General features: G+C 35.9%; 2 protein-coding genes across 3 annotated transcripts; one reads left to right on the top strand and one right to left on the bottom strand.

Moving 5' to 3' along the window:
• Positions 1 to 1,059: 1,059 nt before the first annotated feature.
• Positions 1,060 to 40,664, bottom strand: Sirt2 (Sirtuin 2). Its single transcript, XM_069842962.1, has 8 exons — positions 40,440 to 40,664; positions 40,167 to 40,342; positions 20,337 to 20,433; positions 18,840 to 19,072; positions 13,419 to 13,542; positions 7,825 to 8,017; positions 3,943 to 4,129; positions 1,060 to 1,639 (listed from the first exon to the last, which is right to left on the bottom strand). Exons 1-8 carry the CDS (start codon positions 40,459 to 40,461, stop codon positions 1,514 to 1,516), a joined length of 1,158 nt encoding a protein of 385 aa, XP_069699063.1. The 5' UTR covers positions 40,462 to 40,664; the 3' UTR covers positions 1,060 to 1,513.
• Positions 40,665 to 40,889: 225 nt separating this feature from the next.
• Positions 40,890 to 120,541, top strand: LOC138711768 (kinesin-like protein KIF23). 2 transcript variants are annotated; one of them, XM_069842960.1, is made up of 15 exons: positions 40,890 to 41,044; positions 54,627 to 55,175; positions 59,108 to 59,272; positions 63,213 to 63,411; positions 67,900 to 68,038; positions 72,412 to 72,611; positions 76,096 to 76,200; positions 77,349 to 77,434; positions 94,659 to 94,789; positions 99,416 to 99,519; positions 99,723 to 99,827; positions 106,228 to 106,374; positions 108,255 to 108,443; positions 117,143 to 117,385; positions 120,075 to 120,541. In XM_069842960.1, the coding sequence occupies exons 1-15, from the start codon at positions 41,031 to 41,033 to the stop codon at positions 120,255 to 120,257; spliced, it is 2,559 nt and encodes an 852-aa protein (XP_069699061.1). In that variant the 5' UTR covers positions 40,890 to 41,030; the 3' UTR covers positions 120,258 to 120,541. The 2 variants fall into 2 exon arrangements, with proteins under 2 accessions (XP_069699061.1, XP_069699062.1); XM_069842961.1 differs by lacking the exon at positions 40,890 to 41,044 and adding an exon at positions 51,412 to 51,550.
• The last annotated feature ends 167,817 nt before the right edge of the window (positions 120,542 to 288,358 follow it).

Raw genomic sequence — 288,358 nt, forward strand, 5'->3', positions numbered from 1 at the left:
GGCATGAAATTATGTGAAATGTATGCCAGCACAGCTTCAGATCAATGTACAAATCTTATAATTGTTTTTTCTCTGCCTCTGTGCAATGTCACATTTGCGGTGAGGACAAAAGGAGACGGCAGGAAGGTTGTAATGCTTTTAATAAGCTGATATCCACGATTAAGATTAAGCCACTTGAAATTTAATAGTCATTGACCGGCAGAGATAAGATGTAAGATCTGTAGAACATGTATATATCTAGTGCTGAAGAGTTAACAGTGAAGTTATTCTCTTTCTTGCTTCCCAATATTTGAAGGTGATATCTTGAAAATTCTGGAGTGCTGCGCAATGCTTCAGATATTCCATACCTATTTATTCATGTAGGACATTGAGTCAATGCTAAGTAGGCGTATTGGGACTGAGGAGTGTGTTTTTGTTTTGCTGAACTTCGAGACAATATTAACTCATTTGAAGTTTGTGTGACGCTAGCCTGCATATATATTTTCGTTTGATTTTTCAATTATTTTATTTCTATTTCTGGTGGTGTAGAAGAGAAGGTCTGATTGCCTTAACTACTGTAGATGGCTTAACTTCCCACGATGGGAAGATAGTGCAATCCAGTAAGCAGGACACTGGAAATTACAAATTACAAGAAACAAACGGAGGATGGAGATACCTGGTGGGTGCTTCTGAAGAAAGCTAAGGCCCACCATGGGCTATCAAGGCGATGATGAAGATGATGTTCATCTATGATTTGTGCGCGCATGTATGCATTGCATAGGGATATTGGTTACTCCTTATCTTAAAAGCCAAATAACAGTGTTATGTACGTTCACCTGCTGCAGTATTAAATTGTGTTAAATAATTTCCCTCTCCACTGACAACCAGAGTTATAGCATCTCTCTCACAGCACTTAGCACTAGTTCTGTCACCCAATTCCTGATGGGTACACACTAATAACCAAACGAGAAAACAATGTGGAAATTCCTGAGTGTCATGGTAGTATTATAAGTGTTAGAAGTAACTTGCAGTCTCACAGATCTTCGTGAATATCTTGTAATAACCAGATACATGTACAAAAAAGTTTAAGTAATAATTTATTTCACTAGTTTATTTATATTTTTTTTCAATAAATTAGTTACACAGAAAATTTATCCCATCTACATACATAAACAGCATTTTTAAGCACTCATATTACCCAAAGCCCATAGTTGATATATATTTATATACAACTATGATTTTTGTAACGTGTAGTTTATTTACTTATTTATATTTATCACAACTTCTGTACAAACGTAGAATATGACAATTGATGATTCTCAATAGCGCATTCTTTTATACAATTTTATTAGCAAATTTTTAGTTCATATTATTACAAAAAATAATTACGACTTGCAAAAGAAAATACAAAATGTCCTAAATTGAAAACAAGACTGAAAAATTAGTTATTACATCATAAGAGTGGATTTTAAAAACTTGTTACAGTCCACTTATACTGTATACAACTTTATTACACTGCTTATATATTTTGTGTTCACTTTTTGACGGAATCTGATTTTTCTTCAGAAGAAACTTTCTTCTTTTCTCTTCTTGCAGCTTCCTCCTTCTGTTCTCTATCGATTCGGTCATGTTCTTGTTTAACAAGTTGTCTTAGCTCATCCTGTAACAGACGAGATATTGATCACTGCATATTGCTTTACATAGATTCTGAGTTTTCTGATGCCTAAGCTTTACTACTTCAATAATAATAATAATAATAATAATAATAATAATAATAATAATAGTAATAGTAATAATAATAATAAATAATAATAACAATAATAATAATTTATTTTATTTATTTATTTATATTTAATGTGCTGTACAATAGCCGTGGTGAATTACAGTTCAGCACAAATATAACAAAAACATAATACAAAAATAATTATTACACATAAATACAATTACAATTAATTACAATAATGACGATGAATGGATAAATAATGGATGACTTTAAAATACGTAACTAAGAATACTATGAGACAATGATAATTGAGTATAATGCCTGAAAGAATACATAAATGATAAATCGTTGCCAAGAGCAAACTAAGTCTGTACATTGAAGGGATCGAATTCGCAGACATGCATGTTGGCATTTTTAATGCATCTGGAGACTGGTGAAAGAAATTTCGAATTTCTAATATAGAAAAGTTTGTGGGCTCTCATATCTTTTGTTGGAATACGTAAGGTAATATTGTTTAAGAAAGAGTCACAGGATATAGCACCTTTGAGGACTTTACAAAAGAACAGATAATCTAGTTCATGGCGTCTAGCATATAGATTTTGACAATTAAAATATTCACATTTTCTCTCATAACTGTTCCCGAATTAATGGGCAGAAATCTGAATGAACATAAAGATATAAATTTTCTTTGTATATTTTCTAATTTAGCCGAGTCCGTAGTTGAGTTCCAAGCTACAGATGCATATTCGAGTTTCGATCGCACCAATGTATAGTAAAGCATTAAAAGAGAATCGGGCGTGGAAAAAGAATAAGTTATTGACCGTATTATTCCTAACATTCTGATTGCGCGATTGTAAATGTTAGTAATAATAATAATAATAATAATAATAATAATAATAATAATAATAATAATAATTTATTTATTTAATCTGGCAGAACTAAGGCCAGTAGACCTTCTCTTCCACTCAGCCAGACTCTAATTTTAATTAATCAGCCACTAGATACTTTCCAAAATGAAAATTACAAGCAGCAGTAGTGATGGTAGAAGCAAGGATAGCAGTGATCAGAGAAAGACTGAAATAATTACTGTACACCTATACTGCAGACAGTAAAATTGTCTTTTCTTGATATTAATAGTGTTGAATATATGGAAAAAAGTGTGAAGTAAGTTTGTTGATACTGAATTGTCACCATAGTGTGCAATGCTTAATTTCGCACAATTAGATTGTTGCTGATACACCAATATCTGCAAACAGCAAGTCCTAACGGGCAAAAAAGCATTACAGAGCATTCCCTGGCATTCTGTTCAGGTGTCTAGGTGGCAACCAATACTGTAATAGCCTGTTGATGTGTCGTGATAAACTCGCTAGTTGAGGTGATTTAAAGTGCATGCGCCTGGTCTTCCAACGTTGATCTTGCAGCTAACTTCAATTAAGACCGTCTTCAATACTCAGACCTTAATGAAGGTATCGATAGTAGCCAAAATGGCACCGAACAGGGGGTCAAATTACGAATCTGGCTGGACAAAAGTTGTTGTTGTTTTCTAATGCCAGGCGTTTGACAATAAAGTCATTTGACCTCTTGCACTCCAATATTTTTCAAAGATATTATCATGGTCAGGCACTGAAGCACAGATTTTTAGGTGTTCCGAATCCCTTTCTTGGTTTGAGTTGCACAATGGGCAGTTAGGGGACTGATATATTCCAATTCTATGCAGGTGTTTGACCAAACAATCATGGCCTGTTGCCAATCTAAATGCAGCTACAGACGATTTTCGTGGTAAATCGGGAATTAACTGTGGATTATATTGCAGAGAGTTCCATTTTTTCCCTTGAGATTGTGTTAACAAATTTTGTTTGTTGAAGTCGAAGTATGTAGATTTAATAAATCTTTTCACAGAGTAATACGTAGATTTAGTAACAGGTCTGTAAGTAGCATTGCTGCCCTTCTTTGCTAATGCATCCACATTCTCGTTTCCCAGGATTCCACAATGGGATGGTATTCATAGGAATACAATTCTTTTATTGAGTGATATTAATTAGAGCATTTTCGTTATTTCTGCTGTTTGAGATGAAGGTGTGTGTTTAGAGACTATTGATAGAGTAGCTGTTTTGGAGTCTGACAATATAACTGCATTCTTAAATTTATTGATGTGGCATAGAAGATTCCTGTAGACAGAAATTACATTCTACTTAAGAGAATAGTTACCAGTATTTTGTTTTTTGTGTGTAGTAACTTACCCCCCATCCAAGTTTATCTGCCAGCACCTGACATCCTTCATCACAGTCTCCTTGCCATAAAACATCACGGAAGTTTTTATCAGAATCAAAATCCATGCCAGAACTCATTCCCAACATGGCCATCAAGCGATCTCTCTGTCCAGCTTTCTCTCGATTAATCAGCAAACGTGGACAATTTGTTGGTACTCTGTAATGAAACAAAGAAATCACCATATTTGTAACTTTGGTAGCATGTTAGCAACAAAAATGTGCGTAATTCTTGTTAAAAGCATGATAAACTTACAGCAGATGACTTTTTATAAAAGTCGAAAATATTCGTGAAATATAACTTAATGTGATATGTGAAATATATAATTGTAATGTGATGTGACAGAATTCATTCTGTACTTATACTTCGATAAGTTGCTGACTGAAACCATACAACCTTTTTATTGTAATTCCAACTTATCTGAAACTAAATATGACCTTCAAACTTACAGGAGAGAGATTACAGGTATATGAAATAATCTGATATTATTCAATAATAATATATACGAGGTTCGTCCAGAAATTAAGTTTCCCTGAGGCTGTTTAGAGAAAGAAAACACGATTTCAGGGAAAAAACATTTTAGAACAGATACAGCAATTGTTGAGCTATTTTTCAACATATTTCCCATCTGAATTAAGACATTTGTCATACCATGGGATTAACTTTCGCATCCCTGTGTGATACAAGTCTGTACCTCTCTGTTATTGTGAAAATGCTGACCAGACAGGAATTTCTTGAGGTAGTAAGAAAAGATGGTAATCGCTGGGAGTGAGATCTGGGCTATAGGATGGCTGTTGAAACACCTCCCAGCGGAACTCCTGCAGAAGATTTGTTGTCCACCGATTACATCTTTTCTTACAACTCAAGAAATTCCTGTCTATTCAGCATTTTCACAGTGACAGAGAAGTGCAGGCGGCTGGCACACACTGTTTCTGATCCCAGGAGGCATACTTCTCAACACAGGGATACAAATGGTGATCCTTACGGTATGACAAATGTCTCAATTCCAATTGCGAATATGTTGAAAATTAGCTTAACAATTACTGTATCTGCTCCAATAAACCTTTCCATTAAATTGCATTTTCTTTCTCTAAACAGGCCAGGGAAACATACTTTCTGGAGACGCCTCGTACTATCAATTACAGCTGCCAGAGGATAATATGAATGTCTCATGCCATTATCGACTATTTTTCCATAAATCTTTACAACAATCACATTGCTCCTGATCTTCCAGTCATGTTAAACAACACAATAATCCCTTTTGCTTCCTGTGTTAAAAACCTTGGAGTTTACTTTGATACGCATTTAAACTGGAATAACCAAGTAACCCATATTACCAAAAAAGTGCTTTCCATACTACATTCCTTAAACAGCATTCCAAAATTCCGTAACACGAGTCTTAGGCAGGATGCCTTAGACCACTAACTACTAGGTTATTTAGTGTTGATGGAATTAGTGATAGGGAGATTGTATTTGGCGAGGTGAGATCGAGGATTTGGCATGTGTTTATCTGACATTCGACATACAGTTGGAGAAAGCCTCGAAAATAAACCCAATCAGGTAACTAGACGAAGTGGGAAGTTATTAAATGCTGTTTCAATTACATGTTTTTCTTACCTATGCGTTTTTTCTTTAGACCCCCATAAAACGTACAAATGGAGTTTTACTGTAACAATTATGATACAAAATTCTGCATACACGCACACACATAGGACATGGAATAAATCACTTTTTCAACATCATAAAATCAATTTCTGTATATATCTCCTTCCCTCTGCCTCTCTCTCTCTCTCTCTCTCTCTCTTTTACATCCCCATACTCTCCGCACACCAACACAACACCACCAGTGAGAGGGAGGGACGAAAAGATGAGAGAAAGAGCGAATCATCTATTAAGACTAGTTCTATATTTACAAACTTGCCCAATGTGCAACGCAAACCAAGGCAATGGATCCGGAACACCTCAAAATCTGTGCTTCATTGGCTGACCATGATAATATCTTTGAAAAATATTGGAGTGCAAGCAGGGCTGGGCAGTATTTGAAATACATTTGTATTTTGTAATTTGCAAGGATTTTAGAAAGCATTTTGTATTTAAATACATAAAATTGATGTATTTTGTATTTCAAATACTCAAAATACTTTCTGCTTCTTCTTGTCCTTCAAGTTTTGGATTTGTATTTGAAGAATGAACTTCTGTCTTATTTACCTACCCATTTCAGATGTGCTAGCCCATACACTTAGTTTTCTTGCCACAACTGATTTCCTTAATGCCATAAAGAAATCTCCAACAGCATCAAGGAGCCATCACCCAACACTTGCTAAGTGTTCAGCATTATGGAATGGGTCTAGGAGAACTAAATCCTCAGAAATTATATCAGATGTCTTGAAATATTCATTAAAGGTTCCTTGCCCAACTCGATGGAATTCTGTTTATGGCTAAAAAAAATTGCATTTCAAACATGACAAACAGTATATGCGAAAAACTGGGATTGCCAACCTTCAAAGATATTGAGTTTCAGTACCTTGAAGAATATTGTGCAGTTCTGAAACCCATTGCTGTAGCCCTTGATTTAATGCAAAATGAGAAGACATGCTATTACGGCCAACTTTTGTCCACATTAATTTCCCTCAGAAACAGATTACATATTCTGTTCTCTAGTAATCTACACCATTTATTCCAAGTAACTCCAATCCTAATAAGTTCGCTTTCATCAAGATTTAAAACTATGTTTGATCTGACCCCAGAAGCAAATTGAGTTATTTTGGCAGCTTACTTGCACTCATTATTTAATATGAGATGGCCACTTGACACTTCCTCACCAAATGATAAGAACAGAATACAGAATATGTGTGTGAAATCAGCTGAGCAGTTCCCGCTACACCTTTGGTCAGTTCAGACGATGAAAACAATTTTTATGTTTTCAACTCAAGTACAACAGACTTTGAAAAGCAAAAAGAAAAGAACTTGTCTACTGCGGAGTATGAGCTCATACAATTCTTCAATGGCAAAGGGACAACCCTGTGCACTCTAGAGGATTAGCCAACAGAGAAACAAGCTTTTATAAAGTATAATACAAGTTTGTGTTTCTCTGGGCCTGTAGAAAGACTGTTTTGTTTTGCAGGATTTATTCATTCACCAACAAGGGGATCCTTACCTGATGAACTTTTTGAGAAACTGGTTTTTTTTAAAGGGAGCAGTAATTATTCATATGTAGCACAATTTCATTGTTGACTGGGAAAAGGAAGAATGTTCAGTTACAGTGTTTACATAAAACTTCGAGATAAAAATAATTTTAATGTTAATATAATATTTTAGATTTTCGATAATATTCTTATTTCTTTATATATTGTGTCGGGTATTTGAAATACAAATGTATTTTGAGTATTTTGTATTTGAAATACTTGGATGTCAGTATTTTGCCCAGCCCTGAGTGCAAGAGGTCAAATGACTTTATTGTCAAATGCCTCGCATTAGAAAACAACATACTGTATTTACAAACCATCCTAAATATTGTATGTACGTGAATACACCGTGCATATTTTTTCTGGAATGTAGTGAAGAAAAACTGGGGTCTATGCATTATTTGAAACACAAATTATAGCCAATTTTCTTTTTAAATTTTATTTCCTAAAATTAGGGTGCATGGATTATTCGATGGCGCAGAGTATTCACATATATACAGTAATTTACTTCTGCATTCTTACTTTTGTTCATTTAATAATAGCATCAATAGTTGTCTCATATTAAGGATACAGGTCTACTGCAAATTTGGGAATACTGAAATATCTCCACAACATAGTTGATTATATCACATCTCTGCATACAGAAAGTCAAGAATCAAGAAGACATACTTGTCTATTAAAGAAGCAAATGGTTGCACAGTCAATGATGAGCCCATGATGATTAGTAAATCACATTTTGCAAAATCTTTTTGAGCATACAAAAAGAATCGTGGGGGTAAATTTTCACCGAAGAAGACAATATCTGGTTTCACAATGCCGTTACAATCTTCACAAGATGGAACAACATCTTCAAAGATTCTTTCTGAAAAAGAAAAAAAAGAGCACGTTTTATACCATTACAAATTTTATTGAAGTAATCACACTGACTTGAGATCATCTACACGACAAAAAATAAAAAAGCAGTCAAGAAATATTTCATATACTTTTCTACTTTGTATGGACAATTTCAAGTGAGAAACTCTTCATGAAAATTTTAATATCCAAACAATGATACATCCAATGACAATTATCTAGATCCCAGCATTACTTACATCTTACAGAATGCTGTACTTTCGATTTTTTCATAAAAAATCAATTTCCCTTGGTAAGGTTTAAATCCATGACAGACTACTTCGGCACAGAGGTAAGCAAAGGAACTATTAGACCACCAGTAACAACAACTACAACTATTATAACGTCAATTTCAATGTAATTGCATCTGTCCAACTTAAGTTTTGGTCTAATAAAATTCCTTAAAATGCCATAAAACATCCTAAAAAAAACCGTACATAACTTATATCTCAACATTACTACAAAAATATGCTCTCACAGTAAATTTTTTTTTAGTTGGTTATTTAATGACGCTGTATCAACAACTAGGTTATTTAGCGTCGATGAGATTGGTGATAGTGAGATGGTATTTGGTGAGATGAGGCCGAGGATTCGCCATAGATTACCTGGCATTCACCTTACGGTTGGGGAAAACCTCGGAAATAACCAAACTAGGCCAAGCGGGGATCCAACCCGTACCCGAGTGCAACTTCAGACCGACAGGCAAGAACCTTAACCGACTGAGCCACGCTGGTGGCCTACACAGTAAATTACGAGCACAGTCTAGTACATACAGTCACGAAGCTTGAGGTGATTTTTTGCATTTCTTGAGATTACAGCATTCCAAGCGGCTAGTTACTAGGAGTATTAGAGACAATAGACTATGCCGGTACTATTTGGCATTTTTGCTTGTAAAGGCAAGTTGTGTAAACTGTGAAATGTTCGTTACTGGTTGTGATAAATTTTAATAACTAAAATACTGGGTGTTCATTTCAAAGTATGACATGACGTCACTGTTGTGAGTCAGCGATTTGAAGTGAGTTTCAGCTTTTATGTCAGAGAAGCTGCCTATTATTCAAGGCGTTCAATCTGAACTTGAGAACGTGTACGGTATAACTTGAACGTCGTAGCAATAGATGGCGGTCTGTATGGTCTATGTGCTACCATAACCTCTTTCGAACTGTATTTTGCGTGGGCAAATCATACGCAGGTATTTGTTATCATCGGTAACGGCAACATTCCACAACACAAATCAAATGCTCCATGTCCATGTTGACTGTCGAAGTTAATGTCAACAAATACGTAAGTAATCGTCTTAACCCTCTCCACATAAAGAAAAAACTCATCTCAGTACATGTTTCCAAACATTTCACATTCCTGCCACTATCGGCGTTACCGTACGTATCGGTAAGTACCTTTCAGAATGAACGCCATACTTGCCAGGAAACTTCTCTGGCACATAGGTAATACACCTCTGCGAAAGTGTAGGAAGATTGAATTCTCTAGGCTCATCGGCTAGCCACATGATGGCATACAGCGAGCCGTGACACACTTTGAACTGAATACGCAGTAGAATAATTCGAACAATAATATCGTACAAGGAGTACACATTTGTAAGGCTGTTTCAGATAAAGAAAAGTAGAAGAGTACAGGTTCAAAATAGGCCTATTTAACACCAGAGACTTTCAATGTATTGCTTAACTACATTAGATTGCCCTTAAGAGAGAAATGTGTTTTTAGATTTAATAGTAAAGTATGTTCACTTCTTATGGATTACGAAAATCAAATATTTAGTATTTTTGATGGCAATGCTCATAAACTTAAATGTGGATCATTAATTGCTAAAACTCTTCTGGATATACCTGGATTCCCACAAGACTAATGTGAAGAAACTAAACTGTTGCTTTTGAAGATATTTGTCAGATATTTTATTGAACTATATAATTAAGTTTCACAATGAAATGCTTCAGTCTAATCGAAAAGAACACTAGGTATTTAAAGATTTGTCATCTAGGCTGCTAAAATTTCTAGAAAAATCATCATTGGGTCTACCTACACCTTTCAGTGGATATGTTTTTGTGTGTACACATATTATTATTTTTATGTATTATTTTATTAGAAACATAGAAAAATTAAGTCTATTGTAATAAAATTGATTGATCACATTTTATTTTCAATTCTGGTGTGATTATTATTGCTTAACCTCATCCTACTTTGAGAACTAGGCCTACACTACAAATACCGGTACACATAAGTTACACTCATTAATTCATATTTCCATTATTATTATTATTATTATTAATATTATTGTTATTTTGTTGTAATGGTAGCTACAAATTAATATTTTATTAGTTTCGTAGTTCATTATTGCCCCACTCATTAAAGGTTGTATTAAATTTAACTTCTTTTGCGTAAACACACAAAAACAATATTATTACTATTTCTTGTATCTTCGAGTTTATGGTGGAATTTAATATATTTCATGAAAATAATAAATAAACCTTACGGAATATGTATTATATGACTTTCTTGTGTTAAATTCTATCGTACCTGGTTTACATGTTTCGACCTTTTATGGGTCATCCTCAGAACTGTTCTGTTCTTCCGAAGTGATACAGTGTTAAAAGTTCTGTAATCAAGATGTTGTTGTTGTTTTCTAATGCCAGGCGTTTGACAATAAAGTCATTTGACCTCTTGCACTCCAATATTTTTCAACGATATTATCATGGCCAGCCACTGAAGCACAGATTTTGAGGTGTTCCGAATCCATTTCTTGGTTTGAGTTGCACAATGGGCAAGTAAAACGGCAAGTTGTAGCCGATTTAAGTGAACACCATATTTTAACGTTTTGGTGGCTACTTCATTCACACACAACCCTCAGAATGTCTGGAGGACCACACCTGCTGTTGGTCGACAGGTCCATTGGACCTAGCTGGGAGATCTTGTTGATCACCAGCTTTCCCTCCTTAAGCCACTGGAGGACGATTTTAGTGCCATAGCAGGTCAGCACTAGGAACAGAAAAGTAGAAAGAGGAGGAAGGAAAGTGAAATGAACCCCTAGGCCTCGAATGCTCTAATGCCGTCGGGGTCGAAGAAAGTAAGAGTTCAGTCAGAGGACTGGATAGGAAAGGGTAAAGAGGGAATTAGGTATTGAATAGAGGAAAATTATAACAAATTCAGTCATTAACTCATCAAGCTGACCAGTGCTAATTGATGAGTAGCCCCTCCCTTTAGTTCAGCTTGTAAAATTATGCTTACTAACAGCTGCACCACAGGAAGGTAGGGATGGGACATTGGGTATTTGTCCAGGTTGGTTCCTTAAAGCCTTTAATGGGAAGGATTAATGGCTCTCCCCCCTGTATCCGACAGATACCCTTTTGCAGCCGTAATCAATATGTAAAATAAACCTTATGTATTTAATAATATATCAATAATGGCTGCAAAAGGGTACCTGTCGGATACAGGGGGAAGAGCCATTAATCCTTCCCATTGAAGGCTTTAAGGAACCAATCTGGACAAATACCCAATGTCCCATCCCTGCCTTCCCGTGTGCAGCTGTTAGTAAGCATAATTTTACAAGCTGAACTAAAGGGAGGGGCTACTCATCAATTAGCACTGGTCAACTTGATGAGTTAATGACTGAATTTGGTATAATTTTCCTCTATTCAATACCTAATTCCCTCTTTACCCTTTCCTATCCAGTCCTCTGACTGAGCTCTTACTTTCTTCGACCCCGACGGCATTAGAGCATTCGAGGTCTAGGGGTTCATTTCCCTTTCCTTCCTCCTCTTTCTACTTTTCTGTTCCTAGTGCTGACTTCCTATGACACTAAAATCGTCCTCCAGTGGCTTAAGGAGGGAAAGCTGGTGATCAACAAAATCTCCCAGCTAGGTCCAATGGACCCGTCGACCAACAGCAGGTATGGTCCTCCAGACATTCTGGGGGTTGTGTGTGAATGAAGTAGCCACCAAAACGTTAAAATATGGTGTTCACTTAAATCGGCTACAATTTGCCATTTTCAAATCTGTGCTTCAGTGGCTGACCATGATAATATCTTATTGGAGTGCAAGAAGTCAAATGACTTTATTGTTAAACGCCTGGCATTAGAAAACAACAACAACATATATCAATAATGGAAGAAGTTAATTTTTCCAAAAGAACTTAATAACGAAAGTAAAATACAGGGTGTCCACCATGAACCTGACACATTTGAAATTGCTGTATAATTCATACTGCTTGGGGTAAAAAGAAAAGAATGCATGCAATATCAAGAGTAACTCACCAAGTTTTATTTAAAAAATCAGTACACCTCAACATGAGATCCTCTCGTTGCACGAAGAACATCTAGCCTGAATTCTATTTCCTCCCAGGTCTTCTGAAGCATCTCGGGCATAACGGAATTGACGGCATCTCTTGTGCGGCCGCGTAACTGTTGAAGATCACGAATTTTGTGGTCTGTATACACTTTGTTCTTGACATATACACACAAGAAAAAGTCTAGAGGGGTAATATCCGGTGATCGAGGTGGCCATCTTGTCGGTCCATCACGCCCAATCCAGCGACCGGAAAATTGTGTGTCGAGAAATTCTCGAACGATCAGGCTCCAATGTGGTGGGACGCCGTCCTGTTGAAAGATGACGTTTGGCTGCAAATGCATTAACTGAGGCACAACAAATTGATCCAACATGTCGAGGTAGGTACTGCGCGTAACTGTTTGTTCTGCAAAGAAAAAGGGGCTGATGATCAAATTGTGCATCTGTAGTTCTCGTCCCGCTTGTCGAACTGACTTGCGTGGACTTCGTTCATACGCCTGTCTCACTGCTGCTACACGCTCCTCTGAAACGCGCACATTACCGCCACCATGCAATTTCACCACACTTCCCGTTGCCAAAAAGTGCTGTTTCCATGTCTTAATGGTGTTCCGTGATGGTGGGTCCTTCTGGAACACGCGCCGAAAGTTGCGTTGCACTTGAATCACCGAATTTGTTTCAGCATGCCACCAGATCACTTGTGCTCGCTCTTGCGCTGTCGCCATTTTGACTTAAGCTACCGCAGCGCCATGTACAACCTCTCGCGCGGGTTTTTAAAGATAGCCAACGAAATTTCCACAGTTTCTCTACATATTGCAATGCATGTTACCAACTTATTTCCATTCATTGATTTTTGGCAGCCAAATGAAATGTGTCGGGTTCACAGTGGACACACTGTATATTCTGTCGTCTGCTAGGGAAGGGGTCTGTGTTGAACTTGTTAGTCAGCCACTAGGATCATTACTATCGCCTCAACTGTCAATGGATATATATTCCCTATATATTGAGCTTCGTGACTGTATATACTATCCTGTGTTAGCAGTATGGAGTTAATATTGTTTGGTTATATACTAGAAAGCCTACCTTTCATCCACTGAAGTCCATATTCTCGCTTGCATTGAAGACAGTGAGACGTATGGAAAGTTCCATGGGCTTCAACAATCTTTGCTTCAGGGACACCTGCTACTCGTTCTAGTGTATCAATATTCTGTTTCACATGAACACTGACAATTAGACATAAGTGACTGAACAGCTAAAAGCCATACAGCTTGAATATATACATAGGTTGATTTTTTAGTTCTGGCAACTATTTTTTTCATTGCATGGTAAAACAAATTCAAATGCTAAATAAAAAAGTGGTCTTCTAATGGAACCCAGCCCACTGTGGACTGAACGGTAACGAGAAAGCAGATATGTTAGCAAAGAAAGGAACTAAAATCAACTTCAAAACAAATTTCAAGTTCCCATACGAATCAATAAAACGAGTCATAAAAAGAATAAGTAACAGCAAACAGGCAAAACATCAAAATTCAAAATGGAAAGAATCATTCAAAGATCCAAAACTAATTCCTGATCTACCTCGAAAATCTGCCGTGGCCATGTTTAGATTGATTACTGGTCATGATTGCCTCAGTAAACACCTCCATCGTATTGGAGTACTGAATTCACCTAAATGCTTACTGTGCACCAGAGAAGAGGACATGGAGATGGAGCACCTGGCTAATTGTAAAACTCTTAGGACATTTGTGGACCTTCCATCAAAATATTGGGAAGCAAGAAGGATGATGAATTTATTGTTAAATCCAGTGGATTAGATACACACACACTATTTTTTTTTTCTCGATACATAGCATACTTATATGGTTCTAAGTTTTTACAAGCCTTCGATGTAGTCACCAGCGTTGCATACGTGTTCCCAGTGGTGCAGAAGACATTGGATCCTGTTGGCACTGCCTAATCTGTTGATAGTGCGAATAGAGTGGTCGGTTGCCTGTAAAACATCTTCAACTGTTTGGAAGTGAATCCCGTGAAGTGGGTCCTTCATCTTACGGATTACATCAAAGTTGCAGGAACTTAAATCCGGAGAATATGGTGGGCGATAGAGCACTTCCCGGCCCCAGCGATTGAATAATTCAGATACAACTCCTGCTGTACGAGCCCTAAGCATTGTCATGCAGAATGATGGGTGGGTTATCCATAAAGTGTTGCCGTTTTCTTCTCACAGCTGCTCGCAGATTGTTTCGCAAAGACGAACAGTAGTACTCTGCATTAATGTTCTGCCTTGGGGGAACGGTATGCTTTAAGACATACATGGGCACAATTTTCGGTTAAGTGAGGCACTCGATTTGAAATAGTTTGTTTACTAGGAGAGGAGACTGCAGAGTAGGATGGGAAATATAAACTGCTGTGACCTGCGTCACCTTATCGTAATCGCTAAGGCGGTCAGTGGCGAATTATTAGGAAAGCGCTTGGTTAACGTGAGAGACTCGAAAACTTTTATTCAATTTGGTAAATTAATTCAGCAGCTTTAATCATAAACCTCTTTACTATTTCTCCATCATTGAATTGATTTAAATCACAAGCGAGAAATGCATAACTAGCCAATAATATTCCATCACGTTGTCTACGTTTATTTTCTTGAATATTCTGGCGTTTATCAAGATTAGTTAATAGATTTGCACGTTCTCGACCTAAAATAATTTCAGAAAATCATATTTCGTTTTCTACGCACATTTGACATTTTTTTTATAAATTTCTTTTGGAAATAATACGTACAAACAACATTTAATTCCTCGTACCTTTTAATGCAGCGTGTTTAAGGTATAATGTCGTATTTAGTATACTATGCAAATGTTAAGATCATAAATTTTCTTCGGAATAGTACGAAAAATAACATTTAATTTGTCTTACCTTCTAATTCAGCATGTTCTTTATGACATAAGGAGTAATGTCGTTGTATATTAAATTTATTAATGCCTAATAGGATTTTCGAGCATAACATACATCGTATGTTCTCCCCTTCTAAACAGCAAAAAAACTCTTCCTCCCTTTTCTCATGAAATAATCGTTTTCTAAAGCGTACACACTGCTTTGATAATGCCATTATGCCACCACTGATATTGCTTATGAAACTGATATAGAACCTGCCCACGCCTAGGAGCTGTGTGAGGGAGAAACAGGGCTGTGAAGATGATGTCACTCAGAGCGATAAGCTCTGTGAAGGTCAGTGAGGCATTATTTCTCAAGTGAGGCACGATGCCCATCTCTGCTTTAAGATCATACCATCCCAATCATAGGCAAGAATCAGCATAGCCTTCACATTGGTGGGGGGTCTGCCGAACTGTTGTTTTTTGTGGCGACGCATGAGGATGCCACTCGTCCGATTGACGTTTCAGCTGAGGTTCATAAGATCTGGCCCAGGTCTCATCAATTCTAATGATACAGCGTAAGAAGTCCTCTCCTTCGCGTTCATAGTGCTGCAAGAGAGTACGAGAAGCGTCATATCGCTGCCGTTTCTGCATGTCCGTTAAATCATGCAAAACCTATTTTGAGGCAATTTTCCGCATTTTTCAGGCAGTCCTTCAGGATGTGAAGCATAATCGAAGGCGCCAATACTGTATCTTGCGCTAACTCACGAATTGTTAAGTTCCGATCCATCTCCACTAATGCGGACACGTCTCTACATTTCGTCACTTACTGTCCAGCACATTTTCGCGTCCTTGTCTGAAAACTCTAATCCACTTTGCTACCATTCGGTAAGGTAACGCAGCCATACCGCAAGCCTCTTGCAATCCTTGAGGACACTGTCATGCCATGTGACCTCTAGCACATTGAATTTTTAACCAGCTTCTCTGTTCCTCCTTCGGAAACACTGCAACTATATTCTGCGATTGTGGTCACTGTGAACGGACATGGAGAGGGGGAGGGCGAGTTCATTAGCTCTGTGGGAGGGAAGACATGTAAGCAACCTGTAGTATAAACGATACTGTCTGGCTTCTTTGCACAGCATCGCTGCAGCATAGTTGCCACTACTAAAAAATCAACCCATGTATTACAGTGCGTTCGTAGCTAGCCCAAACCACTAAAACGTTCAAATTTGAAAATAGTACTTTCAATAATTGTACTACTACTACTACTACTATACTACTTACTGGCTTTTAAGGAACTCGGAGGCCCGCCATTGGTCCCTATCCTGAGCAAGATTAATCCAGTCTCTATCATCATATCCCACCTCCCTCAAATCCATTTTAATATTATCTTCCCACCTACGTCTCGGCCTCCCCAAAGGTCTCTTTCCCTCCGGCCTCCCAACTAACACTCTATATGAATTTCTGGATTCCCCCATACGTGCTACATGTCCTGCTCATCTCAAACGTCTGGATTTTATGTTCCTAATTATGTCAGGTGAAGTATACAATGCATGCAGCTCTGCATTGTGTAACTTTCTCCATTCTCCTGTAACTTCATCCCTCTTAGCCCCAAATATTTTCATAAGAACTTTATTCTCAAACACCCTTAATCTCTGTTCCTCTCTCAAAGTGAGAGTCCAAGTTTCACAACCATACAGAACAACCGGTAATATAACTGTTTTATAAATTCTAACTTTCAGATTTTTTGACAGAAGACTAGATGACAAAAGCTTCTCAACCGAATAATAACACGCATTTCCCATATTTATTCTGCGTTTAATTTCCTCCCGACTGTCATTTATATTTGTTACTGTTGCTCCAAGATATTTGAATTTTTCCACCTCTTCGAAGGATAAATCTCCAATTTTTATAGTTTCATTTCGTAGAATATTCTGGTCACGAGACATAATCATATACTTTGTCTTTTCGGGATTTACTTCCAACCCTATCACTTTACTTGCTTCAACTAGAATTCCCGCGTTTTCCCAAATCGTTTGTGGATTTTCTGCTAACATATTCACGTCATCCACATAGACAAGAAGCTGATGTAACCCGTTCAATTCCAAACCCTCTGTGTTATCCTGAACTTTCCTAATGGCATAGAGCGAAGTTAAAAAGTAAAGGTTATAGTGCATCTCCCTGCTTTAGCCTGCAGTGAATTGGAAAAGCATCAGATAGAAACTGGCCTATACGGACTCTGCTGTAAGTTTCAGTAAGACACATTTCAATTAATCGAACTAGTTTCTTGGGAATACCAAATTCAATAAGAATATTATATAAAACTTCTCTCTTAACCAAGTCACACGCCTTTTTGAAATCTATGAATAACTGATGTAGTGTACCCATATACTCCCATTTTTTCTCCATTATCTGTCGAATACAAAATATCTGATCAATAGTCGATCTATTATGCCTAAAACCAATAATTGTTCCTTTTAAAATTATTCATGTTTATTTTTTATTTCATCATCCTTAATTAAAAGTTTTCTTGTTTATTTCATCATCCCTAATTAAAACTTTTCTAACATTTCTTTATATTATTTAGGTTATGTTATAATGGTCCAGCCGAGCTACGAACACGCTGTATATGCGACATATGAAATGTGTACCTATACACTTTACATAATTTTCATTACCAAATTATGGTACTGCTTGAATTCTAAACTTATATGCATATAGAATGGATAGGGATTAATTTTCATTGCATAAATGAAGGCTGGGCACCGGGAGCGAATCCAAACTCTAAACGGGGATGCTTAATATTCATCCATCACAGCATCAACACTGTGTGGTGTTTGGCAGGGAAGAAAGGGGTTGAAGAGAAGTCATATGGCTCCCTGTGAGAGAGTAGAATTCGCTCTTGGTGCCCAACCCTGGCATAAATACTCACTGACTTGCATTGGATTCAGGATCTTAATTTCATAAAACTGTATTATATCAATGACCTAAAATTATATGATTATTTTTGCTATAATTCCCCCCCTCCCCCTACAGCACAGACTTTATGCCACACAATATGCAATAAAAGACTGCAGACAAAGAGTAATAGTAAAATGTATTATACTTTTAGACCACTACGATTGACTAAACTAAAAAAGTAAAATTTACAGGAGAGGCAAAACACTGTAGTAAGCAAAATTTTGCTGTAGCTCTCACATAGCAGAAAGCAAGTTTTGGAAAAACGATCACACTTTGACACACTACAATGAAGAGAAATAATCAAATTTTACTAAGACGCCTTTAACATCATGTAGAGGCCTGCATTATGTTAACGAATCCATCAAAATCTCAATTTTGCAAATTTTGCAGTTAGCAAGTTTTTCAAAAACGGTCGTCAATTATGCTAAAAACTAAATTATTACCATATTTCTCTGTCTCATAATAAAAAACACAACAGAAAGGTGCCAGAACGTTGTTCTGGTGCATTCTGCCAGAAGAAAAGCACTGTGTGTGTGTGTGTGTTAGGCTAGGGAACATGCTTTCTTTACCAAAACAATGAACGAAGGAAGACATGATGATGATGATGATGATGATGATGAGAATAAGTTATGAGACAGGTATTATAGAACTGAAAGAGAAGTGTTATTGTACTAACCTGGGTAAAATGGCGAAGAAGTAGTCCTTTTTCTTCTAAGAGTTTTATGAAATAATGGCATATAGTTGGTTTAAAAGAGCCTGGATACAACTCCTTCGCAAGAGTGAAGAATGGTTGTGGATTGTGCTTGAAGAAACTTATCTCAAAAATTGCTAGTGGATCAGGTAAGTTGTATTTTTCTAGATTGTTGTACAGACCAGATACTGGGGAACGAAAATCAGGAATACCAGCAGCTGCAGAGAAAAGAAAACATGGGCGACAGCCATAACAAAATAAACTACATTATCACTATCACAATAATAGTATTAATTGTAATACTGATAATAATACTGTACATATATCACAGTGCGATTATTTAGACCTGATTCTGGTTAAGCAGGAGTGAGGAGAGGACGAGTTAGTGGAAGAAGAGTAGCATGTGACTAATCCCCTCACCCAACATACTGTGCAGCGGGATGTCCTACACCATCTGACTGCACTGAAACATATTCTGACAATGGATCATACATCAAGCTGAGCAGGATCAGGTCTAATACAAGCACTGTAATTCAACACTACTGGACTACAAGATGTATGGCTTCCTTGCCAAACAGTTAAACCTTAGACATCTACCAATCAGTTGCCTGGACAGCGTAGTTGGTACAGAACTGGCCTTCTGTGCTCGAGGTTGCAGGTTCGATCCCGGCCCAAGTCGATGGCATTAAGTGTGCTTAAATGCGACAGGCTCATGTCAGTAGGTTTACTACCATGTAAAAGAACTCCTGTGGGACAAAATTACGGCACACCGGCGACACTGATATAATCTCGGCAGTTGCGAGCGTTGTTAAATAAACCATGATTTAATTTTTTTATGCTCGACCATGCCGAAATGTAGTAATTATACACCTGGTAGCAGTACTTTAATGCATGTCATTAAAGTACACCTATTCATTAAAGTTCAGGTTTTCAATTATTCTCGGATATGCAATCGAAAGATAACGAGGGAAACGTCACGGAGGCTGGAAATCCAATACTGTCGCAGAAGGTTATGTTCTGTTACTATAATAATTAGCGTTAATTGTAAATAATATTCAAATAAATTCAATTTGTCATCTCGTTTTTCAATTATAAATCAATTTCCAGGTTATACCAAAATTAGTTCATGTTATTCTCTACATCAAGGTCAATGACATTATTGTTCCTTGAAAAAAATCAATACTTTCGCGTCTGCGCACATCTCACACGAGCTATACACTAGGTCACTTCCTATCTTGAGTCAGATACAAATAAAATGATACTTCTGAATAATTTCAAGTTAGAAATATGGTCGAGCATAAAAAGTCGTATGAAACTTGCCTATAATGGTAATTAAGATGCTCGTATGAAAATTATGAAACTCGCTTGCGCTCGTTTCATAAACAAACATACTTGCGTCTTAATTACTATCATTATAGGCTCGTTGCATAATGTACTATTCAACCAATTATTCGAAAGAAACTATTTTGTGATTTGACTTACAAGTTGATATTCCAGCTCCTGCCAATGTAATAATATTCTTGGCTTTTCCTTCCTTAATGAGCTCGACTACAGCATCCAATGTAGGTTCTGGGAGTACCTGGAAGATTTTTACTATTAAATATCACAATATATTGAATATTTTTTAATATCTAATGCAGCTTAGAACTTGATCAATGACCATTCTCTTACAATGTGAACACGAACAAAAGTTTGAAATAACAAGGCCCGGTTTCTTCAACCTTTGTTAAATTATAACACTGTGTTATTTCATTTTAACTGTAAACTTAACAGTTGAAGCATTTCTTCAACTACTGTTAGACTAACAGGCTGTTAAAACCTATGTTAATTTAACTGCCCAATTTCATGCAGTTAAATCATTTAACTCTCTGTTAGCATAGAAGTACCCAATATGGCTGGTGCGTTAGGTGCTGAACTTATATATCTGGATTATTTAGAAAATGATATCCATGAAAACATAAACAGAGGGGTTGATGTCTGTGATTTGACAGACCAGAAGTTCATGCAAAGGTATAGGCTATTTACTGCCAAGCCTCACTTTTCGCTTTCAACTTAAATCCGTTTGTTTGTTTATTCTCATTAATTGGTTTATACTGCGAAATAATTTCCAGCAGAAAGTTTCTTTCGAACGAAGAGAAATTTGTCCCATGATTTCTTTTTGATCCAGTGTTTTCCATTTCATAACAGCAATAGCAATATGCCGCTCCAAGCTATTGTGATACAGACGAGGAAAGAAGCAGAATTCAAATCTGAGAGAATAGAAATAATTCTATCCTCTCTGAATCAAACAATGGAAACAAGCGAGAATCGCAATTGTCAGAGTTCAGAAAAAGGAAGTGAGCCTATACTTGGTTATAGGTTATGGTTAAACTCCAGAAACTCTGGTCCTAACAGAGAGTTAACAAACAGATTGTTAAAATGTGAAATGTAAAGTTGAAGAAACGCAATATTTTTATGTGAAATGTAAAGTTGAAGAAACGCAATATTTTTAACAGCAATTTGTACTTTTAACTTACAGTTAATTAACGCTATGTTAGGTGCATTTTAACAAAGGTTGAAGAAACTGGGCCTAACAGTAATAAGTAGGCTTGTAATGTTGGGGACCGATAGGGAGCATTACGGTGGTTTCAAGTTCACTATCCATTCACCAGTCAATACTCTTACTTACTTACTTACTTACTTACAAATGGCTTTTAAGGAACCAGAAGGTTCATTGCTGCCCTCACATAAGCCCGCCATCGGTCCCTATCCTGTGCAAGATTAATCCAGTCTCTATCATCATACCCCACCTCCCTCAAATCCATTTTAATATTATCCTCCCATCTACGTCTCGGCCTCCCCAAAGGTCTTTTTCCCTCCGGTCTCCCAACTAACACACTATATGCATTTCTGGATTCGCCCATACGTGCTACATGCCCTGCCCATCTCAAACGTCTGGATTTAATGTTCCTAATTATGTCAGGTGAAGAATACAATGCGTGCAGTTCTGTGTTGTGTAACTTTCTCCATTCTCCTGTAACTTCATCCCGCTTAGCCCCAAATATTTTCCTAAGCACCTTATTCTCAAACACCCTTAACCTATGTTCCTCTCTCAGAGTGAGAGTCCAAGTTTCACAACCATACAGAACAACCAGTAATATAACTGTTCTATAAATTCTAACTTTCAGATTTTTGGACAGCATACTGGATGATAAGAGCTTCTCAACCGAATAATAACACGCATTTCCCATAGTCAGTACTCTAGCATGCATAAAAAGTGTACCTGCTGAATACTCCGTTCTCCAGTCACTAATGTAGCATGCATAAAGAGTGTACCTTCTGAATAATAATGCTGAAAGTTAAAGGTTCTCAGGCGCATATTTTTGCAGCGGAATTTGGTGAGTATTTTGAAGTGAATGACGGGAACATTATATATAAATTATGTAATACAAACATGCGAGGTGACAAGTGATATCATATACAGAGACTTTGTACCACAAGAAAACATACAGAACAGCTCAAATTGGTATCCAATAACAAAATACTAGACGAATTCCTTTCGAATAAGCAATCAAAATTTTTCCTGGATTTGTGCGAGATGATGGTGGCTGCTGACATCCGTTGTCTAAAGTAAACAATCTCCACTTCAAACATTTTACAGAAAAATATACAAATAAAAAAACTCCCATGTCATGTAACATTGCATCAAACGTAGGCCCCTACTCCTAACCAACTATGAATTACATTGTTCACATTTATGTGTTATTGTTGTAGATCTGAAGATGCAGAGCCTTCTTAAGTTACAAGCCGGAGCCATACGTCGGCAACACTGTAATTAACTGTCAGCCGGAGGCCTACTTCCCAGAACACGTGTTTGTGCTAATGCCGATTTTCAATGTAAATTAATGTTACAATATAAGTGTGTGTCGATGGAATTATGTTCGCAGTCGTACCAAACGTTAATTGTTGATGTATTATAAACTAAGTGCGTGTTGGCGATAAAAACAAGACAATAAATGAAAATATGGCTACAGTCGTTAGCAATTTTTGCGGTTATTATTAATGACAAAGTGATTGACAATTCTTCTAAATATTAAATATTGTATAAACTACATTTTTATAGTGGTTGTGGTTTGTGGTGCATCAGAATTCTAGCCAAATTGTTGGGTCTCGCTTGCTATATCAATAAAGTTACGCTGTTGATTTTCAAGTTCATTGTAAACAGCTGTTTTGTGAGCCCATAAATGTTACACTTTTGTTGAAGATTCGGAATGGAACAACTGGATAATACGCACGGCAGACCAATATCGATAGTCGACTCTACTCGCTGGCCACTAGTCACCGGGCCGTACCGAGCCGTATCAAACAAAATATAATCGAAATGGTGGTAGTCAAATTCGCGACTATATTCTTAAATAATTCACTCCATTAGTCAAGTTCAAGGTTTTATGTAGTACAACGGCGGTTTTTTGAATGCATTAAATGAAAATGAAGATGTAATAAGATAATAAACTAGGTTATCACAAGGAAATTAACAGCAAAAAAGATGTGTTTCATGGAATACAATTAAAATGACGGAAAGTAAATTTCCGGTTAATGTTCGCCAAAGCGTAAAGTACGTAATTATGACGGCGTTGCTGTTTTATTTCTGGCCTATAGAAAAATACCTAGCCTTTTACGAAAAAAAAATTTAAGGACCATGAAATTATTCACCGCTTTCATTATAGGCCTATTATTTTTTAACAATATTACGAATCAAAAACTGTCATATTATATAATTTTAACTACTACATGGACGAACCAAATCAAGCTAACCTAACCAAAGCTAACCTAACCTAACCAAAGCTAACCTAACCTAACCAAAGCTAACCTAACCTAACCAAAGCTAACCTAACCTAACCTAACCAAAGCTAAGCTAACCTAACCAAAACTAATCTAACCTAACCAAAGCTAATTTAACCTAACCTAAGCTAACCTAACCAAAGCTAACCTAACCTAACCAAAGCTAAGCTAACCTAACCAAAACTAATCTAACCTAACCAAAGCTAATTTAACCTAACCTAAGCTAAGCTAAGCTAACCTAACATAACATAACCTTCGTAAATGCAAGGCCTGTAACCGGAGCAAGAAGGGATCTCAATCATTTAATCTGCAAGTACACGCAAAAATAAATTCAAGTAAGGATCACGCTCCCACTGCATGAGAGGTCCGCGCATGCGCTACAGCAAAACTGTTTCTGTCCCGAGCCTCTCATCTAAGGCACTCGTCATAATTTACTCGCAATATTTACGCAAATACACATTGTCGCTAACAGTGGTGCTATCTCTCAATAATGTTCAGAACGAAGGAGGTAGACAGAGAGAGAAAAAATTTCTCCCGCCAACTACGCCACACACCAACGTCACGTTCTTATGTTGGTGACATTGTGTATTTACTTAAATTTGGTGCTAAACGTAACGGCACGGTTCAAAGTGACCGTGCTAATTCTCCAGTATAGCGATTTATTAATATTATTTTTTTTCGCAAAAATTAGTTATAAACATGTTTCTTTTCACTTCGTATTTACAGGATTTAAAGTTCACTGAGTTTACGCTAATTGGCACATACTTAATAAATAATGATGTGTTTTGTTACGTATTATCCTAGATCATATAAATTAACGATCTAGGGTATTATGTTGAAGGTATGTTTCTTCATTTTTTCATAGATCTTTATATTTGGCCTAACTGTATTTATTTACATCCTCATATTTTATTATAATGTGTCAATAGTTTCCTCTGTTTACATTTTCATTTTATTTGAACAGTTTACATTCTTAGCTTGTTTTCTGTAGTTATGTTTATTTAAAATTATTCCGTATTTTAAAAAGTTTATAACAAATAATTTAGGATAACGGTATTGTTATGGTAATTGGCCAGGTTCAAACTAAAACTGGCTTCCTGGGCATCTGAAATATTTTTAGAAAAACACGACAGATAATCACATGAAATTAAAATGTATATGATATCCTAGACCTTTCACGTCAGAGGTGAAACAACATAAAGCGGCAAAACACTGTCAATTTTCTAGCCACATAATGATTAATTGATTTGAATAGGGTATTGCGAAAGTACGTTGTTATTTTATTATTTTTGGTACTTAACATTTCTTTAAGTATTGATTTTTTTTGTCTTGTACCATCAATAAAAAACACGTATGCTTTTAATTTTTTTTTAAAGTTATAAGCGGTATTCTGAAACTCAAATAAAATACCATTTCGGATTCCGTAATAAATTACGTACATCAATACACTGAATCTTGATCATATGCACTTAGTTTTGTATCAATTAATGTCAAAAATGTACATGTGACAACGAAATCAAAGCACTAAAACGTCAAACGTCATGCCTTTATTTCGCCTCCGTCCGCTTCCACTCACAGTTGCCAAATCTACCCATGCTCTGGCTTGTAACTGAAGAAGGCTCTGGAAGATGGCAAATATTGCCAGAAACATTGATCTTTTAAATGCACTATAGTATTTAATAACTATACTGTACTTGATAAGCATATAAACGGCTATTGCACAAAATACAGTATTAATAAATTACCATTTGTGACTTAGGCCTAGACATTCTTCAAAAACTGCAACAGAAAACTCCAAACTAAATTATAAACAACATTAATATGTGGGGTGTACAAGAATTTTTACTTTATGTGAATTCTGTGAGATCAATACATGAAATTTAATGCCATTTTATGGCAGTAAGGCAGCTATTTAGTACATGTTGACGGATTTTTTTTGTGAGATTTTCTGAGTATCTCGAGAATTTTCTATTGATTATGAGTGTAGTAGTTATCTAGGACACACAACAATCGTTTCACAAATGAATTAACAAGAATGATCACGTCATTGATATGATTGCGTCATCTACTTGTTAAAATAGGGAGGGGAGTAACCAAGGAATAATGTGACCAATACAAGGAAGGTATTAACTACTTCTGATGATACTGAGGATTTTAGTAATTTTGAATGAACAATAGTACTAGTATCTGTGATGAAGACTATGTTAAAAAGTGAGACCAAGTGCATCTGTATTGCTTTTGAAAAAAAAAAAAAAGAACTAACTAAACGCAAATAGGCAAGATTGCTTTTGTGCCTTTTAACTTCATTATTTTTTTTTACTTTCACTTTTACATCTAGAAGAGCTTAAAAAAAAAACAGCAATCACGTGGATATTTGTGGTTCAGTTTGAAATTTTTAAGGATGACATAATGCAGAGACACGCAGACTATTTTTTACACTATGTTTCATTGCTGTCAGATGATTACAGATGTATACACAACACTGCTGGGTAGAAGATTGAATGAACTCACAGTAAGTTTAGTTTATTCTTCAGCATGTTATGTTTACATTTAAGTTTGCATTGTGACGAGGCCTTGTGCAAACGCAATTGTAATGAAGTAAGAAGGAGATGAGTTAAATTTCTAACTTCTGTAGTTTTTTGAGCTAGTTCATTTTTGGCACACATATTCCACATTTTATATATCTATTCACACACACAGATATATACCAACGTGGTTTCAATTTTACTGGGTAAATAATAAATAATTAATTGCTGAACTAGTGGACTTAACTTAGTGTTTCAAAAATACGGGGCAGCCGGACAAATATTTCATATTTAACACGAGTAAGTCCACTAGTTCATCAATTAATTATAATCAAGTGTTAAAAGTGGTCTACGCAAGATTAAAAATGGATAATAAATAATGGTCAGATTCAGTGGCGGCTCGTGAACTTGTGGATTGGGGGCGCTGCAGTAGATTTTGGTATATACAAATTTCACTTCAATCTTCTCCACAAGGGAAAGTTGAGAAAAATTAATATTCTGTAATTCACACACACTCATGCTTGCACATTTGCACTGGTTAAGTTACGGTACTAAGATATCACACCAAAGCAACACTCGGATATACTGATGGTCAACAATTTTCTAAAACTGGAAAGAGGTCTCTTTCGTATTTTACGTGCTATATCAAAAGGATTCTACTCGCGCAAACATTTGAGTTAAGGAGGCTGGATATATACGTAAATAAGGCAAAAGAGGATATTAATTTTGTTATATTAACTCGATAAGATTCTACAACAATAAGTATGTGAAGAGAAAATAAAAATTTTGTCATTAAGTTTCAAGGGAATAGTGAATCCATTTGACGCAGCATTACAATAACTGTGTGGGAGGGGAGGAAAGATCTCCCTTGTAGCCTGGCTCTGCAAGCCACTGCAGTGAAATATGGGTTTTAAACAGCGGCAGTTTCCCTCTGCTTCCTTTCACCTCTCTACCCCCTGACCAAGCAAGACACATTCTCTATGAGCTGTCCCACCCTGCAGATCCCAGGACGACTTTGAATGCAGTGTCAATTCCAGTACAGTCGATGCGCAAAAATATTATGCATCAGATAATAGTACATATTCCCGGCCAGATGAAATATAAAGCAATTTACTTAAGAAAAGCCATAAAAAATTATTCTACAAATTAAAATTAAAATTATTTTTATTTTCTTGACAAAGCAGGGAGTGCTGCAGCTCCGCAGCTCTTATGGGCAAGTTGCTCCTGGTCAGATTCAATTTCTGGGAAGAACAAAATGGCTTCCAGAGGGACAGATCATGCTGCGATGAATATTTTACAATGCAAATTTTGATTGAGAAGCATCGAGAATTTAATATAGAAACACATTTGGCATTTATTGATTTTATAAAAGCATGAAATTCTATCATAAAAATAGAATGAAATTTGTAGCTCAGCCACATGATCATAATACAAGACGAAATGAAATTCTTAAATTAGTTGAACCTAAATGTTTCACATATGCTGCTTTACTACACAGTACAAATTATGGTCCACGTCTATATAATTAGATAATAAAATTTCATCCAGAATTGACTACTTTAAGCAATGAAATTTTCAGATCCAGAATTAAAAAATTTATATGACAGACTTCCCTGTATTTATATTATGTACCATGTATTGTAAAACAAGGTTATATCTATTCTAAGTATATTTTTTCTATCTTGTCTTGGTTACTATATCAACATGACCTGTACTAATTATACTACAGTACTAATAATAATTTAATATTAATCCACCAATCTCAACATCGTCTCTTTTTTCACTCAGTTATTACTAGTATTATTATTTACTAAATTTATTATTGTCTTTATGTGACCTTTTTTCTTAAGTATTTTGTATATAAATTATGTATATCTATGTAACGGAACTGTCCCCGAACACGAGCTTTGCTCTTTCGGGGTATTTTAATGTAACATTTTTATGTATTTGTTATTATTAAATAAATAAATAAATAAATAAAAAATAAATAAATATTTGATAAAGTAAACAGAAGTTATTTTATTCAAAAATTTTCACAAAGGATCAGATCCCAAAGCAGATCATAGGCCTATATATAATATTTATAACCTTTATAAATCAAACCTTATTGCAGTAAAAATAAAAGAAAAAATTACTCATTGGGCGGAAATAAACTCAGGAGTCAGACAAGGTTGTGGCCTCTCTCCTTTGCTTTTTAACGTTTATATGAATGCCATTGTCAAAGATTTTAGAGAAACAAAACACGGATATATCACTATTAACAGAAATTTAAAATTAGATGTAATAACGTTTGCAGATGATCTTGTTTTACTAGCAACATCTGAAGATGATTTGCAATGGTCAGTACATGATTTAAATTTAATAGCTCAAAAATATTCAATGGAAATATCCATTAACAAAATAAAAATAGTGGCCTTTTGTGGTAAATGCCCAATACCAAGCAAAATTTGTTTAAATAACACAATTTTGGAAAGAGTTAATGAGTTTAATTATTTAGGATATAAACTTTCTTTTGTTGAAAATTTGGATTTATCAGAGAAAATTGTAAAATTCAACAAATCAACGGGCATTATTAATAGAGTTTTAAAACTTTCATTAGTACAAAAATCAACTCGTACTCGTCTTTAACAAATAATAGCTCGACCAGTCTTATGTTATGGGAGTGAAGCGTGGACTATAAGGACAAAAGATGAAAGCAGACTAACAGCTTGCGAGATGAGATTCATGCGCCGAACAGCTGGCTACACTAAATGGGATCGAAAGAAAAATGAAGATATCCTTCAAGAACTTAATGTGTCATCAATACTGGACTATATCTCCAGCTATCAGTTAAACTGGAAGGAACACGACTCAAGAATGGTTTCATCCAGGATCCCTAAGGCAATAATGAAGTATCGTCCAAATGGAAACGGTCACTTGGTCGACCTATGAAAAGATGGCAAGAAAATCACTTTTTCAGGCCGTAACAGTTCTTTTGGGACTAGAACTTGATAGGATGATGATGATGATGATGATGATATATATATATATGCTATAAATTTTCATGCATGTCACCCACATATTTTCTGAATTATGCCCTTCTTCTAAACAAATGAGGCATATTTTCGAAATCTATCTCCTCTTACAAATTTTAAGAATATGATCTAGAAAAAAATTTACAGTATCTTTGATGTATCTAGAAAAGTACTGTGTATCCACATTTTAGAAATATATCCTTAGAATAGACAAAAAATATTATTTTGTCAAAAGTATTTTTTTTTTTAATTTTCTAGTACCTATTATTATACTACCAAGCTTCCCCTCCCGTAGGAGGTCCTAGCCCTTCATGGGACACAGTGGCTTCATTCATTCATTCATTATTATACAAATTGTTTTATAATTAAAATTAATTAACATAACAAAAATCTGATATTCTAATTTTTTAACCATACTTTATAGAACATGCAGTAAAAATTTCATATTCCTAGCATCAAAATTGTAAGAGCCTTTACACTTCGAACGTGACAAAATGTGCTAAAAAAAAAAGTGTGAGAAAACAGCTTGTAAAATTTGCATGGAATTGAAGTTCATGGGTGCAGCCATTTATATATTGCGTAATGTTTATGCTTTCGAGCGCATCAAAGCATTGAAACTTGCTCAACATATTGCCAATTCATTTTTTACAAGAAAACAAAAATGAAGGGTACATGGTAAAAACGATCAAGGTCCATAAAAAATCGAATTTGAGTTAATAATGCTATCTTATAGTGGAAAAGAAGTACTGTCATGGGGTCTAGCTAGTAATAAGAAATCATCGTTCTTGACATTCCACTACGTCAATTTCTATTAAATACACACATAACAAAGTATTAAGTGCTTAAACTTTAAAATTCGTTTTTCTCGAAACTTTCTAAAAAGGACCTTGATCGTTATTCCATTGTACCCTTCAAATGTGATTGTCTGAAAATGACCAAAATTTCACTCGTCGCCCCCTTGATAGTTTTTCTCTAAGTTTATGTCAAAGTGAATCATCATAAGATAGGACCAAGGATAAATTCATCATCGCATTTTCTAACATGTTCTCTGTTATTGCAGGTACATGTAAGCGATCACCATGCAGGATCTGCGTGGAATATCAGAATTAGTGCCCAAACTTATTGATACAGTAAAACCCCTTTTAACCAAACTTCAGTTAACCGATAATTAAATTATTAATTACATTATACCTGATTAATTGATTAACTAGCGGACTTACTCGTGTTAATTATGTAAGATTTGTCCGGCTTACAGCTGTTTCAGTGCTTCACGCACCATCCTCAGAGTCTACTAGATCTCGGCGTCATCTCGAACTTCTCTGCCTGTTATGTGCGTGTGTTTGATTGTTGAAAGGTGTTGAAGAGTGGAGTCAAATAGTGTGTGTGTACTGAAATTGATCTGTGTGTTGAGAATTTGATGGGGGTGTGTTTTAGTGTGTTTGTATATTTCGTATTGTTCTAGTGTGTTGAGTTTTTGGTTCTTGGGTTGTATGTGTAGGATTTCCATGTCCGCATTTATGTTATTGTATGTATGGTTAGAATTGGTTATGTGATCGGCATATGTAGATGTATTGTGTCCTCTGGTTATTGCTTTAATGTGTTCTTTGTAGCGTGTTTGGAATGATCTGCCTGTCTGTCCTATGTAGAACTTATCACAACTATTACATGTGAGTTTGTATACACCTGTGTGGTCGTATTTATTTGTTTGTGTTTTTTGTGTGTTGAGGTGTCTTTGTAGTGTGTTATCAATACATTATACTGAGCATACATTCTTACGGTTAAGTGAGATGTGGTCCACTTTGCAATAGATCCTCTCTATGAAAATGTCCAATGTTTAGAAATGTCCACATAGAAAATTCGTCCATGCCATAAAAATGTCCTTACCTGAAAACGTCCACTGTCAGCAAGTCCTCTTCTTAAAAATGTCCTATGTTTTAAAATGTCCACAAATAAATTCGTCCATTTCGCCAAAATGTCCGACAAGGAAAAGTGCAAGGAATGTGCCGAAAATTTTATTGTCATTTCAATTATGTTACGTAATACAAAAGATACATCTATTGTTCATTTTGAGGGTCACTATATAATTTCAAATGGTATGATATTGCTCTAAGATATCGAAAAATTTCATTCCTATCTTTGTAATCTTGGTAATTACCGACAATGTTGAAAATTCTCGTTTGATTACTGATAAGCTACCGTTTATTTACTGGCCGCTTAATATTTGTGTATGCCCACTAAGGATCTGGGTTACTAAATGTTCTGCTTCTGATTCTGTCTGCTAATGAATCGCGAAATGTTCACGTGATGTGCCACAACAAGTCGTTGGAATTGAGAGTGGAATCCTTCAACCACATTATTCGTGTGCTGTCCGCCATTAATTACTAATTCACAGACGTTCCATGTCTCAAGAGAAAATCTATGGGGAACTGCTCTCCTTTGCCCTCTTGCCGGATGATCAGTAATATATGCAATTTCAATGTAATATGCTAAGTCCACAAATCTTTCATTTATAATCTTCATCTTACGATGTTTGGATGACGTATATACGTCCGTTGATGTGACATATTAATGAATTAAATACTATTATAGTCACAATCATGCCATGGTATGAAAGAAAAATTTCACAACCTCGAGCGGGAATCGAACCTGCGACTTCCTGTTTTCCGATCAGGCGCTCTACCACTGAGCTATCGAGTTCGTCTCACGCCAAAGGCTCGGAATTATCCTTTCATACTGGCGACTCTGTTATAGAGTACTGTCCATAGTGTCTGATCTTAGTCAGCACTGCTTATGGGTGGAAAGAAACTTTACAAATGTAATCTTCATCTTACGATGTTTGGATGACGTATATACGTCCGTTGATGTGACATATTAATGAATTAAATACTATTATAGTCACAATCATGCCATGGTATGAAAGAAAAATTTCACAACCTCGAGCGGGAATCGAACCTGCGACTTCCTGTTTTCCGATCAGGCGCTCTACCACTGAGCTATCGAGTTCGTCTCACGCCAAAGGCTCGGAATTATCCTTTCATACTGGCGACTCTGTTATAGAGTACTGTCCATAGCGTCTGATCTTAGTCAGCACTGCTTATGGGTGGAAAGAAACTTTACAAATGTAATCTTCATCTTACGATGTTTGGATGACGTATATACGTCCGTTGATGTGACATATTAATGAATTAAATACTATTATAGTCACAATCATGCCATGGTATGAAAGAAAAATTTCACAACCTCGAGCGGGAATCGAACCTGCGATTTCATGTTTCATTTAATAAATCCCAAACAAATTGCAAGTCATTTAGCGGAATAAACGGCAATCCCATAATTTCCTGTATTTGGTTTCTTACTTCAGGGTTCTCAATACCCAAATATTGTGCCCTCAGACCCCAGTTGACTACATTTCTCCATATTGCTTGACTGAAGTGGAAAAGACACCCACTCGCTACTGCCTAATGGAATGCCAGTCGACAAGCATTCATATTGGCAATTTCAAAATCACACATTGTATAGGTAGGATTGCAAGTGAGATTTAAATGTGCTGAATAATTTTTTATCTCATTACATATAGTGCGGTAAATATTTTCAGTCTTATTTGCAGGAAATACAAAACCTCAAATGACTCCATGCACTGTCAAAAGCTGAAATTGATTTCTTATGAAGGACCTTCTCGTATGATGGGCTTTATAATATGGTGGACCACATAGATGTTTGGCTTTTTTACTCCATGGACAAATTGTATGTAGGACTTTAAATGTTGGACTATTTAGTTTATGGACCTTTTGTACTTGTGGACATTTTGTTATGGACATTATAACCTGGAAGCATTCTTGCGGATTCCACATACTGTAGATCATCTAGAATGACTGGGCACTACAGTTAAGTGTGTGTTAATAAACTGTGTCTACTAACTATTTGAATTGCTACATTAGATTTGCAAGTTTCACAACAAAGTAAATAAACTGACTTGTCTTCTAATTTAGAAAGTATGTCCGAACTGACCTCCTTCAGCTGCTTAAGAATTTTTCTAATCTTCTGCACAAAGAATGGTACACTGTACCTGACGCAATGATATATGAGATACAGCAAAAATTCAATTACAAAAAAATAATTGATGGTAAGCAACTATTATTGTTAGTGATATTATATCCTTATATACAAATAATAGTAACAGTATAACTACAGATCTCATTTTAATAATTGAAAAAAAAAAGAAAGAGATCTGTAGTTATACTGTTACTATTAAAGGGAAGAGATAATTTTATTATACACTGGCAGTCAAATTTTCAGTTTTTTTTTTTTTTTTTTTTTTTTTTTGCTCCGTGATTTTAAATGTTTATTTTAAGAGTTGAGTTGATGAATAGAGTTGTGATGAAAATAAATTGTGAGTTGGTTAAAATGTATGGAGAAATTAGGCTTTTACTTTTTTTTTTATTGTACATTATCTTTAGTTTTTTTATTTAAGTCCAATTTTTGTTTTGTAATTTATTCAATGGGTTTTATTCTTGCTTATTTATTTGCTTTTAATAGTACATTATGCAACGAGCCTATAATGGTAGTAATTAAGACGCGAGTATGTTTATGAAACGAGCTCAAGCAAGTTTCATAATTTTCATACGAGCATCTTAATTACCATTATAGTCAAGTTTCATACGACTTTTTATGCTCGACCATATTTCTAACTTGAAATTATTCATAAGTATTCATGTTATTCTTATCTGACTGAGGAGCGGAACTGACCTTGTGCAATACCTCGTAAATTGTGAGATGTGCGCAGACGCGAAAGTATTGATTTTTTCCGAGAAACAAATGTCGACACTGACCTTGATATAATCTAGAGAGTAAAATAAACATTAATCTTGATATAACCTTGAAATTGAATTAGACATTGAAAAACGAGATGACAAATTGAATTTATTTGAATATTATTTACAATTAACGCTAATTATTATAGTAACAGAACTAGTTGTCTTTCGATTGCATATCCGAGAATAATCGATACTTGCGCTTTCATATTGCTACAATGGTATTTTCTGATTGGTGGAACACCTGAACTTTAATGAACAGGTGTACTTTAATAAGGTCCATTAAAGGGCTGCTACCAGGTGTATAATTACTACATTTCGGCATGGTCGAGCATAAAATATTTTATATGTAAGTTTTTGCGTGGTTTAGTTATTTTTGTTTAAATGATTATTTAATTTGTTATTCATTCGCAGTAATAAGTTTTGTAAATTTAAGAGAGTTTGATTTGGTAATTTTGATTTATTATTGGTAAAATTTGTGCCAGCATCCGCGGTTCTACAATGAATATAAGTGAATCTTTTTGGTTAAAGTAGTTAAAAGTTTTGTTGAGGTTATTTTATTGTTTTTGGGTGAAATCTTAATATTCATTATGACTTTATTGTGTTTGAGCCTATAAAATCTTTCGTTTTAAACTAGGATTAGACACCCTATTATTTTAGATATAAATTATTTTTAACCTGAGTAGTATTAATTAAGGTCTTGAAAGTGGCAATTACTCCCCCTAATTTATTAGGAACTGATCGTAGAATGGCATATGCAAATAGGAAATATTATTCTGGTTGAATATGGACGGGGTTACTAAGTGATTTGCTGGGGTGAAATTGTCTGGACCTCGCAACTGTTTTATGTTTGTATGAAATCTACTTTCATAGAATAAGGCCTTCACTTAACACCTCAGGAAGAAGCCAAGCAGAGTGAGATGTTGTTGTTGTTTTCTAATGCCAGGCGTTTGACAATAAAGTCATTTGACCTCTTGCACTCCAATATTTTTCAAAGATATTATCATGACCAGCCACTGAAGCACAGATTTTGAGATATTCCGAATCCATTTCTTGGTTTGTCGCTCTCATTAACACAGACACTGTCCCACACTAAAGAGGCGCGTTAAATTCAGGAGCATGATGTCACCGTCTACTTGAACTAGACTACATGTCCCTCTACGGGACCCTCTTTCTGCTGAACTGGTACGAAGTCCTTCAAGAACTACAACAACTTCAACATCCAGATAAGCCAGGGGATGAATTTTTATCTCAACGAAATAAATTCTGTTCTCAATATTTCGTGCCAATTTGTCTTGAGATTTGTAATTGTTATTTACAGGAAAAATAAATAAATTATGGTATATACTTAGATTGAAAAACCTTCATAAGCACCTCAAGCACTTTTTTCTTCATTATGTAGGCGGGCAATAATTTTACTTTGGAATGCAACAATCTTTATAATCATTTTCATATCAACTGCAGAATGAAACGTAACATGGACTTGACTCTGTGAGGTTCAATATCAGTATGGTGATGCAACACGCCAAGAATAGCACATGAAGCCACAAGATGGTCTAGATTTATCTCTTGCATTTACATGAAGGTTCATTTTAAATATTGTACAATCCTTCTGGGTGGGACGCATGGTAGCACTGCAGTTAAAGTGTAATGCTGCGAGCCGGAAGGTCCAGGTTCGATTCCCGATGGGATCATCGATTTTTTCATTCATCTAATTCTTCCAGCCGCACTATGGCCCTGGAGTCTACCAAACTGTTCTTTTTAAGAAACAGTTTCGACTGTAACTGTTTCATGAACGAAGCTGTTCCAAAATAACAGTTAAAAAAAACAGTTTCATAAGAATATGTTTACAACGTGAGTGCCAAGTTTTCCAACTGTTTCAACTTCTCATCTGCTTTGGGAACATGTTTCAAAGGCCTTGAATCGTCTTTAAATCAGCTGTTCAGTGTAGTATGACAACGAAAGTCATTTTTCGTAGGTTACTGTTAAGGGTACAGTAAATAACTACAATTCAAAATATATCGATTTTAGTACAAATAACACATATAGCCCTAGGAGAGTTTAATAACGATGACATCAGCCGATGATATTTTTCGCGGTATATTAATAATTAATATTATGTTAGGGCACCATGAACATATTCTCCATCAATGGACACATTTATTAGGGAATTTGATTCGTACAATTAAATTGCGCGATCCTACATAGGCTACTGTTGCACGAAGGCCAGTGTGGAACATAATCACAGTCTTATACATACAGTCGCGCAACTTCAACTTTTTTTTGCCAACATTCGCGACACTAGCGCCCAAGCGGCAGGCAAGGCACTGGTCATAGGGTTGATACAGCCAGCACGTGCTTTAAAGGGATGCGAGATGTTATAATAACGTTTTAATCATGCGTCGGAATAAAGGCAATGTGTGCAATGACGAAAATTGCAGTAACAACAAGTTTAAATCTCCGAATTTGTCGTTCTTCAGATTCCCTAAAGACTAAGAGAAAATCATAACTCAGTCATTTATTTGTCTATGGTCATAACCAATAATCCACGTTGTAGATACCCTACGTATTGTGTTCTATAAAACATTTATCAGTTATCGGTTACCTATTTGTATGTCAGGAAGAACAGTTTAAATAAAAACAAAGTAAATACCTGTTACAGTATATTATTTTTTTTGCAGAGATCATATGTGTAAATGTGTAACCATTCCGATTTTGGATAATATATCTACAGTTTTTAATGCAAGTAATTCCATAATTTTTGTATTCGTGTTTTTTTCTTTATATTTTTAAAAAGTTGAATGTTATATAGCATTCAAGTAGGTATCATGGTATTAATTTTGCAAGAATTCATGGAGTATAGTAATCCTTTTGCAAATTACTCACTTCTTGAATAAATCCAACTGTGTCGATAAATTTCTGATGTGTTAGTGTAGATTCATGTGGCAGACGTATTAAGTTCTCAAGAAATAAAAGAGCCTTTTTAAATTTAATATAAAAAGCAATCTTTTCTGTAATAATTTGCATGACTGTTATTGGTGTTGATTTTACATTCCCAGTGATTATTTGAGCCGTTCAGTGCAGAAGTGGTGTAAGTCAAAAGCAGGTAATGAGGTTTAAAGTAAGAATTCTGTAAAATACAGCGCAAAGTAGCAATTAATATATCCTTCGTTCTATTCACCGACTATTAATAGTTTAAATACATTCAATATTAACTGCCACTTTGCGCTGTATTTTACAGAATGTTTACTTTAACCCCTAATTACCCATTTTTGACTTACATCACTTCTGCTCTGAAAATAAAATTAGGCCTACATTTTCTGAGTTAATTGAAGTTACAATTTTTTTAACAAAATTGTGTGTTCATTTATTTGTTCTCACCTACGTCATATTAACAGTAAGTGCATGTAAATTACGTATTATATAGGTAGGATAAGTTAAACTTAGGCATTATGTGTGAAAACTGGAAATGTAATGTAAAATGCGGCAAACTTGCCATAAAAATTTAAACCATAACATCAGCGCTATTTGTGACTCAAAATAATAAAGGAAATACAGTTTCTTAAGAAATGGAAAAAATGAACTTCATATTAATGTTTAAATCCTCCCCTTTTCTTTATTTTCAAGTTTACCCCAATTTGCGGTATGCAAAATCGTTAATTTCTCAGGAAATAGGGAGAGGAGTTCACCACGCGATGTACCCTACGAGATATGCCCTACAATTCTGAAGCTACTAATTTTTACTCTTCTCACAGGAAATACAAAGTTCCAATGATTCATAAATATATTTAGGAATGACTGAATTAACCGACCACGCACGAACAATTATATTATTTCAAACCATGATACGTGATCAGAGCCATGATTCAGTTGTAAGGAGCAGAAAGAATTACTTTTATTCCCAGCTTCTGAAACTTGTAGATTAGCTGCGTGTGAAATTCTTCCAGGATTCTAAAGTAGAATTAATAAGAACCATATACACTTATTGTATAGCATAAAAATATAAAATAAACTACGCAAAACCTGTTTTCTGATGTGTTATCATAAGTCGTGTGCACACTTTTAACTTGCCTGCCGCTAGAGGGCTACTGTCGCGCCAGCTGTCAAATGTTGGCATATTTTATACGTATGAGTTGCGTGACTGTATCTATTAGACTGTGACATAATATTATAGGTATCGACTTTTGATTGGAGGTTAATGATAGCGATACACATGGCCTTTGCAGACAACAAAGAAGAGGAAAACTGTTTAGAAATTGAACTGTTTCTCTCTTGGAACCATGTGGAACGTTGAAGTGATCACTGGACTAGTGTAACATTCTGGAACAGTTGGAACAGGTTATATCACGAAACTGTTTCGTATCGAAACAGTTTCAATTGTGAAACAGTTTCAAATAAACTGTTCCAGCTTTTTTTTACCCATCTCTAATTCCTATAGAAATGAGTACCAGAGGCATTTCCTTGGGGGTAAAGGCGGTGGGTATATAAGACTGAAATCCCTGCTGCCATTAAATGCCGACTGTCTGTAAAGGCCTTAACCTCTCTCCACCCTCTGTCAAGGGGTTGATTTTGCTTCAAGTTATACGTTCTTTCTGGGATAGTCTGTGTATTTCCATCATCTTAAATATATTTCAGACAGTCACAATACGTTTTGTTCCCTTATAAGAGAGGGTTATTTTACGACGCTGTATCAACATCTCGGTTATTTAGCGTCTGAATGAAATGAAGGTGATAATGCCAGTGACATGAGTCCGGGGTCCAGCACCAAAAGTTACCCAGCATTTGCTCGTATTGGGTTTAGGGAAAACCCTGGAAAAAACCTCAACCAGGTAACTTGCCCGACCGGGATTCGAACCCGGGCCACCTGGTTTCGCGGCCAGACGCGCTGACCGTTACTCCATAGGTGTGGACAATGCAGAAGATGTGTCTATCAAGAATGATCATTTTTCCGGAGACAGCAAATTTTTTAATGTTTGTGGATTTAAGACTTTTCTCCTTATGATGATTCAAATGAATTATCATTGAACACAACCCACCCTGGACCTATATTATACAATAATTCCACATATCACCCATACTTATACCAAATCTGATTAAAATCTAAAACAACAAGGTTGAAAATGGCACTTTAGGTTGTTGATTTCATATGGAATGCCCCTAATCTGAAAAAAATGCTGATGGATAATGGTGGTATGAAATTACAATCCAGTTCATAATTTGTAAATTCTTTTAAATTGTAATAAGAAAATATGAAAGACAATAGAAGACGCGGAGATATTGTCACATAAAGATTTTCAGTCCTACTTTTGATGAAGTATAGTCTTAGTAATTAATATTCTTCATTTTTTACATTATGAATGTCGATAGCTTACCCTATTTTGATATAAAGGTTCAGCAATGGTTATCAGTTAGCTGAGAATTTCCGTGATTTTTGTGTGCATAGCATTTTCCTAATTTAGGTTAGGTTGGAATAACTTAGGCGTAGTAACTTTCGTTATTGCTCAGCAGTCCCCCAGTAACACCATAATAGAGTGTTTCCATGATTTAAATTATATTGTAATTATTTACTTTAGCGATATCGTTCATATTCACTATTTCTCTACTTCTTCCTAAGTGATTTCCATCCAGCTATGCTTTAACTACTTCTCACTCTCCGAAAGTTGAGTTAGGTCAGGTTAATTTAGCTTATGTTGGCCCAGAAACCTTCCAATCACACTTTCTCGACTTACTTTTTCGCTGTGTATAATATTCGCCACAATTAAAAACGTAACTGTTTCTGTTTATTTTCACTTACTGATCACAACATCCACATACTCCGTTATTTATTATGTCGTTCATCACTTATTCAATTTACTTCCATGAACAAGACACAGTACGGTATCGCTAAAGTAAATAATTACCAATTATATATTCACATCCTGTATTTAAATAAGGGGAGGACCTCCAGAAACTCACGATAACGTACCGAAATGTAGTGAAGTACGAAAATGCGGAAATACATTTATAAAATGAATAATGAGGAGGTTGCGATCCCAGGGAGTCCATTTATACAGATATAAACCTAAACCTAACATCTGTATTGTATAATTTGGGGACTAATTTAATTGCTGTAATGGAAATTTTTCGGAACATGGGTATTACCTTAATCTTTTCTTCGGATTCTTCTTTAGCATCATCATCATAAAATCCTAGTTTCTCTGCTAAGTATCTTCTGATCATGTTAATTGCCCCATCATCTTCACCGGAATGCTGCCCTGACTTTGAAGACCCATCAACGCTTCCGCCACTCGCAGATTCTTCTTCTCTCGTTTTGTCACCTGTAGTGAAAAAAATATAAAAAAATTTAGTCGCATCACCTTCCCAATACAATACGTAGGCTATATTAAAGAATCTGTCACTGTATTAGTTTCTTACCATCTTTTCCTGAAGACGCCATTTAATTTTTTTTATAAATATTTAATTTCTACGATTTCAACTAATATCAGGCTAATAGATTCTTAAAACTCAATACCGACTCGCACCAATTATCAGTAAATACACTTCATGTTATTATTAATTTCTGTATTTACTGTGGACAAGCAGCCGACACTATACGCAATAACATGGTGCCATTATCCCCACCACATACAGATCAGAATTGTGCACCACCCAAAGATAGTAAAAAATACCGTACGGAAAGATCAAAATCAGAGAATTTCACAAAATCTCGCCCCGATAAGAGGAAACATTCTTAATTTTTAACTTAAATTTTAAAAAGTAAATAAATTTATTTTTCTCAAATAACCTTGTATTGACAGTTTACTATTTTATTTGTACAAAAATTACTGTCGCAGCATTTTGAAATTTATAGTTGGTAATGTGTAATGTCAAAGATGAGACAGTACTCGGGGTATGTTCGGGCGTATTCGTTGTGCGTCGTACTCGTACATTCTCTGTGGTGTTACCGTCCGATTTGAATAATTCGAATGTGCGAATTGATGTGCTAACGGTTTAATTACGAACATCATGATGAGACCTATGTAAGTAATTATTATATTTATTTTATTTTGTTATACAATTAAGTATTTCTAAGATTTTACGTAAGTTATGTAATAATTTGCTGAAATACGTTACTTATTTTACACATCTACTAGCCAACGTTCATGAAGGATGTTTTTATTGTGTGCTTTTGTAATATGTTTTGTAGGCCTATGTGACATGAGCCAGTAGAAATTAACCTACTTAATATTTCTGTCAGGTTCTCTGCACAATGTAGAACTAAACGAGAGAGAGACAGACTAAGAACTTATTAAAAATTAAACATCGGTTAGTTTTCATTTAGGCCTAGATACCGTTATGGCCCTTTGAAAATAGTTATGTTAGGGTGTACCGCCAAAGAAAGTTTTCTCGGTTTGCAATTGAGAGTCTTTAATGACAACTAATTAATTTTGTTTATGTGCTAATTTGATAGGTAGGCCTAAGTGTATTATTTAGACCCTTGTTCTTCTGCCTTCCAATACCCTGCCCCGGTCATTTTTCACTGGCCTTCTATGCATATTTTTCTAGTTGGGAACATCTTTTGGTATTAGGCCTACAATTCATGCAACTTATTTTTCATACGCCTTACATGATGAACCCACTCCTTTTTTCTGTTCTGAATACAATGTGAGGGATGTGATGTTTGGTGTATTTTCAAGAATATTGTCTGATACTATCTTCTGACGATCTCTTGTTTCTTTTCATATGTCTAGTCTGGTTTGTGTTATAAATGAAATAATTTACTCTTTTGCCATAGACTTAAGTTTTATATCGACTCTTAAGTGTTTGTTTCCCTTAAACAACTTGCAATGCTATTGACCTTATTTGTTTAGTTAGTTTTAAAATATTTCATAGCTAGGCCTAGTACCTAATATGTATGCCCAAATATTTTAATTTTGGCACTTAATTAAGCTTAATAATGTTGGCCACAATTAACTTAGCTACATCTTATGGGGAAGCTGCAGGTCATTTTCAGCAAACAAAACAAATGTAGGTACCAATAAATATTTAGGGCCTGCTGTAACTGATGGAAAATTGAAGTTTTAAATTTTGTGAAAAAAAAAAGAAGCAAATTTTAGCATTTTAAATACCTTAGTCTAATTCATTCATTGGAATTGAATGGGTTACATCAGCTGCTTGTCTATGCGGATGAAGTGATTATGTTAGGAGAAAATCCACAAACGATTAGGGAAAAAACGGGAATTTTACTTGAAGCAAGTAAAGAGATAGGTTTGGAAGTAAATCCCGAAAAGACAAAGTATGTGATTGTCTCTCATGACGAGAATATTGTACGAAATGGAAATATAAAAATTGGAAATTTATCCTTTGAAGAGGTGGAAAAATTCAAATACCTGGGAGCAACAGTAACAAATATAAATGATACTCGGGAGGAAATTAAACACAGAATAAATATGGGAAATGCCTGTTATTATTCGGTTCAGAAGCTTTTATCATCCAGTCTGCTGTCAAAAAATCTGAAAGTTAGAATTTATAAAACAGTTATATTACCGGTTGTTCTTTATGGTTATGAAACTTGGACTCTCACTTCGAGAGAGGAACATAGGTTAAGGGTGTTTGAGAATAAGGTGCTTAGGAAAATATTTGTAGCTAAAAGGGATGAAGTTACAGGAGAATGGAGAAAATTACACAACACAGAATTGCACGCATTGTATTCTTCACCTGACGTAATTAGGAACACTAAATCCAGATGTTTGAGATGGGCAGGACATTAGCACGTATGGGTGAATCCTGAAATGCATATAGAGTGTTAGTTGGGTGGCCAGAAGGAAAAAGACCTTTGGGGAGGCCGACACGTAGATGGGAAGATAATATTAAAATGGATTTGAGGGAGGTGGGATATGATGATAGAGACTGGATTGATCTTGCTCAGTATAGAGACCAATGGCGGGCTTATGTGAGGGCGGCAATGAACTTCCGGATTCCTTAAAAGCCAGTAAGTCTAATTCATTCATTCTCATCGTTGATGTATAGATCCACACAAATAATAGCGTATGCAGATGATGTCAATATCATGGCAAGATCGGAACAAAAACTTAAGGATGTTTACCAGGATTTAACAGTAAATGCTAGGGAAATAGGATTGTGTATTAATAGAGAAAAAACAAAAGGCATGAGAGTAACTACACAGAAACGGAATGACGATATGGAAGAAATAAATTTAGAAGACCATATATTGAAATGGTTAAAAGTTTTACATATCTGGGCTCAATAAGTAATTAAAAAAATGATGAGAATGATGAAATAAATAGAAGGATTCTTCAGGCAAACAGGGGATAAAGTCCAGAATGACTCACAGAAACAACAAGGTAAGATTATAGAAAACAATTATTCGACCTATTATTTCGTATGGATGTGAGACATGGACACTCACAAAAAGATTAGAAGAAAAATTGGATGCTTTCGAGAGGGAAATATTAAGGAGAATAAGCCTATGTGGGCCAAAACAAGACAAGGGAGAATGGAAAATAAGATTTAATAAAGAAATTTATGCTCGACCATGCCGAAATGTAATAATTATACACCTGGTAGCAGTCCTTTAATGCATGTCATTAAAGTACACCTACTCATTAAAGTACAGGTGTTCAGCCAATGATAACTCAGCTTACAGGTGTTCAGCCAATGACAAGTCAGCTTTGTACCATCATAAAACCGCAAGTATCGATTATTCTCGGATATGCAATCGAAAGAGAATTAGCGAAAAGTCACGGAGGCTGGAAATCCAATACTGTCGCAGAAGGTTATGTTCTGTTACTATAATAATTAGCGTTAATTGTAAATAATATTCAAATAAATTCAATTTGTCATATCGTTTTTCAATGTCGAATTCAATAATCAAGGTTATATCAAGTTTAACAGGATTACATCAAGGTCAATGACATTATTATTCCTCGGAAAAAATCAATACTTTCGCGTCTGCGCACATCTCACAATTCACGACCTAGAACAAGGTCACTTCCGATCTTGTCAGATACAAATAAAATGTATACATCTGAATAATTTCAAGTTAGAAATATGGTCGAGCATAAAAAGTCGTATGAAACTTGCTTATAATAGTAATTAAGACGCTTGTATGAAAATTATGAAACTCGCTTGCGCTCGTTTCATAAATATCCATACTTGCGTCTTAATTACTATCATTATAGGCTCGTTGCATAATGTACTATTATGAGTTATACAAAGAAGTTAAACTATCTGTCTTCATTAGATTAAAGAGACTCCAGTGAGCTGGTCACGTGTTTAGGATGGAGGAAGAAAGGGCTCCAAGAAAAGTACTGGAACACACTATATGGAGGAAGATGGGTAGAGGAAGACCGAGGAATAGATGGGAGGATGTAGTGCGAGAGGATTTAAGGAGCTTGTTAGGTATAGGAAGTTGGAAAACAAGGGCAAGGAACTATTTGGTTGGTATAATTTGAGATAGTCAGGCGAGGGAAGCTGCTTTATATTAAGTAATACCTGATCCAGGGGGCAGTGGTGAATGAAGAGGGGAGAATAGCAAGAAGAAACTATGATTTAAGGAGTTGGGGGTGATGAAGTAGTGAGAGAAAAAAGAAAGAAAAAGTAGATAGGGGGGATAAAAGATGGCAAGTGAGGTGAAGTGAGGGGGTTGAAATAAGTGTGTGTGCCAATAGTGGATCATCACGAGTATGAGAAGTGGGGAAGTAATTGTTGGGCAGTGGGGGAAGTAAGAGGTGACAAAGATAAAATGAGTGGAAGAATGAATGAATAAATGATATAGCTTGCATAAATTGCTGTGTAATAAGGTGGGATGGCACTGTATGCAAAATATTGTGAAGTATAATCTCTACGAAAGAATTGCTTAATGACAAATAGGCCTATATTACATAACACTAGAAGAACCAACCGGTCATTCTGACCCATTTTGATATCTGTATATAATTTGAACTGGTAATGGAAATTACGGAAAAACGGCTGAACGGATTTTAATGAATGACCCGTCATTTTGAAGCATGGGATCCAAGGATTTTCAGAAAAAATAGTAACTTTCAATGAAGCGTTAGTTTTCCTACATAATTTTCATATTTTCCAAAATCCATCTTTCGTCATTTTTGAGAACTAATTGCATTTCAATATGAAACAAAACACACACTACAATAAACAATAGGCTATTACACGAAGGCCATGACTTGCAGGATTGCTGATAAATTTAGAGCTCAAATTCAATTGGTTATTAAAAACTTCAAGACTTACTAATAAAAATTTACAGGTCTGATTCTGCAGTGTGTAATTTTCTGAGTACAGCTATGTATTGGATATTAACAACTATAAAACTTGAGGTTTGATGACATTATTACCATTAGAAATGAAATATTATTATGGTTAATGCCGTGATGTAACTATTTTTCATTAATTATACATATTAATGCCATATTGATAATATGAAAGTGAAACGTTTTGGGGATTAGATCTTCATTTCTATAATTTACTGAGTGGCAGCTATATATACTGTATATAACTACAAAACTTACGTAAGATAATAATGTTAATAAAAAATCAAATATTTTTATAGTTATTAATCAAGTGGGGTTGAGTCCTTTTCATTTACTTAATGGCGGTGTGGTGTAGATATTTATATGCATCATTCTCTTCAGTATTGGCTCGAGAGAGCGCAGAAATTACAGTTCCTAAGAGAAGACGAAAAGGTATTACTTACTGATAAAATAAGAAGCCTACAAAATTATGTAGTCTTCTGATCATTGCAGCAAGATCTCTTAGCAGGATAAAATGATTTTACCCTCTACATTTCAAGTTCTACATGCAGCAGCTATACCAAGATGCTATGTCTATTGTTCGAAAACATAGCAAACCTGACATTTTTTAACTTTCACCTACAATCCACAATGACCTGAAATAGCTATTGCTTTACTTCCACACGAAAAACCCACTGATCGTCCTGACATTGTTACTTGCGTTTTCACGTTGAAACTCAAAAACTGTAGGTGGATAGATTCAAGAAAAAGTATTTGGTTAAAAACCATTGAGAGGGAATATGTTTCATTACTACGGAAGTAAATAACTTTCAAAATATCTGATATTTTTCATTGAAAATAAAACTGAAAAATTTTTATTTGAACGTCTAATGAACTTAGTTTGCAGCATTTGCTGCACAAGCCACTAGTTTAATTTATTTGTATCTCCTCTCTTATCAAGTTCATTCTTCGGGATTTTTATTCAATTTACTCTCTTTAGGTCCCCTGAAAATTTCAAATCCCAAACATTATTATTAAGTTGGTGCATAAGTTCATAGCATTTTTTCATAAGTTTATTAAACACATCAGATACACATAAGAGAGAAGTTAATGATCAACAATATATTCTCCTTCACTATTAACAACAGTCTGCCAATGCTGGAGTAGTTTTTCGATTCCATGCCTGTAGAAATCGCGTGGTTTTGAGTTAAAGAAATCGTCAAGCCATGTTCAGAGCGTATTTTCATCTGGAAAGGTAGTTCCTTGAAGGTTGTTCGATAGACAGCAGAAAAGGTGAAAATCTGAGGGCGCAAGATCAGGTGAATAAGGTGGATGCGGAATGACTTCTCAACCCAACTTCTGGATAGTGTTTTGTGTCGGGTTAGTAGCGTGGGGGAGGGAATTATTGTGGAGTAGCATCACTTCATGCAGTCTTGCTGGTCGTTTTTCTTGGATTGTGTGTGCAAGATGTCTCAGTTGGTGGCATAAATGTCGCACGATGGTGGCATGGTCACAATTCATCACATTTACCAGTTCTTCGGTACACTGTTGTGGATCATTGTGGATTAATGTGTTTAAATGGTCTTCATCAAACCCTAAAGGTCTTCTTGAATAAGGAGTGTCACTAATGTCTAAACAATTCTTCTTAAAACGAGAAAACCATTTTCTGGCTGTCCCCATATACAGTGCAAATGTTTCTGGCTGCTTTCGTCCTTCTATTGAACTCAAAAAGAAGAATGTCGGAAGTGTTTCACTTGACACTCCATTTTCTAGCATCCACAGCTCCACTTACTATCTGCAAAAATGAAAATTTCAATATGTAAACTCTAAGGCCCGGTTTCTTCAACATTTGTTAAATTATAACAGTGTGTTATTCCATTTTAACTGTAAACTTAGCAGTTGAAGCACTTCTTCACTACTGTTAGTACTAACAGGCTGTTAAAACCTATGTTAATTTAACTGCCCAATTTCATGCAGTTAAATCATTTAACTCTGTTAGCATAGAAGTATCCAATATGGCTGGTGTGTTAGATGCTGAACTTTTATATCTTGATTATTTAGAAAATGATATCCATGAATACATAAAGAGAGGGGATGATTTCTGTGATTTTTACAGAACACAAGTTCATACAAAGGTATAGGCTATTTTCTGCCAAGCCTCACTTTTCGCTTTCATCCGTTTGTTTGTTTATTCTCATTAATTGGTTTATACTGCGAAATAATTTACAGCAGAAGGCTTCTCTTGAGCGAAGAGAAATTATTAGTCCCACGATTTCTTTTTGTTCCAGTGTTTTCCATTTCACAACAGCAATACCAATACGCCGCTCCACGCTATTGCGATACAGACGAGGAAAGAAGCAGAAATCAAACCTGAGAGAATAGAAAGACTTCTATCCTCTCTGAATCAAACAACGGAAACAAGCGAGAATCGCAATTTTCAGAGTTCAGAAAACAGAACTGAACCTATACTTGGTTATGGGTTATGGTTAAACTCTATAACCTCTGGTCCTAACAGAGGGTTAACAAACAGAATGTTAAAATGTGAAATGTAAAGTTGAAGAAACACAATATTTTTAACAGGAATTCATACTTTTAACTTACAGTTAATTAACGCTATGTTAGGTGCATTTTAACAAAGGTTGAAGAAACCGGGCCTAAGAGATAATATTAATATATGCCAACATTATATGCGTGCATGCTGTATCTACTTGGTAGCTGAATGGGTAGTATGTAGCCTGCAAAGAAAATGCTCATGTTCGATTCTCAGCATTGACTTTTTTTTTGAGTAGACTTATTACATCTTTACAATTTGAAACTGTGTTATTCAGAATTGTATGTTTTTAAAAAATATATTTTTGGAAAATTATGTAGTCCTAAAAGGGCTGTTTTGGGTGTCCATTCAATATGCATACCAATGACCTCTGTTGTCACAGACTTCTTGTAGTCTAATGAAAAACGATATGCTTATTTTAATACTTGCAGAATCATATTATAGGACTGAAACAGTTATGTAGACCAGAACAGTAATTTATAATTGGCAATTATGGGTGCTATGCATAGATATTTCGCTAGCCTGCACTACGAGCGTGCTAAACTAGCCTGGGCTATTGAGTGATTACTTGTACAGGATTCATATCATAACATATCGCTAACACTGGTTTATGAATACGAAAAACATTACTTTGCTGATCATCTACTGGAAGCCCGCGCTAAGAATGTCTATGAATATGGCCCTTTATGACTAGCGTTATCACTATGTATTCTAGTCTATAATGAATAAAAGACCATGGATACAGACAAAATATTTCAAACGTTCGAGTTAAATAAAATTGTCATAAATTTAATAACTTACAAAGTGTAGCTAAAATTCGTTTTTATGTAAATAAAACTCTTTTTCAGAATTTTCACATCTGGAATTATTACATGACAGTAATATTATAAAAACTTCAATGATGGAGTATCAAATGAAATATATTAAAATAAAATATATATAAAAAGCTAGGCTATGTAAATTTTTGTTTCTTTAGTCAACTGTCCAAAGACAGGTTTGAACCTCATAAGTGACACCAATAAAGGAATCACTCATGAGGCAACTAAGCCAGGAGAAAGTGGGTAAGGATGGCCAGTTCCTTTCTCTGTCCATTTATTAAATTAATGTAAAATGCCAATTTGGCATTGTTTGTAAATGGAAGCATGGTTGTTCTTCCTCTGACACATCAAATGAAATGTATCCACTGTCTGGTAATAGATGTAGGCCTACATATCAAACAGAACCTCAATCGGAGATATACGTAAATTTAATAACAAAAATTTTAAAACAATGTTTATAACTTTATGAACGAAAGACAAAATATATATGTAATCTTTAATATGTTTGATCCTCTAGGGTTTGAACATCGAAAATGCACGAAGGGAGAATCTTTAAAACTCGTATCTTAGCCAATACACCAAAAGGTGCAAACAGAATTATTCAATAAGGAAAGCCCTGTCAAAACTATTAGTTAAAATAAAATGGCATTGCCACTTCAAAGTAATTTATCTTCTGCATTTGATTATATTATCATTCTAGCATATATGATTGTTCTTAGGGATTGAATTTCTGGAATTTCAGTTTCTGTCAGATGTGTTTCCAGTTCACTGTGGGCTAAAGCAAGGAGATGCACTATCACCTTTACTTTTTAACTTTGCTCTAGAGTATGCCATTAGGAAAGTTCAGGATAACAGACAGGGTTTAGAATTGAACGGGTTACATCAGCTGCTTGTCTATGCAGATGACGTGAATATGTTAGGAGAAAATCCACAAACGATTAGGGAAAATACGGAAATTTTACTGGCAGCAAGTAAAGAGATAGGTTTGGAAGTATATCCCGAAAAGACAAAGTATATGATTATGTCTCGTGACCAGAATATTGTACGAAATGGAAATATAAAAATTGGAAATTTATCTTTTGAAGAGGTGGAGAAGTTCAAGTATCTTGGAGTAACAGTAACAAATATAAATGATACTCGGGAGGAAATCAAACACAGAATAAATATGGGAAATGCCTGTTATTATTCGGTTGAGAAGCTTTTATCATCCAGTCTGCTGTCAAAAAATCTGAAAGTTAGAATTTATAAAACAGTTATATTATTGGCTGTTCTTTATGGTTGTGAAACTTGGACTTTCACTTTGAGAGAGGAACATAGGTTAAGGGTGTTTGAGAATAAGGTGCTTAGGAAAATATTTGGGGCTAAGAGGGATGAAGTTACAGGAAAATGGAGAAAGTTACACAACACAGAACTGCACGCATTGTATTCTTCACCTGACATAATTAGGAACATTAAATCCAGACGTTTGAGATGGGCAGGGCATGTAGCACGTATGGGCAAATCCAGAAATGCTAGTTGGGAGGCCGGAGGGAAAAAGACCTTTAGGGAGGCCGAGACGTAGATGCGAAGATAATATTAAAATGGATTTGAGGGAGGTGGGATATGATAGAGAATGGATTAATCTTGCTCAGGATAGGGTCCAATGGCAGGCTTATGTGAGGGCGGCAATGAACCTTCGGGTTCCTTAAAAGCCAGTAAGTAAGACAAAATATACGTAACTCTTTAATATGTTTGATCCTCTAGGGTTTGAACATCGAAAATGCACGAAGGGGGAATCTTTAAAACTCGTATATTAGCCAATACACCAGAAGGTGCAAACAGAATTATTCAATAAAGAAAGCCCTGTCAAAACCATTAGTTAAAATAAAATGGCATTGCCACTTCAAAGTAATTTATCTTCTGCATTTGATTATCATTCTAGCATATATTATTGTTCTTAGGGATGGAATTTAATAGCACAAGTCCTTTTATCAAAGTTAAAATCTCGTCGAGTCGAGGATAAAAGAAACTACTGATTACTAACAGCAAAAACTAATGCAATATAAACAGTGGATTGCTCAGTGGTACACGGACGCAGTGTCAGACAAATGCCCGATTTTTTTTATAATACATGCCTGTTTTTGTTTCAGGTAGGTTAGTAAATTGCCATATAAATAAGAGAATACGGACAAAATATTATAACTGCAATAGTGGAATAAAATTAATACAAAATACGTAGATTAAGACGCATAAATTGAGCTAACATCAATGTTGTGGTTATGTATTCATTTGACTATGCAATTCTTTTGTGATGTTTATCGTCTGTGTCTTCGATGTGCGTGGCAAGTGTAGATCCTTCAAACGGACGTTCATCCGCTGAAACGCGGGCAGCATTTGCCGAGAACCACCTGCCTCTAACCGATTGCTATGACCTTCACCGTTCGTTCAGTCGGAGCGTTGTCTGTGTGACATACGGGCGTGTTATGATGATACCGCGTGAAACCAAGTGTTTTAACTTTGTGTGTTAGTGCTGTTATAATGCCAAAGAGTCAGTACACTTTAGAACATAGAATTTTCATGTATGATTCTTATGTGAAAACAAAGTCTTGCAGAAAAGTGAGACTGCGATTTATAGACAAATTCGTCGGTGTTCCTGCACCTCACAGATGTACTGTTCGCAATCTTGTGAATAGGGTTAGGGAAACTGGATCTGTCCTCGATAGAAAACCGAGAGCAAACCGCCGTGTCCTTACCGAGGACAAACTCGACGAGATTGGCGAAAGATTAGAACGAAGTCCAAAGAAATCTCTGCGAGAGCTCGCAGAAGAAACAGGAATTTCACAAACCTCGGCTTGGAATGCCACCAGACTTTTAAAATCAAAACCGAATAAGATAACTGTAGATCAGAAATTGCAACCATGTGATAATGTGAGTAGAGTAAATTTCTGCATTGCCATTTGTCTCTATTGATGCACTTTTTTTTAACGGATGAAACGGGTTTATTTACATGTATAACTGCTTGTATTATCTAGTTACGAGTTGAGGGAGCATGTGACGCTAAGTATTACAGCTGAATGTTACGTAGATTGTACTGAATACTTCGTACGTCGGATATTAGTGACTTTCAGTACGAATCTAACAACGTCTGAACTACTGTTTGGCAACTTTTTGTACGCTTTAGTTGGCTACACTGTGGCTGTGCTCGGCAGTTCTTAGGCGCCTGCCCTATATTTTCAAATTCAAATTTATTCATAACTAGCCGTACCCGTGCGCTCCGCTGCACCCGTTAGAAATAAATATAAAGTAATTACATAATTAAAATAGGACATTTGGTCCAGGGAACATTCGTGTTTGTTAGAAGGATAAATCGTTTAATATGTTAATTAATTTAAATTGTATTTAAATAATTAAAATGCGATCATTTTGGTCCAGAGACACTCATTTGGTGCAATGACAATTCCTTTAACATGTTTCTTAATTTTTATTACATGCATCCATACTTTAATGAAGACTGACATCATTTAGATTTAATGTGTATACTTTATTTTACTTGCTATATGTTTCCATTGAATTATGGTAATAACTTAATTTTAACCCTTGTTTTCTACGTATTCAGTAAATGGCGCTTGGGCCACTATGGTTCTGAACCCTTCAAATAACTTAAATTATATTATATTATATTATATTACTAGCCGTACCCGTGCGCTCCACTGCACCCGTTAGAAATAAATATAAAGTAATTATATAATTAAAATAGGACATTTGATCCACGGAGCATTCGTGTTTGATAGAAGGCTAAATCGTTTATTATGTTACTTAATTTAAATTGAATTAAAAAATTTAAATGCGATCATTTTGATTCAGAGACCACTCATTTGGTCATAAAAATTAGTTTAGGAAATACAGGAAACGAATATACAGAATAGCCTATCAAGTTTTCTGTGCATAAGAATCTATTTTAATTTTACCTGTCCTCGATTCGCTCAGAAGTTACTGTGATAATATTATAGCATTATGTCCATCTAGAGAAACTACACTTTCCAATGGTGAATTAATAATTAGTTATACAAATCGGTTAATTTAGCTTCCGATATTACTTCATAGAAACGCAGAAACATTATCTGTAGGCTATCTTTCATAGCTTTCGATTGTTGCTGTCCAAGGCCCCTTATAGACGAAGTCATTTGTTTTTTAATTCATTACACGGCCTTAGATGGCAGTTATTTTAATTTTAAAACTCATTTATCTCATTAAATATCAGTCCTATCAAAATTTTTCAAGGAATAAAACTTATCGGAAATTATTTTTAAAGAAACTTTTGTTATGTAACATTTTTCACAAAAATCAATAATAAGCGAGATATTTCGATTTATTTAATTCAGGCCACCTTATAACCCCCCTTTTAAATAATGTATTTTGAATGCCATATAGCCTAAAATCTAAGTTACAACGAACTTAATTTATATTCCAATTTTCATCGAAATCCGTTCAGCCATTATCGCATGAAAAGGTAACAAACATACAGACAGACATACAAACAAAAATTTCAAAAAAGCAATTTTCGGTTTGAGGGTGGTTAATTATATATGTTAGGACCAATTATTTTTGGAAAATCGAAAATTACCAGAAAAATTTCGGCTACAGATTTATTATTAGTATAGAATTACATTTGAATTGGTACCCGAAATGATCATGTGCTTGTGTACAATCCAGTAGAGTCTACATATATTTTACCAGACTTTAATAATGCTGATGATAGAAATAATAGTAACAATAATAATATTAATAATAATAAAATAAAAATATTAACAATAATAAAATGCCGGGTAGCTCAGTTGGTAGAGCAGCTGGCTACGGACTGGAAGGTCCGGGGTTCGATCCCAGGTGGTGACAGGATTTTTTCTCCATGTTGAGTCGTACACTACTTTTAACACTTGAATATAAATAATTGATTAAATGGCGATCTTACTCGTGTTAATTGTGTAAGCATGTGCGGCTTACAGCTGTTTCGGTGCTTCTTCACACCTTCCTCAGAGCCTACTAGATCTCGGCGTCATCTCGAACTTCGCTGCCTGTTGTGTGGGTGCGTTCGATTGTTGAAAAGTGTTGAAATGTGGTGTCAAATAGTGTGTGTGTTCTGAAATTGATCTGTGTATTGAGAATTTGATCAAGGTGTGTTTTAGTGTGTGTGTATATTTCATATTGTATTAGTGTGTTGGGGCGGCCGGGTAGCTCAGTTGGTAGAGCAGCTGGCTACGGACTGGAAGGTCCGGGGTTCGATCCCAGGTGGTGACAGGATTTTTTCTCGTTGCCAAACTTTCAGAACGGCCCCAAGGTTCACTCAGCCTTCTATAAAATTGAGTACCGGGTCTTTCCCGGGGGTAAAAGGCGGTCAGAGCGTGGTGCCGACCACACCACCTCATTCTAGTGCCGAGGTCATGGAAAGCATGGGGCTCTACCTCCATGCCCCCCAAGTGCCTTCATGGCATGTTACGGGGATACCTTTACCTTTTTTTTATTAGTGTGTTGAGTTTTTGGGTTGTATGTGTAGGATTTCCATGTCTGTATTTATGTTATTGTATGTGTGGTTAGCATTGGTTATGTGTTCGGCACATGCAATAATTGCGATAGTTTCTACATTGGACAGACAGGCAGATCATTCCAAACTCGATACAAAGAACACATTAAAGCAATAACCAGAGGACACAATACATCTACATATGCCGAACACATAACCAATGCTAACCACACATACAATAACATAAATACAGACAAGGAAATCCTACACATACAACCCATATATGAAATGTACAGGGACCAGACAAAAAAAGTGTAATAAGCGGTTGCATCTTATCGAGGTTTTACTGTATCTGTATATACAGTATGATCAAAATAATTTTATGCAACCTTTAAAACGTATTGCAAAATAAAATGTTTAGTTTTTAAAACTTTGTGTGCCAATAGTTGTTAATGGGCTGTGTTAATCTTTTGTCTTTCTTTTCAGGCGAAATAAACCTCCTCCACCAAAAAAGACACCTGCTAAGACACGTCTACCAACAAAGGATCCAGTGAAAGTGTTTTGTCGGATAAGACCACTTCAAAATGGGGATATCTCTTGTATGAAAGTGGTATCACCAACAACAGTCTCTATTATGCAACCTGAAATGGGAGTAAATTATCGCGTGGGGAACTGTAAAGAAATTCAGTATACTTTCAAACATGTGTTTGATGATCAAGCTGCTCAAAAAGAGATTTTTGACAATGTGGCATTGCCATTGGTAGAAGACCTTATTCATGGGAGAAATGGCCTCCTTTTCACATACGGAGTTACAGGAAGTGGTAAAACATACACAATGACTGGAGATCCTCAAAATGGTGGAATAATGCCCCGATGTTTGGATGTTATTTTTAATAGCATAATGAATTTTCAAGCTAAAAAGTTTGTCTTTAAACCTGATAGAATGAATGGTTTTGAAATCCAAACTGAAGCTGATGCTCTGATGGATCGACAGAATGAAATATATTCTGTTAGATCTTTAAGAACACTGAAAAAGTAAGTATTGCAACTTTAATTTGTATTCTCTGTTGCAGCCTGTTAGTTAGATTAGGGAGATAAATATTGCAATGATCTCGAAACAAAAAATGAACACATTATTTTATTTTACCTAGTAGGTACTAATTTCCACAAATGATTAGGGAAAACGTAGGAATCTTACTTGAAGCAAGTAAAGAGTTAGGTTTGGAAGTAAATCCCGAAAAGACAAAGTATATGATTATGTCTCGTGACGAGAATATTGTACGAAATGGAAATATAAAAATTGGAAATTTATCTTTTGAAGAGGTGGAAAAATTCAAATATAGTCCCACCAATGGATCTGTGCCCCCATAAGATATGCGAACTGAACCTTAATTCCTTTTCAGCCTCGGCAATTCATTTCTCTCCCTGTATTCCTATTTCTCTCTTTTATATCCCTCTCTCTTTCCCTCCCCCACTACTCACAATTTTGAGCCTTCTTGCGGGACAGTTTATTTGCACTTGCAGTCCAGTGTTGTCAACTCAACATGAATACTGTAGCACGGAGTGGTGAAAGAAATATTATTAAGCAAGTACGTAATAGCATTTTGCGATGAAGAGAAACAAACAGGTCAATATCTGTTTCCTATAAATCAGGCAACGAAAAGAACAGCTGCGATCACAGGTTAGGCTTATTTTATTTCAATTGATTACGTATTAAAATTACTTAATTAATACTAATATAATACAACTTTTTTATGTAATTTATATAGGCAGATCAGAGTGCCTAATAAAGAAAATCAGGAGAGAGGGAGTCTGTGCAGGAGATGAAAAGCTAGAGTCACCAGGGAAGAACAGACCAAGGGAACCTTTAATTCTTGTAGATGATATGGACAGATGTATTTTAAGAAGAAAGATACACGAATTTTATACGATGCAGAAAGAAGTTCCGACATTGGAGAAATTATTGAAGGTTGCGAGAGAAGCAATAAATTTCCAAGGAGGGAGAGAAACGCTACGGAAAGTGATTAGAGACATGAGATGTAGATTTAAAAAATGTAGAAATACAAGATGTATTTTGATTGAAAGAAATGATATTGTAGCATGGAGGGCCAGTTATTTGAGAAAAATTGCGAAATTTCGCAGAGAAGGAAAGTAGATTAGATGAAACATGGATACATCCGCATTATACCGCATGGCAAAGCGATAATGTTTCTGATGTAATTTCAATTTAACCAATAAATATCCACTGTAATAATATAATTATCTGCAAACAATCGTAAGTCAGTCAGCGTCATTAGACCTACTTAAATTAAATTATGAATAAGAAATAATAATTAACCTTACATTATTATAAGCAATATTCAAGAGACATGACACTGTTTGGCAGAAGTTTGGCAACATCCCTATTCGGCAAGGTTCGTGGCCTGCTGTTTGACGTAGTGGGAGAGAAACGGGTGGAATGGGGTGACTAGAGGCGGTAACTTTTCCAAGAACGACGACAGCGCTGAAGGGGCACAGATCCAATGGTGTGACAATACCTGGGAACAACAGTAACAAATATAAATGATACTCCGGAGGAAATTAAACACAGAATAAATATGGGAAATGCCTGTTATTATTCGGTTGAGAAGCTTTTATCATCCAGTCTGCTGTCAAAAAATCTGAAAGTTAGAATTTATAAAACAGTTATATTACCGGTTGTTGTTTATGGTTGTGAAACTTGGACTCTCACTTTGAGGAACAGAGATTAAGTGTGTTTGAGAATAAGGTTCTTAGGAACATATTTGGGGCTAAAAGAGATGAAGTTACAGGAGAATGGAGAAAGTTACACAACACAGAACTGCACGCATTGTATTCTTCACCTGACATAATTAGGAACATTAAATCCAGACGTTTGAGATGGGCAGGGCATGTAGCACGTATGGGTGAATCCAGAAATGCATATAGAGTGTTAGTTGGAAGGCCGGAAGGAAAAAGACCTTTGGGGAGGTCGAGACGTAGATGGGAGGATAATATTAAAATGGATTTGAGGGAGGTGGGATATGATGATAGGGACTGGATTAATCTTGCTGAGGATAGGGACCAATGGCAGGCTTATGTGAGGGCGGCAATGAACCTTTGGGTTCCTTAAAAGCCAGTAAGTAAGTTATATTATTCTCTCAATATTTGGCACCATTTTATTAGCTATACGAAGTCTGACTGTGGAGAGGAGATTTTCGTCTGAAAGTCGGACTCTCAGTCCAGATTTACTTTGCTTCATCAAGGTGGGGGGGGGGGGGAATTTCACAAGTATAAATTGGAGTGTCTCCAAGTCATCAAATTCATCTTTCAGATTGTTCAAAATGTTTATATATTTCTGAGCGTCAACTCTAGCATTCAGTGACTGAAGATAGGAAAAATGAATAAGAATGCAATTCTTTATTTGTGTTTTCCGTAATGAAATCATCAGTTTATCTTTTTCTTATAGCTTCAAGCATAACTTGTCCAAGTGTTTTGTGCGATCTGTACAACACTCCCCTCTAAACCAATCCATTCCCAGCAGGTAGGGGAAGAGGAAATGCAGAGTGTTCAGAGACCTCTGCACAACATGTTCGATCACACAATGTGTAGGATTTCGGCACTGCTGCTCTAGTTATGACAGTTTTTTAAGTCACCTTTTTTTGAAAATAGATATAGGGATTGCAATAGATTTTGTCCAGCTGGTTGGAGTATCTTCTCCATCCCATAGTAAGTGTAAAAATCTAAGAAATCTGTTTAGATTAATTTTTCATAAATTTCTGTCATGTGACTGTTACTTATATTATAGTAAACTATTCACTTTTAATGTTACTTTGCATTTTACGAAAAATCTGTATTTAAAACTAATAGAAATATGAAAAGGTATTAATTTATAATAAAATTCTGTTAATTTCAAATAACGTCAAACAGTCTCTTTTGAATGTAAAGCAGATCTGTTCAGCTGATTGTGAAAAAGCATTACAAAGATCGTCGCTCGTAATCAATCAGTCTTATCTGATTTGTAAATTATGTACACAAAAATGAATTCTAACTGTATATTTTGAAACTTAAAGTAAATCTTCAATCTTCTTAATGTATCCAGCTGTTTGCTGACAACATAAAGTCCACTGTAATCTATTCAGTTGTTGTTTTGAAACTTAAAGTAAATGGTATGTACTGTACTCCAACCACGAGAAAGTCTTTGGGGACTGAGACGAAGCGGGGTAATGCTGTGAATGAATGTTGATGTTGTAAGGTCACACACGTGAGTACTCGTATCTGTATTGACTAGCACTCACAGCACAAACAATAACATTGATACACACATATTGATACTACCCTAGTTACAAAATTAGATCACTATTAATCCCCTGGTCTTTTAATCTCTCCATACAGGAAATAACATATGCAGGGAAGCGCATGGTTTTTAAACTGGTGTTATAACAGTAATATTATCTACTTCGCTCCAATAGATGACGCAATAGTAAGCACATTCCTTTCACGGCTGATCTCCTGGTTGGAGAACAGTATTACTTTTTCTTTATCTCTTAAATTTCAAGTTCCTGTTTTTGTTATTTGAGTTCCTTTCTGTTTGCTCTGTTTTTCCAAAATGGATAAGATTACGTTAGTTTTGAAAATTAATTTGAGTTGATTTTTTAAGCCATAAAATTTTTATCTGAAGTTTTCAATTGGCAGTAAAATCTACTACTCTCAGTTACATCTAGTTTAATTGTCCGGATATATCTTTGGAGCATAATACATAAAATTTATTTTACTGTGTTACTTGTTCGGTTGATGGAAGGATTCTGTAATCTAGAGCTCGTAACAGGTCTTAATAAGCCTAGCACTTGGCAGGATGTTGATATGTTGGCTTACTTTGTATCGAGATAATGCTGCTCATTCTGAAAGCACTTCTTCTCTACTGAGATTCTTATTTTTGTATTGAACTTATTGGAATAATCATGTTCCAGAAAAGATTCGGACTCAGATCTGATTCAGAGAACAGCAGACAGCACCAAGATAGAAAATGTTGAAGAGGATAACACTTATGCAGTATTTGTTACCTACGTTGAGATTTACAATAATGCTGTGTATGATCTTCTGGAAGAAATACCGGAAGATACTTTGAGGTCAAAGTAAGTATTTTCGTTAATGTTTCTTTATTTCTGGTCATACAATTGACTTGATTCCATGACAAAGTTACTATTTATTTAATTTCTTCCTCTAACCACTACAGGTTGCCATCGACAAAGAGTACCATGATACAATAGAGTAAATGCCTTGAGGCTTAGTGATACATTGTTGTTAGAGAGAAAAATAACAATTTGAATTATATTGAAACACATGATATTAAACGAAGTAACGTCAAGAAGATGCGAATTAGTCATGGTTCATATGTATGATGCCTGAAAATAGCTATTGAGCCTTTGAGTGTTGCTTGTTAGATCTCTTAAAATATTTTTATGCAGGCCAAAAGATTTACAGAATTCGACTAGGAATCGGGGTATGGTCCCACGTGCTCCTATCATTAGTACCGTAATGATGGATTCCAGATGGTATTTGCCCTTATAAAAACTGATGGAAGGTTCATATATATTCCTTTTTTCCTCGTGTACTTCTTCTGGCTGGTGTTCGTGCGATTCGGACCTCACAGTAGGGTCTATGATGTAACCTTCAAGAGAGGGAGGTTTAAATGCAATTATGTTGATTCTTTGATTACTGCCCTCACTGGATATGCCGTGTACTTCATATACTGAATAACCTTTGTTCCTTAAGGCAGTTGCTATTATAGATCTTACTGTATGATGCCGCTTATTTTGTAGATGTTCACCGTGTGGACAGGCCCTCAGGACATGGGCAAGGGTTTCAACCTCCCTGTCGCAACGTTGACAGAGGTTACTGCCCGAAGACCTGCCAGGTACACTACGCACAGCTGATACTTTAGCATTCATCTTGATCGCTTCCCTCCACTCACTACAGGAAAGACCCTTGTGATTCCGGATCCACTTATTGGCCGGGGTATATTGTTGGTATAAGAGCACGCCTTTGCCTTTTTTTTTTTTTCTGGCTCCAGTTCTCAAACGCTTTTTCTCTTAATACTTGCCGTACCTTTCGCGAATCTACATTGCCGTATTTATTTAAAATATTTGCTGATTCGGTGATATTGAGTGCTGTGAGACTGGATGTAATTTCTTGGGATAATGGCCTTGTAGCATGTACGAAGGAATTATTGGATTTAAGCAATATCTTAAATGCATTTATATGTTGTAAGTGTAATTCCCATGCTGAACAAAATAAACCTAATCCCTTGAATTTTGTGTCTGTTTACAACATATATACATTTAAATACATTTGAATGTCTGAACAATTTGTATGAAAAAAAAAAAGTTATAGTAGTGATATAATGGAGAAGGAGTATAGTGAATTATTTGCTTCTTATCTATACTGATAATAAATCTGTAACTAAAATTTTTCTGGTAATTTTCGCTTTTCCAAAAATAATTTTTTTTGTCTGTCTGTCTGTATGTTTGTTTGTTTGTTACCTTCTCACGCAATAATGGCTGAACCGATTTATATGAAAATTTGAATATAAATCTCGCTTATTATTGATTTTTATGAAAAATATTACATAACAAAATTTTCTTTAAAAACAATTTCCGATAAGTTTTATTCTATGCAAAATTTTGTTAGGACTGATATTACTATGCTGTACCGAAGTAGCCTACATAATTATATTTCCATGGATTAATTCTGCATTACCATATGGCGAGATGTATCTGTTTTAAAATAGCAATGCTTTTTATATCATTGTCGACTCAGATTAATATATGAGTAATAAGGATAAAGCTAATAACTCTGCATTTATTTAAAGTGGCTTTCGACAACAATCAGATTAATATTTATTTAACATCCCTTTTTATACGGATGATATTTATATGTGTTTATAATATACTAAATATTATCATAAAGAGGGAGTGTTTGTGTGTTTGTATGAGGCAATTTTAGGAAACTATTTAATAGATTTGAATAATTCTTTCATCATTGGAAAGTGTAGTTCCTTTAGATGGACATAGGCTTTGTTATTACAGAAGCTCATGAGTGAATAGAGGACTGGACACACATGCATATAAGGTAGGACTAAACAGAACCTTACGCACAGAAAACTGTCGAAATTAATATAATTAGCTATATATACTGAGTTAAATTTAATGCTATTTCGGGGTACCATACTGAAATTTGATGTCTCTGAAAGTCAGAGATGGAATAATTTTACATATACATATATATACGGCACATATTAACTATTAATTATTCAGTAACATAACAGTACATATTTTTATTACTTAATTACGTATTTGGGTGAGCTACGGTAATGTATACTTAATAGGTAATGTTACTTTTATTGCTTTCTCCAAAACATTTTGCACCAGTTGCTTCATGATGTTCCCCTTGCGTTTTGGTTAATCATGTAGCTTCAGCAGGATGCCTGTCCAGCCCACTTTTCACGTAGGGCTCGGCGAGTTATTAACCGGTTATTCCCCCACGGTGGATTGGACGAGGAGGACCAGTAACTTGGCTGGCCCGATCTCCTGACTACTTCTTGTAGGGGAGAATTAAAGGCATGTTGTACCAGGTGCGCCCAAAAGCTAGAGAAGACATGAAACAAAGAATTAGAGAAGCCTGTGGGTCCCTCAGGTGTGCTGAAGTGCTCCGTACAATCACGGATGTTAGAAGGAGATCAGGACGTTATTTAGCACAGGGTGGCAAACATTTTTAACAATTACTATGAAGAGTGTACGTACATTAACAACTTGCAGCATTTCTCAGAAGATATAATTTTTGTTGCTTTTGTGAGTAAGCAATAAAAATTATAAAAAAGTTTCAGTATAAGTTGGTTCTTTTTAAAAGTAGTTTCCAATGGTACTTTCAATGACCTATGTTCTCATTTGAAATTTCGAAATTGAGCACAGGTATCCCTACTTCCGGTTTGTTACGGGAAATGGTACTACCACCAATCAATTCTTTACATGGCTAGGTTTCGGTTATCAATTTTTTTTTTTTTTTTTTTGAACAACCAGTACCATATAGTTTTCGAGAAAAAAGCCTGATACGATGGCATGGATGAATATATAATAGGATGCGAAACTTACTGAGTTTCCCGTGACACATACTAGAGGTGCTGTTGTAGAAATTGATCTTGCTGCCACCTGTTGGGGAGGGGCGTTATTACATCTAGCAGTGCACCAAGTGGCAAAAAGAGTAATTACTCCATGCATTTAGCAGCGTACCTGGTGACGAAAATGTTAAACTGTGCAGAAAGTATTCCTTCCCACCCTCATCGATATTCAAAACTAACCCAATTTAAAATAAAACCTTTACATTTTTATTCCTCACAGCATCTTCTACCGGAGCCAACAAGAAGATAAAAGAGATGATCTATTTTACATTACCCAATTAAAATATAACCAGACAGAGACAAAAAATAAAGCAAAAGGTTAGATAATTGGGATTCTATTCTTTGGGTATTTATTGTACAGTGCAATGGAAAAGTCTGCAAGAACTACTTAGATAGTTCAATTTATTATATTACTATTAATTTACAATACATTCAACAACACTATTTTTATAACGTCCATAAACATCACTGTTTAACATACACTGCTTATACACACACGTATCAGTTTATGTTCACTTATTAGCAAGTTTCTGTCTGCTATCTCGTCTCGAGCAATATCTCGAACGAATAAATAGAGAACTCTGGGTAATGTACCCAACACGTAGTTCTAGTGTTCACCACCTACAACGTTTGGCGCTGATGATCTTATTTAAGCCCCCCGCTGCCAGATGGTGCTGACCGCAGTTTTGCATACTATTATATATTTATCCATGACAATGGTTTAAAACACCCGGCATATAGCAAAAACTAGTTCATTTTTTAATTTCAAATTGAAGTTCAGTTAAATATGGTATATATTATGAAATTAGTACAGTATCTGAATTTCTTATTTCTAAGAACAGGTACATTTAGAGTACTGGCTTTCTAAGGATGCATTTTTATATTAATGTTTACTGTAGGCCATTACAGGTGAAGATTATCAGAGAGGATGCCAATCGTAACATGTATGTGCATGCAGTAACTGAAAAAGAGGTGAAGTCAACTGAGGAGGCATTTGAAGCATTTTATAAAGGACAAAAAAGGAAGAGAATGGCAATCACTACTCTGAACTCTGAATCAAGTCGGAGCCATTCGGTCTTCACAATCAGATTAGTTCAGGTTTGTATGATATGAAGTGTTTAAATATCCCGTAAACATATACATTACCTATTTGTGCGTTCAATAACTAATACTTCCAAATATCCACAACAAATGTACTGAATATTATTTGCAATTACGAGTAATATAATTACTATTACAAAAGAATAATAAATACCAGTGGCGGCCGGTGAGACATTCTGGTGGTGGTGCCAAAAATGTAAGAAGGTTGCACGCAAATCACCAAGTGAAAGGTGATAATCACAGCTCATGTTTACATTATGTTAAATAAAACAAATTAATTAAGCGAGCTATTTTACCAGGTGTGCAGTTAATAATGCAACTAGTAGGCCTATATGAAACCAAAAACAGCAATAAGCGCTTTTCTAACTTAAAAATATGCTTATATAAAATTTATCATTTGAATGTTAAGAGAGGAATTTAACTAATCACTAACATCTTTAAATTTCAAGCAATGTACTCACCAAAGTGCCAATCCAACGCCGAGAGAGAGACATCTGCATCTGGATTAAAAAGAACGGTACTGGAAATCCATTCGTCGTTCCTTTTTGTTGGCAAACAAGTCTATCACTTTTGCATTGAAACCTTCAATCTTGCATACGAAAGATTTTTCGCACGATAACATTCCTAAAGCACTCAATCTTTCTTCCTTCATAGTGTTTCTAAGAAATAATGTGGTTATTCTTTTCAGCATAGAAAAGCATCGCTCAGCTTCAGAAGTGGAGATGGGCATTGTAATTAACAATTTCAAAATTTTGATTGTCTCCTCGAAAGTATCACATATTTCATCTTCTAGAATTAAGGAAAGAAATGGAAAATATAAATAACTTTTAGAACTCGTAAAGTTGCTGGCAAAAACACACGAAATGAACGGTGATACAGACAATAAATGAAAACGTTTACACTTCACTTAAACAGACCTATGAATCCAAGGCAGCAGCTTGAATAACACATGTTCATGTCCTGCATAAATCTCATATATCGTTAACAAAATCATCAATACTAGCAACAGTGTAACGATATTTAGTTGCCGCGAAATAAAACAAATATCACACTAAATTAACTAATAGTGTTACATAATATGAGGAAATACGTAGTTGTCTTTCTAAAAATAACCATGACTGACTTTCTCTGCATTCGATACAGTTAAATGAATAGTAATTTGTACTTTCAAATCCAAGTTGTGTGCATTAGTTTTGAATTGGTAACATTGCATTAAGATTTGGCGCCGAACTTTTCGTGTAAGTCTGCTCTTGAGACAACGGTTTCCTGCCAAACTTTTCCAACAAACCCTGCCATCTAGCGGAATTTCTGGATTACTGCGCTCTAGCGGGCGGAATTTTAACTACTGAGTCAAATTGAACTCGGCTCAGTCTCCGCCATAAGAACCGCATATGAACTAAACCAGTAGCCTTTTGTACAGTGTTATATGGGCTTACCCGGTGCCACAGAGAACTGGCTCCAACGTTCGAAAAAACACTGCAAGAGTGCGTCCCGATCTGTGCGCGCGCTCGTTCAAATGAAATTGGAATAAAATACGTAGAAATAAATTATTACAACTATTTTTTAGGGTATTATTTTTTGTTTCTTTCATTGGTGGTGCCATGGCACACTGGCACTGCCCCAAAAGCCGCCCCTGATAAATACCCTTCATCTTTCACCTTCTGAAAAGTTTGGAATGCAACCATTGCTCTGGGTGGCTTCCCTCCACATAACACACTGTGTCTTTGTTAACTGTTGTAACTTGCTCTTCAATTCAGTTGTGGCTGTTTGTCTATCGTGTGCAGACGTGAAGAGGAAGAAATAAAATGTTTTATATGAGTAGCTCTGAAACATACTTGTCAAGTTCTTAAATAATAAATTTTCAAAATACACCATAAACTTCTACTGATTTAATTTTACGATATTTTTCTTGGGTGGAGGGGAAAGAGAGAGAGAGAGAGAATGAAGACTATTTCGGAATATCAAAGTGACAAATGCATAAAATCAGTTGTTTCTAGAATAGGATTTATTGAATAATAACAATAATAATGATACAAATGAAAGAAAAACAGAAGGACTTTTATAATAATAAAATCCGTCCGTCATAACAGGTGACCATATAGGTCCAAAAAACAATTTAAAAAATGCGTATGTGGAATAGAGAGAAAAATCAATACAGTATGTAGCAATCATAGTACAATATGCAATTTAGAAAGTTTAAAAGATTAAACGTTATATAAATGATTATGTAAAATGCCTATGGATTTCTTTAAGATATTTAAACAAATATTTTTAATATCTTCTGATGTCATATCATATTGTTTTAAAATGTCAGTAGTAGATTTATATGCCGATTGGCTGGCATCAAAAAGCAAACCCCTCACCTCCCATGTATAATCAATTGCATTATATCGCTCACTCAAGTGAGGAACACATGGGCGGTAAATGACTTGTTTTTCTTAATCAACTGCTAATGCTTGAGATACATCCATATGGGTTGGCAGAACTGATTTTTAAAACATATGCTAACAAAATACAAGTAATTTTCTTCAGAAAATATAAGTTAATTAACTGAAAATCAACTCTTAAATTTTACAGTCATTGTTATACAAGTATGCATTAATATAATCAGTTAAGGTTCAAAATTTATTACTAAGGGCCCGGATTTTAATGACCTAAAAATACTTTTAAAAAATTACCTAAAAATACAAAAAAGATTACCCAAAAAAAGATGACTTTATGATCTTAAAATCTATGAAAAATGACATAAAAAGAAAAAAAAACTTAAAAATTACCTTTATTTTGATCTTCATACACAATTATTTCTTACTCTGTTGCATTTTTCTTTGTCCCTGTGCTTCAAGATCATGCCTATATATGTTTTTCTCTATTTACATGTTCGTTGATGGTGAATCTCTTTTTTGCGTTCACTTTCACATCACAAATTTTACAGTACAGAATACTGCCTTCACTTGAAAATACAGTGTCACCATACTTCGAAACAAACTGTTTAAATTTTGCGAAAGTAGCTACTTGTTTTTACTTTGGGCATGATTTAACACTTGACTGAGACACGATCTGTGAAAAACTGTATCGCATGCAGAATGGAGACAGACTGGGTTGTAAGACCCTCAAACAATACATAGCAGGTAGCAACACCCTCACACTCTGTAAAGAGAAAATTTTGTCTCACGTGTTCACAACAGGACTGAATCCTTGCAGTTGGACTAGTCCAAGTTCGAACAAAATATCTAGGGGTGAAGATTCTGGATTTTCTCTAATATTTTGATGATAATGCATTAAAACTAGTTAAAAATGACAAATACCTTAATTTTTACTTAAAAAATAACTTTAAAATTTCATAAAAACTGCAAAAAAATGCCCTATTCTAGAAAAATATAAAAAAATCCAAAAAGAATATAAAATGCTTAATTCCACTCAACATGTTATGAGTCATGTTTATTTTTAACACAGCACCACTCTTGTATCATATAAAAAAGATTCAAATAGGGAGAGTAATTTTCAGTAAAATATTGTGACACTTAATTCAACACAATAATGTTACTTTTATTACAACAACAATGACTTTCTATAACTGAATTTAAACACTCCCGTCAACAATGGGTATTTCACTCCACACAGCAACACAATAGTCGTTATTGCACTCCACAGACGACAATGACAATTCACTTGGATTATTGAGAACAACAATGTACTCCTAATCTCAACCAATGTTCACAAAGCACTATTTACTAAACAAAACTGTCAGGTCACAGTTCGTTTGCCTTGGCTAGTTCTTCTAGCTCATTCACTCAAGTTCACAGTATATCGAACCCAAGACTTCCAGAGACAGTCCACTGGACTCGAACTCAAGACTTCCGGAGACAGTCCACTGCACTCGAACTCGAGACTTCCGGCCGTATTGCTTCCGCCTGGATGCTCACTGCTGCTACACAAACTCACTCAAGTCGAACCCCGGTCTCGAAGACTGCTTCACAAAAACTGACTGGCTTGCTGTCCAAACTAAACTGGCTTTGGCCCTCTTCGCGTCTTATATTTATTACCAAATCACACTTCGTGAACCTTCGACCCAGGAAATTTCTACAGATGCCGAGAGGATGGCGCTTCTCAAGACTTCTCCGGATTTCTCTGCTCAGTCGCAGTTGCTTTCTTCTCCCTTTGCCACGCGCCGCACCACAGTGCTGGTCTTCCTCTCTCCCTGCACAAAGCTGCCAGTATCTACGTAGCTTTTCCCCTCTCTGCGCCACAGCGTGCCTTCCTTCTGCCGGATGCACGCGAGGTCTTTCAACATGGCGTCACAATATTTTGAAATTTTTCATTCACAATTCGATATAATTTCATGCAAAGCTGTGATGTAAATTGTTAGTGCATACAATGTAATGTATAATGAAGTGTGAAGAATTTCCCTGATACCTTTGCTTTTTGTTGGAAGTTGTAGAAACAAAATATTAATAAATAATTAATTTGTTCCTTCCATTTTTTTAGGCACCACTTGATAGTCAAGGGGAAAATGTATTGCAAGACAGGAAAGCTATATGTGTAAGTCAGCTATCTCTGGTGGATCTGGCTGGAAGTGAAAGAACAGATCGTACAAAGAATAGTGGTCAGAGACTTCGTGAAGCAGGTACTGTATATACGTAGTTTCAGAATTAAAAATAGTTATTTTAGAAATGGTATACATAAAGGTAATTTGGAGTTTGTTCTTACGCTACAAATTCTTGCTATTGACATCATTAAAGAATTTATTTTGATTTTAAGGGTATGTTTTATAAAATGAAAAGGAAAGAGAAATTTTATATGAACACTAGAACTGTGTGTATCTTTTACCTGCATTGTGAAGATCATTTATATTACGAATATAATTCATGTTTCATCACTACCACCAACTAACTGCCCCTTGTCCAAAGTGAATATACAGTGAAATCTCAATCCATCGTTTTTTGGGAAACAGGCAATAATAGTGATAAATAGGGGAAAACGATAATACTGGGAAACCATAAAAATTACCGTATTTGGGCATATAATAGATGCTACAGAGTTATGAACATATCCCACTGTTATCTAGATCAGCATTTCTCAAACTTTTCTTAAGTGGGGACCATTTTTTCAAATCAGAACAGCTCCATGGACCAACTTACTCTTGTTCCCTTCGAAAGCAAGTTTATCATTTATGTAGCATATTTTAATACCAGTATAGTTACATTTTAATGTAGAAATAATTAATTAAAATTAATTTAATTCAATTAATCTTATATTAATATTAACTAATTAAGTTAATGTTAATAGAAGAAAATTTCTTATATCGTCATCTGGAAAAACAGAAATAAAAAAAAAATCAATGCAGAAACATGCCCCATTTTCAACATGTAAAGATGCAATTTGTTCTTTTATTGGTGTACGACGTACAGTACGTGACCATTTCAATGTGCAGACTGGGTGTCAGCAAAATTATTAAGAAAATCATAGATACATGAAAAGGTTCGATACTTTGATCCCGTTATGAATTCGGATGGTCCCTAGCTGGGTTACAGGCACGGCGCCAGATGTGCAGGGAAAAGATGGCGAGAAACACCACATTCATAGTGCTTTAAATCCTTCTTTTTTTGCTGAGAGTAGAGTGGGAAGTCGATAGACAGGTAGGGGTTAAATAAATTTCATAAAATGTCAGTACAGGGAGAAAAAGTGAAAGGCGATTGCCATGTGTCATTTACAAACTCTGAAATTTTAGGCTATAGTGTGATATGCAATTCATTTGAATTTTATTTTTTCTCCTGTCTTTTTTGAAGAGTCACAAGGGCAGACCTCGAGGACCACAGGTGGTCTGCGGACCATAGTTTGAGAAACGCTGACCTAGATGATTTAAGGGGGAATGCACACATAATCGATACTTTTAATTTTTAACAATAATCATAAATAATATAAAATCATAATGGACATTTATCGTAATATTTTATTCTTGTTTGTAAACTTGCGATAAAAAATCTGTTGTTTGCTTAAATAGGGTATAAAGTGAACAACCGAATGGTTAGTGATTACACTAAATGCACCTTTATTATTGTAGAAAAATCTGCAATTAGCTTTCATTTCGTCCACATTTTCCGCCTGACTTCTATAGTGAATTTCTGATAAGAATAATACTGAAGTAAACAGAAAGCTAGAGTTTTACCACCTCTCCACACCATGGCATGAAATCATGCGTGTGATGAGGATGACTACGTATTAGAAATTACAGTAGTGTGCAAATTAATCCGAACAACGTAATTACTTATGCAAAAACACTCAAACGGGATAAAAAAAGGATCTAAGACATACCTCAGTAATCTATGTGGCCTCCCTTGTTCCTAATAACAGCTCTGAGACGATTTGGCATGGATTCCACTAATTTCTCACAAATATTCTTCATTTCTTCATCGCGAAACCATACACCAATGAGGGCAGAAATCATCTTCTCCTTTGTAGAACAATCCATTTTTTGCATTCTTCTTTTACAAATTGACCACAAGTTCTCAATGGGGTTGATGTCGGGTGAGTTGCCTGGCCAAGGGAGTACCTGAATATTCTTCTTGTTGAAGAATTCTGTAGTTTTTCGAGATGTATGGCATGGTGCCAGGTCTTGTTGGAACACACCTCTGCTATCCGGAAATGATTTTTGCAGCTGGGGTACGATTCTGGTTTCCAATAAGTGAATATATTTGTCAGAATTCATCATTCCCTTGATAGGTATTAATGCTCCAGGCCCTTCATGTGTAAAACAACCCCAAAACATTACTTTAGGGGGGGGGGTATTTGGGTGCTTATTGGAGATGAGCTGCTGTTACTTTTTCGGATCCTTTCCGTACGTAAGAAACACGGTGGCAGTGGACCTCGAAATGAGACTCATCGGAAAAAAGTACATTCTTCCAGTCATTCACTGTCCAGTGTTGATGTAATTTTGCCCACATTAAGCGTTTTTTGCACATAACAGGGGTTAGCAGTTGCTTCTTAATAGGCTTACGAGCCCTTCGTCCAGCTTCCAAAAGCCTATGCCGCACTGTTGTGACGTGAATATTCGCCCCAGTGGTAGCCATTAACTCGCGGGTTAAGTCGACAGCAGTTAGTCTAGGATTTAATTTACTTTTCCTGACAACTAAACGATCATCTGCAGGTGAAGTCTTCCTTTTCCGGCCACAGTTTCCTTTTTTCTGGGGTGTGATGGATCCAGTCTCCCTGTATCGTTTTATGATCGAATTAACAGTAGCCAAACCGATGTGACATTCTGCAGCAATTTGCCTCTGTCTCATAGAAGAATGCTCTGCTAATGTTATAATTTTAGACCGTTTTCGTGGAGTTGTATCCATTTGTGAAGACGACAGAATGTACACAGGATTGCAGTATTAAGTCTTCAACACAACTGAAATGCTTATAAGTACAAAACGACAGGCAAAATGTCACATGTTATAAAAAAATAATGACAGACCTTCAACAATGGAATTACACGTACTACAGATGTCAATTAAAGCGGTATGAGCAGCTGTGAGGCCAACAATGACAGAAAATGTAAAAATATGTCGTGTTCGGATTAATTTGCACGCTACTGTAGTTCGCTATTCTTTAAGAGATGTTGGTCGTTACTGATAATTTAGACAAGTGAAGTATGTGAAAATCATAAACCTAGATTCGTGACATGTTCGGAATGCAGATATGTGTTACCACAAATCCATTCCCATAAAATTAATACTACTGTTTAAAGCAGGTGGACTTCCATTAGCCCATACTGTTGCATTACATCCAACTAGAACCTGCGTCACAAATTAGATCTATATCATATCGCATGAAAATAATGCTGAAACTTGGCTAGCTCTTTAGTAACCATATAATGATATTTGTCTTGTATGTGCATAAGCATATAAACATATACTGAACATAATGTCCAGAAACACTTGTCACTATGGAGATTGGCATCTGTGTTGTAGCACAGCCGACTGTAAACAAGTAAACGACAAATCACATTAGATAAGATGAATGCGTAATATATTCCATAATAATACTGAATCAAGTATTTATACACCTTCACATCGTTCTTGTGTGGAAAAATATGATTAATCAATAAGTTACTATAAAATTGCATTTCTTTTCAGAATCTAATACCTGAATTCATAGCACATTTCGATAGTAGCTAATTTCCATATTAACAGACTATACCAAACACATATGGAGAGTTCGCATGCTGCACTAAGATGACAGTGTAATACATTTTACATTTCTGCGCGAAGTTTGACACAGTCTGCGGATCACAATCTTCTGCATCCTCTTGCTTCAAAGATAATAATGGAGAGCAAAAAGTTCGCCCTTTCAAAGTAAAAGAAAACTATCCACGCGGGAAGATATGGCGTCGGGACTGTGATTTCTCAATGATCGATGCAATAAAACAATAGTTCGAGGAACAGTGGGACTGAGAAAAAATAACGTTATGTATATGAGACTATTTCTGTGACCAAAACAAAGCAGGTGAAAAGGTAGGAAAACGACGATAATGGGAACAATGCATTGAGGTTCCACTGTAGTATGTAATTTTGCAGAATTTAAGACTTGAAGTAAATAAGGGTCTGAATGACATTTCGTAAAAATTGTGTTCTTGCTGAAATAATAATTTATGTATTAACGTAATATATTTTTATGAATTAATTGACAATATGGGACTAATGGAGCTTGTGAGCACTGATTGAACACCATACTTCAATTTTTTAAACACGTAGAGGCATTTCTTGCAAATATATTTCGTTGTTCAATACTACCTCACTTTCACAACATGACTAACATGCACTGATTTTAGTCATCCTATTTTCTAAACTGTACTAATATCTGCAAAGTATTTGTTAATGCCACAGCTGGTAAGAGTGAAATGCTAACAGAGTGAGAGGCCTTGTCTAGGAAGACATTCGTAAGCTCCATTGCATTGTATAGTATTATCCTGTATTTATACTTATTTAAACTACTTTTTAAAATATTTACTTTCAGGAAACATCAATAACTCCTTAATGACGCTAAGGATGTGCCTTGAAATATTACGAGAAAATCAGATGTATGGAACAAACAAAATGGTTCCTTATCGAGACTCGAAAATGACCCATTTGTTCAAAAATTATTTCGATGGAGAAGGTCAAGTAGAGATGATAATATGTGTGAATCCTAGATGTGAAGATTATGATGAGACTCTGGTGAGTATTAACTTCTTTTCTGGCAACTGTTCTGGCACAGTGTTTTTAAAAGGTGCGAATGTAAAATTGCAGTCATTTGCATGCGCATGTTCAGAAATTAATGTAATGTGGACACACAAAAGATCCATCAAGTAGTAATTTTATAATAAGAACCCATGACCTGTGAACGGTGACTATTCAGATATTGAGAAAATTCGGATATCAAGTGGAAAACATTGAAACTGAAGATAAAACCACACTGAAAAATGTTTATTCAAGTGCTGAACACAGATCAAGAAGTGACAATCATAAGACTCGTTCCCGGTTTCTGGTACACCTCAGTTAACTTTTAGTTACATAACTGCTCTTATGGATTTAACTGCACTGATAACTTGTGAGTTTCCTGAAAATTAAATGCAGATTTATCAATGCTTGTAACTAACAGTTGAGGTAACTTCATGTTTATTATCTTTTATTGTTCATAGGTGTCTCCACTAGTATTTTGTTAGTGATTTTTTAGTTATTTATAGTTACTTTTGTTTGCAGAAGTTTTCAGTGGTAATATGGATGTTGATACATAGTGAGCTCTGTACAGTACGATTATTTAGTCCTGACAGTCGCCAGCGATGTGTGCCTGGGTCAGGCAAGTCAATTTATAGTCCCGTCACTCTAATTTCCGGCAGCCAATCACGTTGCAGGTCGGCTACATTTAAACGTGTGCGTCTTGTGATTCGCTGATGAAGATGTAAAGCATTTCCTAAGGCTGGATAAATACTTAATATATAATCGCCCGCCATTTTTGCTCTTTCGTTGGCGTTCGCAGAAAGCACACGAGGACGTTATTTGCTGCTCAATTATGTGCTGAATTACAGTGCGTTTGATTTATTATCATAGGAGCTACGACATGATAATGTTTAACGGTGTGGCAAATAGATTCCTTGTCTGGTAGCTCGGCAACGAAAGAACAAAAATGGCGAACGATACTACGTACCTAGAATTTATAGAGCCTTGACTTCCTAAGACATAAGCAAAGAGGAGGAGTCACGCCGGGAATAACAGTGTCGCGACTATAGTTACGCCAAGGGGTGTTTGGGTTAGTCACTCGCTTGCCTTCGGAGCAGTTGGATGTCATACGTGTGGTAGAGCGATACATTTCTAGTACAATTAAGCTTACTGCATTCCTTTACTGACTGCTCGCTCTTATCTCTACTCTGGAGCTCTCCCCACTACTACTATTACTTCCCCTTTTTCGTGTCGCCGAGCTGTGAGGACTAAATTGGACTGTGCTAGTAAGTGCAAGGCTTTTTAATTAAAGAACCGTGTGATAAACGGTAGTATACATGTACACTTCCATCTCAATGGTAATATGATTAAAAGAGCAATAATTGTTGTTATCTGGTGTGATCATCGAGAAAATAATGCTACTGGAGAGAGGTCTAGATGAACTTCTGCTACAAAACTACAGCTGTAGTCAGCTGTGTGACTGGCAGCCATATTGATAGGCATGTAAAAATACATATTTTACATTCCTCCATATTAATGCTTTCATTTAAGTGTTCAATGGACTTATAGGAGCTCGAAATACCATTAGCATTAGTAGAGTACCCAAGAATAAAATATTCCTTGACTGACGACATAGAATCAGAAGTTGATGACGATGAAAATTAAGCTAGAAGTATTCGAAATTGTCTTTACAAACACACATTATTTTAGTAATATTATGGACGACTGGAACGCAATTGTAGGAGAAGATCAAGAGGGAAGAACAGTTGCAAAATATGGATTGGAAGAAGAAATGACAGACGAGAATCTTTGGTAAATTTCTGTAAAATGCAGTGATTGTTGGAAATGCATTATTCCAACAACTTAAACGAAGAAGATACACATGGATATGCCCAAGGGACGAAAGCAGATACCAGATAGATTACATACTGGTAATTAAGAGATTCCGAAATTGCTTAAAAAATGCGAAGACTCTATCAAGAGCGGATATTAACTCAGATCTAGTCCTGATGGGCGAAGTAGATATTCATCTGAAGAAGATAAGAGCAGGACAAGTGACGAAGGAATTGAACATGGAAATACTGAAGAATGAAGAGGAAAGAAGATTTGAAGCAAATTTTCAAGTGAAAGCCGCTACATTAGAATCCACACCTGAGAAACAATTATTGCCGGCAAATGCCTGTTGCGTAATACAATACCGACAGCAAATCTGTCATCTCGTTCATTTGTACACTGTGGTCAGTCTTCTTGTGTACTGCCCAGTTTCATTGTATCGCCTAATGGGATAATTTATTGTGTTTCATGCCACACCCAACACATTAGAGATGTATCGATACTGCGGCCATCCTCACTAAAGGTATGGTCACACGTCGCTACTTTTGCAGCGCTGCTGTACAAAAAACTGCGCAACTCTCGTACTGCGACATGTGAACAACGGTGCAACCCGAAAAGTAGCGGCTGCCGAACCTGCTGCTCGCTACTTTTTCATGCTGTGTGCAGCTTAGAAGTAGCGACGTGTGAACAGGGTTGCAGCCGCAGCATTTTTGATATCGGTTTTGTTGAAACTTTTGCTGCGGTTGTGACTAGTGTTGCCACCCAAATGTGCCAATGATACTTTTATTGTTTGGATATATTTTAATGTTAGATTTGATGAAAATAAATTGTTTGTAACAGTTATTAAATGCAAAACATAGTCTAAGCATATTTGCTGACGATATAATTAACTTTTTTTAAATTTTCTGTAGCCATAGTTTCAAACAGGAGGGTTGCCAACATTGATTACGTGAATATGCTGTTGGTTATCATTTAAGTATATAGGCGTTTTTAAAAGCTTCATAGTAAAAATAATGCCAATTTCTGAATACTAGTTAGGACAGAAAAGCAAATAATATATAAATAAGCTTTTGCATGAGTTTATTAATAATCCGAACATAACCATAAAATGTATATTGAGAAGTCAACAAGGAGATGGAAACCTGCAGCATGACTGAGGCTGCAAAAGTAGCGCCTTGTGTGTGAACAGACTCGTAACCTCCAGTTGCAACTTTTGCTGCACTCGGGTTGCGCAGCACGAAAAGTAGCGTGCAGCGCGCTACTTTTGGCTTACATGTGAACACGACACGCAACTTTTGCAGCTGCAGTACAAATGTTGCGCAGCAAAAGTAGCGATGTGTGACCGTACCTTTACATAGTGTTTTAGAAAAGTGCTGGATTAGTGTCTTAGTGTTTTCTGATGAACACTGCTGTAATGCTATAAGTCACCAGTATTAGAAAAAGTACAATCGAAACTTCCTGTAAATGTAATTTGAAAATTTGCTTCATGATCTTGTTATTTTAAAGATTTTTTTATTTTTATTTTTGTATAGTTAGAATGTTTGCATAATGGTATTGTCATCTTGTTCGAAAAAGAAAAAAAAAAAAGTAAGCCTAGTCTTTCACTATTGATAAGACATATGTGTGCATTTCCTGTACACTTACACTCACATGTGATATTTTTTTTCAGCTTGTAATGAGATTTGCAGAAATGACTCAAGAAGTTCAAGTTTCACAACCTACGCCCTTAAAGTTGGACTTCGGTTTGACTCCAGGCAGGAGGAAAGCTAATGAAGTGAGTTTACTGAAAAAAAGAGAAAGTGTGTTTGTAACTGACTTTTTTTTTTTTAAATAATCACATTATTATTAATGCTATTTCAGATGTAATTAAATACCATTTCAGTTATATGTTTTGTCACCCTTTTTTTCTTCAGACCCCCATAAAGATGTATAAATGAAGTTTTACTGTACTTGTCTTTTTCCATTACTGTCTTGCAAGGCTGGACACAGAAATTATGAACTAAGATTTGTAGCAGAATTACTGTATGTGATGTCAGTTTTAGGTAATATATTGGTATAATCTTTATTTTAGAGATGTTTGCTTAAGATTCTAGCTTTTCTATTCTGTATAGTCTATACTTCCTTTTTATAGAAGAATAATTAGGATGTGCATGTATGTGTCATACTAATAGTATTTTATTTAATGTAAACATTAACTGGAATTTACGTTACTGGTACCGAAATATGTTTTTGAACAGTATTAGACTCAGGACTCGGGTGACATGCCATCATTCTTTTGCTGTTTTACAGACAATGGTAAATATAAATTATATCGTAGTATTCTGACGCCAGATAGCCTGTGTTGTATCTCGTAGGCTATATTGTTTTCTTTTTTGGAGAGAGTGCTTTTTTTTTTTTTAATTCCAGGTATCTTCAGTTATTTTAAGATCATATTATAGGTACTTTTCATGAATTATGTTATGAGAGACTGAATCCTGATTATGATTATAATAAATTATTAATACTTTTCCTATACAATTGAATCAGTCGGAGCTAAAAGGAACAAAGTCACTTTTCACAACTTTTCAGGAGAAGCAAAGAGCATTTCACTAATAACACAAATGTATATATTTTTATATTAATATTTTTATGTTATAGAAGACCAAAGAACATTTAAAAGTCTGACTTAGTTCCTTCTTCCACTGTTTGATGCGCATGACATCCATTGTTAAAATGGTTGCTAACCCCAAAACTGCATATTTTGACTTAGTTCCTTTAGCTCCACCAGATTCAATTGTAAAAGAATACTACAAATTCTGAGGTGAGTGTAATCAATTGATACCTTATGTATACTGAATATAAATGAAATATTAAAAATATATCTTATTTTAATGTATGGTTTGAACCCGAAAAATGCCGACTAACAGTATATTTCATTTTCAGATTTTCAAACATGCCTTAAGAAAGATGGAAGAAAATGGTAATGCAGAGGTTCAAAATATTGACGTAGATATTGGACTTGTATACTGGTATGTCTTTTCTTATTTATTATTTTTATATTCTCTTCTGTTTTCATTTAACATTTTACTGGATATTGTTTCCTTTTATTCTTCTATGCTCTGCTTCTTTGTGTGTGCACATGCGTAAACTTGTGCATGTGTACTGCCTGCGTGCTTGAGTATTTATGAACTGTATGTATGAGAGAAAATGCATATGCCTTAGTCCAGAACTTCATGTATGAGGGGCATTCCGTATTGATTTACACTTTCAAATTTCCCATCATCCATAATCCGCCATTTGGCTTGTCATTACAAGCAAGCATGTAGTACATTAGTGTGCCCGCAGGTGGCAGCACGATACAGAGGAGTGTAATTCCTGCAAACTACAGCGCATTTCCCCAACTGCTGTCATTATGTCAGTGGACAGTATGGATAGTGATGGAGGAAATAAATTAAATATCGATTTATTGATATTGCAATATATTGCAAACCAAATTTCGATAAACGATATATATCGCAGAAAACATATCGATATATCGAACGATTATCGATATATCGCTATTCCATAAGTAAATTGTGTTTTCAGGCGTACATTTACTTATTACAATAATATTACTTCAATTTTAATATTCCTTTTTACCACTGAAATTAACATCATAACAGTCAAAAGCATAAATGTAAAATTGTAACAAACAATACATTTGCAATACCATATGATGTAGGTCCTAACCTAAATCAAAATTAGTGTGGAGCCAAGGGAGCTTAAATGATAAAGTGGGAAAGAGTTAAGTGAACTCTACATGGTTGAGTATTTGATATTCTAATGTTATATAGGATTCAATCCAGAACACAGATATCATGCTCTTTTCTACCTAACAACGTAATCATTTTTAAATATAAGTAAACAGAACTTGTAATTATTTTTAAATGTAAGTAAACCGTACTTAGAATGTTACAAGTTTTAACAAACTTCACAGTTGATTTGATACAATCCTTCTATAGTAAGTTCCCAGTGCAAGTTATTGTTACACTCCAACATTCCAAACAACAATGGTGATGATTACAGGGATAGAATTTTTATGCACTAAAAGATATAATAAGAAAACAGAATGTCAGCACTAGGTTGTGCATAGAAATCATAGACGTAAACAAATGTCACATCGGTATTAAATCCTCGTTTCTCTTTCCATTTCAGAATATAGAAATAAAAGTTTTGATACTCGTTTTGAGGTCAGACAGTTCCCTTTCTGGGTGGGAGTTGCTCCTGACTTGGAGAACATTAATAACAATATTAAAACAGCAGTAGACAAACCTCCTGTCTGTCTTACGTTCGCACACGCTGCATTTTGAATTTGGTGCTGCATATTAAACAGTTTGAATTCGAATTCCAGTCCATCCAATTAGAACAAGGTATTGAGTGAGGTTGCATAATTATGTAACTGTCCACCTTCAGTAGCACCATCTCTCGGGAATTATCGGAGTTGTCTAGTGTGGATTTTGTTGTTGTTGATAATGATAATAATTCCACCAAAAAATCGACAAATTTATGAGAAAACCGATATATTATATGATATATTGAATCAAAATTTCGATATCGATATATCGCTATATCGAAACGAAAATATTGGTATTTCGTAAAAACCGATATATCGTTCCCATCTCTAAGTATGGAGACTGATCATCAAGGACAGCACGGACGACGTTGTTTCTGTGGAAAGAGGGTGTAAACACTGCAGATATTCACAGGCAATTGGTGGCAGTGTGTGGTGAGCATGCACCATCACGAAAAACCGTGTACGACTGGGTGGATGGCTGGAAACATGGCCGCACATCAACGGAGAATGGAACCAGTTCTGGAAGGAAAGTGATTGTGACAATGCCAGTCAACATCTCTAGAGTGGAGCAGCATATTCTGGAGGCGGCCACAGGACGTGCCAGAATCACTCTGCACTGCACAGTGCATGAACTTCTTAAGATGGGGAAGGTGTCTGCCAGGAGGGTCCCCAAGTTCCTGACTGCAGGACATAGACAACAGCGCAAGGACGTGAGCAGTGATTTCTTTCACTGCCACCAATCGCCTGTGAATATCTGCAGTGTTTACACCCTCTTTCCACAGAAACCATGTCATCCAGCACTGTCTTTGGTAACTCTCTATGCTGTTCACTCGCGTAATGACAGCAGTTGGGGAAATGCGCTGTAGTTTGCAAGTATTCACTCCTCTGTATCGTGCTTGCAACTGTAATGACGAGCCAAATGGAATGTCTCTCATATACATACTTTTTTTACAATTTTTTTCTTTACTCGTGAACGCAAAAAGCAGGGCACTGTGTGGGAGATAGAATGTGTGAATTACCATGATGAAATACAAACACTCAAACATCATGTGCTAGGCTGCTGACTTGCATGTCTCGATAAAGAAAATTCTTGTTAAAAGGCCAGCAGAGAGTTCAATTATTCAGATGAATACCACCAAATATTCTACTTTCACTTGCACCAGTGTTAATGCGATGAGGAATATGGCTTGATGCTGTCTTATACAAGGTGGGGCATGGGAACCAAGTGTTTTTGAAATGGCTTGTACTCCGTCATTGTGAAAGGAAGAGACGTGCGGCATGTGACATTCCATTCCGTGGCTCATAGCATTTCACCTGCAGTCGGCATCACGGAGCAGTGGACGCATGTTTGCGTATGATTGTTTTCTTAGAAATGGCGAGTTGGTGACTGCGGTACGGCATGAGTTTTGGTACAGATTCAATATTAATGGCAATGATTCTGTTCCCGTGCGTGACACAATGTTATGTTGAGTTAACAATCTTTGAACAAAAGGTGCAATACTGAAGAATAAACCGCCCGGCCCCCAACACAGAGGGCGTACTCCAGAAAATGTTGACAACCGACACTGCGCAGCCCAGGACCCTCTGTTCGTAGACATTCAGCTCCACTTGGACTCAGCAATTGTACAGTAAGACGGATTTTGCATGACTATTTACATTTACATCCATACAAAATAGGTGGTTGTGCAGAAATTCTATGTAAGGGATTACCCCCAACAGTGAATTTCGTGCAGGATATGCTTGCACTCCACAAGCAGTATGAAAACATGATGATTGCAATGAGTGATGAAGCCCATTTCCACCTTAATGGAGCCTTAACAGAATATTAGATGAATTGAAGGACGCAATATGTCAACACATCACCCAAATCAACTGAGATCTCCTGGAAAGAGTAGAGGTCAATTTTCGTCAGCGCCTTCATCAATGCATCAACACAGATGGACTTCACATGCCAGATGTAATTTTCTGCTCATAATTGAAATGGTATGTTCTCACAAATGTTGGTCTACCAATAAATTGTGTTGAAAACAAAAACTAACTATTTTATTATTAATAAGTATTTAATGAATTTCAATCTTAAGGCATATAAACTTGCAAATGTTTATTTGCTATTTAATAACAATATATGAACGTTTTCGCCGTCTAGGGCATCTTCAGATATAACAAAACATATTATCTGGACCTATAATAACATATTATGCAAATAATGCGCCGTTACATGCCTCAATACACACGATTATCTAGGTTTCAGTTCTCTTAAAACCTCCAACACATCAACACCAGTACATACAAATGTAAGTATTCGAATGCAGTCAAAATTCATTAAAACAATTATATCCCCATATCAAAATTGAAAGTAAATTAATAGTTAATATTTTTTCAGTTATAGAACTTCTTCATTTATATACTTCAATAAACCTGAGAACACGTAATAGGATGTCATCACATCAGAGTAGCCATTTCAAAGTCAATGACCTCTAAGTAAGTAATCTTATAATAATTATTACTGCTGCCGTAAAATCTTTTACATATATTTGGTATTATAGCTCATCTAATTATTACGAATTATAATATTGATCTTTCTATTAATTTTCAATGAATGATTAAAAATCATACCCAACTCATGACTTATCTATTACAAAATTTATCGTACATTCCACTACATTCACAATCAACGAGCATTTATTCAATATCTCAACTAATTACACCCAACAGTAATTCTTTAACATAAACAACATTTTTAACGAGTAATCTTATAATAATAATAATTATCTGCGTCTCTATATAATAACTTGTCTATATTTTGCATTTATTATTATCTCTTAATCTCTATTTTCAGGTGAAACAATTACAAAACACACAACATCAACTACGAAAACTATCTTGAACTTACGACAATTCCCAGCCATGATTACTCTAAATATTTTATTATCTTCATTATAAAATTTAAATTTTAACATTGACTAATTTAATCACTGTAAATGCCAACGGCCTCTCTAAATAATTACAAAACACAAGAACATTAACTACGCATACTATTTTGTAACTTACGACAACTTTCAGCCATGATTACTTTAAATATTTTATTATCATCATTTTAAATTTTAAAATTAACATCATTGACAAATTTTAAACATTGTATATTAATTGTAACATGAGCTATATGTATAAAATAAAATATTCGTCCAGTCTAAGTTCAAATTCAAAGATTATCTCAATATTCATCCTGTTTCATGTTATATCTACATAAAGCTCATGAATTTCATGTACCACATATATTGTTCTCTATTTTCCTTGTTATTTGCACAATATGTTATTATAGGTCCAGATAATATGTTTTGTTATATCTGAAGATGCCCTAAACGGCGAAAACGTTCATATATTGTTATTAAATAGCAAATAAACATTTGCAAGTTTATATGCCTTAAGATTGAAATTCATTAAATACTTATTAATAATTTACCAGGCATATTGATATATTAAAATGAATTGTAAAAAAAAAAAATAACTATTTTATGATTATTTCCTATGCCCCACTCTGTATTATGCTCAATATCTACAAGCAGTTAGAGGTGGTTAATTCATTGGACTTGAGTAATGCGGCGTTTATATGTAAGAAGTGCTTATTTTGCCTTCTTCAATAGTATAATAACCTATGATATTTCTGTATGGGGAAATAGTTCTAGTGTATCTAATGTTCTCCTTCTACAAAAAAAAAAAGCCTTACGTATTTTAACTGGTTCTGCTTATGATGCGCACTGTAAGCCATTATTCATAAATGAGGCTATTCTGACTGTTATTAATCTGTACATCTTCATCTCTTTGCTGAAGGTAAAGAAAAATTTAGCAAATTATTATCACAGATCTGATCATCATAATTATAATACAAGATACAATTTTCACTTGAGTGAATCTAATGTTAGACTGGAAACAATTAAAAAACAATTTATGTCCATGGCAGTATCTATGTTTAATAGATTACATACATCTGCACACACTGTTAACTATAACACATTTAAGAATGTTTTAAAACACTGGATGATTATAGTATTTATCAATCAATCTTCTTAATGCATCCACCTGTTTGCTGACAACATAAAGTCCACTGTAGTCTTTCCAGTCTTGTTTTTCATGAGAAATGAGGGCTATTTTGATCAGTGTTCATTATAGATGCCTGTTACTAGTAGCCAGAGTTGGGGTGTAGTCAATATATACTGCAGAGCTGTGTCTTCTGCAACTGGTACTGATGATTTTAATTTACCTCTTTTGTGGTTTATGGATGGACAGTATAGAAGAATGTGTTCCAGATCTTCATCATGATTATTGCACCACAGACAAGTAGGAGTATCAGAAATGTGAAATCGGTGTAGGTACAATTGTGTGATAATGTGACCTGTTCTGGCTCTTGTTAAAAATGTTTGAACATGTCTGGGCAAGTTTTTTTTTGTACATTTCCAAGTCATTTGGTTTCTTTTGTACAGATTGTCAAATTTTTACTTTATCAGAAGAGAGCCAATTGTTGATCCATAGCTTTGTAAAATGAGACCTTACTGAAGCAAAAGCACTGGATAGAGATATCACTTGAAGAGGTCTTGAACTTCAGAAATTACTGATATTGTAACTGCAGCAAAACAGTCTATTCCTACTATCAAACAACAGTTTTGTAGGCCTGTGAACATTTGGTGGAATAATGATTTAACTTACATTATAGTATTAGTGAATACGAATACTTTGAGTCCTCTGTTAATAACTTATGTTTCTAATATAATTTTATTCACTCTGTTTTGTTTTCATTATGACTGTGTCCATAGTATTTGTATAATATTGTGAATTTTATTAGTAACAACAATGTACTGTTAATCTTAACTAATATTTACAAAGCACTATTTACAAATCAGAACTACCAGTTCTCAGTTCACAGTTCTTCTATCTCAGTCACTCGAGTTCACAGTATCTCGAACCACAGACCTTCAGAGACAGTTCACTGTACTCGAACTCGGGTCCCTCCAACTGCGGTCCACTGCACTCGAACTCAGGCCTTCGGATGCTGACGCAGATGCGGACGCACACTCGAGTCGAACTCCGGCACACAAGTCTGGCTTGCTTGCTCTGGCTTACTCACTGACTTAATAACTGAAAACTGCAAACTGGAAAACTGCTGTCGTTCCTTCGCGTCCGTAATTTATAGCAACAGCGACGTAGCCTCGAAGGCTCCACGCGTCTCTAGAGATGGCACTCCAGAAAAATCCCGAGCCCTCTCCTCTCTACCAGCACCAGATGCGCGCGCACTCCCGCTCCACTCTCTCGCCGCGTTGGCCCTTTTCCCCTCTCCGCCGCGCGCCATCCCAAGTGCTCCGCGCGATCTTCTCTCTTGCGGGACGCTGGTCGTGAGTTCGAATCTCACGTCGCTGTCACATTGCTCCCTCCTTAGGACTGCTCGTCCCGGGCAGTCCCTTGGTAGGCTGCTAATCGGTCCAGATGCACCACCATCATCTTCCCTCGAGGTTGTCGCTGGATGCGGTACACCACGTCGTTGATCCGGGTCACCACGCGGTATGGTCCATCCCAGGCACGCTGCAGCTTTGGTGATTTCCCTTTGGTCCTGGTAGGTCGATACAGCCACACCAGGTCGCCCTCCTGGAATCCTGCAGAGTTGGCTAATCTGTCGTAGCGCACCTTCATCCTGTCGCTGGCCATCTTGAGGTGCTCTCTGGCCAGTTGGTGAATTCCATTCAACTTCTCAGTGAGTTCTGCCACATAGTCAGTCGCTGGCTGGTCGGCGCTGGGTGGCGTGCCAAACAGCGATCACAGGGCAGGCGCAGCTCTCTCCCGAAGACCATGTTTGCCGGTGTCATCCCTGTTGTATCGTGGACCGAAGCTCTGTAGGCCAAGAGGAACAGTGGGACTCTGGCATCCCAGTCTCGTTGATGGTTGGACACCACCTTCCGCAGATGCTCTTCCAAGGTTTTGATGTAGCGTTCCACCATACCATCGGACTGTGGGTGGAGGGGAGTGGTCCTGGTTTTATGCACCCCCAGACGCTCGAGCAATTCTCCCATCAGGTTGGATTCGAAGTTGCGCCCCTGATCGCTATGCAATTCCCGGGGCACCCCGAATCGGCAGATGAAGTTGTCAAGCAGCGCGTCGGCCACCGTCGAAGCCTCTTGGTTGGCAATCGCGTACACCTCTGGCCATTTTGTGAAGTAATCCATGGCGACTAACAGGTAGCGGTTCCCGCGATCCGTGACCGGGAACGGTCCAGCAACGTCGATGGCGATCCTCTCAAAAGGAGCTCCCACGTTGTACTGCTGCATGGTTCCCCTGCTGCGGGTCCTTGGTCCGCGACTGGCTGCACAGGTGTCGCATCTTCGGCACCATTGTTCCGTGTCGGTTCTCTGATGCAACCAATAGAACCTCTGCCTTAACTTGTCCAGCGTCCTGTTGGCTCCCAGGTGGCCTCCAGTCACTCCAGCATGAGTCTCCTCCAGCACTTCCTTCACCTTGCTCCTGGGCAGGACAAGTTGTTCTATATGGGTCCTTCCATCGGCCGACTCCCAAATCCTCTTCAGGATACCGTCCTTGACAGTGAAGGATTCCCACTGGGCCCAGTAGCTCTTGTAAGTGGTGCTACGGTTGGCGATATCGGCCCATACTGGTCTCTGGCCGGACTCCACATCACGCAGTAGCTGTCCAATGTTTGGGTCCTCCAGCTGCTCCCTCCTTATGGTGGCGTTATCCCATCCTGGGCTCGGCTGGGCGGCAATTGCTCGGACTGCGTGAGCGCCATCCCGCTCTTCTACTTTCAGGCAGTGTTTGCAGCCATCCGGGCGCGGACGTCGTGACAGGGCATCAGCGTTGGAATGTTTCTTCCCTTGTCGGTGTTCAGAGGTGAAGTTGTACTCCTGCAGACGTTGAACCCAACGGGCGGTCTGCCCCTCCAGATTCTTGAAGCCCAATAGCCAGGTGAGTGCAGAATGGTCTGTCCTCAGATGGAATTCCTGGCCATACAAATATTTGTGGAAGTGCTTCAGGGCTTCCACAATGGCAAGAAGTTCTCTACGCGTCACACAGTAGTTTCTCTCAGCCTTGGATAGTGTTCGGCTGAAGTAGGCAATCACCCTCTCTTGCCCGTCCTGTTCCTGAGAGAGTACTCCGCCGATGCCTACGTTGCTAGCGTCCGTGTCGAGCGTGAACTTCCTTCCAGGGATGGGATATCCCAGTACAGGAGCAGTGCAGAGCGCCTCTTTCAGCGACTGGAAGGATGACTCCGCCTCGTCTGTCCACTGGAATTGTCGTTTCTCCTCGGTCAGCTGGGTTAGAGGCTTAGCGATGTTGGCGTACCCAGCTACGAACCTTCTGTAATAAGTGCAGAGGCCGAGAAAGCGGCGCAGCTCCTGCTTGTCCCTCGGTCTCGGCCATCCTCTGACGGCTTGTAGCTTCTCCGGGTCCATGGCCACTCCGTTGGTCCCTACTACGTGTCCCAAGTAGTTGACCTTCTTCTGGAATAGATGACATTTCTTCGGGTTCAACTTCAGTCTGGCTTGTCGCAGTCTCTCGAACACTTTCCTCAGGTTCATCAGCTGTTCGCCGAAAGTCTTGCCCACCACGATGACGTCATCAAGGTACAGCAAACAGGTGTCGTATGTCAGGCCTCTCATTACGGACTCCATTAGTCTCTGGAATGTAGCCGGGGCGTTGCAGAGGCCGAACGGCATAACGGTGAACTGCCATAGTCCCTGGCCTGTAGAGAATGCCGTTTTCTCCTTGTCCTCAGGATGTAGCGCCACCTGCCAGTATCCTGACTTGAGATCCAACGTCGAGAACCACTCTGCTCCGGCCAGGGTGTCCAAGGTGTCGTCAATTCGTGGGAGGGGAAAGCAGTCTTTCCTGGTGACGTCATTCAGTCTTCTGTAGTCCACGCAGAAACGCAGGTCCCCATTCTTCTTCTTCACCAGCACCACAGGTGATGACCAAGGGCTGTCGGATTCCTCGATGACCCCTCTTGCTTTCATGTCCTCCAGTTGGTTGTCAATCTCCCTCTGTTTAGCTAGAGGGACGCGTCGAGGAGGTTGTCTGATTGGGCGAGCATTTCCGGTGTCGATGCGGTGCTGAACTTTCTCCGTTCTCCCGTAGTCATTTTCAGACAGACTGAACACGTCCTGAAATTCTGTCAGTAGATCGTGGACTTGTCTTCTTTCTCTTTTGCTTAAATTCGCCGGCAATTCTCGAGCCAGCTCTTTCAGTGATGGGTCTAGATGTGGACGTGGTCGGTGACACTCCTCGTTTTCTGCCAGAGACGTCACAGACACCACCGGCTCGACGTTACCTAGTACAGTTCCACTAGGCACCTCCTTGTCCCGATTGGTGACATTCAGGACCCTCACCGGTACCACCTTCTGATTCGGGAGTAAGGATCTGGCCACATAAACCCCATCTATCGGAGTTGTTTGCGAATCGAGGAGCAGGTTTCTCTTAGGTTTTCCGTCCAGTCTTGCCGTCACCACCATCTCGCAGCCTGCTGGGATTGTCACTTGATTCTCCAAGGTGAGTCTGCTGGCCATGGGTTGGTCTTCGACGTCTCTCAGGAACACTTCATCCTGACCAAAACGCAGGATACGGCGCCGGACGTCCACCGTTGCATCGAAAATCCGCATGGCGTCGAGTCCCAGGATGACGTCTTCAGTGATGTTGGCGACGAACACCCACATCTCCAGTCTCCTCTTTCCCAATGTCAGATCCAGGAAAACCTCCTTTTGGATGGTCAGGTTCTCGCCTGAGGCAGTACGTAGCTCATACCGGCGCAGCGGCGTCCTCCCAGGTAGTCCACGCACGACTTCTGGTCTGGCGATAGTGAGCGACGCCCCGGTGTCTACCAGTACTCTGCATGGGCGGCCTCTTATCCATCCGTCAGCAATCAGCCCATCGTCGCATCTTCTGTTAACCGTCTTCAAGATCAGCCGAGGGGATGGTGATGACGGCGCCGACGTGCCCCTCATCGCATCGGCCCCTTTTAGTTTTCCTGTTTGTGACCAGATCGGTCACAGTCCCTCCTCAGGTGTCCAGGCTCGCCGCAGGACCAGCAGGTGGGCACTCCTCGTCTTCGTCGCTCGGGTGATTTCGGTTGACGCTCCTCGACGTCGGCCGCCGCGACGCTCCTAATCCGGTGCGATGCCGAGACGTTCGCAGTCAACTTGGCTGCCTCCATCCTGAGGGCCGCCGCCAGAGCTGCGTTGATGGTGCGATGCTCTGCTAAGAGTAGCTGTTGTCTTATTTCCGGGTCTCGAACTCCGCTGCCGAAGGTGTAGGCCGCCTCTCCAGCGATGAAATCATTAGGTAGGCCCCTGAGGGCCTTATGGGCCAGTTGTTCCACCGCCATCGCGAATTCTTGTAGGGACTCGCCTGACTGTTGGACCCTCGTTTTTAGTTGGGTCCTAAATGCTGCAGCAAGTTGATGGTCACCATAACGTCCCTCCAGGGCCGCCATTATCTCAGCGGCTGTCCCATCTTCTGGAACGCTGTGAAGAATCTCCGACGCCTGTCCTTGAAGCGCGGTCAGCAGCTGAGTAGTCTTCTCCGCTGGTGTCCACCCATTATGTGCTGCGGTGGCCTCGAACTGGCGACGGAATATCGCCCAAGACGTCGTACCGTCGAACTTTGGCGTCTTGACGTTGTGATGTCTGGCTGAAGGCCATGATTCCGCAGGGCCACTATATGGAATCCTCAACTCTGTGGCCGTTTCTTGCATGGCACGTCGAACCTCCTCGGCAACTATCTGTTTCTGTTCTCTAGCCTGGCGATCCACCAACGCGAGTATGTGCTTGTTTTCTTCAGCATGTCGGTCCATCAACGTGAGTATGTGCTTGTTTTCCTCGGCGTGTTTTTCCATCACCTCACTCGTCTTGTCCAGCAACTCGCTCGTCTGCTCTTGACGACGCTCGAGATCGCGGATTTTGCCGTCGAAATGGTCTACCTCCTGTCTCAATTCGGTTACTGTCTCGTTTATAGTTGTAAAATTCTTGTTTAGGTTGTCAAGGTCGGCTTTGAGTTCGTCTTTCACGATGGCGACAATTCCATCTACGTGGGCTGAAACGCTTTCAATTTGCGTAGTGACGTCATCTTTCACTCCGCTTATGTCGCCTTTCACTCCGCTTATGTCACTTTTCATCTCCGTTTTCACTTCACTTATGTCGCCTTTCACTTCACTTATGTCGCCTTTCACTTCACTTATGTCACTTTTCATCTCCGTTTTCACTTCACTTATATCGTTCTTGACCTCACTGATGTGCTTGTTCATTTCTGCTTTCATTTCTGCGATGGCTTGCAGGATCTGCTGTAGGTTCTCCATTGTCGATAATGTCCCGGTTCTGACACCAATGTGATTTTTATTAGTAACAACAATGTACTGTTAATCTTAACTAATATTTACAAAGCACTATTTACAAATCAGAACTACCAGTTCTCAGTTCACAGTTCTTCTATCTCAGTCACTCGAGTTCACAGTATCTCGAACCACAGACCTTCAGAGACAGTTCACTGTACTCGAACTCGGGTCCCTCCAACTGCGGTCCACTGCACTCGAACTCAGGTCCCTCCAACTGCGGTCCACTGCACTCGAACTCAGGCCTTCGGATGCTGACGCAGATGCGGACGCACACTCGAGTCGAACTCCGGCACACAAGTCTGGCTTGCTTGCTCTGGCTTACTCACTGACTTAATAACTGAAAACTGCAAACTGGAAAACTGCTGTCGTTCCTTCGCGTCCGTAATTTATAGCAACAGCGACGTAGCCTCGAAGGCTCCACGCGTCTCTAGAGATGGCACTCCAGAAAAATTCCGAGCCCTCTCCTCTCTACCAGCACCAGATGCGCGCGCACTCCCGCTCCACTCTCTCGCCGCGTTGGCCCTTTTCCCCTCTCCGCCGCGCGCCATCCCAAGTGCTCCGCGCGATCTTCTCTCTTGCGGGACGCTGGTCGTGAGTTCGAATCTCACGTCGCTGTCACAATATTAATGACTTTAATATAATATAATCTAGAGAGTTGAAAGGGAATCTTGTATTTAAATCTGCCGATTTTTCTGGTTTACCAAAAGCAGTCACGTCACTGGAAACTGTTAACAGTCTCTTACATGTGTCACTAGCCATTTTGTAAGAAACAAAATCTAATCTGCGTTCTGTTGCTGGCAGTTTAGGGCAAAAAGTAAAGGAAAAGGTGACTAACATTATTTTAAAAAATCCTAGACACTAACAGTTGTGTGATATTTGTGATATTATCGAAGAAAAGTCTTCCATTGCACCAAAAGATTTATTTCTGTCAGTGAAACAATTAACATCATTTACGTCCCATTAACCTTGTATGACGTGGAAAGAAGTTTTCACAATACAAAAGCATCTTCAGGGACAACAGACGCAGTTTCTTAATTGAAAACTTCTGCCACGTGTTGATCGTGAACTGCAACTCTTCACTGATTTTATACGACAGAACCACCTCTGCTTCAACCTCTAAAGAATAATGTAAGTTCGTAGTCATTATCATTCGTACTAACAGTTAACTTAATTTCTCTTTATTTGTTATTGGTATTTATTGGCATATTTTGTATTTTTAAGGACATATTTGCATTCATATTCAGTATTATTTTTAGGGTATGAACTTTCAGACCTTACCTATACGTGACTGAATGTTCATGACATTCGTTATATATGAGAGAGTGTGTATGGGTCAAGTGCACGATTTGTGTGTGCTCCTTTTTAATAACTGTGAGTACTAGATCACATTTGTGATAGTGCGTCATTAAATAAACAGTGACGTTACGTACTAATGATTACAGAACACTGAAGGCATTTTTTTTATATACGAGGCCTGTCTAAAAAGTATCCGACCTTTAGCCAGAAAAAAATATTTCAAATACCTGACGGGGTTGGGACCCTAATCCCCTTCAAAGTAGGCCCCTTGTGCTTGCACACACTTAGCCTACCAATCCTTCCACTGCCGGAAACACCTCTGGAAGTCTTCTTTTGGAATGGTGTTCAGCTCCGTCGTCGCGTTCCGCATTATCTCTTCTCTACTCTCAAAACGGGATCCTTTCAGTGGTGTCTTCAATTTTGGAAACAACCAGAAGTCGCAAGGAGCCAGGTCTGGAGAGTAGGGAGGTTGGCGAACGGTTGTAATTCCATGTTTGGCCAAGAAAGTTTGGATCAATTGGAATGAATGTGCGTGGGCGTTGTCGTGATGCAAGTGTCAGTTGTTCGCCGTCCACATGTCTGGTCTTTTGCGCCGAACTGCATAATGGAGTCGCCGGAGAACATCGTGATAGTACTCCTTTGTCACCGTTTGTCCTTCCGGTGCGTATTCGTGATGCACAATTCCACGGACATCAAAGAAAACGGTCAGCATCACCTCGATTTTGCTTCGCACCTGCCGCGCTTTCTTCGGCCTTGGAGACTCGGGATGCTTCCATTGCGACGACTCGGGATGCTTCCATTGCGACGACTCGGGATGCTTCCATTGTTTCTGGGTCGTACCCGTACACCCATGACTCATCTCCAGTTATCACGGTGTTCAGAAACCCAGGATCAGTGTTGGCGGTGTCCAGAACGTCCTGTGCAACGTCACGACGGAGGTCTTTTTGTTCCAGGGACAACAACTTGGGCACGAATTTCGCAGCCACTCGGTTCATGTTCAAATCATCACGCAAAATTGCATGTGCAGAATCTTTACTCACTCCAACCTCTTCGGCAATCTCCCACACGGTCAAACGACGATCTGCCATCACCAAATTTCGCACCCTCTCAACAACAGCTGCACTCCGAGCAGTTTGGGGCCTGCCACAACGCTGCTCACTCTCCGCTGATGTGCGGCCATCTTTGAATCGGTTGAACCACTCCTTAATTTGTGTTACACCCATTGCATCTTCCCCAAACACCTGCTGAATCTTACGAATTGTTTGACTTTGAGAATCACCAAGCTTTTGACAAAATTTGATGCAGTATCTTTGCTCAATTCGTTCAGTCATCTTGCGAGAAAACTAAATCCGACAAACACTTAGAACAGCAACCTTACTTGGCGACCACCAGCCAGTGACTGGCACAAGCGAATGTGGTGAAAAAATTCAAGCATGCGCATTACGGTTCCTCCTTCCACCGTACACAGTGCCGCCGCCTTAGAATCACTACTTTGCGCGGGAAAATTTAAGGTCGGATACTTTTTAGACAGGCCTCGTATATATTCCTAGCTTTGGAACTCTACTGAAATTAAAAACATAAAATAGAATGCTAAACTGTTTGACAAGGAGTTAGAAATCCAGAAAACTTATTGCTTTTAGTAGTCATTATTATATAATAATTTATTCACATAATCTCGATATACATCACATATTCATTTAAATGAGGTCTCGCCCACCTAATTGAATACTACACGGTTACTATGAAGTAGCCAGTATGTATTATTACGAGAGGTGTTCGGCTGGCGCCGTGGATCGTGTCATGGCATAGTTCAGTTGGAAAGAGCGCTTAGCGCGCAGAGCTGAGAGGTCCTGGGTTTGATTCCCGGTGCCGGTACGAATTTTTCTCGTACTAAATAGTAATAATCTCCATATATTTAAAAAGCAGAAGCTCATTTGTGATTTCCCACTAGTTTCTTATTTTAGTTTTGCTTGATAAATTAGAAGTATTTAATTATAATTTTTTTTATTGATTTTTCATGAAATTCACGCTTTTCAGTTAAATTTATTTTAAATGCTTTTTTTATAAAACGGAATACAGCTACAGCCCTTGAAGGGCCTAGACCGACCAGCCAGCTGCTGGTCTCACGCCCACATGCCGAAGCAGAGGTGGACGATCATCCAACCAGAATGGAGGTATCGTGTGGTTAGCACGATGATCTCCCCAGCCGTTATAGCTGGTATTCGCAACCGGATTTCGCTACCTATCGTAGCTCCCCAAGTGCATCACGATGCTGGGTGGGCACCGGTCCCATACACTGGCCGAAATTTCATGAGAAAATTTCTTCCCCCATGAGGACTCGAACCAGCGCGCATTCCGTAACGTGAGTCCTAGGCGGGATGCCTTAGACCGCGACAAAACGGAATATATTAAATTTGGTTAATTTGAATCAATATACGAAAGTTTCCAACTGAAATGTATTTTGATGCCTATAAGGAATGCTGCAAAACTTCGTCTTTGAGAAGAATGTCAGCATTCATTTTAGTTTATAATTATTGATGTTATGAGTTCCGTATAGTGGACTAGAAATGTCAAATTATACTTTAGTTCGTGCAAACCATATGCAGTTTAATCATACATTTAATTTACGTAAAATATATGGTGCTTAAATACACTCAGGGACAAAAAAAACCGGACACTTTAATATTTGCTGGTATTTTGCAAAACATTATCTTCTCATACAAAATTATGGTAGCCATATGTTGTTATGGAGACGTGTATACATTGTTGATTGTTTTTTGTTTTATAAACAAGACATTACAACCAAATATTCCAATTTTGCTTTCGGAGTCTCAGCTATAACAATTTTGTCTCAACCATTTTGTGCTTCATTATCGTTATCATTCGTTATTTCTTTATTTTTACATGTTCTGAGTTTAAGTGGGGTTGTAACATTTATCTTAAAACAAGATGCGACCTGAAGATGTGGCTCGAGCTGTAGCCTTTTACGATGATGGACGCAGTGTACGTTACATTGCAAATGTTATGAATATGGCTAGAAGCACAACCCATGATGCCACAAAACGGTATAGAGAGACCCTAGAATATACCAGAAGACCAGGTTCGGGTCGTCCAAGAGCTACAAATCCAAATGAAGACAGGTATATGGTGTTGAGAGTTCTTAGGGAGCGCAACCTGCCAGCTACTAGTGTAGCCCAGCAATTTGTTAACATGCATGGACGCCCAATTTCGGCCAAAACAGTTAGAAGGAGGTTGAAAGCAAGTGGACTGATATCAAGTAGACCTGCAACTGGTCCCAGACTTCTCAGGATGCATCGAGTTGAACGACTGCGTTTTGCAAATGATCACAGGGATTGGAGAAATGGACAGTGGAGCTGTGTTCTGTTCACTGATGAGTCCCGTTTCAATCTGTGCTCACCTGATAGACGTGAAAGAGTTTGGAGAAGGCGGGGACAACGATTTTCACAGTGTTGCGTTTCCGAAAATGTGCCGTATGGAGGTGGTGGAGTGATGGTTTGGGCAGGAGTGTGTACGGATGCTCGTACAGAGTTGGTTTTTGTTGAAAATGGAAGACTAACAGCTGATAGGTATATAAATGAATGTTTGGCTGATCATGTTGTGCCATTTGGCCAATTTGTAGGCGATAATTTTGTTTTAATGCATGATAATGCACGGCCGCATATTGCCCATGCGGTCGGAGATTATCTCCAAGAAGTGGGAATCCATGTTCTTCCATGGCCAGCAAGGAGTCCAGACATGAACCCAATTGAACACGTGTGGGACATGCTGGGACGGCGTGTTAAGAATAGACGACCGAGGCCAGAATCGTTACAAGAGTTGAGGCGAGCACTTGGCGAAGAATGGGAACTTATTCCTCAAGAAGACATTGCTAACCAAATTGAGAGCATGCCAAGACGTATGGATGCAGTTATTCAAATCAGAGGGGGTAATACCCGTTACTAATAAGAGTTTTTAATGTTTAAGGCACCATTAAATGAAAAAAACAGTTAGACCAAACGATGCCATAGTTATACGCCCTTTGTAATTTTTTGTAAGTTTTCTCATCAGAGACTTTTTTTTTTCAAATGTTGTCGTATAAGGTGCTAAATGGAACATTATTTTGTTTAAATGGGTTTTGTTTCATTTTGAAATAATTAGCAACAAAATACAAGCAAATATAGAAGTGTCCGGTTTTTTTTGTCCCTGAGTGTATTATAATGTATTCACTTTGTTTTGCTTTCAGTTTGGGTCCTCCATTTCCTTCTTTTGAATTAACCAATCCAGAGCATGATAAGCTTATTACAGACTTAATTGCATTTCTTGAATTACGCATTAACAAAAGAAATATTCTACTGAAAGATTGGGAACAAAAGAGTAAGTACAACATATGTCTATTACAATAAAAAAAATTCAGTTATCTTTGTATCTATTATAACGTGGCTTCCAATTGACTAAAAACGAAGGTATGGATTTTTGAAGTTGTGATAATAGTAGTTACTTACTTACTGGTTTTTAAGGAACCCGGAGGTTCATTGCCGCCCTCACATAAGCCTGTCATTGGTCCCTATCCTGTGCAAGATTAATTCAGTCTCTGTCATATCCCACCTCCCTCAAATCCATTTTAATATTATCTTCCCATCTACGTCTCGGCCTCCCTAAAGGTCTTTTTCCCTCTGGACTCCCAATGAACACTCTATATGCATTTCTGGATTCGCCCATACGGACTACATGCCCTGCCCATCTCAAACGTCTGGATTTAATGTTCCTAATTATGTCAGGTGAAGAATACAATGCGTGCAGTTCTGCGTTGTGTAACTTTCTCCATTCTCCTGTAATTTCATCCCTCTTAGCCCCAAATATTTTCCTAAGAATCTTATTCTCAAACACCCGTAGTCTCTGTTCCTCTCTCAAAGTGAGAGTCCAAGTTTCACAACCATGCAGAACAACCAGTAATATAACTGTTTTATAAATTCTAACTTTCAGGTTTTTCGACAGCAGACTGGATGATAAAAGTTTCTCAACCGAATAATAACAGGCATTTCCCATATTTATTCTGTGTTTAATATCCTCCCGAGTATCATTTATATTTGTTACTGTTGCTCCCAGATATTTGAACTTCTCCACCTCTTCAAAAGATAAATTTCCAATTTTTATATTTCCATTTCGTACAATATTCTGGTCACGAGACATAATCATATACTTAGTCTTTTCGGGATTTACTTCCAACGCCTTCTCTTTACTTGCTTCCACTAAAATTCCCGTGTTTTCCCTAATCGTTTGTGGATTTTCTCCTAACATATTCACGTCATCCGCATAGACAAGCAGCTGATGTAACCCGTTCAATTCCAAACCCTCTCTGTTATCCTGGACTTTCCTAATGGCATATTCTAGAGCAAAGTTAAAAAGTAAAGGTGATAGTGCATCTCCTTGCTTTAGCCCACAGTGAATTGGAAACGCATATGACAGAAACTGACCTATACGAACTCTGCTATACGTTTCACTGAGACACATTTTAATTAATCGAACTAGTTTCTTGGGAATACCAAATTCAATAAGAATATCATATAAAACTTCTCTCTTAACCGAGTCATATGCCTTTTTGAAATATATGAATAACTGATGCACTGTACCCTTATATTCCCATTTTTTCTCCATTATCTGTCGAATACAAAATATCTGGTCAATAGTTGATCTATTACGCCTAAAACCACATTGATGATCCCCAATAATTTCGTCTACATATGGAGTTAATCTTCTCAAAAAATATTGGACAAAATTTTGTACGACGTCAACAAAAGTGATATTCCTCGAAAGTCACTGCAGTTAGTCTTGTCCCTCTCCTTAAAGATAGGTACGATAATGGACTCCTTCCATTGTTCTGGTACAATTTCCTTTTCCCAAATAGCAAGTACAAGCTTATAAATTTCGTTAGATAATGTGCTTCCACCCTCTTGTATTAATTCTGCTGGAATTTGATCGATACCTGGAGACTTATAATTTTTTAGATTTTCTATCGCAATTTCAACTTCAGAAAGTGTGGGTTCGGGTATAAATGGCTCATAGTAGTTACATATGTAAAACTTTCTTTTAATGAAATCCTGGGTGACCCTTAATAAGTAAGAATGGACCATAAAATTAAAATAATTTAGTTCGAAACTATACACATTTAACTTTACTAAAATATATTAGAAGTGAAGAAAAATGTCAGCAGCTGCTCAATATGAATGTGTTGAGAGAAATCCTGGCAGATTCGATCATGAACAACTTTCACATACTGTTCAATATGCATCACTTTTGGTCTCAAATCTGGATCTACATCAAATCAATTTCTGTTTGTTCTTCATATAACAAATGTCGAAAATGTTTACATTTATGGAACAAAAGAGTAATGATGTTTCAAAGTGAAAACCTTCACTCAGAATTCATTGAGTGATGTTTTCAATGAACCATCACAAACACGTCAGTACGTTCATCTTGCTCTTTTCCAAATACCGTTGTAAATTACACATTCAATACCTTATTCATGAATTTTCATGATTTGGTGCAGGAAAGCAATCTTCGAGGCTAGTTGCTAAATCAAGCAGGTGCACAGTGATATGTTAAACTTCTGCTAGCAATTTTTCAGCAGTGGACTTCAGAAATGTCTCCAGTGTTGGGATATTAGTGAGGCTACTAGCTTCAACTCGGCTTGCCCATAACTGTAATTGTTTAATAAAATTGTTGCATTGATCTTATATTCAACATAAAACTGTTCGTATTGTTATTTTGAATTCTAGTGTTGAGAGTAATTATGCGAAAACATCTCGTAAGTAGTAGGGAAAGGAAGTTCATGCATTTGCATATTTGTCATGAGGCTGTAAGCACTCAAAGCTTAAAAAGTGGAGAAAGTTTAGAAAGAAAGCAGTAGCAAGTTTTAGGCTCGAAACTGGCTACACTTAATGTGAATAGGCATCTACCAGTCCAAATGCATCATCTACCATAAAGTAAACTCAATTATGGACGGAAATCACCTTCTCTGCTGCATAGACGTGTATGAACATCATCAAAATGAAAAAAATTTAACAACGCTGTATTGGGACCCAGAGAGAGAAGTTGTTTAAGGGATTAGGTACAACTTACAGCAGTAAAATTTTGCAAATATTCAACATTTTTTCTTCCATTACTGTATCTTATACAATAATGAAAATGAAGACCAGCCTCATGGTCTAGTGGTTAGAGCTTCTGGCTATAGTTCATGAGGTCCCGGGTTCGATTCCTGGTTAGAGCACAGGAATTTTTCCTTAAAGGGGATTATTCCTGTGTTCGTCCATAGTCTGGAATTTAGGATTTAAGACCTCTCCTGGCACCACATTATCATAATCATCCTATCACATCATCGGGGTAATGTAACTCCGCCTTCCAGGCGCCCCAACCTCAGAAGTGGGTTACAATTAAGCCACGGCCTGGAGAGAAGACCAGAAATGTCGAAAAGACAACCTGGTGGCATTGGATAAAAAATAAAAATAATAATAATAATAATGAAAATGAGTATGTGTAAAACACTGTCCTTCTGCTATATGAAAAAAATATTTTTACGATTTAAAAAAAAAGTTTTATATATATATGAGTATGAATATCAAAGACGGACACCTGTGGTTTTTTTATACAATTTTTCATGCTCTTTCCAGTTATAGTGCAAACTCTAAAACTACATTTATAAAATAAACTGTGTTAAATATTACAAAGAACACTGTGAATTAAAAAATTGCCTCTAGATCAAAACTATGGAGACGACAGATGTCCGTCTTTGATATTAAGCTACACATATATATATATATATATATATATATTTTTTTTTTTTTCAAAATTCAAAATGGTGGCAGTTCACTGTGCAGTGATGAAGCGTTTCCCTCATAACTAAAAACTATCCAACATTCTGTGATGAAATTTTTGTGTGTATTTATGCATGTTATATCTACAATATGATGCAAAATCACTTCTCTACCTTTGATAGATTGATAAATAATAAATTCATTTTAAAAAATAGTGAAAATATTTTCTTCTAACACAAAATAAAAAAAATATATATATTTATTAAGGAATGTAGTTGAAAGAGCATGATATTGTAAACATGAGTTTCAGCAATAAAATAAAAGAGAGAGAACATGAAAAAGTTAAGTCATGAGTTATGAGGAAAACGCTTCCTCAGTGCACAGTGAACTGCCATCATTTTGAATTTTGAAAAAAAAAATATATATATATAAATAATTTTTTAAAATCGTAAAAATATTTTTTCCATATAGCAGAAGAACAGTGTTTTATACATACCAATTTTCATTATTCTACAAGGCGCAATAATGGAAGAAAAAATGTTTAATATTTCCAAAAATTTTACTGCTGTAAGCCATAGCTAACCCTTTTTAATTGATCAAATTGCCATAAGAAGAGCAACGGCATATTGGATAACTTTCTCCATTAGCCAAGAACAATCATCTCTACTGTATGTAAAATAATGCTTTCTACTGAAATAGTGGGAGGGTCAGAGTAATTTTACTCCATCTGGTACAGGCTTGCATTTTTCGTTTTTATGTAGTATACCATCTCTCATTGCTCTCTGTGGATGGTATTAGAGTCCGTAAAATACATAAATGGTCCTGATACATCAAATTCAATAGCTTTTCAACTATTTATTAAATGATAACTATTGTTATTGCGCGTTTTTTAATGACTTTTTGTAAAATCCATTGTGTTTTTTATTTACCTGTAATAACTGTTGTAGTTCATTAATAAATATTTCTATAATTTTTTTAAAGAAAAGATATGTTTAATAATTGAACTTGCGCTAACATAAATATCGAAATATGATTTTTGTTTTTTAGAAGATTAAAATTTCGAGCACAGACTATAAAATACATGTCCAGGAAATTAATAGCAATTAATTATGGAATTACTCATTTAGAAATGAGAGAGAGTATGGTAAAAGCATTGCTGTTCATTGTGTGATCTCTGTTTAATTTATAGGTAAAGAATTTCGCAAAAAGTTGATTGATATAGAAAAGGAAAATATGTTGGCTGCACAGGATCGTCATAGTTTGCGTGCCTGTTTTGAACAAGAAAGAAAAAAGGTAAGAAAATAATGCTTTAAATACCGGTAATGAATTTGAACATTTTATAATCTGGAATTTAGTTGGATTTGTTCAAGAGAATGATTCAGTTAGTTACGTATTTCATTTGAATTAGTTGACTGGTTTAATGCTTCAATTATATTAATATGCTATTTGAGTAATTAAAGCTTTACATTTTCACTTGTGATATTTTTGAAATGCAGACAAGTGTTTTGGAGTCCAGGCTAGTGGCTTCTGAATCAAATGTGATGAGTCTTCAGCATAAAATACAGCAGAAGGAAGCAGAACTAGCGTCACTGAAGCAAGAAGTAAGTCCAGTAACCAAGTACATACCTACTTGCAGAAGAATATTTTTAATTGGAATAGATATTTTCCAGCCATATCTTGAAACATAAAATTACTGAAACTGTTAGAATATTATTTTCGAGCTGAAAATGGTATGTTGATTTTGCAGATATTAACAGCTTATTTCTTGGATAGAGTACAACAAAATATTCTAATACCATATTAGTCCCAAATGAATACTTTTCTCAAAAAAAAAATAGTTTTCCCCTAATGTTACTTTTACTCAGTAAATACTACAGTAAAACCCTGATAAGACACTGTTCAAGGGACCAGGTGTAAACTGCGTATTAACTGGGACCGCATATTAGGAGGGGATACTAATTTTGACTTATATACAATATCTATTAGAATTTTTCTTTATTGAAGTACATGATTCATGAAAGGTAATATAATATTACTCCATTATGTAATTACTGTACTGTACGTCAAACACATTTACATTATGTACTGTACTTAATTCTTTCGGGAAAAAAGTCATTTATAGTTGTTTGTCGTGTGCGTGTTCTCCAAGTCCTCATGTTTACCACACTTCAGTTTCCTACGATTATATCCTCCCGATGACGTCGCAACTGTAGCGATTGAGTCGCGATTTTTTATTATTGTTCTTAATGTCGATGATGGGATTCCTAATGAATCAGAGAGTTGTTTCTGAGTAAGAGTACTATTCTCATCGTACTTTCGTAAGATTTCCAATTTTTCTGACGCAGAAAGTGCTTTTTGTTTAACACTCATTGTAATGACATTCACAGACACTTCCATACACTAAAGGACAACAAACTGGCCAGCAAAAATTTCCAGAATTTTATGACGGCCGAGTGAGGAATGTTGTTTGAGAGAGAGGGTTAGCAAGAGGGTGAGGTATTGTAACTGTATGTAGGCTTTAAGTGCGCAGGTAAAGAGTTGAATAAGAGAGCGTAACAAGAGGGTGAGGTATACTAAGGTATGAAGTATGAAGGTTTAAATGTGCAGGTAAAGGGTCGAATAAGAGAGCGTAACAAGAGGGTGGGGTATACTAAGGTATGAAGTATGAAGGTTTAAATGTGCAGGTAAAGAGTCGAATAAGAGAGTGTAACAAGAGGGTGGGGTATACTAAGGTATGAAGTATGAAGGTTTAAATGTGCAGATAAAGAGTCGAATAAGAGAGCGTAAGAAGAGGGTGGGGTATACTAAGGTATGAAGTATGAAGGTTTAAATGTGCAGGTAAAGAGTCGAATAAGAGAGCGTTAACAAGAGGGTGGGGTATACTAAGGTATGAAGTATGAAGGTTTAAATGTGCAGGTAAAGAGTCGATTAAGAGAGCATAACAAGAGGGTGGGGTATACTAAGGTATGAAGTATGAAGGTTTAAATGTGCAGGTAAAGGGTCGAATACCAATACTTTTCAGGTTAATGGCACTAGTGAGTTCAGTCACCAAGATGTTTCATTGCTGTTACAGTACATTGCTGAAAATTACATCGAAAATATTCCACAAAAACAGCGTATTATGCGGGACTTGAGCACGGGATATTTTATAAAGGCGTTATATATGAAATGTGCAGGGACTGGACAAAAAAAGCGTAATAAGTCTTATCGAGGTTTTACTGTGTATGGATCAGGGATGCAGAACTGGAAGAGAGAGGGGTGGAAGCATGGGGAAAGTATTGGTTTCCCTTCCACATTTACCAGTGTTGAATGACACCTCCATGATCCGTCTGCAACCTTGTGGCAGATTGCGAGAGACAAGTGCTCATGAACAGAATGGCGAAAAGTAGGCTATTTCCGACCGCAATAATTACAGCACTTTAACTTGACCAACAAATTCGAATTAAATGCATTACATGTCTAATGGTATATAAACAAATACAACACATCTGTATGTAAAAAAAAGAGACATTTCTAAATACTTAAATGTACAATTTCTCTTTTAAATTCGATTGGTTAAAGTGAACTGATGATAATACTAAATGTTGAAACAGAAAATATTCTTGTTGTGGTCTTTTGCATTAAAATTATTTTCGTAGTTCCATGTCACAACAAAGGCTATCGTCACTGGCAAATACGAGGCGTGTTCTTAAAGTAAGTTCCAAAAGGGTGTAGTAAGTAAACGGGAAGATATTTACAAACCATTTTTGTTGCATTGTATTCCCCACACTTCAATTACTTCTCAACATAATCTCCACCATTATTGAGACATTTATTGAGTCGTGGCATAAGTCTTTCTATCCCCTCATTGTAGAATTGCGATGCGAACCACTCCTACACTGCTGTTTTCACTTCGTCGCCTCAAAACGTTGACCACCAAGGAACTTCTTGAGGTCCAGGAAGAGATGAAAGTCACTCAGAGCCAAATGCAGGCTGTAGGGGGGGATGGTCAATTTGTTCCCAGCCAAATTTCGAGATGAGGTTTTGGGTGTCACGTGCTGTGTGTGGCCGAGCGTTGTCATGAAGCAACACAACTCCGTCGGTCAGTATCCCATTTCTCTTGTTCTGAATTGCGCGACGGAGCTTCTTCAAGGTCTGACAATAGGTTTCTCTATTAATGGTTTCACCCCGAGGCAAGAATTCGATGAGTAGGACTCCTTTTCTGTCCCAAAAAACAGTGCACATGATCTTGCGTGTTGGCATGGTTTGTTTGAATTTCTTTACCTTGGCGATGCAGTATGCCTCCATTCCATGGACTGCTGCTTCGATGCAGGTGTCATGTGAGACACCCAAGTCTCGTCACCTGTCATGATATGGTCAAGAAACTCATCGCCTTGCTCACTGTAACGTGTGAGGAAGCTCAATGCACTGGAAGCTCATTTGGTTTTGTGTTCCTTGGTGAGCATCTTGGTACCATCGTGAGCACAATTTTCAATATCGTAATCGATCTGTCACAATTTTGTAGAGAACACTCCACGACATTTGTGGAAAATTCAAGAAAAGCGAAGAAATTGTGAACCTCCTGTCCTCATGAATTTTTTCATCGACAGCTCGCACCAAATCGTCATGATCAAAGATGGCCGACCGGTACTCTGCTCGTCATGCACAGAGACGCGGCCCTCGTTGAACTTCCTAACCCATCTCCTGACCATTCCATCACTAATGGCATCATCACCATACACCTCACAAAGTTGACGATGAATGTCAGCTGGTTTGATGTTTCTCGCATTCAAGAAACGGATAACAGACAGCATCTCATAGTCGGCGGGGTGCTCGATCACTTTAAACATTTCAACTGATCACAACTAACCACACACACGGACTGAAGCTATGAAACTGCATGCACAGCTTGCCTGAGGACTGAAGAAGAAAACACGCATGCGCAAAATAACGATTGCAGCGATGTGACGGCTATAATTGAAAACGGAACTTACTTTAAGAACACGCCTCGTATTTCTATGCAGAAGGAAATTGTAGGGCACACAAAATTATGAAAAGTCATCCTTTCCACAACAATGTTACTAATAAATTCTCTGCTGTGAAGGACAGAAAGGATTCAACTTCAACTTGTCTTCAATTAATTCATAATTATTATTGTTATTATCATCATCAATATCACAGATTTTAAATATTCCGGTATTTAATTTACATATATGGGGTGAACTGTAAGTAATTGCAGGGGATTATTCCTTGAGATAATTCATACAAAAAATTTAATACAGTTTTGCCCGTTTTTGTTTCCTTTTCGAAAAAAAAAAATGTTTTATATGAAACATTTCATAGCGTACTTTGTGAAAGTCATTGATTTAATTCCCAATGCTCTCAGTTAATTTAAGAGAGCAATGTATTATGATAATAATAATACATACTTACTTACAAATGGCTTTTAAGGAACCCGAAGGTTCATTGCCGCCCTCACATAAGCCCGCCATCGGTCCCTATCCTGTGCAAGATTAATCCAATCTCTATCATCATATCCCACCTCCCTCAAATCCATTTTAATATTATCCTCCCATCTACGTCTCGGCCTCCCTAAAGGTCTTTTTCCTTCCTGTCTCCCATCTAACACTCTATATGCATTTCTGGATTCACCCATACATGCTACATGTCCTGCCCATCTCAAACATCTGGATTTAATGTTCCTAATTATGTCAGGTGAAGAATACAATGCGTGCAGTTCTGCGTTGTGTAACTTTCTCCATTCTCCTGTAATTTCATCCCGCTTAGCCCCAAATATTTTCCTAAGCACCTTATTCTCAAACACCCTTAACCTATGTTCCTCTCTCAGAGTGAGAGTCCAAGTTTCACAACCATACAGAACAACCGGTAATATAACTGTTTTATAAATTCTAACTTTCAGATTTTTGGACAGCAGACTGGATGATAAGAGCTTCTCAACCGAATAATAACAGGCATTTCCCATATTTATTCTGCGTTTAATTTCCTCCTGAGTGTCATTTATATTTGTTACTGTTGCTCCAAGATATTTGAATTTTTCCACCTCTTCGAAGGATAAATCTCCAATTTTTATATTTCCATTTCGTACAATATTCTGGTCACGAGACATAATCATATACTTTGTCTTTTCGCGATTTACTTCCAAACTGATCGCTTTACTTGCTTCCACTAAAATTCCCGTGTTTTCCCTAATCGTTTGTGGATTTTCTCCTAACATATTCATGTCATCCGCATAGACAAGCAGCTGATGTAACCCGTTCAATTCCAAACCCTCTCTGTTATCCTGGACTTTCCTAATGGCATATTCTAGAGCAAAGTTACAAAGTAAAGGTGATAGTGCATCTCCTTGCTTTAGCCCACAGTGAATTGGAAACGCATCTGACAGAAACTGACCTATACGAACTCTGCCGTACGTTTCACTGAGACACATTTTAATTAATCGAACTAGTTTTTTGGGAATACCAAATTCAATAAGAATGTCATATGATACTTCCCTCTTAACCGAGTCATATGCCTTTTTGAAATCTATGAATAACTGATGTACTGTACCCTTATACTCCCATTTTTTCTCCATTATCTGTCGAATACAAAAAATCTGATCAATAGTCGATCTATTACGCCGAAAACCGCACTGATGATCCGCAATGATTTCATCTACGTACAGAGTTAATCTTCTCAAAAGAATATTGGACAAAATTTTGTACGACGTCAACAAAAGTGATATTCCTCGAAAGTTACCACATTTGGTTTTGTCCCCCTTTTTAAAAATAGGTACAATTATGGACTCCTTCCATTGTTCTGGTACAATTTCCTTTTCCCAAATAGCAAGTACAAGTTTATAAATTTCGCTATAATGATGATAATAATAATAATAATAATAATTGACAGAATTTTAGTTTTGTCCTTAAAAATGCAGGGATTTGATCCAAACAAATCTAACTTTTCGTTCTGCAAAGGATTTTTGAAATGTAAAACACTCTGACAACGCTGTAAAGGTTATTGTCTGGGGCGCATGGCATCGACAGCACTCATGGCCAATGGCTACTCAAGGCCGGAGATAAAGAGAGCCATGCGCCCCAGAGTAACACCGTCGATGCGGTCACAGGAACGAGCGACTAAGAAGGGCACGGTCTTCCTACCCTACTTAAGGAATGTGACGGACCGGATCAGCAGGGTGCTGAAGCGTCATGAAGTGGAAACGACCTTCCTGCCGACCAAGCAAATCCGGAACATGCTGAGGTCATCCAAGGACAAACGAGATAAGCTGCTGTCCGCCGGAGTTTACAGGATTCCGTGTTCGTGTGGGAAGGTCTACATCGGTACTACACAGCGGAGTGTCAGGACGAGACTGACAGAACATAATAGGAATTGCCGCCTAGGACAGATCGACAAATCGGCAGTGGCAGCACATGCCTATCAAGAGGGCGATCACAACATAAGATTCAAGGACACGGACATCTTGAGCACGACGACACACTTCTTCCCCCGTCTACATAGAGAAGCGATCGAAATACATAAAGATAACAACAACTTTAATCGCAAGGAAGAAAGCGTAAAGCTAAACAAGTGTTGGTACCCGGTCCTAAACAGAACAGATAAGAAGCCACTACTACAAAAGGATGGAACCCAGAACGGGAGCAGCGAACAAAGCGGCGCAGACCGCAGCGACAACAGGCCTCGGCCCGCGAGCCGCACTATAAATACGCCCGCACAACCAGACACAGGATCAGTTGCCTCAGGTACGCCGAGAAGAGTCTTGCGACCTCGGATACCACTCCACTGAAGATGTCTGCCGCAGTTGCAGACGAAACGACTGGTATAAAACCAACTAATAGACCACGGCCTCTCAGCCCGGAAAATGAATCTATATCAATAATAGTAATGATGGCAGTGACGACAATGATATTGTGGGTGATCAAAATGGCGAAAAGGAGGAGATGATTATGGTAACATTCACAATAATGATGTTCAGTTCCATTCGTTTTTAAATATGTTCAATTTCAGCTTGAAAATAAGGAGATGCTTCTTAATCAACAAATGCTTGAGAAGGAGAGGCTGAGGCAGAAGTGCAGTGACAAAATTGCTGCAGAGAAAGAGAAAAACACACTGCAGACCCAAAAGAGGTTGAAACAGCAAGAAGTTGAGTTCAAGGTAAGATCGAATTTGTTAATTCTAGGAGTGGCAAGGCAGTAGTTGGAACAGATACGGCAATTATTCAGCTATTTTTCAACATATTTCCCACCAGAATTGAGGTATTTGTCATGCTGTGGAATCAACTTTTGTATCCCTGTGTCGTAGAAGTCTGTTTGGGATCAGAGCCAATGTGTGACAGCCATCTTCCCGCTCTGTTAATCCCACGGTGTGACAAATGTCTCAGTTCCGGTGGGGAATATGTATCAGTAGCTCAACAATTGCTGTATCTGTTCCAGTAAATCTTTCCATGAAATTGCGTTTTCTTTCTGTAAACCCCCTGGGAAACTTACTTTCTGGACACGCTTCTTATAATCAGCATGTTGACATAATTATCTACTTTTCTTGAATTACTCTTCACTGATCAAAATACCCCTCATTTCTTGTGAAAAACAACTGAATAGACTACAGTGGACTTTGTTGTCAGCAAACAGCTGGATACATTAAGAAGATTGAATTGAATTAGTCTTCTTATTCTTATTGCGTAATAGTACTGAAATTACAACCTAAACACTTTGATATTGTAAATCGATTGTTTCAAACCTTAATTTCTATTTCCCTGTGCTTGAAAACGAGTTTTATCTACTTAATTGGATCAGAACGTCAATTCTTCAATACGTTTTTTGAATTTTGATAAAATATATACAATTTTCATTTCATTTTTAAGTGGTTTAAAATATTGTTGCCATGCTAAAGATTTACCAATTTAATGTTTGTCATTTCTGAAATACCCTTATGTCTGAATAATATTTTTCACCTCCCTAAAAAAAGACTAAGGTGGTGGAAACTCATTTTGAAACAACTTATATTTTACAAAAATGTACATGAAAACAAAACACTGGAGAAGGGACCTTCTATCAATACCTAACGGACCAAGAAGATTGGCAGTCGCGCATTTCCACCTTGCAACTGGACATGACTGCTTGGCATCTCCACCGCTTCGGTATTTATCAAAATCCAACCTGTACCCTTTGTGACCTTCAAGAAGCGATGAATAGGGATCATCTCCAACGCTGCCCAGCTCTAAAATCACTGACAGAATATGCCAGATACTGGGAAGCGAGAAGCCTCATGCCTCTGTTTAGTTCTTTAAGGCTTTTGTTTAGTTACTTTATTAGATTTAATTTTAAGTTGTATCAAGTTATATTGTTTTAATCTTGAGGTTGTGTTTAGGTCAGAGGTAAGTTATCTATGTACCTGTCTTTCGAATAAATAAATAAACATAAAAACGCATTTACCAAAGCAACTAATGGAAGGAAAAGAATTAACTGACTCCAGCTTAAGGATAGATTGAGATAAATTAAAGATTTTATAGTCCTGTCGCTCTTATTTCCGGCAGCCAATCACGTTGCAGGTCGGCTACATTTAAACATGTGCGTCTTGTCATTTGCTATTGATGATGTAATGAATTTCCTATGGCTCGATAAATACTTAATATAATCGCCCGCCATTTTGGCTCTTTTGTTGGCGTTCGCAGAAATCACACAACGTTATTTGCCGCTCAATTATTTGCTGAATTACAGTGCGTTTGATTTATTATCATAGGAGCTACAACATGATAATGTTTAACGGTGAAGCAAATAGATTCCTCATCTGGTAGCTTGGCAACGAAAGAACAAAAATGGCGAATGATACTACCTACCTAGACTTTATAGAGCCTTCACTTCCTAAGACGTAAGCAAAGGGGAGGAGCCACACCGGAAATAACAGCGACACGACTATAGTATTAATAATGATATTTTAGTGCAAACTTACTTCAATTGGCATGTAAATATTTCTGTCTTGTGTATAAACATGTATTATCAAACGTAGCTCATGCATTGCTTCTTTTAATTTTGCAGTATCACATGAGGGATCAAGATGAGAAACTGAGGAAAGTGAAAAAGATATTAACGAAAGATGGTACTATTACTTCAACTTCACGCACTCCTCTGCAGCCTGCGAGATCAGTAGCAAATATCTGTCAAACTCCAATTAATACAGAAGCAAATTTGACTTCAAATGTGTTCTCATCTCATAGCTCAAGAAGGGTATGTACATATGTGACTGAATATACAGTGAAACCTGTTTAAGACGGAAGTGACATGGTCCTAATTTTTTTTCCATTGTGGACAGGTTTCCGTATTATTAAGGTGTGACATTAAAATGGAATATTTTGTCATTCATATACATGAAAAACAAAATGGTATGCCGCAAACTGCAAGAAGTACAAAATATTCCATTTAACACTCATCACATTAAATCCGCTTTCTGCCGCGTATTATGTTGGTGAATCATCTTGATTAAAATCTCATTTTCTGTATAAATATTACCGTAACTCACTCATTAGTCATTAAACATTACTAAAGTTTACTAATCTCATTCTATATAATATCTAACACTATACTCTAATACTGTACTGCATATCACTGCACATTATTAATTAATTGGACTAGGAGCCATCTATTAGAAGCCTTGAATTCTGGTTTATTTAATTTCTTTCCCAGTTCAATAGCTTGCTTTGCAGAACAGATCCAGAAATTGGCTTTTTCTTTGAAAGGTCATGAAGAACCCACTCCCACAACAGTTCATTTATTTCCACATACAGAGTTGCTTTCTGGTTCCTTTTGTGTCACCAATATTGGCCGCACGCCACTCACTCATTATGATCTTTATTTCTTCAAGTGTCACATCTGAGTTTTCCACAACTGTACTTCAATATTATTTCACATAGACTTTGTTTCTAATTTTCCTTTATCTCGATAACTTTTACTTCATCACTTTTTTTTTTACCTGGAAATCACTACACTTGCGCTCTGTTTAGCTACGACAGTATACGGGTGTGAAGCATTGAAAATCTTTGAAGGGACTCGTCTGCCTAGTCAACAGTGTAATAAAATTTATGACTGACAGGCCAACACACCCTCGTACCCTCTAGAATTTTGCAAAGAAAACTTGTTTTTATCTTAGTGACCTACATATGTCGTATATTCCTTGAAATTACACGCTGTTTCAAAATATAGTTACGAAATGTAGTGTGTGTCCAAAATACGAGGGGGATCCAGGAAATAACGACTGTTTTGTTGTAATAATTAAAAAAAAAAATATTTATTTGAAAAAACAAAGTCTGTTACATAACTGAAGCTTCCTTTACTTCTCTACATAATCACCACCTACATTTAAACATTTGTCGTATCTGTTCACTAGCTTTAGAATTCCCGTGTTATACTCCTCTGCCGCCAGTTCATGAAGCCAGGTGTTCACTGTCTTCTTCAACTCTTCATCACTTCCAAAATGCGTACCACCCAGAAAGTCTTTCAGCTTAGTGAAAAGGTGAAAATTGCTAGGAGCAAGGTCTGGACTATAGGGTGGATGATCAAAGATTTCCCAACCGAATTGATCCAGCAATTCTCGAGTTGAAGCAGCAGTGTGCGGGCGGGCGTTGTGAAGAACCACAACTCCTCTCAAAAGCATTCCTCGCCTCTTGTTTTGGATGGCTCGCTGTAGTTTTGGCAAAGTCTCACAATAACGATTTGCATTGATCGTAGAGCCTTTTGGCATGAAATCCAGCAAAAGAACACTTTTGCGATCCCAAAAGACAGTAGCCATGACTTTTTGTGTTGAGAGAGTCTGTTTGAATTTTCTCAGTTTCTTGGGTGATGAGGGATGATGCCACTGTCGTGATTGGCGCTTGGTCTCTGGGGTGTTGTGACACCCAGGTCTCATCACCAGTCACAATTTGATCAAGAAAGGCATCTCCATCTGTGTGATGTCGCATCAAGAATGTCAATGCTGAGGCCATTCTCTGAGTTTTGTGTTGGTCACTCAGTTGCCGTGGAACCCATCGTGCATAGATTTTGTGGTAGCCAAGATGTTGCGACAATTTCACCAAGCAAAGAACGAGAAATGTCAGGAAAGGCAATATGCAATTCGTCGAGTGATGTGCGCCTGTCTTGCATGATTCTGTCGTTCACTTTAGTCTTCAGGTCTTCTGTGATGAGTGATGGGCGTCCGGGTCGAGTTTCATCGTGGACATTTGTTCGCCCATTGTTGAACATTTCGCACCATTTTCTCACATTTCTTTCATTCATTACAGTATCACCATACACTTCTTTCAATTGCCGGTAAATTTCTGCAGGTTTCAAATGTCGGGCATTCAAAAATCGAATCACACTCCTCACCTCACAGTCGGCGGGATTATCAATCACGTCGTTCATTTTGAAGTAACACAAAATGCACAATGGCGACTTGTTGCAACCAGTACTCACAACATTATGAGAACACATGTTAAGGAAGCCAGTTGACCTTCAAACAAGGAAGGGGAGTCAGCTGCGCGGCAGGTATGCGCGAACGGTCGTTATTTCCTGGATCCCCCTCGTATTGTTTCCATTTTGAACAGCAGCAGGCAGTTCCTGTTTCTGCATTGGACAGTTTCCGTTTTATTCAGGAAAATTTACACATAATACATACAAATTTCGCCGGGACCAATAAATTGTTCCGAAATATACAGGATTCCAGATTATTCAGGTTCCGATTTGAACAGGTTTCACTGTATCAGAAAATTCTGCAACAGAAAGCAAAATAACTACGTATTTTAAAATGGTTAGACTTAATAGTTGTTTTTATTTAATGTGTAAGTAATACCATAATTTTAGTGCTTATCGTAAGTTCACGGTAATAGGTTAGAAATTATCTCTCACTACTGTTTATTGCAAAACCGACAGTATGCAACTGTCCCCAAGTTCATGGTTAAGTATTGCTGCCTGTCCTAGTTTCTTTGGTCAGTGGCCCACTTCCACATTTTTTTCTTATATCCACTGTTTTTCCCAAACACATTCTTGAATTTGTCCCTTAGTACTTGTACTTCTGGACCTGGTAGCGAGTCTAGTTTAATTTTCATGGCACGCATCTCCCTGTTTCAGACGACAGGTTTTTGGATGTTTCGTGTTTTTTTATAGTGTCACACAAAAAAGCTTAGATTTGCTAATAGGAAAGCCAAATCGTTTTTTAAACAACCATCTTTCAGTATATCTTGAAGGATATCAATTGACGAAGCCCGATAACACGGAATCAGAACAAGACGTATTGCCTTACGTGATGGACATGAGCGAGAGGTGAGAGATTTGTTTAAATTAAATAATGTTTATACCCGAACTCTTATCTGTTGTGTTTTACAAACAAAGCGTAGAATGAAATCATCTTCAGCAACAATAAACATTCCTAATTATGTGTTGCAAGATCTCTCCTCCTTGTCCATGTTAATTTATTCTCTAATAATAACACTGATATGCTGCCTAGCAGTTCTCAGAACTTGAGGCAATACTATTACAAAAATGGATCACGGTTACACCACACAGCACTTAGAAACACGAAGCAACCAAGAATTCTTAAAAAGACAACGTGCTTCTGAGTGACATAATTGATTTGGTTTTAAAATGTTTAAAAGTTCTTGTAAAAAAATTATTTAAGTAAAAAACTCCAAGATTTATGTGTTTATAATAGATTTCCTGAAAATATGTATTTACATAATTTTTTTGTGAAAATATGTGTTTTTATGTGAAATAAAATTCGAGTTTTAAACTTGAAACTTCATTTTCGGAATTTTTAACTTTCTTAATTGTGTTTTAACACACGCAAAAATAATATTTAATTACATAGAAATCCGCTCCTTAATGATTACAATGATGATGATGGAAGAGGGCGAAGAAAGTGTGTGTCGTCTATTATTTGTCACCTTATCAGATGAATTTTTAGTGCTACATACTTGAAACTTAAATATACAGTAAGTGACATATTATACTTTATTATTTCTGATTTCATGTTTCTTGACGTGAAAAACCACAGTTTCTCTTCGATTTATTAGCAAGACTTGGTTCAGTTCATTTCTTCTCATTGTTATGCAATCTATGTAATTATTAGTGGGTGGATGTGGATGAAAAGTCATCTTGTTATTTTTCACATTAGGACGATGCCTATTAATATAGAAATCCTTTCTGTGTTAATATCAACGTAAAAAAATAATTTCTTATATTGCATTTTTTTTTACTTTTTTTGAACTAATAGGTCATTTTTACATTTTTTTTTTTTTCGTCATTTTTAATACTTTGAAGAACTTTTAGATAATTTGAAATGCATTTTACTTTCTTCTTTAACGATAGGTCTGTTACATTATTTTCTAAGCAAATAGGTCGGTAGTAATACTGAATAAGTGAATAACAATGAAGTTTGAGTTTTAAAGTTTGGAACAGACTCTAAAGTCCATCCCTCATTCCACTGAGGACTTCACTTCACACAATGGAAGTAATATAAAATGCTTGACAACAGCCCTTCCCCATATATATTCCCCCCTTATTATAAACGACGTATGCCCTAGTTCAGATACTATTAAATATACGAGGTCACTCAATTAGTCGCAAATTGAAAGGACAGGGACCTCTCAAATTGCAGATTTAGATTTCACGGCGCTTCTTCCGACGGCCTTCACATGCTTTGTCATCGAACAACAGATGACAGCGTCTTGCCATCCTAACGGCAAACACCAGCCAACTCCTCCTCGCCCCGTTCTGTGATCACTTGATCAAACAGTCCCCCTCGCGTATGTGGTACCTAAGAGGTTACGTCCAATTTCGGCTTCCCCTTCAAAATTTTCTAGAGCTCCTTCAGGGGAGCAGCGTAACCCGGAGTGAGACTAGTGGCCAACAGGCTTGGAGCTCACATATTTAGTTTTGTACAGCCCGCAACCCCTTGCAAGGACGCGTTTTGCGTACCTTTTAAATTTGTCCTCCCAATTCTCTTTCGATTTTTCGATTTTCAGTTTAAGTGAGGGCTTTCATCACTACTGTCCTTTTTTATTTTTGGAAAGGGGGGGGAACGTTCACTGTGTCCTGGACAGGACGTTGTGTCCTCAACATGATTCGGAAAGGATGTCTACTGTAGTAGACAGTATTTTTAACACAAAGATTGCAAGAATGCACGCTGCGCCCGTAATTTGTTTTGTCATTCACACTCCCTCATCTGAAAGATCTGGTAACATAAGTGAAGCGTGGAAGGAGGAGGAGACAGAGAATGAAGGCACTGACATGGACCACTCCTGATTTAAACACATTGTAAACCCTCATTAAAATCTATAGTTTTCCCTTAAAACCTTCATTTTGTTGCATGTTCTTTTCCTTTATCTTAGCTAAATTTCAGGAAGTTAAATCTCTCTGAGATTTGCAGGGCAGTCATTGAAACAAGGTAAGAAGTTGTGATGTGAGTAGGGTGAATAATATTTAAATGTCATTTTCTTTTAATTTTATGTAATTTTGCCATTAGTTTAAGGGCATTTTAATGATCATTTTAAGTAGATTTTTAGGTCATCAACATCCGCCCCTAGTAATTATTATTCTTCATTGGAAGTTCTCTTAAAATTTAAATCTTTACACCCACCAGCAGAGCTCAGGTGGTAGCACAGTTGTTTGCTGATCTGGAGTTGTGCTCGGGCGTGGGTTCGATTCCCGCTTGGGCTGATTACCTGATTGTTTTTTTTTCTTTTCCAATGGTTTTCCCAACTGTAAGGCAAATGTCAGGTAATCTTTGGTGAATCCTCAGCCTCATCTTGCGAAATACTATCTTGCTATCACCAATTCCATTGACGCTAAATAAACCAGTAGCTGATACAGGGTCGGTAAATAACCAAGTAGAAACATTCTTAATCAGTGTGTTTGTTTCACACTGTGAGGCACATTTCTCAGAATATTGTAAAATTCTTGAAGGTGGTTGTAGACACGTCATGTAGTTTGATAAATTTGATTATACACTCAGAATAGTATTTGATAACACTGGTCTACAAAAAAAAAAAAAAAAAAAAAAAAAATCTTGTCTGCTACTGAGGAAATTTCAAATGCTCTATACTGAAAATGATGTGTTGATTCCAGATCTGTAATCATATGTATCATAGCACGTCATGTTTCTGAGTTATGGGACTAATATTAATTCTAAATCTTACTATTCAGTACATACCTGTGCCGTAAAGTCAGCGATATAAATTGAGCTTAGTTTATATGTTCTTTGTAAATTGTTATGTTATTTTATATAAGTTTATAAGAAGATATACACTTACAATATGTGTGTGTGTATCTAATGCTCTGGATTTAACAATGAAGTCATCATCCTTCTTGCTTCCCAATATTTTGATGGAAGGTCCACAAATGTCCTAAGAGTTTCACAATTAGCCAGGTGTTCCATCTCCATGTCCTCTTCTCTGGTGCACAGTAAGCATTTAGGTGAATTCAGTACTCCAATATGATGGAGGTGTTTACTGAGGCAATCATGACCAGTAATCAATCTAAACATGGCCACGGCAGATTTTCGAGGTAGATTAGGAATTAGTTTTGGATCTTTGAATGATTCTTTCCACTTTTAAATTTTGATGTTTTGCCAGGTCGCTGTAACTTATTCTTTTTATGACTCGCTTTATTGATTCATATGGGATCTTGAAATTTGTTTTTAAGTTGATATAAGTTCCTTTCTTTGCTAAACTTACAATATGTAGGAAGCACTAAAAACTCTGTTAAAAGTGCTTGGGACCTTTGCTTTTCTGCTTATGTTGGCATGTGGTTGATCGCTGCAGAAACAGCAGAAATCACCCATCATGCTCTGACCGTATTGATCCTGGTACCTGGATTACATCGTTGATATGTCCTGATGGAATCTCTCACCATGTTCACCGAAATTTGATAGAAAAAAAGTCAAGGTGGGAATGAAGAAAGTGTATTTTTGAAGACAACCTAGATTATGAAATGTTATATACTAGCTCAGTATAATTATCAGCTCGATAATTTTCTAAAAACCAAGTTGACTCTAGTACAGATGTGTCCTAAGCTTCCAGTTCAAGAACACTCAATTTTGACCTGAATGTAGTGTCACACATCATAATTGAAAATTAAAAATATGATTACTTTAAAATTGTGACGTGATGGAAAAAAACGGACTTCAAATCTGTAATCAGTACACTCAAATTAGGGTTGGTACACATGTTTTTGTTCAGTAGCAAAATCAATAAAATTAATAAAATGGATCTGAATGTGTTAAAAATTTAAAATATTATTTTAAAATTGTGACGTGATAAAAAAAAAACGGACTTCAGATCTGTAATCAGCACACTCAAATTAGGGTTGATACATATTTTGTTTTTGTTCGGTAGCAAAATCACTGTAGACCAGAGGAATGTCTGGAAAGAATATTTCGAGCAAGAGATTGTACAGGGACAACCATAAGAAGAGATGGACACCACTCGAGTGGGGGGGGGGGACGTCAGGGGCGCCAACCAAATTTTTAAATATTTTTTATGGAGAGGAAGACACAAACTATTCACAAAAGTTCTTTTTATATGGAAAGAATTCTGTCAAATCACCTATTATTGAAATAGTAATTATGTTTCAACAAGTTACAAGGAGTAAACTACTATTGAAGGGTTCTTCCCTTTTTTGTGGGGACATTATATTAAGTTTTTTGTCTTAGAACTGTGTTTAAATTATAGAATTCCAACATTCAACGAGAAGGAAGGGTCCTGACAAATGTTTGTGGGGAGGGTGTCACAATTCCTATGGATGGCCCTGGATTGGATTTTGGTGTATTTTCAGATATACTTACTTACTTACAAATGGCTTTTAAGGAACCCAAAGGTTCATTGCCGCCCTCACATAAGCCCGCCAGCGGTCCCTATCCTGTGCAAGATTAATCCAGTCTCTATCATCATACCCCACCTCCCTCAAATCCATTTTAATATTATCCTCCCATCTACGTCTCGGCCTCCCTAAAGGTCTTTTTCCCTCCGGTCTCCCAACTAACACTCTATATGCATTTCTGGATTCGCCCATACGTGCTACATGCCCTGCCCATCTCAAACGTCTGGATTTAATGTTCCTAATTATGTTAGGTGAAGAATACAATGCGTGCAGTTCTGTGTTGTGTAACTTTCTCCATTCTCCTGTAACTTCATCCCGCTTAGCCCCAAATATTTTCCTAAGAACCTTATTCTCAAACGCCTTTAACCTATGTTCCTCACTCAGAGTGAGAGTCCAAGTTTCACAACCATACAGAAGAACCGGTAATATAACTGTTTTATAAATTCTAACTTTCAGATTTTTGGACAGCAGACTGGATGATAAAAGCTTCTCAACCGAATAATAGCACACATTTCCCATATTTATTCTGCGTTTAATTTCCTCCCGAGTGTCATTTATATTTGTTACTGTTGCTCCAAGATATTTGAATTTTTCCACCTCTTCGAAGGATAAATCTCCAATTTTTATATTTCCATTTCGTACAATATTCTGGTCACGAGACATAATCATATACTTTGTCTTTTCGGGATTTATTTCCAAACCGATCACTCTACTTGCTTCAAGTAAAATTTCCGTGTTTTCCCTAATCGTTTGTGTATTTTCTCCTAACATATTCACGTCATCCGCATAGACAAGAAGCTGATGTAACCCGTTCAATTCCAAACCCTGCCTGTTATCCTGAACTTTCCTAATGGCATATTCTAGAGCGAAGTTAAGATAAGATATACTAAGATTTTAATTGTCTGTTTTAGCACATGTAATCATCAAAGCTATATGTTAAAAAGTTTTGGCATTGTCAAAGCACTGAAGAGAATTGATGCTATGAAATTGAGGGAGGAAAGAAAGATAACATGAGGACCAGTAAAGGCAAATGAAATAATACAAGCATTTTAGTACTGTAATTTTACTGATTCTTACTTCAGGGACCAGCTGTTAGTAATCCAAGACATAGAAGGTCACGGTCAGCAGGAGAGGAGATGTGGTTGGATCACAGACCAGCAGTTGCTGTTGAACTTGGGACTGTCATGCAACCACACATGAAGCGCCGAAAATCTGTTACTAAGCTTACAGATCCGAAAGACGTGGTCAATTCTAAAACTTCCAAGTATTGTCTAATGACACAGGAGCAAGATTCAAGTGGAGAATTGGAAACACGTCTCTACAAGGTAACTACATTTATTCATTTTGTAAGATTTGAAAAAGAGTGCCTAAAGAAATATTAAAGTAGGAGTGTAACTGCTTTGAATTCCATTTTTATATTATCTTGTTAGCACTTCTGCCAATAAAATAGTACATTATGCAACGAGCCTATAATGATAGTAATTAAGAAGCGAGTATGGATGATGTTTATGAAACGAGCGCAAGCGAGTTTCATAATTTTCATACGAGCTTCTTAATTACCATTATAGGCGAGTTTCATACGACTTTTTATGCTCGACCATATTTCTAACTTGAAATAAATTCATATGTATACATTTTATTTCTATCTGACAAGATCGGAAGTGACCTTGTTCTAGGTCGTGAATTGTGAGATGTGCGCAGACGCGAAAGTATTGATTTTTTCCGAGGAACAATAATGTCATTGACCTTGTGTAATCCCGTTAAACTTGGTATAACCTTGATTATTGAATTCGACATTGAAAAACGAGATGACAAATTGAATTTATTTGAATATTATTTACAATTAACGCTAATTATTATAGTAACAGAACATAACCTTCTGCGACAGTATTGGATTTCCAGCCTCTGTGACTTTTCGATAATTCTCTTTCGATTGCATATCCAAGAATAATCGATACTTGCGGTTTTATAACGGTACAAAGCTGACTTGTTATTGGCTGAACACCTGTAAGCTGAGTTGTCATTAGCTGTACACCTGTACTTTAATGACATGCATTAAAGGACTGCTACCAGGTGTATAATTACTACATTTCGGCATGGTCGAGCATAAAATAAAATAAAATATTTTCATGAGATTGTGTATAGCTAAGAGTTACTTACATGTGACTAGCATGTAAAGAAAATCTGCTTACAATAATTATTAATAATAATATTATTAGAAAATTTAGTAAAATGTACGAAAAGTTCCCTATGTGCTCATAGGGTTGAAAACGACCCACGCCAAATTTCTTACACTATTATGACTCTACTGAATAAAATTCATGACTCCACCTCATGTAATCATATTGGTTACTGCTTGCCCTATGTAATAAAACAATAACAGAACTAAAATACTTAACAATGAAGTGTCTACTTACATTTCTTTGTTGATGTGCATTATAACCAAACTGAAGTGTTACACATTTTTAGTTAAAATGCATTGCAGAGATTTACAACGGAAAAATTGCACAAACAAAAGTGTTGCCAATATATTATCGAACACATAATGATGGTGTCCAACCGAAAATTTAAACAAAAATTAAAGGAACTAATAAAAATATTTTTTTTTATCCAGTGCCACCAGGTTGTCTTTTCGACATTTCTGGTTTTCTCTCCTGGCTGTGGCTTAATTGTAACCCACTTCTGAGGTTGGGGAGTTACATTACCCCGATGATGTGATAGGATGATTATGATAATGTGGTGCCAGGAGAGGTCTTAAATCTAAACTTAACCTAAATTCCAGACCATGGACGAACACAGGAATAATCCCCTTTAAGGAAAAATTCCTGTGCTCTAACCGGGAATCGAACCCGGGACCTCATGAACTATAGCCAGAAGCTCTGACCACTAGACCATGATGTGGGTTGTTAACGACCCTGTTGGCATATATGGGTTAATATTACATTTGAAGGCACTGAAATAGTGCAAATCCATGAAGTCTTTCCATTTTGCTTGGTGCATGATATTTTCTTGCATCTACTTTCATATTATCTCGTTTTGTCTTCAATTTCTTCTTTACTTCTGAAGTTTATCCATCTGTCTTGTTTTCCCTTATTTCAATGTATTGTTTTGAGGTTACCTCTGTTTATGACTACATTTTATTGTCTTAATATAACAAATAGCAAATAATCGCCTCAGATTTCAATATGGAAATCTCAAAAGAGAAAACGAAAGTCATGGCATTTTCGGGAGAGAACCCAATTCCAAGTAAGATCATGATAAATAATACTTTAATTGAAAGTGTTAACTCATTTAACTATTTAGGTTATAACCTCTCTTACATCACTGATGAAGATATGTCAAACAAAATATCTAAATTTATAAAAATCACTGGTGTCATTAACGCCGTCTTCAAATCATCCCATGTTCAGAAACATACAAGGCTATGAATCGGCTATGAGAATTAGTTACAAAAATTTGCCACGAAATTGCAAAGAAATTGAAAACATTCAACGAAGGTGAATTCATCAAGTGATGTTTAATTATATTGGCAGATGAACTCTGTCCACAGCAAGTAGGGAAATTGGAAGCCATACGCCTGTCTCGTAGAACTGTGGTGAGGAGGTTGCAGTATGTGCGTATGGGTTATGTAAATAAGCCTAATGATTTGTGTGTGTGTGCATAGAGCGAAGTTTATTTCATTAAATTAATAAGAGTGTTATAAAGTCTGTACTGTACAATGGATTGATGTAATATCCTTATAAACTATTATGTACTGACAGCCTGAATGACTAGAACAACCGTGGCTCTTGTTATATTAATGCAGGGAAGGTAGCTGTAATGCGAGTCCGCCACTGCGTGAGCGTTCTGCTCTGGCTTGCCTTGTGGAGCGAGAGCAGCTCTGGCCGGCTAAATGGAGCCGCTCTCATGCCCGGCCCTGGATTAGTAACATATTTGTGAAATCAGCCCTTAGTGGCACATCGTTTTTGTGTGTGTTAATTTTAATATAAGTGAGTGTTTGTGTGTGTGTTTCAGGCTGATGTGGTTCCGACATCAGGAGGAGGTGCACAGGTTATTTTCAACGATGTAGAAACACTCAAGCAGCAATCTCCAACTGCAACACCAGTACGAAAGCGAACTGCTTCCGTTGGCGAGCTGAAAGATACTGAAGCTGCATGTGCTGTGTCTATGGAGGGACACAAACGATCTCGTTACTAGAAATTCTGTTTTGTAAACAGATTAAATCCGATTCATTTATCCTCCAGATGTAATGAGATGCATAGTCCTGGATGGACTGGCAGTGAATTTGACGGAAGTGTTACCAAAAAAAATTGTTTATAAAATAACTTCATTTTAGAAAAAAATGTATGGTAATATTGTTTTGATTATCATTCATTTTCAAGTTATTTCCTGTCTCCATTCAGTTTATATGCGTAATTTTTTATTATGGAAATAAATGTACATAAAGAATTGTTAAGTGAACTTCTGGTTGTTTTTTTATACTAGCAGTGGAACTCACTTTAATTACTGTAATGTAAGGAGTTCCATGAAAATAAATATAAGTTATTACACGTCTTTCAAGTACATGTCTTTCCGCAATTAGAATATTATGCGTATATACTGAAGAAAGGAGATAGGGGATAAACGGAATTTAAGTTCAATATAATGGAGGAATTCAGCAATATAAAACTTGTCTATCTTACAGTATTTCTATACGATTGTTCTCTATCACTGTATTATGAGACACTGCAGCATCACAGTTCATGATGATGCCGTAGCAGCTTCAAGCATTTGCATCCAGTGCTCTGGACTGCGACTTGAGAACTATCCAGACTTCCTAATAACGAGATACATAGTATAGTATTTTCTATGAGGCAGCTTTTGTAAGTTAGGAATCATGCAAGTGGCACCACCTGTTTACACATTTATTTCTTACAACATCCGGAATTTTAACTACAGACATATTATTTTATGGTTTGTTCTTTTGTACATATAAATAGAAATTCTACACTGAAGTGCATAATCAGTTTTTGTAGTAAATATTTTATCTAATAAATTAAAATTCATTTAAATTCAGGTTATACAAACCCAAGAGGAGAAGAAAGAGAAACTTCAGAAATCTGACAAAATTAGTACTTGGATTTACAGAAAACTTGCATGAGTTTCTTTATTTATTTTTATTACGTGGTGCTGTTGTACATTTTGATATATGCATGTAATCATTTTGTTTGTAAAATATTGTTATATTTAAGCCTTGCATTAATTATTTTGTAATGATCACATAAAAGTATACTGGAACATATTTTACTACAATCTTATGATAATAAAACAAGATTTTAAGTACGTGAATGCTATAGCAAGTATATTATTTAAATAATTTCATATTGCACTGTCATGAATTAGGAGGTCTTTGCAGTATTTAAAAATGAGGGTCACAAAGATGTCATATTTTAGAATAATTCCCTTTCCTTTAGGGTCATAAACATAGAAGACTGTTTCATCATGTGTGGGGATCCACCAATCTCAAATTTAGGAGGAAAGAAAGGGAAAGGCCATTGTGAATTGCATAATTAAATGTTCATTGCGACAGCTGACTCTGTTTATGCATCTGAAGTAACCATTTTTGACTTACATCCTAATTCATTTTCCAAACAAATTAAATCTGTATTCGAATTATTTGGAGGGGTGAGATCTCTCGTAATTTTATTCAGGGTTGCCAGATTTTAGATCTACCAAGGAGGATCATCCTTTTTCCATTATATACAGTACTTACATTTTGTCTTAAAGAAAGAGTGATATGAATATGGGTGTGCAGTTGAAGACACTAATATGAGTCTAAAAATTGTAATTTTAACAAAAAAATAACCCATTGTAGATACAGTTTTCCAAGTGAGAAACAATATTTATCTGGTTGTAAGTTACATCATGTTTCTCTATCGTCTTTCTGAAGGGTGTTGTTATTTTCTAACGGCTGCAATTTGGGATCATTTAACCCATTTTGCTTCTTGCTTCCCAATAAAGTTGAGAAAAGTTTTTATTTTGTTGTGCTTCCTTGTTCAGTGCAGTGCATGTGAATGTGAGAAATCTAGAAGAGGAGAAGAAAACATCTCTCATGTGCCTGAAGATTGCTCCAAACAGCGTCACTCCTCAAACTACAGGAAAACATCTCAGAGAAGTTCTCAGAAAACAATCATTCCAGTCATGGTGCCAGCTCCCACATAAAGGCAAAGGTGTTTGTACATTTGAAGAATGCCCCAAAGCCAACTCCTGGATCTCCTCTAAAAAGTGTCTTTCGTCCTCGGCATACATCAATGCCATCAAGATGTCTTGCAACGTCACCGCAGTGAGATCTGTCCCTGGCAGAACCTTCAGTACTACCCGTTGTCGCTATCCCGGCTGCAGCGAGACTGAAACACTTGGCCACGTACTGGGGTTCTGTAAGAAGGGAGAGCTACTGCGTAACAACAGACACCATCGTGCCCTTATAGCAGTTGCCAACCTGCTAAGAAACAGAGGATGGGAAGTACATGAGGAGATTCATTGTGTGTCTGAAGATGATTCTCATAGAAGAGTCGATATAATTGCCATCAATAGAAGAACCCAGAAAGCGATGGTCTTAGACCCTATGATTTGCTTAGAACGACACACGAATCAAGCACTGCAGATAAATGATGACAAGCGAGCTAAATATGTACCTTGTCTTTCATACCTCAGTGAAAAATATGGCATTTCGCTTTACAACTGGGATGTTACAGGCTTACTATTTGGAGCGAGGGGTAGTTTACCAAAATTTACATGTAATATCCTTAAATCCTTTCAAATTCCCTTTTATGAGGTTCAGAAGATTGTAATGGAAATTCTGAAAGCCTCTCTACAAATTCTACACAATCATCTATATGTTAACACGTAAATTTTTGTTTTAATTTACAGATCGAATCAGTATTTTGCTCGTTTCATTTCCTTTTATCTTTTATGTTCATAAATTCCGGATCCCAGTGGTCAACCTCATTTGAGGACGGATGATTTGAAATCTTAGTAGCATAGATGAATCTGATAAATTGCATACGGGACATTCTTCAGTATTAAGGATTCCAATTTTGCAGAGATGTGCTCCAAGGCAGTCATGACTGGTGTTCAATCTGAAGGTGGCAACAGCTCCTTTTCTTGATTTTAAGCTATATGTTTTCCAAAGTTCCTTGATATCTGCCCTTTTTTTTCCTTGTGATTGTTGATCAATTTTATGGAGTATTTCTGCTTCTGATTTGGTTTTAATTTTGATGCTTAATGTGCGTGTCTCAAAACAAATTTGTGCCCTTTTTTTTTTTTTTTTTTTTTTTTTTTTTTTTTTTTTTTTTTTTTTTTTTTTTTTTTTTTTGCTAATTCATCAGCAATTTCATTCCTACTTATACCAACGTGTGATAGTATCCATTGGAAGGGTTCGTGTCAGTAATATGTTATGTCAAATTATTAACTTAATGATTTAATAGTAGTAGTTCTGTCTCATAGATTTTTCCTAGCTGTTTATTATTAATTGCAAATCACGAATTCCAAAAGATAGCATCACATGTGACAAAGTATTTAAATTTCAATGTTTATTAATTGATAACAATTACATAAAATGTATTGATACCTAAATTCATTCATATTTATTTTGTGCCTTAGCATATTACTGCTCCAAATCCATTACATTTTCAGAGCTTCCTACATATTTATCACTGGACTATAGCATTTTCAACAAGATTTTTTTCCATTCTCTGTGCCATGCATTTCTGATTAACGTCTCTTTTTATAGGTTTAGAAATGTCATATTCACCACTGAATTCGCTATCACAAACCTTACACTTGCCAAAATATTCTTTTTTACAATATGCAAATCAACATTGTTAAGAAACTTAATATAAATTTAATGTAATTATTTAGATCTAGAAGTAGGTATAAGCCTAGATCATATATGTAACAGATAACTCCTCGCTACGTTAAAATCGGCAGCACTTTGAAGAGAACAACCGCCAGGATCGCCACCCGTCCGCCGTAAACGAACACGAGATGGCAGCACAGTCGCTAATGCAATTCAAATGGGTATTATGACGTGACTCCTTATGTAATAACTAGATGGCAGCGTAGTAAACCTGACAAAAGTTGTTAACCTCAAAGCCTATAACCCCGACATATCTGTTACATATATGATCTAGGGTATAAGTTATTCATTATCTCGTGAAACTAAATGCATGTGTGAGCCGTAGCATATACAGACGTGGACAAATTATTAACAAAATTGACGATTTTTATGATAATTCTGTTTCCAAAATTTGATTTTTCAATTTAGACTACAGTTGACAATTTTGCATATTTCTATCATTACAATAGACAGAAATATGCAAAAATGTCAACTGTAGTTTAAATTGAAGAGTTGAATTTTTTAAAAGTATATAATAAAAGTCTTCAATTTTGTTAATAATTTGTAAATTAGCAAAAATTTCAACTACAGTCTAAAATGAAGAGTCAAATTTTGTAAAACTATAAAATAAAAATCTTCAGTTTTGCTAATAATTTGGAAATATCCCAAATGTCAACTGTATTCCAAATTGAAGAATCGAATTTTGTAAAAATATATAATAAAAACCTTCAGTTTTGCTAATAATTTGTAAATATGCAAAAATATCAAATGTAGTCCAAATTGAAGAGTTGAATTTTATAAAAATATTCAATACAAATCTTCAATTTGCTAATAATTTGGAAATACGCAAAAATGTCAACTGTAACTTAAATTGAAGAATCATATTTTGTAAAAATATATAATAAAAATCTTCAATTTTGCTAATAATTTGTCCACGTTTGTAGTAAGAACTTTATGGTGGGGTAAATGAGGTGCTTGCTATAGGTCGAATCGTGGCCACAGAGAGAAGCTTCTCAGTCCACTTTCTTCTTCCCCTGATATGTAGGTAGGTTTCATGAGATACCGAATGGCCTATAACAATAAAATAATACAAATGATGTTAATTTTGTAAAGCAGGGACTTTTTGCGTCCCACCTCAAATCCAAGTGGAACTCGGGATTTTTATATGAAAACCGGGACATCTGGCAACCCTGATTTTAATGGAGGGGGGAGGGTAACACTCCTGGCTTTATAAGTTGGGATAGAAAGTGCCTCGTCCCCTCCCCTAAAGTAGACACCTATGATTGGAATACGGTCATTACGATATTGCTAATTTAATGTAGGTCTGCAGTTACTTTTAATCTTTTAAATTGTTAATCATACAGGTAATTGAACAATATTAAATTAATATAGGCCATTTCAGAGATTGCATAGTCATATTCATAATGTTGATCTAAATGAGGGGTTGGAAAGGAATGGTGGATTGTTAATGTTTAGGTGAGGGGTTTGGACTTTTTCCATTGCTGGTTGTCACAATCAAAAAATTAAGACACAATGTTTCGAAGGGTGGTTCTCCCTTCGTCTTCAGGTGGAAGGAAGGAGAGAAGAGAAAAAAACCTACTGTTGGGATCATTACGTACAATAGGTTTTTTTCTCTTCTCTCCTTCCTTCCACCTGAAGACAAAGGGAGAACCACCCTTCGAAACGTCTTAATTTTTTGATTGTGACAACCAGCAATGGAGAAAGTCCAAACCCCTCACCTAAACATTAACATATTCATAATGTCAGAGAATATTTTATTGCTATTATAAAAGTAATTTTAAAAATGTATTCAATTTTATCAAAGCGTAGTTGAAACGTTAGGTGTTTAAATTTTCACAATACTTAAAATTTTATTATTATTATTATTATTATTATTATTATTATTATTATTATTATTATTATTATTATGCTTGTAGCCCTCTTAACTGCTCTTTAATCTCCCGGTTGAGAATGATTAGTGTAGATAGGGTAGTAAGTGCTATACGTAGATCAAAGTGTGCGTCATGCATCTCTGTCATCTCGATGTAATGAAAGTTGTTAGCATTTAGTGACTTTACCTTCATAATTACTATATTTTTATATGTTCTACTTAAGCAGCAAAACTTAATACAATTTATTATAAAAGATGTGTCTAGGCTACTTCATTTTTCAATATATTAACTTTATTTTATTCTGTCAATTCTTCCTTCCCACCATTGGATTTATGTTTCAACCTCGAAAAAAAATGTCACATTTGAATACTGTTTATAATTGAAGGGGTCGGTGGAAGAAAGTGCTAACCCACATTTTTGTTAAAACTGAGATATCGTCGCCATCTATAGCCAACTGTAGTTTACAACAACATATGATTGACGAGTTGTCATTATCTCGGCTAGATAGCTCTGATTGGTATAAGCATTGTTTTCCTTGTCTGTTATAATCAAAGGATTTTAGGAGCAAGAAAGTGCTATCACACATCACAATATGGTCGATTTATCAGGAAACCAAGAGAAAATACTGAAAAGGCGATTCTTTGAAGACAATTACAGTGGTGATAGTAGCGAAACTGTTGATGACATTGATGCTGATCCTCATTATCTCACAGAGAATACGCCAGATGATGAAGAAATACGACAGATTATAAAAAAATGGTAAGTGTAGCATAGCACTATATTGCTTCTAATATAACCTCAACAATGTTAGGGTTAGCATTTTAAAATATTTCTCATCATGTATCAGTTTTAATTATACATTTTGTTATGTAATATAAGCCAGGCAATGCTTATAATTATCTTTTAGTTACCATGAGATTTTCGCCAAAAACAAATAAAATATTCACAAAAATAGTTTTGTGAGTTAGCATTATATTGCCCCAAAGGTTTCTAATTTCATAAATGTGGCTTAGTACTATATTGCACGAAATAACAGTAATCATTTTGTATAAAATACTGTGTTGGTCAAGAAACTGTCGTTTTGTGTTTTTACTTTCTGTAGATGAATATTTTTATTTTGCAAAACTACATTTTTGCAGGAGGAGATATGTCCTGGAACCCTAGAACCTCAAGTGAAAAGGAATATCAACTCAAAAAAAAAAAAAAAAAAAAAAAAACTGCAATGATGGAAAGGAAGTTACGTTCAAAGACGCTGTTTACATTCGGTTTGAGAAAAACTCACCCATTAAGATGAAAATAAAACAGCGTCTGTTTACAGAATTCAGTGTAGTTTCACTGTCTAAGAGAGGTCTTGCTTCAAAAGGCAACCACTCAGTGTGCGGTAGCTTCTGCCTTTAACTGGGGATGCATAGAACGATCCTATTATAATCCAACAACAAAGTGAGAGTTAATGAGAAAGTACAACGGAAGCAACCTCCTAAGAAAGTTCTGGCATAAAGTCTATGATTCCTTATGTGCCCTCTGTTCATCATGACTACTACAACAATCTACAAGAAAAGCCTGAAGATAATGACGAAGACATGCCTGAAATCTTAGATTAGTCGTACTGTATAATAGTAATATGCGTTACAAGAGCGGTATGTTGAAGTTTTCATGTTCGAGGAAAAGTTTGAAAAAGCAAAACGTAGTTGAGCTTTTTTAATTTCCGAGAATTGAAAGAAAATATGCCGCTCGTGTATCGTACATTATTTTGTGCGAAGATCGTTTATTACATACCTGAAAGAGGAATTTCTAATTAGTTGCAATGAAATCTCCATCTTGGTTTCTGTTCAATGACGGCAAATTTGCAAAACAAAAATATCTATCTTCAACATTGTTGCTTTAAAATGTTTTCTGTGTTTATTATACTCCAGCAGGCCGTGATATACGTCTGTCTTTTTTTTCCCCCAGTCTATAAATGCGAACTTAAAACAAACGGTAAGGTTATGTAATGATTTATTTTTCATTTTAATATTTTAACAATGTTATTTATATAACATATTGCAGTAATAACATCAGTAAGTTTGTTGATTTTTTTACGGCTTCCTTAATGTTACTTGCATCACGGATGCAGTAACTTTAGTGGAGTTATAGAGTTTACTTAATTTTTGCAAATATTTAAAAACAATAATTAACAGTGCAATTTAGGTGAAATTGCAGTGGTAAGTTTCCAATTTATAATTATTACTATATTGAACGTCTCTAAAAATAATTTGTTAAAAGCCTAAAGCAGTAAAATCAATATGTCACTTAAGCGATAAGAAGAGGGAAATTGTTATGTGTGTTAGGTTGGGAATACTGAATGTGGAATTTTAGACTTTCCGTGGATTGGTTTTGTGCGGAAACCAAGCAAATACACACGATCTCGCACAAAAGAATATGTTACATTGAGCAGGAAATGGACAATGTGTTTTATTTCACATTATAGAAAGTGTTAAATGAATCACTAATTTCATATATGTAAAATAAAGCAACTACATTTGTTAATGTTTAAATAAAGGTTGTTTAATTCTTAAAATCGATTAAAGTCTTGATTTGTTTCATGAAAGATAGTGCTAAGCCACAAAAGTAAAGATACTTGTTCAAATAAATAATTTTTGCCTATACAGTAAAGTTATTTGTTATTGTTACAGATCATTTTGATCAAGAAAATATGCTACTAAAATCATAAGACCTTAAAAAAATAAATGTGGTAATATTAGATTTGCAGATTTGGGCAAACTTTAAAAGCACTATATCTCAAAATCAAGTTGATGTGGGTTAGCACTATCTTTTGCCGACTCATTCAATTTATACTATAAGCTTATTCTGTTCTAGGTGGTTGTATTTGTTCAAGAATTTGTGCAGCTTTTTTTGAGGTAATGGAAACTCGCAGCTTGGTAAGAATGCCAGTACCGGTAACTTACATTTGCTTTAAGCTTGTCTCAAGACATTATGCATGGATTTTCGTCGTCAATAAAATTGTTGCACTATGTTCGCGGCACAATTCTGTCGGGGCTTTACATTTTCAGTCTCACTGAACAGTATTGAAAAATAAAATATTTTAACTGTGGTTAGAAATACAGTACAGCAACACATTTTCGTCATTGAACTGGATTAATCTTGCTCAGGTTAGGAACTGATGGTGGGCTTATGTAAGGGTGGCAATGAACCTCTGGGTTCCTTAAAAGCCATTTATAGGTAAATAAATATATTTTGGACATTTTATATTAAAATTTCGTGAAAAGAAACAATTCTATTGAAAACACTAATTTTTAATAAATTCATGTTAAAAAAAAATGTGTTATTTCACGACTTTAAACTTATGAAATTTTGACTAGGAAGGGCTTGAATAATAAAAGTTTTGCTTTTATCAGCTGAGAAAAATCTTGTTTCACCTTATTTGAGAAAACTAGGTTTTATAATAGTGCTACTGTAAACGAATTTTAAAGCCTAATAATTGACCTTATTCTGACTAATTAATCACATTAAGTTTTAATAATGTACTCTAATCTTTACTGATTGCTCACATTGTAGAGCCGATATAATTGCAGTAAACAGATATACACAGAAAGCAATCATTAGGCCTATCTATCCGACTATCAGATTTGAGAGAGATTTACAACAGGCTAATGAAGTGGATAAAATATATAATATAAATTTAGCTTCCCTTATGACAAGGTTGCCAGATTTGACAAAGCGTATTACATATAATTTGGAAACACATCTAAAAGGTAAAATTATATACATTTGGAACAGTTAGGGAGTCGAATATACAAAATGTCAGAAAAATTTACACCTAAGTAGCGTTTGTGCTCATTTGCAGTTAAGAAAGGGGGGGAAAAAAATATCATCAGATAGGTTAGAATGATTTGAATGCCATATACCGCGAGAAAAATAATAGTACGAATTTATTGGCATTGATATCTAAACCAATCAATAGCCATCGCTTAAGATAACTTGAAATTTCCATTATCACTCCCATACAAATGATTTCTCAATATCTGAACCGATCCTTTGAGGGCACTAATGGCTATTTCCTTCACAATGCTATGTGTTAGCCCCAGGTTTTTACATTTGTAGGCAAAGAAGGAGGGTATGGTACCTCGTGCTCCCACCATCAGACCTATTACATCAATGTGGGACAGGCTATATTTATCTTTATAGAACGGGATTGTTGGTTCATAGATCCGTTTCTTTTCACTGTCCACCTCATGCGGTTGATCTGCATGTGTCTCAAATCTGATGGTGGAATCGAGAATGTATACCGAGTTGTTCTTAATGGTAATGATATCAATTCGCCAAACACTTCCTTGTGTGGCTAGTCCCTGCACCTCTTGGTGGACTGTAAACCCTACTTCCTTCAGTGCCTCGGCCAGTATAGAACGGACAGCATGGTGACGGATGTTGCGAAGGGCCTCACTATAGGGGCAGAAGCCAAGGATATGGGGAAGAGTTTCAATCTCGCTGAGACATGCCTACAGCAGGTACCATTTTAAGGGAGTCTATCCATTCCGAGAAGGTTAGACCTTTGTGATTTCTTATCCAGCTGTTTGCTGGGGGGAACTCTTTGTTAAGAAATCAGTCTGAGCCCTGCATCCCTTATCTGTAGGGTGACCAGAAGCCCTCTTATCCGGACATATCCTTTTTAGGCTTTTGTCCAGGGTCCGGACGGATTTTAAAAAAATTGAGAAATGTCCTCCTTTTCGCAACTTGTATGTCTGATATTTTGAAACTATCTGAGTTGATGCCTTTTTCAAGTAAATTGCCAGTAGGCGGCAGCAGCATCGACAGAATATACTCTTTGCCAACGTTCATAACTTTTTTGGTTCCTCCTTTTGATAATAATTATAGTTCCCTTGGCTTTCATATGTTGTTTTCTAATGCCAGGCGTTTGACAATAAAGTCATTTGACCTCTTGCACTCCAATATTTTTCAAAGATATTATCATGACTAACCACTGAAGCACAGATTTTGAGGTGTTCTGAATCCATTTCTTGGTTTGAGTTGCACAATGGTAAGCTAGGGGACTGATATATTCCAATTCTGTGCAGGTGTTTGGCCAAACAATCATGGCCTGTTGAGAAAACTGTAAAACGATTTTATATTATTAAGTTTTATCATAAGTATGCTGTAATAAAATAGATATTGACATAATTTTAAATACAATATAGGCCTAAGCCTAAATATAAATATATATTTTCTATCCTCTTTAATAATTATAGTTCCCTTGGCTTTCATATGTAGCTAACTGTAAAATGATTTTATGCTCGACCAGGTCGAAATGTACTAATTATACACCTGGTAGCAGTCCTTTAATGCATGTCATTAAAGTACAGGTCTTCAGCCAATGATAACTCAGCTTACATGTGTTCAGCCAATGACAAGTCAGCTTTGTACCGTTATAAAACCGCAAGTATCGATTATTCTCGGATATGCAATCGAAAGAGAATTAGCGAAAAGTCATGGAGGCTGGAAATCCAATACTGTCGCAGAAGGTTATGTTCTGTTACTATAATAATTAGCGTTAATTGTAAATAATATTCAAATAAATTCAATTTGTCATCTCGTTTTTCAATGTCGAATTCAATAATCAAGGTTATAATATTATCAAGTTTAACGGGACTACGTCAAGGTCAATGACATTATTGTTCCTCGGAAAAAATCAATACTTTCGCGTCTGCGCACATCTCACAATTGACGACCTAGAACAGGGTCACTTCCGATCTTGTCAGATACAAATAAAATGTATAATCTGAATACCGGTAATTTCAAGTTAGAAATATGGTCGAGCATAAAAAGTCGTATGAAACTCGCCTATAATGGTAATTAAGAAGCTCGTGTGAAAATTATGCTTCTTAATTACTATCATTATAGGCTCGTTGCATAATGTACTATTATATTAAGTTTTATCATAAGTATGCTATAATAAAATAGATATTGACATAATTTTAAATACAATATAGGTCTAAGCCTAAATATAAATAGATATTTTCTGTCCTCTTTAATAATTATAGATAGTTCCCTTAGAAAATAAGCTGGTAAAATTCGTGTTCTGGGAATAATAAAATATCGCTGCAATCGAAAAGTATTGGGAATAAATTTGAATAAGGAACAAAAAAAGTTTACTTTCCAGCCAGGATTCGAACCACGAAAGTCTTAGTTACCAGTCTATCGTGCTCTGGAGTGAACAAGACTCTGAAATCAGCTACAAGGGTCGGTCGGTTTTTTTTTTTTTTTGCCACGCCTGTACATTTTTAATGTGGTTCATTTGAGAAAAGGCTTCTTCGCAGATATAGGTTGTACCAAAAACTGACACTCGAGCTGCAAAGTAACGTAACTTTGGAAATGTGATATTTGGCAAAGATTTATAAAATTCCCATCCTTTTCTGCTGGAATAAATTAAAGACTTATTATTCTGCAACTCAGTTAATTCGTTTTGAAAATCTGAAGGAGCTTAGGACACTTAGAACCTGAAAGGATTACAAAAAAAGGTGCAATTCTGCTTGTATTGGCTCCAATTCTGAAAACTGTTTTTCAAAAGAGTGAAGCATTTCCTTTAGAACACTTCGATAGTTAGTGTTGTGACTCACTTCAACTGATACCAACGACGAAAAGTAAGAAAAATCACGATTTTGTAATTGTTCTTCCCACATTTTTAGTCTTGACATAACGTTGCATATGCTGTCATTCAAAGTAACGATAATTCTGTCTTTTCCTTGCATACCTACATTTAAGTCATCAAGATGTAAATACAAAAATTAGGAACATCAAATCCAGACGTTTGAGATGGACACAACATGTAGCACGTATGGACGAATCCAGAAATGCATATAGAGTGTTAGTTGGGAGGCCGGAGAGAAAAAGACCTTTGGGGAAGCCGAGACGTAGATGGGAGGATAATATTAAAATGGATTTGAGGTGGGATATGACGATAGAGACTGGATTGATCTTGCACAGGATAGGGACTGATGGCGGGCTTATGTGAGGGTGGCGATGAACCTCCGGGTTCCTTAAAAACCGTTTGTAAGTAAGTAAGATGTGAATACAAATCTGTCATAAAAGCGAAATCAGCTATTCACTTCTTTTCCATTAATTGAGGAATGATTGTGTCCTGAAAAAAAAGTGAAAGCTATAATTTATTTCATGTATAGTTAAATAATTTTAATATAATCCGTTGAAAGAAAATTATAATACTTGTTTTTTAGGAAAGTGTCAATCTTTTCACGAAGGAAAAAATCGATTTAACATAAATAACGTTCAAAGATAATAAATTATTACTGATAATATGATCACACTTACCAGACAAAATGTGACTTTCATAATCACGATCATGCAGTCTAAAATGTATTTTAGCCTAGTGTTGAAACTGGAGAACGATTTATTTAATGCCTTACATATTAGGCATCTGACCCCATACACTCCATCCTGTACACAAAAATGTTGCACTTACCACTCATTACGGAAATTGTGCCGAGATCGACTTGCCATGATGAACCCGGCACTGAATATTTATGATTAGGGCTAGGATTTTGATGAAATTACATCTTTTTTATAGTAAGCCAGAAACATAGCTGCTTTAGTAGTTATATGTTATGTGATAAACTGAGTGTTTTAAGACGTATTTGTTAGGGAATATTTTTTTTGCATTTTTTGCCTGTTTCAACTCATAAGAGCATCTTTTGTTTTATTCGGACATTTTTTAGGCATTTTCATTTAATTTTGACCATAAATCCCCATTATTAATATAAAATAATGTTTATTTCCTTTGATATTTGTCTACATATTTTATCCATTAATACCCATTTTTTTACTTGGTTATTTAACGACGCTGTATCAACTATGAGGTTACTTAGCGTCGATGGAATTGGTGATAGAGATATATTTGGCGAGATGAGGCCGAGGATTCGCCATAGATTACCTGACATTTGTCTTACAGTTGGGAAAAACCTCGGAAAAACCCAACCAGATAATCAGCCCAAGCGGGAGTCGAACCGCGACCGAGTGCAACTCCGGATCGGCAGACAAGCGCCTTAACTAACCAAGCTATGCCGATGGCTAATACCCATTATTTTGTATAATATTTTAATCGTTTTTCTACACAAATATTGCAATTATAACGTAGTACACTCCTACCACCCCTTCAATATAGACTCCTCTATTCCTGCTAATTCCGGGTAAGAGTGGCCTTGTGGTGAGCTAAATGGAAATTACATGAGGTAAAATAATTAAAGTGTACCACTTAGAAAAAATTATGTAAAATTAGATAAACTTAAATGTTGGTACTACTCGTAGAATTTAATTTAATTATTAGTCTAAATATTAAGTAATACAAAACCTCTTTTCCTACTAAGCCAACTATGTAAGAACGATTTTTAGGTCATAAATGCATTGTTTTCAGGACATTTTTTCATGATTTATAAGTCATCAAAATCCTAGCCCTATTTATGATGGTCCCCTACTGTTCACTACTAATACTGCACTGGCTGCGCTACGAAGTGGTGAGAGAAAAAGAGGGGTTGGTGTTTGTGACTCAATCGAGTCAACAGTGAGCATCCCTGTTCTAGATTGTGCACTAATATGCCTGGGTTAAATCCCAAATCTCTCCGCAGTGCATATGAAGGGAAAGCATATGTCACTGTTGATAGTGATTTGTCTGTCGCACGGGAACGTTAAGCCTGGCGGCCCTCTTGGTGCTATTCGAAAGGAGTAGACTACGTGCCGGCACCGGGTTTCCTCTTCTCCCTTCATCATCATCACTCAACATTACACCCACATATACACTCACCATAGTACACGGCATAACTCTCCACACATATCATGTACAGCGTGGCCCGACGAAGTGGTGTGCAATCAGAAAAATGGGCACAGTCCTGCCATCTATCCGCAATATGCGGAACCCGAATCACGTAAAGTGAAGTGGGTAGGCATTAGATACATAATATTATGGTACAAATCATAAAATATATATACAAAAACCGCACGTTTATTCTATCAGAAGAAATTTGACATGTCCTTTAGCTGAACCTAAATGTTACAAAACTACTGGTCTAAATCACAGCCAGATGTATGGGTGAAGGTTATGCAATTCATATTCATAATAATCCAGACCTAGGTAATTTTAATTTTGATAAAATTAAGAATAAAATTAAGCAAATTTTTTAATATTCACGTCTATTTTTCTTTTAACATCAATATCTTTATTCATGCAAACTTTCGTTCTGATTTGATCCTCCTTTTTTATCTGAGTGATTCCTATGTTGTAATTATTGCATTAAATTTGGTTATTTTATGGAATTTTTGTTGTAATGTACTTAAATAGAAAAATGTTATTTATAGGAAAAAGGCAAAGTGTCAGATTTTATTGGCGACTTCTTCACAGTACCTTTGCTAGAACACAACTGAACTCTATATGAAAAGTTTACTTTTTAAACGGAAATAGACGTGCTGTATCGAAACAACTATTATAATGCGGTAAACAATACAAAATCCGCACCCATTACACTTCGAATGAACGGTAATCCCTTCACGCGACGTCCTTCATTGTGTATACGAAACTGAAGGTACATCAATAAACTAAACAGCTAACGTCACCCTATATCCTGTGTACCTTAAACCTGTGGCCGCGTCTAGGCAATGTTTTGATGTCTCAACTTCGTTCCCTACTAATAAGTATATTTGATATATACCCCACTTACATTTTCCACTGCAACTCTTTTAGGATTATGTTTTAAGCACCATATTTTCTTTGTGCGCTTGGTGGAACTGATGTTGATAGAGAAGTTGCAGTATTGCTGTGATTTTTGCACTGCATTCACATTAAGATTCACCTCCTGGAGTTTATCGTCATAAGTTCTTACAGTACATCGTATTAGAAAACGGAAGCAATGAAGAATTCAGGATTGGATCTTTCCAATCCTTCTGTAATAAAAGTCAATGCATCTATCCTTTCCACTAATCACAATTAAATTAAAATATTTCTGTCAATTAATTTAAGAACAATTATTATTATTAACAGAAAACAGAATCCTTATTAGGCTTACATAGTCTAATTCGTAGAATTCTTTTCGGCATCAATAATCGAATTCCAAACAATCGACCATAAAACAATTGAATGTTACTCTAGATTTGTTTGCAGTTTATATTTAAATTCTGAAGGCTTTGGCTAAATGTCAGGGTGGCCACTTGTTTAGAGATGCGGCTCGCAGGTGAACTGTATGGATCCCCAAAAGGGAATGACTGTGCAGTGATGATCCGCGACTGATCTCCAGGCCCGGCTAACATATCAGTCCCAGTGTGATATGTTAGTTGACCCCCTGATAATTTTTGTTTTATTTGTTCACCAAAAGCTACTGCCATCTTACAGAAATCATAATGGGTCAATGTTCGTGGTTCGAATCTCTGTCAAATCCGTCCATATTTTTATTTATTTTTTTTTCACGTATTTCGAAGAGACAAGACGTTATAATGAAGAATATTTGAAAATAAAGTTTCAAATATGTGTATTAAGTGCGTAATAATATGATAATTGTTTTGAAGCAACGCATTTTTCACACGCAAACTCGCTTTGTTTTGAGGATATAATTATTAATGTATTTTTCAACATACTTATTTGTATTAATGAAACTAATCGGGCTTCATTTTCCGTCAACTGAATGGAAATTTGCCTCCCCTGAACAGCCGTTTTCTGTTTTGCCTGTAATAAAGTCCGGAGAAAAAGTGGTGAGTCATGAAAATATTGGGTACATTGTAATGTTCTGTTAATCTCTTTTAAGAATCAGATTTCCCCCTCCTCCAATACGGCTTAACAAGGAATTATATATCATATCAATAAACTATATTCAAATTTTGAAATCATTAGCAATGCAGGGTTATACAGAGACATTTTATTTTTACTAACATTTCTAATATCAACCTGGCTATACCTTTGGGTTAACGGTTGAGAACCGGAAACTATGTTTGCTACCTCCTTCCACTACTGGAGTTCGATGATACTGACGTAATATACAAACAAATCACTTTACTAGGTATAGGAGGGAAGAAAAGTAGTTCTCCATTTACGTACACTAGGAAATATCACGCTTTTGAGTTTGATAATTTTCATTATGTTTTTCTTTAATCAAAATACAGTACAGTATTAACAATGAGTGTTTTTACTCACGAACTGAGCTGTCCATGCGGACGTATTCATTATGCAGTGTATATTATACTGTCTACAGCACATTAGAATACACTATAGAGAATGAAGTTAAATTGAAAAATAATCATAATATGAATATTTAAACACATTTTTGAAAATGGTGGCCGTTCATGTCGATACAGGCTTCAGTTCTAATGTGCACATTATCGCACGATACTATTGTACCTAATTCCAATTACCAGGTTCGTACTTCGTATCAGTAACTCATGTTGAAATAATTCTGTACCTACTTTATAAAAAAGTACCTTACGTACTGTAAATTCAATCTTCACTTCTGCCCGATCCGAAAAGATAAAATTACTCAGACATGCTATCTACTGTCCGTCCAAGTGGTTATGTCGCAGCGTCGTAGAAAGGGAGGAAATCACGTGACAGTTAATTACTTAACGAGGCCCTCTTATTTAAGTTATTTTAAACAATTGTATGGGTATAATATTACGTAGACGTCCAATGCCTAACAGAAATTAATGTTCTCAGAAAAGAGCTAAGACAGCCCAGCCACTAGCCTTTACAGAGAGACGAATAGAAGCTGGTGGGGGAAACCAGGATGCGACGTAGGCAAACTGACGACAGTACCTTTGCGAAAATGATTCAATATTGAAAGCTCTTTCGTCACTGGAAAACGCGAACATATTTTTGGAACGAACTGTTTTCTATGACCGTAAGGTAACTATGACTGTATATGCGGAGGACTAGAAGGGGTGGGAGTGAAGTACATTCAAAAACTCAGGTACAATAAAAATTGAAGTAAAAATAAAATGATGTCCCTGTATTTGTAAACGTTACCTGAATTACGTAGTTTGTTACAAATACCTTCTACAAACAACATTTATAACGCTTTAATAAAAAGTTCAACATTGCTTATGTTACGGTTCACAATGTTAACAAGATTATTGCGGAGGGAAAGCAATGTTTTAATTAATGTTTCAAACAATAACTTTGTGAATAAATGTTTAGGTAAAACAAAACAACTCTACGTATAATGAGAAAGTAAAAGGAGATCATATTATTTAATGAGATTGCAGTCACAGATTTTGTTGTGGTGTATCTTACTCAAGTCATAATAGATGATGATTGAACTGGAATTAGAGGGTTAATTTGCTCTTTGTCACTGCCCCTGAACCTCTGTAACTAATATACTTGACACAACAACGCAATTCAAGATACTTACGGTAATTCGTATTCAATTACGCAACAATAAACGGTACTTGACCTATTCATGACGTCACTAATTATTATTCCATTGCATTTTCGCTAGCTATTGGCTTTATCTATAGTAGGTTTTGCTTATCACTATAACCACATTATTAAATGAATAATATTCATAATTCATTCATTCATTTAGTATTCTGCCCAAGGCCAGGTCTTTCACTGCAAACCCAGTTTTTTCAAATCTTTCCTATTTTCTGCCTTCCTGTTTGTTTCCTCATATGATCCACATGTTGTCTATCATCTGATATCTTCTTCTACTCCGAAACTCTTTCCCCGTTCACCATTCCTTCCAGTGCATCCTTCAGTAGGCAGTTTCTTCTCAGCCAGTGACCAAACCAATTCCTTTTTCTCTTCCTGAGCGTCGGCCTCGGTAGCGTAGTTGGTATAGCGCTAGCCTTCTGTGGTCGAGGCTGCGAGTTCGATCCCGGCCCAGTTCGATGGCATTCAAGTCTGTTTAAATGCGACAGGCTCATGTCAGTAGATTTACTGGCATGTAAAAGAACCGCGGGACAAAATTCCGGCACACCGGCGACGCTGATATAACCTCTGCAGTTGCGAGCGTCGTTAAATAAACAATTTTTTTTCTTCATAATCAGTTTCAGCATCATTCTTTCTTCACCCACTCTTTCTAGCACAGCTTCATTTCTTATTCTGTCTGTCGATTTCACACGCTCCATTCTTCTCCATATCCACATTTTAAATGCTTCTATTCGCTTCTCTTCATTTCGTCGTAATGTCCATGTTTCTGCCCATACAATGCCACACTCCATACAAAGCACTTCATTAGTCTCTTCCTTAGTTCTTTCCCCAGAGGTCCACAGAAGATGTTCCTTTTTCTATTAAAAGCTTCCTTGGCCATTGCTATCCCCCTTTTGACTTCCTGGCAGCAGCTCATGTTGCTGCTTATAGTACAACCCAAGTATCTGAAGCTGTCCACTTGCTCTACTGCCTCATTTAGAATTCGCAAGTTTATCTCCTGTATTCTTCTTTCTATGACCGTGATCTTCGTCTTATTTGCATTTATCTTCATCCCATACTGCTCACAGCTGTCATTTAGCTCCAGTAGCATATCCTTTAGTATCATTTCCTCTTCTGCTAACAACGCCATATCACCAGCAAATCTTATGCACTTTATTCTTCTTCCTCCTACTTTCACTCCCATGTTCTGAAAACAGTTCTTTACTAAATCCTCCAAGTAGATATTGAACAGGGTAGGTGATAAAGGACATCCTTGACGTATCTTCTCCCAATTTCACTTCCTTCTGACATTTCTTCTCCTATCCTGACTTTGACTCGTTGTTTCATATAAAGATTACTGCCGTGTCTATGGCGAGTCTATGGCGAATCCTTGGCATCAACCCCTTTGATTTGATTACCTGGTTGGGTTTTTCAGAGGTTTTCCCCAACCAAAAGGCAAATGCCGGGTAATATTTTGGCGAATCCTCGGACCTCACCTCATCTCACTACATCTCGCCAAAATATTGTAAAAACTTGCACAAAATTGTAAAAATTGTAGAAAATTACTAAATTGTAAAAATTGTAATTGTAATATTGTAAAATTTTGACTTGTTCCACATCTTAAAGCTTCATTGCTCAAGTAAGATCTATGGAATAAAATAAATGAGTGAATGAATAAATGAACTGAACAGTCTTCTCTGTTTCCAATGCACACCAATTTTATTTAGGATGCCCATCAGTTTATTACAATCCACTCTGTGAAAAGCCTTTTCTAGGTCCAAAAAGACTAAATACACTTCTTTATTCTTCTCTAGATATCTTTCGCCGATTGTCCGTAGCAGTCCAATTGGATCTCTAGTACCTTTTCCCTTTCTGAAGCAGACTGCTCTTCTTCCAACTGCTCTTCCATCTTAGAATATGAACGTCGATTCAGTATTCTCAAGAGAATCTTCGCCGAGTGCGATATTAGACTGATAGTCCTAAACTCCTTACATTTCTTGGCATTATTTTTCTTCGGTATTGGAATCAACACTGTCTCCGTAAAATCTTTAGGCCAGTCACCTTGCTCATATATTTCGTTGCATAATGATAGAATTTCCTTCTTATCTTCACCCAAGCATTTCACTAATTCAATAGGGATTCCATCAACTCATGTTACTTTCAATATTCATAAATGAAAGGTAATTCATTTTATTGCATTAACTAATACCTAATCGTATATTCACATTCAATATTTTAACAGTAATACATATTTTGTTTATGATATCTATACTAATTGATATTCTTATTGAATTTGGTATTCCCAAGAAACTAGTTCGATTAATTAAAATGTCTCTCAGTGAAACTTACAGCAGAGTCCGTATAGGTCAGTTTCTATCTGATGCTTTTCCAATTCACTGCGGGCTAAAGCAGGGAGATGCACTATTACCTTTACTTTTTAACTTCGCTCTAGTATATGCCATTAGGAAAGTTCAGGATAACAGGCAGGGTTTGGAATTGAACGGGTTACATCAGCTTCTTGTCTATGCGGATGACGTGAATATGTTAGGAGAAAATACACAAACGACTAGGGAAAACACGGAAATTTTACTTGAAGCAAGTAGAGCGATCGGTTTGGAAGTAAATCCCGAAAAGACAAAGTATATGATTATGTCTCGTGACCAGAATATTGTACGAAATGGAAATATAAAAATTGGAGATTTATCCTTCGAAGAGGTGGAAAAATTCAAATATCTTGGAGCAACAGTAACAAATATAAATGACACTCGGGAGGAAATTAAACGCAGAATAAATATGGGAAATGCGTGTTATTCGGTTGAGAAGCTCTAATCATCCAGTCTGCTGTCCAAAAATCTGAAGGTTAGAATTTATAAAACAGTTATATTACCGGTTGTTCTGTATGGTTGTGAAACTTGGACTCTCACTCTGAGAGAGGAACATAGGTTCAGGGTGTTTGAGAATAAGATGCTAAGGAAAATATTTGGGGCTAAGCGGGATGAAGTTACAGGAGAATGGAGAAAGTTACACAACACAGAACTGCACGCATTGTATTCTTCACCTGACATAATTAGGAACATTAAATCCAGACGTTTGAGATGGGCAGGGCATGTAGCACGTATGGGTGAATCCAGAAATGCATATAGAGTGTTAGTTGGGAGACCGGAGGGAAAAAGACCTTTAGGGAGGCCGAGACGTAGATGGGAGGATAATATTAAAATGGATTTGAGGGAGGTGGGGTATGATGATAGAGACTGGATTGGTCTTGCACAGGATAGGGACCGCTGGCGGACTTATGTGAGGGCGGCAATGAACATTCGGGTTCCTTAAAAGCCATTTGTAAATAAGTAAGTATACTAATAATAAATCTGTAGCCGAAATTTTTCTGGTAATTTTCGATTTTCCAAAAATAATTGGTTCTAACATATATATTTAACCGCCCTGAAACCGAAAATCGCTTTTTTGAAATTTTTGTTTGTATGTCTGTCTGGATGTTTGTTACCCTTTCATGCGATAATGGCTGAACCGATTTATATGAAAATTGGCATATAAATTAAGTTCGTTGTAACTTAGAATTTAGGCTATATGGCATTCAAAATATTTTATTTAAAAGGGGGGTTATAAGGGGACTTGAATTAAATAAATCGAAATATCTCCCTTATTATTAATTTTCATGAAAAATATCACATAACAAAAGTTTCTTTAAAAATAATATCCGATAAGTTTTATTCTATGCAACATTTTGATAGGACTGATATTTAATGAGATAAATGAGTTTCAAAATTACCAATACCAACGCCATCTAAGGCGGTGTAATGAAATAAAAAACAAATGACTTCGTCTATAAGGGGCCTTGGACAAAAACAATCGAAAGCTATGAAACAGCCTACAGAGAATGTTTCTGTGTTTGTATGAAGTAATATCGGAAGCTAAATTAACCAATTAATTATTAATTCACCATTGGAAAGTGTAGTTTCTGTAGATGGACATAATACTATAATGTTATTACAGTAACTTCTGAGTGAATCGAGGACAGGTAAGATTAAAATAGCTTCTTATGCACAGAAAACTTGATAGGCTATTCTGTACATTCGTTTCCTATATTTCCTAAAATAATTTTTATGACCGAATGAGTGGTCTCTGGATCAAATTGATCGCATTTTAATTATTTGGATGCAATTTAAATTAAGTAACATAATAAACGATTTATCCTTCTATCAAACACGAATGTTCCCGGGATCAAATGTCCTATTTTAATTAGGCTATGTAATTAATTTAATTTTTTTTAAATTTATATATCTTCTCACCATTCGTGAGCTGCCACAAGGGACAAAGAGTACTTAACTATAGAAATTTTTACAAGTTCATGAAAAACCATTAATTTTGTTTTAACAATGAAATTCTTACAAGTACATAGCTGCAAATAATTTTCTGTATTTCTAACGGGTGCAGCGGAGCGCACGGGTACGGCTAGTAAATTAAATATTTATGTATATCTGTCGAATGAAAGCGTCTTGGTAGTTTCTTTAGCAGAGCACTGGCTTACGATAAAAGCGAACACGGTTTCAAATTCCTGCCATGACGGAGTGATATTTGCGGTGGACAAAGTCAAGTTTCCTGAGGGTTTTTCTCGGAGTTCTTCCGTTTCCCGCCAATGTTCCAATATCACTCTCCATTTCAATATTGAATTTCAGCACTGGAGACTCTGGACTCATTTCGCTCGCATTATCGCCTTCATTTCATTCACACGCTAGATCAGTCATGTCAATTGATGCCCATAGGAGCAAGCGCGCGCTTTAGAGCTCAGGAGAGCCTGAGCGCTTGACAGCGGAAAGGAAAGAGACAGACGAAAGAGTAGTATATGCCGCTTGGTCGAGCTATATACAGGGATGGCCAGCACTGATTCAATGGATGAAGGGAAGAGAACTTATTAAAACTGTTTCCATGTTAATTTTTAGATTTGTCTGAGAAGTATAAGTAAAAGGTAAAAAAGGTAAAGGTATCCCCGTAACATGCCATGAAGGCACTTGGGGGGCATGGAGGTAGAGCCCCATGCTTTCCATGACCTCGGCACTAGAATGAGGTGGTGGTCGGCACCACGCTCTGACCGCCTTTTACCCCCGGGAAAGACCCGGTACTCAATTTTATAGGAGGCTGAGTGAACCTCGGGGCCGTTCTGAAAGTTTGACAACGAGAAAAAATCTTGTCACCACCCGGGATCGAACCCCGGACCTTCCAGTCCGTAGCCAGCTGCTCTACCAACTGAGCTACTGAGAAGTATAAGTGCATTATAAAAATGTAAGTTATAATTTTAATGTTCATTTTTCACAAGTTTGATTTTTTTATTCAAAAGAAATATTTTCTCAACTTTTTTTTTATAGAAAAGTGAAATTTTCAGATTCAAATTCAAATTCAAATTCAAATTCAAATTCAAATTTATTTATAATTTACATTTGAATTTACATTTGGATAGATACCCGAAATGAGCATATGCTCGTGCTCGGGTACAGTCCAGTAGTCTACATAAATTTTACAGGGTTCAAATAATAATGCTGATGATATAAAATAATAGTAACAATAATAATAACTACAATAATAATAATAATAATAATAATAATAGAATAGTCGTGACAGAGATGATACAAAGATTGTAATACAAAATAATTCATTAATAATAATAATAATAATAATAATAATAATAGAGTAATCGTGACAGAAATGATACAAAGATTGTAATACAAAATAATTCATTAATAATAATAATAATAATAATAATAGTGATAAAACAAAAATATTTACAATAATAAAAGAAATACTAAGACGGATAAAATAAAATATAAAACCACTAGCGAGAGTTAACACAACTTAAATAAGCATATAGCCTAATAACCGGAAACAATGCCAAACTCAAAAATCAACAGAAAAGTTCATTGTATCGCAGACGACAGCAACTTCCGTATTGACATTGTGTTGTGCATTATTGGTAGTAGGGGGGAGCTGTATGTCTACGTAACTGCCGTTCTCTTCGAATCTCCTCGTACAATCATGGGAAGTTAATGCTGTAAAAACAAAATGTCTACGAGTCAAACTGTTCGTTATTACCAGGATAAATACTAATAATACTGAAATATATTAATCGAGTTTCAGTTATAGATCTCTCCTTTTGTGCAAGAGGTATCATATCAAAATATTTTATGAATGGCGGGGAAAATATAAATTTCAATAACTTTCTAGTGACAAGTACAATCAAGTGTATCTGTGGCGATGCTAAGGAATCATTTATTGGAGATATACACTGTTATTAATTAAGAAAATGATCTATTTATATTTATTACAATGTTTTATCTTATAGGTTACATGCATCAGATAAATACAATAAAAATTAGTACCATATAATGCTAGTAACACTTAAAAAAATTATAATAAAATTTATCAAATATCATACAAACATTTTCACTTTATTTTTAAACTTAAGAATGTGTAAATTGCTTAGGTCTGGATTATTTTTCAATACTGAATTGTATAGTCTTGGTCCATAATTCCTACTGTGTCTTAATCCAGCTGTAGTGTGGCATTAAGATATAAGCCTATTTATTTAGTAGCCTTACAGAATGTTTTCGTAAATCTAATATACCGTAAATACGTATTACTGAAGATAGTGCATTGAAAATTTTGAAAATATTCGCATGGAAATTGTTTGTAAGGAAATGAATTAACAAAGGAACTACTGTTACATAATAAGCAAAAGATACGTGCCTATGTGTTGTAAAAATGTCAGCTCTATAGCTTTAGCACATTTCGAGAAAATAATTTAATATTCTGATGACAGGAATTTGCTCACCAATATCACCTTAAAAGCATAATGCGATAAGGGTTTTGTTATGGAATATTAGTTACACCCTAGATCATATATGTAACAGATAACTCCTCGCTACGTTAAAATCGGCAGCACTTTGAAGAAAACAACCGCCAGGATCGCCACCCGTCCGCCGTAAACGAATACGAGATGGCAGCACAGTCGCTAATGCAATTCAAATGGTAATTATGACGTGACTCCTTATGTAACAACTAGATGGCAGCGTAGTAAACCTGACAAAAGTTGTTAACCTAAAAGCCTATAAGCCCGACATATCTGTTACATATATGATCTAGGGTTACACTTAAAACATATACAGCACCTAGGTAACTTTGCTTTGTACTGTAATATTGCTTTGATTGGATTATTGATTACTTTTATAAGGCTAAAGGTACCGTCAATATCAATTCCAACTTATCATGTCATACTCAATCTCTTTTTTTTTTTTGGGATATCACTTTCTTTATGAATGATGTGTTTCATCCATTTAGTACAGTATAGTTGTACTATGTGAATATTCCTTCTTAACTCCTTATTATGTTATTAACATTTAAAACACAACTGCAATATTAAGAAATTGATATTAAAACTTTTGTTTTACAGACAATATAGATAATATCAAACAGAAAGAAGCCATATAAAAGTAACGACATAAAATTTCATGTTCCGTCTGAAGTTTGTGCACCACTGTTGTCTTAATCCAACAGGCTGCTTATTCATATACACAACCCTTCCTCTTTCCATACTTAGCGCTTGATGCCCACAAACAACGTCAAGGTCAGAAAAATGCGCTTGCTTTGAAATCACTGCGCTAGATAAAGCAGTGGACAACACACGTTTTGGAACTATAGGATTCCTATTATAGGGGTTTCATGAAGTCGGTCCTAAGTACACCTTTAACTCAAGAGCCCATCCCCAATGATCACATGGGCTCACTCCCGTCCAGGTATAAACATTTTATTTCCCATTTTATGCAGGCTTAGGACTACTTACTTCGTTGGATTTGTATTGCTTGTAGTATGAGCATGTAATAAAGGCGTTTCCACAACCCTGCGTTAGATAGAAGCCTTTAAAATTAAATAATTGATTAAATGGCGAGCTTACTCGTGTTAATTGTGTAAGCTTGTGCGGCTTACAGCTGTTTCGGTGCTTCTTCACACCATCCTCAGAGCCTACTAGATCTCGGCGTCATCTCGAACTTCACTGCCTGTTGTGTGGGTGCGTTCGACTGTTGAAAAGTGTTAAAATTTGGTGTCAAATAGTGTGTGTGTTCTAAAATTGATCTGTGTGTTGAGAATTTGATCAGGGTGTGTTTTAGTGTGTCTATATATTTCATATTGTTCTAGCGTGTTGAGGTTTTGGTTTTTGGGTTGTATGTGTAGGATTTCCATGTCTATATTTATGTTACTGTATGTGTGGTTAGCATTAGTTATGTGTTCGGCATATGTAGATGTATTGTGTCCTCTGGTTATTGCTTTAATGTGTTCTTTGTATCGAGTTTGGAATGATCTGCCTGTCTGTCCAATGTAGAAACTGTCGCAACTATTGCATGTGAGTTTGTATACGCTTGTGTGATTGTATTTATTTGTTTGTGTTGTTTGTGTGTTGAGATGTCTTTGTAGTGTTTTCTGTTCTGTATGCTATGTTGTATTTCTGTTTTCTGAATGAGGATGCGATCTTGTGTGTATTTTTTTTTTCGTATGTTAGTGTGATATATTTCTTGTGTTTCTTGTGTTTGTGTTGTGTTTTGTGTGTTTTTGTGTTTGTCGAGTTTTTGTTTTGTCTTCCTTATGATATTGTCTATTATGTTTGGGTTGTAACCGTTTTCTTGTACTATGTATTTGATTGTGTTCACTTCTTCATTGTAGTGTTGTTGGCTCATGGGTATGTTGAGTAATCTGTGTACCATTGTCCTGAATGCAGCATGTTTGTGTTGTGTGGGGTGATTAGATGTGTTGTGTATGTGTGTGGTGGTGGTGGTTGGTTTTCTGTATATTTTGAAGGTGTGTTTGTTGTCAACTTTTGTTATGGTGATGTCTAGGAAATTTATGGAGTTATTGTTTTCAAGTTTCAGTGTGTATTGGAGTTTTGGGTGTATTTTGTTCGTGTAGTTTGTGTATTTGTCGTTTGTTTCCATTGTATAGTATGAGTATGTCGTCTACGTATCTGTGCCAGTATATTATGTTGTCTGCATATTTGTTGTGTTCATTGTTGAGTATGTAAGTTTGTTCTAATAATAATAATCCGTGGCGCTACAGCCCATGAAGGGCCTAGACCGACAAGCCGGCTGCTGGCCTCATGCCCACATGTCGAAGCAGAGGTGGACGATCATCCAACCAGAATGGAGGTATCGTGTGGTTAGCACGATGATCCTCCCAGCCGTTATAGCTGGCATTCGCAACCGGATTTCGCTACCTATCGTAGCTCCCCAAGTGCATCACGATGCTGGGTGGGCACCGGTCCCATACACTGGCCGAAATTTCATGAGAAAATTTCTTCCCCCATGAGGACTCGAACCAGCGCGCATTCCGTAACGCGAGTCCTAGGCAGGATGCCTTAGACCGCGACGCCACGGCTCGGGACTATGTTTGTTCTATGTTGTGTAAAAATATCTCTGCTAGTATGGTAGATATGGGTGATCCCATTGGCAATCCTTCTGTTTGAGTGTAGATTCAACCTTTAAAATTCTTACAAAGCGAATAATAATAATAATAATAATAATAATAATAATAATAATCTTTATTGTCATTGAATGAAAAACTTCACTATAGACATTGTCAAATGTTACAATCTTACTGCAATACATTTCATAGATAAACAAAATAAAAATTTAATTATAAAAACAATGTAGATATTTATCAAATTACATAATATAAAGTTAAAAGTACTATATTTACTAGATAAAAGACAGTATCAAGTACTAATTGTCATATGTTTAATAACTAATTAAGAATACTACAAACAGCGGCTAATAATGAACTTAAAAAATGCAACATAAGGTAGTGCAATTTGCTCTGTTCATTTATACATTGAAATTTAAATGTAAATTAATTTACCACTAGGTTTCATTTAAAATCTCATTATTAAAAAAAATTAAGAAACAACAACCATAACGTTTAAAATTTTTAAAACTGCATTGCTTAAACCAATCAGCTGATCTTCTTCGATCTCCATTAAAAAAATTTGAGTGAAGGTACCCATTGCCGTCGAAAGAATAAGACAGATATATTAATTTAAATAAACATGTACTAGTCGTTAAAATTTAGCTGAAGAACATTGCTGAAGAATCTTTAGTGTATTGTCACTATTGTATTGATTAAAGCTGGTTGAGTGGAAGAGAAGGCCTTATGACCTTAACTCTGTCAACGAAAATAAAACATTCTTAAACGTTAAGCAGCACAAATTCCTTTTTGAACTCAACGGGATTCGAAGGCAGTCATCTGCGTCAAAAAACGTTTAACAAGGGTGGGTTCTGCGTAAAGTTATTGAACGCCACAAATCCTGTAATAATCCCTGCCGAACTGGTATGATAGCAGAAGACAACGTATCTTGAACAACAGGGATCACTGCCGCAAAGCCATTAAACGCGTACAACACATGCGGGGCAGAATCAATGTATGGCGGGAAAGAGAGAAGAGGGGGAGGGGGTTTAATGATCGGCCAGCACGATGATTTATCGAGACCGCGGTGATTAAATCCGGGAAACGTAATTAATTATTTGGATAGGAATTAACGTAGTATTCTGTTGTCATTTTTCGTCTATCGCTCCTCTACCTCACACGGTTGGCTCAGTGGGCGAAGCGCTGTTGACGATTAGCCCAAGCGACAAATCTTGTCATTCATTCCAGTCTAGTAACTCAAACATTGCATTACATTTTCCTATAATTTTCAAGCATTTTAAATTATTTTGGAGCGTAGTTTATGAAGCGTCACACACATCATGCCAGCGTCAAAAATTGCCGCCATAAACATAAAACGGAAAAATGAAACATTTGAAGTACGAGGGTCAGTTAAAATGGACGGAACTGTGAAAGAGATCACGTACTCTTTGTTGTGGCTGGAACTCGTCTGCACTTCCTGCAAGAAAAATCCGCTGGCGTGAGGTTAAAATGACGCAAAGAATAATTGCATTTACTTACAACTTACTTACAAATGGCTTTTAGGTTCATTGCCTCCCTCACATAAGCCCGCCATTGGTCCCTATCCTGAGCAAGATCAATCCAGTCTCTATCATCATATCCCACCTCCCTCAAATCCATTTTAATATTATCTTCCGATCTACGTCTCGGCCTCCCCAAAGATCCTTTTCCCTCCGGCCTCCCAACTAACACTCTATATGCATTTATGGATTTGCCCATACGTGCTACATGCCCTGCCCATCTCAAACGTCTGGATTTAATGTTCCTAATTATGTCAGGTGAAGAATACAATGCGTGCAGTTCTGTGTTGTTTAACTTTCTCCATTCTCCTGTAACTTCATCCCTCTTAGCCCCAAATATTTTCCTAAGCACCTTATTCTCAAACACCCTTAACTATGTTCCTCTCTCAAAGTGAGAGTCCAAGTTTCACAACCATAAAGAACATCCGGTAGTATAACTGTTTTATAAATTCTAACTTTCAGACTTTTTGACAACAGACTGGATAATAAAAGCTTCTCAGCCGAATAATAACACGCATTTCCCATATTTATTCTGTGTTTAATTTCCTCCCGAGTATCATTTATATTTGTTACTGATGCTCCCAGGTATTTGAATTTTTCCACCCCTTCAAAAGATAAATTTCCAATTTTTGTATTTCCATGTCGTACAATATTCTCGTCACGAGACATAATCATGTACTTTGTCTTTTCGGGATTTACTTCCAAACCTTGCTTCAAGTAATATTCCCGTGTTTTCCCTAATCGTTTGAGGATTTTCTCCTAACATATTCACGTCATACGCATAGACAAGCAGCTGATGGAACCCGTTCAATTCCAAACCCTCTCTGTTATCCTGGACTGTCCTAATGGCATATTCTAAAGCGAAGTTAAAAAGTAAAGGTGATAGTGCATCTCCTTGCTTTAGCCCACTGGGAATTGGAAACGCATCTGACAGAAACTGACCTATACGAACTCTGCTGTACGTTTCACTGAGACACATTTTAATTAATCGAACTAGTTTCTTGGGAATACCAAATTCAATAAGAATATCATATAAAACTTCTCTCTTAACCGAGTCATATGTCTTTTTGAAATCTATGAATAACTGATGCACTGTACACTTATACTCCCATTTTTCTCCATTATCTGTCGAATACAAAATATCTGACCAATAGTTGATCTATTACAATAATAATACTGGTAATAATAATAATAATAATAATAATAATAATAATAATAATAAATAGTAATAATAACAGCTAATGTAGATGTGTTTATTTACATATAATTCCAAGAGTTAGTGTTCAATAAGACAATTTATATCAAAGAAATATTTCGTAACGAAGGACAGTTTTACTTAAGAACTGGTTCTAATTTGAAATGTTACTTAACCTGTAATTAAATGTACTACAAGCCCCATTATTACAAGTTTAATGATTCTAAAATGATTCATTGGGAAGTTAATATCACTGATTTTATTAAAAATACAAATAGAAATATTATTGTGCAATAAATTCAATTCAACAATCATTGTGTGCTTTCCATTTTTTTTTTGTTTAAATTTATTTAAATTTAAGATGTAAGGCATTCAATAATGTTCATCATCATCATCATCATCATCATCATCATCATCATCATCATCATAGTGTCAAGTATTAGTCCCAAAAGAACTGTTACGGCCTGAAAAAGCGATTTTCTTGCCATCTTTTCATAGGTCGACCAAGTGACCGTTTCCCATTTGGACGATACTTCATTATTGCCTTATGGATCCTGGATGAAACCATTCTTGAGACGTGTTCCTTCCAGTTTAACTGATATCTGGAGATATAGTTCAGTACTGATGACACATTAAGTTCTTGAAGGATATCTTCATTTTTCTTTCGATCCCATTTAGTGTAGCCAGCTGTTCGGCGCATGAATCTCATCTAGCAAGCTGTTAGTCTGCTTTCGTCTTTTGTCCTTATAGTCCACGCTTCACTCCCATAACATAAGACTGGTCGAGCTATTATTTGATAAAGACGGATACGAGTTGAATTTTGTACTAATGAATATTTTAAAACTCTGTTAATGATGCCCATTGATTTGTTGAATTTTACAATTTTCTCTGATAAATCCAAATTTTCGACAAAAGAAAGTTTATATCCTAAATAATTAAACTCATTAACAAGTTCAGGATAACAGGCAGGGTTTGGAATTGAACGGGTTACATCAGCTTCTTGTCTATGCGGATGACGTGAATATGTTAGGAGAAAATCCACAAATGATTAGGGAAAACACGGAAATTTTACTTGAAGCAAGTAAAGCGATAGGTTTGGAAGTAAATCCCGAAAAGACTAAGTATATGATTATGTCTCGCGACCAGAATATTATAGGAAATGGAAATATAAAAATTGGAAATTTATCTTTTGAAGAGGTGGAAAAATTCAAATATCTTGGAGCAACAGTAACAAATATAAATGACACTCGGGAGGAATTTAAACGCAGAATAAATATGGGAAATGCGTGTTATTATTCGGTTGAGAAGCTTTTTTCATCTAGTCTGCTGTCAAAAAATCTGAAAGTTGGAATTTATAAAACAGTTATATTACCGGTTGTTCTTTATGGTTGTGAAACTTGGACTCTCACTTTTGAGAGAGGAACAGAGATTAAGGGTGTTTGAGAATAAGGTTCTTAGGAAAATATATGGGGCTAAGAGGGATGAAGTTACAGGAGAATGGAGAAAGTTACACAACGCAGAACTGCACGCATTGTATTCTTCACCTGACATAATTATTAGGAACATTAAATCCAGACGTTTGAGATGGGCAGGACATGTAGCACGTATGGGCGAATCCAGAAATGCATATAAGTCAGAGTGTTAGTTGGGAGACCGGAGGAAAAAAGACCTTTGGGGAGGCCGAGACTTAGATGGGAGGATAATATTAAAATGGATTTGAGGGATGTGGGATATGATGATAGAGATTGGATTAACCTTGCACAGGATAGGGACCGATGGCGGGCTTGTGTGAGGGCGGCAATGAACCTTCGGGTTCCTTAAAAGCCATTTGTAAGTAAGTAACTCTTTCCAAAATTGTGTTATTTAAACAAATTTTGCTTGGTATTGGGTATTTACCACAAAAGGCCGTTATTTTTGTTTTGTTAATGGATATTTCCATTGAATATTTTTGAGATATTAAATTTAAATCATGTACTGACCATTGCAAATCATCTTCAGATGTTGCTAGTAAAACAAGATCATCTGCAAACGTTATTACATCTAATTTTAAATTTCTGTGAATAGTGATATATCCGTGTTTTGTTTCTCTAAAATCTTTCACGATGGCATTCATACAAACGTTAAAAAGCAAAGGAGAGAGGCCACAGTCTTAATAGTAATGTTCGTATTTTTATTTAATTTTACGTATTTTATGATGTGTTTATTTATTTTTCTATATTAACATATATGATGCGCATGCAATTATAGTTATTTGCAACCAGTCGCGCTCATGATACGGATAATGAATAAATCCAGAGTTATTCTACTCTATGTTTACAGGTTTCAGATATATTTTAACGTGTAAGTTGGTTAAAAATGTTCCTTGCTCGTATTAGATAACTTTAAATCTCCATCAGAAACGTTTTTGCGTATTGGTTCCAAACTTTATGTGAATGCTCGATATTTAGTCTATTTGTATTTGTTCCTGAATTCAGGGAACGTTACTCAGTATTCTTTTGTCTATTTATTTCGAATAAATTTTATTCAGCTTCCTCCAAGTGAAGGCTACCTAGAAGACAAAGCTTACCATAACATTTTTGTTATAATGGAAAAAAATAAAACAATATAGAAGAAAAAGAATAAGAAATAGCACAATTAGAAATAATTGGAAAAGACTAAACAAAACATCATTAATTCCAGAAGAAACATAAAATTTCCTAGTATCTATTAGCTATTGGATGATCACAGTCGTCTATTTAGCACTCGTTGCAAGACCCAACTTAAGTGAGCAGATCGCCATAGCAAAGAGATCAATCTATATAACTGTAGAGATGGTTTCTTAGGATTTTTATAGATCCCTTCACTGCAGACATAGATACTTCAGTGACAAGAGTTTTTCCTAGACCAAACTGCTTACAAAAATGCGTGAATCTTTTTGTGATGGTTCCTCTAGCCCCAATCAGTAATCCAATAACTTCGATCGACGTTAGATGATATTTTTCCTTATAATATGGTATAGTGGGGTCGTATATGTCGCATTTTTCCTGTTGTACCTCAGCAGGTTGATTTTCGTACGTTTCCATTCTTACAGTTGGATCAATTAGGAATCCGCTTGTTGATCTTGCCGGGATAGCGATGACGTCAATGCGCCTTGAAGACCCATTTGTGGACAAACTATGGACTTCCTCTTTTACTTGGTAGTTTTTTCCTCGTAGGGCCGATGCTAGGAGGGATCGAATCTTGTGGTGACGACTATTCCTCAGTAGTTCTCCATGAGGACAGGCTCCCAGAATGTGAGCAAGTGTTTCTTTCTCACTCCGACAATGTCGGCGGTGGGTTCCATTCTGAGACCTACCTGGTAGAGCACGTACTGGACATACATTGGCAGTCATCTTAATAGCGTCCTTCCATTCGCTGCTGGTCAATCCATTCGGTTTACATAGCCATTTATTACCGGACGTGTATTCTTTATCTTTATATAGAATGACTCCCTTTCCTTTCTGAGGCAACGTACACCAGGAATCAAATTCTTTGTCTCGTAGGAGTTTTCGTAAAGATGATACGTTTACCTGATCAGAGGAGTCAATATTTGCCAATCCAAGTTTATCCAGACTTGCTTGTTATTACAAACTGAATTTGTAATAATAGATTGCGAAACAATAGTTTTCATCGTTGTATGTTTCCCTTATAATGACAGTCTAAACGCTCATATTGCTATAGTTACGTTCTGTAGAACATGAAAAGTAACTGATGCTAAAAGTGGAAAAAGCGAAATTAGACTGACGTTGCAGCAACCATGCCGCTCCAGTTTATAAACGTGATTTGTAGTTATTTCTTCAGGTGTTTATGGTGGTGTGATCGTGAACACCGGAGGAGGAGAAGGGTAGGTTTCAAATCAATAATTACTCATTTATATTGTACGTTAAATCACGTGAAATATTTTGAGTTTCATCAATTTGAGCTACAGTATTTATGTTTCTTTGGTTATTTAATAGCATTTAATTATAAAAAATGATTGCTAAACTAGCTGATGTACAAGATCCATTCATAGGTGTATAACAGGGATTCTTAACCTTTTGGATAATGTGAGCACCAATCACATGCAATACTAATTGAGCGAGCATCATGAACTGGAATAGTTCAGTAGGCTTATATGATAATAATAATGAAAATAGTAATAATTTATTTATTTAATCTGGCGGAGCTAAGGCCAGTAGGTCTTCCCTTCCGCCCAGAACAGAGCATATGAGTATATAAATAAATAAATAGATAAATAGATAGATAAATAAATAAATAAGTAAATAAATACATATATAAATAAATAGATAAATAAATAAGTAAGTAAATAAATAAATAGATAAATAAATAAGTAAATAAATAGATAAATAAATAAATAATTAAATAGATAAACAGACAGATAAATAAATCAATAAATATATACAAATAAATAGATACATAAATAAATAAATAGATAAATAAATAACTAGATACATAAATAAATAGATAAATAAATAAATTGATGAATAAATAAGTAAATAAATAGATAAACAGACAGATAAATAAATAAATAAATACATAAATAAATAAATAGATAAATAAATAAATAGATAGATAAATAAGTAAATAAATAGATAAATAAATAAATAAATAAATAAATTGATAAATAAATAAATAGATAAATGAATATATAAATAAATAGATAAATAAATAAGTAAATAAATAGATAAATAAATATATATCAATAAATAGATAAATAAATAAGTAAATAAATAAATAGATAAATAAATAAATAGATAAATAAATGTATATAAATAAATAGATACATAAATAAATAGATAAATAAATAAATAAATACATAAATAAGTAGACAGATAAATAAATAAATAAATAAATAAATAAATACGTAAATAAATAGATAAGTAAATAGATAAATAAATAGATAAATAAATAAGTAAATAAATAAATAGATACATAAATAAATAAATAGATAAATAAATAGATACATAAATAAATAGATAAATAAATAAATAAATAGATAAATAAATAAGTAAATAAATAGATAAATAAACAGATAAATAGATAAATAAATAAGTAAATAAATAAATAGATAAATAAATAAATACATAAGTAAATAAATAAATAGATAAGTAGATAAATAAGTAAATAAATAGATAAATAAATGTATATAAATAAATAAATAGAATCATAAATAAATAAATAAGTACATAAATAAATAGATAGATAAATAAATAAATAGTTAAATAAATAAGCAAATAAATAGATAAATATATAAGTAAATTGATAAATAAATAAATAAGTAAATAAATAAATAGGTAAATAAATATATATATAAATAAATAGATAGATAAATAAGTAAATAAATATATGTAAATAAATGGATAAATAAATAGATAAATAAATAAATAATTAAATAAATAAATAAATACATTTTAAACAGCTGATGGTATCCTTAAACTATAATGTTATTCAGTGATGACCAAGGAGAAGTCACTTGTAGCTACACAAAAACAGTCCTGCAGATGTGAATTAGTTAATCGTGATCATGATTTGTTTTTGAGGTATTTCATAAGTGAGAACATTTTCCATTTATATACGTTGTTACGAACATGGCCAGACATTTGAAAGAGACACTTCACAGTATTTGAAGTCTTTTCGTATCTTCTGTCCCCCCCACCCTCCAAGGCTATGAATTTTTGCTTTTAAGACAAATATTTCAGCGTTAAGGATGACTGGAGGTCAATCGACTGAAGTTTCACATGAGCAGCCATGTTATTCTCTTGATTTTTCTGATTAAGTCCACACTTGAATGAAAGGGATTATACATCATGAAATACGAGAAGTCTGTGAGGTCTCTAACATTATAATCGATGGATAGGAGCACTTTGTAATTTTGTTCCACATTGTTGCATCTCAAACTTGCATTACGCCGGTAGTGAGCCTTCTATTACTTGCAAGTATATACAGGGACATTATTTTACTTTTACTAACATTTTTAATATTAACTTACCTATACCTCTGGATCAACGCCGTTTGCTACCCCCTTCCACGACTGGAGTTTGAAGATACTGGCGTAATATACAAACAAATCACTTTACTAGGTATAGGAGGGAAAAAAGTAGTTCATCCATTTACGTAAACTAGGAAATATTGCGATTTTGAGTTTGATAATTTTCAGTAGGTTTTTGTTTAATCAAAATACAGTACAGTATTAACAATGAGTGTTTTTACTCACGAACTGAGCTTTCCATGCGGACGTATTCATTATGCAGTGTATATTATACTGTCTACAGCACATTAGCGTACAATATAGAGAATGAAGTTAAATTGAAAAATAATATGGATATTTAAACACATTTTTTAAAATGGTGGCCGTTCATTTCGATACAGGCTTCAGTTCTAATGTGTATATTATCGCACTATATACTATTGTATCTAATCCCAATTACCAGTTTCGTTATTCGTACTAGTAACTCATGTTGAAATAATTCTATACCTACTCTATAAAAAAGTACCTTACGTACTGTAAATTCAATCTCCACTTCTGCCCGACCCGAAAAGATAAAATTACTCAGACATACTATCTACTGTCCGTCCAAGTGGTTATTTATTTTTATTTTTTATTTTATTGGGTTATTTTACGACACTGTCTGAATGAAATGAAGGTGATAATGCCGGTGAAATGAGTCCGGGGTCCAGCACCGAAAGTTACCCAGCATTTACTCGTATTGGGTTGAGGGAAAACCCCGGAAAAAACCTCAACCAGGTAACTTGCCCCGACCGGAATTCGAACCCGGGCCACCTGGTTTCGCGGCCAGACGCGCTGACCGTTACTCCACAGGTGTGGACCCAAGTGGTTATGTCGTAGGGTCGTAGAAAGGGAGGAAATCACGTAACAGTTAATTACTTAACGAGGCCCTTTTATTTAAATTATTTTAAACAGATGTATACTATTACGTAGACGTCCAATTCCTAACAGAAATTAATGTTCTCAGAAAAGAGCTAAGACAGCCCAGCCACTAGCTGGCAAATAAAAGCTGGTGGGGGAAACCGGAATACGACGTAGGCAAATGGACGACAGTACCTGTGCGAAAATGATTCAATATTGAAAGCTCTTTCGTCACTAGAAAACGCGAACATATTTTTGGAACGTACTGTTTACTATGATCGTAAGGATACTATGACTGTATATGCGGTCTTGGATCTGTGTGGAGGACGGTAGAACTTTATTAGTAGAAGGGGTGGGAGTGAAGTACATTCAAAAACTCAGGTACAATAAAAATTGAAGTAAAAATAAAATGATGTCCCTGTATTTTTTTGCCATTGCAAGACGTATTTTGTGCTATTATACATAAGTTACATTAGATATTTAATTTGTTTTTGTTTGCTTTGTTTTAATGGAATATATTGCAGAAAGACATGTCTTGAAGGATGAAATGAAAGAATACATACTTATGAACTCAGTTTTACAGGAACCTCCTAATGTAGAACATCAGGAGAAGAAGAGCGAAGTGAAGAAAACTCGCTCAAAAGAAAAAAAAATTACGAAATCCTTCCTGCCCAAATGCTTGAGGGTAGGAAGTAAACCAAGCTGCAAAATGAAAGCTCACAAGTCAAATGATTCTAAAGATAACTTGCAACATCGCGTGGACAACAGCGAACACAATGAAAGAACTGTGCAAAATTTAGCAGCTCAAATAGACCACCTCAACTTAGAAAAAGAAGAATTAGCCTACTCATTGGCCCAAGAAAAGAAAATGATAACTAAAATGGCTAATGAAATTGGGATATTGAAGAAGAAAAAGAACATACTTGCTCTGCAAGGTAAGATAGAATCATCATCTTTGAGCATATGCTATTTATTTCGCGCTAGATAGACTAGTAGGTTACAGAACATTTTTTATTTTTATTTTATTGGGTTATTTTACGACGCTGTATCAACATCTAGGTTATTTAGCGTCTGAATGAAATGAAGGTGATAATGCCGGTGAAATGAGTCTGGGGTCCAGCACCGAAAGTTACCCAGCATTTGCTCGTATTGGATTGAGGGAAAACCCCGGAAAAAACCTCAACCAGGTAACTTGCCCCAACCGGGAATCGAACCCGGGCCACCTGGTTTCGCAGCCAGACGCGCTGACCGTTACTCCACAGGTGTGGACGTTACAGAACGTTACAGATCTACTCTGGAGTGAAGTAATATCATAATTACATAATAATCGTTGTACGGATAATTTCTCATTATTATTATCATACACTTACTCTTTGTACAGTCTAAACCAAGTGTTAGTCCTCAAGATAAAGAGTGATTCACGAGGAAAGGTAAAAAATTTAGAATGTGAATACTGAAGTCATTCTGAGTCAAAAAGTTCATATGAATATAGGTCCGTTTTCGAACGGTTACGGAGATGTGGTTCTTTGATTTCACAAAAACTTCTCAGATTCCATTGTACTAACTCGCATTTAGAGACAGATAACGGACAAATTTAAAGTTTATATTCACGTATGCATACATACCTAATATTCTAGACGTCGGGGTCGATGTTTTCGCAAATTTTCAAAGGTACCTCCTTCTGCTTCAATGCACTGTTGCGCTCGGGCGTGAATCGCGCTCATCGCTCGGGAGAGTAGCACGTGGCTGTCTTTATGCCGCATCCAAAATACGGTCGATTAGCGCCTCTCTCGTTTCCCCATTCCTTTGCTATACCAAGTCTTTCATCCAACCCCATAGACAGTAAGCACTCTTCCATATGGTACCCTTCTGTTCGGAAAGCGTCGTTCGTATTCAGCGACGGCACGCAAGGAACTTCCATCGCACAAACCATAAACATACACAATATCGGCGTATTCTGTAGTCGAAAATTTATAAGGCATCTTGAAAAACACAACTTAACACTTCCGATAACTGTACCTGTATAACTACTGTACAGTAGGTACCTGACAACTGCTGTGAATTGATGATAGTGTAGGCTATTTGTGTTATCTGCGGGTTCTGTGTCATTACATCAGACAAGGGCAGGCGATTGGACATTTGTAATGCCCCACCACCTGGTTTCTTTCTCTTATCTACATCGCTCACAAAGCAGATTCCAACGTTACGTCATTCATTGCGATCGGTGACCTTGTCTCAATTCTCATGTCAGCAGCGTATGGTAACGTCTGATTCACATTGGGGCGAGACGTTTTACCAAAAAAATGCATCTAGCTCCGCCATCGTTCGAAAACGGACCTATGTTCATATGAACTTTTTCACTCAAAATTGCCTAAGCTATCATATCCTAAATTTTTTACCTTTCCTCGTGAATCACCCTGTATAGAAAGAAACTATGAAGTTAAATTTAAAATATCGAGACAAAATAAGCAAGATTTGTTGAAGCCAGTCGATATTTTTCATGGAAGAGAAGGCTTTGGGGCCGTAACTTTGCCAGCTAAAATAAATTATTATTATTATTATTATTATTATTATTATTATTATTATTATTATTATTATTATTATAAAATTCTATTACATGTTTGTTTTTTGCCTTTGAGTGTGTACAAAGTTCACGAATATTGAATGTCACTGCCCGATGCCATAGTTTTCACAAAGAGTTTGACTTATATAAAATATTACAGCAAATGAAATGGAAGAAGAGATCCGACGACAGTCTCTGTCAATTCGGGACCTACAAGAAAAAAGAGAACTGCAGAAGGAAGAGTATTCACATATGCAGAATAGATTATATCAGAACTGTGATATAATACTGTAAGTACCGGATTCATATGTTTAATCTTTATTACACACAGATCTACGTTTAGAGTATAGGCCTATCGTTACCTTGCTTATGGCTTTAGAGAACTCGGAGGTTCATTGCCGCCCTCACATAAGCCCCCCATTGGTTCCTATCCTGAGCAAGATTAATCTAGTCTCCACAATCATGTCCCACTTCCCTCAAATCCATTTTAATATTATCCTCCCATCTACGTCTCGGCCTCCCCAAATGTCTTTATCCCTCCGGTCTCCCAGCTATACTTGGCTCGAAAACATGACGGCCACTCTTCTTGGAATTGGTAATCCCTCATAAACCCCCATCCTCTACTCAACCCCTAGCCGCGTGGCAGGAATACAATAGAGCCCAGCATTGCCAAATCTAGCAGTCATTGCCTCTACCTGTTGGGTTTCACCCGTTCTCAGTGTCTTTGTCGACGTGTTGTTTTATACCGTTGTGCGCTTCAATATGTCTCATTTATTCCGGCCATGATTAATGAGTGTTGGAGCAGATGATCCGCAGTCAGGCCTCCTGATTCACCTGAAGATCCAAGACCATCACGACAAGAACAAATAACACCGTCGAAGAAAACAGAATATCTTATTTACAGAGGAGTGTAGCTAAGAAAACGAAGTGTTAAAATTGTGTTTAATGTTAGGAATTTTATCCATAGAGTAATCGAAAGGTGCGATAGTTAGATAAGTAAAAATCTTAATCACTTAACATCGGACGCAACCGGCGGCGTGGTATTACTACAGTAAAAAATATATTGGCCATAGAAATTAAGAATTACAGTTCACCAACTAAAGAGAAAATAAACAAACTAAAATAGAATTCGGTAAGATAGACGATTTTATGCGTGATTTACTTCGTCGAACAGTATGTGAACAGTACGCGAAAGAGATATCGCCAACAGCAAATAAACTTGCGGAAATATTCTGGCCTGATTTGTACATTATGTTTAAGAATGCAGAAAAAATTTCATTCGATTCTATCCAGCACTATCCAGGGTTTTTAAGGAATATAGTTTGCGAAGAAGAAAAAAAAGCTCATGCCGTTTTCCACTTAACAGCTATTATAGCCAATGCCGCACTTTACAATAAAAATCATAACTTCAGAACTAATAAAGAGCCACTGGCGTAGCTCAGTTGGCTGAACGTTCGCAGATCACAATGACTTCAAGAATTGGCAACTCAGCTAAGGGTTTATCCCTTGCGCGTGCCTGCAGTTAACTGGTGAAGGGGATGAGGGAAGGTCGTCATGTTTTCGTGCGAAGTATAACACTCTATATGCATTTATACAGTAGATTCGTTCATACTTGTTACTTGCATTGCCCATCTCAAACGTCTGGATTTAATGTTCCTAATTATGTAAGGTGAATACAATGCGTACAATTCTGTGTTGTGTAACTTTCTCCATTCTCCTGTAACTTCATTCCTCTTAGCCCCAAATATTTTCCTAAGCACCTTATTCTCAAACACCCTTAACCTATATTCCTCTCTCAAAGTGAGAGTCCAAGTTTCACAACCATACACAACAACAGGTAATATAACTGTTTTATAAATTGTAATTTCAGATTTTTTGACAGCAGACTAGATGACAAAAACTTTCAGCCACATAATAACAGGCGTTTCCCATATTTATTCTGTGTTTAATTTTCACCCGAGTGTCAGTTATATTTGTTACTGTTGCTCCAAGATATTTGAATTTTTCCATTTCTTCAAAGGATAAATTTCCAGTTTTTATATTTTTCATTTTGTGCAATGTTCTTGTCACGAGACATAATCATATACTTTGTCTTTTCGTGGTTAACTTCCATACGCATCTCTTTACTTGCTTCAATAAAATTCCCGTATTTTCCGATATATCCTTACCACACAAAAAATGTTGAGATCTCTTGAATGTTGTAATTCTCTGAAGTGGGAATATTGTATCGTTGAATATGTTAAGTGTTACGTCACTCTTTTGTGTTTGAATAACAGATTTATTAGCAAGAAATAAACCCAGTTACTAATGTTATAGACGTGTTTGTATGGAACTTCTGTTTTGTATTATTATGTCTCCTGTGTGAATGATATATAAAAAATAAAAAGGTAGTTATTTGTATAAGTTGGGACGGAAGTAGTTCTTTTATTCAAATAATTCATTTTATTTGCATAATTATCATCAATATCTACTTCAAAGTTTAGGCCTGTTGGCCTGTTTCGTCTTCACTAGAATAAAGATGGTCTCTCCATCTCATCAAATGTACCTCTACTTCGAAATCCGGTTGGATTTTATGAGTATGTTATTTTTGGCATCCGTTCTTCTGTTATTCTCACTAAGTGTTCTTGCCAGTTTCTCCTCATTTAATCTATTCTTTCTGTTAGACTAAATATTTGCAATTCATCTCTTATTTCCGTATTACTCTTCTTATCTAAAATGAAGTACAGCTCGACCAAGTTAAGTCTGCGAGCTGAGAGGGGAAGTTGGAGGCAGTTCTGTAGTGAAAGGAGGCGGTAACGAGAGGAGACCCGTACAGTCTCATATGACAGCAAAGTTTTCCTACTGGGCTTCAGTTCATAGAGCGGTAACAATTTAAGATGCTTTGAAATAGACTGTACTTCTACTTCTGCTTGACAGTGAGGTTTGGCGTTCTGATTGGCAAGCGTGGGCGTAGGAGAGAAAGTTGCGTGAGGGGGGAGGCAGCGTAACTGTTGCCTTTATCTGAAGACAAGGACAACAAATGCTTGCGCTCCGTAGTGTATTTTAAACGATGTGCACACGTTGAAATCTGAGCGTCAAGTGACCTATGTGGCAACTGTGTTTTGCCTCTACATTCCATTCCGATATCCCCACTCGCAGACTTGACTTGGACAAGCTGTAGCTTGCCTGCTATCTAAGGGATCTCATTTCGGCAGCTTCAATTGTTCTCCTATCTGTACTGTTCAGAATCCAGTTTTCACTTCCATTCGTTACTAGTGGGACTGCCATTACTTTATAAAATTTTAGTTGTGTCTCTTGTCTTGTTTTACGTCTTAGTGTTCTTATATTTTCTGGAATTTCTGACTTTTATATTAATGTCAGTTTTGTTGTAGTATAAGTCTTTAGTAATTTTTTATTTATTTATTTACAACTGATAATGGACTGGAATGTCCATAGTTCAATCCTAAAATTTGGCAAAATTTATTATTATTATTATTATTATTATTATTACTGCTCGTGTTATTATTATTATTATTATTATTATTATTATTATTATTATTATTATTATTATTATTATTATAGGGGTTCGGGAGTAAAACATGGTAAGTGGCGTTTTAGTATTAGGTAGGTAAACATTTATACATGCAACATTTTGTATAGTTACTATGGAAGTAAAATCTGCATACTTCTGCCATCTATTAAGATATTAGACAACTAGCTACTTCATTAAACGCAAAATGTAAGATACCATATTATAAGCTACTTATCTAATTTTTGACCAAATTGTCAGTTACCATGTTTTACGTCCGAGTCCTTCATTTTATTTAAATGTACTCTTGTAGTATTATTTGCAGCTGAACAAAGTTAATTACAGTATAAATTGCACAAGTTTTTAAATAACCTAGGTATCTTTATTGTACAGAAAAATTGCACCATGCTTTATTTTTATTAAAAATATGCAAGATAATGACATTTTATTTCTTCCTTATAGCTCAGCCTTAGAAGAAGAAAAGGCGAAGACATGCCAGCTTGAGAGTGATCTCTTGAAAGAGAGAGATAACTTTCACCGGTTGTATTCTCTGTTCGTATCAGAGAGGGCAAGAGCGGAGATGGAAAAACTTAAAGACGCTGAACTAATTCAGGTGAGGCTTCTTATAAATTATAAAAGCCGTTCACATTGTAGTTTATCGAAGACTTTGTGACTACTGAACAAGGTGGCTCTGTGGTGAAACATTGGACTTGTATTCCGAAGGTCGCGGGTTGAAATTCTGGACTCAGTATTCTGCTCGGGGTTTTAATTTCCACTACAAACCAACAAGAAATTTTTCGAAACATATTAATGCTTACTATTTGTACACAACTTTTTAAAAACATTGGGTGGGCTCAAATACTTCATAATAATTTCCCAAAAGAATCTCATAAATCCTCCCTTTAATGATATTATTTTTCGTAATATTGATGTGGCTGCGGATAGCATAGGCCTATACAACATACTGTAGAATGCTAAAAATAACGAAATGGAGATCTAAGAACGATTTTGTAATGTATGTAGTTAGTATAAGGTCCAGGGGCTATGTTCCATTTACTTGTAGGTAACATTTTTTGGATTTTATGTGAATTCCAATTTGTTCCTTCATTCTAGCCTAGATCATGTATATAACAGATTGCTCATCTCTATGTTAAAATCGGTAGCACTTTGAAGAGAATAACCGCCAGGATCGCCACCCGTCGCAGTAAACGAACAAGAGATGACAGTACAGTCGCTAATGCTATTCAAATGGGAGTTTTGACGTGACTCGTTATGTAACAACTACTGGGTGTTCATTTCAAAGTGTGTCATGACGTCACTGTTGTTGGGTCACCGATTTGAAGCGAGTTTCAGCTTATATGTTAGAGAAGTTGCCTATTATTTAAGGCGTTCTTGAATCTGAACTTGAGAACGTGTATGGTATAACTTGAACGTCGTAGCAACAGATGGCGGTCTGTACGGTCTGTGTGCTACCATAAACTATTTCAAACTGTGTTTTGCGCCGGCAAGTCGTACGCAGGGTATTTGTTATCATCGGTTGCGTACGGTAACATTCCACAACACAAATCAAATGCTCCGTATCCATGTTGACCGTCGAAGTTAATGTCAACAAGTACGTAAGTAATCGTCTTAACCCTCTCCCCATATCCCGACAGTACGTATTTCCAAACATTTCACATTCCTGCCACTACCGGCGTTACCGTACGTATCGGTACGTACTCTTCAGAATGAACGCCGTACTTGCTAGGCAACTTCTCTACCTCATAGGTTATACGCCTCTGCGGAAGTGTAGGAAGATTGAATTCTCTAGGCTCATCGACTAGCCACATGACGGCATACAGCGAGCCATGACACACTTTGAACTGAACACCCAGTAGAAGGCAGCGTAGTAAACCTGACAAAAGTTGTTACCGTCAAATCCTATAAGGCCGAGCAATCTGGGTATATATGATCTAGGATACTAGTAACTTATATACAAAAAAAATCTCCGCATTATCTTGTACGTGGCTGTTCTGTGGTAAACATGACGACCGGGATCCGTGCAGGGTCGATAATGCAGTTAAGTGTAAGAAATCAGCAGACCTGGTCGATACGTCGTGCATAATTACCAAAATTATATGTAATGTGTGTCCACACCTGTGGAGTAACGGTTAGCGTCACTACGAAGCCAGGTGGCCCGGGTTCGATTCCCGGTCGGGGAAAGTTACCTGGTTGAGATTTTTTCCGGGGGTTTCCCTCAACCCAATATGAGCAAATGCTGGGTAACTTTCGGTGTTGGACCCCGGTCTCATTTCACTGGCATTAACACCTTCATCTCATTCAGACGCTAAATAACCTAAGATGTCGATAAAGCGTCGTAAAATAGCCTACTAAAATGAAAAAAAAATACGTAATCTTCAAAGTCCTTACCTGCCTGCTATGTTTTAACACGAACTGTGTGTTGGTTATTATCCAAACATGAAGTAGTTGTATTACATTTCTTTTAGCAAAAGGATATGTTGCTGGCACATGCCTTGGAGAACGAAGAAAAGTTGACATTACAACTTCAGCAAGAGAAAATGCTGAGGGAAGCGGCAGCAGCAGCTGGCCAAATAAAAATGATCACGCAAGAAGTGCACAGTTATACAAAAGAAACGTGCATTATTTATCAGACGCCAACTTCTTGTGACGTGAGTACATAATATAATATATTAATCATACTTTCTGGAATAAGGCTTTATTTTTAGCGAAATATTAGTTCTAACTTGTTCACTTCCATTTCACTGTCAGAATATATGTTTTTAATCAAGTAGTTTAAGTCAGCATTTCTCAACTTCTGTAATTCCTCAGCCTGGTAATTTTTTTTTTTAAAAAGGGCGAGAGTCTCAATTATATTTATTTTTAGGTATTGCACATCTTTAATGATTTTTAAAAATATTATATCCCCTTGGAATTAAATAATTAGTTATAATATAATCACAAAAATTTTTAGAATATTAATGGCGGTGTTATACCACGTGACCGCTCCATTCAATCAGGAACAACACGTCCAATGACCACACCAACCTATAGTCCCGTCGCTCTAATTTCCGGCAGCCAATCGCGTTGCAGGTCGGCTACATTTAAACATGTGCGTCTTGTGATTCTCTGGTGAAGACGTTATTCATTTCTTAAGACTCGCCATTTTGGCTCTTTCGTTGGCGTTCGCAGAAACCACACGAAGACGTTATTTGCCGCTCAATTATTTGCTGAATTACAGTGCGTTTGATTTATTATCATAGGAGCTACGACATGATAATGTTTAACGGTGAGGCAAATAGATTCCTCGTAAGGTAGCTCGGCAACGAAAGAACAAAAATGGCGAACGAATCTACCTACCTAGACTTTATAGAGCCTTCACTTCCTAAGGTGTAAGCAAAGAGGAGGAGTCACGCCGGAAATAACAGCGTCGCGACTGTAGATAGAGAGCCAGCAAACGACCGATCAGAGTTCACACAGGGTTCCCAGCATAATGAAATTCTAACAATGCATACCCGACTTCTCTTACTGTTACTTAAAAGTAAAATAATAGTATGAAGCTGGTTTTTTTTTGGTATGAGACATGTTTTATTTTCGCACGGGCTTAACGTAATAGAATTTTATACATCTTGATTACACAACTTTTAACACTGTATCACTTCGGAATATGTATGGTAAGACTTTCCTGTGTTAAATTTCAACGTACCTCGTTTACATGTTTCGACCTATTTATGGGTCATCTTCAGAACTGGTCGTTGTTGGTCTTGGAGCCACTTGTTCTGTTTCCTGTGTTCCAGGCACACAAAAACACACCCCAACGAAATTCTCAACACGCAACTCAACTTCAAAACACACACACTCTTTGACTCTACACTATACCACAGGAACCGAAATTATTGCTGCCAACATAACAGTTAGAAAATAACTGCCATTTGTAGTAGGCCTATTTGCCTGTACCCGAAATTCCAAACTAAATTGGTGAAAGAAAATTCAACCCGAGAGCTAGAAAATCACTATAATTGACTAGCATGTATAGTAATAGGAAAAAAATTGGTTAGATACCACTCTTAAGGTATTAAGTAACTACACAACGGAAATATATGAAACTTAAAAGTACATGTTGCAAATTGCAATACTATTACTAATTGTGTTTCATATTTTGAAGGTGTACACAGATGTACAAACAGCGAGCATCTGTGCTGTCAGCGGGAACCTGCAAGAAAATATGCAGGAATACTTGGAGGACGCAGCTCTTCGTGAAACTGAAGAGAGGTCATAAATTCTTGAATGCTTAATGTATTATAAAATTATATTGTAGTAGAGTCAAATATTTTAATTGCATGCACCTAACTAATATGTTAAATTTATGTTTTACTGTGTTCTAGTAAATGATTCTCTTACACATGATGACAGTCTTTGAAATTATTGCTTTAATATACCCTTTGACAACCCACAAAAGAAATTCGGATGAAATTTATAAATGAAAAGTTTCTACTAGTCAATAAAGAAATAGCATTATAAAACTTATGAACAATAATAACAGAAAGTTACACAAGCAAATAAGTTTATATCTCTTTTTGGTTAAAAAATGAGAATGGAAAGAATTAATGAAGTAACTAGAAATGAATGAGATAAGATTTGCTAAAAAATGTTCAGTTTTTTTAATAATAAATTAAACAAACATGTACAGGGACATCACTTTATTTTTACCAACATTTTTAACACTAACCTGGCTATACTCGGAAACACTGTTTCCCCCTTCCATTACAGGAGTTTGATGTTACTAGTGCAATATGTAAACAAATCATTTTACTAGGTATAGGAGGAGAGAAAAGTAGTGTATCCATTTATGTTGTAGGGAAATACGATATTACGATTTTCAGTTTGATCATCACTTTTACGGAATTTATCAAAATACAGTAGAGTAGTAACATTTTTTTTCAAAAACTCAACTTTTCAGGCGGCTATGTTCGTTATGTAATGTCTACTTTATTTAGGATATTAATTACTGATGTTATCATACAATATAGAGAGTGCATTTAAATTGAGGGGGTCATAAGTAAAGGGCTGTAAGTGCACTTAAGTTACTTTTGGGAAAATGGGGTTTAAATATTTAAGCTTTCGTAAAATCGGTGAAATTTTTTATTTAAATTTTAATGTGTGATGCGATTAAAATATCCCTTTCCTACTAAAATTTTAGATACTTTAGCTTACACTGGATACACTTAACTCATGTTATTACAAATGTCACTAGCATTCCTTTGCTTCTAGCCACCTCAATTCAAATAAAGCTAATCTGAATTTTTAAACAAGTTCCTGAAAATGGTTGCCGTTCATTACAATGCAGGCTTCAATTCAGTACGCATATTATTAAAAACATTTTGAAGCATATTCTCTAAAATTGAATTTATCGTTTCTTGAATATAATTTTTTTAGTACGATATTATTAATATAGGTTCTTTCTTCTATAGAAAACGCAATCATATTTATGAAACACACTATACACTGCAGTGTTTACTTCACTACTTCGAATGCAACAGCGGCCGTAAGTTTGTGTGTCTGACGGGAGCAAGGACATTAGTGAAGGGGTGAGAGTGAAGTACATTCAGAAATCCAGGTACAATAAAAATGCAAGTAAAAATAAAATGATGTCCCTGTATATAAGCTTGTTTTGTGCTATAGATGTAAAATTATGTATTGAAGTAAATGTCAAGTGTTGCAGTATGGACAAATTGGAGGCAAGCCAGCATCTCTTTATAATGAACAAATACACTGAAACTAAAATTCCAGAGAAAATTGCTACCATTTATTTATTTTATGACAATCACTTTCGTGTGTACTATGCCCATCGGGGCGCAACTATGCCATGTCCTTTCTGCTACCTGATTTCTTCGGGGCGCAACTATGCCATGCCTAGGCCTCCCAATTGACCGCGGGACGCAACTATGCCATACCGAACCAGATAACCCCCCCCCCTTGTGTACAGCTCTGAGGCAGACAGGCGTGTGAAAAAGCATTTCAACAACTTTAATCTTTTCCTTTTATATTGTTTTAAAGTTTAGCTTCCTAAGATATGATTTCCATAATTTTATAAAGTTTTATGAGCACATCTATTCGTATTATTTTGTAGTCATATATATACATATACAGTAGCTCTCATAATTGATCGTACAGTTACACTTTTTATATAAATCAAATTATATATTGTGTTTAGCATTATAATTTACATACAAAAGTAATATAATTATAACGTCTATTATCATTTCTCCAACTAAACATAATTTGTACGTAATTTGTCTACAATGTTAATGATATAAAATACAATTTAACAAAATACATCTTAATTCAACATCACATAATTGATGGTACACAGGGAAAAAAACATAACATTATTTACGAGAACAATAACCTCAATACTTTTTAGACAGTCCCTTGGCTTTAATAACTTCTCTCAGTCGTTTTGGCATGGACTGTACTAATTTATTTGTGATGAAACTAGAAATATTTGACCATTCTTGAATTAATGCAGCCTTAAGCTGACCTTTACTTGTCACATGGTGTTTTTGTGCCCTTTTTTCCAATTCCCACCATAAATTCTCAATCGGATTGAGATCTGGGGATTGGGGTAGTGTATTCAAGTGTTTTGGGGTATTATATAGCAGCCACAACTTAACATTGAGCTGTCATGCTGGAATTGATAGTACGACCCCAAGCCCATATTCTCCGCACTTTGTTGGAGATTTTGTCTCAAAATGTTAAGGTAGCCGTACTGGTTCATTGTGCTCTCTATGAAAGCTAGGTTCCCTACTCCATTAGCAGATATACATCCCCAAACCATAGAAGAACCATCATGTTTTACAGTAGGGCGGAGATTTTCCTTTTGAAACTCTGTATTAACTCTGCACCACACGAAATTTCGTCTATCCGAACCAAAAATGTTGCATTTACTTTCATCACTAAATATGACTGATTTCCAGAACTCTTCACTACAATTTACATACCTTTTCGCAAAGTACAATCTCTTACATCGATTTACTTCCGTGATCCATGGCTTTTCCTTCCTACTCTGCCGTGATAACCCGCTCTTCTTGACTTGAAGTACGACGAATCGTTTCAGTAGATACAGGTTGGCTAAGTGTTGCAGTAACGTCAGAGGTCAGTTTCGGAGCACTAAACCGTGGGTTACGTCGAACTGTGGAAAACTACCTGGCGTTCATCTCGTTCTTTAAGTATTTTTTTTCTACTCTTCCCCTTTCATTTTGTATTTTTCCGTTTTTATATATATTTGTTTACTATCTCTTGAATTGTAGAATGTGTTCTTCCAAAAATTGAACCTACAGGGAATCAATTTAATATTGGGCCAATGTCGCACGACCACTTTGTAGGTCTTTATTTGACATTTGAAGCACACATATACAAGAAATTGAAGCTCAGAACATTATTCCAATTTAGACAACACAAACTCACTTCGTAAAGAACAAGAATTGTTACTTGAAGAAATGAAACGACTCTCTGAAAAAATAACCTAATATATATGCACACAATTTAATATTGGGCCAGAGAAATTAAACGTTTACTCTACTGCACAAAAACCTAATCCCTAGAATTTAGTTTGGTTCCCTTTCTGTCTAATGACGGCCCTCAACCGTTGCGGCATATTCTCAATTATTTTCTTGGTATAATTTAAGTCAATAAGTGCCCATTCTTCCTGCAGTCTCTTTTTCAGCTAACATTTTGACTTTATTGCTGTTTATCGCAGTCCCCTTTTCAGTTCTTGCCAACAATTTTCAATTGGGGTTAAGTCTGAACTTTGGAGAGGTGTGTCTATTACTTTCGGGCAGTTATATAACAACCACATTCTGTTCTTTCCAGCTTTATGTTTTGGGTCGTTGTTCTGGTAGAACTTAAAAGTGTCTCTAATACTCAACGTTTCAGCACTGTTATGAAGATTGCTCTTCAGGAGATTCAGATAGTCATTTTGATTCATTTCAACCTCGATGAAGGCCATCTCCCCTAACCCAGCTGAAGATATGCACCTCAGACCATCACATGTTTAACTATAGGCTGCAAGTTCTTAGTTTTTAGTTCGTCATTTAATCTGCGCCATACAGTTATCCTATTATCAGAACCAAAAACATTTACCTTACTTTCATCCGCAAAAAGGATATCTTTCCACCAGTTTTTATCCTTATTAACATATTCTTTTGCGAATTGAACTCTCTTTCTTCTATTCACTTCACTATGTATGGTTTTCTTCTGGCAGCTCTGCCATTGTACCCTGCTTTCCTAATTACACAACGCACTGTCTCTGGATTTATTTTCTTATTCAACTTGTCCAACAATTCGGAAGCAAGTTTCGGTACACTTATTCTTGGATTAGTTTTAACCATTCTTAGTACGAACCGTTCTTCACGATCAGTTAATTTCTTTGGTTGACCTGTTTGTGGTACTTTCTATTCTATCTACTTTTTGGTATAGTCTTATAATATTTCCAACATTACTCTTGGACAAATTTAGCATATTGCCTATTTGTCTTTGACTTTTACTTCTTGCACCCTGGTATATAATCATTTGTCGCTGCTCAAACGTAATGTTGGGTCCTCTTCGCCCCATATCACTCTTGTTAACTTCTGTATGTCCACACAGCACAGAGACCGCACCTGACTACACCTGAGACTGAACTGAATACTTTGATTGGATAATAACACTGAATGGCCCAATATTAAATTGACGCACTGTTACGGTATTTCGAGGAATTAATACAAATAATGCCTCCTTATGATTGAAATATTTTTACCATGCCATAGTGACTATAGTACAATAATGCAGTTTTCTTACTTTTAATTGTACAATATATTTATATCCATGTATTTTACAACACATTTATTTTAATGCAAAATGTGATTCTGCACATACAATAAGGATAACATTGGCCCAATATTAAATTGATTAACTGTATTTCTATACGTGATTTCCCTTTTAAAGCCAAATTAATAATTGATTTGCGCTCCTCCAAGGAACTTTCTTTCCTCTTGCCCATATCAACTAGCGCACGGAAATAAACAGTCCACTCTGTGTAGTACACCTACTGACGGTCAAGAATGTTAACAGGTGTACGTTCAATTTTGTGATGTAGTTGATCGTGTATTTAAGCTAATAAAATTATTATGCAGTGCTTACAGTATCTTCAAACAGAGGTGGAAGGAAAAAATCGTAATTGTAATGTGTAAACACATATTCTTCTTGGAATAATTAACGTTATTTAAGTAAAATCGTCTCTGAGTGATTAATCTCATAAAATTGTACGCTTAATTGACAATGTAGATCAATTATGAGAGCCACTGTATATATATACAGGAACATCATTTTATTTTTACTAACATTTTTAATATTAACTTGCCTATACCTCTGGATCAACGCCGTTTGCTACCCCTTCCTCGACTGGAGTTCGATGATACTGGCGTAATACACAAACAAATCACTTTACTAGGTATAGGAGGGAAGAAAAGTAGTTCATCCATTTACGTAAACTAGGAAATATTGCGCTTTTGAGTTTGATCATTTTCATTAAGTTTTTGTTTAATCAAAATACAGTACAGTATTAACAATGAGTGTTTTTACTCACGAACTGAGCTGTCCATGTGAACGTATTCATTATGCAGTGTATATTATACTGTCTACAGTACATTAGCGTACAATATAGAGAATTAAGTTAAATTGAAAAATAATCATAGTATTGATATTTAAACACATTTTTTAAATGGTGGCCGTTCATTTCGATACAGGCTTCAGTTCTAATGTGCACATTATCACACTATATACTATTGTATTTAATTCCAATTACCAGTTTCGTTCTTCGTACTAGTAACTCATGTTGAAATAATTCTGTACCTACTCTATGAAAGAGTACCTTACGTACTGTAAATTCAATCTTCACTTCTGCCCGATCCGAAAAGATAAAATTACTCAGACATACTATCTACTGTCCGTCCAAGTGGTTATGTCGTAGGGGCGTAGAAAGGGAGGAAATCACGTGACAGTTAATTACTTAACGAGGCCCTTTTATTTCAGTTATTTTAAACAGTTGTATAATATTACGTAGACATCCAATTCCTAACAGAAATTAATGTTCTCAGAAAAGAGCTAAGACAGCCCAGCCACTAGGTGGCGAATAAAAGCTGGTAGGGGAAACCGGGATACGAAGTAGGCAAATGGACGACAGTACCAGTGCGAAAATGATTCAATATTGAAAGCTCTTTCGTCACTGGAAAACGCGAACATATTTTTGGAACGTACTGTTTACTATGACCGTAAGGCTACTATAATAATAAGATTTATTAAACACAATGTGTACATTGTTACATGTTACTCAAAAGTTGCCTTCTTTTGCGTAGAACGTTAGTGTCTCAGTCCTTGCTTGGCAGGTTAGTATATGATACTGACTGCAGCTGTGCCCACAGAGGGTGCAGATGCACTGCTCTGAGGCCGAGTGGTATCCTCGTTTGGCACAGATCCTATGGTGGAACCCGTGGGCCGCGTCCTCGTGAAGACGTGACGTAGCTCGAAGTTAGGCTTCTTCCATTCTTCCGTGTTCATGGCTGGCGTCTGAAGGAATTCCTGGTCCACGGCTGCTGCTTTTTCTTTTCTGTCCCTAACGTGGGCCTCATATGCTGGTGTAGGTTGAAGGCCGTTGCTCGTCATCAGCTCTCTTACGAAGAAATCCGTGTCCATTAATAGGTATACCAGCCTCGTTTGCGTTGTTCTTGACACTTGAAGAGCTCTTTTTAGGTATACCCTTTCACGGCTTCTAGCTTCTTCAGGTTTGCTGAAGGCTACTATGACTGTATATACGGTCTTGGATCTGTGTGTAGGACGATTGAACTTCATTAGTAGAAGGGGTGGGCGTGAAGTACATGCAAAAACTCAGGTACAATGAAAATTGAAGTAAAAATAAAATGATGTCTCTGTATATATATATATATGCTTTATACGAGTAGAATATCAGATTTGACCCAACAGAGACCCTGAGTGAGAATTTGTAAATTTATTTCAACGAGCAATGCCAAGTTGACTACTTGACATATGTCATTTCAAAGTTGATACCCACTCAAATTGAAATGCATTGTATGTATGCGTGTCCTAAATATTTCAGTGTAAATGATGCTGTAATTGAATAGCACTCGCAATATGCATTAACTAGTATACCAATAATCCTTGTGTTTACGACAGGAAGTGAGTCAAGGGTTCCCATCGGCCATAGAATTTACGGCGGGCGTAGTGAAGTGAGCGCAACCGGGATCAAAGTCGCGCCGAAACGTTGTACACTCATTCACTGAAAGATGATGATTATGTTATCATGCAAATTAACAAGGCTGCTCATGCGGCTTATGCTGATGGAAGCGGTCCATTACCGTTCATCAGAAAGCAACGTGGAGCGGCGATTACATTCACACACAACGAACTGCGGAAGCTGACCATCGGTAATTTGGAAACAAAGTTTACGAAATTATTAGGTCGATCCATCGCGCGCTCGAGTGTTGTTATTGCGTTGCAAATAAATTCCGAGTTAGAATACGCGTTTTCAGTAACATTGATACGGAAAAACAGGTTTATACTCTCAGCATGCTTAACTTGTTTGCAGTTTTTATTCCGGGACTATTAGATGGATTATATTCATTTCCATTGTCTTGATAAGAAGTGCAGTTAAGGGAAACTGGGACTCTCAATTTTAAGCTTCTAAAAATTTTAATTAATTCCTTTGAAATTCGGAGGATTTGTTGTGTCTGTACGTTTAAATAATAGTTCCAAATGATATCAAGTTTCATTAATTATTTTACAATTCATTTTGTTTTGAGATAAATCTAGTTCAATATAATAAACGTTTCAAGTTCAATCTATAAAAATAAATAAATAAATAAATAAATAAATAAATAAATAAATAAATAAATGAATAAATAAATAAATAAATAAATAAATAAATAAATAAATAAATAAATAAATAAATAAATAAATAAATCTGTAGCCGAAATTTTTCTGGTAATTTTAGATTTTCCAAAAATAATTGGTCCCAACATATATAATTAACCACCCTGAAACCGAAAATCGCTTTTTTGAAAATTTTGTTTGTATGTCTGTCTGTCTGTCTGTATGTTTGTTACCTTTTCACGCGATAATGGCTGAACGGATTTCGATAAAAATTGGAATATAAATTAAGTTCGTTCTAACTTAGATTTTAGGCTATATGGCATTCAAAATACATTATTTAAAAGGGGGTTATAAGGGGACCTGAATTAAATAATTCGAAATATCTCGCTTATTATTGATTTTGTGAAAAATATTACATAACAAAAGTTTCTTTAAAAATAAGTTTCGATAGGTTTTATTCCTTGAAAAATTTTGATAGGACTGATATTTAATGAGATAAATGAGTTTTAAAATTAAAATAACTGCCATCTAAGGCCGTGTAATGAATTAAAAAACAAATGACTTCGTCTATAAGGGGCCTTGGACAGCAACAATCGAGATCTATGAAAGATAGCCTACAGAGAATGTTTCTGTGTTTGTATGAAGTAATATCGGAAGCTAAATTAACCGATTTGTATAATTAATTATTATTATTTCACCATTGGAAAGTGTAGTTTCTCTAGATGGACATAATGCTACAATGTTATTACAGTAACTTCTGATATAATATAATATAATGTAATATAATATAATATAATATAATATAATATAATATAATATAATATAATATAATATAATATAATATAATATAATATGTAATATTATATAATATAGTTTAAGTTATTTGAAGGGTTCAGAACCATAGTGGGCCAAGCGCCATTTACTGAATACGTAGAAAACAAGGGTTAAAATTAAGTTATTACCATAATTCAATGAAAACCTATAACAAGTAAAATAAAGTATACACATTAAATCTAAATGATGCCAATCTTCATTAAACTATGGTTGCATGTAATAAAAATTAAGAAACATGTTAAAGGAATTGTCATTGCACCAAATGAGTGTCTCTGGACCAAAATGATAGCATTTCAATTATTTGGATGCAATTTAAATTAAGTAACATATTAAACGATTTACCCTTCTATCAAACACGAATGTTCCCTGGATCAAATGTCCTATTTTAATTATGTAATTACTTTATATTTATTTCTAACGGGTGCAGCGGAGCGCACGGGTACGGCTAGTAAATAAATAAATCTTATAGATTGAACTTTAAACTTTTATTATATTTCATTCATTAGTTCCTTAGATTTTAATTTTCACCTTGGGGGTAAATAATTTAATATAATTAAAAAGTGATATTAAATTATCAGTAAATTCAAAATATCCTTCAAAATATCCCTGACTCCTTAGAATTGTTTTTGATTTCAAAAATCTTCTGTGAAAGACTTAAATTTCATGTGAAAGAAAATTGCGAATGAATTTTTAAATTTGAGGATTGGTTCATGAGGTAAACATTTTTTAGAAATAATAATTTTTGCTTGATAGTTTTCTTTCATTTTTAGAAGTTAAAAATTCGTATCACGAAAAGTTTTGAATGAAGAGCTGATTCCGTGCACAGCTTTATGTATTGCAATATTCTGAGTATTCTAACACAGTTTCATGTAAATTGGTGCAAATGGAAGACGCTAGGAACTTTATTATTGACCAAAAACGTAGTTTTGAGAAAACGCCTGGAATCAGCTCTTCACTGAAAACTTTTCGTGGTATGAATTTTTAACTTATAAAAATAAAAAAAAAATTATCAAGCAAAAATTATGATTTGTAAAAAAAGTTTTACCTCATGAGCCATTTCTCAAATTTAAAAATCTATGCGCAGTTTTATTTATCTAAACTGTAACTCCGTTACAGAAAATTTTTAAAGCAAAAACATTTCTGAAGCTGTAACTGCCTAGCCAGTTGGCAACGTAATTTCCGAGCCAGTCTACTGTCCCCGATGGTAGATTGAAGACAGTCCAATGCCCCCCACCACAACCACCACCTGGAGCACGCCATTGGCCGGAAACTGGCGTCATGTGAACGCGACATGCTAGTTGCTACGCTGTTTTTTGATCTAGTCTGCTTGAGTCAACCGAGAAGTAAATTTTCTCACGTATTTTTCAGTTGTTTTTCGTTGTGATAATAGCCACAAAGTGGAGTGACGGTATAAATATCAAATTCTTTGAGCTGTAGAAAGAGAAGCGATGTTTATGGAGCCAGCACTACGACCTTTACAAGAACAAAAATGCTCGCGAAAAGGCATTATGTGACATTGTTGGTGAGATGAACATTGAAGGAGGTCTAAGCGAAAATTAAGTCTCTTCGTGGCGCTGTCAACACAGAGCTCGCTAAACGGCAACCCGGGACGCCGCAGACGCTGCACGCCAGTCATTTTTTGTCACATACTACCAAGGCAATACTTCCCTCGTGTGAATAAGTTAACGTTCAACTTGATTGGTCGGCGACTGTATTGCAACATTTTGGGGACAATAGCGCGCAGATGTCTACAACTGCACTAGGCCACGAGATCTAGTTTGGAAAAATCATTTGAGACATGATTCATTTATACTGATGAAGTGTAAAGGAAGGAAATTTAGATTGGTCCAGGCACATTTTTCTCGTAATATGCAATTAAACAAGGACGGTTAAAACAGCAGAATTCTGTTATGCGTAATAGAACGGAACATGTAGTAGTGCAGTTCGTGATTCTAGAATCCGTTTTGAAAAGTTGCGAATGTTATCATTATTATCAAGTGCTACGATATTAACTAGAATTGTTTCGATATTAAATTAGGACACAGTAGCCATTTTAGTAGGCAGAAGTTCGTTAATCTGGAATGAAGTGAAGTGAAGTAGTGTAGTTCAACCGTGGAGAGTGAACATTTATAGTGGGTGTGATAGTAGTACATTTATATAAAACAAAGTGAGTGATTGTGGGATTATTTATAAAAGAAAGTTGAGTTGTGTAACAGGAAATACTGTGCTAGAAGATTCTATTACGACATAATTGAGAGAAGGATGCTTAACTCACTCAACGGGGACAAATATCGCCCACAATGAAATTACATCACCTGGACCTTCATTGCGAAGCAGTGACGTAAGTACAAAACTTTGTAAAATAATTCTGGGCTTTCATATAGCACGCGACGTTGGGTAATTGTTAAGCACAGGAACGCCATTTCGTAGTGCTTCAGCAATAACATGTTCAGCAAGACTTCTGACTTCTGTTGCATTCAAATAATTATATACAACTCTGTGACAAGTTAGGTTAGATTAGTTTAGGTTTTTGGTATGCCTTGCATATGCGAATCTGTGACAGGTTAGATTAGTTTAGATTTTTGGTATGCTTTGCATAGGCCTATACAAATCTGTGACAGGTTAGGTTAGATTACTTTAGGTTTTTTGGTATGCCTTGCATATAAGAATCTGTGACAGGTTAGTTTAGGTTTATGTACTCTTTGCATATACTAAGTGAAGTCAAATGCGCGTTTCGCGTTTATTTTGAATTGTTCTACCTCTTTATTTCACGTGTTAAATAATCACTTTTAGGTTATCAATTCTTTCTATTGTTATACCTATTTTCTGATATGTTTTCAAGTCAAGTGACGTCCTATACGAATTCTTCCCATTCGAAACTACCTTCTCTCTGAAAATTAGACCATTTTTACCATTTTTCCGTCAAAAAACCTTCAGTGTCGCGTGCTATATGTTACTTATGTCACAGCCACTATAGGAACTTGATAAAATACCTCGAAAATGTCTTGGATTTATACTATTGAATAATAGAAATTGATGTGATCACTGGGAGAGCTGTAAGCCCATCCGTTCCTCCCTAAATACGTACCTTATATACGAAAATCGTCGTGCGTGAATGAAGAATACGGTTATATTTCTTTAATGTAACAGTGGATTTAAGTGTCGCCAACATAGTAATAATACTACACATTAATCAAACCTAACCTAACCTCTCATAATACTACACACCTAATCAAACCTGACCTAACCTTTCACATAATGCACATCTAATCTAACCTAACCTGTCACTTAATACTACACATTTACTAGTAACATTCCTCACATTTAGTATCATTTCGTTTGCATGTATTACCGGCCTTGCTACTCGTGTCGGTAGCCATCTAGTGGAAGTGGATCGTAATTCCAGGAAAAAAAATGACGACTTTCATAATAATTACATTTAGTTCGTTCAGTATATGTTTTGTGGTATATTAGATATATTAATGTAGTAATAATTCCATATTATATATATATTATAGTACAATAAGAATTGAAATGTGATGTGGTTGTGATAAAAGTATTGAAAATTGATTTATAGCGCAACATTGGCAGTGATAAAAGTGTGCAATAATCGTTCAGTGGCCGGTGGATACTCTACATTGACCGAAAACTGTAATTCTGTTCTTCATAAAAATGTTAATAGGCCTATGCAGTAGGACAAGCATAAATGCGAGTGGTAAACATAGTGACCGGCGACGGCGGCAGGGTCGATAATACAGATATCGGTAAGAAAGTAGCAGCCATGGCAGTGTATCGACACAGTACAGAAAAATCTGTCTAGTAGGCATGAAACCTTGCATTTTTACCTATCCTCTGGCAGTCTCTTGTTCCCTAAATGATCTTTCCTCTTTTTTTTTTACTCTAATACAACGGAACCAGGATCAGTAAAATCAGTGAATGGTAGAACCCTTTACACATTTTTGAACTCATGTATTCTGTCGGAAGTAGATTTATGGTGTTCTGCTCAGTATGAGTAAAACAGGACAGGTTACCATACAGGGGCAATGGAAAATTAAGATTTAGTCTTTTGGGTAATTATGGAATTTGATTACTGCGCTGTTTTTTAAATAAGGGTTCTTAATTATAGGGGGCAGTTCACAAAGTGCAGTCGTAGAGAACGGTTGTGTAGTAAGCAGCATATACAAGTAGGTTAGCGTGTGAAGAAGGTATGGGCGACGACCTAAATTCTTACAGGGCGCGAATCGGGTGCTTCAATGCAGGGCAGTGTTGCAGATGTTCAAAAGGTGAAAATGCAATAGTGTCTGATAGCATCAACATATTTGTGGCCGCAGCTGTTTTATCAGTTCTACTGATTATTGGAAATGTGGAGTTAAACCCTGGTCCTGGAGATACAGAAGGAAGAGTCTACAGTGATGAAGTGTTTCAAAGAGAATGGATAAACTATATGAAAGAAACGAGAGAAGACAGACTAAAGGCAAGTTTTCTACTAAACAAAGTAGCAAGTGATATAGATACATTAGTAAACAGATACACTGAAGTGGAAAAGAAGTTAAAGGAGGTTATCCAAGAGCAGGTGGTGTTAAAATCGATAGTTAAAAAATGGGAAAATGACAGTAGAATTAATAACATTGTAATTTATGGTGTTGATGAGCGCAATCATGAAAAAGGAATTGATACTGGTTTCGTAGTGTTAGAATTATTAACTAAGTATTTCAGTCTAAACTTGGACATAAGTGCGATTAATAACGCGTATAGAGTCGGTAACGGAAAAAAAAGACCAATTATTGTGAAATTGAACAGTTACTTTATCAAAGAGCACATCATTGCCAATACGCGTCAACTCAAAGGCACAAATATATTCATAGAAAATGACTTTGCAAAAGAAATTAGAGAGAAAAGAAAGAAACTAATTCCAATATTAAAAGAAGCTCGAGGTAAAGGATTGAGGGCAACTTTAGTAAAAGATAAAATGAAGATAAACGGAAACATAGTTAACGTAGAGGCCTTAAATAATCAATTCACTGAGGATTTATTAAGTTGCTGCAACAACATAAATAACGAAATAGAGACTTGTGGAAATAGAGCATCATCGACACCACACGTAAACAGAAGTGCATCACGAAACAGGAAGTCTAGAAGCGTAGAGAGGACTGATAAGAAAAGTAACTCATCAAGCGGGCAGAAGGAATCAGAAATAACAAATAGAAGAATTGATGAGCTTACGGCAGTGAATGATATTAGAGCATACCTAAATAAACTAGACAGCACTGTTTTCACAGATCCCTTTAGAAGAAAGAAGAGTGAAGAAGGAAAACCTTGTATGGAAGAAGAAGCTGGAACCAGTGAAGATGCTGTTTGGGGAGCTGGGGCACAGACTGAGAGAACGACCAGTGAGGGTAGTCCGAGGCGCGCAAGTGAAAATACATCAAGGAGAAGCGATTGTGGATCAACCGGCAAAGTCAGCGCAAGTGAAGACCAATTAATAAGAATGCCACATGCCGTTGGTAGTCCGGGGTGCGCGAGAGGAAGTGCTACAATTTGGAGGAGCTGTGCGATACCGACCGATGAAGTAGAAGCAGGTGACGAACAGTTAATAAGAGGTAAAATGACAAATAGAAACTCTAACAGAAATAAAGTAGATTCAATCAAAACTATAGATACTGAACGAAACTACCTACTAAGAGATAGGCATTAGCAAAGATTAAATTTTCCTAAAATCAGAAAAACTTATTATTAATTAAATATGGTAAGAAGACAGGTTTTGAAAATAAGATAGAATTAGGTCAAGGTTTTTTTTTAAACAATAAAAAAAATTGAAAATAGAGAACTAAGGTAGTTATTAAGGTATTCCGATAGTTATATTAATTAGTAAAAGTTCAGAAGAAAATTTGACTTTATAAATTGGTTAACTAATATATTTTAATTTCAGTAAGAATGCAATTATAATAAATTTATTAGATCATAATAGAAATCATAATAGAAATGAATCGATAATGAGTACATGCGACATAATGATGAAACTAAATTGAGGTTGATTATGTAAGCAATTTGTCAAGCTTGTTTTTAAGCAGGCATGCGGTAGTCTTCGTAGAAGTTACGCAAACGTTTCTGCTGACATGAAAATATTGTAAGAAAGAAAGATTAACCTACATATGGAATGTACCGATTCAGCTATTTCAGGTTCATGACTTACAGTATGTCGACATCTGATCATCTAATTGGAATAATAAATTATTATGTAAAATAAGACCTAAATATTACAACTAGATTTTTGAAAAGGAGCAAATAATTAAGGTTTAAAGTCGTAAGGGTTATCACGATTGGTTTAAACATGCACTAAAACAAGACGTAAGTGCAGGTTTGAACCAATAAATTATTGAGATGTACGATAGATTAATTAGTTTAGGAAATTGTATATTTATTATGTAGAACTACATTTGTATATAGATCTTTTGTTAAATTATTAAGTTTTGTACTTTTGTGAACAATATCAATAAAGCTATCTATCTATCTATCTATCTATCCTAATTATAGGGTAGTTTTATGAGGTGAAAACAGTGATTTGGCTTTTATTTTTCGGAAATGACGGAAACATGTATTTTTTATTGTTTTTTATTACTGATTTAGCCTATTATGATATTTTTTGTCGATGATATTTATTATATTATAGATCACAGACAAGTACATACAAGTAAATCAATTTAACCCTTACATTACACACTTTACAACAGTTTTTACACAAAGTTATAGTATTATCACAGTCTACTATATACAGTCACGAAGCTTGAGTTTTGAGGGTGCTAGAAACAATAGACTGTGACGGTACGATTTTGCATTGCCTGTAATGAGGCGATATTAGCGATCCTAGTGGTGAGCAACTATCTAATGTTTGCATATTTACTACGTATTGAGCTTCGCGACTGTATATACTAGACTGTGGTATTATTTAAATACAATTTCTACAATTTACATAGGCCTATTTACATATTTTTTGTTTTTTGTTTTGTCTTGCACTTGCTTTTAGTTTTGTGCAAGACTCAACTCATTCTAGAATGTAGTTACAATCAGTATTTGTTAATTTTACATCTATAACACAAGGAAAAAAACCTAAAAAAAACCTAAAAATAAAATAAAATAAGCTTTAAAAACATATATGTTTGATAATCATTATCTATTTCATTTATTCTATCCATTCTAATTATTTTGGTAAAAAAATATATAAACCTAATTGCTTTTGCAATTTTATGCTGTTATTATTCATCAGTTTTTTTTATAGATAGGCTATTTCTTTATTTATTTGTAGGAACTTTTCTTTTATAAATTTCGTCCGTATATCTTCTGTATTTTGACATTCAAGAACAATGTGAATGTCATCTTCTCTCCGTCCACATAATGGGCATGTGATTTAGGCCTATTATGACAGCCATGCTTACCGTATTGAAAATTCCATGAAAACGGGGATTCAAGACGATCTGAGTCTCAAGGTCGATACACCTAAAATGTTGGATCGGATCGACTGGATCGTATTCAAAATTTGCATGAAAATGCGCAGCGCATCGTATTCAAAACAATCTCAATACGCTAAGCGCGTGATCGATCGTGATTTGTTTTATGAGTCAGCTGTTTTACAAACAGCGAGCTCAGTTACGTAGCCTATGTTGAAAAGGCGTGTTGTAACACATAATATTTTGCTTTTTCCTGAAAGTCATTACTACCATTCTTCATTAACAGCCGAATATTACGTTTTATTGCGCTTTATTATTTCCTTAGTTCGATCCCGGCCCAGGTCGATGGGATTTAAGTGTGTCAGTAGATTTACTGGCATGTAAAACCTCCTGCGGGACAAAATTCTGACACACCGGCGACGCTGATATAACCTCTGCAGTTGCGGGCGTCGTTAAATAAACCATAATTTTCAACAGAGTGACCAACATGCTAACATGTCGACGACAACGTAACTGCTTTCGAAACTTCAGCTTCCGCATTCGTTAACCTCCGTATTCAGATCGTTTTCAATACATATTGAAAATTGCATGAAAACAGGGATTGGGGACATCGTATTCAATACGGAAACTGTATTGAAATCGATCTGAATACTCCTTAACGTAGTAATTTTAACTAGCACTTCCATGGACACTAACTTTACTATTTACACTATTTTAACTAGCATTTTCACAAACACTGACTTTACTATTTACAATAACTTAATTGGCATTTTCACAAAAAGAAAAAAAAAAACGTTACTATTTACTGTATTTTGACATGTATGTTTGCTGTTTTCAACTAACACTTTCAAATCACTGTATTTACTATCTGCAATATTTAATATCCTGCCAGAAACGAAGCGTAGAAAGGCAGAGAGCCAAGACGACCTTGACTACCAACTCGTATGGAGCGAGAACAGCTGATCAGGGTTGCCGCGTCTAGTTTTGTGAGTCAGGGAACAGACTCTTCTCCCGTTCACCATTCCTTCCAGTGAATCCTTCAGTAGGCAGTTTCTTCTCAGTCAGTGACGAAGCCAATTGCATTTTTCTCTTCCTGATCACTATTAGGATCATTCTTTCTTCACCCATTCTTTCCAACACAGCTACGTTTCTTATTCTGTCTGTCCATTTCACACGCTCCACTCTTCTCCATATTCACATTTCAAATGTTTCTAGTACTTTCTCTTCACTTCGTTGTAATGTCCATATTTCTGTCCCATACAATGCCGCACTCGACACAAAGCACTTCACTAGTCTCTTCCTTAGTTCTTTTTCCAGAGGTCCGCAGAAGATGCTTCTTTTTCTTTTAAAAGCTTTCATTGCAGCAGCATTTCATGTTACTGCTTATAGTACACCCTAAGTATTTGAAGCTGTCCTTGCGGACACAAATTCTGTAACGATGGTACAAAGGTTGTTTCGTAAACATTTCCGAAGTGACCATGTACCACAGAGGTTCTGAACCTTTGAGAGACTGGGGTCCGGTAAATTATTTTTCTATAAGCCGATTGTCCGGTCGCAACGAATTTCGTTTTGCATACCTTTCCAATTTTTTTAAAATTCATACATTTAAGTAACAGAAATATTAATAATTAAGTATGACGTAATGTTAAGACTTAAAGGATATTACTCGTCGTTCACTACGAAAACGGTATATATGAGAAATAATTTAATTAATTATTATCAGTCACTGAAATTTTGTAGCATGTTGTAATTTCTTCAATTCAACATCATCAAATAAAGTATGTTAATTTTCATGGACATATTGTTCCTTTCTAACCACCAGAAAGTTGACACAACAAAAATTCATAATATTGGTAATGGGTAGAATGATTATTCACTGTAACTCACCACGGAAATCACCTGAGCGGGGAAGCAGGAGAAGGATGTTTTTTTTAGTAGGTTATTTTACGACGCTTTATCAACATTTTAGGTTATTATGAGTGTGAATGAAATGAAAGTGATAATGCCGGTGAAATGAGTCAGGGGTCCAGCATCGATAAATACCCAGCATTTGTTCATATTGGGTTGAGGGAAAACCCCGGAAAAACCTCCATTCTTGCTCTGTCCTATACCATATGTTTCGATGTAATTATACAGGGTGATTCACGAGGGTTTACCGTCACTTACGGAGCTTATTTCCAAAAACATTCTGAGCAAAAAATGTCATGCAAACATATGTCATAATCTCAATATTTTCAGTTACACTAATTTGAAGCTGTTAGTAAAACACCTTTTTTCCTTATTTTTAAGGGTAAAAGAATAATAGGCCTACAAACAGAGAATGAACTTACTCAGAAGTGTCGTTTCTTTTTTGACTAGTGTTCTGAAGCTAAAATTGTGTTGTTAATTTCTTTATACAGATTTTGTTTTTCAATTTTTAACTAAAAATTACATCATTCTTACGCACTTAGCACAACAATAAAATTGTTACAAATCATGCGACTTGGTTCTTTACAGTTTAATTATGCATCCTATTGTACAGTCTTAAAGAATTTACTAGAGTGGCGTGATTTGTAACAATTGTTGTGATAAATGCGTAATAAAAATTCAATTTTATAATTCAAAGTCGAAAAAAAAATCTGTATGGAGCAACTATGGAATTCACAACACATTTTTAGCTTCAGAATACTAGCTAATTGAAGAAATAATATTCCTGAATAGTTCATTACTTATCTGTAATATTATTTTTCCCTTACAACTAAATAATAGTGATATTTTAAAAACAATTTCAAATTGGTGTAATCTGAAAATATTGAGATTAGGACACATGTTTATATGACAATTTTTTGCTCAGAATGTCTTCCGAAATAAGCTTCGTAAGTGACGGTAAATCCTCGTGAACCACCCTGTATAATACAAAATGATAAGAGTAAGGTCAAATAGAAGGTGCTAGTGGGATACTGTTAAATAACATGTATATTGTAATCAGAGTGAGCTGTAAGAAATATAATTAATTTCAGGAAGTTATTCCTTGAGATCTTACAAACAAAATAGTAATATACGTTACAAGAGCGGTATGTTGACGTTTTCATGGTCGAGGAAAAGATTGAAAAAGCGAAACGTAGTTGAGCTTTTTTAATTTCCGAGAACATGAAAACAAACATACCGCTCGTGTATCGTACATTATTTTGTGCGAAGATCGTTTATTACATACCTGAAAGACGAATTTCTAAGTAGTTGGAATGAAATCTCCATATTGGTTTCTGTTTAATGACGCCAACTTCGGAACACCAAAATATCTTTCTTCAACATTGTTGCTGTAAAATGTTTTCTGTGTTTACTGTACTCCAGCAGGCCGTGATATACGTCTGTCTTTTTCCCCCCAGTCTATAAATGCGAACTTAAAACAAACGGTAAGGTTATGTAATGATTTATGTTTCATTTCAATATTTTAACAATATTATTTATATAACATATTGCAGTAATAACATCGGCATCTGGAATCTCGTTGATTTTTTCACGGCTTCCTTAATGTTACTTGTATCAGGAATGCAATAAGTTTCATGGAGTAGTAGACTTTACTTAATTTTTGCAAATATTTAAAAACAATAATTAACATTGCAATTTAGGTGAAATTGCAGTGGTAAGTTTCCAATTTATAATTATTACTATGTTAAACGTCTCTAAAAATAATATGTTAAACGCCTAAAGCAGTAAAATGAATGTCGCGCTTAAGCGGTAAGAAGAGGGAAATTGTTATGTGTGTTATGTTGGGAATACTGAATGTGGTATTTCACACTTACCGCGTATTGGTTCTGTGCGGAAAACAAGCAAATACGCACGATCTCGCACAAAAGTTAAATACAATTTTGCTCGTTTTTGCTTCCTCTTCGAGATAAAAATCATTTTATATGAAACATTTCATAGCGTATTTTGGGAAAGCCATTTGATTTAATTCCCAATATACTCAGTCAATTTAAGAGAACAATATATTATGATAATAATTAGAGCTTACCCTGAGCTAAGTACACTTAACACACATAGATTTAAGAAACAAATCAGATTAATTATTTAATTGTTTAAGCTAATTGAGTTAAAAATTGATACACTGATATTTACGTACTTTTGTATTTTCTATTTGTATATAGACCCTATTATTACATGCTGTATTGTTTTACCATTTATTAATGTTATTGTGCTCTATGAACTCTCTTAATTTTGTGATATATTTTGTATAACTGATCTGAACTGCGCCCGAGCACGAGCTTCTGCTCTTTCGGGCTGCAATGCCTAATGTAGCTCAAGTGTAAAGTATTAAAAAAATAAATAAATAAAGAAAATAAAAAATAAAAAAAATAAAATAAATGACTGAAAGAATTTTAGTTTTGTCTCTAAATATGCAGAAATTTAATAGGAACAAATGTAACTTTTCTTTCTGCAAAGGAATTTTAAAATGTTACATTTGTCCAAATGAAATTTCTGCACATTTAAAGAACAAAACTAAAGTTCTTTCATTCACATGTTATCGTAATACACTACTCTCTTAAATTGACTGAGCATATTGGGATTTAAGCCAACGGCTTTTCCAAAACACGCTATGAAATTTTTTATATAAAACATTTCATAGCATGTTTAGGGATAGCTATTTATTTAATTTCCAATTTGCTCAGTCAAAAAGAGGCATCTTCTGCGGACTTCTAGAAAATTAACTAAGGAATAGTCCAGTGAAGTGATTTGCATGGGGCAGAAACATGGATATTACGACAAAGTGAAGAGATGCGAATAGAAGCACTTGAAATGTGGATATGGAGAAGAATGGAACGTGTGAAATGGACAGACAAAATAAGGAATGAAGCTGTGTTGGAAAGAATGATGCTGAAACTGATCAGGAAGAGAAAAAAGAATTGGCTGGGTCACTGGCTGAGAAGAAACTGCCTACTGTAGGATGCATTGAAAGGAATTTTTTTATTTTAGTAGGTTATTTTACGACGCTTTATCAAGAGCTTAAGTTATTTAGCGTCTGAATGAGATGAAGGTGATAATGCCGGTGAAATGAGTCCGTGGTTCAGCACCGAAAGTTACCCAGCATTTGCTCATATTGGGTTGAGGAAAAACCCCGGAAAAAACCTCAACCAGATAACTTACCCCGACCGGGAATCGTACCCGGGCCACCTGGTTTCTCGGCCAAACGCTCTGTTACTCCACAGGTGTGGACCACTGAAACGAATAGTGAACGAGAGAAGAGTTTGGGGTAGAAGAAGATGTCAGATGATAGACGACATTAAGATATAGGCCTATGGATCATGTAAGGAGACAAAGAGAAAGGCAGAAAATAGGGAAGATTGGGGAAAGCTGGGTTTGCTGTGAAAGACCTGCCCTTGGACATTACACTGAATGAATGCCCAGTCAATTTAAGAGACCTGTGTATTATGGTAATACATGATTGAAATAAGTTTAGTTTTGTCCTTTAAATATGCAGGAATTTGATCTGAACAAATGTAACTTTTCCTTCTGAAAAGAAATTTTAAAATGTTGCATTTGTTGGGATCAAATTTCTGCAGATTTAAAGGATGAAAATGAAATTCTTTCAATAACCTATTATCATAATACACTGGTCTCTTAAGTTGACTGAGCATATCTATACTAATAATAAATCTGTAGCCAAAATTTTTCTGGTAATTTTCGATTTTCCAAAAATAATTGGTGTTAACATGTATAATTAACCACCGTGAAACCGAAAATAGCTTTTTTGAAATTTTTGTTTGTATGTCTGTCTGTTTGTCTGGATGTTTGTTAACTTTTCACGCGATAATGGCTGAACTGATTTATGTGAAAATTGGAATATAAATTAAGTTCGTTGTAACTTAGATTTTAGGGTATATGACATTCAAAATACTTTATTTAAAAGGGGGGTTATAAGAGGGCTTGAATTAAATAAATCGAAATATCTCCCTTATTATTAATTTTTGTGAAAAATGTTACATAACAAAAGTTTTTTTTTAAACATTATTTCCGATAAGTTTTATTCTATGCACAATTTTGATAGGACTGATATTGCATGAGATAAATGAGTTTTAAAATTTATATAACAACGCCATCTAATGCGCTGTAATGAAATAAAAAAAAAAAACAAATGACTTCATCTACAAGGGGCCTTGGACAACAACAAACGAAAGCTATTAAACATAGCCTACAGAGAATGTTTCTGTGTTTGTATGAAGTAATATCGATTAAAGGATATACAAGACTTTTAAAATAACAATATAATACATTTTCACCGCCGCCTCAGATTATAGCGTTGTTGTTCCTGCAATATCTCCTATGTGCAAAATATACAATTTTTGAGTAGGAAGAGAGAACACATTTATTCATTCCATGGCAATGGCACATAGGAGATCGTGAATTCTTACATTTTCGAAAGAAAGAAATATAATTACATATCACTATATATGCTGTATCACTATTTAAGTTATTTGAAGGGTTCAGAACCATAGTGGGCCAAGCGCCATTTAATGAAGACGTAGAAAACAAGGGTTAAAATTAAGTTCTTACCATAATTCAATGGAAACATATAGCAAGTAATATAAAGTATACACAATAAATCTAAATGATGTCAATCTTCATTAAACTATGGTTGCATGTAATAACAATTAAGAAACATGTTAAAGGAATTGTCATTGCACCAAATGAGTGATCTCTGGACCAAAATGATCGCATTTTAATTATTTTAATACAATTTAAATTAAGTGACATATTAAACGATTCATCCTTCTATCAAACACAAATGTTCCCTGTATAAAATGTCCTATATTTAATTATGTTTTTTTTTTTCAAATTAAAATTCAAATTTATTTACAATTTACATTTGAAATGAATACATGTGAATAGATACCCGTTATGAGCATATGCTCGTGCTCGGGTATAGTCCAGTAGTCTACATAAATTTTACAGGGATCAAATAATAATGCTGAAGATAGAAATAATAGTAACAATAATAATAATAATAATAATAATAATAATAATAATAATAATAATAATAAAAATAAAATAATCGTGACAGAAATGATACAAAGATTGTAATACAAAATAATTCCTTAATAATAATAATAATAATAATAATAATAATAATAATGATAATAATAATAATAATAGTGATAAAACAAAAATATTTACAATAATAAAATAAATACTAAGACGAATAAAATAAAATATAAAACCACTAGCGAGAGTTAACACAACTTAAATAAGCATATAATAACCCGAAAAAAATGACGAACTCGAAAATCAACAGAAAAGTTCGTTGTATCGCAGACGACAGCAACCGCCGTATTGACATTGTGTTATGCATTAATGGTAGTAGGGGGGTGCCGAAAGTCTACGTAACTGCCGTTCTCTTCGAATCTTCTCGTACAATCATGGGAAGTTAACGCTGCAAAAACAAAATGTCTACGAGTCAAACTGTTCATTATTACCAGGATAAATACAAATAATACTGAAATATATTAATCTAGTTTCAGTTATAGATCTCCCCTTTTGTGCAAGAGGTATCATATCAAAATATTTTATGAATGGCGGGGAAAATATAAATTTCAAGAACTCTCTAGTGACAAGAGATAGTGACAAGTACAATCAAGTGTATCTGTGACGATGCTAAGAAATCATTTATTGGAGATATACACTGTTATTAATTAAGAAAATGATCTATTTATATTTATTACAATGTTTTATCTTATAGGTTACACGCATCAGATAAATACAATAAAAATTAGTAACATATAATGCTAGTAAAAATAAAAAAAATAAACAAAAATAAAAAATAAAATTGATCAAATATCATACAAACATTTTCACTTTATTTTTAAACTTAAGAATGTGTAAATTGCTTAGGTCTGGATTATTTTTCAATACTGAATCATATAGTCTTGGTCCATAATTCCTACTGTGTCTTAATCCAGCTGTAGGGTGGCATTTAGGTTCTGCCAAAAGAGTTGGGACATTTCTTCTGGTGTTATGTATATGTAATTACTTTATATTTATTTCTAACGGGTGCAGCGGAGCGCACGGGTACGGCTAGTTCTGAATAAAATCAATGGTTTTCCCAAAATACGCTGTGAAATATTTCATCTATACTAAAATAAATCTGTAGCCGAAATTTTTCTGGTAATTTTCGATTTTCCAAAAACAATTGGTCCTAAAAATATAATTAACCACCCTGAAACCGAAAATCGCTTTTTTGAAATTTTTGTTTGTATGTCTGTCTGTCTGTCTATCTATCTGTATGTTTGTTACCTTTTCACGCGATAATGGCTGAACCAATTTCGATGAAAATTGGAATATAAATTAAGTTCGTTGTAACTTAGATTTTAGGCTATATGGCATTCAAAATACATTATTTAAAAGGGGGGTTATAAGGAGGTCTGAATTATATAAATCGAAATATCTCGCTTATTATTGATTTTTGTGAAAAATGTTACATAACAAAAAAGTTCTTTAAAAATCATTTCCGATAAGTTTTATTCTTTGAAAAATTTTGATAGGACTGATATTTAATGAGATAAATGAGTTTCAAAATTAAAATAACTGCCATCTAAGGCGGTGTAATGAAATAAACAAATGAATTCGTCTATAAGGGGCCTTGGTCAACAACAATCGAAAGCTATGAATCATAGCCTACAGAGAATGTTTCTGTGTTTGTATTAAGTAATATCGGAAGCTAAATTAACAGATTTGTGTAATTAATTATTATTTTACCATTGGAAAGTGTAGTTTCTCTATATGGACATAATGCTATAATGTTATTACAGTAACTTCGGAGTGAATTGAGGACAGGTAAGATTAAAATAGCTTCTTATGCACAAACAACTTGATAGGCTATTCTGTGTATTCGTTTCCTGTATTTCTTAAAATAATATTTATCTTAGAGAATTAACGAACAACAAGAGTGTATTGATTTAGTATGCAGTAATAATATTTTAGCTTAGCATTCCATTATTTTATAATCCAAATTTTAACTATGCTCAATTGAATCGTGTTAAAATACATAAAATACATATGCATTAAATGCAATGCAAAAAATTGGGTAATGAGCCAAGCAGATTATGTTACGCTGTTGTAAAATAAAATTTGTTCCTCTTGAGATTCAAGAGCCCCCATAACAAATTAAAAACTTGCTTATCGGTGTACATCCGTTATCAACACATTTTTATATAATATAATATAATATAATATAATATAATATAATATAATATAATATAATATAATATAATATAATATAATATAATATAATATAATATAAGTTATTTGAAGGGTTCAGAACCATAGTGGCCCAAGCGCCATTTACTGAATACGTAGAAAACAAGGGTTAAACTTAAGTTATTATCATAATTCAATGGAAACATATAGCAAGTAAAATAAAGTATACACATTAAATCTAAATGATATGTCAGTCTTCATTAAAGTATGGATGCATGTAATAAAATTTAAGAAACATGTTAAAGGAATTGTCATTGCACCAAACGAGTGGTCTCTGGACCAAAATAACCGCATTTTAATTATTTGGATGCAATTTAAATTAAGTAACATATTAAACGATTTATCCTTCTATCAAACACGATTGTCCCCTGGATCAAATGTCCTATTTTAATTATGTAATTACTTTATATTTATTTCTAACGGGTGCAGCGGAGCGCACGGGTACGGCTAGTTCTGAATAAAATCAATGGTTTTCCCAAAATACGCTGTGAAATATTTCATATACAATAATATTTATCTCGAAGAGGAAACAGAAATGAGGAGAATTGTATCTCGAAGAATAACCCCCTGAAATTAATTAGTCCTACATTACATACGATTCACCCTGTATACATTTTGTCGATTTAGTATATTTGAATATCTTCTCGTAGGGTAAACCAGAATGAAAGTGAATTTCGCGGAAAGGCAGCACACCAAAGTAATCTCATTGCAGAGCAGGTTCTTTTATGAGGTCCGTGCAACGCAAATGAACAGAAGTACAGGGCTGCATGACAATAATTTCTGAAAAAGAAATAAACCTGTATTTATGAGGACATTGTAACTCGCCTGTGCTGCATCACAAAACACGATTGTGCGAATCACGGTCATTGTCGCTTTATCTGCACCGATCCGGGGCCTAATATCACGTATGTCACCATGTGACTGCGAACACTGTTAACAATGGATACATTAATAAATTATAAGCCGTGCCACGCCGTGCCGCTCTGTCGCCTCTAGCCTTCTGAATTTTATGTTTGTGCAGTCCACAGAATGCGCTACCGCGTTCATAACCCGTCACGGCACTTGACTTCCCCCTGTTGTAATATTTGAAATTCATGAAGATGCCTTATTATTACAGATATTTCAGAACTCTACGGTGTGGTCTTCAGTGAAAATGAGCGTGCTTCCTTATTTAGAGTGTCAACTGAAGCGTATGTGAGATGATATTAAAATGTAATAACTAGACATCGGATTTTTAGGCACTAAAAATTGCAGTTTTAGGCGCCTAAAATAAGCTCAAAATTTGTAAAATTAGGCTCTATTTTAATGAAAATAGGCATTTTAGGCATATCAAGGTATCATACTTATTTCTGCTGAGATTGGATGATGTAGGCTGTGTTAGTAAAGTTTGTTGCAGTTGATTTTTCTGCTGAGCTTTAGCCTTATGAGCCGCTCCTTGCACATGCTGCTTTAGGTGGCACTTCTTTTGTTGCGAAATCTAAAAATGTAAAGTAAACTGAATTAAAATAAAATCCTAATTGTTGTATTGCCGTATTTCTATCACAAAGTTAGTGGGTTCGAACAATCAAAATTTTAATGACCTGCAAATACTTTAAATATCGGAATTTAAAAGGTTAAAGTGTAGTGGTCTTAAAAAGAATTATACCTCAGGATAGCTCAGTCAATGTATAAATATTATAGGCCTACTCATTAACATTAATAGAATTTATCTATAGTATTTCAACTATTGTTACATACCTGTTTGCTACAAATCTTGCAGAATATTATTTTTCCATCATACGTGAATTCTGAATATTCTGTTAGCCATTGCCGGATCAATGTAGATTTTGCACTTATATTTTTCGGCATTATCGCGTTAAACTTCACAGGAAAACGTCCTACCGCTGAAAACTTCTCAACACAAATAAGGTGAGGGAAAGAGCAACTGTTAACGAGCATTCAAATGAACCGTTGTTATTGAGATTCAATTGGACAAAAATACAAAGTTCCACTTATTGTTGCATTTCCTGGTAGTGTTAACACTAGGAGGGCCATTCTTTTAAATATTTTGTAACGGTTTACCCTACTAATTCGCAGTTTTACGACTTTTCATAAATATTTCAAAAACATTCTTTCTCCAAAAATTGTGATTTTATGACACTCTGAAGGGCAGTACAGCTAATCGGTTTCAGACCGAAAATAGTCATTTTTATAGTATAGTATATCTCTGAATCGGTAGCAGCACATGTTGTGATTGTTGCCTGCTTCAAAACTAAGGTTGGTTCTTTGTCGGCATTTATGCCTCCAAACATGTTAAATTCGGTGAACTCTATTGCGAGTGTCGTGAGATTCAAAACATTTTGTTTCCTTTATCAATGGTTTCATGGCCGGTGTGAAGCAAACTTTCCACTTTTTAAATGCCTTAAATTTCGCAGTGAATGCATGTATAAATTATAAAAAGTAAGAGTAAAATGCGAAACTTTACAGTGAGTTAGGCATTTTTAGGCGAATATTAACAAATTAGGCTCTAATAACCGTTTTAGGGCATTTTAGGGCACTATAAAACTCTTTGAATACCTTTCAATTTCCATGAAACACAAATATTAATAATTATTTTTACTTTTCTCCTAAAGAAACAAAATAGGCATTTGCCCTAGAATCCGATGTCTGGTAATAACCGTAGGTAGGAAGTTCGCAGTTGAGTACAGCGAGGAGTATAGATATCATCCGCGCCAGAGGCCGTTGATATCCACGGACTGTGGCCTGCGCCCAGTGTTGGGACTTTACGCGTAAAAAATGTTATTTACATTACAGTAAAATACGCGTAAATAATGCATAATTAACGTAATAAATGTAAAATAAGTAAAAAACCTCCAAGAAATTTTTTTTCTCTTTCCTTGTGCAAACACTCGTGATGCCCCACTTCGATTACTGTGATATTCTGCTTACTGACCTAAGCGTTACTTCGGCGCAGAGACTACAACGTGTTCATAATATGTGCGTCCGTTTCGTCTGCAATATTCGCCGGGCTGATCACGTAACACCATCCCTCGAAATGTTGTCCTGGCTCCGTCTAGAAGATCGTAGGAAAATCCACTGTCTTTCCCTTCTCTTTCACATATTGCATTTCTCCACTCCTGTCTATCTTGCGTCTCGTTTTCAAAATTTATCCACCCATCATAACCTAGACACACGATCACAACACTCCTCAATATTATCCATTCTCTCCCACCGAACATCCTCATATTCATCTTCTTTCACTGTGGCTGTTCCTCGGCTTTGGAATTCCCTACCGAGTAATGTCAGGGACTGTCAGACATCAAACCAATTTAAGAATAGGCTAACGAAATATTTTTCTACCAATTATTGTCAACAATAATAGCTGTTTCAGGTTTCTCAATGTTTAATGGTTATATATATCACAGATAAATATCTAAATTATCTCATTATTATTATTATTACTATTATTATTACCCTATTATTATTATTATTATTATTATTATTATTATTATCATTATTATTATAACTATTTCTTACCAGTGTCTATTATTGTCACACTAACATTAGTTATCCAATTTTCATTATTTACTTTCATGTTGTTTTATGATCTAGATATTAATGTAATAACTATGTAAGCAAATGTATTTAATTAGTATTAGTGTCTGGCTGGGCGGAAGAGAAGGCCTACTGGCCTTAGCTCTGCCAGATTAAATAAATAAATAATAATTATTATTATTGTTCTGTTTGTGATGAAAATTGCCAACAAACCTAGTTTATAACTCGAGGATACCAATAACTGTTAAAAAAATGGAGACCTTAAGAAGATTTTGTAGTACATACCGAATGAAGTGAAAGGTTTCTACACAGAACTATACAAATGGCCTACGACCAATAAAGATAGTAATGACAGTGGAAGCGAAGATTGAAAAAATAAGTTTATTAATGTTGTGACATACAAAAAGTCTATTCAGCTATGCTTCCCAACTCGTTGATGATTACTCATTTACCATATAAAATTTGGAAAACGATGAAATTTAATGATTTATTGTGTTCAAATCATAATTACCTTAAACCAGTGATATCAAAGCAAGCGCATTTTTCTGACCTTGACGTCGTGCGCGGGCATCAAGCGCTAGGTATGGAAGGAGGAAGGATTATCTATATGATATCAATAAGCAGCCTGTTGAATTAAGAAAACAGTGGTGCACAAACTTAAAATGGAACGCGAAATTTTATGTCGTTATTTTTATATGGCTTCTTTCTGTCTGTGATTATATATATTGTCTCTAAAACAAAAGTATTTACACCAATTTCTTAATATTGCAGTTGTGTTTTAAATGTTAATAACATAATAAAGAGTTAAAAAAGAATATTCACATACATTCCATAGTAGTACAACTATACTGTACTAAGTGAATGAAACACATCATTCATAAAAAAAGTGATATCCCAAAGAAAGAGATTGAGTATGACATAATAAGTTTGAATTAATGTCGATAGTGTCTTCAGCCTTATAAAAATAATCAATAAACTAATCAAATCCATATTACAGTACAAAGAAAAGTTACCTAGGTACTGTATATATTTAAACTGTAATCAATATTACATCACAAAACTCTTATCGCATTATGCTTTTAAGGTGATATTGGTACGCAGCTTCCTATCATCAGAATTTTAAATTATTTTCTCGAATTATGCTGAAGCTATAGAGCTGACGTTTTACCAACATATGGGCACATATCTTCTGTTTATGATGTAACAGTAGTTGCTTTGTTAATTCCTTTCCTTACAACATTTTCCATGCGAATATTTTCAAAATATTCAATACACTATCTTCAGTATTAAGTATTTGTATTAGATTTAAGAAAACATTGTTTCAGTACCTGTAAGGCTGCTAAATAAACATATCTGAAAATTTCAATTTTTGTGTAAAAAAAGTTGAGAAAATATTCCTTTTGTATAAAAAGCAAACTTTTCAAAAATGAACATTAAAATTAAAACTTACATTCTTATAATGCATTTGTACATCTCAGACAAATCTAAAAGTAACATGGATACAGTTTCAATTAGTTCTCTTCCCTCTATCCATTGAATCAGTGCTGGCCATACCTGTACATAGCTCAACCAAGCGGCATATACTATAATAGACAATATAGATAATATCAAACAGAAAGAAGCCATATAAAAATAACGACATAAAATTTCACGTTCCGTTTGAAGTTTGTGCACCACTGTTTTCTTAATCCAACAGGTTGCTTATTTATATACACAACCGTTCCTCTTTCCATACTTAGCGCTTGATGCCCGCGCACCACGTCAAGGTCAGAAAAATTCGCTTGCTTTGACATCACTTTTTACATGGAAAGTTACACCACTATTCCAAGTAGTTGTTTAACATAATATATCATTTGGGCAACGGCGAGATACAGAAATAAAGCAAAAAACGTCAATTATAATTTTTATTATAATGTACAGGGACATCATTTTATTTTTACTTCAATTTTTATTGTACCTGAGTTTTTTAATGTACTTCACTCCCACCCCTTCTAGTAATGAAGTTCCAGCTGTCCTCCAGACAGAATCAAGGCCGCATATAGTAAACAGTACTGAGTTAGTGAGTATAGTACGTTCCAGAAATATGTTCGCGTTTTCCAGTGACGAAAGAGCTTTCATTATTGAATCATATTTTCGCACAGGTACTGTCCGTTTACCTACGTCGCATCCCGATTTCCCCCACCTGCTTCTGCTCCCCCCTCTGTAAAAGCTGGGCTGTCTTAGCTCTTTTCTGGAAACATTAATTTCTGTTAGGAATTGGACGTCTCCGTAATATTATACAACTGTTTAAAATAACTTAAATAAAAGGGCCTCGTCAAGTAATTAACTGTCACGTGATTTCCCCTCTTTCTACGATTCTGCGGCATAACCACTTGGACGGACAGTAGATAAAATGACTGAGTAATTTTATCTGTGCAGGTCGGGCAGAAGTAAAGATTAAATTTACAGTACGTAAGATACTCTTTTATAGAGTAGGTACAGAATTATTTCAACATGAGTTATTAGTACGAAGGACGAAACTGGTAATTGGAATTATATGCAATAGTCTGTAGTGCGATAATATGCACAAAAGAACTGAAGCCTGTATCGAAATGAACGGCCACCATTTTCAAAAATGTGTTTAAATATCCATATTATGATTTTTTTAAAATTTAACTTCATTCTCTATATTGTACTCTAATGTGCTGTAGACAGTATAATATACACTGCATAATGAATACGTTCGCATGGATATCTCAGTTCGTGAGTAAAAACACTCATTGTTAATACAGTACTGTTTAAACAAAAACCTAATGAAAATTATGAAACTCAAAATCGCGATATTTTCTAGTTTACGTAAATGGATGAACTACTTTTCTTCCCTGCTATACCTAGTAAAGTGATTTGTTTGTGTTTTACGCCAGTATCATCGAGCTCCAGTCGTGGAAGGGGGTAGCAAACTGTGTTTCCGGTTCTCTAAAGGTATAGCCAGGTTAATATTAAAAATGTTGGTAAAAATAAAATGATATCTCTGTACGTTGAGAGACGCAAGAATTTGAATACTGTTAATCTTTCGTATCGCTTTATGCGAAACATCCTGTTGCTATTGAAGCGAGAGTGGAGTCTCTGTACATGTTTCCGATTAGATCGGGGCGCCACTCCGCGCCGCGCCGCTGTCGACCGAGCTATAAAGTGCTCCGATTTACGAACCAAAAGCAACTCCACACACACATACACACAGTATCTGTTGAAGCGCGCCTAGATTCAGCTTATACCATAATTACGTAGATTATACAGTGCGCTTGCCCCACCTAATGATTTAGCATTGGAATAATGGTTGTATTTGACCTCCGGGTTAAATTAGGACAATTAATTGTACCTTACTTCCAAGTGCTAGTTTAAGTTAAGGGTGGAAGGTAAACATAATTTGAAAGCTCTGACCCCTGTGCAATTGGTTTCCATTGGTGCTGTCTAATGTTTCTGGGTTTGATTTCCTAAGCTGTTGGTGGTTGTCGGTTTAAATTGCAGGTTGATATTAATAAAATAAAATCTTACATTCGATCCTACATATGGGTATATAGGCCTAGTAATGGATTGATTAATTTCACGAGGATTGGACTCTTTTAATGTTTTTCTTTCTTCTCCCTATCAATGCAAGAAAATCACAAGCAATCCTAGTGGGACATCAACGTCTATTATGCAACATTACTCCTGCTCTTCCAGTCAAGTTAAACGACACAATAATCCCTTTTGCTTCCTGTGTTAAAAACCTTGGAGTTTACTTTGACGTGCATTTAAACTGGAATTACCAAGTAACCCATATTATCAAAAAAGTGCTTTCCATACTACATTCCTTAAACAGCATTCGAAAATTCCTCCCGCTATCACTCAAGAAAATACTAGTGGAAACACTAGTAATGCCCCACTTCGATTATTGTGATTCTCTACTGACCGACCTCAATGTCAACCAGTCGCAAAGATTACAACGTGTTCATAATTCTTGTGTTCGCTTCGTTTGCGATGTCCGTCGCGCTGACCACATTACCCCATCCTTCCAACTCTAAACTGGCTACGGCTTAACGAACGTAGAAGCTTTCATTCTCTTGTTCTCCTTTTCCAAGTCCTTCACACCTCTACACCTACCTACCTTGCCTCCCGTTTCAGTTACCTGTCATCATATCATAATCTCTTCACATGCACGCAAAATAGCCGCATACTAGCCATACCAACACGTAAGACATCATAGTATTCATCATCATACACAATTTCGCTCTCGCGCTTGTGGAATACCCTACCCAGTGACATCAGAGACTGTCGGAATTTAGTAGCGTTCAAAAGCAAACTTATTAAGCATTTTCTTACTGCGTAGAGTAGGTTTAATTTTTACTTAGTTAATAAAAAAATATTCTCTCTCTTCTTAATTTTTACAATGAACTGTCTAGCTTTTATTAGTCTGTTAATCTTTTAGTACTTTGATTTTTATTGTATTTGTAAATTCAATATTAATTGTAATTATAATTGTAATTGTATTCTTAATATTGCAGTTGTAATCCCCTGGTAGAGGGGAAGAGAAGGCCTGATGCCCTTATCTCTACCAGATACGGAGATAGCTGCGAATATGTTGAAATAAGAATAGAATAGAATGTTTTATTTTCGCTGGCAGAATTAAGACCATAAGGCCTTCTCTTCCACTCAACCAGTCTTAATCAATACAATACATATTTAAATTACGAATATTTACACTATAGTCTGGATCAGCTTACTTCATACCCTAAGGGTGAAACTAACCATCTCCCCCCATTACTACATATGCTAGTGGATTGTGGTGATTTTCTAGTTTGCAGGTTGAATTTTCTTTTGCCAACTTCGTTTCGAATTTCGATACTGACAAATACATGATAGCTGCGAATATGTTGAAATAAGAATAGAATAGAATGTTTTATTTTCGCTGGCAGAATTAAGACCATAAGGCCTTCTCTTCCACTCAACCAGCCTTAATCAATACAATACATATTTAAATTATGAATATTTACACTATAGTCTGGATCAGCTTACTTCATACCCTAAGGGTGAAACCTAACCATTTTCCCCCATTACTACATATGCTAGTAGATTGTGGCGATTTTCTAGTTTGCAGGTTGAATTTTCTTTTCCCAGCTCCGTTTCGAATTTCGATACTGACAAATACTACAGATGGTAGTGATTTTGTAACTGGTATGTTGGCAGCTGAGACAAGTATCAGTATTGGAGTTCCATGAAATTAAAATTGTACTAGATTTCTGAGCCGGTTACTGGAAGCTAGTGAAATTTGAACATACTAACAATTAATTAATATCAGTATTATTATTAATACATAATAGTTATTTTATGTGTTGCCTTGTGGTTATAATTCAAGACTATAGTCAGGTAAGATTTCGGAATTGGTACTAATAATTTCATGTGGTCAAACAAAATACATTTTTAGGTTAGATCTTGTGAGTCAGATCTTTAGTCAAACCAATGAATTTCGTATTGCCAGACAAAATACTTGACATGTTAAACCCTTTCCCGTATAGTTTGCCTACGAAAATATGTTACAAATTATTGAATTATTTAGAATAACCTTCCAACATAAAGTACGATAAGTAAATATGTAGGATCATGTGATAGCTGTTAATAGTTGGCAACACTGACAAGACGGCAATATTATTAAGGTTACTTTTTGACTCTCCTTCGTATAATCCATTATAGTCATGGTCAGGCTTCGAAACTTCGGACCCGATAGAGCAGTTCAGTGGGAAATCCGCATAACGGCGTACTGAGTATAGTGGTAAAGCGTACAGTGGGTGGGGGTACTGTAGAATGAATGCCAACAAATACGCAAAGGAAAACGCTCTGGATTTGAAGGTTCTGACGAATAATTTGATTTTCATACAAACCTATTTTAAAACTGTGTCTGAAACTATTACACGGTTAGAAAAGTCAGAGCAAGAGATGCCGGAAGCCCTCAAATTAATTGAGGAAATGACACAGAGAATTAATGAGACACCAAGTACACCGGTTACTGAACGTGTAAAACAGAAGTGGAAATCAATTTTATGTAAAAATAACGGATATGGAACATTGTGTAATATAAACAGAAAATTAGTGGACAAGAGTCACCCGAGAATAAAAGACTGTCTCTTAGAGACTGCAATGATGTTAGGCTTCTTCGTTTTGCTCCTATCACGTCATGTGACGTACAGCGCAGCTTTTCACAGTACAAACCACAGTCTACTATATACAGTCACGAAGCTTGAGCTTTGAGGGTGCTAGAAACAATAGACTGTGACGGTACTATTTTGCATTGCCTGTAATGAGGCGATATTAGCGATCCTAGTGGTGAGCAACTATCTAATGTTTGCATATTTACTACGTATTGAGCTTCGGGACTGTATATACTAGACTGTGGTACAAACTGTGTTAGGCAGATAACCGAAAAAGATTTACGTTTGAGACACTGAAATGTAATGAATTCGGTACTTTTTTTATCGGGTTATTTTACGACGCTGTATCAACATCTAGGTTATTTAGCGTCTGAATGAAATGAAGGTGATAATGCCGGTGAAATGAGTCCGGGGTCCAGCACCGAAAGTTACCCAGCATTTGCTCGTATTGAGTTGAGGGAAAACCCCGGAAAAAAACCTCAACCAGGTAACTTGCCCCGACCGGGATTCGAACCCGGGCCACCTGGTTTCGCGGTCAGACGCGCTGACCGTTACTCCACAGGTGTGGACAATTCGATACTGTAACTGCACTTCCTAAAGACGACCAATAGGATAAATGGAGGATTAAAGTTGCTACATGTTTATTTCCACCATTAACACTGTGTATAATTAAACACAAATGCTTATTAAAGACAGGAGAATAAATGCTTTTCACATTCTTTTGACATTATCATTGTGTAATGTATATTTACTTTCAGAATGTCCATATGTGTGTGTTTCCCCATACTACCGTACTCTACTCTCAAACAACACATCTCTACCTTACAGTACACTACCTGCAGCGAGTCAACAACCTATAGTGCATGCACAGTAAACTTATTGTATCGGGTCCCAAGTCTCGAAGCCTGATCATGGTTTTATTTTGATCTGCAGCTTGTGACGTAGTTTTACATTTAAGAGGTTGCAAGACTGCACAGCTATGCTTCGGGAATTTTTTTTTACATGGGCAAATGGATTGGTGGCTCATTTCCGTAAAAACTAATCTCGACGTTTATTTTTACGCCTTAGGAAAATCACTGTTCTCAGCGTAGGAGATTTAGTCGGTTGGTTCTTTTGATGTCTAATAGAAGTTTATTAATACATAGGTTAGATAAAAAGTAATGGCAACACTACTGTCACGTGACGATGGTGCGTTCGAGAGCTGCCAGCTGTGTGGACATGAACAAGGACTGTTAGATGAGTTAGTGGAGCCAGCGGCGACAGTACTCTGTCAATCTACTGCAGTGTGTAGAACATTGACTTTCATAGGGATAGTGCGAGCGCCCTAAGATCATGTTTACAAAACTAGAGCAACTTTCCTGCATCAAAATTGAAGTGGCGCGAGGTCGTAGTGCACAAGAATGTTTTCAGTGACTGCGTGAAGCATGTGGCGATGCAGCGTTGCCATATCGCACAGTGGCACCACAGTCTAGTAAATACAGTCGCGAAGCTCAATACGTAGTAAATATGCAAACATTAGATAGTTGCTCACCACTAGGATCGCTAATATCGCCTCATTACAGGCAATGCAAAATAGAACCGTCACAGTCTATTGTTTCTAACACCCTCAAAACTCAAGCTTCGTGACTGTATATAGTAGACTGTGGTGGCACGATGGGTTAAAGCGTTTCGGGAAGGCCTTGTTGGAAGTGCTGTGAAGGTGATGTTCATTGTGGCGTATGACATTGATGGGGTAATACTGCACCACGCTGTACCTCCAAGGCAGACTAAACGCGGACTACTACTGCAGGTTCCTGCAGTACCACCTTCGTCCAGCCCTCAGGAGAAAACGACGACACTTGGGGTACAGAACCCCATCATTCTTCATGATAATGCAAAGAATCATACCGCTGCTGCTGTCAAGGACCTCTTGCGCCGCTGGCAATGGGAGATTCTGGAACATCCACCGTACTCACCCGATATGATCCATGCGATTACGATCTTTTCACCAAAGTGAAAGAACCACTGCGAGGGACCCGGTACAATACCAGAGATGAACTTATCCGTGCTTTAGGGCGGTCAATACGGAACATCAACAAATATGGACGCGCTGATGGTGTACGACGTCTTCCAAACATCTGGCAAAAGGTAATAAATAAGGGGGCGACTATATAGAAGGTACGTAAATGTTGTACACCTATGAATAAAGCCATGTCAGAAATATCGAACTGTTGCCATTACTTTTTATCCAACCCAGTATCTTTGTCTTTCGTCCATGAAGTTAAACATCTAGAACTGAGGCAGAGTTTATATTCATTTTGTGTCGACTGTACAGAGAACGGCGCGCTACGCTTACAAAATGAGAACTCCCTCCAAGGGAACAAAATAGACAACAGAAAACAGTTTTCTGGATGGAAATATCTTACTCTTAGAATTATCACATTCACGTGCCTCCTCTTGTGCAGCTGCCACGCTGAGAACAATAGCCGTCAGCTCTCGGTATAAACTTCATCTTGAGTGCAGTACCTGGAGTATCTTCAGCACGTTCTCGCGAGCTTGTTATCTCCTGCATTTGACATATCCCATTCGTATGTTCAGCTTACATGTTTTAAGCGTCACAATTATTGTCTTATTTCACTGGTAATTCAACAAGCAACTTGTTCGTCAGAAATGTACACAACACATACACGCACGCACTTATAAATGCACACACACTGGACACACTTCACTCACGTATGCCAAATACCTCATTACATTATGACGATCCAAAATACGCCTGAGTGGTTTTACGTTGTTATTTATGTATAAGAGCACATAGACACACTGTTAGTCGAATGACTACATGTCAATATTCCACGCCAGAGACCCGGCTTTGACAGCCTGCGTAGTTCAGATGATGCGAGTTGGACTCGAGATTTAAGGCTGCACGTGGCTTTGGGTTTGTATCCCACTTGGGTTAATTGCCAGGTTTAGTTTTTTGCGAGATTTTTTTCCAGCTGTAAGGTGAATGTCAGGGAACCCCATGACAAATCCTCCAACTCATATCGCCAAATATTATCTCGATATCTTTTTTTAGTTGGTTATTTAACGACGCTGTGTCAACTACGGGTTATTTAGAGTCGATTTATTTTATTTTATTGAGTTATTTTAGTATTTATTTATTTATTTAATCTGGTAGAGATAAGGCCATAAGGCCTTCTCTGCCCCTCTACCAGGGGATTACAGCTATAATATGAAGAATAAAATTACAATTAATATTAAATTTATAATTACAATTACAATAAAAATTAAAGTACGATAAGATTACCTGATTAATGAAAGCTAGACAATTTATCATAGAAGTTAAGAACAAAGAATATTTTTGTATTTACTGAATTACAAATTAAACCTAGAATAACAAAATTCTATAGTATTGAAATTACCGTATATTGAAATATTTTGTGATAGATTAAGATAACTATTTACAAGAAACCATGTGTGAACGAGTCTCAATTACTGACCAAGTGCCTAGTAAGTTTGCGTTTGAATACAATTTTATTTCGACAGTCCCTGATGCTAGCAGGTAACGAATTCCAGAGTCTTGGCAGGGCTATTGTGAAAGAGGATGAGTATGAGGAGGTGCGATGGGATGGTATTGTTAGTATTGTTTCATGGCGAGAGCGTGTGTTCAAATTGTGGTGGGAAGAAAGGTAAGTTTAGCGAGACGACAGGTACGAAGAAATAGAAAGTTCAAGATTTCGAAAAGAAGGAGAAGTGAATGTATCAACATCTAGGTTATTTAGCGTCTGAATGAAATGAAGGTGATAATGCCAGTGAAATGAGTCCGGGGTCCAGCACCGAAAGTTACCCAGCATTTTCTTGCATTGGGTTGAGGGAAAACCCCAGAAAAAATCTCAACCAGGTAACTTGCCCCGACCGGGATTCGAACCCGGGCCACCTGGTTTCGCGGCCAGACGCGCTGACCGTTACTCCACAGGTGTGGACTTCAGCGTCGATGATATTGGTGATAGTGAGATGGTATTTCGCGAGATGAGGCCATAGATTACCTGGCATTCACCGTAAGGTTAGGGAAAACCTCGGAAAAAACCCAACCAGGTAATCAGCCCAAGCGGGGATCGAACCCGAGCCCGAGCGCAACTTCAGACCGGCAGGCAAGCGCCTTAACCGACTGAGCCACGCCGGTGGCTCGAGCATTTTTCTCCGTTATTTTTGCATAATGTAAAAATTGTTATTCTAAACATTTGATTTTGCCGTTATTGATGAGTTTTGTTGTTCAAGAGATGCATTACAATATACAGTCTTTATAGAACACAATGCTTGCCAGAAATGGTTTTTAGTGTCCACACGTTTTAAATCAAACCATGTTAATGTTATAAATTTAGAAAAAAAAACTGGTTAGTTTTGTTCTAAGCATATCAAGTAGTAATGCTGATACAAAGAGGTTGTTTCACCTCATGAACAATTGGACAGATGTTCGAAACAGGAGCAAATCAGAGCTGAAAACTGCAGTCGACTTCAACTATTACGCTAGATAAAATCTGTATCAAAATACTCTTTATTTAAGTCTAGCTGAAGAAGTGTAGAATAAAGTAGGCTTTTAGTAACTGAACAGAATAATTTGTCTATTTTCTATGTGTAATTTTGTCAATTCCTTAGCCTCCCGTATTTTCTTAAAAAAAATTGGCAACCCTAAGGACTACGCATGATTTATGACTGCTAGAATTGTCAAAGTAATGATCCTGTTGACTGTATGTATTGTAATGAATCGATTAAAGAACGGGAAGACAAAATATTTACTGCCCCGGGCGGCAGAATGTTCAAATACTGCTCTAACTGTTACACACTGTAATGAAAAGAATTAAATTGGCTTCGATTTACCACAGTAGAAGTTAAGTCCACTGATTCAGAGTGAATTTTAGAATATTATATTTTTATACTTCTGGTATTTGTTTACATATAATTCCAATGACAGAAATAATGATGACAAAGAACGTAACTCCGATTTTTTCATTATTTCATCATTTTCGGGAACTTTCGGATAGCAGATATTTTCTGGGTTTTTAATGCATATATCCCTGTTTTAAATTACATAATTACATACATACGTCTCTTTCATAAGTCTGTGAAACATTTTAGAAATTCACCACATATAATCTATGCAACGGATAGCCTATCAATAGCATATACTGAAAAAGAGGCAACGCATCAAGTTTTTTTTTTTTTTTTACATATTTCATAGATGTTCAATCTTTCCACCTCTGCTACAGTTGAAGATTAGTGGGAGACAGAGACACAAAAATAATATCTTTCACAAATCCCAACAAGAAAATGTTACGGGGTTAAATCCGGGGATAAGGGTGGCCATGGCATTAACGCGTCATATACTTATGTGCATCCTATCATTTATGACAACAGATTTTGCCTTCTGGAATTCTGCTCAAAATCATTGCTGTATAGTCATAATGGACGAGGCTCTTGATTAGAATTTGCACACACAAAAATGACTGCTTTTGTTTACTGAACGCCATATTTACTGCTATTGTCTCCTAGCGGCAAACTAAGACAACTATGAGAGCGGGCTTTTCCTTTAAAGTAACTTGGAGAGTTTCTCTTTCAATTAGCATAAGAATTACCATCATCCATTGCGTAGTTTGTGGCGAATTTCTAAAATGTTTCACGGATTTATGAAAGGCGGTGTATTTGGCACTTTTCAATGCATAACTATCCGAACCCTATTAATTAGGCCTCCACTTAAGAGCCAAGACATAAAATGTCATATACTGTACATAAAGTTACACAACGACGTTCTAAGGATACGTGCATTTTGTTCGTGCTGCGTGCATTTTATATCGTGCTGTAGCATATCATTCCATGTACATCTCGCATATATTCTTTAATATTTAGTGCATATTTTATGGGCTGTAGTATTTACAGTTTCTGTTACACATTGTATTCAACCTGCGCTCCGATTGGTGGAACTGTATTCGGAATCTCTTCATCCAGATCCCATATTTATTTTGATTTTATCTGTGTTCCCTCGCTTTAATGATTTCTAGGCAAAATTCTGCATATCCTGCAATTTTCAGCCTCCATTGCCTGATTTAATGCTGCTAGTTCATCTACAGTTGCATCAGTGCTGTGTGAGAGATGAAAACAGTGAGTACTGTAAATACGAGATAACCTCGATGCTCATAAATATGGAACACCCTTCTTACTTTCTCACTCAATCCACGATCTTCGAGAGATTGAAGGTATCGGACAAAGGACATTTACAGGGTGAAAGATATTCATTGGCAGTAACTACACAGAGTAAATGCTTAACATATAAAAGCACATACATACATTTCCTTTACCGTTTTGCGTCAGTTACTTTCACTTAGCGGGAATTTGTTTCTTAAAAATTTGCAACATTGTTGTAAATTCAATTCTACTTGCCGACACGTTGAATTATCTTCTATCCACAGCAGTGAGGTAAGTTATGATTAGACCTCGGACTTTTAGGCCGTTAAAAATGCACTTTTAGGCATCTAAAATAGGCTCTAAAATTGTCAATTGGGCATTAAAATACACTTTTAGGCATCTAAAATAGGCTCTAAAATTGTCAATTGGGCATTAAAATGCACTTTTAGGCATCTAAAATGGGCTCTAAAATTGTCAATTGGGCATTAAAATACACTTTTAGGCATCTAAAATAGGCTCTAAAATTGTTAATTAGGCATTAAAAATGCACTTTTAGGCATCTAAAATAGGCTCTAAAATTGTCAATTGGGCATTAAAATGCACTTTTAGGCATCTAAAATGGGCTCTAAAATTGTCAATTGGGCATTAAAATATACTTTTAGGTATCTAAAATAGACTCTAAAATTGTTAATTAGGCATTAAAATGCACTTTTAGGCATCTAAAATAGGCTCTAAAATTGTCAATTGGGCATTAAAATGCACTTTTAGGCATCTAAAATAGGCTCTAAAATTGTCAATTGGGCATTAAAATACACTTTTAGGTATCTAAAATAGACTCTAAAATTGTCAATTGGGCATTAAAATGCACTTTTAGGCATCTAAAATGGGCTCTAAAATTGTCAATTGGGCATTAAAATACACTTTTAGGTATCTAAAATAGACTCTAAAATTGTTAATTAGGCATTAAAAATGCACTTTTAGGCATCTAAAATAGACTCTAAAATTGTTAATTAGGCATTAAAATGCACTTTTAGGCATCTAAAATAGGCTCTAAAATTGTCAATTGGGCATTAAAGTGCACTTTTAGGCATCTAAAATTGGCTCTAAAATTGTCAATTGGGCATTAAAAATACACTTTTAGGCATCTAAAATAGGCTCTAAAATTGTCTATTAGGCATTAAAAATGCACTTTTAGCATCTAAAAATAGGCTCTAAAATTGTCAATTAGGCATTAAAAATACACTTTTAGGCACCTAAAATATAAATTTAGGAAGAATATTGTTAATTGAATGAATGAATGAAATAGCCTTTGGATTTCCCGTGAAGGGCTATGGCCTCCTAAAAAGGGGAGCTCTTTAGAGATCATGCGGTGAGCTAATCCGCATGACGGTAGGTTCTGTTCTATATAAGTTTGTTCGTCGTTCGTGTGTGTACACTTGCACTCTCATTCGATACTTGCAAACTGTAGCGATCTCCATTCTTCTCGGTTCTTGGCTGTTCTGGACCACAGGGGTCCAGCTAGGCTCTTGAAGAAGTCCGCCCATCTGGTCCCAGGTCTTCCTCGGTTTCGCCTCCCGATGCGTGGGTCCCACGTGGTGGAAATATGCGCCCATCTGCAGCCTTGGAGTCTCGACACGTGGCCTCCCCATTTCCATTTCAGGCGTTCCCCTTGGTGTGCCATGTCTCTGGTGTTTGTCATCTGCTTGAGTCTGGTGTTGCAAATCTTGTCTCTGAGGGAGAGTCCTAGGATTTTCCTCTTCATTTTGCGCTGGCAGATCTGAATCTACGTCTTCTGGTTCGCGGTCAGTTTCCAGGTCTGACAGCCGTAAAGTAAGGTTGGGAAGATACAGGATTGCAGCACCTCCAGCTTTAGTTTGCGGTTCAGTTTCTTGTCAAGGAGTACGAATTGCAGTGACCAGAACAGAAAGCTCTCCATGCTGATGCAATTCTTCTTTTTAGTTCTCTCGTCATGCAGCTTTTGAATCCGACCAATTGGCCCAGATAGATTTATTCCTCCACGTACTGTAATCTGGTTGCGTTGACTTGGATTGGTTGTGGTTGGCTGTGGGTTTTTTCCATGTTCATGCTTAGGCCTGCGTGTGCGCTGCAATCGCTTAGTTCCTGTATCATCTCTTGTAGGTCGGTGGCGTTTTTAGCGAAAAGTACGATGTCATCCGCGAATCTTAGGTTCGTCAGCCGATATCCGTTTATATTGATTCCATGTCTTTTCTTCCACTTTAGCTTACGGAATATGTCTTAATATTTTAGCTTCTGAACAAAGTGAGCTATTCTGTTAATATTGTATCATTTATGTCATCTGTTATTAAATAATTATGGTATCAGGAGTATGTAACACGTTTATTATTTTTTCCCCGGACTATTCTTCGTTAAATGTTGACGTCACGTGCTGCTATACATTCGGTTGCGTTACCGTCCAAGTTCAACATCGGAATTACGATACGAACTTCCTAGCTGTCATTACAATAGAAATGAAAAATTTTCTTGAAAAAAATTATGGGTTTAATATTATGTGCCACATACGAGATACACTATTAGATTCACAAAGTTTTTGTTCACCTGATGATAGTAAGAAATAGCTACTGTATCATATTTCAGATTTACTGCAGTGACGTCTTGTGACGTAGAACGAATAGTTTCAGAGTACAAATATTTTTTTTCTGAACATAAAAGGAGTATTTCTTTTGATGAAATGAAAATGTCCATTGTTATTTTTAATAATGAGGCTAGAGTTACATAATCTATACTAATAATAAATCTGTAGCTGAAATTTTTCCGGTAATTTTCGTTTTTCCGAAATTAATTGGTCCTAACATGTATAATTAACCATCCTCAAACCGAAAATCGCTTTTTTGAAATTTTTATTTGTATGTCTGTCTGTCTGTCTGTCTGTATGTTTGTTACCTTTTCACGCGATAATGGCTGAACCGATTTATATGAAAATTGGAATATAAATTAAGTTCGTTGTAACTTAGATTTTAGGCATATGACATTCAAAATACTTCATTTAAAAGGGGGGTTATAAGGGGGCTTGAATTAAATAAATCGAAATATCTCCCTTATTATTAATTTTCATGAAAAATGTTATATAACAAATGTTTCTTTAAAAATGATTTCCGATAAGTTTTACTCTATACAAAATTTTGATAGGACTGATATTTAATGAGATAAATGAGTTTTAAAATTAAGATAACAACGCCATCTAAGTCGCTGTATTGAAATAAAAAAATGACTTCGTCTATAAGGGGCCTTGGTCAACAACAATCGAAAGCTATTAAACATAGCCTACAGCTGGCCTACAGAGAATGTTTCTGTGTTTGTATGAAGTAATATCGGAAGCTAAATTAACCGATTTGTATAATTAATTATTATTTCATCATTGGAAAGTGTAGTGTCTCTAGATGGACATAATGCTATAATGTTATTACAGTAACTTCTGAGTGAATCCAGGACACATAAGATTAAAATAGCTTCTTATGCACAGAAAACTTGATAGGCTATTCTGTATATTCATTTCCTGTATTTCTTAAAATAATGTTTATGAGCACATACATTTTCATCTCAGAGAATTAACGATTGGTGTTAACATGTATAATTATTCATCATGAGACCGAAAATCGCTTTTTTAAAATTTTTGATTGTATGTCTCTCTGTCTGTCTGTCTGGATGTTTGTTACCCTTTCACGCGATAATGGCTGAACGGATTTCGATGAAAATTGGAATATGAATTAAGTTCATTGTAAGTTAGATTTTAGGCTATAATGGCATTCAAAATACTTTACTTAAAAGGGAGGTTATAAGGGGGGCTAAATTAAATAAACCAAAATATCTCGCTTATTATTGATTTTTGTGAAAAATGTTACATAACAAAAATTTATTTAAAAATTATTTCCGATACGTTTCATTTCAAGCAAAATTTTGATGGGACCAAATTGCACCAAAAACGGATGTTCTCTGAACCAAATGAACCATATTTTAATTATTTGCATGTAATAACAATTAAGAAACATGTTAAAGAAATTATCATTGCACTAAATGAGTGGTGTCTGGAGCAAAATCATCGCATTTTAATTATTTAAATACAATTTAAATTAAGTGACATATTAAACGATTTATCCTTCTATTAAACACGAATGCTCCCTGGACCAGATGTCCTATTTTAATTATGTAATTACTTTATGTTTATTTCTAACAAGTGCAGCGGAGCGCACGAGTACAGCTAGTACTTAATAATTGTTGAGGTACCGAGTTTATAAAAAAGTGCCAATCAGTTTTTTTGTCCTATTCTTGTGATGCTATCCTGAAAATGTCAAAGAATTTGAATTAAAATTGTATCACGTAGGATGCTTTGAAATTTTAAAAGTTCTTAAAAAACACATTTTAAAAATTTTGGGCGCATGTAAAAATTGTACTCAATTCTGTTTAAAGGGTTACGTGACAGCTTATAAAAGTGAGAAACCAAATATTATTCCGCAGGATGTTAATATATGGTTTCAGGGTGTCAAAAAACGAAATAAACGAACAAAATTGATTTTTTTCGGCCAAAATCTCAGCGATGCATTGCGTTAAGTTCTTAACACTCCAATGCAAACGGAGAATAGAAGCGCTTTCTTGAAGTTGTTGTTTTAAATGTACTTTTATGTATTTAACATGAACATTATACTGATGTTCTAATCAACTTTATTAGCTTCTAAAAGACTATAAGAATTCATTTTCTCCACTGTTGTACCGCTAGACGGTGTTCTATATCATGACACTGATCCATTCCTTACTAAAACGCCTTAATAAAACATACAAACTTTCTCTCGCTTTGATGGTATCTTCGATCTTATCGATTCACGGCTTGACTGTCAATCCAAATATAAAATAGATGTCAGCAAATACTTAGTAATAGAATTCGTAAACAACTCGTGAACAGCTTTCTTCAGTATATGTGTATTGAAGTCCTTCTGGCGTGAAATGATTTACGCGAAAAGCTCAGAATGAGTGACGCAAGGCGGGAAAATGAAAGTATGATAATATCTGCTTCATATAAAATACATAACAGGCACACGTTTATAAAAAATAACATTATTCCTTAAATCTGAAAATGGAAAATTACAGTATGGATATAAGAAAAGAAATGAATAACATTTGAGCACAGCTTAAGGTTTTAAAGTGAGATTGTATTGTATTTATTAACATTCCATAGTATTCATACGTATTCGGCGTAGCTCAGTGGTCAAGAGCGCTTGGTACGTAGAACCAAGGACCCGGGTTCGATCTCCGGCGCCGGAGCGAATTTTTCTCTTAAAATATTAGGTGTCAACATTACAGATAAATTCTGTAGGACAATTAATATATCTATAATATTCTCTTAGCTAGCAATGCATAATAACTGCGGATTCCCGGCCAAAAAGTCACTCAGCTAAGTGCGCTCCTAGTATAATAACAATAATAATAATAATAATAATAATAATAATAATAATAATAATAATAATGACTTTATTTAACCTGGCAGAGTTAAGGCCGTAAGGCTTTCTCTTACATTCAACCAGGATTAAAACTTGCTTACACAGTTGAACATAAAACTGTATCGGAATTAAGTAATTACATACTGATACAATTTAGGTACATAATGAGATCAAAAGAGGTAGTTACATAAAATTTACCTCATAAAATAAAAATAAACATAGTGGAATACATATTAATGTTGTTAGAATCAAATACGAATCACATAAAAACAGAAGGCGATAATTCAATAACAAATGTAAATAGTAAAGATAAAAATAAACACATTAGTATACATATTAGTATTAGATTACAATTAAGTAGGATTCACATAATTAAACCAGAAACCGACAATTGAATAAAATGTACACAAAATAGATTAATAATAAAAAAACAACACGTTAAGTGATAAATAAACACGATTTAGATAATAAAAATAAGAAACAAAAAAATAATAAATACAGTGGAACACATTCCATTAAATATTTGCAACGCGTTAAGTCTGGCAACTCATCATAAGATATTTTTCTAATTTACATTTAAAGGAAATTAAAGTTCAGGCGGCAGAGAATTCCAGTGACGAGAAGTAGCAACAGTGAAAGATGAAGAATAAAGAGATGATGTGTGGAGTGGTATTTCTAGCGTGTTATCATATTGTGACCGAGTATTTAAGTTATGATACTGAGAAAGACAGTAATGGCAGTTGACATTGGATACACGTCAACATATATAGGTATGCCTAACTTGGAGTCAGACCACAAAGGGAAAACATCGAAGGAGGAAGGTTCGGTCCGGTGCTTTGGATTGAATTCGGCGTAGCTCAGTGGTCAGAGCGCTTGGTACGTAGAACCAAGGACCCGGGTTCGATCCCCGGAGCGAATTTTTCTCCTAAAATATTAGTTTTACAAATGTTTATCACATGTTAAAATTAAAATGACTTAGATCCACATCTTGCATAATTTTAAATTGGTTTTATGTATACATGTTTTAACTTAGTTCATAATAAGCATATAATATGATTCTTCTTGTATTTCACCTATGCTCAACTTGTCCAATTTATGTCTCTCCACCTCAAGATGAATTTAAAACAAAAATCGAAAATATTAGTGGAATTGAATACTTTAAAGTAGAAGAGGGCAAAGTGCCAAAATGAAACATTGGAGATAATATAAACAAATGTAGTTATAACAATAATTATACACATATTTGTGTCATGTTTTTCTTACTGATAGAAAACAGCAATAGTACAGTGTTTACTCATTAATAATAGTGGTATGTAAAGACATTATTTCTCCATATTTAATTATATAACACAAATTGTGAAAAGGTTAAGTAATGGGTACAGTTGCAGTAAAGTGGTGCAAAGTCCAATACCTATTTTTTCCCATTCTGGAGCAATTTTTACTCAGAGATTTGCCTGTAGAACTGCCTACGCTTCTCATTTGGAAGATAGAGAGGCATTGCTAGTAGATCCCCCTTCACTTCTTCAGTAATTCCCTATTTTGTACTTTAACTTGAAACATTGCTGACTGCACATCTTTCATGGTTGTTTTTTTCCTTTTTAAGCACTTTAATGGTATGCACTGCTTCATCATCACGGGACTATTTCACAGAAACACTACCTGCTTTACTAATAACACACTGAATGCAACATGCCTTTGAAATATTCAAGTTCTTGATGGAAATTAGTTGATCAGCAACATTTTGGATATTAAGGAAATCTGACTCTAGCTTTGGAACTGTTTGAAATGGTTTTACAACTTTAGAGTGCTGTACGATTTTAAGCAGGTCACTAGGAATGAAGGCTTTTGTCACTTTCTTTCGTTTTTCAATCAAAGCGAAATCAGAATCGCATTGCAAGAAACTGTGGCCAATGAGAAGGAAACGTTGTTCTATGTGCTCAAATAAACCAATGGCAACTAAAAAGAGACACAAGGAAACAATTAACGGTTTTTGTTTTGAGCTGCACAGTTATCAGATTCATCTTGTTTGTTATGTCCATATTGATCAGTTTCAGCAGACACGAGGTAATCTAATTGGCACCTCTATTCGCGATGCTTTCATCCCACATACACATATAAGACTGCATTATGTCACATCCAATCTCTTCCTCGCCCCGTTCCGTGATCACTTGATCAAATCTCAGTCCCCCTCGCGTATGTGGTACCTAAAAGGTTACGTCCAATTTCGGCTTCCCCTTCAAAATTTTCTAGAGTTCCTTCAGTGGAGCAGCGTAACCCGGAGTGAGACTAGTGGCCAACAGGCTTGGAGCTCACATATTTAGTTTTGTACAGCCCCCAACCCCTTGCAAGGACGCGTTTTGCGTACCTTTTAAATTTGTCCTCCCAATTCTCTTTCGATTTTTCGACATCCACAAACTCCAAAGTTATAACGCGAAAGCCGACATCTGTAAAACATTTCGCTGTGTGTAAGTTTGGGCACAAATATGACCTGTTGAAGATCCATTGCAAGGGAACAAGCATTACTATCAGGCAACTGTGAGAGACTGGTGTCAGTCTTCATAATATTTTCTGCACACTCTGCCCTTCTACGATGCAGCTCAAGAGGGCGCTTACCGTCTGAAACTGCATGGTGCTGGCAACGTAACATCTAAACATCTCGCTTATCAAACACAAGTGGATGTAGCCTCTTTCATACAGCATCCTCCTAGTCAAATTGCACTGTTCTCCGTAATAATTTAGTTTTCTATGATTTTGGCACTTTGCACCTTTCTACTTTAAAGTATCCAATTATAACCCTGTAATGTGAAATAACAGAAATAACAGAATATTGTTTCTGTATTACTTGATAAGTAGTAGACGGAAACTATAAAATAATTATTACTGTCTAATAATGATGCTGGTCCGACACTGATCCCATACTCTGGTCGAAATTCCATGAAAAAAGTCTTTCCCCATGAGGGCCCGAAGCAGCACTCATTTTGTAGCCCGAGTCTAGGTATGATGTCATGGACCACAACGCTACGGCGCGGGACTGGACGAGAGAGTGGGCATGGATAAATATATAATATGATGCCAAACTGCGGTCAGCACCATTGGCAGTGTGGGGGCTGAAATAAGATGATCAGCGCCCAACGTCGTAGGTGGTGAACATTAGAACTACGTGTTGGGTACATTACCCAGAGTTCTCTATTTATCCGTTCGAGATATTGCTCGATGACTCGACGAGGAGCCAAGATGGCAGACAGAAACTTGCTAATAAGTGAACATAAAGTGATATTATGTGTGTGTATAAGCAGTGCATGTTAAACAGTGATGTTTATGGACGTTGTAAAATAGTGTTATTGAATGTATTGTAAAGTAATAATAAATTGAACTAAGTAGTTCTTGCAGATTTTTCAATTGCGCTGTACAATAAATACCCAAAGAATACAATCCCATTTATCTAATCTTTTGTTTTATTTTTTTTTGTCTGTGTCTGGTTATATTTTAATTGGGTAGTGTAAAATAGATCGTATCTTTTATCTTCCTGTTGGCTCCGGTAAGAATTTTCAGTAGAAGCTGCTGTGAGGAATAAAAATGTAAATGTTTTATTTTAAATTGGGTTAGTTTTGAATATCTATGAGGGTGGGAGGGAATACTTTCTGCACAGTTTAACATTTTCGTCACCAGGTGTGCTGCTAAGTGCATGGAGTAATTACTCTTTTCGCTACTTGGTGCGCTGCTAGATGTAATAACGCCCCTCCCTCTAACAGGTGGCAGCAAGATCAATTTCTACAACAGCGCCTCTAGTATGTGGTACGGGAAACTCGGTAAGTTTCGAATCCTATTATATATTCATCCATGGAGTGGGTTCTGACAATTGAATGATTGCGGTCTACCGAATATGCGATTAATTGTACTATAATTATTACGCACTTCATATGATGTTTGTGGTAAGCGCACTGCCTGAGTTAGTTGTATTACAGCCTTCTAAATGAAAGCAAGAACTTGTTTACTTTTCTGTCATATAGGCTAGTATAAGCTTTATTTTTTTGTTTTAAGATGTACTACACGTACCAGTTCTCTTTTGGCCCTTGCCACTTATAAAAATATATGATTACACAAAATGAGGAATAAGTACGGTACCGGTAGGTAATTTTTAAATGAAATTGATTAATAAGACCATTTCTGCTTGAGCTCATTATCTGGTTGGGTTTTCCCGAGGTTTGTAGCAATCTTAAGGCGAATTTCAGGTAATCTATAGCGAATTCTTGGCCTCATCTCGCAAATACCACCTATCACGAATCTCATCTACGCTAAATAATCTCGTAGTTATATTATTTTAATGTACCGAAGTACATATGATATTTCCATGCAGATATTCTGCGTCTTCATACGATGAACTTCGGTACATCAAAATAAAATATATGATATGAGTAAATCACTTCGTGATTTAAGACGGCGCTTATTCCGTCGGATCCCGGCCAACTAGTCACTCATTATGAGTGCACCTCAGCACATGTGTGGACTTCAGTCCTACGTTCATAGACATCTATGACGCAGTGCAGAGGGCGGCCACTAGAGGGAACCCAAGAGTTGGAACTTAAACTGAGACGATTCTGTCCGACGCCGGGATGGGTATCCGGTGTGGCTTAATGGATAAAGCATCAGCACGTGGAGCTGAAAACCCGGGTTCAAATTCCGGTGCCGGAGAGAATTTTTCTCCGTTCCATTACTCTTTCATCGTATGATGACGCAGAATATGTGCATGGAAATTTCATATGTACTTCGGTACATTAAAATATATATATATATATATATATATATATATATATATATATATATATAAGATATGCATAAATCACTTCGTGATTTAAGACGGCGCTTATTCCGTCGGATCCCGGCCAACTAGTCACTCATTACGAGTGCACCTCAGCACATGTGTGGACTTCAGTCCTACGTTCATAGACATCTATGACGCAGTGCAGAGGGCGGCCACTAGAGGGAACCCAAGAGTTGGAACTTAAACTGAGACGATTCTGTCCGACGCCGGGATGGGTATCCGGTGTGTGGCTTAATGGATAAAGCAACAGCACGTGGAACTGAAAACCCGGGTTCAAATCCCGGTGCCGGAGAGAATTTTTCTCCGTTCCATTACTCTTTCATCGTATGATGACGCAGAATGGGTATGTGCATGGAAATTTCATATGTACTTCGGCACATTAATATATATATATATATATATATATATATATATATATATATATATATCGTACTCTTTCATCGAACCTCGTAGTTGATAAAGCGTCGTTAAATATGCAAATAAAAATAATAAGACCGTCAAATACGAGGTGCGTTTCGCGACACACTCCATGGGCTGCGCGACACACCGGTTGGGAGCCAGCCACTGCTATAGGCAGGAATATGAGCTGCTGCAAGGAAGTCAAAAGGAGGATAGTTATGACTAGACTTCGTTGAATTGCCACACACAGCATGCAATCAGGTTGCCGATATATGGTAGTATAGAGTATGTGAGCAACCGCCCGGTCTCGTAGTATAAGCAGTTCATGTTAAGAGATGTGACCAGTCCAAATAGATACAGCAGCTACAGCTAATGCATACCTATGTAAGCACTTGTTTTTGCATTACTGTGGTTGGAAAAGTCAAAGCTTAACATTTGTTCAGTGCAGACAAGAATTCAATCAAACATACTACAATGAGAGTGTTGCTGTTCCAAACAATTGCCCCTGGAATACCCTTACCCCCGCAGCCCTTTGGAAAACGTGGTTGGATGCTGTTAATTATTATGCAGAATATTACGGCAAAATAATGGAGGTAATTGATGCAATGCAGACAGTTCCGTTGTTGCAGCTGTAAAATCATTCCCTTCTGAACAGCTATTGGAAGATATTCTGTTCATTGATTCTAATTTAAAAATCGTGTGCAAAAGCATCACCCTGCTAGAATCGTCTAAACTACAATTCTCAGAAGCCCTTAATATAGTGTATAAAGTAACACAAACCGTAATCCAAAATAACAATTCACTAATTTCAGAAAAAGTGAAATGTAAGGTGAGAAACATTATTGCTAAAAATTCTGCCTATTAACAACTTCGTATTATAAATTATGTACTATCACGTCACGACAAGACGTCTGAAGTTGGTGTACTAAAAAGTAGTGACTTTCCGTTCTTCAAATATGCACCTACTACATCGTATGATGTTGAACGTATATTTTCCCAAAATAAAAACTGTTTGAGTGACCATCGGAGGTTCACTTTGCAGTCGCTCAAAATGTTCGTAACTCTTCACTGCAATGCACATATTCAAGGATGATGTGAGTATATTACATTAAATTTTAAGAGTTAATATATTTCACTACAAAATAATTGTGTATTTACATGTTTAGACATTTCCTACTTCAATGATCATTCATTATATTTCTTGAATGCAGGATACAGGTTTTATTGTAACTGCAGTATACTGCTCAGTGTTTACATTAGAGGCATACTCCATCCGTTGCACGTCCCCTTCTCATACAGTCTATACCGCGTGCGTAGTAAACCTTACGATTCTCGTGGCAATTCCACGAAGTCTAGTTATGACTAAGAAAGCTTTTAATAGAAAAAGGAGCATCTCTTGCGGACCTCTGGAAAAAACTAAGGAAGAGACTAGTGAAGTGCTTTGTATGGAGTGTGGCATTGTATGGGGCAGAAACATGGACGTTACGACGAAGGGAAGAGAAGCGAATAGAAGTATTTGAAATGTGGATTTGGAGACGAATGCAACGTATGAAGTGGACAAACTGAATAAGAAATAAAGCTGTATTGGAAAGAGTGGGTGAAGAAAGAATGATGCTGAAACTGATCAGGAAGAAGAAAAGGAATTGGTTGGGTCACTGGCTGAGAAGGAGCTGACTACTGAAGAATGCACTGGAAGGAATGGTGAACGGGAGAAAAGTACGGGCAGAAGAAGACATCAGATGATAGACGCCATTACGATATATGGATCATATGAGGAGACTAAGAGGAAGCAGAAAATAGGAAAGATTGGAAATTGCTGGGTTTGCAATGAAAGATATCTGACCTTGGACAGAACATTAAATGAATGCATGACCGTATCTTCCGCCGCATCAATTCGGCAGAGTAGCCAACATTGCTGGTGAAAAACAGCTTATCTGTCATATTTTAATAGGTAATACTTTAATTAAGCATCTAATTGTAAGTTTGACAGATACCAGACTAGACGGCATTTCGGAAGGCGGTCAGCGCTATATGCGCCGTATCATTTCTGGTATGTGACGTCACAATCTTGTACAGTAGAACCAATCAGAATCAGTCTGTAACAAGTACTTCCTGAGTTCGTTTGTTCACGTGTGAGTGTTTCAATACATTGAATAAGTAAAACTAACATTTACTGTGTAAGGTAAATAAATGGAAGAAGAGACCGTAACAAGACAAGTATTGCACAGGCAGAAGCGGAAAATAGTGATTAAGGGGTATAATTATTTTTAAAACGTTGACGAGCAGAACGCTGACAGCCATCTAGATGCTGGCTGCAACGTTGCCAACACGCAAGAAACGACTGCAGAAGCATGTGGTGTGGGATTGAGAACAGTGAAAGAATATTGTTATAGTCCCGTCGCTTTAATTTCCGGCAACCAATCACGTTGCAGGTAGGCTACATTTAAACGTGTGCGTCTTGTGATTCGCTTATGAAGTTGTTAAGCATTTCCTAAGGCTGGATAAATACTTAATATATAATCGCCCGCCATTTTGGCTCTTTCGTTGGCGTTCGCAGAAAGCACACGAGGACGTTATTTGCCGCTCAATTATTTGCTGAATTACAGTGAGTTTGATTTATTATTATAGGAGCTACGACATGATAATATTTAACGCTGTGGCAAATAGATCCCTCGTCTGGTAGGTCGGCAACAAAAGAACAAAAATGGCGAACGATACTACCTACCTAGTCTTTATAGAGCCTTGACTTCCTAAGACGTAAGCAAAGAGGAGGAGTCACGCCGGGAATAACAGCGTCGCTACTATAGTGAAGGAAAGAGGATTTGTTTGGTGTCATGCTTACAGTAATCAACGGCTAAGGTCATTATTGTCTTTTGATAATTTAAATTCTCTCCTGCGCTATTTGCATCACACGTGCGCGTGAAGTACGATGTGGCAATGTTGTACGCTGTCTTGCTCTCTCTATCTGTCTCTCTTGACGCAAACGCTAGCAGACTACCGCCTTCCGAATTGCCGTCGACTCTAGGTAACTTGAAAAATGGGTAGCTGAAAGCTATGTATTGAATATACGAGTAAGAACTTTTAAATATTACAGCTAATTCTTGTTTTAAAAATCTTGATCTATAGTCCCGTCGCTCTTATTTCCGGCAGCCAATCATGTTGCAGATCAGCTACATTTAAACGTGTGCGTCTTGCCATTCGCTGCTGATGATCTTATACACTTCCCTAGGCTCGATAAATACTTAATATAATCGCCCGACATTTTTGTTCTTTCGTTGGCGTTCGCAGAAAGCACACGAGGACGTTATTTGTCGCTCAATTATTTGCTGAATTACAGTGCGTTTGGTTTATTATCATAGGAACTACGACGAGATAATGTTTAACGGTGCGGCTAATAGATTCCTCGTCAGGTAGCTCGGCAACGAAAGAACAAAAATGGCGAACGATTCTACCTACCTAGACTTTATAGAGCCTTCACTTCCTAAGGTAGCGGTGACCAAAGCGGGTGTCGTGATTACATCGTGTAAGAGGAGTTTCCTGTACATTGCTGTGCGTTTCTTTCACGTACTGAAGGCAAGCAGTGGCTGTATCATGTCGCTCTATAAACTCTGTCTCTACAAGCAGTAAGAGATAGTTTCGTAAAGAATGAGAAGGAGAGCTTCTTTGATGTTCTATTGGACAACGGTTCAATTAGGAGTATATACTCGTAGAAACATTAATTGTCACGCTGAATAATGTACCTATTATTATTATTATTATTATTATTATTATTATTATTATTATTATTATTATTATTATTATTATTACTGATCACTAAGTATGCGTTTCTATAATTTTTCTGTACGTGCATGAATATTGATTTTTTACCTTCTCCTTATAAGGATAAAATTATTAGGTTTTATCTTAGTTTTAATTTTCCTAATCTTTATATGAGGGTAACTATTTATTAGTTACTCATTTAATAATAATATTGTAGAAAAACTGATTCAATATTATGTGCCAACGAACTGTTAAACGCCATGAATTGACATGTCTTAAATCATAGCCAGGAAGAGAAATATGACGTAAATGAATATAAGGAAGTCAGCTACCTAATGGGGTTTGAAATATCTTATGCTCTAAAAGCCTTTTAATACAACAAAATTTCTCAAAAGAGTAATGATTAAAATAGCTTAAATAACTTGTCCATAAGAAGTTTTTAATTTTGAAAAACTACGAATATCTCTACCAAGTATCGAGAGAAGAATTTAGAAAATTCCTGATTATATTCAAGAGGAAGGTTGAAAAAAGAAGCAAGAAAAATCGTATATTATTCACTGGCTCTTGATGACAGCAGTGCTGATACAGTAAACCTTGAGATTTTTATGCGCGGGATTGATCAAAATGTTAGCACAGGAACCACCACTGGTTGTATTTTTCATGCCAAGTACCTTTCCTCCGTCTCCTTACTTCATAGGCTGTCTGTCGCATGTAATCACTACAGTTCGAGTTTTGGTCACCGCTGTCCTAAGGCGTAAGCAAAGAGGAGTCACGCCGGAAATAACAGCGTCGCATTATAGCTATAGAATCGGTAACTTGGCAACACTACCAATATATGGTTCACAAAAACTCGTGTGTGTGAACATTAAAGTTAGCCTCTCTATTTTATATCATCAAAAAAAAAAAAAAAAAAAAAAAAAAAAAAACCTGAAGTGAATATGAATGTTTCCCAACTAGAAACAATTGCGTTGAGTTCTTTCAGCTTCCCTTACGAAATAAATACAAACAATTCTGACAGATAAAAGAGTTTATGCTCGACCATGCCGAAATGTATTAATTATTAACCTGGTAGCAGTCCTTTAATGCATGTCATTAAAGTACACCTATTCATTAAAGTTCAGGTTTTCGATTATTCTCGGATATGCAATCGAAAGACAACGAGGGAAACGTCACGGAGGTTGGAAATCCAATACTGTCGCAGAAGGTTATGTTCTGTTACTATGATAATCAGCGTTAATTGTAAATAATATTCAAATAAATTCAATTTGTCATCTCGTTTTTCAATTCTAAATCAATTTCCAGGTTATATCAAAATTAATGTACATGTTATTCTCTAGATTATATCAAGGTCAATGACATTCGTCCCTCGGAAAAAATCTATACTTTCACGTCTGCGCACATCTCACAATTAAGGTCAGTTCCGCTCATCACTTACATAACCATAACGTGAATATTGTTGAATAATTTCAAGTTAGAAATATGGTCGAGCATAAAAAGTCTTATGAAACTTGCCTATAATGGTAATTAAGACGCTCGTATGAAAATTATGAAACTCGCTTGCGCTCGTTTCATAAACAAACACACTCGCGTCTTAATTACTACCATTACCTGCAGACTTACTAAAGGCTTTACCAACAACCAAAAATGCATTTAAAAATAGGCTTAATGACCTTACTAATAGACGGTAATTATACACAGTATTTAAAGGGTGTAAATGATATGTTGTTATTGAAGTGTTGTATCAGTGAAGAATTATGTTGTGTCAGTGAAGTGTGTTGTATCAGTGAAGAAGTATGTCGTGTCAGTGAAGTGTGCTGTGTAAGTGAAACGTGTTCCTGTCAGTGAAGCTGTATAGGTTATAGTGGCAGTGCAAAGTATTTGAACAGTGAAATGTTTTTGAAGTGTTAGTGAAATCAGGATAGAATCAGTGAAATGTGTCATAGTACCAGTGCAGTGAGTGAGTTGACAGCTAAATGAGTGTAATGTTGAAAGGTACTTGTGCAGATATGAACATATACTCGTGGGTTTTAGTTCGATCTTAGTTTTAAGATACAAATTAGAATATTTGAAATGTTATTTTAAGTGATCGTTTCATTTAATTTAGTATATTCCCTGTTGTTATAATAATAATAATAATAATAATAATAATAATAATAATAATAATAATAATTATTATTAGTAGTAGTAGTATTAATTATTAGTATTATCATTAATTGTATTTTTAATTAATAAGTTTATTATTGTCATTATTGAGTGTAATTAGTTACCACTGCCACCGGGTATATACCCATTGCAGTGTTAATAAATAAATACATACATACATACATACATACATACATACATACATACATACATACATACATACATACATACATTACAGGCTCGTTGCATAATGTACTATAAAAAATTATGGTATCATAAGTTGAACCTGGCGATCGAGAAACAATATCCAGGATCTCCGTGAGGTCGAAGATGAGTTGAACATTGAGAGAGAGACATCCAAAACTTCCTGTTCCTGTACAATTCTGCAAACTGTCCTCCAGGGCTCTGAATATGAATATGGATGCAATCTAGTACATCTGAAATACTTGCAGAAATAACATAGGTAACGTTGGTATTAGTCCAATGCACTGCAGGCGCTCTTTCACTGTTTATAGACTTCTCTCTCGCAAATTAGAAATTATTCAGACGACCAAAGTTGTCTAGTGTTTCATTCACATATGCATTTGTATCTGCTGCTTCAGTTGGCATTCCTTGCACGTCTAACACCTTTATTTGTAATTCATCATCATAGCCAAAGTATTGGATAATTAACGGAAACATCTTAACAGCGCCATAATTACTAGTATCTGTAGAAACACCACAGAATGGAATGCTCTGCAAAGACTTCATTATTTCCTGCACAGGATGAGAACTAACACTGAGTTCACTATAGCCCCAGTCTTTGTACGAGCACTTGATATTTTGCTATCTACCTCTGAGTTATGAAACATTTCTCTTAATAAGTTAGAAGTGCAGTGCACTTGTAGCTGCTGTATTGTGCTGCAGTATGAAAAGCAAGTGTGCCTTCTGCAGCACATACACTCTCGTCGAGTTTTGAATTTGGCTTCACGAAATACTTCGTCACTTTTCCCGAAGAACCCTTCTCTCAATATTCATAGAATATTTTGCAGACTTCATGCGGATATCCAATTTCTATCTTCTTTGTTGACTAATGAAACATATCTCTCTGTACAGCAAGTCGTGGATTCTGCCTTTCCTTCCGGGCGACCAGAATGAAAACAGGGATATTTTTCTTTGATTCTCTCGTAAATTTGCATTTTCTTTTCGATATCCTGTTATTTGAGAAGTACTTGAGAACAAAAGGAAGAATGTATTCATTCATTGTTTTCTGCTCAAGGGCAGGTCTTCCATTGCAAACCCAGAATTATCCACTCTTTCCTGCCTTCCTTATCGTCTCCGCATACTATCCATGTATCTTAATGTCGTCAGTCATCAGATTTATTCTTCTGCCCCAACTTTCCTTCCGTTCATAATTCCTTTCATTGTGTCCTTCAATAGAGGCAGTTTCTTCTCAGCCAATGACTCAACCAATTCCTTTTCTCTTTCTATCAGTTTCATCATCATTCTTTCTTCACCCACTCTTTCCAACACAGCTTGATTTCTTATTTTGTCTGTCCATTTCACACGCTCCATTCTTCTCCATATCGCTCTGAGTGACGCAGTTGGTATAGCGCTGGCCTTCTGTGCCCGAGGTTGCGGCCCAGGTCGATGCGGGACAAAATTCCGGCACACCGGCGACCCTGATATAATTTCGGCAGTTGCGAGCATCGTTAAATAAAGCATAATTTAATTTAATTTAATTTAATTTAATTCTTCTCCATATCCACATTTCAAATGCTTCCATTCTCTACTCTTCACTTCGTCATAATGTCCATGTTTCTGCTCCATACAATGCCACACTCTACACAAAGCACTTCACTAGTCTCCTTTTCTGTTTTCAGGGTCCATAAAAGATACTGTTTTTTCTATTAAAAGCTTCCTTGGCCATTGCTATCCTCCTTTTAACTTCTTAGCAGCAGCTAATGTTGCTGCTTAATAGTACATTCCAAGTATTTAAAACTGTCCATTTGCTTTACTGCCTCATTTTGAATTCGCAACTTTCCTTTCTTTAGTTTTCTTCCGATAATCATGGTCTTTGTGTTGTTTCCATTTATCTTCATCCAATACTGCTCACAGCTGTCATTTAACTCCAGTAGCTTATCTCTTAATATCCTCTTCTCTTCTGCTAACGACACCGTATCGTCAGCAAATTTTAAAAGGATAGAATGTAAAAATTATAATTCATTCATACTGCAGGCATGTGGAAGAATACAATTGTCACCGTTGTGGTAAGAAATGAATATTCCTACTCGTATGTACCTTGAATACTTGTACCACCATCACAAAATTTACTTTAATATGTGATGCTTCTATGATTACCGGCAGCAATCTTCAATCTGGAGGTTTCTACAATGCTTAAAAAATGAAGAATACCAAGTATGGACGCAAATCATCCAAGTAAAAGGTGGACACACATAAATTAAGGAATCTCTAAATAAAATACAGAACCTTGTAATGCCTCACTTTGACTATTGTGATGTTTTATATAGCGACTTCAGTGCTGAACTTTCTCAAAAACTTCAACGTGTACATAATGTCTGCGTCCGATTTATTTTCAATATCCGCCGACATGATCATATATCGGAATATTTTCTACGACTCTCCTGGCTCCGCTTGCAAGATCGACGTTTAGTACATTCTCTTTGCCTGCTATATCGAATTATACATGATTCCACACCCAACTACCTTGCCTCTCGGTTTACTCTTCTAGCCTCACATCATAATCGTAATACACGTTCCCAGCACAATCTGTTGCTATCAATACCACGTCATCAGACATCTCTGAACTCAAGTTCTTTCTCAATAGCCATGGCCCGCTCATGGAATTCGCTGTCGCTGGAAATCAGAGGTAGTCTTAGTCCTCAGTTGTTTAAAATTAGGTTGTTTAGAAATATTTTAAATGCACAGAATTAGTTTTTTTAGGTATAATTTTTATTTATTATTATTATTATTATTATTATTATTATTATTATTATTATTATTATTATTATTTTACACAGTCATTACTTTATTTTTCCATTAACACTAATATCTAGGTAATTGTCATTGTCTCAATGTAACACGTGCTGTGCTGATCATACTAATTGCACTATTCCTTTAGTTGTGAGATTATATTCATATGTATTAATTCTTTTCTTTTAAGTTAATACTTGTATACTAGAATGTATTTTCCTGTTTTTGATTATTATTCAGTCTCTCTTTATATATATATATATTTTATTATCGTAATTTAAAAGTTAATACTGATTGTGTATATGTATTCAATCTCTCTTTTTTACTTAATTATGTTTATTATTATTTTTAAGTTAATATTTGTATACCGGTATGTATTTTTCTGTGTGTGATTTGATCCTAGTTGAGTGGAAGAGAAGGCCTGGTGGCCTTAACCCTAGGATGCATGAGCTACTTTTCCTACACATTTACATAACATGGGTCCATTGGACCCGTATGCTATTTAATGAGGAATTACACATAAAAATGGAATAATATTAATCTATTATTTTATTTAATTTGAATTTAGGATGTTTTAATTGTGGAAAATAATATAAAAATTTATAACTAAGTAACATGTGAATATACAAATATATAATTATATTCATTTATTTCTACAAGACGATAATGTAGGTTCCTAATGTTTTTCTTTGGGCAAAGAAAATAATATAGTTTTATAACTAAGTAGCGAGTGAAAATAAGTTATTACAACACAAACACATAATAATAATAATAATAATAATAATAATAATAATAATAATAATAAATAATCCTTGGCGCTATAGCCTACGAAGGGCCAAGACCGACTAGCCGGCTGCTGGCCTCACAGCCACATGCCGAAGCAGAGGTGGACGATCATCCAACCAGAATGGTGGTATCGTGTGGTTAGCACGGTGAGTCCCCCAGCCGTTACAGCTGGTTTGCATAACCGGATTTCTTTACCTATCGTAGCTCCCCAAGTGCATCACGATGCTGGATGGGCACCGGTCCCATACACTGGCCGACATTTCATGAGAAAATGTCTTCCCGCATGATGACTCGAACCAGTGCGCATTCCGTAACGCGAGTCCCAGGCAGGATGCCTTAGACCATGATGCCACGACAACACAAATATATTTATTTATAAGATAATAATGTAATATATCCTCGAGGTAGAAGTAGAACAAGAAGAATAAGAAGAAGAAGAAAAACAGTAAGGAATAACCACACAAGTATAGGTATATCTTATCAGTCTTTAAACTTATTGCACACGATTGTACTATGCTCCTGACAAACATTATTTGTACACTTGTAGCAGATAGATTCGGTATTTCTATCTGTCGCTGTAGGACATAGGAAACATCTCCTCTTCTTGTTTTGATGGTTGCCACTACTTTGTTATTACTTTGCACACTACTACCTAGGTTAGTGATGAACTTTTCCATGTCCACATAAATCGACTTACGCAGACGGAGATTGAACGATCTTCTAATCATGTATGGTTGCACCATTTTCATTGACATCTCTTTGATGAATAGTCTTCACTTGTATAAAAGTCCTTTGTGGTACTTGGGGTGCTGGATACAATATAGAATGAATGCATTTAGAGCAGTAATGTCCAAAATGTTACACCAAAGCTCCATGGGGCAGCGTTTGGTTTGCATTTTACAAGTATAATTGTGCACTTTCTGATCCATTACATCAACACCACCCTTAGTGCGACTGTAGAATTTTACAATCTCAGGTTTCTTTTTGAGTGATGTTCGTGAACAGCATTATCAGAGTAACTTAGCAGAATAGCGCATTTGTTTTTCTTTGGGCATAAACTAACTGTCATGTCCTTGTGAAATACAAATACACTTTTATTCACTGGTCGATTTTGCATTGGATTTCATTTCTTTTCGAATGTCTCCCTTGTTTTTGCATAATTGATCCCACAGTTGTCACTTTCTTCTCCAACATATATTGCGCCAAAGGTACATTTATAAAACAATTGTCCAGGGTGATATTTCGGGCTGTACAAAGTACACAGCGAATTAGAAACTTCACAATATTGAGAGCCAAATCCTTCTGTGGCGGTTCTCCGATTTTTTCCCCCTGAATATATAATCCCGTGGACAGCATAACCAGTTTCTGCTTCACACATCCACATAATTTTCATCTCGTATTTCGCTGGTTTCTTTAGCATATATTGTACAAAACTACAACGGTCTCTAGTCAAAAAACCAGCAATTCATTTATTGTGACATTTGGTTTTGGGACCATTACTTTTCTGCACTGTTCCGTAAATATTTGCCACACATAAGAAATAAGAACAAGTTTAGCTGTTTGTAATCTAACCTTCTGTGTTCTCTTATCAAAGAACATTATAAATCTTCTCATAGCTTCAAAATGATTCACAGATATTGTAGCTCTATAAAATGGATTGGAAAATTTACCAAGAAGAAATTCTCTTATTGGAACATCCCAAGATTTGTCTGCTTCCATATGCAACAAAATTCCAAGAAAAGCAACCATTTCATCTATAGATACTTCTTGATATTTTATTTTCTTTAGTAGATAAAACCTTTTTGCTTCTAAGTTGATACATCTCACAATTTCATCCAAAATATTCTGTGGGATAAATAATTCCCAGGCACCTCTGAGAGTAGCACTTCCTATACCCCTGGAAGGACCTGATATAAATCTTACAAAGTTGTGGACAGGAGGTTTACTCTGAGCAGGGGATTCTGTCCTCCATACCATCCCACTAGAAGCAATATAAACTCCTCTATGTGTTTTGATTGTCGACTGGTGTCAAATAGGTATCCAGATTTCATCTTCATTCTCACACCATCACTATCCAGTTCTGCAGAAGAAACTTTATCTTCATCCGGAGTATTGTCATCAAATGCTGGAGATATATATTCCTAATCGTCGTCCGAAATTTCACTTTGCAGCTGTAGAAATCTTGCCAACTCATGAAAATATGCTCTAGTAGTTCATAGGATTCAGTTTAGATGGCAGACTACAATAATTCTTACGATAAAACAATTTAAGCAATGGGTCTATTGGGCCCATGTTATGTAAAAGTGTAGTATATATGAACACGAATAAAAAACATAAATAAAATAAAAGAATAAAATACCAAATGTGCTACAGGTGTATAAAGGAAGTAACAAGAGTAGCATAGCTAGTGGGCAGAGTCACACTGTGAATTAGTTATCTAGATAATAATTATTAAATATTCCGCCGGGTCCAATGGACCCATGTTATGCATCCTAGGGCTAGTTGAGTGGAAGAGAAGGCCTGGTGGCCTTAACTCTGCCAGGGAAAATAAAAACTATTATTATTATTATTATTATTATTATTATTATTATTATTATTATTATTATTATTATTATCGAGAAAATTAGGTCATGTGGTAGGTCTAAGATTTCACAAAGCATTATTTTGAAACGAAAAACTAGATGGTCATTGTTTCAGTTTGGAGAGGAGTGAGTATCGATTGGGAATACTTGGAGTGTGAAGATACACAACATGACGCGAGGAATTTTATTGTTCTGCAAAGTTTTGTGACTCACTGTGAGAAATTAAATTAGAACCTTACACCACTTCTCTGTACATTGACTTCATTACTACTCAAGTGGAAGATATCAACAGTTGACACCATCACAAAGAAAACATCAGAATACCTAAGCATTGTACATTGCATCTTTCCTACAGCAGCACTCCCTGACGTTGTGGGAAAACTCGCTTCAGTCGATCTCGAAGACTACTGATTTCAGCGTCGGTTCCTAGCAATAATAAACCTTCTGTATACTTCGTGTAGTGAGAAAAAGGTGACTGGGGATTCATCAAATCCTTATAATTGCGTGAAACTTTAATGCTATTCGTGATTGTTATTGTAAGCATAATTGGGATCGTATGGATATTTAGGATTTTAACGAAAGTTTTGATATTTCTTTTCAATTTTATTTATTTATTTATTTATTCATTTATTTATTTATTCATTTACTTATTTATTTATATATTTATTTATTCATTCATTCATTCATTCATTCATTCATTCATTCATTCATTCATTCATTCATTCATTCATTCATTCATTCATTCATTCATTCATTCATTCATTTATATGACAGAGCAAAGCCCCAATTACAATAGACAGTACAGATACGCTTGACATCGAATAATATTAATCCAATCTCTACCATCATAACTCACCTCCCTCAAATCCATTTTAATATTATCCTCCCATCTACGTCTCGACCTCTCAAAAGGTCTTTTTTCCTCCGGCCTCCCAACTAACATTCTATATGCTTTTCTAGATTCGCCCTTTTTCTGTTACATGCTTCGCCCATCTCAAACGTTTGGATTTAATGTTCCTAATTTTGTCAGGTGGAGAAAACAATGCGTGCAATTCTGCGTTGTGTAACTTTCTCCATTCTCCTGTAACGTCATTCCACGTAGCCCCAAATATTTCCCTAATCACCTTATTCTGATAACCCTTATTGCATTTCATTTTATTTGATTCATTATATTCCATAGATCTTACATGAGCAATGAAGATTTAAGATATGGAACAAGTCAAACATTTTACAATATTACAATTACAATTTTTACAATTTTTTACAATTTTTATAGTTTTACAATTTTGTAATTTTCTACAATTTTTTTAACAATATTTTGGCGAGCTGTAGTGAGATGATGTGGGGCCCGAGGATTCGCCAAAAGATTACCCGGCATTTGCCTTATGGTTGGGGAAACCTCGGTAAAAATCCAACCAGGTAATCAGACCAAAGGGGGTGGAATGAAGTGATGCCGTGGACTCGCCATAGACCACCCGGCTTCAGTCCCACGGCTGGGGAAAACCTCGGAAGAAACCATTCAATGAGACCTCTGTTCCTCTCTCAAAGTGAGAGTCCAAGTTTCACAAGCATACAAAACAATCGGTAATATAACTGTTTTATAAATTCTAACTTTCAGTTTTTTTAGAGCAGACTGAATGAAAAAAGCTTCTCTACCGAATAATAACAGGCATATTCCATATTTATTCTGCGTTTAATTTCCTCCCGAGTGCCATTTATAAGATATTTGAATGCTTCCACTTCTTCAAAGGATAAATTTCCAATTTTTGTATTTCCATTTCGTACAATATTCTCGTCACGAGACATAATTTAAACTGGTAATGGAAATTACGGGAAAACGGCTGAACGGATTTTAATGAATGACCTGTCATTTTGAAACTTGGCATCCAAGGATTTTCAGAAGAATAGCAACTTTCAGTGAAGCGTTAATTTTCCTATTTTCCAAAATCCATCTTTCATCAGTTTTGAGAACTAATTGCATTTCAGAATAAAACAAAACACTCACTACAATAAACAATAGGCTATTACACGAAGGCCATGACCTGTAGATTTGCTGACATATTTAGAGCTCAAATTCAATTGTTTATTAAAAACTTCAATACTTACTAAAATAATTTACAGGTCTAATTCTGCGGTGTGTAATTTTCTGAGTACAGCTGTGTACTGGATATTAAAATCTACAAAACGTGAGTTGGTTTGATGGCATTATCACCATTAGAAATGAAATATTGAGAGAGAGAGAGAGAGAGAGAGAGAGAGAGAGAGAGAGAGAAATAACTCGTCCGGCCTTAATTAAGGATGACCACGAGAATCCGGAAATTAATTGCAAACAAATATGTTCAATTAAATATGAATATTGTTATAAAAATAAAATGTAATAATTAAGCGCCATTGATTATCAATTATAAAATAAAATCTTAGAAGATGACTATAAAATTATACTTATAAATAAAAGATTTTATTTAAAATTAGCATATCCTTAATTAAGGCCTTCTGAGTGGTATAAATGAAACTGTATAATCTGCAGGGAATCTTTAAGAATTTGCGAGATGATTTTTTGAATTTCAAAAGATGATATTGATAATTGTTTTAAAAATGCCATGATGTGACTATTTTTCATTAATATTATACATATTAATGCTATATTGATAATATGAAAGTGAAACGTTTTGGGGTTATATAAGTAGCTGTAGAGAATATCTTAAATTAGATCTTCAATTCTGTAATTTACTGAGTGGCGGCTATATATAACTATAAAACTTACGTAAGATAATAATATTATTATTAAAAATCAAATATTTTTATAGTTATTAATCAAGTGGGGTTGAGTCTTTGTCATATCTTAATGGCGGTGTGATGTAGATATTTATATGCGTTAATCTCTTCAGTATTGACTCGAGAGAGCGCAAAAATTACAGTACCTAAGGAAAGACCAAAAGGTATTATTACTGATAAAATAAGAGGTCTACAAAATTTTGTTGTCTCCCGATCATTTCAGCAAGATCTCTTAGCAGAATAAAATGATTTTACCCTCTACATGCAGCAGCTATACCAAGATGCTATGTCTATTGTTCGAAAGCATAGTAAACCTGATTTTTGTTAACTTTCACCTACAATCCACAATGACCTGAAATAGCTATTGCTTTATTCCCACATGAAAAACCCACTCATCGTCCTGATATTGTTACTTGCGTTTTCGCTTTGAAACTCAAGAACTGAAAACGGATAGGTTCAACATAAAGTATTTAGCATAAAGAAAACCATTCAGAGGGGTATGTTTCATTATTATAGAAGCAAATAGCTTCCAAAATGTCTGGTATTGTTCATTGGAAATAAATTTGAAAAATTTTAATTTGAACTTCTAATGAACTTAGTTTGCAGCATTTTCTGCCGGTATGGCATAGTTGCGCCCCGCGGTCAATTGGGAGGCCTAGGCATGGCATAAGTGCGCCCCGAAGAAATCAGGTAGCAGATGGGACATGGCATAGTTGCGCCCCGAAGAAATCAGGTAGCAGATGGGACATGGCATAGTTGCGCCCCGAAGAAATCAGGTAGCAGATGGGACATGGCATAGTTGCGCCCCGAAGAAATCAGGTAGCAGATGGGACATGGCATATTTGCGCCCCGAAGAAATCAGATAGCAGATGGGACATGGCATAGTTGCGCCCCGAAGAAATCAGGTAGCAGATGGGACATGGCATAGTTGCGCCCCGAAGAAATCAGATAGCAGATTGGACATGGCATAGTTGTGCCCCGAAGAATTCAGGTAGTAGATGGGACATGGCATAGTTGCGCCCCGAAGAAATCAGATAGCAGATGGGACATGGCATAGTTGCGCCCCGATGAGCATAGTACACACGAAAGTGATTGTCATAAAATAAATAAATTACTTAAAAATATTACGGTGATAGCTGCATTGAAATCAGGTAGGGCTAGCGTATGATCAATTTTGCTATTTAAAATAACGCTTTTTTATTGATCACACACAATAAATGAACTGCATTTCTTGTTTCTACATCGATATCTTAACCCTACGGTACAGGGTTTCGAAAATTGAAACTTAGAACCATTGTGAATTATTAACTCTTTACCCTTTCCACTAAACTTAACATTCATTTTAAATTAACCTCACTATACGCCACAGACGGTGTGAAAATCACTAATAAAATGTCAAGACTGCTAAGGCCCCATATTCCAACGGCTCACTCATTTGAATATGTCAGTTAATAAAGCACTGCCAACTTCATGGTGTTCATTTTAACGGTAGGCTATTGATAATCACTGCATAAACATAGAAAAACAGCTAATAAAGTACTGCCAACTTCATGGTGCTCATTTTAACGGTAGGCTGTTGATAATTACTGCATAAACAGTAGACGGTGTCGGGTGGAGTTCCCGGGTAGCTCAGTTGGAAAGAGCGCTGGTACGTTCAACCAGAGGTCCCGGGATCGATACCCGGCCCCGGAACAATTTTTCTCTTGAAATTATTCAAATCTGCTTTACAGGGAGCCTTATCTGAAATACTAGATTTGTATAGATTTGTAGTAGAAAAACAGTTAATAAAATACTGCCAACTTTATGGTGTTCATTTTAACGGTATCGATAATGAATCGAATAAGAAATCAATAAGGTTGGTTGATTACGAGGCTCGATTTTCCGTAGTGTCTTTTTCTCTACCTATTTCATCGGGGCGCAACTATGCCATGACCTTTTCTCTACCTGAAGGGAACGGGGCGCAACTATGCCGTGCCTTTTTCTCTACCTGATGGGAACGGGGCGCAACTATGTCCACAAGACAGGGATCCTTTTTTATATGCTGCATTTTATCTGACCGTGTGGCGCAACTATGCCCTGCCCTTTGCTGCACAAACCACTAGAAATCATATACTTTGTCTTTTAGGGATTTACTTCTAAACCTGCCTCTTTACTTGCTTCAGGTAAAATCTTGATTTGCGCCTAATGAAAACACACAGTTATTGCTTCATGTAGTGGTAAATTATGAATATTAATCCTTTTATATGAACAAGGGAGTAAAAGGCTGGAAGGCGAGCGGCACTTTTGCAGCAGTACAGCTCGGCGGATTACGTACGCACGACGCTGTAGTTGCTTATTAATGCATTATAATAACCTGTCAACTGCGATGTAAGCTTCAGACTTCACTTCTGTCGATAATCATTTTAGATTTCTAAACTGGACAACGCATTTAGCGCACATGACCTCATTCCTACATGAAAATTTAATGACGGTGTTGGACATACTCCCACTGTGTAGGCTACAGTTTTAATAACTGTGACTAATATTACTGATAATTCCAAGCGAACTTCTCTCAGCCATTGAACAAACTTATTGACACTCAACTGACCAATGAGAATCGTACTGCACTGATCAGTGGCGTAACTTTTTGTAGCCGGGCCCTCCTAGCAAAAATGATAATCTGGGCTCTTTCCTTACTGCCATTTTTTTCATATTTTCATAATTTTATTTTTTACATCTAATTTGAATAAAACAATTAAGCATAGCAAAATATTTAATTTATAAACAAAATTAATTGAACAGAACTGAAAAAAATTTAAATGATATAACTTCTATTTTAGGCTTAATAGATCGACGATTGATCAGATTTTTTGTATTCGACAGATATTGGAGAAAAAATGGGAGTATAAGGGTACAGTACATCAGTTATTCATAGATTTCAAAAAGGCGTATGACTCGGTTAAGGGAGAAGTTTTATATAATATTTTTTATTGAATTTGGTATTTCCAAGAAACTTGTTCGATTAGCATAGTTAAAATGTGTCTTAGTGAAACTTATAGCAGAGTCCTTATAGACCAATTTCTATCTGATGCTTTTCCAATTCACTGCGGGCTAAAGCAGGGAGATGCACTATCACCTTTACTTTTTCACTTCGCTCTAGAATATGCCATTAGGAAAGTTCAGGATAACACAGAGGGTTTGGAATTGAACGGGTTACATCAGCTTCTTGTCTATGCGGATGACGTGAATATGTTAGGAGAAAATCGACAAACAATTAGGGAAAACGCGGAAATTCTACTTGAAACAAGTAAAGCGATAGGGTTGGAAGTAAATCCCGAAAAAACTAAGTATATGATTATGTCTCGTGACCAGAATATTGTACGAAATGGAACTATAAAAATTGGAGATTTATCCTTCGAAGAGATGAAAAAATTCAAAATCTTGGGGCAACAGTAACAAATATAAATGACACTCGGGAGGAAATTAAACTCAGAATAAATATGGGAAATGCCTGTTATTATTCGGTTGAGAAGCTTTTGTCATCTAGTCTGCTGTCAAAAATCTGAAAGTTAGAATTTATAAAACAGTTATATTACCTGTCGTTCTGTATGGCTGTGAAACTTGGACTCTCACTTTGAGAGAGAAACAGAGATTAAGGATGTTTGAGAATAAGGTTCTTAGGAAAATATTTGGGGCTAAGAGGGATGAGGTTACAGGAGAATGGAGAAAGTTACGCAACGCAGAGCTGCACGCAATGTATTCTTCACCTGACCTAATTAGGAACATTAAATCCAGACGTGTGAGATGGGCAGGGCATGTAGCACGTATAGGCGAATCCAGAAATGCATATAGAATGTTGGTTGGGAGGCCGGAGGGAAAAAGACCTTTGGGGAGGCCGAGACGTAGATGGGAAGATAATATTAAAATGGATTTGAGGGAGGTGGGATATGATGGTAGAGACTGGATTAATCTTGCTCAGGATAGGGACCAATGGCGGGCTTATGTGAGGGCGGCAATGAACCTCCTGGTTCCTTAAAAGCCAATAAGTAAGTAAGTAAGTAAGTAAGTAAGTAAGTAAGTAAGTAAGTAAGTAAGTAAGTAAGTTCTATTTTACTGAGGCTATAATTACACAATAAAAGGCCTACCTAAGATAAATGTAATGTGAAGCTTAGTTCAACAAGCGCTTTTCTTTTCTGGCCTTTTGAGAAGCAAATGACTCAATCAAATCATGTAGATCAAATCATTGGGCCTTTTCACATTCAATACTTAATACACTGATAGCACCAATTCATTCTTGAGTCATGGTCCTGGAACATGGGTTTCGTTCCACTACAGACAGTTTGTGTTTGACTGAGTTTATTTTAGTCAATTTCGAAACATATTTTTCAAGTTCTCTTTTCCTTTTGCGTTTATCTGCACCACTTAAATGCTCATATTTGAAGCGGTGAAATCAATAACCATTCAAGTCCACTTCTGGCCATTCATCTTTTTCAAATTTGAAATAAAAGTTTGGATATTCCTGCAAGTGTTACGACTATAAAAGTTTGTATACTACATTCTTTTGATCTCTAAAACAAATAGAAATATTACGTGCAAAAAATAATAATTACGTAAGAAATAAAAAAGATTTTTTGCATTTTTCTCGAAACTTGTGTAAATGGACTTGAATGGTTATTGATCTCACCGCTTCAATTACTTTTAAAAGGTTACATTGTCTTATGTAAGTGAAAGATGAGATGTTGCTCTTTGTTGGTTTGTGGAAATGATTTAGTTACAAAGACAAGCAGTGTCGTACGCCTGAAATTATTACTTCATCTACAGATTGATATAATATTCAAATTAGTTTGTTTTTATTGACATTAAATAGTAGTAAATGTATGTGAAGATGTATTGTAGAGCTTCTTCCTCACAGCATTGTATTTATGTTTACAGAATAAAGTACAAACAAAACCGTGGAGTAGACTCGTTACATGTCAGTTACGAGTTGCGTCTATAAATTTTCAAGATTTTCGTACATAAATTCTCAGTTTGACGATGTTTCTTACCATTACGATATCCTTTGGTTAAGCCAAGAAAACGTTCTGTCCAGGTATTTTGAATTGCGTGAATATTTATCAGAATTCATAATAGAAAAATAGAGACAGTCCAGAATTAGTTGACTCTACGTGGATCGAGGAACTTAACTTTCTCAAGGATATATTCGAGCATCTGAACGTTTTGAATTGGAGATCGCAAGAAAAGAATTAATTAATTAATTTGTGTCGAGAGGTATTGTTAAAAGCTTTCAGATGAAGATTTCATTGTGGATGCCACAGATCTCACAGCACAATTTTTACAATTCCAACGCTTTCAGTCATTGAATTCCTGTTCAACAGTGTAAAATACTGCATTGTTTTAAAAATCCCTGGGAAGAGTTCCATAGACGATGTAAAGATATTGACGTACTCCAGCCCAAGTTGGATTTGTTTTGTGATTCTTACTCATCAAACCCAGAAAATATACTAGTGCTGCTTATGATTAGGTTTTCTCCGGAGCAGTTGTTTGCGCGCTTTCAATCGGAGACCTCCGGTTACCTCCGATTGATGCCGCGCAGGTTATACATGTGCTGTGTCGCAGACATACACTTTCCGCTGAGCATTCCTTTAATCGGATCAGGTAGTGATTGGAGTCCGCTGACGTCCGCGTATCTTTTAAAATAAGTTCTAATTTGTTGTTGTTAATTCTCTCTTTTATGTTAATCTCTCTCTCTTTCTTCGGCTCTTTTTTTCTTGTTTTTCTTTAAGTGCTATGTTAGCTGACAGATTTTTTTCTAGTTTTAAAATTCATAGTATATTTGGAAAGGCGTATTAGTTTCATGTCATTGATCAAATTAATAACATTCAATCTAACTGCAAAACTAACGCAGAAGTAAAGCTTTTCAGTAGTTAATGTAAACATGTACTCGTATTACACTGTAGATCTCCTAGAAACTCTCGTTTAATCGCAAACAGTGTTTGTCAATTATTATTCTAATCGGTTTAGTTTAACGTAAAATATATTAAGGGAGCTTCAGAATGGAACAAAAGAAATGTGTGCTATCAATGGGTTAAAATTTACTGTCCAACATAATTTATTCAGATTCTTCACGGACAGGATTGTGATTATTGTGTTAAAGGGTGTCAGTATTTGAACTGCCTCTTCTAAAACGCGCCACTCTTTCTCTATAATAAAAATATAAGCGGATATCAACTTAAGAATAATTGTAATTATATTATTACCACATGTTTCTTTAGTTTCATTCAGAAACTCAGTGTGTTAATCCAAACAGTAAAATATAACTCAAGTTGTCTAAACAGCATTTTAGTCCCAGAACAATTTGGATTTAGGAAAAATAAAGGCACAGAAAGTGCAACATTTAGTTTAACTGATAAAATTCTGGAGGCAGTAAATAAAAAATTACAAGTTGGAGGGATTTTCTGTGATTTATCCAAAGCATTTGACTGTATAAATCATAAAATGCTGCTAGATAAATTAGATTATTATGGAATTAAAGGTGTTGCACACCAATGGTTTCACTCATATCTCATAGATAGGAAACAGAAAGTTGAAATCAATACAACTTTGAAATCTGCATCGACATGGGGAACTATTAATAATGGAATCCCTCAAGGACCAATATTAGGTCCCCTACTTTTTCTAGTGTTTATAAATGATCTTGCCCCCCTTATAAAAGATGTAGATCATCCCATATTATTTGCAGATGACACAAGTATAGTAATTACAACCATTAACTCCAACAAATTTCAATCTTCAACAGAGGAAATTCTCTTCAAAACATGTGACTGGTTCTCAGTCAATAAATTGGTATTAAATTGTAACAAAACTAACATAATTCAATTTAAATCCTGTCCAAATTCAACCTCGCAAATTTCTAGCGCAATAATTAACGATAGATCCCTATTAGAAACAACAACAACCAAATTTCTTGGCTTAAAAATCGATAATGTGTTAAATTGGAAAAATCATATTAAATAAATTACCCCCAAACTAAATTCAGCTTGTTTTGGTATTAGATCTATGCAAAAGATAGTAAATATCAATACCTTAAAAATAATATACTTTGCATACTTCCACTCAGTAATGAGTTTTGGAATAATATTCTGGGGGAATTCCACAGATAGTAACAGTATATTCCTACTACAAAAAAGAGTAATTAGAATAATGGTAGGTGCCAAATCTAGGGAATTGAGTAGGACTGTTTTCAAAAAACTACAAATGAGTACCTTAATATCAAAGGCGGACAGCTGACCTTCAGATGAAATTTAGATAATGTGGATTCTTATACATTTTTTCATGCTTTTTTTCAGTTATGGTGAAACTATATACAAACTTTAACACTACATTTATAAAACTAAATTGTTTTAAAATACTAGAAATAACACTGTGAAACAAAGAAGTGCCTCTAGATCAAAACTATGGAGACGACAGATGTCCGTCTTTGATATCAAACTACTCAAATAATGTCAATGGCTTGTCAGTATACCTTTTCATTAATAATGTTCCTCGTATGTAATCGTGAAAACTTTGTAACTAATTCAACAGTTCATAGCATAAATACACGTCAAAAAATGACTTTCATACTCCATCGGCAAGTCTATCATGCTATCAAAAAGGAGTGCGTTATATGGTAGTAAAAATTTTTAATAGCCTCCCTATCGATATAAAAAATGAAACTCAAAACATAAGATTATTTAGGGCCAAATTAAAGAAGTACCTAATTTCTCACGCCTTTTATTTTGTAGATGAATTCATGACATTCAATAACGCTTCATGAAATTGATACTAAAACTTTTTGTTGTACTAGTAGACTATATTGTAAATGTCGTCTGTATATATTTAATCTAGGATTAAGTTTTTTGACTTGTTCTATATTCTAGCTGTAAAGCAATGTATGAATACCATGGAATGTTAATAAATAGAATACAATACAATACAATACACGATAAATAAGGATTTGGTATGCTCTTCAACTGTGCACAACCTCTTCTATGAACTGGATTGTCAGCGATCCTTCATTCATCGTATTGCTAAACAAATTGATGTTTAGTGACGGAATCCATGCACAGTACAAGGAATATGAGTTGATAAATGCACGATTAATTACTCCAGATCATCATAGTGGCGTGATGCACTTAAAACAATGACTGCTGACGGACAGCGTGATCAATAGTGTTTATTGGACGAGTGAAAAATTTTATACAGATCAGGGATCGAATATGTGTCCCTCTGCTGAAAAGGGAATCGTTTTATAAACGTTGACAGTTGCAATCAATCTATCAGCACGCTGCTGGTTTAATACATGAGCTTCAAAGGCTGATGTACTTAATTTTGGCTATACCAGTCGAGACTAAATTGTACTCTTTCATAAGAGGAAACAGTTTGAGTAATGGTTTTATTAATTTATACAGTGATATAATCTTAATGTAGTCCATGGAGTGAATTTATATCAACAGAAAAGTCGCGGATTTAGCCCAATTGAAAGGCAATATAGTTTAGTTTTTTTGGAGTAGTCATGCAGAACACAAACACACAAAGTAAATTGTAAAGTTACAAATGAACTGTCCAACAGACCCTCATTTGCCCTATGAATTCTTTAAGATTGTTTGACCCAAAATCAACACTGCTACAGTATTTAATCATAGTAGTAATTTAGGCCCAAGAATATAGGCCTATAACAAATTTATATTTAAATATCCTAATCTTGTGAATTCTAATAATTCCAGTATTAAATTCAAAAGGTTATGTATGAATTTTATAAATAATAAAAAATTATAAATTTAAATTTATAGATTTTTATTGTGTAGTAGACATAAGACAAATTATATTATATAATTCTTAATTTCATTTCAGGAATCCGCCCTGAGCACGAGTTCTACTCTTTGAGGGGTGAGTTAAGTTTTATCTGTTTATATTATATTTTATATTACAATTATTAGCAAATAAATACATGGCAGCAAAACCTGCGTACCAACTCAATGATAAATAAGTAAAATTCAGTCCGCAGAAATTGTACAACTATAGCACGCCACACTGTGAACTTAACACGGGCTATATTATGGATGATAATATGTGAATATTAATGATGGCGAAATGAGTCCGAGGTACAACGCCGAAGCCAGCAATTTTACTTTCAAATTGGTTGAGGGAAAACTCCGGAAAAACTCCAACCAGAAAACTTGCCCCAACAAGGAATTTAACACATCCGGGCCCGCTCATTTCACGGTCAGACATACCTACAGTTACTCCACAGCTGTGGATAATGACGTTTGTTAACGATAAATGAAAGCAAAATGTTTAAATTATATAAGTACTAGTGGCTTGTGCAGAAAATGCTGCAAACTAAGTTCATTAGACGTTCAAATAAAAAATTTTCAGATTTATTTTCAGTGAAGAATGCCAGACATTTTGAAAGTTATTTGCTTCCATAATAATGAAACATACTCCCTCTGAATGTTTTTTTATGCCAAATACTTTTTCTTGAACCTATCCACCTTCAGTTTTTCAGTTTCAACGCGAAAACGCAAGTAACAATGTCAGGACGATCAGTGGGTTTTTCATAGGGAGTAAAACAAGTCTAGTATAAAAACTATACACGATTTATTAGTAAGACTGTAAGTATTTAAAAACCTCTTTTCCTACTAAGCGAATTATGTAGGAACAAATCTTAGGGCATTTTAATGGCATTTTTTTAAAGATTTTTAGGTCATAAATGCATTGTTTTTAGGACATTTTGAAAGTTATTTGCTTCCGTAATAATTAAACATACTCCCTCTGAATGGTTTTTTATGCCAAATACTTTTTCTTGAACCTGTCCACCTTCAGTTTTTCAGTTTCAACGCGAATACGCAAGTAACAATGTCAGGACGATCAGTGGGTTTTTCATAGGGAGTAAAACAATAGCTATTTCAGACATTGTGGATTGTAGGTGAAAGTTAAAAAATCTCAGGTTTCGAACAATAGACATAGCATCTTGGTAAAGCTGCTGCATGTAGAGCTTGAAATGTAGAAGGTAAAATAATTTTATCCTACTAAGAGATCTTGCTGAAATGATCGGGAGACTACATAATTTTGTAGGCTTCTTATTTTATCAGTAAGTAATACCTTTTGGTCTTTCCTTAGGAAATGTAATTTTTGTGCTCTCTTGAATCAATACTGAAGAGAATGACGCATATAAATATCTACACCGACATTATGTATATGAAAAAGACCCAACCCCACTTGATTAATAATTATAAAATATTTGATTTTTAATAACAGTATTATTATCTTACGTAAGTTTTGTAGTTATATATATATATATATATAATATATATAGCCGACACTCAGTAAATTATAGAAATGAAGATCTAATTTAAGATATTCTCTACATCTACTTAAATAACTCCAAAACGTTTCACTTTCATGTCATCAATATAGCATTAATATGTATAATTAATGAAAAATAATCACATCATAGCATTAATTATAATAATATACCATATTTCATTTCTAATGGTAATAATGTCATCAAACCACCTCAGGTTTTATAGAAAATTACACACCGCAGAATCAGACGTGTAAATTATTTTTAGTAAGTCTTGAAGTTTTTAATAACCAATTGAATTTGACCTCTAAATATATCAGCAATCCTGCAGGTCATGGCCTTCGTTTAATAGTCTATTGTTTATTGTAGTGTGTGTTTTGTTTTATTTTGAAATGCAATTAGTTCTCAAAACTGACGAAAGATGGATTTTGAAAAATAGGAAAATTATGTAGGAAAATTGACATTTCACTGAAAACTACTATTTTTATGAAAAACTTTGGGTTCCAAGCTTCAAAATGAGGGGTCATTTATTAAAATCCGTTCAGCCGTTTTCCCGTAATTTCCATTACCAGTTCAAATTATATATATATATATATATATATATATATATATATATATATATATATATAGATTTCATTTTTATAGTGCATATTTTGTTTTTGTATTTTATCCAAGCATATATTGCCAATTTTAGTGCATACGATTCCTCCTCCTAATGATGACAATGGAAACATTTGTTTTAGCACGGAGTAACTAAATCCTATTCTTCACTCATTCCTTCACCTTGATTGCTTAATTTGTTTAGAAAATATATTAGTTTTAACTATTTGGTTACTTTATAAAAACCATACAGGCTTATTACTGTTATTGCAAGTTATCTTGAACCTTCTGAGCGGGGACAGAGGGGCAGAGGGAAGGAAGCGCGTAACGCGGGTGGAGCCAACTGAGATGTTGGCGCATGCTCCGCAGCATAATCTCTTGTCAAGAAACATAGATCTATTTCCTTCACTGCGTACCAGTAGTGTTAACATGGAGCAGCAACCACAGGGTAGTAATTATGGTGAAATCACACCACCGCGAAGAAAAAGTGACGCTGTTATCCACAGCGGAGAAAGAGAAATTATCGCAAATATAATAAAATTAAGCGTTGCGAGGAGGAAAAATTAAACAAATATTTGCTGGAACCTCTTGCTAAGGAATATGAGAGAGCGGCTAAATACTCTGGCAAAAGTATTAGTTCCGTGAAGAGAATTAAAAATAATATTGAATTACAACCGAATGAACCTCACACTACTGCGGGAAAGAATAGGTATGTAATGTTTAGAAATTATTGCTATAATAGTTATGTACAGTAGTATGTGTATTGAGAGCGACATAATGAATTACTGTTGTAAGTTATTATTTTCTTATAGTTCTACTAAACATATTATTTCATTCCAGAATTAGACTTGTGTAAAGTTGAAGTGGACAACTTCGATCAACATGTCATTCGGGACACAATCGAAGAATTCTATCGTGTTCAGAAAGTAGTACCTACGATTAAGAAGATAATTCCGAATGGATGATGCCATTGGCGAAATAATTAATTTTGGACCAAGTGATGTTGGCAGCAATGATAGGGATATGGATTGTGTATAATTTTATTGTAAATTAATGTAAATTCAAATATAAGCCTGTAAAATATTGTTATAAGAATATGTACATATCAGCTGTAGGTGTAAGTCATGTAGGCCTAGATAATGTATAGAAATAGCTGTAGTAACTCCTCAATTGCCGGTCCCCAGCCCGGATGAGAGAGGAGTGTACACACGATCATATTTATATACTTACTCATTACAGGTTAATTAAAGCTTGCTACGAAACTATGTTCTCCTCTCAAAACCGGAGTATCGAGAGAAGATGAGGTCTGTATTGAACCAAGTTCTTTTACAGTAGAGAGCCGTAAGGTAAAAAGAACCAACGTTTTCTGAAAAGAGTCACGTTACCCGAGGGAGGGGCATCATTGCCGTGCCGTTACGTTGATGAGTACACGCCGTACCGAGCAGTTCCAAAGACAGACTTAGGGGTTGTAAGGTTCAAGATAACTTGCAATGACAATAGTAGGGCTAGGATTTTAATGACCTATAAATCATGAAAAAATGTCCTAAAACAATGTATTTATGACCTAAAAATCTAAAAAAAAAATGCCCTTAAAATGCCCTAAAAATTGTTCCTACATTATTGGCTTAGTAGGAAAAGAGGTTTTTAAATACTTACAGTCTTACTAATAAACCGTGTATAGATTTTATACTAGACTTGTGGAGAGTTGAGACAGAAAACTTTACTAATAAATCTTGAATAAGCAATGGATGTATCAACAGGCTGTAACTATACAATGGGAATTGCTTTGCAGTAGTTATATACATGAAACCCCTTGTTTAAGCGTTGTATATAGAGAAAAAATGGCCGCCCCTCTAACAGCTTTTCGTATCGACTGTCATTTTATGATGATGGTTGCCTAGTAACCACAGAAGAACAAACCAAAGAGCACAGAATAATTATAATAATATTGTTGTAGCTTGTACTCTTTGACTAAAATATAGTATGGTAATCGATTAGAGCCAGTTGTACTATCGATACTTAACACGGCATACTAGAGCGCTCTACCTGATGCAATAGAGAACCTCAAATATTCTATTACCTTTCGTAACGAAGTAATGACGAAACTATGACGTAGCTGTGTAACAGTTATACTGTTATACACGACGTATGTAGTGATTATTAGTAAGGAATTTACACACTAGGTATAAATGAGCTACTCATTGTATAAGTATAAGACAGTTAAGCGTCTGTATATAGAGTTTTTATTAGTAAGACCGTTAATATCTAGACTAGTAATTAAATTAAATTCTACGAGTAGTACCAACATTTAAGTCTGTTTAATTTTACATAATTTTTTTACCTGATGTAGTTTCCATGTAGCCCACCACAAGGCCACTCTTATCCGGAATTAGCAGGCATAGAGGAGTCTATATTGAAGGAGTGGTTGGAGTGTAATACGTTAAAATGGCAATATTTGTGTAGAAAAACGATTAAAATATTATACAAAATAATGGGTATTAGCCATAGGTGTAGCTTGGTCGGTTAAGGCGCTTGCCTGCCGATCCGAAGTTGCACTCGGTCGCGGGTTAGACTTCCGCTTGGGCTGATTATCTGGTTGGGTTTTTTCCGAGGTTTTTCCCAACTGTAAGACAAATGTCAGGTAATCCTCGGCCTCATCTCGCGAAATATTCGAAATTCTATCGACACTAAATAATCTCGTAGTTGATACAGCGTCGTTAAATAACCAAGTGAAAAAATAATGGGTATTAATGGACAAAATATGTAAACAAATATCAAAGGAAATAAACATTATTTTATATTAATAATGGGGATTTATGGCCAAAATTAAATGAAAGTGCCTCAAAAGTGTCCGAATAAAACAAAAGATGCTCTCATGAATTGAAACAGGCAAAAAATGCAAAAAAAAATGCCCTAACAAATATGTCTTAAAACACTCAGTTTATCACGTAACATATCAATACTAAAGCAGCAATGTTTCTAACTTACTAGAAAAAAGATGCAATTTCATCAAAATCCTAGCCCTACTTATTAGAAATGTCATTACTGTGAAGTAAACGAAAGTGTCCCAGATCTGTTCAGTCAGTGGCTCTCGGAATTCGGCAGTTGCCTTTGACGTTCGTGGCGTTAGATGCGGTGTTGATAAGAGTTACGAAATGCATGCTGTCTGTACAGAACAGAGCAAGAGGTGGTAATTTACGCATGATTAATGGGCCACTGGGGACTGATAAGTGAAGCGGATACCCATTGTCCCTACCGGGATGAAATACAAGATTATTATTTGATTATATTAATGGCTGCCTGCAAACTGAACAGCGCGGTGAGAAGCTTCCTTCGGAGATTGAAATGTAAGACTTTTACCTCGTCCGGCCTACGTCGTGTAATCTCGATGAAATCGAGATGGTGTGTATAAAATAATACATGATGTAAAGGTGTCTAATTCCGTGATGCCCCTAATCCGTGATAAAATTTCAATTGACTGCCATGGAGTTGTGGTCTCTGACTTTTAAGTTTTTGAAATATCTTACAGATGCCAGGAGATGTCTTCTTTCAAATTATATAGACTACCCGCCTTTTGAATAGAAGCTTTTGTTCAGTGAAAGGTGGTTGACCAGTAAGTTTTTCTTTCTCTTGTAGCCGCTCCTGAAGAAACATTTTATATTTGAGGTAAGAATTAATATAGCATTATAAAAATGATATATTACTGTAGATTAAAGTCGGCTGAATCAATGTGTATGATTATTTAAACATGATGAGACAATAACAATGCTACAGGAGCTTTCCTATTTTCGGATTTATTTTCATATTTTTTCTTCCTGGCTCACACGACCAGTGAAGCCAAAGCTAAATTGTGGAAATTAATGTCTATGAAAGAAAATAGTTCGTGGAAATAATAATAGAAATCCGTTGTAGAAAACATCATTTATAATTATAATAAAATAATAGCGCATATATTAGCTTAATTACTGCTGTTGTTAGGAATATAAAAAATGAGAAATTATTGTGTTATAATTCAATTTATTCAAATTTAATTTTGTATTGAATTTAACTTTCAGTTTATTTTGTTTATAATATATTAATATGTAATATGTATTCCAGCTTTTATCATCCAGTCTGCTGTCAAAAAATGTGAAAGTTGGAATTTATAAAACAGTTATATTACCGGTTGTTCTTTATGGTTGTGAAACTTGGACTTTCACTTTGAGAGAGGAACATAGGTTAAGGGTGTTTGAGAGTAAGGTGCTTAGGAAAATATTTGGGACTAAGAGGGATGAAGTTACAGGAGAATGGAGAAAGTTACACACTGCAGAACTGCACGCAATGTATTCTTCACCTGACATAATTAGGGACATTAAATCCAGACGTTTGAGATGGGCAGGGCATGTAGCACGTATGGGCGAATCCAGAAATGCATATAGAGTGTTATTTGGGAGGCCGGAGGGAAAAAAACCTTTGGGGAGGCCGAGACATAGATGGGAAGATAATATTAAAATGGATTTGAGGGAAGTGTGTTATAATGATAGAGAATGGATTAATCTTGCTCAGGATAGGGACCAATGGCGGGCTTATGTGAGGACGGCAATGAACCTCCGGGTTCCTTAAAATAAGTAAGTAAGTAAGTAAGTAAGTAAGTAAGTAATATGTATTCCTGTAGTTACATAAATATTTTCTATGAAATTTGTCACTTAGGCCCTTTTTATATGTTGTAATTTCTTGCTTAATCCATATTAAAACAATATACCATGACTTTAAGGTATTTTTCCAAATACATGTTTATTTTCTGAGCAGTTAATGAGGATTATTTTAGTAACACGAAATTAGGATATCACTCACGGAATTAGGAAACCACTATCACGGAATTTGGATCCCTGTCACGGATATAGGAGCCACCGTATAACAATGAAGAATGATATATTATATATCAAACTTGTGAAACTGTTGACACTGAATGTTGTAAAAACTGTAGCTAAAGGCTCAAATAACGTCATTTAGGTGTTATTTGAAAACTTTTATTACAAGTTTTGCATAAATATATACCTTATTAAATATGTCACGGAATTAGGCAATCTTACCCTACAATATAACATTTCTAGGGTTTTGAAATTCACCCAAAACTTGCATTATATTCCTAAAATGAGGTGACAATCTAAATACAAATAAAAGACATCTTCTCCTAACATATTCACGTCATCCGCATAAATAAGTAACTGATGTGCTATAAAATTGAAATTAAAATTACTAACTTTTTGTCGTCATCAATGAATTCGGGATATGACAATGTTTTTATATACTCCACGTGGAGTTCATTTCGAAACGTCAATTAAAGATGCTAACGCATCATTGGAATGACTGGAGCGATATTTGAGAAAGCGTAATCAATAAACAAACTCTTATCTTCTCTCTTCAAAGGAAAGCGTTGTCTCTAACATCGCCTGGGGATTAATTGAATGCTGGGATTATAATGCTGGGCTGATTCTTGCGCTGGTGCAAGCATAATAGCTGAGTTGGCTATCTGTGATTTTGACACGCATTTTGCCCTGCAAGGTTGAAAAATCTTTGACGGGATAAACTTCATCTTCCAACAGGATATATCACATCCTTATTGGCACCAGGGTGTTATAAATTAAAAATTACACATTCCTGCAACATTAAAGGTCATAAAAACTTTTCTAAAAATTTATGCTAAATTTATAGTTTCTTGGGGTGTTGAATCCAAAATTGACCTCAGGTTTTTTCTATCACGTACCAGTTTTCCGCAAAACGCATTGGCACTTTTAGCAAAGTGAATGTAGCGTTATTGAATTTAATATGGAGATGTGATGAAGTGAAACATGCCTCTATCCTGAGCAAGATTAATCCAGTCTCCATCTTCATATCCCACTTCCCTCAAATCCATTTTTATATTATCCTCCCATCTACGTCTCGGGCTCCCCAAAGGTCTTTTTCCCTCCGGCCTCCCAACTAACACTCTGTATGCATTTCTGGATTCGCCCATACGTGCTACATGCCCTGTCCGTCTCAAACATCTGGATTTAATGTTCCTAATTATGTCAGGTGAAGAATACAATGCGTGCAGTTCTGTGTTGTGTAACTTTCTCCATTCTCCTGTAACTTCATCCCTCTTAGCCCCAAATATTTTCCTAAGAACCTTATTCTCAAACACCCTTAATCTCTGTTCCTCTCTCAAAGTGAGAGATCAAGTTTCACAACCATACTGAACAACCGGAAATATAACTGTTTTATAAATTCTAACTTTCAGATTTTTGGACAGCGGAGTGGATGACAAAAGCTTCTCAACCGAATAATATCACGCATTTCCCATATTTATTTTGCGTTTAATTTTCTCCCGAGTATCATTTATATTTTTTACTGTTGCTCCAAGATATTTTAATTTTTCACCTCTTCGAAACTCAACTTAAGAGCAACGTAAAGTGCATGTCGATATTACAGATAGTTTTTGTATTATACATTGAAAGTGTGTATTTCTTTATTGGAAATCCTGTAATTCTGGACAGTTAAAAATAGGCTTAAGAATTTTACTAATAGACGGTAATATATTATGCACATTATTTTGTTGTTTTACAAGTATACTGATTAAGCAGAGAAACATAGTGAATCTCCAGTGATTTACATTGGGTCTGCAATGTGTTGTAGTGAAAGTGCAGTGAGCTTCAAGAAAATTCTGAGAGTTATAGTGGCAGAGAAAAGAGATTGATTTACAGTGAAAGTATGTGAGTTATAGTGAACGTGCTAAAATAGCTTGCAGTAGGGTCTAGGCTAGCGATTTTGAGGTTAATGTAGTAAGTACGAGCATTCCAGTCCTGTTAGTACTATTGAGAAAAGAAAACTTCAATGTCTATCCTCTGTCATCTTTCCCTCAATTCATGTGAGTGGTCGTTCTTTGAAGAGTAATTTGGCTGCTGAAACCTGTTTTTTATTTCTCTCCAGGCAGGCTCACCTCTGTATGTTTTGAACATTACACAAAATCGAATTCGCGTTCTTCTGTCCGTGAGTGTGTCCCATTTTAATGTTGAATTATTACGACAACACTTGAGAGGCCGTTTTTTCATCTTTTCCAATGTCTTAATACAGTATGTTCTATTCTGTAAGGATCTCAACATGCAGTACCATTATTTCATTACTGGACGTACTTGTGATTTATATCCAATCTCTTTGGATTTATCAGAGCCTTTTCTTAGTACCCTCATCACAAAGTGTAACGCTCTCCACGCTTTTCCCGCTGTGTCAGTAACGTGTTCTCCCCAGCCGAGATCGCTGCTAAAAGTTATTTCTAGTTATTTACATTTGTTAATTTCCGGAATGGTTTCACCCCCTAATGTATACGATGCGATTTTGTTCATAGGCTAATTTCCGAACGATTTGATTTCTAGATATTACATACGGAAAAACCAGTGTAACAGGTTAAGATAAACGATCATAAAAGCGGTCGGAAAGGCAGACGAAAGGAAAAATACATTTTTGGATATCTGATACACCTACTAGTATGTTATATGCAAGCAAAAACTACAGAGGTTTGGGACTAGTCAGAGCATCATGGGAAGCGTTCTTGCAACACTGCAACATCTGCATCACTTCAATATTAAATGAAAATCCTTATGTAAATAGTATGCGACATTTGATGTCTGAACTTAATTCTTCCTGTCAACATCTAAGTCTCCCTTGTCCAGTTGAACTTCGTAAATCTGTGACTAGGAAATTAAGAGAGGAATTAAGAAATGCAGAATTCGAATCATAGAAAGTAATGCCTGGGAGAGGCAGAGGTGTAGAATTGTACAGCCAAGTACCTAAAGCCAACGCCTGGATTTTTAATAAGTCTGGACTATCTACATCTGAATGGGTAACCTGCCTCAAAATGAACGCCAATTTAGCAGCAGTTAGAGGAGTACCTGGTCGCTCTTTGGACGGATCCCGGTGCAAACATGGATGCCCGGAGACTGAAACTCTTGCCCACGTCCAAGGTCAGTGTAACAGAGGTTTACTCCTCCGAAATGCCAGACATCATCGTGTTCGATCCTTAATTGCAGCTGCTTTAAGAAAAATGTCTTGGATAGTAGAAGAGGAAGTTTTTTGCCTTGCTACTAATGGCTCCTCTAGACGTATTGACATCATAGCGTATTCCCAGACTACCAAGAAAGGATATATAATTGATCCTACCATAAGGATTGAAACGGGGAGTAGCCAGCCGGAGGATGTCAATCAAGAAAAGATCAACATTTATCTGCCAACAGTTGATTACTTCAAAGCAAAATACCAGCTTGAAGACATTGAGGTGATTGGTCTTCTTATTGGAGCTCGTGGTGTGATTCCCAAGTTCTTTGAAAGCTTCAGGAAGACTTTTGAACTACGTACCACAGAAACTTACTGCTGACATCATAACTTCAGTTTTGAAACGCTCTTGTCAAATTCATATAGAAAAGTAAACGGAAATGTGAAAAAGAGTGGAGACCTATTAAAAATAGAGATTGTACAACAACCATATTTAGGAGGCGTGTTTTCAGTTCTTCTTGAACTTACTCTACGTAGATATTTATCTTTACGTATAATACAACAGCTATCACCACTATGATAACTTTCGTTATTTGCCTACATTAACTGTTCAAATGAGAGATATATGAACAATGTTTGTGTTATCAGAATTTCCGCTGCGAAAACATTGGAGTGACTTGCGGTTAGGTAAATTGATTAGTATTACAAGGTAAATGTATGACGTTAGAGACGCAAGTTCTGTGGTGGAAACAACTTCAGGCAGATAAAGAAGTTATTGGGTTTCCATCTGCAACAAACACTACCGGATCGTACTGGAATTTGTGGCTATGCGAATGTCTACAGTTTGGAAGTTAATGTGGCTGGAGGCGACGACAATGCTAAAGTTTAGTACACGCGACATGAGACGAGCTGAAATGACGTTTCCGCCTTTACAAGTACATTCATTTCAAAATCAAATACTGTTCAATTCGCAACAGTTAGCTGGTGCGGTTTTAGCACGTCCTGTTCTTCAGTTAAAATGAAATGTATCTTTTTCTAGTAATTTAATTTAAATAGTAATATACGTTACAAGAGCGGTTTGTTGACGTCTTCATGTTCGAGGAAAAGATTGAAAAAGCGAAACGTAGTTGAGCTTTTTTAATTTCCGAGAACATGAAAACAAACATACCGCTCGTGTATCGTACTTTATTTTGTGCGAAGATCGTTTATTACATACCTGAAAGAAGAATTTCTAATTAGTTGCAATGAAATCTCCATGTTGGTTTCTGTTTAATGACGCCAACTTCGGAACACCAAAATATCTTTCTTTAACATAGTTGCTGTAAAATGTTTTCTGTGTTTACTATACTCCAGCAGGCCGTGATATACGTCTGTCTTCCCCCCCCCCCCCAGTCTATAAATGCGAACTTAAAACAAACGGTAAGGTTAAGTAATGATTTATTTTTCATTTTAATATTTTAACAATATTATTTATATAACATATTGCAGTAATAACATCGGCATCTGGAATGTCGTTGATTTTTTGACGGCTTCCTTAATGTTACTTGTATCAGGAATGCAATAAGTTTCGTGGAGTAGTAGACTTTACTTAATTTTTGCAAATATTTAAACACAATAATTAACATTGTAATTTAGGTGAAATTGCAGTGGTAAGTTTCCAATTTATAATTATTACTATGTTAAACGTCTCTAAAAATAATATGTTAAAAGCCTAAAGCAGTAAAATGAATGTCGCGCTTAAGCGGTAAGAAGAGGGAAATTGTTATGTGTGTTACGTTGGGAATACTGAATGTGGTATTTCACACTTACCGCGTATTGGTTCTGTACGGAAAACAAGCAAATACGCACGATCTCGCACAATAGTAATATACGTTACAAGAGCGGTATGTTGACGTTTTCATGGTCGAGGAAAAGATTGAAAAAGCGAAACGTAGTTGAGCTTTCTTAATTTCCGAGAACATGAAAACAAACATACCGCTCGTGTATCGTACATTATTTTGTGCGAAGATCGTTTATTACATACCTGAAAGACGAATTTCTAATTAGTTCCAATAAAATCTCCATCTTGGTTTCTGTTTAATGACTGCAACTTCGGAACACCAAAATATCTTTCTTTAACATTAGTTGCTGTAAAATGTTTTCTGTGTTTACTATGCTCCAGCAGGCCGTGATTTACGTCTGTCTTTTTTTCCCCCAGTCTATAAATGCGAACTTAAAACAAACGGTAAGGTTATGTAATGATTTATTTTTCATTTTAATATTTTAACAATATTATTTATATAACATATTGCAGTAATAACATCGGTATCTGGAATCTCGTTGATTTTTTCACGGCTTCCTTAATGTTACTTGTATCAGGAATGCAATAAGTTTCGTGGAGTAGTAGACTTTACTTAATTTTTGCAAATATTTAAAAACAATAATTAACATTGCAATTTAGGTGAAATTGCAGTGGTAAGTTTCCAATTTATAATTATTACTATGTTAAACGTCTCTAAAAATAATATGTTAAAAGCCTAAAGCAGTAAAATGAATGTCGCGCTTAAGCGGTAAGAAGAGGGAAATTGTTATGTGTGTTACGTTGGGAATACTGAATGTGGTATTTCACACTTACCGCGTATTGGTTCTGTGCGGAAAACAAGCAAATACGCACGATCTCGCACAAAATAATATTTTTTCCTATTGCACTTTTTAGTCGAGCTGGTTGGCGAGTTGGTATAGCGCTGGCCTTCTATGCCCAAGGTTGCGGGTTCGATCCCGGGCAGGTCGATGGCATTTAAATGTGCTTAAATGCGACAGGCTTACGTCAGTAGATTTACTGGCATGTAAAAGAACTCCTGCGGGACAAAATTCCGGTAAATCCGGCGACGCTGATATAACCTCTGCAGTTGCGAGCGTCGTTAAATAAAACATAACATTTTTTAATGTTTAACCTATTGCAATTTATCGAATTTTTTATTAGTCTCAGTAAATTTTTCTAACAAAATTGCAGTGGCGGCTCTGGAGTCAATAAAGATGTGGGTCGCCAAAAAAAAGTGATCTTTCTCTCTCAAAATGAGTAAATTTCGACCCAAAGCGCAACCTGCTGTTGAATTACCGAACATACTTTAATATAACAATAATTCAGACACATTATTGCAGTAAAATTATTATAAAGGTAGGCGCTCACTTATCGGAAAAAATTCGTTCGTTGCTTTTGCATTTTTATTATAGTATAGCTCACTTGTCCGCATTTCCGAATTAATAATCAAATAGTTTGTAATTTAGCGATAGAGCGCATAATTTCATTGTAGTGTTCTGGGCTGAATCTGGAAATCAGATAAATAGTTTTGTAACATAAATAGATTATGAAGGGCAAATCAGGTTAATTTAATGTTTTCCCAATCTTATCTCATACGTTCTTTCTCCATATTAAATTGCTATAATTCTAATTTAATAAATTATAAAGCTTGTCATACTGTTGGATTTAATTTGAGAAAAACAATGTCAAAGAACAATGTAGACATTTTGTTAGTACATGCACTCGTATTATTTTTTGTATAATATTTTAGACTATAAATTATTCAAATCCAATATCAGTTATAATTTTAACTCAACACGTTTTTTTTAAATATTTGTAAATAAAGTATGGAAGACTTAAGTTGTTATTGCATACAAATTCCAAGACCACTTAAATTAGAGTATCTAGGATTAAAACTAGTAGAAAAGCGTTATTTCACTAAGGTACACGAACTTTATTGAATTAATAATGATAAATAATAGTGCAGTAAGTCCACACCTGTGCACAGTGGGCCAGAATTGACTCAAAATGATACAAAATTATTTTATGTCTCTATTGTTTTCTTGGATGCATAAAATCAATAGTTATTCAATAGTTTTCACCTTTTCTTTAAGTTAAAAGCAATTTCACAACACAATAGTTGTTTTCATTCAATATCTGACTCCTCATCATTACATTTTCATCAATGACATTTTCTTCATGAATGGCACTTTCTTCTTCTTCCTCACTAGAGCCTTTTAAGCTGTAATGCTTCCTTCCATAAGGGAGTTTTGTGTTTTTTGTATAACTTTCTGATACTTGAAATGGGAGGATCGGAAGATATGAGGAGATCGTTAACTAAATGTCACTGTGTTTTTACGAGAACTTTTCCTTGTGTGGGGCTCTCGATATATTTAAATATCTTTATTATGAGCCTCCTGAGCCTCTTCAGATAACTGTCCAATTGGAAGCAGAGCTGAGATAATAATCTGAGACCCATGGATGAGAATTTTGTGTACGCTAGCTGGGAGATAAAATCAAGGATACTTCTGAATGAACAATTTTGCATTTTCTAGCGCATATTGATTGAAAGAATCAACTTTAATGTCTCTTCTACTAGAAATTACTCGAAGGATAACTGCAAAACGCATAATTCTTTGTCTATCTCGGATATGGATGATGTTAATTCGGGATTTGAGAAGAATCTTCTAGCAGTATTCCTGTCGTTTGGAGGTTCCACTCGCCCCTAGTTTAGGTTTGTCCACAAGAAGTCCCATCTCATTTCGGAACCGACTCTGAATTTCTTCCTTTCTCCTTTTCTTAAATTCGTTTGCCTGTATGATCTAAGACTCTGTAACTTCACTTCTGCACTTATTTCTGTCACAGTAATATCACATGGATAGCAATGCAGCTTTGCTTCTCCAACTTCATTGTACGTTGGATATAAATCTATATTTCTACGTTTTGCTTGCAGTCTCAATAAAGTGTACTGGTACTTAGATAATTTCGCATCCATTATCAGGGCTAAAACGTCATTTTTGCAGGAACCACTATGCTCGTTACATGCAGTTAGAATTTTTGCTGCACGGGTTGATATACTTAAAGCATTTTCCATTACTTTAGCTGCTTCTTTTTACCAGAAGCCTTCAGACTTATCTGAGTAGCAAGAGCAAGCGCAGCAGGATCAGCAGCTTCTCTGAGATGTTCAGTTTTCCTCCTCTTGATCTTCTTACATGATTCAGAGAACAATTTTCTTGGATGCCTAGAATGACTATACAACTATGAACATCCAGCCACATGTTCAACATGATATTTATTACGTGGGGGAGTTTAAATTCTTGATTCAACGAACTGCCATATTTTTCTTCCTGTTTATATTTCATTCTGTAGCAATTTTGCTATCTTTTATTAAAAATACTGCAGAATGAACTAATTTTCTTCTGTATTTCTGAAGAAAAATCTTGTGGACAACTTTTACGTAATCCTAATTATGAAATAAACTCATGAACAGCTGTCGTATCATTATTATTTTGTAGCAGGGTTTCCATGATTTTACAGTATAAAAACAGCGGCCATCTGGAATAGTAATGAATAATACTGTACGTAGGTATCTGAAGTTTCGCACATTAAACAGAAAAGTGCAAGTAGCTGCAGCTGAATACGACTTTCCTGCAATCTATAGGGTCTGTTTAAACCATCGACACAAAAGTTATCGTAACATCGAGTGACACGCACTTTATAACCCTTTTCAAATATTGGAAACTAAAATATATTAGCTTAAATTGCATCCCTCCAAGTCATCGCAAATATTTACACTCTATTTAAACTAATTAAAAATTACATATATTCCTAATAAAACTTACCCTTTGGTGTAACATTCTCAGCCATTGTTATTTCTTTATTCACGAATGTGACCACGTAACACACACCACTGTCTCAAGCGCGCGGCCTAGGACTGACTGGTGCGCTACCGCCCGGTTACAATAGCTCTCTTTCAAGGCTGTAGCCACAGCTGTTAAAACATGTTATCGATGATGCTTAATGAGTTTAGTGCTCACCAACATCCCTACTATGAGTATACACTGTCAAAAGTATTGTAAACGAAAGTTCATTTTTTCAATTTTGTCCCATTTTTGACTCAGTCTGGCCCACTGTGCTGTGGAGTAACGGTTACCGTATCTAGCCGCGAAACCAGGTGGCCCGGTTCGATTCCCGGTCGGGACAAGTTACCTGGTTGAGGTTTTTTCCAGGGTTTTCCCCCAACCCAACATGAGGAAATGCTGGGTAACTCATTTCACCGGCATTATCACCTTCATCTCATTCAGACGCTAAATAACCTAAGATGTTGATAAAGCGTCGTAAAATAACCTACTAAAATAAAAAATAGTACAGTAAGATTTCAGCTTATCAAAATAATAAACAATAAAAATTTCAGCCGACAAGCTCTTATATTTTTTTATGGAAATATACTGTACAAACAAAATAACATTTGTTTTAAATTTATAGTAAGGGAAACAGAAGTACGTGTACTGACAAAGACCCTGATGAATGGAACATGAGTGTAGCAATTTTTGTATTGCGAATTTTGACTATATTGACTTAGCACAGCACTTCACATAATCAACTCTCCTGCAATTTAGAGTCAACGAAATGAAATACAACTTCTTCAGTCGATAGAGAAGACATGGAAGATTATGAAAATACCATCGCCGAAATAACGATTTAAGTATAGTTAATCTTTTATTGCAATCAGAGCCCCAATTGCATGCCTCTATTTCTTTTGGACGACGTAGAGCATAATGTCACACTCTTGTAGAGGAGAGAGCTAGTATTATTGGAAGATAAGAAATAAAATATAGAAAGGAGGGTGAGAAACTTACTCTTCAGAAAATTCGTACTATTGGAAAATAATCTATGGGAACTACATGTACAGGGACATCATTTTATTTTTACTAACATTTTTAATATTTACCTGGCTATACCTTTGGATTAATGGTTCAGAGCCGGTAACACCGTTTGCTACCCCCTTCCACGACTGGAGTTCGATGATACTGACGTAAAATACAAATAATTCACTTTACTAGGTATAGGAGGGAAGAAGAGTAGTTCATCCATTTACGTAAACTAGGAGATATTGTAATTTTGAATTTGATAATTTTCATTAGGTTTTTGTTTAATCAAAATACAGTACTGCATTAACAATAAGTGTTTTTACTCACGAACTGAGCTGTCCATGCGAACGTATTCATTATGCAGTGTATATTATACTGTCTACAGCACATTAGCGTACACTATAGAGAATGAAGTTAAATTGAAAAATATACATAATATGGATATTTAAACACATTTTTGAAAATGGTGGCCCTTCATTTAGATACAGATTTCAGTTCTTTTGTGCATATGATCGCACTATAGACTATTACATTTAATTCCAATTACTCGTTTCGTCCTTCGTACTAGTAACTCATGTTGAAATAATTCTATACCTATTATATAAAATAGTACCTGACGTCACAGTCTAGTATATACAGTCGCGAAGCTAAATACGTAGTAAATATGGAAACATTAGGTAGTTGCTCACCACTAGGATCGCTAATATCGCCTCATTACAGGCAATGCAAAATAGTACCGTCACAGTCTATTGTTTCTAGCACCCTCAAAACTCAAGCTTCGTGACTGTATATAGTAGACTGTGCTGACGTACTGTAAATTCAATCTTCACTTCTGCCCACCCGCACAGATAACATTACTCAGACAAGCTATCTACTGTCCGTCCAAGTAGTTATGTCGCAGGATCGTAGAAAGGGGGAAATCACGTGACAGTTAATTACTTTTGTTTAAGTTATTTTAAACAGTTTCGAGTGAGGAAAATCAAGATGCGACGTAGGAAAACGGACAACAGTACCTGTGCGAAAATGTGATTCAATATTGAAAGCTCTTTCGTCACTGGAAAACGCGAACATATTTTTGGAACGTACTATACTCACTAACTCAATACTGTTTGTGTTTACTACGATCTTAAGGCGACTTTGACTGTATACGCTTGGTTCTGTAAGGAGAACAGTTGGAAGTTCACTAGTAGAGGGGGTGGGAGTGAAGTACATTAAAAAAACTCAGGTACAATAAAAATTGAAGTAAAAATAAAATGATGTCCCTGTATAACTGAATGTCATAAATGAAGGAACTCTTTTAGAAAGATCTATGAAATGAAGCTGGTAGTCTTATAAAAAGAAAGTACTCGTATGTGAAAAAATGGACTCTACCTTAATAATTTTTAATAAATTTATAAAAGAGAACATTTCTGAAACACATCAAGATATTTATGTATTAAATTGTGTAGTGTCATTTATGAAGTAGACCATCAGAAAAGGTTATGTTGAAACGGTGTGCTAAATAGGATTAAAGTCACCCGGCATATTTTGTATGACAATATTTTGAAAACCAATTAAGAGATTCACGTTATCCATCTAATGAGATGCCTCTTTACAACTTTGTAATACTTTAGCTGACATGCTGAGTTGTGACGCAAATTCAAAACGACGTCTGCTGTGAACAGAATAAAGTAAAGGAAATGTGATACAACTTGGATGTTTGAAAATATAGCTAATTAATCTGAGAAGCTGAAAGAGGGATCTTCCTCATTTCTACTCGAGGCTGGAAAATGAGAAAAGGTGTGATTGAGTAATAGTACATTATGCAACGAGCCTATAATGGTAGTAATTAAGACGCAAGTATGTTTGTTTATGAAACGAGCGCAAGCGAGTTTCATAATTTTCATACGAGCGTCTTAATTACCATTATAGGCAAGTTTCATACTACTTTTTATGCTCGACCATATTTCTAACTTGAAATTATTCAAAATTGGGTCATGTAATGGTTATGTGCGAACTGACCTGAATTGTGAGATGTGCGCAGACGCGAAAGTATTGATTTTTTCCGAGGCCAAATGTCATTGACCTTGATAGAGAATAAGATGAGCATTAGTCTGATATAACCTGGAAATTGATTTAAAATTGAAAAACGAGATGACACATTGAATTTATTTGAATATTATTTACAATTAACGCTAATTATTATAGTAAAAGAACATAACCTTCTGCGACAGTATTGGATTTCCAGCCACCGTGACTTTTCGCTAATTGTCTTTCGATTGCATATCCGAGAATAATCGATACTTGCGGTTTTATAACGGTACAAAGGTGACTTGTCATTGGCTGAACACCTGAACTTTAATGAATAGGTGTACTTTAATGAGGTGCATTAAAGGGCTACTATCAGGTGTAGGGATAATTACTACATTTCGGCATGGTCGAGCATAAATAATTATGTAACATTTGCAGGATAGTAGCTGATAGATTCTATTCTTCTTCTTCTTCTTTACGATATTAGAACTTCGTCCTGTTCCGGGGATATAATTTTTTTTAGTTGGTTATTCAACGACGCTGTATCAACTACTAGGTTATTTAGCGTCGATGAGATTGGTGATAGCGGGATGGTATTTGGCGAGATGAGGCCGAGGATTCGCCACAGATTATCTGACATTCACCTTACGGTTGGGGGAAACCTCGGAAAAAACCCAACAGGTAATCAGCCCAAGCGGGGATCGAACCCGCGCCCGAGCGCAATTTAAGGCCGGCAGGCAAGCGCCTTAACCGACAGAGCCACGCTGATGGCTACCGGGGATATAAATTGGAGTTAATATTACAGACAGAGACGGTAAGTCTGATTTATTTGGAAGAATCAATTCAGTTGTAATGATTCGCTAAAACTATTCGTTAATTTGATTCGTTCATTTAGTTTATTGTCCTGCGCCGTGGCGTCGTTGTCTAAGGCATCCTGCCTAGGACTCGCGTTACGGAATGCTCTCTAGTTCGAGTCCTCATGGGGGAAGAAATTTTCTCATAAAATTTCGGCCAGGGTATGGGACCAGTGCCCATCCAGTATCGTCATACACTTGGGTAGATGCGATATCCGGTTGTGAAAGTCAGCTATAACGGCTGGGAGGATCATCGTGCTAATCACACGATGCCTTCATTCTGGTTAGATGATCGTTCACCTCTGCTTCGGCATATGTGAGGCTAGCAGCCGGCTGGTCGATCTGGACCTTTCAAGAGCTGTGGCGCTGAGGATTATTATTATTATTATTATTATTATTATTATTATTATTATTATTAGTATTATTTAGTTTATTTGGTTAAGGGGTACTAGGACTGAAAGCCACCGGCGTGGCTCAGTCAGTTAAGGCGCTTGCCTGCCGGTTTGAAGTTGGGTTCGGGCGCGGGTTCGATCCCCGCTTGGGCTGTTTATCTGGTTGGGTTTTTTTCCGAGATTTTCTCCAACCGTAATGTGAATGCAAGGTAATCTATGGCGAATCTTCGGCCTCATCTCGCCAAATAGCATCTCGCTATCACCAATCTCATCGAGTTGTTTACATTTAGTTTCAAATATTGCATTAAGAGTGAAGTGTTTTCATTAAATTTTAGAGTTTCAAAATGTTTTGTGCTTTCATTTAATTAAACTTTACCGTTTTCAATGATATGTGTGTTTTCAAATGTACTTTTTTCCCTTATGTATTGTGACGAAGCCTATCACTGTATGTTTAATGGCTTCATAAATTGAATTGAATTGAATTGACGCTATATAACCTAGTAGTTGATACAGCGTCGTTAAATAACTAAAAAAACTAGGACTGAATTTTTGGTCAACATGGTAAAAATACATATATATATTATTTTTAGATAAATAATTACCTTATATATTATTTTGTTTAACATTCTATCCTGAATTTAGTATACATTTTCACTGCAAACGCAGCTTTCTTCAATCTTTCCTATTTTCTGCCTTCCTCTTTGTCTCCGCATATAATCCATCTTAATGTTGTCTTCATCTGATATTTTCTTCTGCCCTGACCTCTTTTCCCGTTCATCATTCCTTCCACTGCATCCTTCAGTAGGCAGTTTTTTCTCAGCCACTGATCCAGCCAATTCCTTTTTCTCTTCCTGATCAGTTTCAACGTCATTCTTTCTTCAACCACTCTTTCCAGCACAGGTTCGTTTCTTATTCTGTCTGTCCACTTCACACGTTCATTCTTTTCCATATCCACATTTCAAATGCTTCTAGTCGCTTCTCTTCACTTCGTCATAATGTCCATGTTTCTGCCCCATACAATGCTATACTCCACACAAAGCAATTCACTAGTCTCTTACTTAGTTCCTTCTTCAAAGGTCCTCAGAAGAAGCTCCTTTTTTTATTAAAAGCTTCCTTGGCCATAGCCATCCTTCTTTTGACTTCCTGGCAGCAACTCGTGTTACTGCTTATAGTACATCCCCAAGTATTTTAAGCTGTCTACTTGCTCTACTGCCTCATTTAAAATGCGCAAGTGTACCATCTTTATTTTTCTTTCTATGACCATGGCTTTCATCTTTATCCAGCTTGTAAAAGTAATTATTTACTAGTAGTGTTTTAATGAATTTCGAATGGAAATTCTTGATTTCTGATAGCGAATTCTGGCTGAAAGGATATTAAAATTTTGGGACAAAGGTAAAGAGGAGATGACTAAAAGAGTTGCGTAATGTGCTTGGAGAGAGTATTAATTGTATTTTGTTACAAGTATCATGTGAATTGTAGACAGAATTTCGCTTCAATATCTCTTCGTAGTTATGGATACATACTCGGCACACTCGAGAATCAAATAAGTGCGATCGTGTATCTTTTAATTTTTTTCTCTCACATTTCTCCTTAACTCACTCACTCACTCACTCACTCACTCACTCACTCACTCACTCACTCACTCACTCACTCACTCACTCACTCACTCACTCACTCACTCACTCACTCACTCACTCACTCACTCACACTAATTATTTAATTAAGTAATTAATCCATCTCCATCCAACCATGCACCTATCCACCCACCCTCCGTCCCTATCGCCAATTAATTAATTACACCATCCATCTATTAGTCAAATATATGAACAAATAATAAATAGAAGATAAATAAGTAAATAAATAAATAAATAAATAAGTAATTAAGTAAGTAACTAAGTAACTCACTAAGTAACTAAGTGAGTAAGTAAGTGAGTGAGTAACTGCGTAACTGGGTTACTGAGTAACTGGGTAAGTGAGTAACTGAGTAAGTGAGTAACTGGATAAGTGAGTAACTGGGTAACATAGTAAGTGAGTAATTGAGTAAGTACATGAGTAACTGAGTAACTGCATAAGTGAATATCTGAGTAACTGGGTAAGTAATTTACTGAGTAACTGGACAAGTGAGTAACTGAGTAACTGAGTAAATGGGTAACTGGGTAAGTGAGTAACTGAGTAACTGGACAAGTGAGTAACTGAGTAACTGGACAAGTGAGTAACTGGATAAGTGAGTAATGGTTAACATGATAAGTGAGTAATTGAGTAAGTAAATGAGTAACTGAGTAACTGGATAAGTGAATATCTGAGTAACTGGGTAAGTAATTAACTAAGTAACTGAGTAAATGGGTAACTGGGTAAGTGAGTAACTGAGTAACTGGATAAGTGAGTAACTAACTCAGTAACTGAGTAAATGTGTAACTGATTAACTGAGTAACTGGGCAAGTGAGTAACAGAGTAACTGGGTAAATGAATAACTGAGTAACTGGGTAACAGTAAGTGAGTAACTGGATAACTGAGTAACTGGGTAAGTGAGTAAATGAGTAACTAAGTAAATGAGTAACTGGGCAAATGAATAACTGAGTCTGAGTAACTAAGTAAATAAATGAGTAACTGGGTAAGTGAATAACTGAATAACTAAGTAGGCCTAAGTAAATGAGTAACTGGGTAAGTGACTAAGTGAATAACTGGGTAAGTGAGTAAATAAGTAACTGGGTAAGTGAGTAACTAAGTAAATGAGTAACTGGGTAAATGAATAACTGAGTAACTAAGTAAGTAAATTATTAACTAAGTAACTGTGTAAGTGAATAATTGAGTAACTGGTTAAGTGGGTAAGTGGATAGCTGTGTAAGTAAGTGAGTGATTAAGTAAGTAAATTTCGGACTATTTAAAATAGTGTTTCAGATTAAAAAGAAGCGTATTGATGGCTAAAATGTGACAACTCATATCTACAAAATATAATAATAATAATAATAATAATAATAATAATAATAATAATAATATTAATAAAATACATTGAAAGCAGTAGTGATAGTGCAGTAGCATATATTTCGAACAATAACAATAAATGCACAGTTTGTAATGTTTTTATTAGATTTGGTATTCGAGACTTTTTTGGCTTTATAGGTCTATTTACAAGAGTTCTGAGTGTACTTACAGTGTCACGGCGATTGGCAGACGGATATCGTTTGGGGACTGCAGCTGGTTGGGAAACAGTATACAAGGTCTTTAATGACTCGCTTGTTAGCTTAACATTTAAAATTGAACCAGTGAGTGGAAGAAGGGAATAACTACATTTTTTTTGCTAAATTGAACTGAGATAGCAATTTTATTCCTCAATGATAGATCCATTGGATGAGCTGAAAAAGGGAATATTACTAGCATTAAGTTCGGTTCAAAAATAGTTATTCTCTTTTTTCACTCACTAATTCAATTTCAGGGGCCAATAATATCTGCAATCCTTATACCTAGATTACTTACTTACTTACTGGCTTTTAAGGAACCCGGAGGTTCATTGCCGCCCTCACATAAGCCCGCCATTGGTCCCTATCCTGAGCAAGATTAATCCATTCTCTATCATCATATCCCACCTCCTTACACCTAGATTAACTACATTATTATTATGTTTACAAAAATGGACAGTTATCTACTATTATTTTGTTCTCGAGTAGATGATCTTACGAAACAGAAACATTTATGACAAGTTTGTCTATTTTGAGAAAAATGAATTTTAAAAACGTTGTTTCTTTCACCTGCAAATCTACAGATACAAGGTATCACCAGCATACAGTCAATTATAAGTATCTTTAATGTAGCATGACTAATTTCAATGACCTTCAAACTACGTTGAGCGTGAAATTCTGCTTTTTCCGTAGAGTTGGCGCTTGCATCACACCAGCTAGCAGTCGACACAGTGGAAATGTAATAGACATGTACAACAGTAGGTCCTTATGTACTCCAATAAAATAAATTGCATCGATGAAAAAATAAATCTGTCATTATCTGTAATGTCTAGACTTTAGAGTACTCTGGTACTCGCTGAGAAGTGGTCTACTGACAATATTATGATAATTATGATTATTAATGGAGCAATGGAGGAATACCAGTAAGGAAAACAATAGTACCCCAGGGAAAACCTACTCCCTAACAGCACCACAAATTCTACATAGACTCGCTGGGATTCGAATCCGGGAATAAAACTTATAATTAGTGTACAGAGTGATTAAAAAAGTAAGGTCAACAGGTGAGATTGTTGTTATGTTTTATTTAACGACGCTCGCAACTGCAGAGGTTATATCAGCGTCGCCGGATGTGCCGGAATTTTGTCCCGCAGGAGTTCTTTTACATGCCAGTAAATCTACTGACATGAGCCTGTCGCATTTAAGCACACTTAAATGCTATCGACCTGGCCCGGGATCGAACCCGCAACCTTGGGCATAGAAGGCCAGTGCTATACCAACTCGCCAACCAGATCGACAACAGGTGAGATGATTCAGGGCGACATTTAGAGCAAGAAAGTCCTTTGTCAATTTTATTTATTTGGAACCGTTTCAGAGTTACAACAGATCAAATATTTACTCACAACTAAGGTGACTTACTCACAATAATTACTAATTTACAATACATTATTAGAGCAGATGCTCAAAATTCCACCGTTTGCACGCAAACATGGCTGGGCGGGTTCTTTTTCTGCGCTGTGCACAAGATCTTACAGCACGCTTCGTAATCTGATGTCTGTTGCAGCTACATTAATTCGCTGGAGCAGATGATTTCTGTATGTAATCTCCATAGCGTACACCTTTCCTTTCATAGAACTCCATACAAAGAACTCCAGAGGCGTTAAGTCAGGGGACCGTGCTGGCCAATCACATTTAACGGCATGTGTTCCGTTGTCATTCCATCAATGTTGTTAATTGTGCATTGTAAACAAATCTAGATCAAACAACTGACGATAAATTAATATTTATTGTAAGTATAGTGGATATGAATTATCTGTTTGACCTGTTGTAACTCTGAAATGGTTCCAAATAAGTAAAATTGACAACGGGATTTCCTGCTCTAAATGTCGCCCTGAATCTTCTCCTCACCGGTTGACCTTATTTTTTGAATCACTCTGTATAAAAAGTAATCACAATACAATACAGGATGATTCAAACACACTGCGACAAACTCTGAGGGGTGATATATCTAATAATAAGGAACCCTTTTTGTTAAACAACTTATGTCTTTTGACGCGTCGTTTCGAAGTTACAGTTGAAAATGTTTTTGCGAGGGCGTACGTCAATGTTTGCGAATGTGTGCACCCCTGTTTGTTTGTTGAGATGTTTGTAAGAGAAGAGAAGGTTGTATGTTTACGTTTAATGTTCAATACCTTTTCCTTTCAGTTCAGTGTAATCATCAATTGAGAATGGATGTCTACGCGGTCTTCCATCAATGCGCCGGGGACGAAGAGACCCATCGTCTGGAAGGCGCTGATAAAGTCGAGCAAAAATTGTGTGGTGAGGGTGATTTCTGTTTTGAAACTGTTGGTGCATGTGGAGAGCTTTTCTTCCGTTTCCGCGAGCCTCCCCATAACACATTACCATGTCGGCTAACTCGGAAAAAGTGTAGACATCCATTCTCAATTGATTATTACACTGAACTGAAAGGAAAAGGTATTGAACATTAAACGTAAACAAACAACAACAACCCTTCTCGTCTCTTACAAATATCTCACAAACAAGCAGGATGCACATATTCGCATACATTGATGTACGCTCTCGCAAAACATTTTCAACGATAACTTCGAAACTACGACGCCTCAAAAGACATAAGTTGTTTAACAAAAAGGGTTCCTTATTGTTAGATCTATCACCCTCAGAGTTTGTCGCAGTGGTTTTGAATCACCCTGTATAATGTAATGCAGCGTTTCTCAAACTTTTTTGAAGTGGGGACCACTTTTCTAAGTCAGAACAGTTCTACAAATTTATCATTTTTGTAGTACATTTTAATATCAATATACTTAAGCCTATATTTTAAAATATAATTAATTAAGAAAACTGAATTTAATTAAATTAATTTTATATTAGTATTAAATAATTAAGCTAATGTTAATAGAAGAAAATTCAATTTGTTTCTTCAATAATTCAAGGCTATTAGAGTTTGAATAATCTTTAACTTATTAACTAAAAAAAAAAATTAAAGTTTGGTACTCACAATAATGAGATGGATGAGCCTGCCGATTAAAAATGTTTTTTCGAGGGCGTAAGTCAATGTATGTTAACGTGTGCACCCCTGTTTGTTTGTTGAGATGTTTGTAAGAGACGAGAAGGTTGTTGTTGTTTGTTTACGTTTAATGTTCAATACCTTTTCCTTTCTGTTCAGTCTAATCATCAATTGTGAATGGATGTCTACACTTTTCCCGAAGAAACGGAAGAAGAGCTCTCCAAATGTACCAACAACAGTTTCAAAACAGAAATCGCCCTCACCGTACAATGTTTGCTCGACTTTATCAGCGCCTTCGAGATGATGTGTCTCTTCGTCCCCGCTCATTGGTGGAAGACCGCGTAGACTAGAGATGGGCATCGTGCCTCAATTGAGAATTTGTGCCTCACTGACCTTCACAGAGCTTATCGCTCTGAGTGACATCATCTTCACAGTCCCCGTTCCTCCCTCACGCAGCTCCTAGGCGTGGGCAGGTTCTATATCAGTTTCATAAGCAATATCAGTGGTGGCATAATGGCATTATCAAAGCAGTGTGTACACGTTAGAAAACGATTATTTCATGAGAAATGGGAGGAAGAGTTTTTTTGCTGTTTAGAAGGGGAGAACATACGATGTATGTTATGCTCGAAAATCCTATTAGGCATTAATAAATTTGATGTACAACGACATTACTCCTTATGTCATAAAGAACATGCTGAATTAGAAGGTAAGACAAATTAAATGTTATTTTTCGTACTATTCCGAAGAAAATTTATGATCTTAACATTTGCATAGTATACTAAATACGAAATTATACCTTAAACACGCTGCATTAAAAGGTACGAGGAATTAAATGTTGTTTGTACGTATTATTTCCAAAAGAAATTTATAAAAAATATGTCAAATGTGCGTAGAAAACGAAATATGATATTCTGAAATTATTTTAGGTCGAGAACGTGCAAATCTATTAAGTAATCTTGATAAACGCCAGAATATTCAAGAAAATAAACGTAGACAACGTGATGGAATATTATTGGCTAGTTATTCAATTTCTCCCCTGTGATTTAAATCAATTCAATGATGGAGAAACAGTAAAGAGGTTTATGATTAAAGCTGCCGAATTAATTTGCCAAATTGAATAAAAGTTTTCGAGTCTCTCACGTTAACCAAGCGCTTTCATAATAATTCGCCACTGACCGCCTTAGCGATTACGATAAGGTGACGCAGGTCACAGCAGTTTATATTTCCCATCCTACTCTGAAGTCTCCTCTCCTAGTAAACAAACTATTTCAAATCGAGTGCCTCTCGTAACCGAAAATTGTGCCCATGTATGGCGTAGACATCCATTCTCAATTGATGATTACAATGAACTGAAAGGAAAAGGTATTGAACATTAAATGTAAACAAACAACAACGACCCTTCTCGTCTCTTACAAACATCTCAACAAACAAACAAACAAACAAACAAACATCTCAACAAACCAACATCTCAACAAACAAACAGGGGTGCACAGATTCGCATACATTGACGTACGCCCGCGCAAAAACATTTTTCAATGGTAACTTCGAAACGTCTCGTCAAAAGACACAAGTTGTTTAACAAAAAGGGTTCCTTATCGTTAGATGTATCACCCCTCAAGAGTTCGTCGTAGAGTTTTTGAATCAACCTGTATAGCGTTGTAGGTACCGTGCTCCAACCACGAGAAAGTCTCTGCGGGATGAAAGGCAGCGGGGTAATGCTGTGAATGAATGTTGATGTCATAAGGTCCCACACGTGGGTACTCATATCTTTATTGGCTCGCTTTCACATCACAAACAATAACATGTTTATACTACCCTAGTTACAAAATTAGAGCACTGTTAATCTCCTGGTCTTTTAATCTCTCCATACAGGAAATAACAAATGGAGGAGAGCGCATGGTTTTTAAACTGACGTTATAACGATAATATCTATCTACTTCGCTCCAATGTATGACGCAATAGTAAGCACATTCCTTTCACGGTTGATCTCCTGGTTGGAGAACAATATTCAAGTACGATGAAAGAGTAATGGAACGGAGAAAAATTCTCTCCGGCGCCGGGATTTGAACCCGGGTTTTCAGCTCTACGTGCTGATGCTTTATCCACTAAGCCACACCGGATTCCACCCCGGCGTCGGAAGAATCGTCTCAGTTTTAAGTTCCAACTCTTGGGTTCCCTCTAGTGGCCGCCCTGTGCACTACGTCATAGATATATATGAACCTAGGACAGAAGTCCACACATGTGCTGAGGTGCACTCGTAATGAGTGACTAGTTGCCCGGGATCCGACGGAATAAGCGCCGTCTTAAATCACGAAGTGATTTACGCATATCATATGTATTATTTTAATGTACCGAAGTACATATGATATTTCCATGCAGATATTCTGCGTCATCTATGACTTAGTGCAGAGGGCGACCACTAGAGGGAACCCAAGAGTTGGAACTTAAAACTGAGACGATTCTTCCGACGCCGGGGTGGAATCCGGTGTGGCTTAGCGGATAAAGCGTCAGCACGTAGAGCTGAAAACCCGGGTTCAAATCCCGGCGCCGGAGAGAATTTTTCTGCGTTCCATTACTCTTTCATCGTATGACGTAGAATAGATAGATAGATAGATAGATAGATAGATAGATAGATAGATAGATAGATTGATAGATAGATAGATAGATAGATAGATAGATAGATAGATAGATAGATAGATAGATAGATAGATAGATAGATAGATAGATAGATAGATAGATAGATAGATAGTTTATTTTGCAAAAACATGTGGAACATGTATGGCATCGTCATATACAATTTAAAATACATGATATCATACAATGGATACAAATTAAGATACATGAATATTAAAAAACTCATCGACATCATACAATGAATTTGCCAATAATATAGTCCTAATTCGTGTCCTAAACACTCGGAATGGAAGATTCCTTATATCAACAGGTAAACTATTAAATAATTTAAAATCAAAGAATAGAAAACTATTTTGAGTAATACTGTATTTACATTTGTCAATATATAAATTTGTATTATTTCTTGTAGAATATTTATGAACAGAAGTACATGCTATGTAATTATTAATGTTATTCCGAATGTAAAGAAGACAGGCCAATACATACATAGACGGCAATGTCAAGATTTGTGACCTTATAAAAAGAGGTTTACAATGAGTTGTATTTGGTACTCCATAAATTAATCTTAAAGCTTTCTTTTGTAATATGAAAAGAGCTTGAGCAGAAGTATGGTTACCCCAAAGAATAATACCATAATTTAAATGACTTTGTATATGGCTCTGAAATATTGTAAACAATACCTTGTTAGGTAAATTATTCCTTAACAACCTTAACATATATAGGCCTTTACTTAATTTCTTAGCAACATAGTCAACATGAGTTTTCCATCCCATTCTAGGCTCAAGAAAGATGCCCAGAAACCTAACAGCAGTATTACTAACAGTAGTAAGACGATTAATACCAAAGTTTAATTTAACAGTTTTGTTAGAATTAATCATAAGGTTATTCGCACTGCACCAATCAACAACCCTACTTGATACATCAGCAAGTTCCATAGACAATATGTCACTATTTTTATGAATAGTATTAACTGCTAAATCATCAGCAAACATGAAAGACTCAGAACATTCATCCCGAATATAGTCTGGAAGATCATTAACATAAATAATAAACAATAAAGGTCCCAAAATTGAGCCTTGAGGTACACCATGTTTTAATACCTGATACTGTGACCTTTTACCATTTGCCAAAACAGATTGATGCCTATCATTCAAATAAGACGCTACAAATTTTACACTAAGACCATTAAAACCGTAATATTTAAGCTTAAGTAAAAGAGTTTCATGAGAAACTGTGTCGAAAGCCTTTGAGAAATCATAAAAACTACTACTAATATGATAAACATTTTCAATACCCACAAAACAACGTTTAACAAAGGACACCACCGCCTCCACAGTACTATGTGAAGTCCTAAAACCATATTGACAGTTGGTAAACAAAGAATTAGATTCAAAGTAATTGTAAATTTGTTTCTTAAGCAAAATCTCAAAAACCTTCGACAAAGTAGGTATTATACTTATAGGTCTATAATTAGATATCTCATTTCTACAACCTTATCTAAAAATAGGTATTACCTTAACAAACTTAAAAGAATCAGGAAAAACTCCAGAGTCTATACAGCAATTAAAAATATGGGCAAGAGGCTCAATAATGTATACCGAAGCAATCTTCAATATTTTAGAATTAATGCCATACACATCAAGACAAGGGCTATTGTTCATACCTAAAATAACATCATAAATTTCATCAACACCAAAATGTTTAAAAGCAAATGTCTGAATAGGTTTGACTCTATTAACTAAAAAATCTTGAGCATGGTGATTTTTTGTGAGGTTATTAACAATGAAATTAACATTATCAATAAAAAAATTATTAAATTGGTCAGCATCAATATCTGATGAAGAAACTTTAGATTTAGACTGGCTGTTTGTAAGACTAGAAATAATTGACCAAGTCATTTTGGTTTTATTATTAGAAGCATTAATTAAATTTGAAAAGTAATTAATTTTTGTACACCTTAAATTTCTTTATATAATTTTTTCGTTTCATGATAGATATCTTTAAACTCATCAATACCTTGATAAACATATAAATCATAAAATAAAAGACATCTCCGTTTAAGATTATGAAGCTCATTAGTATACCACTTATTATAATTATATTTCCTCGTATTTGGCACGATTGTATTATCGACAAAGGGAAAAGCTTTGTTTATTACATCAATAAAAAGTGAAAGAAAATAATTAACTTTATCATTAACATTATCCAATGTATATATATTAAACCAATTTAAATACATAAGTAAATAAACAAAATAAGATATACTTAAGTCATTAAAAACACGTATAGGATTTGAATACATTATAGTATTATCAGGTAAAATTTTATAAGTACTATTTATTTTAAAGCATATCGCCTCATGATCAGAGAATACAGTAGGAACAACACCTGCTGTACAAAGATTATCATCAACATTGGTAACAACATTATCTATACATGTACCTATATTTCCATTATTACCAGGGCGAGTTGGTTCTGCATGGAAATATCATATGTACTTCGGTACATTAAAATAATATATATGATATGCGTAAATCACTTCGTGATTTAAGACGGCGCTTATTCCGTCGGATCCCGGCCAACTAGTCACTCATTACGAGTGCATCTCAGCACATGTGTGGACTTTGGTCCTAGGTTCATAGATATCTATGACGTAGTGCAGAGGGCGGCCACTAGAGGGAACCCAAGAGTTGGAACTTAAAACTGAGACGATTCTTCCGACGCCGGGGTGGAATCCGGTGAGGCTTAGTGGATAAAGCATCAGCACGTAGAGCTGAAAACCCGGGTTCAACTCCCGGCGCCGGAGATAATTTTTTTCCGTTCCATTACTCTGTCATAGTATGATGACGCAGAATATCTGCATGGAAATATCATATGTACTTCAGTATATGATAATAATAATATATAGTATTCAAATAGATCCGTAATATTTTTCGAAGGTGTTTATCGTTAACATTAGATCTATAATGGGATACTGATTGTACCACTATGCATGAACTAGAATTTGGTACAGAAGTGGCGAAAAATTAATATAGATGTCGATAGTTATGTAAGAAGAAAGCAATGTTACACAAGACAATAAACAGAACAACCCTCTGATGTTTTGTTGTTCCAAATAATTTGATGGCTTTGTGTAAAAAGCCTCAAAACTGTGGCTGGACACACAGTTTTCGCAGTGTGTAATACCGGCTGTAATGAAGCAATTTGGCTGTGTTGACAATAGCGAGCGGAGGAAAGGAGAATATTTATCGCTCTGTTTTCTCTTCGGCCGGCCCAAGCGCTCGACGGCGGACGACCACACGTGCTGCAGCCTTCATAGCGGCTCGGTTTGATGAATTATTCAGAACAGCTTCTATCTCCGTCCGTCCTGTCATATGACGAACAGACCACAGAGCTTTCTCCTACAATTCTGAACACAAAATACTAATAAAAACAGATTGTTACTGGCGTGGACCACGTGATTCTTAGACGCGTGTTAAAGTATGTGATTTTACGTCATTTCCAATATTGGACTATCACTGTTTGTTTCCGTAGTCCTCCGCTATGTAGTTCAGGATATATCGTAGCTTTATGACTTATTTTATCCTCTTCATAAAGTAAGACAGACGTCTCCAAAAGCTTAATCGTGAGTAAGCCCCTGTACGGAACCGAAACCAGTACGTAATGAGCGCGCTCCGCCTCACCCATCCCCACCTGTGCTGTACTCAATGTTTATGCGCAAACGAAGAGCAGTGGCGGACTGCCATTATCATTGTATTGGTCGGAGTGTTCCAACGTTTTACAATGTCTTCTAATCATGGACGTAGTACATTCAGGGATGAATAGGAAGAGAAATATTTTTGTGTTAGTGGGGGGAATGTGAAATGCTTAATTTGTTCGAAAATTATTAAGCGTGTGTTAAAATTCAACATGCGATGACACTACTCGACCCTTCACAAAGAATATCATACAATTATAGGCATGTTGGACATGTGAAAATAATTTATTTTGGGACGTCTGTATAACTGTTAGTTATACATAATAATCAGTATATTACAATACGTTTACACTCAGCATGACAAACTTATAGTTTTTCGTTTAATTTTAAGTGAAGTGCGTAGGCCTACAAATATTTTGATAAATATAAAATTAAAAAATACAAACAGAAGTCACACACGTATCCTCAGTCTTAAACATTAAAAGCTTCTTGCTAGCTATGTTCTAGCTTGGAATATTGGAAAATCAATGAAGCCCTTTACAGAAGCATCATTTGTAAAATCGTGAATGCAGGACGTTACTAAAATACTGTGTCCAGAACAAAAAAAAATGTTATGTTTTATTTAACGACGCTCGCAACTGCAGTGGTTATATCAACGTCGCCGGATGTGCCGGAATTTTGTCCCGCAGGAGTTCTTTTACATGCCAGTAAATCTACTGACATGAGCCTGTCACATTTAAGCACACTTAAATGCCATCGACCTGGCCCGGGATCGAACCCGCAACCTTGGGAATAGAAGGCCAGCGCTATACCAACTTGCCAACCAGGTCGACTGTCCAGAACAAAGTCAAAGTTTAAGAAAATTAAATTGTTCCCAATTACAGTTCAGAGAATGAATTTCAAGACTGTAAATGTAATTGAATCTGAAGTCGAAACCACAATTAACCAGTTTGTAGCTTACTCACTTGCATTGGACGAAAGCACAGATAGAAATGACAAAGCTCACCTATCCATTTTCATCCGAGGAGTTAATAAACATTTTACTGTGTGTGAATGTCTTCTAGATGTAATTACAAAATACAACTAGAGAAGATCTTTTCCAGACACTGAAAGGCACCATTGAACAGGAGAGGTTGAATTTGCAATGGCTTGTGTCAATAGCAACAGACGGGGCTCCAGCTTCATAGTATGTCAAAATAATATACAAACGTATGATATTTCTGATTATTTTGATATTATTTGTAAACATAAGCAGACCGTTGCCGCGATCCCCCACTGATCGCTCCCATCTGTTGAGGTACTAGTCTCGCCCCCTTCTCTAGCCTTACAGCATACTGTGTTCGGCGGGCAGCATTGAGAGCACGAAAGACGATACGCTTTTTGGAGACCTCTGAAGTAAGACATTTAGGGCCGTATTCATAGACATTCTTTGCGCGGGCTTCCGGTGGATTATCAGCGAACTAACGTTTTTCGTATTCATAAACCAGTGTTAGCGATATGATATGATATGAATCCTGTACAAGTAATCAGTCGATAGCCGGGGCTAATTTAGCACGCTCGTAGCGTGGGCTAGCGAAATGTTTATGAATAGCACCCATAGTATATGAGCCGCTTATACTCAAACTGCACTTTCTCCAAATTATGAAATATTCAATTAAGGTATGTTTTTGTGCACAATTTTGCAGGAAATGTGATAAACTGCTCGTCTGAAACCAAACTTGAAATTATGTGCCTTAACTTTAGTCTAACTACACTAATAAAAAATCTCGTCTTTCCTGACAGATCAGATTTTTTGGTATTATCGCCGCGCTCTTATGGTTAACATTCGGCAGGTCTTTGAGCGGCCTCGTGCATAACATTCGGCAGATCTTTGAAATTTAATTGCATTATTGTTTTCAATTTCTTATGTCGCCGCTCCAATCACTCGCCTCAATTTCAATATTGCAACCAATAAGCTGCTTCCATTATTAAATGACACCTACTCGTCTAATCCACGTGGACTAAAACCGAGGTTGCAATGTCTTGTGCTGGGGACGAACATTAAGGTATGTGATTAAAAATTATTATTAAGTAGTTATTAAGAGTTAGGAATGTCAACGTACTCGTATATGAAATAATAATTATAATTATAATTATAATTATAATTATAATAATAGCCATTTAACAATATAACAAACTAGTGCTTATTCTTATCGAGGAAGTAGACGTGACAAAATTACGCTTAGAGTGAAACCTACAGAGCAACAATCGGTCGGCAAAATTATGTTTTAAAAGCACACCGCACGTTATTGTAAAGTAGCCACGTTCAATTAGTAGGCTAGCGGCGTCAAAGAGGACGGAAGCTTTGTAGTTTCAATAATTTTAATTATGTCGCGCTGTCCATTGTCGTCAAGTCTTTTGAAGGCCGCTCCAATACTCCACGCGGAGTGTATGGACGGAAGCTTTGTAGTTTCAATAATTTTAATTATGTCGCGCTGTCCATTGTCGTCAAGTCTTTTGAAGGCCGCTCCAATACTCCACGCGGAGTGTATGGACGGAAGCTTTGTAGTTTCAATAATTTTAATTATGTCGCGCTGTCCATTGTCGTCAAGTCTTTTGAAGGCCGCTCCAATACTCCACGCGGAGTGTATGGACGGAAGCTTTGTAGTTTCAATAATTTTAATTATGTCGCGCTGTCCATTGTCGTCAAGTCTTTTGAAGGCCGCTCCAATACTCCACGCGGAGTGTATGGACGGAAGCTTTGTAGTTTCAATAATTTTAATTATGTCGCGCTGTCCATTGTCGTCAAGTCTTTTGAAGGCCGCTCCAATACTCCACGCGGAGTGTATGGACGGAAGCTTTGTAGTTTCAATAATTTTAATTATATCGCGCTGTCCATTGTCGTCAAGTCTTTTGAAGGCCGCTCCAATACTCCACGCGGAGTGTATGGACGGAAGCTTTGTAGTTTCAATAATTTTAATTATGTCGCGCTGTCCATTGTCGTCAAGTCTTTTGAAGGCCGCTCCAATACTCCACGCGGAGTGTATGGACGGAAGCTTTGTAGTTTCAATAATTTTAATTATGTCGCGCTGTCCATTGTCGTCAAGTCTTTTGAAGGCCGCTCCAATACTCCACGCGGAGTGTATGGACGGAAGCTTTGTAGTTTCAATAATTTTAATTATATCGCGCTGTCCATTGTCGTCAAGTCTTTTGAAGGCCGCTCCAATACTCCACGCGGAGTGTATGGACGGAAGCTTTGTAGTTTCAATAATTTTAATTATATCGCGCTGTCCATTGTCGTCAAGTCTTTTGAAGGCCGCTCCAATACTCCACGCGGAGTGTATGGACGGAAGCTTTGTAGTTTCAATAATTTTAATTATATCGCGCTGTCCATTGTCGTCAAGTCTTTTGAAGGCCGCTCCAATACTCCACGCGGAGTGTATGGACGGAAGCTTTGTAGTTTCAATAATTTTAATTATGTCGCGCTGTCCATTGTCGTCAAGTCTTTTGAAGGCCGCTCCAATACTCCACGCGGAGTGTATGGACGGAAGCTTTGTAGTTTCAATAATTTTAATTATGTCGCGCTGTCCATTGTCGTCAAGTCTTTTGAAGGCCGCTCCAATACTCCACGCGGAGTGTATGGACGGAAGCTTTGTAGTTTCAATAATTTTAATTATATCGCGCTGTCCATTGTCGTCAAGTCTTTTGAAGGCCGCTCCAATACTCCACGCGGAGTGTATGGACGGAAGCTTTGTAGTTTCAATAATTTTAATTATATCGCGCTGTCCATTGTCGTCAAGTCTTTTGAAGGCCGCTCCAATACTCCACGCGGAGTGTATGGACGGAAGCTTTGTAGTTTCAATAATTTTAATTATGTCGCGGTGTCCATTGTCGTCAAGTCTTTTGAAGGCCGCTCCAATACTCCACGCGGAGTGTATATATAAACCAGAGTTGCAAATTTTAGCAGTGTGTCTTGTTCCATGTTATATTAATTATAGCAGCAACAAACAAGACGTGACAACGTCGCATTTTCATTTTATTATCGGTGCATGCAATAAAGACCTACAAATCTTAAAACGAATGCCGCTGCCTAATAATTAAACGAGGCAACTATATGATGCCGACATGCTAAGCATGAGGCCGCGGTGATAATAAAGTGCAGTTTGATTCTAGTCGACTCAGTACATTTACTCTCTTCTATATTCGGCCATTTAGGTTTGTATCCAAATCAATGTTTATTCTGATTATCTTAATCACAAATATGAAAAAAAAATATATATGAAGTCAGCAATGCCTCTTTCAAGATACTACTAAAAAAAAGAATCAGTCTATTCTTCATTATAAAGCATAAAAATAAATTCATATAAAAATTGACAATTATCACAGCCACTTTAATATTCGGCCACTTCAACTTTTAACTAAATACATTCTCTGTAGAAACTAAACAAATAACATTCAATTTTTCATTTTTTCATTTCATTTATTATATTCCATAGATCTTACATTAGCAATGAAGCTTTAAAATGTGGAACAAGTCAAAATTTTACAAGATTACAATAATTACAATTACAAATTTTTACAATTTTGCAATTTTTTACAATTTTCTACAATTTTCTGGCGAGATGTAATGAAATGAGGTGAGGGCCGAGGATTCGCCAAAAGATTACCTGGCATTTGCCTTATGGTTGGGGAAAACCTTGGAAAAAACCCAACTAGGTAATCAGACCAAAGGGGGTGAAATGAAGTGAGGCCGAGGTCTCGCCATTGACCACCCGGCATCAGTTCCACTGCTGGCATATCCTCTTCTTCTTAAAACCTCTCTCAGGCGTTGTGGCGTATTAGAAATGTATTTCAGAATGTTTTCAGTGGATATTTTAGCCCATTCTTTCTTTATTTTTTCTTCTAATTCACTTTTTGATTTTGAAGGTGTTTTTCATGTTCGTGATTTCATCTCAGTCCGGAGATTTTATATGGGGTTCAGGTAGGGCTTTGGCCAGGAGTGTCAAAAACTTTGAAACAATTATACAGGAGCCAATTCCTGACAACATAGGATTTGTGTTTAGGGTCGTTATTCTGGTAAAATTTTTAATGTGTCCCTTATGCCCAATTTGTGTGAACTTCTGTGTAAATGTTACTTCAATATGAAGAGTCCACTGTAAGAAAGATGGATGTCATTTGGAATAAATTTTGCAGGAGAAGCAATTGAAAGTTTGAAATGCTTAGCGCTCAAAGCTTAACTGTGATTTTCCGATCATTACTGGATAATGACTATCAGTGTTAATGCCATATAACTATGTATGTACATTCTATATGTCTTAAGCTATGCATTGACAGTCTTGGTTCATTTTCGACAAGAAAGTGACATCCATCATTCTTGCACTGGACTCTTCATATACGAAGATAGTCTTCCTTCTTCATTATCCCCTCGATTTGTGTCATCTTTCCAATTTTTGCTGCAAAGATGCAACCTCAGATCATGGTTCTGCCTCCTCCATACTTCACAGTGGGATGCAAGTTCTTCATTTCAAGTTTTTTGTTTGGCTCCCGCCACACATTTATCTTGCCAACTGAATTAAAAACATTATACTCGCTCTCGCCTGAAAAAATAACGCCATTTCACCAAGAAACGTCTTTATTTGCATATTGCAGCCTCTTTTTTCTGTTCACCTCACTAATGAAGGACTTCTTTCTTGTCACTCTGCCATTGAACTCGGCTTTTCTTATCACTAGCCCTGAGAAATATATGCCGTTATACTACCAGTGCTCTTCGTGCGCCTATGACTTTGAGTACGTCTCAGAGTTGGGTGAGTTAATGCAGTGTCTTTCGTTCGTTTGAACTCATGCTTATCATCACGGTAAGTTAGTCCTCAGCATTTGGGTGGTTGAAAGCCACTTCTTTGACTTCGAAACACAACTATTTGCTAAAGAAAAATTTAAAAACATTTTCTTTGTTAAAAAAAATTGCACTATTTTAAAGACATGTTGTTTTCTGTCTGTAGAAAATACACCTAATATAACTTTGACAATTATCAGCCTTTTTATTTCATTACTAGCCGTACCCGTGCGCTCCGCTGCACCCGTTAGAAATAAATATAAAGCAATTACATAATTAAAATAGGACGTTTGATCCAGGGAACATTCGTGTTTGATAGAAGGATAAATCGTTTAATATGTTACTTAATTTAAATTGCATCCAAATAATTAAAATGCGATCATTTTGGTCCAGAGACACTCATTTGGTGCAATGACAATTCCTTTAACATGTTTCTTAATTTTTATTACATGCAAACATAGTTTAATGAAGATTGACATCATTTAGATTTAATGTGTATATTTTATTTTACTTGTTATAGCTTTCCATTGAATTATGGTAATAACTTAATTTTAACCCTTGTTTTCTACGTATTCAGTAAATGGCGCTTGGCCCACTATAGTTGTGAACCCTTCAAATAACTTAAATTATATTATATTATATTATATCAAAAGTTACTGTAATAACATTATAGCATTATGTCCATCTAGAGAAACTACACTTTACAATGGTGAAATAATAATTAATTATACAAATCGGTTAATTTAGCTTCCGATATTACTTCATACAAACCCAGAAACATTCTCTGTAAGCTATCTTTCATAACTTTCGATTGTTGCTGTCCAAGGCCCCTTATAGACTAAGTCATTTTTTTTTAATTCATTACACGGCTTTAGATGGCAGTTATTTTAATTTTAAAACTCATTTATCTCATTAAATATCAGTCCTATCAAAATTTTTCAAGGAATAACACTTATCGCAAATTATTTTTAAAGAAACTTGTGTTATGTAACATTTTTCACAAAAATCAATAATAAGCGAGATATTTCGATTTATTTAATTCAGGCCCCCTTATAACCCCCCTTTTAAATAATATATTTTGAATGCTATATAGCCTAAAATCTAAGTTACAACGAACTTTATTTATATTCAAATTTTCATCGAAATCCGTTCAGCCATTATCGCTTGAAAAGGTAACAAACATATAGACAGACAGACAGACATACAAAGAAAAATTTCAAAAAAGCGATTTTCGGTTCAGGGTGGTTAATTATATATGTTAGAACCAATTATTTTTGGAAAATCGAAAATTACCAGGAAAATTTCGGCTACAGATTTATTATTAGTATAGATGTTAATATGATGGTGTAAGCTGGAAAACGCGAACATATTTCTGGAACGTACTATACTATAGTCTAAAAAAGAATCTTATTCAGACGCTTGTAATGCCCCGTTTTGATTATTGCGATTCCTTAAGTTCACTCTTAGCTGAGAGACTAAAACGTGTTCATAATGTGTGCATACGATTCATCTGCAATACTCGTAAATTTGACCATATAACATCTTCCCTCCAGTTACTCTCATGGGTGCGTCTGAAGGAACGAAGGACAATACATTCACTATCTCTTCTGTTTAGAATCATGCATACTTCTACTCCGAATTATCTGTTATCGCGCTTTCAATTTCTTACAACTCTTCGAAACCGACATCAAGCACTTCTTTCTATCCCTCATCATAGAACGTCTTTTATACTCATCTTCCTATACTGCAGAAATACCTCGCCTCTGGAATTCGTTACCTAATGACGTCAGGGGCTGCCGGACTTTATCACAATTCAAAATTTTGTCTTAGTTAATGTTTTTAGGTATTGCTAGAAGTATTGATTTGTGTTCTTTTTTATTTTTCTTTCTTTTGATCCAGAATAAATTAAATTTGCAAGTTTCTTGTTTATGTTAGTTAATTAGTTAGGATACAATTAATTATGATACTTAATCACTCATTTAAAGTTTGTGTGACTGCAATCTGTGTATATTTTTGTGTGGCTTTACTTTGTTTATAGTGTTTTTTTTTCTCTCTCTCCTTATTTTTTGTGTAGCTTTACTTTGTATATAGTGTATTTTTTCTGTTTATTTCTATTATTGTATTTGTATTCCTGGTGTTGTGGAAAAAGTTTACTAGTAGAGGGGGTGGGAGTGAAGTACATTAAGAAACTCAGGTACAATAAAAATTGATGTAAAATAAAATGATGTCCCTGTATGTATCACACAGTATATTTCATTAGTTTATTTTACGACGCTTTATCAACATCTTAGTTATTTAGCGTCTAAATAAGATGAAGGTGATAATGCCGGTTAAATGAGTCCGGGGCCCAACACCGAAAGTTACCCAGCATTTGCTCGTATTGGGTTGATGGAAAACCCCAGAGAAAACCTCAACCACGTAACTTTCTCCGACCGGGAACCGAACTCGGGACATCTTGTTTCGCGGTCAGACGCGCTCACCGTTACTCCACAGGTGTGGACTATATTATATATCTCGTGGTTTAGTTGGAAAATAAAAGCGCCCGTATTGAAATGACACTTCAATATTTCCATGCTTGCGTCTGAAATTGAGAGTCTTTTGTCATTGTCAATAACAATGAGCAAGAATCGAAAAGTACGTAACATGGCAACCATGATCGGACACCAAATTGAAGAGTTGGAATCGTACTTTCTTCTAGTGATGGTTTCAAAAGTCTGACGTTTTTAATTGCAGTTGTTTAATCGATTGAATGACACGAAAATCTTCAATTTATTATTCAATGAAGACACAAGAAATTACAACAAACTCATTCAATGAAGGCACGGGAAATTACAACAAACTCTAGGGATCAGAGCCATATGGTAACATAATATTGTGTTATTTAAAACCTTTTCCTCCGTCCCTAAATTCATTAAATCATTCTGGAGGTCGAAATGGTTGAATTTAATTGACCTTTAAATTAACTCATTTTAGTCACTTATATTAAGAAATACACACATCGCTTTTAATTAGGTATATCCGTCAACGTTTACTAATATGATACACAGCAACTCTAGCCTCACATGTGAAAGTTTAGCGTAGATCAGTGATGTCAAAACAAGCGCATTTTTCTGATCTTGTCGTCGTGCGCGGGCAGCACGCGCTAAGTATGGAAAGAGGAAGGGTTGCGTATATGAATAAGCATCCTGTTGGATTAAGAAAACAGTGGTGTACAAACTTCAAACGGAACGTGAAATTTTATGTCTTTATTTTTATATGGCTTCTTTCTGTTTAATATTATCTATATTGTCTGTAAAACAAAAGTACTAACACTGATTTCTTAATATTGCACTTGTGTATTGTAAACAGTTAACCTCAAATCAACACTTTGGTCACTATTCCCGACCTTTTCTTCTTTTAACTTGAGTAATTCTTAACTCATAAGTTGACTAATTTTAAGGCTCTTTGTTATTTGTAAAGTTGAAATATTTAATTGGTACATAAGTAGGCTTAATTGTAACACCTAATATAGAACGTGTTTACATATTTTAACAAGGACTAGGCTAAATTATTAATAGCACATTTTAATATAAGTAATATTGTTGGTTAAGAAATTGCGTGTGTTAAATAACATAAATAGTGAAGTTGCATCAAGACTGAAATATAAGTGCAGTGAAGTGACGTATCGTGTAGATTAACGTCGACAAGTGTTGTACCGGATAGTGAAGTGATAAAGTGTAGTGTTGGTCCATTGAAATATTGTAGTGTGGTTATACTTCAAAGTAGAAATAATTTAAAACATAAATAGTGAAGTTTCATCTAGACCGAAATATAAGTGCAGTGACGTGTCGTGTAGTTTCAACGTCGAAAAGTGTGGTATAGTGAAGTGATAAAGTGTAGTGTTGGCCTATTGAAATATTATAGTGTGGTGATACTAAAGGGTAGAAATAACCTAAAACTAATATACGTAAGTACATTAAATTGAAAAGTGAGTGAAATTGAATTTGTAAATAAGGTACAGTATATACATAATGTGTGCTATGGCTGCTCTGTCTGGAAACTGTCGTAGTTGTAGAAGGATTGTAGTGAAAGGATTGGTATGTAATAATTGTAATTTCTGTTTTCATTGGAAATGTATAGATATAGATCCTGATAATTTTGTTGACAAAGGTAGTTGGGAATGTAGTGATTGTATATATGATAGAAAGATGCGCGATCAACTGGAGAGAATCAGAGCCCTAGAATTGGAATTAGATGAGGCAAAGTGTGAAATTAATAAATTGAGAGCTTTGAAGGATAGCATTAGTGTTTCGAATAAAGAGAGATCTCACACTTGGATGAAACCGAAGAATTCCAAATCTAGGAGTAGACGTTTCTCTGCGGATGATGCTGCATCAATCAAACTGACCAACAAATTCAGTGCTCTTCAAGCAATGAATGTTGATCAGGAGAACTCAGACCCAGTATCGACACTAGTAAAGGTAAGTCAGAAAACAGATAAGGTTAATGATTGTAGGAGTAAAGTATTGATTTTAGGAAGCAGCCATGCAAGAGGTATTTCCTCACTTTTGAAGTCGAAACTGGGCGATGAGTTTGAAGTATCTAGTGTATGTAAGCCTAATGCTCCTCTCAAGAATGTTGTTGAGGATATGATGAAATTGAGTTCAGAATTTTCTAAGAGGGATCATGTAGTTATAGTGGGTGGGCCAGGTAATAGTATTGATAACGATTGTAACTATTCTATTGAGAAAGATGTCAACAACATAATTGAGATGAGCAGCCATACCAATGTGGGATTTCTCAGTCTTTTCAGCAGGTACGACAAGCCGTATCTTCACAGGAGGGTGCGGAGCGTGAATATGCGGCTTGAGCGGGCTCTGATGAGACCTGGGGCATCACACATTGGTTTGATAGATGTAAGCCCTATAAGAAGGTATGAATATACGTCACATGGCCTGCATCTGAATGGTAGAGGCAAGGAGCACCTTTCGGTTCTTATTGCTAATAGCATCAGAGGCAGCCATGTTAAAAAGCAGAGTTGTAATATTCCTGTGTTAGTTAATGCTAGGGCTTCTCCTTTTTTAGGTTAAACCTCCCACCAGTAAGGTGTTTGAAACAAGTTCAACTAAATTGTAAATGCTCTGATGTTTCTAGTAATGAACACAGTAACTGCACTATTTTTCATCAAAATATTAGGGGATTAAAACAAAAAACTGATGAATTGATCACGTCTTTAGCAACTCAAAAGCATAAACCTCAGATATTATGTATAACTGAACATCATATGAAGCAACAGGAAATACTACAACTGTCTTTACATGGATATGTATTAGGTTCTCATTTCTGTAGACATGTCTTCCAAAAAGGGGGTGCCTGTATTTTTATCAGAGAGGATCTATTATTTAGTAAAATTGATATATCTGATTTTTGCCTTGAACAAGATATTGAAATCTGTGGAATACAAATTGGTTATGAGATATCAAGTTTAATTATCTTATGTATTTATAGGGCGCCAATGGGAGATTATAAGAAATTTACAACTAACTTAGATTCATTATTGAAAAGACTTTATAAACCACATACCGAATTTGTAATCTGTGGTGACATAAACATAGATTATCTATCAGAAAGCTCACGTAAAAGAAAATTAAACTCACTTCTTGAAACTTATAATCTTAGTCACACAGTAAGTTTTCCAACCAGAACACAAGCTGGAAGTAGTACTGCCATTGATAATATATTTATAGATAAAAGTAGATTGAATTCCTATTCAACAGTACCATTAGTCAATGGCCTGTCTGATCACGATGCACAAATTCTAAGTGTTTTCAATATGAGTGAAAAATTCCAAAGTGTTAATCTAAAAATAAAAAAAAAAGGATTATAAATGCTGAATCTCTTCATCATTTAAATACATGTCTACAAAATGAATCTTGGGAAAATGTATATAGTACCGATACCATTGATATTAATACTAAATTTAATGCATTTTTCACTACATTTACGAATTATTTCAATGAATGTTTTCCAGTCAAGGTGGTGAAAAAATGTAAAAGTAAAAACATGTGGATAACTCAGGGAATTAAAATATCATGTACTAGAAAAAGGAATCTATATTTAATGAGTAGGAATAGTGATGATCCTCATGTTCTTAATTACTACAAGAATTACTGTAAAACTTTGACAAAAGTTATAAAAGATGCAAAGAAAATGTATCTGAATGAAAAAATACAAAATTCAGATAATAAGATTAAAACTATTTGGGATATTATTAAAAATGAAACTAATCGATATTCAAAGAGTGAAAATATTACTTGCATTAAAATCAATGATAGTAAAATAGATAACCCAAAATCAATTGCAAATCATTTTAACGACTTCTATATAAATATTATTCAGAACTTAAACATTCAAGATTGTGCAGAAGATGCTGCACTTGGTTACCTAACTGATGCATTTAACACTGAGTTTTTAGGTCTCAAATTTATTCCCACTACCGCAGCAGAAATCATGCATGTGATAAAACAACTAAAAACAAAATATTCCTCTGGATATGATGAAATTCCAAGTAAAGTTCTGAAAGCTTGTTCTGAAATATTATCCCCTCCGTTAAGCTATCTATGCAGTTTGTCAATGCAATGTGGTATTTTTCCAGAAAGACTCAAATATTCAATAGTAAAACCAATATACAAAAAGGGAGATAAATGTACTATTGCTAATTACAGACCCATATCATTATTAACAACATTTTCAAAAGTGTTTGAGAAAGTTATGTATAATAGATTATATCATTACCTGGAGTCCAACAATATATTAGTTTTAGAA

Source organism: Periplaneta americana, chromosome 13 (genome assembly GCF_040183065.1).
Source record: "Periplaneta americana isolate PAMFEO1 chromosome 13, P.americana_PAMFEO1_priV1, whole genome shotgun sequence".
In the NCBI taxonomy this organism is placed as follows: Eukaryota; Metazoa; Arthropoda; class Insecta; order Blattodea; family Blattidae; genus Periplaneta; species Periplaneta americana.

Coding starts and splice junctions, on each gene's coding strand:
- LOC138711768 (XM_069842960.1), top strand. Junction 63,412..67,899: donor TCACAATCAGATTAGTTCAG/GTTTGTATGATA, acceptor CCATTTTTTTAG/GCACCACTTGATAGTCAAGG. Junction 108,444..117,142: donor CATCTCATAGCTCAAGAAGG/GTATGTACATAT, acceptor TTCTTACTTCAG/GGACCAGCTGTTAGTAATCC.
- Sirt2 (XM_069842962.1), bottom strand. CDS start 40,461: ATGGCGTCTTCAGGAAAAGATG. Junction 8,018..13,418: donor TGGACTTCAGTGGATGAAAG/GTAGGCTTTCTA, acceptor TTTCTTTTTCAG/AAAGAATCTTTGAAGATGTT. Junction 4,130..7,824: donor TTTGCTTCTTTAATAGACAA/GTATGTCTTCTT, acceptor GTTTCATTACAG/AGTACCAACAAATTGTCCAC.